This window comes from Pygocentrus nattereri, chromosome 9 (assembly GCF_015220715.1).
Source record: "Pygocentrus nattereri isolate fPygNat1 chromosome 9, fPygNat1.pri, whole genome shotgun sequence".
Lineage (NCBI taxonomy): Eukaryota > Metazoa > Chordata > Actinopteri > Characiformes > Serrasalmidae > Pygocentrus > Pygocentrus nattereri.
The window spans coordinates 32,845,137-33,095,413 of NC_051219.1; the positions used below are offsets into that span (position 1 = coordinate 32,845,137).

The following is a 250,277-nucleotide window of genomic DNA, read 5'->3' on the forward strand; positions in this document are numbered from 1 at the left end:
CACATTTTCCATTAATGTAGTTTCAACACTTTCATGATGCCAAGAACTCTTTAATCATGCAAAAGGTTCTTTAAGTGTTCATGGCTCCATATAGAAACATTTTCTTTACTAAAGAACCCTTGAAACGCCAACCTTTTAAAGAGTTAAGCCTGACTTCATGACTTCATAACAGAAGAACCCTTTTTATAGAACTATTTTCTTTACTAAAGAGCCATGATTTTTAATTGTATACAAAATATAATATCTTTCTGCAAGCACACATGCAAAAAATGTAGAATTAGCTTCATAATTAACAAATACATCCACATATCTTAGAGATGTGCTCTAACCATTTTAGATCAACAAGTTAAAAGTTGGTATTTTTTTCCTTTAATCGGCCTCATGATGTCTCCATTAGTACATTTACTGCTTTCATTTATCTGTATTTGTTTGCCTTGACTCAGCACATCCAGTTCACCTTCTTCTTGTTGCAGAAATCTGGAAAATGATTGTAGTCCTAAATAACTGAGATCAAAATTCTAAGTGATTGCAAAAATCATAAATAATTGTGTTTAGGCAATTTTGTAATAATTGTGACAGCCCTAGAACTGTGCAGATATTTTGGGTAAAAAGTCTTTTACCTTGGCAGTAAGTTTGTTTCTACACACCTTCACCTTATGACATTAACATGAAAGCAAACATTCACCTCACTTCATTCACCAATATCCTCCTAAGTTTATTTTTACATTTGTTCATGAGAAAGATCCTAAAAAATAGTCTACGTCAGATTCATGACGTTGTTCTTGAGTGTGTGTAAATTCTTTTGTTGTCTTACCTAAGAACAAATCCCAGCTAATAAATGCTGGTCAAAGTCAGAATTTTCATGAAAACTGTAAGTAGGTATTAAGCAGACATTTCTTCTTAAGAAGGGTTGGTAAATAAAGCTCATTAACTTCTTGTTTTCAGAAAAAGAGTTGATTTGAGCTAGACAGAAGAAAACAAGTTTGGTTTCAGATTTATATGCAGTGCGTATGTTAAATTCCATCACAGCTCATGTAATTTGACATAATGGAGTATTGATTAGCCTACTAATGCTAATAATACTGGGCTTCCACAAGGAGAGCTTTGGAAATGGTTAACAGGTAATAAGCAAACACACCTACATACATAAAATACTCTACTTATTTTATTAATGTTATTTATCATATTTATGGTAATATTAATGTTTTTCTGAGCAAATTAACGAAGACCAGATAACTTTACAGTACTGTATATGGGTGTATTTATGTATAATTAGTGAGATCAGCTACTTTAATTTGCAGTTGTCACTGCCTAAGGTCACGATGCTCAGTGCCAAGTATCAAGATGTTATAAAGCCCACCAGCACAGGGCTGTGGAGCAGTGGAACTGCTCATGAAAGCTTTGCTGGTGCATAGGTTGTCACAAGAAAATCATCACATATGTTGAAATGTATAAATTATACATACTTTAATCATATTAAAATGTAACACATTCATGCATTTCAGTATTAGTAGACTGATGCTTTATTAAATATAAAAGAACAGGTGCAAAATAAGGCCTTAATGAAGGAAAACAAGTAATCCATTATCTGAAATTTAACCTCAGTATCTCTGAAATTCTTATCATCTTCCACTTCTGAATCTCCGATGGAATTAATAAACAAAGACGTGGGAATTGAAAATACTGTAGTTTATAAAATGCTGAATATTTCCACATTCATCCAAACAGGACATTTAAAGACAAACTCATTACCACAACACTCCAAATCCTGCCTTTTTACCAAAGAAATAGATTAGATGCCAGAGTCTCTCAGGCTGTAATACAGCTGTGCATTCTCTGTAATTGTAGCCCTAAATAAGGCATGTATCCTGGCTCTGAAGAAAAGATGTACCATGTGGGAATTTGTTCCCCAATCTGGAATCCACAAAGAGGCCGTTAATCCGCTATTGTTAGACAATTTTTGAAGGCACATGTTAAATTGGCCCTCTGTCATTACATTGATGTGAGCGTCTTCTCTAATCTCCTCTATGTGGACAGACAGCGGTTAAATAAAGCAGTTTATTCATCGGAAATAATCCTAATCAAGGGGAGAAGTGTTGTGTCTAGGCTGATCGCAACTGCATGACGTCACTATATTCTAGTGGCGGTGGTCAGTAAGTGCGTAGTGTGACATGGCTAAAAGTAAATGTACTGGTGTGTTGGTTCCTCTCCGACATGCTGGATTGAGCCTGAATGATTTGAATGAATGATTTTTTTTGGTTATTAATCTAAAAGTGCTGTGCATGGTGGAGAAATGCTGTCCACTACACAAGTGCCCTGAGCTACAATGAGTGCATACTAACAGCACATCAAAGCTGCTGCCTGTAACCAAAGCACTCTGATTGGCTTTCCTTTGATGTGGAGCCGTGCTGCTACCTTAACATGAATTTAAAATTCATATGGAAAGTCTGGTGTATTTAGTTTTGGGGAGTGCACAGAGTAATGACTTCCCTCTCTACACAAAGAAATGTCTGGAATCTCTCTCACTGCTATAATGAGCTTATATGGAATCATTTTGTCAAAATAAATATTTCTAAACAGTAGTATTTTGAAAAATATTCTCATGATTCAGTTACCATGCATGCAGAATGCAGTACGAAAGTTGGTGACCCACATAAAGACCTAAAACCAACCAGCTTGACCGGTTTTGTTCTTAAGCTTCAGGTAAATATGTTTTTTTACACTGATGCTATGAGTGATTGTCACTTCCTACCTCTACCTAAAACTTCTCATAAAGACTTGATGAAAACTCAGTTACAGTGTACATGGACCAGCGGTTGGCAACATGTGGCACAAGACCCCCATACAGCTTTTTTACTGCCCTGTTGCAGCTCTACAGCAGAATTAGATTTTTAGGTAAAAAACTAATATTTTTTGCAGTATGCTAAAGTTTGGCTGATCGTTTTTACAGTTTTAGTAATTAGTGGTCTTAAACGCTGAAGTTAATGTATAATTGCTAATTCACCCAGACTGCTGGTCACCATAGCAACATAAACAGTAGTCTCGGCTAGCTCGTAGCTAACGAAAAGGCAAAGAGAAAGATTTCAGATGAACATCGGTGATTTGGAGACACATTAATGGTCACTGAGCTGGTTTCCTGATATGTTTAATATGCAGTGTAAAACACTAAAAAAGTCACAAAGCTGAAGTCAGCTTCTCATTTCTTATTCGAATTTTCCCGTTCCACCTTAAATGGTGTCTGAGGCGCTTGAATGTGACTGCTGCAGCATTTAAGGTGGAACAGGGAAAAGTTGAATAAGAAGCTGGCAAATGAGAAGCGGACCTCAGCTTTGTAAATTCAAATGTTGAGCGACATTTTACAAGAAACAATTTCACTTCTTTGGCTTAAGAGTCATCTCTAAGAGTGAATGAAGTACAGAGGGCAGAGATGTGCCTGGTGCCTGGTGGAACCAACTCTAGTGGTGCTAGATAAACTCAATACTACCACCATGTTGAAGACATGGTCTGAACTTACAAAATCCAAAATCTAAGTAAATATATATATTTTTAAACTATTTCTGTTGGTCCATTAATTTATGGCCATGAAAGATTTTGTACAGACAGCAACAATATATAAAGGTGTATATGTATTTACAATTTCCAGTGTGAAATGCACTTTTATATATGAATATACTTATTTAAACCAGAATGTTTCTCATTCTAACTGTCATATGTCACATGTAGGTCAGGTAGACCAGTTCCCTTCTCGATTCGTTTGAACAGTGACAGTAACAGAGTTCAGACTCCTCTTCAAACGGCCGTCAGAAACAGTGAGAACTGTTTAAACAGCTCCTCAGGTGTCGGGCTTCCCCTCCATGTCTTTTCCTATTTGGCTTACACACACAGTTTGTTCTTCTAGATGAGCAAATGCCAAGCGCGCTCTTATTTTGGCCTTGGGTAAATTCGAGGCAGCAAAAATTCACACCTCATTTTTGAACCCTTGAAGGAAAATGTGTGAAAAGGCAGGGCATGACCAGAGGCCGCTCATTTATTAAGGTGCTTGTGTTCTCCCCAGCCCCAATATCATGGCGTAAGTGAGAGGAAATTACCTCATAGGTGACAAATGGAAGGTGATGGCGAAGGACGTCAAAAGGACACACAGTTACATTTTTAAAAGATTGGGCATTTGTTTTCTTCTGATTTGTTGTCAGATGTAATGCTCTTTGAGGCAAAGGGGCTGGGGTGTAAATCGAAAGACATGGCTCAGCTCTTGATAGACTTTTTGTTTTCATCTTCTGGTGGGAGCTGACTGCTGGTATAGCCCTGAATACCTGCACTGTATGTCCAGAGGTTTGAAGACACCTGCTCATCCAGCATTTCTCCTAAAATCAGGGGTATTAATAGGGAATTTGTCCCTGCTTTGCTGCCAAATCAACTTTTATCCTTTTGGAAAAACTTTGCACTAGACGATGGAACATTGGGTTCAGGATTTCAGCTATCCATGAGATCATTGGTAAGATCAGGAATGATATTTCTGGATCACAATGTCCACTCCAGCTGTCTCAAAAGTATTGGATAGAGCTCCATCTCTCCATAGAACACAGTTACACTCCTCCTCAGCCCAGTGCTATGATATGTAAGTGATGTGTTAAGTTAATTTGCATAAACCATTAATCTGTACGTAGCTCTATAATAGTCTAGAAGTGTTGTAGCCAAAAGAAACGTTGATAGTGTTTATGGATTACAGGTATGTGTATCTGTTGAACTAGCCATGATCGTCATTTTTCCTCGGGGTAATCTTCAGGGCCGTCCTATGGGCTATTTCGTTACTTTATTAGCTCTAAATAGTGCTTTATTAGGGTGTTAGATTAACTCTCATAGGTCTGAGGGTTAGAGTAAACACCAGTGTCAACTTCAGCAGCAGAATCTGCCCAGAAATCATTTTAACAGACTCATTAATAGCAGACAAAGCTGTTGGCAAGCCTTTAAAATGCTTGCTATTTCAAAACCATAACATTCAATTTGCTGGGCTTTATGTTACAGATTACTCCATCTGTTATACCTGACTGTTGATACAACTTAATCACTTTCATATAGTAGTTGGCTTGTTTGCTGAAGGCTACATGACTAACAAGAAGAAAAAGAAAGGCACTACAGTGCAGTTTTACTCAAGGTTTATATCTGGACAAAGCAGTTTCTCTCATTTTATATCCGGACAAAGCAGTTTCCTCATCAACATTATATACACTATGCTCAAATATCTTTAAAAATGTTTTTGCATTACAAAGTTTTCATGACTAGCCATTTAGGACACTGAGACTACTGCGAATAATCCACTCCTCACCTATAGTACTCACAGTCACTTCTGAAACATAGGTGTAACACACATCCTTGTAGTGAGTCGATGTGGGTGGAGGCAAGTTGAAAACAATTTGAACTGAGCTCACATGAGTGAACTAGAAAAGAGAATGCCCACTAGTCCTTACTTGTTGATGCTACAGAACTTTGGGACATATAGTGTTGCATATAGTAGATTCATGCCACCCGGTTCATCTAAGGCTACTCTCACTGTATTAGGTGTGAGTCTGTGGGACTCTGCTGCCCAGAGCGGACATATCTATCATAGTCTGTCATGCCTGATTTATTTCAGGTGACATTTGAAGGCAGGTGGAGTTGGACGCACTGTACAAACATAAGGGTGAGGAGTTAAGGCTTTTGAAAAGAAATGGAAAGCGAAGTGACAAAGTGGGAGGAATAATGAAATGTCATCTATGGGAAAAAGCAGCTATAAGTGACAATATCCATATCTGCCGTATTTGATATATCTGAGTCATTGTGCAAAAACATTTGTTCTCCTTCACAGTCCTTACAGTATTTTAGGACGCTTTGGCTTGTGTGTAATAAGTGAGTGGGAAGCTGATGGCATGTCAGAGTGACATTAGGAGTTGAACTAACTCAAGCGTGTCATTTTTTTTTTGCTTTTGCTTTGTATGAATTATACATGAATATGATGCTGTTTTATGAACTATCAGAAGCAATAGATTGAAAACCTACTGTGAACTATGTGATACACAATGTGAGACAATAAGTATGGCTATGGACTGTTTCTGGAAAGTGTCATTTCTGTGTCATTTGTGAGCAAAGCTTTTAGTTATAACGTTTTCTCTCACGCTACATAAAATATTCATGTAAAACTAAAAATGATCAACAGCGCTTTATGAACTTACACAGACTGCCATTCACTCTGAAAAACAAGAGTTCCTAGAAGGCTTTTGGCTTGGCCCTAGGAAAATGTTTCTTTGGTGTAGAACCTTTACAACAAACTTTAAAAAGGTCCTTCTTCCTGCACATCTCATTTTCAACAGTAGTTCTTCAAAGAAGTATCAGTTGAAACATTCTTCAGGCAACAAAAAGTGGTTCTTTAATTAACCATTTATTGAAGTGTTCCTGTTGGAACACCCGTTGGTCAATTGGTCTTTACAAAAATGGTTCTTTAAAGAACATCCATTGAAAGGTTCTTTTAGAAGCAAAAATGAATGTTCTTCAGGAAAAAAAGTGGCCTTTACAGAATTTATCTTTATAGAATAATCTATAGAACTGCTCTGTAGGCAATAAAAAGTGGTTCTTTACAAAAATGATTCTTTAATGATCCATCTATTGAAAGTTCTTTAGGGTACAAATCTGGGTATTTTATAGCATCACTCCATAGAACCCTTTTTACCACCTTTATTTTCAAGCTGTTGTGCATTGTATTCCATTCAGCTGTTATGCTGAAACGTGTGATACCGTCTTTGCCATATGATCAAATGAAGGGGTCTCGTCTGTGAGAATGCCTGTGAAAAACTGTGTCTGAAGAACTAAACAGGTGACCAGTTGTGGAAGTAATAAATACTCATGCAGGCACTAATGATGCCTGGTGTGTTGGGCTGTGATTGTTTTGCTAGTCAGCGCTGGCTAAAAGCATATCATTATCCTGCTTCACTCTCCTCACTGAGCCGATCCCAGAGAAAATTAGATGTCACGGGCATGAAGAAGGGGTGCAGGACGCCTGTAACCATAGAGACCCAACCCAGTGCAGCGGGGGCCACATCAGGAGGAGGGAAGGAGGACTTATGATGAGTCTATAAGGGGACACGGGACGTAGTCTTCCTGTGCCATTACTCCGTGACTCCTACACATGACACATGCTCATGTGTCGGACCTCAGTCCAAAATCTGGCAGCTGATTTGCTTCTGTAACACAAGCCTTTTTAGCTTTAAATAGTTTTTTCATGAATAAATTCAGTTTGGACATATAAATTTGGTAATACAAGTAAAAACAAGTGACATTTTCATTGTGAAAAAGCAATCTCTGACAAACTATTAAGTCTTTTCTTAAGGCATTTTAAGGACAAGAACTATTTTTATTGTATAATTATAATTCCTAACATGTAGTAATTTAGTTTTCACAAGTAAAAGTAAATGTAACTTTTTGAAGTTTATATGCAAAAGTATAATTTAACCCCTTAAAATCACAGGCCATACTATGCCATGAATGCAATAAACCTTTGGGCCTGTCAGTGGGTCCAGGCTTTTTGAGGGGTTAAACTAGTGAAATTTTTTAACATATTACCATTAGATTTTTTTATATGTCACATTTAATTATTTACCGGTGTTAATAAAATTTTAACTCGTTCGAATAGAATTTCTGATTAAAAAGCTGTAGCTTCTTAAAGTTGATGCTTGTTTCATCCAGAAAATAGTCTCTATGCTGAAGCCTCAGTTGGGTATGATAGATTGTGCTGGATTTATTGTGTTTGTGCTTTATATTGTGTTTGTGTTTTATATTGCTAAATACAGGAGAGTTAATTATTTAATTAAAAGGTTAATTTGTTCTGCACAATACTTTTGATTTAACTAGGTGCTTTCATGTCATTTTTTTAATGAGTTTTTCTCAACAAATATTTAATTATCTGTTAAAGACTCTTAAATTTCACCTAAGTCTAACCTTAAGTTCATCACAAACACCTAAACCTAGCCTTAAGCCTGGTCTTAAACCTAGCCCTAGTAGTAATCCTAACTCCAACTCTGTTGAGGGCTCAGTAGATAGTTAAAGGTGCTGTAGAATGCACTTACTCAGTATTTTGAATTATTCTCTAATGTCTGTATAGATGATATGTGGTTTTGGTAATTGCCAAAATTGCTAGATGTGGTTTTACAAACCTAGAGCTTCTAGAGTTTAGAGTTCTGCGATATGAATGAAACAAGTTGTTTCCCCTTTTTTGGTGGGCTCATAAATAATTTGATATCTGTACTCTGATTTGTAAATAAAATAAACCTAACTTTGCTAATTACTTGGCTAGCAGCTAACATAACCTATACAACCTTACAGGCTGCTGTTGGGGTTGTGATGCTAATAAAGCTGGAACTGTCCCTTGCTTCAGTGCCAAGTGCTCGATATTGTCCCGTGTTTGAGGAACTGTCTGTATTGAAATGTGCAGAGCAAGCAAACAGCACTTTGAGATTTACTATAAATGAAAAGTTCCTTATAAATCCAATGTATTATTATTATTATTATTATTAGTATTACGACCTTGAATTAAAGTCGTCTGGAATCCTGTTAAAGATGTGGGAGCTGAGGTTGGCTTCCTGTTCATTAGCTTGTTTTGTGAATTCCACTCCACCTTAAATAGTGCCACAGATATGTTCTGGCACCTGTACAAGCTGAAGCAATTAAGGTAGAACAGACATTAGATTAAGACACTGGCAAATAAGCTTCATTTAAAGAAAAGTATCATCCATGCCTGCTGAAAGCTTGGTTCCGTCACAGTGCCAACCTCCCCTTCATAGCCTGAAACTGTACATCTGTGCACAGAGTCTGCCATTTTCATTGTGCTGTTATTGTTTCGCTGGGTTAGAACATGTTCTGCTGTATGTAAGTTTTGTCAGTGAGTCCACTATTATGTGACATTTTACTGCTTCCTTTACAAATGCAGCGTTTGCAGACAGCAGTGTTTGACAGTATGTCAATTTCATGTATTGAACTCTCCTTAGTCAACTATGTCAATGTAAATGCAGTTTTCCATTCTATGGCATCTTTAATAACAGCAGGGTATAATAACGGCAGCTAAACAAGCGCTGTAACTTACTGTAAGCATCTTTTTTTGAATGGGAAGTAGGAACTTCTGTTTGGAGCATTCTGAGTTCCTGGTTGTCATGAATGCAGCAGTGTGATCTTTCACTGTGATTAGTTGCATACAAACAAAACATTTCTAATTAGTTATATACTCTAAATTTACATATTTTAACAAAAACCAAGTTTCTCATTTAATTGAATAAAGTTTTTGTGCTGTAAAGCTTGCCCAATTGTCCAAAGGTTAATATGAACACATTTGTGCATGGAGCATGAAAAGAAGCATGCAGTGTGAGTGATCAGATTTGTTTCCCACCGCTCGCAGAACAAAATATTCATTCTTTTATTGCACTCCTGTCACGATAGACCTTTCACTTGCAAACATATTTGGTTGACTCCTCTTTCTGACAGTGTAGGGTAACTTTACGGGTATCTTTAGATTTCCATTAGCTCTTTTTCACAGCAGTTATAAAATGCAATTTGCACCTGTTTTTGAGGTTTTTCAGTTGAACTATGCATTTTCTTTTTTATGTTGATGTAACATATTTTAGTGGAAATGGGTACGATTTACCTGATGCAAACTGGATTTTCATCTTGATAAGCAAGTGAGAATGTCAGCATTAATAAAAGTGTGCTGTGACAGTTGTACACGGTTTTTTATATGGGGAAAGCTGCAGTTGTGCTGTTTTATCTCAGCACGGCTGACTTTGTGGAGAGGTGTGAACTGTTTTCACAGCAGGAGGCTCTGACCCCTCCCCTTTTTACTCCGCATTGCTCACCAGCAGCTCAACACAGAGCCATAATTAGTGTTTCCACATTACCTTACACTGACCTCTGACTGTAAATGTTTATCACCTCAGTGCCTAAGGATGGATTCCGAATCTGCAGCAGCTGTGTTTTCTTGCATTGGCACTGTTGTGGGAATTTATTATGCACGAAGAAGAGGATTAGTCAAATTTGCTTCACTTGGTGCCCTAGATAAATACAGATAATCATGAATACTGGTTTGCGAATTATTCCATTTGTCACGCTTCATGGTTCTCAGTCAGAGACTCATACTATCAAGGACTCCACTTCCCAGAATCCTTCAGTCTGTCATGAGACTCCTCCAGCCAATCACAAACCACTCATCAGATCACTGTCACCTGAATTCTAATCATCACCACCTGTTTAGCTCAATATATATATATATAATACCTGTCTGTTTGCTCCTGATCTTTGCGAAGTATTGCCATTGTTCTGTCAGTGCATACTAAACAGTTTCTATTCCTGAATGCTGTTCCGTGTTTTGACCTCGCTTTGTATTCTCCGATTTATGATTCTCGCTCCTGTTTTTGGCTTTGTTGTTTGTATGTTTCTTCTATGGTTTTGACCCTCGCCTGTTTTTGACTTCGTTTTCACCTATTCCTATGTATTCTGTTTGGCTCTTCTGGTTATTCACCTGGTCTGGTGTTAACCCTGTTCATCTCCTTTCAAATAAACCCTCCGGGTTCATTTTTATCTGCACGTGTCTGATTTACAAACCCTGTGTTACACCATTTCACTCACTGCCCTCATCCATCTTAAAGAACCTGCTTTATTTCTAACATACAAAGGATAAAAACTACATACGAGATGTACAAAATACACTCAGAAAAAAAGGAATTACATAATCAGCTAAGCTAATACATACATAATATACATTTTATTTTATGCATTCTAATCTGATTTATATGCTCCTAGTCTGCAATTTAGCCATCAACATTCACCTGGCTGTCAACATGCTTTCACTGATGTAGCACATGTAGCAATACAAGACAAACAGAGCAGGCAAAAATATTAAATTGCAATATTTAGAAGTTTTATTTCAGAACTTTTACATCAACCAGTAAGTTAAAGTATTCTCCTAAAAATGTAGAAGTAACTGTATTCTGCATATTACATAATGTAACTTAGACTGACTACAGATGTGATTTCTGTATTCTAATGCGTATTCCTAATACTTGTATTCCCTTCCATCCCAACTCTAGGTACAGAATACTCTGATAATAAACACGAAATAGCTACAACAATGACATAATTACTGTTTGACGAAGCATTTCGTGTATCTGCGGAAGTGAGTGGAAGTGCACCATCTTTGCCACTAGAGGAAAATCAAAGAAATAAAACGTCATTCTCTAAAAGCTTTTCTTTTTCTTACCGTGAGCCAGAGAGAGCTAAGCTAACAAGCTGAAAGATGTTGCAACAACAGCTCATTAGCTGTGCAATGACTCTGTCGTATACTCTCTCTCTCTGTCTCTCTCTCTCTGTGGTGCAATTACTGAAAATGGACTAGGAACGAAAGACCCTGCTTTTGAGCATCCTGTATAAACACTGAGATGACCTGTCAGACGTGTACTCCAAGTGTCTCCATCGCAGACAGGCCACTTGTAGAGCAAAGCATGAAATTAGTCTGGGTTTATAGAGCCTTTGAACCAGTAATAGATTTGTTGCGATAGTGGGGGAATGAGAATTTTGAGCTATTTACTGGAATGAAGTCATCACCCTCAAGATGCACAAAGAGTAGCCAAAACTTTGTAATATTACCCAACCTGATTGAGGTTGTTTTAGCTGTGTTTAGACCTATGGATCAAAAGGCAGAAAAGGCACAATGTATCTACATATATCTGTATATACATCTGTAATGTCATGTAGTAAAATATATATTATATATATATATATATATATATATATATATATATATAAATATAGCATTATGTTGTGTAATGTGCACTGCAGCAAATAGGCTAATGTAGGCTAATGTAGCTAACAGCTAATAGGAAATACAGTACTGTGCAAAAATCAGGGACCTCTTTTTTTATTTATTTCATGTCTAGCCATTAAATACCATTACTGCATTTTTATTGAAAAGTTAAAAAACATAATGTTACAGAAAATTACACAGAAGTTTCAACAACTAAATTGACTGCTTCCATTCTTTTTGGGAAACTTGCTTTCAGTGTTCAAAAACATTTACAGAGATATTTTTCAAAGGGGGCACCGTTTTCAAAACAGCCTGATTCTAAGGGGTAAAGACAGGTTGGAAAATGGGCATGAGTTCTGTACCAAATCAGTCATAAATCCACACTAATTCATACTTGAACCAGAAAAGAGAAAATATAAGAAATGAGTGGGAGACATGCTCATTAAAGAATATCTATAAATGGCACAAATGAGTTCTCTAACAACAGAAATTACAATGTTTGAATCCCACAAAAGAAACTGTTCCTTCATACAGGAGTTTTCTGCATTAGCATTATGTGTGATTGTGTGACATGATTGATAATCTGCTCTTTTACAGTTACATTATGGGGTGTATTAAATGACTCTAAAGAAGAGTAAAAATCCATGTTCAGAAATTATACATGCAGTAGTTAATCAAAAGTTCCATCGTATAAAGTAATTGCTGTTGAAATATTCTTCTGTGTACCGTAAGTGAAAGCTGTTTTCTTTTTTTTTTACTTAACGTCAGTCATGGCAAATGAATGGAATGCTTAAGGGAGCAGCTTAAGTGTAAAGGTTAAGAGAAACTGTCATCCTGTGTTTTGCAAAATCATATTTTCATTATCTAATGTGTGAATATCTTCTCTGATTTAATTTTATTGTTTTTTTCCCCCCAGCTTTCTCTTTTTTGCCCAGTCTTAATATCAGTCACCTGAGTGCAGGCTGGCCTCTGACTCTGTTTGCTATGTTAATTCTAACCTTAGATTGATCACACTTCTGCCTTTTATTAGATATTGACATGTTTGTGTAACCCCATTTGAGGGCTCGATCTGAAATGTCGTAATTTAATGAAACAGCTATCCCCCCAAATGACTACCTTACTAATTCCTGTTTCGCTGCTAGAAATAGACAGAAATAAATGAATTTTTTTTTTTGGTGGTCTAAAATCAAATAGAAAATCAGATGTGGTTTGACTAGGCTGATCAAACACTGTAGCTTATTATACACATGAAGCTTTTTCCTCACCTAAGAACCAGAGGTGACGATTCAAATTTCAGCCTGCAGCGCAGGCCGCACTCAGGGCTAATTCTAAAGTGTGGTTTAGCTGGATATTGCCTTTGCTCATGAAGTCAGAAATAAACCTGTTATGAATTACAGTGTCAGTTCATGAGCAACCTGGAAAAGTCATGAAATATAAAATTTTCCAGACTTGAAATACTGGAAAATAATAAGTGCTGGAGAAGTCATGGAACTTTTCCCTGTGCTGTTCATAATCTCATCACGTTTGAAACACTGAAGTGTGCAGATTGCAAAAATACAGCGAGACCCTAGAATAACATAGCTGTGTGCAGACTAGTATTAGTAACATTTACTAGCATGAATCTGAGTTACCCAAATGGCAACATGTAGTCACTGCAGTCACTGAAGTCACTGCCAGCCTAGTCAATGTAACTAAGCCCAATTCAATATTAAGACATTACACAAATATTGTATACTATAAAAGTTATCACTATATGTATATATATATATATATATATATATATATATATATATATATATATATATATTTTTTTTTTTTTTTTTTTTTTCTTTTCAATTATATATTAAATGGAGCACTGATAGCAAATAATGGTAAGTCACCTTCATGTACATGTGTTTGAGGTAAACATGCAGTAACTCAGAGTGTTCAACCATGTGAGTGTCAAAAGCTAAACAAAAGCTAATCAGCTAAGTTGCCACATACCACCAAAGAACCCCAGTGTGTGTCAATTCTGAGCAGTGCTGGCTCACTGATGCATGTCAACAAGCACAGCAGGAGCAAAGGGAGAAATGTTGGGAAGCGTGGCAGGCTACTGCTGTTTAGCGTTTTAAACTCTAAAGCTAATGCTAGGGGAATTACTCTTGATAAATCAAGGCTGAGTCCTCCAGCATTGAGCTTCAGCCCTGACGTCACATTGCCATTACTCTTTCAATTTAGCTCTTCATGCAACTTTTTCGAAAATTAAAGTCCCCATATGGCCTTTCGGCAGGCGTTTACCAATTGAGTCGACCTGACACATAGGTCCTAGCCAATGTAGCACTGTGTAGCAGACAATAGCAGGGGCAAGAAAGTGATGAGGAGAAATGGTGCACAGGTGCTGCACCGATTCCTGATTTTTATTCAGGTCGACAACGGAAAAGCAAATTATTGAATAATGCCAGCCCAGATTAGGCCCTACTGAAATCAGGGCATTGCTCACAGTCATTATTTTACATAAAGTTTTCAACGAAACACATTTCAGGTCACAGTTTATTTCTTTAGAAGCTTTGATGCATGGCTTACTTTCCAAAGATAAAGCAATGTAGCCAGAATTGTATTTTTGGAGGGGTCTAGGTTGAAGGGGCCATAAAGCATTATGCTGCACTTAAATGTTTGTGAGAATCAAATAAAGCTGTAGGTTTTTTCAGTTGTGTGAACATATGAGTAAAAACAGTAATTTTGTGGCTGCTAGCATAAATGCTAACAACGTTAGCTTCTTATAGCTTATGTTGCCTTATATCGAACTCTACAAAATAATAATTCTAAAAATAGCAAGCAACTAAAGCTTGTTTATGATGAGCCTAGCCTCTTCCTGTTTCCCCCATTATATAAAAAAATGTCTGCAAAATGCCAGAGGGTGTCTGATTCCTCAGTGGTGTTAATACTATATTGCAGCTCTATTTGCTTTTGAAAGCTGGAAAAATCCATAACATATTTGGGTATCTTTGACATAACATACTCAAACAAAACAACATTTGCCAATATTTTGTCTGTTATGTTTGTTTTTACTGTAAATTGTGCCATCATTTATGTTATGTGTCATTCCAAGCTGACTGGTCATGAGTTCTCCATTCAGAAGTGTAGCCAACCATTATGTTAACAAACACTCTGATTTGGTCTATAAGACACAGAATAACCTTTTATTCATTAAAGCTTGTTGGAAAGGTATTTACCCATGGTGAATCATTGGTCTTCCACTCAAATTTGCTGATGACCTAGGGAGAGCTTTATCATTCTCTTTTATTTATTTAAGGTGGAAAAAAACTCATGAGGATGCAATAACTCAGAGCTGTAGTCCATGAGAACCTAACATTTTGTTATATATTCATAGCCCATCCCTGGTAGCTACGCTTCTCTGTTGATGTCTGTCCGTGACTGTTCCCGAATTCATTTTTAAACTTAGATCATTTTACTACTACAGGCTGAGGTTAAAGGCCCAATCTGCCCCAATCAACACACACATACACATACACAAAATTAAATGCAGCATATAAATTCTTCGGGCTATTTCTCATTTATTTCCTGGGCCAGGTCTAAATTGTCCACCCCTGCCCCCTCTGCCTCTCCGATTCTAGCTGTGTTTTACTCTAACCATTTAGCAGCCACACTGACACTGAAACGTTAAGGGTCCTATCTGAGAGAACATAATTGCTGTGTGGTGAACACAGAGGAGCATTTTGACGCTCGAGGTCAGAGTATTGATCCCGCTCCTTCTGGCCTTAGGGGCAGTGGACAAACCAGTGTGTTTAGTGAGAAAATGGAGAAATGTTTCTTCGATTTTAGAAGAGTCAGAAGGCTATGAAGATGGAAAACTTCATATCCGTTTGCATTATTTAGCATTTTTTAGCATCTTTTATGCATTCTTTATTTTATTTTCTCCCATAACATTCACTTATGATGTTCTGATTTATGTATTATAATTCTTGTTTTTACACAACCTCTATTCAATCTTTGTCTGTTAAAATTAAACATGTGATTTTTGTTATTGTCTCTTTAAGGCACATATATACACGTATATATGTAAATGATGTCTGTTCTGATAGGCTGCCCTGTTCTGTGCCTCATTCAATAAGCAGTCCAGGCTGATACACTGCTTATACCATCAACATCAATGGGTGAAGCCAAACCAGTGGAATTTGAATATGTGGATGTGAGTAAATGCCTTAGTTTTTGTGACATCACAAATTCAGTAAGTTCAAAACAGGCTGTTTTTGTATATATGAACTGTTTCCATATATGGACTGTATAGACTGTGGAGTGAATGGTATTTATTTTAACCAACAAACTTGTCTCTTTAACAGTAATTGTCTTCCTCAAAAGAACACATGTTATGCTAGGAATGAGGTCAATTACAAAGAATGGCTTTGGACTTTGCTTTTGCTGTTGTTCTTTTTGCAGTTGATAGCAGCCTTTATTTTTAGGCTGTAGTGGGTGGCTGATCTCAAAAAGCCTGACTTTGTTGTGTTAGAGAGGTAAAGAAATTACACGGTGAGCACCATCATGTCAATTAGCAGCTCCTCTGTTATATCTCTATGACAGAGACTTCTGTTCTCCCATATACTGACATAACACTGCACAGGCATTCACATATAGTAATGCAACAGTGTATATGATTTTTGCATGTAATTTTCTGCTTAAGCACGTTTGTTAGAATTTCTGAACCCTCATGATTTTTTCTCTTTGTCCCTAGTCTGGATTGGCTGGTCTAGTCTGCTCCACATCAAAGTCTCTCTCTCTCTCTCTCTCTCTCTCTCTCTCTCTCAGACTGACCATTTGGCTTCTTATAAGGATATACTTCATTTGGTGCACTGAACCTTAAAGAGCAGATCTGAGAAATGGATCTTTTCACGGGTTAAAAATGGGTGCAAAGCTAAGCGTCTATAGATCAAAATCTTGATATAACGGTGTATTGTATTAAGATCCATTTTAGCTTTTGATTGAAAACACTTGAAAATGCACTGTACGGTTTTTAAAACTTGTGTGTTAATTTAATTTTAACATTTTATTTGAATGCCGGATAGGCTACATAAGGACATCATAACGCATGTATAAACATTGTCATGAAATGTTTAATGAAATGTGTATGACTCTCTTTATATATAATTGATAATATAGACATTGAAGAGACAACAATGGCATTATATAAAAATTACATTTGTATTGATGTAATTGGCAGTGTACGTAGACATAAATGATATTGCAGAGACATAATGGACATTGTATAAACATTATATAGACATAAATGACATTATATGGACATACATTTTGAAAGTTAGAAAATGACTCCTTAGAGTGTACGTATTAATATTTCATATTTAACTAATTTCAAACTAATGGCATTAGCAAACTAATGCCACTCTATTTTCTCATTTCATATCCTTCTTTACATTGATTTTAGCTGAATTACTTAGTTGTCTTCACATATTGCTTAGTTGTCTTCACATATTGAAGGCATACAGAGACAAAAGCGACTCACCAATCAGTGAGGTTAGCCTTGTAAAGAGGATCTAAAGGGCTCTTGACAGTTCTTCAGTTAGCTGTTTCACTTAAGCTGTTGCAAATGCACTGACAAGGACCAACCTGTGACTCAAATCTGACACATGGAATGTCACCTTAATTATCTTCGTTTAGCAACTAATTTCATTCAAAAACGTTCACTAATCAGCCCATTTGTTCAGTCAAAGTGATTGAGAGATGTTTTATTGTTGCATTTTGAATTGTACAAGACCTGTTTTAATGCATCCTTGATTTTTGAACTGTGCTATGACCTCGTGTGGACTGACTTTTACTCTGTTTTGACTCTTACTCTTGCCTTGTTCAGGGGCATGCATAACATTCGCAATAAATTAATGTAATGGTTTTTCACAGTAGCCGTAATGTAGTTTCCATCTGTTTTTGAGGAGGTCCTTCAATTGAACTTTGCATGTTTTTTCAGTAATCTTGATGGACCATAAAAGTTGCAGGGGGAAATATTTAAATGCATGTATTATGTGGTCTCTAGAAAGAGGCTATATGAATAGCTTGACACAGCATGCTAACTTGGCTATCAACAAATAGAATTAGCCACAATGCTAATGTGTCGCCATAATACTTATTAGTGGTCTTTCACTTTCTTTTTGGCTGAAATATTCTGTTAAAGTACTTTTTTTATTATGGCTTCATGTCCTGTTAAACTGGCTGATGTTTGTATCGTGTCAGTGTGACAGAGGGTCTCCTGGGAAAGAAACTGTACAAACAGAGATTACATTCTTTCTATTGCTGCTGTCAGTCACAGAGACGGGTGCTAGTTACTGGGCTAATCAGACCATCTTCAGTAAATTCTCATGATGACTGCATGCAGTCTGAAAATATTTCATTTGCATATTCAAACAAAGTGTGCATTTCTTCATCAAACTGGTCTGTAGCTTTTGAATTGGAACCTATAACTCCTTCCACATTACTATGTATTGTGCAACTCCTTCTTGCAGCTCATCATCCTGACAGAGCTTTAACAAACAAACCTCTATCAAGTCTGTTGATCTATTTAACATAAAGACTACCAGACGTGTTTATCAGTCCTTCAACAAACACAAATCTTGACTTGTTTAAAAGAAATCACAGTAAATTGTCTAAGACAGGGGTTGGCAATATGCGGCTCTTTTACTGCCCTGTTTTGGTTCCATAGCAGAATTAGATTTTCAGGGAAAAATAAAATAATCCTCTTTTGCTGTAAAATAAAGCTCTGCCTGTGTACATAATTTTGACAATTAATGGTCTTAAATGCTGGAATTAACTGCTAATTCACCACCCTTTAACTCTAAATGTTGCTGTGCAGACTGCTGGTCACATGGCAATGCAAACCACAGTCTCACTAATCTAGCAGCTAACGAAATTGTAAAGAGAAAGATGGACATCGATAATTTGGAGACAAACAGACTTTATAAGCACTCCAACTGTTTTCCTGATACTTTTCTGCAACAAGAAACTGTCAAACATTAAAAAGTCACAAAACTAAAGTCAGTTTCTCCTTCAAATTTTCCTGTTCCACCTTAAATGGTGCAGCAGTTATCTTCGTTCTGGTGCGTCAGGCACCATTTAAGATGGAATGGGAAAATTTGAACCAGAAGCTCGCGAATGAGAAGCTGACTTCAGCCTCATATTTCGTTGAACATTGAAAGACATTTTACAAGAAACTGTTCTACTTTTGAGAAAAGTTTCCTGTCAGAAGGAAAAAAGTTTCCTGTCAGCGAGAAATAGAGCTGTAGCTGAGCCAAAGCTTAAAGCAGAGCAAAGTAAGTCTGTGTTTTGTTATATTTTTAGCCTATTATTACATTAGCATATACTGAGACATATTTACAGTCAAGATGGTTAAATGGACATAAAATGCTGTGGCTCCCAAGGTGATTTGATTTTTGTAGAAAGGAAAGAATGGTTCTTTTTAACACATACTGCACCCCATACCCATCATGAATACTGACTTTTGAACTGAGCACTAATAGCAAGCTGAGAAGTCTTTAGCCCGGAGGACACAGTGTCCACAATTTCCAAAAAGAATTTCCATTGTTGATTAGTCGAACCACAGGACACTTTTCCACTTCTCCTCAGACCATTTTGAATGAGCTCAGGCCCAGAGAAAGTGGCTGCATTTCTGAATTCTGTTTATATGTGGTTTCTTCTTTGCGTTTTAGAGTTTTAACTTGCATTTGTGGATGCAGTGATGAACTGTGTTCATAGATAATGGTTTTCAGAAGTGTTCCTGAGACCATGCAGCGATTGCCGTTACAGAATAGTGTCTGGTTTTAATGCCATCTGAGGGCCCAAATATCATGGCCAGCAAATACTGTTTTTTTGCCTTGTCCCTCACATACATAGATTACTAGAATCTCTAGTAATCTTACATAGTTTACATTCTATCTTACATAGAATCTTACATAGATTCTCTGAATCTTTTAATGTCATTATATATTTTAGATGATGAAAAGCAAAAGTTATTTGCTATTTTATATTGAGAAACTTATTCTTGAATTGTTGCACTACTTTCTTCATCTTTACTTCTGATAGACTCAGCCTCTCTGGGATGCTCTTTTATACCCAATCATGTTACTGACCTGTTGCCAATTAACCACCAGGTGTTTTTTCTGGCATTACAAAAAAATAAATAAAAAAATAAATAAAAAATTCTCAGTTTCAGCATTTGATATGTTGTCTTTTTCAGTTATATATAGGAGTTAAATGATTTGCCCATCATTGCATTTTGTTTTTATTTACACTTTGCGTAATGTAAAAAAAAGTAATTCAGAAAATGTGAAAAGCTTTATTCTAGAGATTAATTTATTAAGTCAGAACTGTTCATAGTGGTGGTGATGGGACCTAGATCCAAAAACAGACATTTATTACATGAAATCATTAGGAATATGCTGCTGCATTAATATGCTGACATTGTTTTTTGATTTGATGGTAAGGTTTTGGCCAACAGCATTTTTGGTGGAGGAGTACATGTAGAGTGTTGCAAAGCAAAATCATATCTAAGTAAAACGTACTGTACCTCTATTTTACCAAGGTGACCATTACATATAAAACTCAGATGACTTGTGTAGGCTTATTGATCATTTTGGATAGTAAATAAAATGCCTACATTTAAGTTGTAGACACCATCATCACCACTGTAAAGAAACTAAAAATGAACCATTTCACATTAGTTCACCGTGAATGACTTTGCATATCTCAACCACTGAATTATGCAGACATTCCGCAGAATTCCCATTAAACTAATCTATGCGATGGCTGGCAGTATTTAAACTAGCTCCAAAATATCAACTTCTTTTCTGAAAACAAGAACTTCTTGTCACTTTTTACTATATTTATGCAAATTTGCATTTATTCTTATATGTTTATAAGAAAACACACTTATTTTCAAGATAAATGGTTTTGTGTTTATGGGCTTAGGCTTAAGACTTTTATACACTACTGCATTATCACAAGTTCTTCTCTTTAGAAAACTAATCCCACCTCTGAGAGAATGAGTTATATGGATTTACAGCTTAATTGTCTTTGTCTAAAAACATTACTGCCTGAATGTGTGTGTGTAAGGAAAAGTAACCAGCATTACTTATTTACACTGTTGTTACACTGTTGGAAAGTTGGATAAAACGTCATAGTAGTAGGTTTGGAAAGGCATTCTCTCATGTATATCTCATCTTACAACATGTATTGTTAGAGTGCAAAGGTTGTGGTTTCAAATTTGAATTATGTAGTCACTTACTTCAAATGGTTAGTCTAGCCCCCTGTTTCAACAGAGGTTTGATAGGCCCTTCTCTACCTAGCCTTGTTATTTTCCGTTAGGGGGGATGAGAGGGTGGCTGGAAACCCCAATACCATCTTTAGGGCTGTTCCATTATAACTTCAAGTTAAGGATGTTAGATGAGCTCTCAGAAGGGCAAGGGATCTAGCAAACACTAGGGTCAACTTCAGTATCAGAACAGTATCAGAACTAGCCCAAAAATCATTGCAGCCTGATGCATTTTTCCTTTTCAAGTCTTAAAAGCAAGTGGACAAAGCTGTTGATTTGCTGGGATTTAGGTTACAAAGTACTCGATCCTTTGTACATGACTGCTGGTACAACTTCATTACTTCCCTCTTCTAGCTGGCTTGTTAGCACGCTAAAGACTACATGGCTAAGAAGAACAAAAAGAAAGTGCACCACACCATGGTTCTACTCCAAGTTTGCATGGCTAGCTGATTAGCTCACTGAGGCTCTTCTTCTTCTTTCGGCTGCTCCCTTTAGGGGTCGCCACAGCAGATCATCTGCCTCCATGTCCACCTTCACTACATCCATAAACCTTCTCTGAGGTCTACCTCTTCTCCTTCTACCTGGCAGCTCCATCTCCAACATTCTTTGCCCAATATATCCACTATTCCTCTTCAACACATGTCCAAGCCATCTCAACCTGGCCTCTCTGGCTTTATCTCCAAACTGCTCCACCTTCACTGTCCCTCTGATTTGCTCATTTCTAATCTTGTCCATCCTTGTCACTCCCAACGAAAATCTCAGCATCTTCATCTCTGCCACCTCCAGCTCAGCCTCCTGTCTTTTAGACAGAGCCACAGTGTCCAAACCATACATTATAGTAGGACGCACTATAACCTTCCCTTTCACTCTTGCTGCTATCCTTCTGTCACACCTCAGCCCTGACATCCTGCCTGCACCCTCTTCCTCACCTCTTTTTTGCACTGTCCATTGCTCTGGATGGTTGACCCAAGATATTTGAAGTCATCCACCTTTATGACCTCTACTCCTTGCATCTTCACCTTTCCACCTGCCTTCCTCTCATCCACACACGTCTTCCGTCTTATCTCTACTGACCTTCATTCCTTTCCTCTCCAGTGCAAACCTCCACCTCTCCAGATTCTCTTCCACCTGCTCTCTACTCTCACCACAGATTACAATGTCATCTGCAAACATCATGGTCCGTGGAGCCTCCTGCCTGACCTCATCTGTCAACCTGTCAATCACCATTGCAAACAAAAAGGGGCTCAAAGCTGATCCCTGATGTAACCCTACCTTCACCTTGAAACCATTTGTCACTCCAACTGCACACCTCACCACTGTCTCACTATCCTCATACATGTCCTGCACCACCCTAACATACTTTTCAGCTACACCTGACTTCCTCATACAGTGAGGCTAACCTGCTTAAATAAACTGCTAACCATTTGAATAATCTGTTTCTCACTGACTCCTCCTCCCCTTCTACCATGACTGGCCGCTTGTGTAGCATAGGTGGAATGCACATAGTGAGTCAAAGTGGGTGAGTGCAAGTTAGAAAAAGAATTGAAACAGGGTCTGAGAATTCGCAACAGCCCATTGACTTCTGTTATAAGTATATTCTGGGTTCGAGTTTTCTGTTCTTTTCAAAGTACAGGGAAACATTACTGTCTGTGGTAACAGACTGTCCACTACAGATACAGTAGATAGAGACTGTGTTAAATAATGCTGATGTATCCCTGTAAAAGAGCTATGTTAAAGACTCATTCTCACCAAATCTTGCTACACTGATGACTTGGGCCTGAATATCGCTGTTACTAAACTAAAGGACTAGCATGTCAGATATAAGATTTCTGGAGTCCCCTTATTTGTTTGATTCCCAATGCAGTCAGACTTTACAGCTGGTCTGTGTAGAGTTAATGGAAGAGGCCCTGTGAGGTAATGTAGGAGGCTGTTCAGTAGTGACTTAGGACAAACCATTGGCTCTACTTTAGAAATCACTTCAGCTGTGGCCCAACAACCTGTGATCCCTCAAGCAGATGAGATGAGAGGGGTCACCACATTATAGCAGACCCTCACAATCAGCAAGGGCATTTGCAACTGGAAATTACCATTGTCATTTATGTGGATAATTATTATAATCTCTACGTACATCAGCCATTACCAGTGTAGTGTATTGGAAATGAGGGCCCTATTATAAGCTTGCTTGTGGAACATTTGTCGCATTCACTCACTCTCTCGTCCCTCTATCTCTCTTTGAAAGCTTCTACCTTTTTCAAATAACAGTTAAAATAGCCATTTCATTCCGTGCCAAAAGGTAAAACTGAATGAGGCTCCGGCTTTACAAAAGCATAGAATTAATTCCGCTCTCAGGATAATTGGCACATGCTACAGCAACAGGCTTTCAACTTTACCTTTTGTTTTTACAATGATGCAATCTGGTCCCATTCATCATGGACCCATAGCCTGATTGCCAGTCGGAGATACGCCTCTGCTCGGATCTCTCGTTTACCTGCTACCTACTAAAAAGAAAAATGAGACGTGAGCATTTTCTTGTTGCATTGAAGTTTCACTGTGCTATAATTACCATGACTTCATCAGAAGTGATCAAGAGAAAGAATAATGTGATTCAAGCTTCTTTAAGCACTATTATATGCTTCACAAGCTATAATGGCAAGAGTGGAATGCTTTCAAAGGAACATTTCAGTGCTTGTGTTTTTATTTTTTATGCCAGATCTTCCCGGTATATTGTTGGGATGCCTGTGCTTCAAGCCAGGTGAATCAGTAGGTGTTCATTGATAACAGTCATATGCATATGAGCTAGAACATTCATATGCATAGAACATTCATTAAAGGACCCACATCTTGGATATAGTTATATTGGATCATTTAACATAAAAGAGTTTTATGTGTGTAGACATGGTTAAGGTTTTCTCAGTGTACCATTCATTCTCCAGTCTATTCACCCTACAGCAGTTTAGCCCTACCCCTGAGTATTTCAATTCCGACTGTCTTTTGAATGAGGCACTATACAGAGCAGCCAATCAGAAAAAGCAGTTGTTTATATGCAAAAGTTTGTGCACCGTGGTCAAGTTAACACATTCACTACTAATATGACATTATTCTGCACTTTTAGAGCACGGTTTCTAGTTATTTGCTGAACTTAACATAGTGGGAAAAAATAAAATATATATTAAATGTGATATAACACTTATACATGCTACATTTTATGTTATAACAAAGCCATGTTTTCATTAGTGTATAATTACCTGTAACTATGAGTGATTGTGTTTTATTTAGTTTAGAATAAGCTCTTCATATCTACATAGGGAGCCGGTTCTCTTTCAACACAGACTGCCATGTTGCGCCATTATGTTTCTACAGTAGCCCAAAATGGTCAAACAAAACACTGCCTCTAGAGAGCGCCTCTCATGCATTTACTTAGAAAGAAGAAGAATCAGTGGTTGCTGCCAGTGCTGGCTAACCACTTTGTGCTGTGAAAGGTTTGAGAGTATAAACAGAGTATAAATCCTCATCCTCAAAGAAGCAAAAACCTGACAACCACTTTAATTTCTACTACATGCTCGGAAAGGAAATGGATATTTATTTGATTGCTGGCTGCATCGTCACCGCTAGATGCCATTAAATCTTACACACTGCACCTTTAAATATAGCAAATAATTTCTGTATAACTTAGAAAATTAACAAAACATGTTTACCATGATTTGACTAGGGGTGTTAAAATGTTTACATATCACTGTTTATCAGACTTCTAGGTAAATTGACAACAGCCTGTTTATTTGTAAGAGCTAAAAAGAGCTTGGAAAGTGCTCAGTACAACTGTTTATGGCACACAGTCCCACGCAAGTGTCACACAACGGGAAAATAACAAAAAATAAGTATAAATGTAGTATATGTGCTCTTTAAGTCTAAGAAAGCAAATCAAAACCTGTCAGTAATTTTTATCTTTCAGTTGGTCTAAAACAGTGAAATTAATCATTGACTAAAAAGAGGGAGCTTGGCTTAAAGAAATAAATACATGCTACACATGAGCACTTGCTGGCAATGTCTCATTTAGCATAAAAGCTGTTTATAATCAATAAACAGCTTACCAGAAAGCCAAATCTTCTTTTTGTGTAAATAATATGTCGTTGTTATATTGAACTGTGAGCCAGCAAAATGGTCACACAGCGAATTACGAATTGTAGATGCTGACACCATCTGTCCTGAAAAGTCCTGATTTAGGCTAACAACAGCTCCAATATTGTCAACAACTGGGAAAGTCCATGACTATGGGTCGTATTTACACAGTCTTAGTTACTGGACTGGTGGTTCAGTAACCTAGAGTCCACTTTAAGGTCATCAGTTAAGCTACACTGAATGTGAAGAAAAGTTTTGTTGTCTTCAAGGGATGTCCGACAGCTAAGAATGATGAAAAGGTAAGCAGCTGGTTTTAAAATGAAGTAAATAAATATATGCCTACATAGCTATACTTGTGTAAAAGTCATCAGGAATAAATGTAAAAAATGTAAAATGTAAAAAAAATGCAATCTTGCTTCTTTGTACCGTTTTGTTTTCTACATTTTTTACAGTACTAAATAAAAAGAATGCTGTAAAATGTAGAAAATAAAATGGTAAAAAGTGTGCAGGACAAAACCCCTTTATTAACAGTAAAAATATGTTTTCTCACTGAGGGTAAAAATCTGTGAAATTAAAGTCATTTCTCTGAAATAGTGCTTTTTACTGTAATTCAACCTGTTACTCTGACAGTATTTTACCAAAATAATAACAACCATTAAAATAAATTCAAATGTCTGAAATAAAGGTGATCAACTAATCAATTAATATTCTGTTTCGGTAAATTAACAACAGCAGAATAAAAATTCTGTATATGTTTGGTTTATTTACATGCATTCAACCTTTAAAAAACCATAAAATTTTGCAGTACTTTTACAGTAATAATACCATCAAATATAGCTGTACAAAGACACAGATTATACTGCTGACTTACTATTAGAACTTCAGCCACCTCAAAATATTAAGGTAACTTGGTTTCTTCATTGTTAAAGCTTAAATACTTTTTACAGTGTACACTGTACTTTTTACTAGCTTTTGTTCATTAATAGTAATTTTGTGATTTTAAATAATGAAAACATGGTTTACGTTGGCAGTAAAGATCAGGAATTTTTTTAAGATAGATAAATAGAGAACTGGTATTAAGCCAAAGTTTTCCTTCGTACCATAGAGGTTCACAGATGGTATATAACATTACCTTTTATGATAAGGTACTCCTTTAAGTGACCCCACATACAGACCTTTTGGTGTTTAAGGAGTTCATTTGATCAGTACCTAAAGATAGGTAGTGAAGCGATGTTCAGTTCTCTTAATTGTGTGTATCTTTCATGTCTGGTTACAGTGTGTCTGTGGCTGTACTCAGCCTGCTCCCACTGGCACTGAGTGTGGAATTAACAGGACTCTTCGGGAGCTTCACTTCACCCAACTTTCCAAATGTGTATCTTAATAAGCAGCACATTGTGTGGAACATCACAGGGCCAGTGGGACACAGACTTCGGCTCTACTTTACCCATTTCAGTCTGGAACCCTCTCTTCGCTGTGAATATGACTACTTAGAGGTAAGGCCTGAGCATGCCTCCAGTGCTGCTGCACATGTAATTGAAAATGGATATGATAAGTAGGATCTAGCCTACAAGCAGGGTTTCCTCCAATATCAATCTCTTTTGATCCCTATACCAGGAATTGCCAGTTTGACATTTGGTAGTAAGGCATTACCACCGTAGATGCTGCCTGTACCGTTTGCAATGTAATATGTTTTGGAATGGCGTAGGCGATTAAACTGTATTCAAGCTGGATTAGCATTATAAGGGGAAGACTGTAATTGAAATGGTTGTGCATAAGATCTGTGATTTTATTGTCTTTATGTGCCATGTTGTTATTTGTATGAGTGTGGAGCCTGTTGCTTAACACTGGTGTCAATCTACGTTATCTTTGCTACTTGACACATATACTTTATCCTGTATGAATCAGCCTGTTAAATCACTAATAGACTGCATTACACAACCTCCTCTGGTGAAACCAATCCAGATGGTGCAGTACTTTAGACGACATCTTGACAGTGCAAATGAAAGTCCTAATTATCCCTTTAATGAGGAATCTAATTGCATGGCTGCAGTGGAACCAAACTACTGCATGCAATCAAGATTTTTTATGTCATTAAAGTGAACAAATACATTTTAGTTTTAATGTGTGTTTTCTGAGTAGCTTATATCAGCCACATATAGCCGTAATCTGCCCTCTGTTTTGTTCCATGTTTTATGGGTCATCACTTGCCTGTCTTTCTCCCGTTGATGTTGATAGGTGTTCTCAGAGGGCAATGACACTGTTCGATTCTGTGGTGAGGATAAGAAAAATTATGAAGATTCCCCGAAGAACACCGTCCTCTACTCCTCCACAAACACAATGTCTGTCATCTTTAGATCAGATTACTCCAACGAGGGACGATACACCGGCTTCCAGGCTTTTTATGCCACAGAAGGTGAGGTGCATTATGAAGGCCTTACGTAGCATTGTCTAAATTAGTGTACTGTTGTTAAAATGTACCCAAATTAACCCATAACATTTCAGTATATTACTCCTGTGCCTTTTAAACTCATCACTATTGTAACATTTTGTACTTCTGAAATATTATTCTTATAGGAGATAAACATTCTAAACTTTATTGTGCAGTACTATGCAAAAGTCAGAGACCACCCTAGATGCATTTCATTAACGGTCAAAACAACTATTAAGTACAGCATATTTGTTTTTGTTTCTGAGTAGATTAGATATAAGACTATAGTGGACTATAGTCTTATACAGACTAGACTATAATCCATAAGGCACAAGGAAAGAGAAAGTCAAAGAAAGGTGGAAAAACATGAGTTTCTGAAACTGGAGTTAAAAAAAAGAAAAAGGAAAGAAAATGGGACTCCTCACCACCAAAAGTGTCACCCTCAGATAAACAGCACTTAAAGCTTTCATCTCTGAGAGACGGGACAGAATCAAGCTCCATTCTTGCTTCAGATCTAAAATCCACACGTGTTTCGGTCAATCCTTCCACAGTGAGAAGACAAATCAACACTATAGGAAAGGATGTGTAGCTGACAAGAAGCCCTAAAAGGATGTGTAGCTGACAAGAAGCCCTCACTGAGAAAAGAAAATAGACAAAAAGGAAGAAAATTTGGAAATCGGACAAAGAAGCTGCTGGAGTTCTATAATAATGAATGGACTACGCCCAGTCCATTTGTGTTAGTCCAGAGTCCAGACCTCAACATCACTGAATATGTTCAAGATTACTTGGATTGTGAGAAGCCGAAAATGCAACCAACTTTTAAGAATTTTGCAGAACCCTGCAGATTTTTTAAAAAACTGAAAGCAAGTCTTCTGAAATGAATGGATACTGTAATAAAGGCAGAGAGTGGAAACACTAAATGCAAAAAATAATACAACCCCAATTCCAATGAAGTTGGGATGTTGTGTAAAACATAAATAAAAACAGAATACGATGATTTGCAAATCCTTTTTAACCTATATTCAATTGAATACACTACAGAGACAAGATATTTAACATTCAAGCGGATAAACTTTATTGTTTTTTCAAATATTCACTCATTTTGAATTTGATGCCTGCAACACATTCCAAAGAAGTTGGGACAGGGACAACAAAAGACTGGGAAAGTTGAGGAATGCTCAAAAAATACCTGTTTGGAATATTCAACAGGTGAACAGGTTAATTGGAAACAGGTGAGTGTCATGATTGGGTATAAGGGAGCATCCCTGAAAGGGTCAGTCGGTCACAAGCAAGGTTGGGGCGAGATTCACCACTTTGTGAACAACTGCATGAGCAAATAGTCCAACAGTTTAAGAACAAAACCCCTCTGAAAAAATCTCTGCAAGTAAGCGGCAAGGCAGAAAACCAACATTGAATGCCATGACCTTCGATCCCTCAGGCGGTACTGCATTAAAAACCGACATCATTCTGTAACGGATATTATCACATGGGCTCAGGAACACTTCAGAAAACCATTGTCAGTGAACACAGTTCGTCGCTCCATATACAAGTGCAAGTTAAAACTCTGCCATGCAAAGCGAAAGTCATATATCAACAACACCCAGAAACGCCGCCGGCTTCTCTGGGCCTGAGCTCATCTGAGATGAACTGACGCAAAGTGGAAAAGTGTCCTGTGGTCTGACGAGTCCACATTTCAAATTGTTTTTGGAAATCATGGACGTCGTGTCCTCCAGGCCAAAGAGGAAAAGGACTGTCCGGATTGTTATCAGCGCAAAGTTTAAAAGCCAGCATCTCTGATGGTATGGGGGTGTGTTAGTGCCCATGGCATGGGTAACTTGCAGATCTGTGAAGGCACTATTAATGCTGAAAGGTACATACAGGTTTTGGAGCAACATATGCTGCCATCCAAGCAGCGTCTTTTTCAGGGACGTCCCTGCTTATTTCAGCAAGACAACGCCAAGCCACATTCTGCACGTGTTACAACAGCGTGGCTTCGTAGTAAAAGTGTGCGGGTACTAGACTAGCCTGCCTGCACCACCCAAAATGCTTCTTCTATAGTTAGTTATATTATACATAGTTATATAGTTAGGTCAAGCATGTAACAGTAGCAGAGGGCAAGGCTGTAACAGTAGAAGAACCCTGTCGAGACTATATAGAATCCTTTGCAAAAAAAAGAGTTCTATATTGAACCATCTACAGCATATTCTCCATCGATCTGAGAAACACTTTCACGATGAAAAGAACCTTTTAATCATGACAAAAGGGTTCTTTGAGTGTTCATGGTTGTATATAGAACCATTTTAAGTGTATGAAATACATATGGTCAGTTAATTGAGCAAAGGCCTTAAATTAAAGCTAAAAATGTGTTATCTTACATGTTGATTGCCACAAATGAAGAGCACTCTTACAATTTGAACAAACAGTAATTACTAACTATAGCAAATACAGTACAATTGATGTTTTCTTTTTTGATCTTATTTGTAACTCCAGTACCCCATTATTCTTATAAGCCTCTTTGCAGTACTCATTTGAGAGTGCATAGTGTGTAAGAGTGAAACTTTGCCAATGGGAGCTCTACTGCTAATTGCTCTCTTTCTCACTGTGCACAGACATCGACGAGTGCCTGATTACTGTGGATGGAGAGCCTGTGTGTGACCATTACTGCCACAATTACGTGGGGGGCTATTACTGCACTTGCAAACTGGGCTACCAGCTCCATGCCAACAAGAGGGACTGCACTGGTAAGGCTGCCATCACGAAAGCATGAAAGCCTGACCACAGTGTGTGTGGAGTTTCATTATCATTATTAATCCTGGAAGTTATCAGAAACGGCATATTATGTAACTAATGAATTATTGAAGATGTAATTATATTTGAATGTTATTTGTAGTAATACACAGACCACAGTACTATATTTGTAGAGCTCATAACATTCAGGTGTTATAGCAATAAACGCTTGAAAAAAAGAATGTCTTTGACTCATTATGTTTAAGTATCTGTCTTAGAAAGGCTTCGTTGTTGGTGCAGTTGTTAATTCTTCAGACTTGTGCAGTTTCCATAGCATTATTGATTATTTTGAACTTTGAGCTTTATTCCTTTCGTAAGCCACTCCACACTATTGTTGTCTTTCAAAAGCTGCCAATTAGTATTCCATAGGGGAATAGTGAAAATAACATTATCTTTAAATGCTAAACCACCCTGGTTAAAAGGAAGCTTACTTAAGTACATGAGTAGTGTGTATATATATATATATACACACACACACACACACACACACACACACACACACACACACACACACACACACACACACACACATCACTGTTGTCGGAACAAAACTTCATAAAACCTACTTTACTTTTAATGTAAGTTAAGTCAATCGAGCCAGATGTTTTTCCAATTCATTGTGGGACGTTTCTTTTTATCCATTCATCATTAAATTTGCTAAAAATAACAGGTATTTTCAAATTATTCCAAAAACTGAAAAATGTCAAATTTACACTTAAAATAAAATTTATTAAAGAAAAGTATATCAATACAAAATATGCTAAAATACTTCTGTGCCAAGTTACAGATAAAGCATTTTGTGTTACTTTAAACACAGAAAACAGACAAAAAATCTGTTAAAATGGGTAACGCAAGTAAATGTGATATGTAGCACAGCACTTTTTAGAGTGTAGGTATAGATTTTTTGTCTTAATAACTGCTTAAATTAAGTTAATTACATTGTTATTTTAGAAAAGCATTTGTAGGCATAGAAAATATATTTAAACATTTATTAAAAGACATTAAGTATATATTAGTTGTGTTTGGTTGTTTCTTACAAGCTTGACATTGTAACAATAATTATACAAGCATTTTCATAAAGCTTCTATATAGAACCATAAACAACACATTCTCCATCAATCTGAAGAACCATTTCACCATGCAATTCTTAAAAAAAGTTCTTCAAGGGTTCTTTAGTAAAGAACATGGCTCTATAAAAAAAAAACATGAACACTCAAAGAACCCTTTGCATGATTACAGGGTCCTTTGCATCATAATAATGTGCTGTAGATGGTTCTGTCTAGAACTTTTTTGAAACTGGTTCTATGCAGCACACAAAAAAGTTCAAGCTTGTAACAAAACAAGAACCCTTAAATCCTTTTCAAAAAGGTTTATAGAACCATTGCAAGTGCATTCTCGATCAATTTGAAATACCCATTCATGATGAGAAGAACACTTTAATCACACAAAGTGAGTGTTTATGGTTTTTATACAACTATTTTCCTTACTAAACAACCATTGAAGAACCATATTTGTAAAGATTGTATTTAAGCATGCAAATGCTTCCCTGAGTGTTCATGGTTCTATATAGAAGCAGTGTAAAAACCCTTAAAGAACCAACTTTTTAAGAGTGAACCATTTTGTGAATGACACATGAATTGAGAAACATCAATTCAAACCTCAGAAACACTTCAGTCTTTTTCAGTGTAATGATTAAAGGTTTTTCTTAGAACTATTAGAACTATTAGAACTTAGAACTATTATGAACTAGAAAATCAATGCTGTCGGAACAAAACCTTCTATCTCCAAAATGGTAACTTTACAGGAGAAGGAAAAAACATACTTTCCTTTTAATTTAAAACCTTTTTTCCAAGTCAGTTTGGGCCATTTGTGTTTGTCCATTCATCATGAAATTTACATGCAGTGTAAAGGCCAACAAACATTTTCAAATTATGTCTGAAGCTGAAAAAAAACTGACAAAAGTGATATGTTCTTCATGCTCACACATCTCTTGAACAGAGCTGTCCTTTGAGAAGTTCTTTAGGTTCTTCTCTGTGGTTCTACTGCATCACTACAATGGAACATTTTGTGCCTTGTGTCCGTGTTAAGACTGGAGAATAGTGTGACATGCTTGTCTATAACGTGACGCAGTGTAAAAGCACCATAAACGAGCAGTGAAGGCTGTGCAGGGCGGGACTGTGATTGTTAGTGTTTGTGGCTCTGTGGCAGCGCTGCCACTGTATGAAGCAGTTGATCTCTGTCAGTCTGAGTGAGACTGGGTTAATTACACTTGGTTCCTGGGGGAACAGCAGCACGGAGAGCCGTAGAAAATTGATACCTGTTTGCTGCTTTAATAGAGCAGTGATGGTAGGTAATTAATCACAATTACCAGCCCAGACATGCCTCTTAATTATTCTTTGCCAATAGGGAAGAAAGTGACATCATATCACGCAGAGGAACTGGGTCGATGACCTGCGTCCAAATCGCCCTAATTATATAAATTACCTAACCTCTGCTACCTTCTGTAGAGGCTCTCTATTTTTTTACATCTGTTACATCTGGTTCACTTGACAATGAATTGTAACAGTTTGTGAAAACAGAAACTGCTCATCATTCTATTGATTACAGCTTATGCTGTGGTCATTGATCAGTCTGATTAAAGACAATGAAGAAGAAATACCCACTGATGTCCACTGATTGTGTGATTGTGTATTTCGGATATGGATTGGGTATTCCAAACAAGCAGTGACTCCAAAGCCGTGACACAACTAGCCTACACATTTAAATAAGATGCTTCTTCAAGGGTTCTTTTGTAAAGAAAATGGTTCTATATTGAACCATGAACTCCCTAAGAAAATGTAGCATAATTAAATGGTTATTTGTATGGTGAAACGGTTTATTCAGCTTGATGGAGAATGTGTTGTTTATGGTTCTATATAGAAACTTTTTGAAAAGAGCACTAAAAAGGATTTTTATATTGTTATTGTTTTTGTTTTTATATTGTTATTGATTTTACTATTGTTATAAGCTTGACACTGTAAACGTTTTGATGCTAAAACATTTTTTTGGTCTGTACTTGGTTCAATATACATAGAGTTTGTATACTTCATTATGGGTACAGATTGTTATTGATAGATAAAAAGAACTTCATTAAAGCCACATTATTTCAAAAAGTTCATAAGGAAACTAGAACCAAAACTAAAATGTTTTAGTTTTACATCGCAGCAGCCCAACTACCTGCCAGGCCCCTCCCCACAAGACCCCTTTTGAGTATGTTACAGTCGAGAAGGCAACAATTACCAGGGCTTCCATAATGCCAACAACACAAACAGCTCTTATAACAGAGTTTTAATAACATTTGTTACACTCCTTATAACACAACACTTGTATTATGTTCACAGTTTTTAATGCATTACAAAAATGGCTATAAAGTCTAATGTATTTTGTAAATATTTAAAGCCATATTTATAGTGCCTTATAAATGCCTTATGACATGAACATGTTCATAGATTCTTACAGACTTGGTTTTCATAGAAAGTGTTATCAAGGTATTTCCTACAATCAAACATCTAAGCCAAGAACCATTTAAAATGTACAAGAATGTGTAAAGCACTTTGAGGCTTTGTAACTAAATTTATGAATAACAATAATAATGATAATAATAATAGTAGTAGGAGTACTAGTAGTAGTAGAAGTAATTTGAATTATTATAGTTGTAAAGTAAGTTTCTTTTCTCATTTCTGTAGTGCAGTGCAGTGGTCAGGTGCTGGTGAGGAGGTCAGGAGAGCTGACCAGCCCTGAGTATCCAGCTGCATACCCTAGAATGAGTCAGTGTGACTACACCATCAGCCTGCTGGAGGGCTTCCAAGTGAGCCTGGAATTTGAGGAGCCGTTTGACGTAGAGACTCATCCCGAGGTCTCCTGCCCTTATGACATCCTGAAGGTTGGTATTTTAACTGCCAGCAGGTATTGACAGCAATCAAACCAGGAAAGGAAAGAGGAAATTAAGCCTGAAATACCAAGCAAAGAACCTGCACTTCCATGTAAATGTACTTTTCCTGCTTTTTCATTTCTGTACAACAGAAATTACAGGGCTGATTTGGGGTCATCTTGCTTCTATAAGAAAAAAGTTGATAGTGTACTTGAATATTTTCTTTCCAGCTTTTGATCTTGATCAGACCTAAAGAGTGCAAATAATGTCATTGGCTATCCTCATACTGTTACTCAAAATCAGGTACAACACAGAAAATATGCCAGGTTTATTTAAATATAATAATATAATATATAATAAATTTGAATATATTATCATTATGTATTTTAAAAAAGGCCAAAGTCTTATCTCATAATGATTGATTGTAAAACAATGTCTCAGACAACACATTGTAACGTGGAGCGAGGTTGCGGACATATGTGCTGAATAAAGCGAGATTTATTAAGGGCAAATCCAAAATCAACTGGTCAAGACAGTCCAGGTTCATTCAGCCAACATGGATTGAATTGGGGGGCAGACATGTCAAACAAACAAGATTTCAAACAATGAACAATACCTCAAACACCAAACAATCAGCACGATCGAACATTACAAACAATACATAACAAACAAAGACCAGCCAAGACAAAGGGCAAACACGGGGCTTAAATACAACAGGGCCAACACACAGGTGGGAACAATCAGGGGCGGAGTCACTAAACAAGAGGACTGGACTATAAAACCAAAACAAAGAACTAAACCAAAAAACAACACAAACACCTGGACAGGACTGGGAGGGGCCAATCGTGACACACATTCATACGCATTTCGTTTAATAACCATCTGTGAGAGAGTTTTACAGTCATTATACGTCTTATACATTTAGACATCTGGTTCCTATCACCAGCACTGTGAACAATTCTGACTTGGTATGTTTCTCTAGAAAGGAACATTTCACATTAAATGACTCTGAGTGATTTATAGTTCACAATTTTGCAAATTAACTGAAACAAAACAAAAAAAATGAGGAAATTTCCCTTTAATGTTTATATACAATGTGAAGCTTTAACTGAAAAGCTCGTCCTGCACACAGACTGCACACAGCAAACTGCATTTAACATTGACAAAAACAGTCAGTCATCTACAGCAGTAACTGGATGTCCTGAGAGACATCATGTGGAATTAAGTAGATGTCTAAGTGTTTGGTAGGGAATATTGTTTTGAATTAAATCAAAGCATTAATTAGGTAAACTTTAGGCCCAACTGAGAGTCACAGGTTATTTGCAAAGAAGGTTTACAGAGTAATACAGAAAGCAATCAAAACATATTCATATTAAAATTAAAAAATGACAACAACAACAAAAAAGTGGCTGTACATTCCCAAAAAACCTGTCTAGCTTTACTGATGTGGGTATTGTATGAAATAAGTCTTTCATACTAATGCAGTGCTTTCCTATTACTTTGGAAAGAAACATGTTTTTTTTGCGCCTAAGTGAAGGGGGGCCATTTCTGTAAATAGACCAAGCAAATAGCAAACTATGCTGCTTTTTCAACTAAGCAAGAGCTAGTCAGTATATTGTGTTCATATACTGCTCACAAAGATGGGTGGATGGATGCCACATCCAGTAAACGTACTGAGTGATTAAAAACTGTAAACAATAGCGTGCTAATAGTTGTAGATGTATAAACAAAATGGCAGTGTATAGTAATGAGTAGAGAGAGGTATAATGTTCAGCTGATGCTCAGTGAGCCTGTCCTGTCAGTGGCTCAGTATACAATAATGTCCTGGCATACTGATGATGTGTTGTACAGAGCCATCACTGTTGGCATAAACAATCTCCTGTACCGTTCCCTACTACAGTGGAGCTGAATAAGTTGCTGCTGAAGGTGCTCCGCTGTCTGACCAGTAAGTCACGGAGGAGGTGTGATGTATCGTCCTGGATAGCAATGAGTTTATTAAATGACCTCCCTTCAACCACCACCTCAAAACCATCCAGTGAGCAGCCCATAAATTAGTAGATAAACTGTAAAATTGCAGTAAATGACATTGCTTTTGCATTAATTACTTTTGCTGAACCATTTTAACAATAAATAATAGTAAAACAACAACTTTATACTCAGTAGCCTGCAACTTACTGTAATTTACAAAAATCAGCATAAAACATTAAAAGTTTAAATAAGAACACAAAGTTTCTATTGAAATATTTGTGCCTTTTGAACTGTCACATCCCATAATGCTATTCAGTACAGCTCAATCTAAACCTCACGTTAATTTGCAATGTTATTATAGGACTTATGTTAAAATGAGTTTATTTCACAGTAAAATGATGAACACAGTTTTTTTCCTGTTAAACACAGTGAAAGCCAGGCAGTAATTAACAGTGTATGTGGTATTTATATCCTGATATTAAACATCATAATTTACATCAAGGTTCTTTAGACAACAGCTACATAAACAAGTGCATAATCATGGTTCTTTCTGGCCTCTGCAAAAGGCTGAAATTAATGCACATCATTTTAGCACACCTGATATAGCTAGTTCAAACATTCGAGCTGTAAACAGAGCTATTGAGCAAGTGTTTATTGTGATTGAGCATTGCTCTGAACGTGCTAACCAAACATCATTAAGTGACACATCTGATGAGTCACATTCTGTTGATGTATGGTATGACGAATTCCTGGCATTCTCTTTGAGAGTGATTGAACTACGTATTAAATGTGCTCTGACAAATTAATTGTCACCAGATTGATTGTATAGTTCTGACTGTAGTCTGTTGTGGCTCCTCACCCACTCCTTTGTTTTTTAGAGAATGAAACGCATATCATTGCTGTCATATCAAACCTCTATTTTTGTCTTCTTTTTATTTTTTCATCATTTGAAAACACTATGTGTCCTTTATATTGACAGTTGGTTGAACAGAAATAGTACATTTACTTGGAAGAAAATTTTGTTACATTAATGTACTTTAAAATTAACAACTTTTTTTTCCTTTCCCTGTACAGGTACTACTTCTATCTAAGGTTTAATGTGTCACTGTGCTACGTTATGTTATTAATCAGAATTAATTCAGTGAAAGACAGGCTCAGTACTAAATACACTGTACTAAGTGTATTTATCAGCATATTCCATTATAATACATAAAAATTACAATATTTAGAATATATATTGATAAGACAGATGGGACAAACTCTGCTGTTGTAATTTTTATTGATTTCACACCGTTCCTCTCTGTTATTGTTGGCTGTTTTCCTCATTTATCTGGTGTTTCATGAAAAACTTCTCAACATTTTTTTGACTCTCAGCACCTCCCATTATCCTACTGCCCTCTCAGTAAATAAGCAAGCAATTTTTCAAGCAAATTTGACTGTAAAGCATGTAGCTATGTAATTTTCAGGTAATGATGTACATAACTAGCCACAAAATGCATGAGTCCAGTACAACACTGATGCTAAGCTTTTCACTCATGAACATGTCCACTGCTGCAGAGTCTGTTCTGTTTCATTATCCAACAAAGTAATCCTTAATAACACTGAGATTAATAATTGGCTTAACACATTTTCATCAGTCTACTCAGGCTTTAGCAAGTTCTTTAATGTTTGTAAAAAAATCTTCTTCTTCTTCTCACTGTGTGCTGATTTTAAATTAGTTAATCAACAAACATATTTCTTTTAAAGATAGTATGTATTTTTTGAATTTAGTGGGTAAGTATTAAAGTGTTCTCCAAAAAATGTACACAGTAAGTGTATTCTGAACACTTCTGTTCCATTACACCCCAAACTTGTTTATAACACTGCCCTTCAGCCAGGCTTCCTTCTCCCTCTCCTCTTTAAAACAAACTCATGTTCATCAGCCATGACACTGCCCATTAGAGTACTCCCTAAAACCCACCAATCAATGAGCTGACGGCCCATGAATAAGCAATATATGCTCTCTCATGCCTCCTAAACCTGCCTGTCTATGTTACTCCCAAAGGACGTCTTGACAAGCTCACCCCTGTATTTATTGACAAGTCAAATAGTCACATTCTACACTTAAAGGTTTGTAAATGGTTATTGGATTGTGTGTCTGATTCTAATATGATTCTGATTCTAATTATAATTGGTACCCTGTACATAATGTGGAAGTTCTTTAGACTTTATAAACGTTCTTTGCAATTGTACATCTCATGTACAAAAAATATCCCTACAGACTTCTTATAAAAACTGGAAGCAAATATCCTGAAAAAAGTACATGTATTAAAGAGTGGATGTGCTAAATACAGAAAATTTTGACGTTATTTTTGTTAAGGCTTATGTATAATTTTCTGTTAAATGTATGTTTTCTGCTTTTTTTAAACAACAAAAAAAAAAGAATAACTCATACCTTTTTCTGAAAATAAAAAAACCAAAGGGTGGTCTTTGCCTTTTGTACAGTACTATAGGTCATATGTAAAATAGTTAAGGAGTGTACGTTTAAGAATGGTGCCGAAGATGTATTGATCTAAGAGAGTACCAACTAAAAAGGTCTCTTGCTTTGTCTCTGATCTCAAGGTCACTGCAGGTTCAAGGGAGTATGGCCCGTTCTGTGGAACCAAACCACCGGCCAGAATCGAAACTGGCACTCACAAAGTGCATGTGACGTTCCACTCAGATGGCTCCGGAAAAAACAGAGGCTGGAAGATAAAGTACTCCAGCAGAGGTACGGCCTTCAAGCTATTGGGGAGTTAATGAGATCTGAGAGATTAACACTTTCAATATTCTTCACAGTATCTTCATCAGCTCCAGCAGGTGTGCTCCTGAATTTTACTGACAGTAAGGGTTTAGTGTTAAAAAGAGCCTCTCAGTGATGAGTGGCCTGTACCCAGCAAAAAGAAACTCGTTTTACGTCTGTCTTGTGCATTAAGTATTCAAATTTGATGTCCACAAAGAGATTTTAGGCATGATACATTCAAGCACACATCAGTTTGATGGAGAAAGTTAATGGTCTGGCTTCCTCTGCGCATATCTGTATGTATACTACCATTACCAGCACTGTTTGACGACTTAATGTTCATTGTTTCTCTCTCTCGCAGCCAAACCTTGCCCAAATCCGGTGGCTCCTCTTAATGGCCATATTCACCCCCGGCAGGAACAGTACATCTTAACAGACACTTTCAACGTTACTTGTGACCTTGGTTATGAGTTAACTCTGGTAAATGACTTGCGTCTTACTTCTGAATGGGTAAATGAATCCTCTTGTGGGCTGTGGGGGCTTAAAGTGTCTGTTCTATCTACAGGGAGAAGAAAGCTTGCCTTCCTATCAAGCCATGTGCCTGAAGGATGGATTCTGGGATGGTCCAATGCCCATTTGTACAAGTAAGTCGCTTCAATCCAAACAGGCATGAACTGTACATAATTGTCAATGGAGGTTTATTGAAAGAATGATCATTTATAGACCGTAAAGCTTGCCCTGTAAAATAGACAGGGAATAAACCAGCAGTTTCAAACGGCCAGATATGAAATGGACTGTTGCATCTAAAAATAATAGCACTGTTATGACAAAATCTAAGAAATGGTAGGTTTATAGGAGAATGAAAAAACTTGTGAAAAACATTTAAATGGGGAATTTTAAAATGTCTGCAGAATTCATTGGTTGAGATGTAAACAAAGTCATTCAAAGTGGTTTAATGTGAAATGGTTCATTGCATTATAGAAACAGTTACTAACTCAGATTTCTTTTTAGTGGTAATGTGAATAAGGAGCTGTGTCATCTACAATGCATATCTAGCCATTTTAATTACTATCAGAAATGACCTGCGAACCCCTATGTGAGCAAAAGTTTGTATACCTTCAGTCAAATAATATTTTGTTGATTTTCTAAGTGAAGATGGCTCACACATCCTCTACAGGCAACAACCTTAAAAACATGGCACTTTTCAGCAAATTTCGAAGCATAATTTATATTTATTTGCTAAATTCGGGGAAATAAGAAACATTCTGTATGACAGACGCCATATGACTTTTTCAAAAGCCACATTTTAAGGTTTCTTTTTCCCCCAATGTGTTAAATTTAACAAATAAACAGTAATTGTGCATTAGAATGTACAGATGTGTGTCCACTGTAGAGTATAACTTCTAGCTATCATAAAACAGTGTCTCAGATATCAGGCGCTGGCTCCTATCAACGTAAATTTCTCTAGAATGGTACATATCAAAAGAAAGACCTCTCTGAATGACTTACATGTGAATCATTTAATTATTCACAAATTTTGAAAAATCTGTGAAATTTTCTTTAATGTTTTTCTTGTAAAGGGTTTATTCTGGACATCATTTCTATCGGCACAGTCACTATAGGAAGCTCACACGATGTAAAAGGCAGCTGGCATGTTCAAGTGATGCAAAAGAAAACAAAATAGAAAGGTTATGAGGTTCTGCTATGATGAGATTTAGATGCAACATTTCATTCAGAAGCATATTCATTTATTGGTGCCCTATAGAAGTTCAATAACTGTTACATTTGAATTTGCAGTCATTGACTGTGGAGACCCTGATGAGATTTACAAAGGAAGTGTTGAATTCACTAAAACCACGTATAAATCTCAGATCAAGTACAGCTGCGAAGAATACTACTACATGAAGACGAGCATGACAGGTGAGAGATTATTCTAAAAACATTCTGTTAAACATAATGCACAACATGTAACTTACAGATCGACTATATTTGTGTATATTTAGTAGCTGAATTCTTTCTGTCTTTTCAGGAGTCTATACTTGCGCTCATGACGGCTACTGGAGAGACACGTTGGGTGGACGGAAGCTTCCTGAGTGTACACCTGGTGAGTAAACTTATATCAGCCCAGATAGCAAGCATATATCGGTCTGCTGGCTTGATAAGGACAGCACCCTGCTGACTGTAGACCACTGCTAGCCTATCTTTTGACCACCCAGATTACGGCCCTGCACACAAGGTCTAACTAGTTTTTAATTGTGTCAAACTGATTTTAAATGCACTTAATCTTTTACTTTGGAAAATAAACTAAAACAAACATCACAGACAAAAAATCACAAAAGAATGAATGACTACGTCTATTTTAAAATGATTTTGTTGAAAAATTTGGTGCCATTTTTTTCTGCTTAGAGTGTTAGACAAAATGTGGGCTGCCCGGAAAAACACTGAGCAAAAAGCCAGTGGGCCCCCAGTTTGCCTTCAGCGGGGCCAACTGTGTCCCACCATCCTTTTGCTTAAGAACTACAGCATAGCAGTTGTGACTGGCAGCTGAAGGTTCCACAATTCATACCTGTCTTTTGTCTTTTATATAAAAGTCTGCTAAAGGGTCATGCAGCTTTTGAAATATTCTCACATCAAATAATATTGTTTGACCGTTTGCTAAATACTGAAAGGCATGCCTTCCAGTCACCACGTCCTCTAAGTGTTATTTCCTTTTGTTACATATCTTCAGGCAGATATAGGGTCAGAGAAACTTTATCTGAGTTACTAATCATTTGCCCAGAACTTTTCTTTCATTTTAGGAAGCAGAAGGATGTATTTCACAAAAAAGCAAAGAAAACCTACCTGTATGTTTTCTTTACAGCAAATGGTTTTTGGGCAGTACAACGCTAGCATTACTGCTGCTGAGTGCTAATCGGTTGGTGAGCAGAGCAGCTCATTGGCTATTTGTGCAAACTGATGTCATAAATGTATATTAGGTCCAGTTTCAAACAAAGAGACATTTGACTGCTCAGGGTAAATGCTTGTGGCTAAAATGTTATCAAGATACAATCCAGATACATGAAGTGACCAGGTGTAAACGGGGTCAAAGTGAAAGTTTTTGCTATAGTCAATCGTAATCCTGGTGCTCTCCGTGTCTTTTCTAAACATCAACGTTTTCAAAACAACGTTTTTCTCCTTTAATATGTGCTTAGTAGCCACTGTCTTTCATTATATCGCTCAAGCTTTCAGGTTTGTATAATTGAGTTAGCATCGCTGTAATTGTACTTTGAATATGAAGCTCTAGATATTCAAATATGCACCTGAGGGATCTGTAAAAGCGAGACCTGAAACTTTGACAGCATAGAAGATGGCTGTTTCCAAAGCTGAATAGAAAATGTTACCTACTCGAGTTAAAAGTCAGTCATTCTTGTCAACTGTGATCTGCGTCATCAAAGGTAAGTTATAAATAAAAAGAAGCCTAAAGATTTCCATGCCTGTTGTGGCAGTATACTTCAACTAGACTGCTTGACAGTTTGGGTTTTTAGTGTTGCTGATTTTTCCGTCATTGTGCACATTTCAGCTCTCTGATAGTAATTTGTGTCATCTTCATTAGGGTTATTATTTATCGTGTCAGAGGCGGACGTGCACTTGATTGGGAAATGTTGCTAGTTTTTAGGTTTATGTTAAGCTGTGTTCTCATTAATGTGTGCATAAACTTACCCCTGTTTTGTCTCAGTTAGAGAAAAAAATCTGCACTTATAGTGTTGAAGTATGCTGCTGTTGTGGTGCTGCATAGGCCTTCTTTAACTTGGTGTGATGTCATAACAAAATCACTGACCACCCTTGAAAGTTATGGGGCCCATAACTTGCTCAGGGGCTCATAACTTGATGTTTCGGCCTGTAAATAACAAACTATGTTAAGATCAGCTAAGATAACTGAATTAGCTTTTCTTAAGTTAGCTTTTGACAGTTATCTGGATAAATCGGATGAAACAGGAATGAAACACGACTGCTAACTTATGCAATTAAACAGCATTCATTCTATGTACTGAACCAAGTACTTGTACTTATGTCATTATTTATTAAATTAATTAAATGGTGCTTGTATATAAGATGAGTTCTTAGCATCTAACATTGCTCTGAGTAGCTTTATAATTAGCGTATCTGAAGGGCCAGCTTTCTTAGCTCAAACCTCCTCCTTGTTAGACTGGAAAACCTGCTGCTTTAATGTTGAAAGTTGAACAATTTCCCTGGTTTGATTAATGTAAACATGGATCCTTTTTAATTTAGCCCATAATCACATTGTCATTTCTCAAACTGCCTTACAGTGTGCTTCTAAGTGTTCCTTTGTTTACAAGAGAACTATGGATGCTACTAGGTAGGCTGAGCTAAAAGTTTAATGGACATAGTAACAGTGACTTTTTTTGTGCTTGGAATTTTGCAAACGGTCAATTGGACGAAGGAGATTTATAGATTTAAGAAAAAAGAGTGTTTTAATGGGCCAATGCTAGTACATTGATGAGCATAAAATAAAAAGATAAATTGTGCACAAATGATTTAGTTATGGGCTACAATTTCTCATTAGTTTGAATGGGATTTTTGCAAATGTCTTTTAAAGCTTGTCCAACCTGTCAATGCTAAGAAAGAACGTGCAGGTGAAGTGAATTTTATAACAAGTAGAGCTGGGCAACTATACAGTGCTGTGAATGCCTTTACAGTAACTTGTGTCTGTTTTGTCTTGAAGTCTGCGGGAAGCCTCAAGGGAGACTATCCAGGGTGATTGGAGGTGAGAATGTAGAGAAGAATGAGATCCCCTGGCAGGTGATGGTTCTGAAAGGAGGCCATTTACAGGGTGGTGGGGCCTTGCTCAATGACGACTGGGTCCTGACTGCTGCTCATGTCCTGCAAGGCTATGGAGAAGTGTCAAACCTGGGTGTGAAGATGGGCCTCGTCAAACGGCAAGATCCCCAGGCAACGCTGGGTTTTCCTAAGGAGGTCTTTGTGCACCCAGATTACCATCACGATGGAGTGAATTTCAACAATGATATTGCTCTGATCAAACTATATCATAAAGTAGCCATAAATGCAGCCGTCATGCCCGTGTGTTTGCCAGGAAAGGACAAGCGATTCCTTCTGAAGGCCGATGACCATGGTACAGTGAGTGGATGGGGTGTTTGGCAGAAGGAGGGAAGAGGTGGTTCTCCTCATCTGAAGTTTGCAGAAATACCTGTTGTTGACTTTGACATATGCAAGGCTAAGTATGACTCTATAGTGTCAGATAAAGGAAAGCTGGTGGTAACAGAGAATATGGTATGTGCAGGTGTGACCGAGGGGGGTGTGGATTCTTGTCAGGGAGACAGCGGAGGACCCTATGTGTTTCTGGACAACCAGAGTCGTAGTTGGTACATTGGTGGCATCGTCTCTTGGGGTTATAGATGTGCTGAAGCGGGCTATTATGGGATATACACCAAAGTGACCAATTACCTCCCTTGGATTGAGAAGACTATGTCACAAAACAGCTAAGGGTTCTGTGTAGTACCAAAAAAGGTTATTTGACCTACAAATAGATTGATGCTACATAGAATCAATTTAAAAAGTTTTTAAATAACCTTTACAACAGGTTTTTTTTATTAAAGAGAGGAACTGTTTAACCATACTACTAACCATCTGAAAATTTCAGCATTCTTTAAGTTGTCATGTATAACTTGAGGTTTTTTTTATGCATTTAAACGTGAATGTTAAGATTCTCACTTAATTACAAAATACTTTGTTGTATCGCAAATGAAAAACACATTTAAGTCTTTTGTATTACAGAAATTTGGCTGTCCTATCTGTCCCATTGGTTGAATGCTATCACAGCCATTATCAGACAGACAAGTGAATGAACGCCAGGATCATCATTTGGAAACGATTACTGCTGTAGAGTGATTTAGCATAAGCAAGAGCCACTTGTCGCATTTTGAGAGAGCTCAGAAACCCTGGCCTTAATGCAGAGGTGTTTTAAAAATGAAATGAGCTTCTTCAGTCTCCCAGCCTCAGCATTATGATTTACAGTCATTTACCTCTTATGCATTATGCATCTGTTACCAAAGTTGCCACCGTTGCCTCCATCAGTGCGGCCATTCAGGCCTCTTGACTCAGGCGTAATAGCCTCTTCAGTTGTGTTTCAGAGTCTCAATCAGTTTCATCTCCATTTATACAGCCTGTGGGTCTATATCATGAGTTTAACAGTGCAGGAGAAAAACATCTTCTACAGACTTTCTGCAAATGTCAGAGTAATAACTTAAAGGGAAATGATTAATAACGGGTGATTTTTCTTTGGTTATCTTCAGTTTGTACATGTCTGTAAACTGCATTCAGCACAGCATTATAAGTTTCAGTTACTCAGACATATTACATACATCCATATTACATTATTGAAAAAAACAGTTAAATTATAGAAGTTTGGAAAGAAGGCCCAGGTGTTTAAAGGGTTAATCAACAATAGAACAAGACACTATGACTCTGCTGAGGTCTGACATATGGCAGCAGTTATGCTTTGTTGGAGGTGGGGAGTAGATAACTCACAGTTGATTTGTTTGATTTGTCAGGAAATCAGTGATGTGCAGGCCAGCATGGTCTCAGTATCAGCGTCCAGTGAGCATGGCCATGCTCGAGTGTGGACACTGACCCAAAGCACTGACATTATACTGACATTCACAGAGAAAGGAGAAGAACACCTGTTTGGAATGATTCTTAAAATAAACCTTGTTTGTTCCATAGAACAGTGAAAGACTGCATGAAAACCAGAGTTTTATTTCACAGTGAGGGTTCAGGTTGGAGTGTGGCACAAAGTAGTGCTCTGTCCATTATATTTGTAATCACCTGACTGTTCTGACCATTAATTGAATAAGCTGAGTTTTTTAAGACCATACAGCACAAATAGATTTAAATGAACAATAATGTTTTAAAAAAACATGCATTTCAAAGATTGTGAAATACAATACTGGACAAAAATAAAGGGGCCTTAAAGGGGAAATGTGGCCTAAATCTAGCATTTTTGGTTATTTGTAATGTGTTATAATATTCTGTAGGCCAGATTTACATCCTTCTGCCTCATTGTTTTGACAGAATTTACAATTTTATATTGTTTTTGTGTTTTTTTTTTTTATCCTTCAGTTTCTCTCACTACAGTACATCAGCATGCATGTCATACATCCATTGGGAATCCCCCCAACGATGATGAAGAAATCAGTGTAAAAGCCAATAACTATAGATGTGATATTTGTCTTCTTTGCAGTAAGTTTAGGATACCCTCGTCTGTCTGCCACAAAGAGCTTGTAGTTTTTCGAATGTCAAATGTTACCCTCACCTTCAAGATACATCATCAGAAGGATGTCTTCCTAATGTTTAAACTGGAAAAAAACATCTTTAGAGAATATTCCGGCACCTCTGATGGAGACGAGTAACTATGTAACAGAAGTAGCAATGGCTACATTTCTACATTTTAGCTGGTGCGTAACTTTAGAGACTTCATGAAAAATTAATGTATTCAATACTGCCATCTAGCAAAAATTCATACAAATGGAAGTATATATCTCATTGTAAGAGAGACCTGTAGGAGAATTTAAAACAACGTGAGCTGCCAAATAATCATCGTGAAGATGTATTTTTGATGTATTGTTGATTTGTTTTTAAATCAAGTAATCATGTCAGCTTCAGCACAGAGTAGAACTCTTAATCAGAGGATTATAAGCCCGCAGCCAGTACCAGGGTTTTTGATTTACAGGTTATAGCACAGAGGCTCAGCCAGCTATTAAAGGCCTCATGACAGGAAGACTTATGCAACAGGAACTATGCACACTATGAGCTCCATTACAGAGACCCTTAGCTGTGACAGTGCATATAGAGCACCCATATATCGAATTCTTAATCAATGTAACCCCATGCTGCAGTTAACCAACCCTAGTGTCTCATAAAAGAAATAGAATATTATAGAGCCCATAGCATGTAAAATCATTTTCCTCACCTTTTAAATCAAAGAGTTCAATATAGTATGTAAAAACAGTAAAAGTTTTAAAGATTCACTCCCCAGTCTATACAGTTTGTATTTGGAACCTAACATGCAAAAGCAGCCTATTTTCTGTTCACTGCTTTTGTGATGCTTACCTGTATCTACCTATTCATAATAAAGCAGTTTAGCCCTGCCCATTGACATTGAAGTTATGAAGAGTTTTTCACCTCAAACTAATTTTTGAATGTGGCACAATACCAGGCAGCCAGTCAGAACAGAGGTCATTTACATACGTCAGTCTTGAAGGTACAGAAATAAAAACAGTCATTTTAATTTTAAGGCATAGACTTTTAATGAACATTGTGTTGTGACCAAAATAGTCATTGTTGATTCAAAATATGGCAAAATTGCAACAGCAAAAAAGACATTGAATCTTTATTCAAAAATAATTATAAATAAAATTCAATTGTTTTTAGTAGGTTTTTAAATACAGCCTATTTGCTTGAACTAGACACCAGGCATTTCTTTTCATGTAACCACTGGCTCAAAGATTGTTGTTGGGGTCGGAGCACACATTATGTTGCAGTGCATGCTGGGGACTGTAGTGCATCTCAAGGTGAAACAAGCTAATAATAATGGAAAATTAAAACAATTTTTTGGGCCAAAAGGATTGTGCCATGGGCCTGACTCAGTCTGGGAGCCTTGTGTTTGATACAGAAGTGTGAAATGTAAAAATGTGTGTTTCTGGTATATATTTAGAAATAATACCTATGCACAATGTAGAATATTGGCCCTTTAACATTAGCACGGCTTCTATGCATGTTCTGGCATCACAAGCAACATTGAAGCATTGAATAGGTTCAGTGAGGACTTTTCTAGTTGTGTTTTTTAAGTGGACCAGTCAGAGGTCCCATGCTCATTACTTTGTAAGGCGGGACGATGTCGTCAGGTGTGAGCTCACTGCTTTTAACAAGACTGTTCCGCTGAACAAGCGCAGGTTTCCACAAATAAATTTGTCCTTCATTACAGACACAGTGTATGGAGGCTGTTAGCAGCCTGGTAGCTGGGCAGTATATGTGTACATATAAAGCATTCTGAGTCAGGGTGCTCTAATAAGCCAAACCTGGAAAATGGACAACTTATTATAGAAATCAAAGACAAAGTAAAAAAAAAAGAATAGATACATGCTCACTAGAATTCTCAAAACATAAATGAGATCCACTGCACAATTGATGAAAAGAGCAATGAGTAATTTTTGTAGTTAAAGAGCAGAAACTACACTACAGTAAATAGTTTGGACTCACCTTACTGAATATGGCGTTTTTTTTGGATTAAAGGCCTTTTCATCTAAAGGCTTATACCTCAGTGTAAATGCAATTTGCTTATAAAGACGAATCTAAATAGTTAATGCCTATGTACAAATTATTTTCAAAACAAAATTTAAAATTTTTTTATTTAAAATTCTAAAAATATTTGCCTTTATTACACCTTCCATTCTTCTCAGGAGACCTGCTTGCAGTTTTTCAAAGAAATCTGCAGGGATCATTTTCAACAACTCCAAAGTTCAGTCTTAGAAGTTTGATACAGGTTTTGCATTTTCTCCTCCTCAAGATCCAAGCATGTTCAGTAACATTGAGGTCTGGACACTGAGGTGGTCAGATGATTGTTCTGAGAACTCTGGCAGCATTTTGGATTGATTTGCAAATTTTATTCTTTGTTGTGCGTTTCCTTTGCTTCTTTTGGACAGCTGCTTCATATACTTTTTAATGAAATGCCAGTTTTCCAGGGTAAAGGTTAAGTGAAGTCCTGGACTAAATTCCAATTTGAACCACAGCTGTATTTCTAATATTTCTAGTGTAAAGCTGCACTGAATCAATATCCAAAAAAGGGCAAATTAATCTTATTATATGACACAATGCTCAAGAACTGCTTCCTTAAAAGACAGTATTAAACAATTTTATGTTAATATATAAAGCACATTAATACGTTTTACATAATCATTTTGGCAAGTAAACATGTTCTACTTTCATGTAACCTGAAGAGAACCACTTGGTATGCCTGGTTCTGGCTGCAGTATGAAAAACTAACATTACACTCTGTGCAAAAACCTTTGTCAGCCAAGAAATTTGCTTAAAAGTAATTATCTGGGCAGTTATTGCTGTGATGCCAGTAAAAACACAAACACCAAAACAAATACACAAATGCAGTACAATGTAACAAGAGTTTGTGTTTTAGCAAAAAAGCTATTGATATGTAGGTTAGAGGATCACAGCTTTGTTTCCCAAATTCTTGCTGCACTCCTGTAACTGCTTTGATTTGTTAACATCCATCAGCAAGACCACCCTCATAAAGTGTTCACGAATGGTTCATAATTAGTCTATTAATGGTTATTAATTAGATCATTAAAGACTTTAAAATCATATAGCAGGTACAACCCATAAATGAAACGAGCAGTAGTGACTGGTCGTTTGCCTAATAGGAAAACCTCCTTCACTGATACTGTTAAACCTCAGATTTTGATGTTTCCTGATCTAATGTTGTCTTTTTCATCAGTAGCACTAAACCGGTCAGCTTCAACACGCATTCATACTCATCACATATCACAGCCCACTTTTACCCTTTTTATTAATGTGTTATATTATTTAAAATAATAAAATAAGCTTTAAAACCCAACTAAAAGCCACAAACTATTTAACCATTCATAAGTGCTTTATAAAGCACTTTATACTTTATATTCTAAATTTTGTTCTTATTTTTTTATTATTTAAAACAAATAATAGTAGACCTGTAGGCGGCACGGTGGCGTGGTGGGTAGCGCCGTCGCCTCATAGCAAGGAGGGCCTGGGTTCGATACCCCGGCTAGACGACTGGGGTCCTCTCTGTGTGGAGTTTGCATGTTCTACTCGTGTCTGTGTGGGTTTCCTCCGGGTTCTCCGGTTTCCTCCCAAAGACATGCATTCAGGCCAATTGGACATGCTAAATTGCCCCTAGGTGTGAGTGTGTGAGTGGCTGGCTGTGTCTGTCTGCCCTGCGATGGACTGGCGACCTGTCCAGGGTGTATCCTGCCTTCTGCCTGCTGGGATAGGCTCCAGCACCCCCCCTCGGTGACCCTGACGGAGAAGCGGCTTAGAAAATGGATGGATAGACCCAGTAAAATACATATAATTCTCAGATGCTTAAAAAACTTTGCACAGTTCTCTTTGTCAGCCACTATTGTCTGATATTTCCCCACTACAGGTTATTTTTATAATTTTGGAAGAAGGTTCTTGTTTCCATGGACTCCTTTAAAGCCAATTATATGTGACATACTTACAAATCTGCACTCAGTAAACATGGCATTCATAAAATCAACTCAAGCAGGTTGAGCAAAGAAAAGGTTTCATTGAGGACATGTACAAAAAGTCCTGTCCTGCCATTTGTAATAGCTATTTCTACTATTGCTACATGGATCATTTTATAAAATTCTCAACATTATAGAAAAGATTGTATTGAAAATGGCACAGTCAGTTATAAGGTTGCTATCTAAGCCATAATGCTATGCCATAATAACAAGCAACTACTACTTTCAAAAGACTAACTGCTTTTTATGCAGGAGTAAATTACAAAGCACAATGTTGTCACTGATAATCTACTTTTTCTGACACCAGACCACATCAGATAACAAGCTATGGTCTTAATGCATGTGATCTAAAAATGGACCTACATCAGTCAGGACTGGAGGCTGTACATTTTGGAGATGAAAAATAATGAAACATGATATGAAACATATACATCACAGTCAGAATCAAAGCTTCAGAGCTCAAAAATGTATTCAGAGTAATTTTAGACCACTTTTTTGGTCCATTTGTATCAAGGGTTCACATAATGTAAAGAGCAGCTGCCATTTTCACATGAAAAAAATCGTACAATGTAAGATATACTGAAACATGTAACTGAATGTGTATCTCCGGCTCTGTTCCTAAGCACTGCTTGAGCTATTTATGCCGTTTAGTTTGTGGTTCCTCTTCGTGTGACTCTGCAGACGTGGACTTGCTTTGCTGGGAGTGAGCGCTGAGAGACTGCAGAGCTTGAACCTGCTGTAGGCGTTTATTCAGCTCCCCTTCACAGGCCTGCACCAAGTCAGTGGTCCTCTCCCTGTCCCAGTCCAACACATCCATCAAAGTCTCCACACCCTGCTTCAGCACCTCCTGCACAGGCACATGATATTCAACATTTTTGTCAGTCTTGAATGAATGAAATGAATGCACTCTTGAGGATGATGGTGCCAAAAAGTGTTCATTACAGTGATGCCACAGGTGCCAAATTTCTGTATAATAAATCATTGATGTAAACAGTTCCCTGATCTTAAAGATGCAATTCTAGAGAAACTTAAGTCAAAATTGTTTGCAGTAGTGATAGAACCAGACATTTTAAGCCTCTAAACGCCACCTTAGAAAGTTATTCCCTGATATAGTTATGAATATGCTGCCTGATGCCTTTCCTTAACAATTTTGAGATAATGTTTCTGTTTAAATCTATTCAGTGTGTTTTAGGGCAAAATAGTTCCCAAGGAAAACTTTTTTTTATCGTTATCTACATTCAATATAAAAACGTGAAACACATGTAGGTTCACTGGTCATTTTGGATAATAAATTGTAGACAGGTGACCCCTGCTAGTTTCTCTGCTATGACCCATTTCACATTAAAGCACAGAAATCGATGTGGAATTCCTCTAAAAAGAACCTCCATAAAATGTGAACGTTCTATACAAACGAGGCCTTGTTAGCCCAAATTAGATTTTTTGGCATATCCAGATTGTATCTAGGTTGATGTTTGATCATCTGGACCTCAAAAACACACATGAAATCTAATTTTTGAAAATCAGATCCAAACCACATATGGAAGTAGTCTGAAATACAATTCCAATCAGATTTTCACAGATGCTTCTCAGTCTGAATGATCTGGCTGCTCAAATGGATTTCAAAGAGTCTTTTGGGTCATTCCCAATGTGACACACAACCACAGTGTCAAATCCCAGAGTGACGAAATGCTCAGATGATGGAAGAGCGCCAAAGATTCATGCCTATGCCTGAGAATTTTAAAGAGTTTGGAGGGCGAGATGATGCACCTTCATCTCTCCTGCATCCGTGTGGGACATCCTCATCACCAACGTAGCTTTGTAGTTCCTATGTCATTACCACAGCAACATATGCAGATAGGTTGGTGATGTCTGGACATACAAATCCGATCTGATCACTTTCAAATAACAGTGAGAACATTCATCTCAAAATATCTGATCTGAGAAACAAATCCAGTTTGCCACAGCCACACAAGAGTTTTTCCTGGACCAGTACATCCAAGATGAGAACCGTTTAGGAACTGCTATTTAGAAGAGTACGCTATCTAAAACAGGCAAACAAAACAGAAAAAGGTAGACAACTCCTTACTGCTACAGAATGGTCAGTTATTCAGATGTACCAACTATGTGTAACAATGCAGACAGTAACTGGGAAATCTTCTCTACTGACACCAGCCTGAGGTCTGGGTCTGCCTCCATAACCTGCTGTCAATAAATACTCCATCTTTTCTTTCCCTTTGTTTATTTGCTTTGACATGGCCCCGAGAATGAGATGAACTGCGTTAATTGAATTAAATGAGTGACAGTCCGCCTTTATTAAAATATATTACCAGATGGGGTAGACTTGCCTTCATGCTATAGAGCAAAGAAGGATAGTGCCCTCATGTGGAATGGAGATGAAAATGCATTGATAAAAACAATCTGGATAACGTCATCCTTTTTACTTTCTAAATGTCTTTTTTGTTTGTTTGTTTTTAGGTCTTAGCTTTGCTTTGATATAATACATTTACATAAAATGTACTCCTTAAATGAATGCATCGACTCAGAGCGCAAATAAAAAAATGGCCTATGTTAACGTATATGTTAAGTAAACATTTGGTCATGGCACATTGTTTCCACATGTGATATAAGTCTCTGAATGGTGTTCAGAGGATTGCAGACACAAATTAAGAGAAAAAAAAAATGGTGAGATCTATTAAGGTGAGATTCAAAGCCATAAGGTACCACATGGCAATGTATCACCTCCATTTAGTGCAAAATGTTAGTGTTCAATTTGCGACAAACCTACAAAAAAAAACAAACAAAAAAACAACCCATACACACTTGCCTGATGGTGTAGTAGTTTGTAATAGAGCCCAAAAATTCATGTAACAGTATATACTTAAAATACGTATATACTTAAAATAAGTACATTATACAGTATGTACTTAAAAAAACATTGACCAACTGCATATTTGATTGCAAAGACAGCATAATTAGTCACGATTAACTGGATTTAGTGCAGTGTGTGAAATGTTGAATTAATAAAAACCATTTGTATTTACAGTCTACAGTGATTTTTAAACATACCACTTCTGGTACTTTCTTGGCCATTCTGGATTTGCAAAAATAAAGAAATAAAGTAATGTGGTACATCATAGATCGCAAAGTAAATTGATATTATACTTTTGCCCTAATGCCCACCCCTTAGAATAGTGTATTTATATGCATTTCTTTTCAATAAAAAAAACACACCCATTAGGTTAACAGTGGCTTTTTATTTTATGTTTCTTTATTTTTAATAAGAACCATATTTACTCAACTGAAGTAAATCAGAAATATTCTTATTGTGCAAAACAGTACAAAAAAGAGCACTAAACAATGGAACCTCAGCAAGTTACAAGACCAGGCCCAGAGACCATGCCATTGTCTGAGGCAGCTCACCGAGGGAGGTGCAAAAGGAAGCAGAAGTGGGCAAGTGGGCTGATGTTCATGACAGGATAACCCCAAGAGATTGTCAGTTCCTTGATTGTCAGGCCTAGATGTACCAGTATATCGCCCACTACTGGCGTGTGGTACTGTAAGAACAAGGTGCATAGTGCGCGATTCGAGATGTGGCTGGTGGTCTGACCCCCTGGAGAATCAGCTCTAACCCTAATCTAAAATACCTGATCTGGTTAATCAAGGCCTTCATTATCAGAAAAAGCAAGGCAAGACGTGTTGGAACTCATTAGAAGAGCCAAGTACACTGTTACACTGATCATCTGTGCAAATACCTGCAGTTCTTCATTGGAGAGTCTAGTTTCAGGACTAGCTCTGCCCTTCAGAACCAGCAGAGTCCTCGAGTTGAAGCCTGATGCTCCATCCACCTCCATCCCATCTCTTTCATCCTGCACAGGTTGACCTGCAACATGCACAGAATAATAATCTCTTAAAATAACACTATTTAAAGTGCAATCAATTCCACTGCAGTGGATAAATTAAATAAGAGTTCAAAGTCACTTTCTGCTGTTTAGTCTCTAAATGGAAAAAAAAACCATTCATTTGTTATAACAGAGTAATGCATATTTTAGCACAACAGCTCCACCTACTGGATGCAGACTTTCTGTGCGCCCAATGCACTTACAGCCGTATATGAAAGAATATGGTCAAATTACTCGTATTGTTTTATAAGAGAAATAAGTTAATACATCCTCTACTGAGATCACATTATTGCACATTTTAATGCACATTTACTGTATTTGCTGAATTCAACATATAGAATAAAGAATGGCTTGTGCAAGAGTTATAGCTCATTTTATTTTACATTTTTTCCAAAACATTAACCTCAGCAAATACATAGATACTGAGCACTAAAATTAGCAGAAAATACTATATTTAAGTTTGTTAAACCAGCCATTAGGGGTGTACTTTGTGTACTTCTGGTCCCAAGCCCGGATAAATGGTGTGGGTTGCGTCAGGAAGGGCCAAAACTATCATGCGGCCTGAACTTTTTTTCTCTGCTCGGGAGGTGAGCAGGGTGGGGGTGCTATGTATGCGACACACTTAACACATAACATGTTGGCCCCTGGGCGCAGATATACGTCTGTGTATAACCCTGATCTTCATTACTGTCAAAGAATTTTTGCTTTTGAATTAGTCCCTTCAATGACAGATTGTGTTGAATTTTGTTGAAATACATGAACAACATTCAGACATGAGATAAACAAACCCAATATAAGCCTATATTTCAGAAGCTTGTGCAGATTACCAGAACTCTTGGGACTAGCAGGCCTGTTCAGGAATCCATACCTGTTTTTAACTAGTCACATACCTTATTGCTTCTATAGCATAGGAGACTACAGATACTACAGCCATACCAAGAACGGTCAGCAGGTGGCAATAACAATACTCCAATACTCCAAAGTAAACTAGGAATTGATTAGTAGCCTAACCATTGACTAAGTGACATGAACAAGGACACATTCATTTATTTTAAAAATATAATAGCAAACTATGCAGCATTTATTTTAAATATTTTGAAAAAGTTACAGTGCAACAAACTCATAAATAATACTACAGCCCTAAAATTACTATTCAGTTCCATTTTCCCCTTAATATAGGCTTAATATAGTTGTGTTCCATGGCTGAATTTATACGTTTGGCGTTAACAGTGGGAAAAAATTCACACGTGTATTTCCCGGGATTTCCTACTGAATCTATCCATTTGTTTGGTCAAAGCAAGTCCCGCCCGCCCTGTTTCTGACTGGCTTAATGGCTAGTAGGCTAGGCCTTGGTGTTGGTTACAGTGAAACTTGCGCATGTCAGATCAAGAGAAGTGTCAGATCCTATGGTCAGATCACTAGGCCAGGGGTCGGCAACCCGCGGCTCTTTGATCCCTCTGATGCGGCTCAGCTTTTGAAAATAATTTATTTAATTAACGTATATTATTTTTGAGACTTAAAAAAATGTTCGGGTGGAATATCACAAACGTCCGGTATTTAGTTTCGGTTCGCTTGACTGACATGTCGGCGTCGTCACCCCCCCCATCCCCCGTTCGCTAGAGTGAGATGTCGTCGTTGTTTTAATATATTATGTGGCTCTCACTGAAATAAATTTCCAATTATTTTGCTTTTATGGCTCTGAGCCAAAAAGGTTCCCTTTTTCTTTTCTTTCTCGCAGACACGTCGGTACGCCGGAATTCCGGCGAGGCGCCTGAAAACTATCAGGCCTGTGATGGAGAGAAGGAAGGTACATATTCTGTGTGTCCAGGAGACTGGATGGAAAGGAAGCAAGGCCAGGAACATTGGAGGTGGATTCAAACTGTTCTATCATGGTGTAGAGAGGAAGAGAAATGGAGTAGGGATAATCCTAAAGGAACAGCTTGGGAAAAGCGTTCGGGATGTAAAGAGAGTGTCAGACAGGATCATGAGCCTGAAGTTGGAGGCTGATGGTGTGATTTTGAATGTGGTCAGTTCATATGCACCACAGGTTGGTTGTCAGTTAGAGGAGAAAGGAATTTTGGAGTAAGATGGATGAATTGGTAGATGGTGTCCCTAGAGAGGAAAGATTGATGATTGGTGCAGACTTCAATGGACATGTTGGTGAGGGAAACAGAGGTGATGAAGAGGTGCTGGGTATGTATGGTGTGAAAGACAGAAATGCGGAAGGTCAGATGGTTGTAGATTTTGCAAAGAGAATGGAAATGGCTGTAGTGAACACGTATTTTCAGAAGAGGGAAGAACACAGGGTGAAATACAAGAGTGGATGGAGGTGCACACAGGTGGATTATATCCTTAGCAGGAGATGCCACTTAAAGGAGACTGGAGATTGTAAAGTGGTACCAGGGGAAAGTGTAGCAAGGCAGCATAGGGTGGTTGTCTGTAGAATGAGATTAGAAACAAAGAAGAGGAAGAGAGTGGAGACAGAGCCAAAGATTAGATGGTGGAAGCTGAAGGAGGAGGATGGTTGCAGGCAGTTCAGGGAAAAATTGCAACAGGTCCTTGGGGGCAGTGAGGAGCTACCTGAGGAATGGGAAACTACAGCTAAGGTTGTGAGAGAAACTGGCAAGAATGTGTTGGGTGTTTCGTCTGGTCAGAGGAAAGAAGACAAGGAAAGTTGGTGGTGGAATGAGGAAGTCTAGGAGAGTATTCAGAAGAAGAAGGCAGCTAAGAAAAAGTGGGATAAACAGAGAGATGAAGGAAGTAGGCAGGAGTACTGTGAGGCTAGCCGCATAGCAAAAAGAATGGTGGCAAAGGCAAAGGCTCAGGCCTATGATGAGCTGTAAAGGACTTGTATCGTTTGGCTAAACAGAGAGATAGAGCTGGAAAGGAGGTACAGCAGGTTAGGCTGATAAAGGATAGAGAGGGAAATGTACTAGTGAGTGAACAGAGCGTGTTGAGTAGATGGAAGGAGTACTTTGAAGAACTAATGAATTAGGAAAACGAGAGAGAGAGGAAGACAACGGGGGGAAGAGATAGTGGATCAGGAAGTGCAGAGAATTAGTAAGGTTGAAGTGAGGGCAGCTTTAAAAAGGATGAAGAATGGAAAGGCAGTTGGTCCAGATGACATACCTGTGGAGGTATGGAGATGTTTAGGAGAGAAGGCAATGGACTTTTTAACCAGGTTGTTTAACAAAATCCTGGAGAGTGAGAGGATGCCTGATGAGTGGAGAAGCAGTGTATTGGTCCCCATTTTTAAGAACAAGGTGATGTGCAGAGCTGCAGTAACTACAGAGGTATAAAGTTGATGAGCCACACCATGAAGGTATGGGAGAGTTGTTGAAGCAAGGCTAAGGCGAGAGGTCCAGATCAGTGAGCAGCAGTTTGGTTTCATGCCCAGAAAGAGTAGCACAAATGCAATTTCTATGTTGAGAGTGTTGGTAGAGAAGTACAGAGAAGGTCAGAAGGAGCTACATTGTGTCTTTGTGGATCTAGAGAAGGCATATGATAGGGTGTCAAGACAGGAAGTGTGGTACTGTATGAGGAAGTCAGGTGTAGCTGAGAAGTATGTTAGGGTGGTGCAGGACATGTATGAGAATAGTGAGACAGTGGTGAGGTGTGCAGTTGGAGTGACAAATGGTTTCAAGGTGAAGGTAGGGTTACATCAGGGATCAGCTTTGAGCCCCTTTTTGTTTGCAATGGTGATGGACAGGTTGACAGATGAGGTCAGGCAGGAGGCTCCATGGACCATGATGTTTGCAGATGACATTGTAATCTGTGGTGAGAGTAGAGGGCAGGTGGAAGAGAATCTGGAGAGGTGGAGGTTTGCACTGGAGAGGAGAGGAATGAAGGTCAGTAGAGATAAGACGGAATACATGTGTGTGAATGAGAGGGAGGCAGGTGGAAAGGTGAAGATGCAAGGAGTAGAGGTCGTAAAGGTGGATGACTTCAAATATCTTGGGTCAACCATCCAGAGCAATGGACAGTGCAAAAAAGAGGTGAGAAAGAGGGTGCAGGCAGGATGGAGTGGGTGGAGACGGGTGTCAGGGCTGATGTGTGACAGAAGGATAGCAGCAAGAGTGAAAGGGAAGGTTATAGTGCGTCCTGCTATGATGTATGGTTTGGAGACTGTGGCTCTGTCTAAAAGACAGGAGGCTGAGCTGGAGGTGGCGGAGATGAAGATGCTGAGATTTTCGTTGGGAGTGACAAGGCTGGACAAGATTAGAAATGAGCAGATTAGAGGAACAGTGAAGGTGGAGCAGTTTGGAGATAAAGCCAGAGAGGCCAGGTTGAAATGGTTTGGACATGTGTTGAAGAGGAATAGTGGATATATTGGTCAGAGAATGGGGAGATGGAGCTGCCAGGTAGAAGGAGAAGAGGTAGACCTCAGAGAAGGTTTATGGATGTAGTGAAGGAGGACATGGAGATGGTTGGTGTGAAAGTAGAGGAGGCAATGTATAGGGCAAGATGGAGGCAGATGATCAGCTGTGGCGACCCCTAAAGGAGCAGCCGAAAGAAGAAGAAGACTATATTTAAGTTTGTTCTCTGTAGACGATGTTAACTTATCCTCACTTTAAGTGTAAATTTTGAGCACTTTTTTTACATTTTTTAATTAATAATCTTTTTTTTTAAAGTGATTAGTCACATTTTATTTTCATAGCCCCCTATAAATAATAGATGCACAAGTTGCTTCCAGTACGTAAATCCAACAAAAACATTTAAAAATAATAATGTAGAAAAATGTAGAATGTAGGGCCTTTAAAGACAAGCAGAGCATCTACAGTGTAGTAAATTAATAGCCACCTAGATTCCTACCTTCTTGCTGCAGCGTCTGACCACGCTCCTTCTCCACAACCTTCAGATAGAGCTGCAGAAGCTCTTTGGACTGCCTCTCCTCTTCCCTGCGGTCCAGGACTCTCTGTAAGGTGTCTTGTAAATCCTGGGTCTTCTGATCAGGGAAGCCCAGTACTGAGGCTAGATCTGCACAGGGAGCATCCACCAGACTCTGTAGGAAAATTCCCTATCATGAACTCCGTGAGTAAAATGATTGTGGTTTTTGGTTTGATCTCAGTGTTTTTGAAATGTACTGAAATACAGATTGAAATAATATCACTACAAGTATTATGTCCATAACATTTTTGAACCTCTTGTATTTATTTATAAAAAAAAAAAAAAAAAAAAAAAAAAACAACTACAGTTTAATTAAACATAAGTTAACACATCCTGTACAGGGAACAAACTAAATACAGAGTTTTTCTGAAAATTTTAGTTTAACATTTTGAAGCATACAACCGTATACACCAACATTTAAATGTTTAGAATCACAATTTAAATGTTTGGGACCACTGGTTTCAATAAAAGGAAAAAATATCATTTCTATTAAGTTGCTACAACTCTATAACATCACTGCTTTAAATGAGTTGGTAAAAAGCTACGAAAATAAATGTTAAATGTGTTTAAAATGATCATTTCTTAATGACAAACAAAGCTGTATGACATTGAGAATGGAGGGGTAATAGCATTAACACCCAGAAAGCCTCCTAACTGGAATGTTTTAGGTAGATAACTTTTCAATAAATAACTGATTTTTACAGTATATGCATAGGAGGAAATGTGACACTTGGAGTTTGGATGGTGACTTGTTTATCTGACCTGCAGATCTGCCTCGGACATCAGAATGATGCTGGCCAGGTCCTGTTTGAGCTGGTGTGCTAAACTGCACCAGGGTTCCACACCACTGACATTGTCCACCATGTCTCTCTCCACATCAACAGACTCTCTGCTGAGCCACGCGGTGCCTCCATCATCTACAGACAAACAACACTCCCGATCAGATATGAGACAACATTCCTTAAACAAGGAAGCGTTTGCTGTCATACATGTTCTTACATTTTTTAGCAGGTCTCCACACCTCACCATCACACAGCAACATGAATTTGGTATTTGAGTTCAGACACAGGAAGTAGGCTTCATCCTCCACAATAGTGCCATCATCCTCGAGCACCACTGAGACGGAAGCTCCTGGACTAAACCCCAACACTTCACTCCCTACAAGAGAGACAGAAAAAATGGAGTGAAGCATATAGCAGGTTATTATGAAAATGATTATAAATGAGTTACCAGTGTTGGAACACAAATCATGTACTTGAGTTAAAGTAGAGATACCCAAGGTAAAATATTACTCCAATAAAAGTAGAAGTCCTTACTCTAGACCTCCATTTGAGTAAAAGTACAAGGGTATTTGCCTTCAAATGTACTTAAGTCTAAAGTAAAAGTACTAAAAGATTTAATTATGACTCTAATGTCCTGTTATCATTTTTATAACAAGACTCGCTTCATGAACTCATTTTAGGTGAAAATACTCCAGTGTCTCTCTGGGTAAACCAGTCTTTTAATACAACCCCAATTCCAATGAAGTTGGGACGTTGTGTAAAATCCATCCATGCATCCATCCATCCATCCATTTTCTAAGCCACTTCTCCGTCAGGGTCGCGGGGGGGGGGGGGGGGGGTTTGCTGGAGTCTATTCCGGCAGTATTCGGGCGGAAGGCAGGATACACCCTAGACAGGTCGCGGTCCATCGCAGGGCACGTTGTGTAACATATAAATAAAAACAGAATATGATGATTTGCAAATCCTTTTCAACCTATATTCAATTGAATACACTACAAAGACAAGATATTTAATGTTCAAACAGATGCTGGCTTTTGAACTTTGCGCTGATAACAATCCAGACAGTCCTTTTCCTCTTTGGCCCGGAGGACACAACATCCATGTTTTCCAAAAACAATTTGAAACGTAGACTCGTCAGACCACAGGACACTTTTCCACTTTGCGTCAGTCCATCTCAGATGAGCTCGGGCCCAGAGAAGCTGGCGGTGTTTCTGGGTGTTGTTGATATGTGGCTTTCGCTTTGCATGGCAGAGTTATAACTTGCACTTATAGATGGAGTGACGAACTGTGTTCACTGACAGTGGTTTTCTGAAGTGTTCCTGAGCCCATGTGATAATATCCGTTACAGAATGATGTCGGTTTTTAATGCAGTGCTGCCTGAGGGATCGAAGGTCACGGGCATTCAATGTTGGTTTTCTGCCTTGCCGCTTACTTGCAGAGATTTCTCCAGATTCTCTGAATCTTTTGATGATATTATGGACTGTAGATGATGAAATACCTAAATTCCTTGCAATTGCACGTTGAGAAACATTGTTCTTAAACTGTTGGACTATTTGCTCACGCAGTTATTCACAAAGTGGTGAACTTTGCCCCATTCTTGCTTGTAAACAACCGAGCCTTTCAGGGATGCTCCCTTTATACCCAATCATGACACTCACCTGTTTCCAGTCACCTGTGGGATGTTCCAAACAGGTGTTTTTTGAGCATTCCTCAACTTTCACATTATTTTGTTGCTCCTGTCCCAACTTCTTTGGAATGTGTTGCAGGCATCAAATTCAAAATGAGTGAATATTTGCAAAAAACAATAAAGTTTATCCATTTGAACATTAAATATCTTGTTTTTGTTCAATTGAATATAGGTTGAAAAGGATTTGCAAATCATTGTATTCTGTTTTTATTTGTTTTACACAATATCCCAACTTCATTGGAATTGGGGTTGTAGAATGTCATTAATTAGTCTAACACTGATCTGTTAAAATTATCATAAGCAAAACACACTGAAGGTAAACAGTTTCCATCAGGGAGAACCGAGTGGCTCTGAAATCAAACAAGCAAAGTTTCAGTGTAAGATTACTTTGTAACTTAGTTACAAATTGAATATAAACTGGCTTTAAACTCAGGTTCACAAATAGGTTTTCCTTTACTATATTGATCTGTAGGTCTCTGTTCATAAACATAAACTAACCCAAAATAATTTACTATAAAATGAAAGTGTTTGCATGAATTCAGAAAAAAAGAAACATGCCACGACTGCATATGTGTACATATTTCTATATTGTGGTCTATTTACACAAAGTTAGTTCATCATTTAGGTAAACGTATGTGTTCCCAAATTTTTATGCTGCTGTGCTGACACTGAGCCGTGTGCTGCACTGGGTTGGTATGACCAACAGGCCAAAACATGCAAAGAACAGAATGACCGCTGTGCCCTGATTGGTGTTCTTGCTTTGCTCTTCTTTTGTTTTTTTGTTTGTTTTTATACACACAAAAACCAAAAGGAACGACAGATTTCTCAAAACGTAGTGGAGTAAAAAGTCTGATATTAGACTTTGAAATGTGGTGGAGTGAAAGTAAAAAGTCGCCCAAAATGGGAAAACTTAAGTAAAGTACAGATCCATGAAAAAAACTACTTAAGTACAGAAACTAATTACATTTACTTAGTTACTGTCCACCACTGTGAGTTACAAAAGACATAGAAGAAGAACAACAACAACAAGGAACAGAAGAAAAATAGGAATGTGAAGGAGGAGAAGGAGACAACGAAAGAGAAGGAAAAGAAGAAGCGATTAAGTAGCAAGAACAAAGCTGAAGTTGGCTTCTTTCAGTTCCACCTTAAAAAGTACAGGAGCTACATTCGACCAAAGTCAAGAAGTAGTAGTAGTAGTAGTAGAAGAAGAAGGTTCAAGTTGGCCTCTTCCTCAGCTTCATATTCTAATTTTGCATTCCACCTTAAATAATACAGCAGTTACTTTCTGTCAAAGCCAACAACAAGAAGGTGGGGAAGAAGAAGCTATTAAGTAGCAAGAACGAGACTGAAGCTGATCTGCTCCCTAGCTTTTTATTCTAATTGTCCAGTCCACCTTAAATGGTTCGGCAGTCACATTCCTTCTAGACCTTTGCAGGCGGCAGAATGGAACTGCTGCACCATTTAAGGTAGACCGGATAATTCAAATAAGAAACTGCTTCGTGAACCATGAGTTCTGGAGTAGGAGCGAGTCTCCACTTAAACCTAATGTAGGAACTCTTAGAGTGGCTATAATTCCTGATACACGGGGCTGTGTGTGTGATAGCCGTTTACTTACCCTTCATTTTGAGGTGACCCAAAGAAGGCGCTGCCAACCCGTAAAGGTTTTGGCGGGTGAAGTTACACACTTTGCAAGGCTTCTCTGCCATGACAGCTTCAGTCAGACATGAGTGAAGATAAACATTAAAACCTCAGGTTAGTTACCCTCGTGTCCAGAAACAGCACTTTGAGACACAGCAGTAGCTCTGCTCTGCGTTCAAAACGGGACCATTTTTTGTTTTCGTTTTCACTTGATTCACTCGCCGTATCCCTTATAGTGGGCATGTTCCGATTCTCAGTGCTTGTTCACTACTTAGTGCATTCTAATAAGAACACTTGCTTCATACCAATCTATCTGCCGTGGTTTAACGCCTTTGAGTTTGGACATTCGTTCGCTGGGTATTGCATGTTAAAAAGAAGTCTGAATCCGCCAGTCTGCCTGTACTCAGTACACTTTGAAGATCATTTTCTTAATTACATGTTACAGACATTGTTAGGTCCGTTAGCTGGGTATTAAAAACAATCAGTAAAATAAATGTAAACACCGCAGTGAAACGAACGTCAGCCCTATATTTCCTCTATGAGACCATGACGTCAACAATATCAACGATCCAAAGGTTCATGAAGTAAAAAGGTTGATCAAGCGTGTAATGGATCTGAACGCTGCGAGGAGGAGGAGGAGGAGGAGGAGTCGCTAAGCGCCCTACTTAGAACACAAGTGCGCAGATTGGAACGCACCTCTCCTAGTAACTCTGGATCTATTCTTCGGTCTAAGACAGGGGAGAGTAATGGAGAGATGCACAACGGAGTGCGAAGAGCAGAAGGTGGAGTAATGCCGAAGTGCACTTATTTTTCTCCCCCTCTTTAGCCCATCTACTGTACACTGTTTCTGCAAACAAGCAAACAAACAAACACGAATGAGAAAATAAAATGTGTCTTTCACAGAGCAGAAGGATCTGTCTCTCATAAATATTCAGTTTATTCACAGAGTGGCTAAATTAAAACCATGCAGTTATACCAGAATGCTTTTTTTCTGCTGTCGTGTTTTTTGGGACTGCGTCTACTGCAAAGTTTCATACTATTTTTTGCATTTAGTAAAGAAGTGTGAGGAAGAACACAGTAATGTCAGTGTCACTGACCTCTCTGGTTAACTTTGCACTTTTCAGGCTTTTGTTTCCTAGTTTATCTTAAGTGTGCCTCTGTGTTTGGGATAAAGGGTGAACTAAATGAATTATATTGTAGCTACATGATATAAATACACTTTATTTATAATGTATATATTATAATAAACATTTTATGTTTTTGTCATTAGATGCCTGCAGTCTTTCAATATCTTCTGTAGAAATGCATATTCTCTGGTGTTTGTTCTCTTTTTCATTGATTTTTCAGTCTCTGTCTCTTAGTACTTGTCTGGTACACAGAGCTCTTTGGCCTCTTTGGTTTAAATCCTCTTCTTTTCTTGTTTTAATTTCCTCCACCTGTTGGCCTGCATCTCCTAATCGCCGATTAAATGCAGAAAATACGTCTCATGTTTCTTCTACCAGGTAGAAAAGGTTGCTCAGGCTGTGGTACATCTGTGCTTCTTGCAGTAGAGTGTCCAATCTGGACTTATATCTCCCTATAAACTCTCCAGAAAGTCATTATCTTGGGATTTTCCTGTTTGGAAAATTCAGCGAAATTAAACTTTACTGAAAAGCTCGTATTCAGCTGTGGCTCGACTCGTCGGCCTGTGCCAGACTCGATCAGTAGATGCCAAATCCGCATCTCCAACTCGTTAGCAAGAGCTGTGAGCGCAGCCCGGAGACGATGGCGTCCTCGGAGCAGCCCGAGCAGCAGATTCAGGTAGCTCGGACCATGCAGTGGACTTTCAGCGCTCATTTAGCAGGGCCTGTAGCGGGCTGCGGTGTGATTTAGCCGCCCTTCACGTTCTGTAAACTCTTCTTGTCCTTCTGACAAACTTTTAGCAACGAGGCTGAAGTTGGTATCTGACCCGCCAGCCTCTTGTTCGAATTTTTCCGTTCCACCTTAAACGGTGCGGTAGTTACACTTTGGTGCCTCAGGCTCGAGAATGTCACAGCTGCGCCATTTAAGGTGGAACGGAAAAATTCGACCAAGCAGCTGGCGGTTAAGAAGCAGACTTGTAGTAGCACACCTAACCTCGGCTAGCTGGATGTGTGTGACAGGTGCAGGCCACGAAAGGCTACTGCTTTTCACCAGACATGTTTGAAAGAGTAATTTAGGGATTTTAACAATTTAACGACACTGCATTTCGGTTTTTTTCACAAGGTGGAGACAAAGCCGGAAGAATGTAGTTATCGACTCTGCAACACAGCAAGCTAACGAGCTAACGCGCTGTGGCCGGTTCAGTGTCCAGCGTCCATTAGCGAGCGAGCTAATGTTTACACACAGGATGAACCCTGTTCTGTGTGTCCTGACAGCTGCACACACGCAGCACATGTTCAGAAAAGAAACGAGCGAAGAAGCAAAAATGAATGTTACACCGTCAGTTTGGGTCCAAGCGCTGTTGTTATAAGCTTGACATCATAACGGTAGTTAAACGTTTTTGGTGCTAGGTTATATGGAACCAGATAAAACACATTGTTAATCAATCTGAAGAACCATTTCAGCTTTTGTGAAAAGCTGAGACTCTCAGAAGCGACTGAGCGGTGTATTTTGGAGAGACAGCTTTATATTTCAATACTCTGAGCGGTAATTTTCCCCATTTATGGATGATGTAGTGGAATCACACTTTGTAATAACATAAATTAGAAGTGCTGTAGCTATCGTGTCTCATGCTGGCCAGTCATCAGTAGTTCAGTACTCATTGAAGGCTTTGTTACTTATCACTGTTGAGTAATGGAAAACTATTGGGAAAACTGTGAGATGGAAGATTGTGCATCATTGCGTTATGTCATTGTCAGGCACAAAGATCGAGACCATGAGTCTAAAGCTTAGTGTGATAAATGTGTTAGCTTGGTTTTCTAGTTAAAGGCAAAACTCCTGTTGTTTTGACCATTGGTGGCAGCAATACACAACATTTTTAGAAGTACAGTTTACTCTTTTTTTTTTTTGTGCAGGGTCACCATTTCTTAATACCTTTACTAGTATGTGATGCGTTTTTTGTTTTCTGTGGTAAATATATGCCTTGAAGCACTTTCTCAGGTCACATTTTCTTTTAAAGGTTTTAAGATGGTTCTCCAGCATTATTAGTGGATGACTATGAGAACTGTTAAGAGTTTTGCACGGATTTGCATTCCTATGAACGAATCAGACTGAAGTATTCATACATATCAATAGGTTGCATTACCCGACTAATGAATGATGATTTAATTATTTAACTATCCATGAGAAATTCTCTCTTTTTTGGAAAGCTATGGGGTTTTGAGATGTTGGGGCAGAATAATAGAACAAATAACAGATTAATCACTGCCTATATGTAATTAGTATAGTTTAATAATGATAATAGTAAATTAGTTGTTGCACAAAAAAAGACATTGTAAAGGTTTTATGATCAATAAGTGTTGTCTGTATTTTAGATTAGATAAACTTTTCTCTACTGGGGCAATAAGACAGTTAACTATATGTCAGGTTGTATTTGACTCGGCAACAAAATTCAGACTCATTTCTGTAGTAGCCTGCACTTTGACGTAGACATCCAGTAACTTTTGCATAAAGTTGTCCCTGAACTGTGATGCTTGTTTTTTTTTCTTTTTCTTTTTTATTTTGTCTTTTCTGAACATTGTGGGTTCTTCTGTTGCTGATTTATGTTCGAGGCTCTCTTTCATGGTGAGAAGGCTGTCTGAGTAGAATCAGCTGTCAGGCTGTACGAGTGTTTTGTTTCAGCGGTGGCTGATTTTCTGGCTCCCAACTGCAATCCAGCAAGTGAATGAAAGTGTAGAAGGGTCTTTGTCCTTTTCATCTTGTGTTATGTTAGAGGAATCGGGCAGTGTTACCGTGCCTGTGTCTCCTAAACTCTTACAGCCTACTAATGCCTTGGTTAGCTTTTGTAGTTAGTCCCATAACAAAATAGCATAAAGCTGTGAGATGCCTTTATGTTGATTTGATTGCTGTTTAATCTATGCTCTTGAACTTCAAGCTAGCTCAGGCCATATGGTTGTTAACTTGGGCGAGTCATATGTGGTCAGTCTTAATAAGTAGACTACATTACATTACTGTTATATCTGTTAAGCTTGATGTTATGGTTTTTCATTCAGTAAAGCCTAAAACCTCATTTATATTAAGCTCAGCACTGTGTTTGATGTTTTAATTGGTTTGGATCTGTGATTTTTGTCTTCTGAGAATTAATCACCCACTAATAACAGTTGTTTATTGGTCAAAAGAGTTTTGCCCTAGTGGTAAGATATTTTATTAACATTTAGAAAGTCAGTGCATCACCTTTTAGTCCATGAGCAGCAATATATACCCATATGGTATAATAGTAATACCTTATGATAGAATAAGCGGCTCCACTTTAAAATAAGACTACCCTTATGAAGTGTTCATGAATGGTTTAAAATGTTTTTTTTAAAATGGTTTTTAATGTTTAATAGTTAGGTCATAAAGACCTTAAATCATTTATTAAGCAGTTACAAACAGTTACAGACGAATAGAAAGGGCAGTAGTGACCTGTTTACCAAATAGTGAACTCACATTTATTTATATTGTTAAACCTCAGGTTTTGGAGTTTGCTCGTCTTAATATGTCTTCTTCAGTCAGCATTAAAACTGCCAGCTTCATCACATTCGTATTCATCTTGCTGTTTTATGAATGTGTTAGAACAGCTTATTAATGCCTTTTGACGTGTTTACAACGTAACGACCATTAAAAAAAACGAAACCGTTCATAAACGATTTATAAAGGTTGTCTTTTTCTAAAATGGCACCAAATAAACAGTGAATGATGTGTAGTAATCGTGCCTGTGTAAAGTTAGAGTAAACAGCACAATTTCTAAGGACAGCTTGCTGACAGTGACCATCAAGGACAGAGAGTGAGTAACATGAATGACCTATAAAGGACTCAGTGTGTCATGATATCTGAATGCAGGCTAAAGCTAGAGGCCTGTAAAGCACCGAGTGTGTTATAGGCAGAGAAGACACAGCAACATGACGAGGGGGCATTAAGAAAAGCCTAATCAGTTCACCTGAGATTTACTGTCCTGAGATGTTATTTGGATGTCTGCTGTACTGTTTTTTGGCTGTGGCTGGGATTTTATTACCTGATTAAACCCTTTGAACAGACATGAATCACTCACAACGGAAACAGTGAACAAATTATCGTTGTTCCATTTTGTTGTTAACCCAATAACAGTAGTGTGGTAGCTCACTACATCCTGTATCCAGTTTTGAACAGGCGGCTGATCTTTGGCAGTCAGCCTCTCCTTTTTTGGTCGTCTCTAATGATGTTGGAAAGATCTGAGGAAACTGAAATTCTATAAAAACTTACAATAATGGCACTGAATCAGAGACTGACTCATATACGTTACTGACCAGTAAAATTGTTGGAGATAACAACCCGCTCTGTCGGTTTGACTCATATTGATGAATGTGTCTTTCTTTCATAATAATTTGACTGATTCGAAACACTGGATTGGTATCGGCATCAATACTGGCCTTATTGAATGTACTTGCCAGATGTGACTAATCCACTAATGATAGAAGCATGTTGTTCTAAAACATCACACACATCAATTTCTCACTTTGGCTTTTTATTAGTAGAAAACACTCCAGCTTGCTGACAACAGGTATTTTTACTGAAAGTGTGTGTGTTTGTTGAGGTAAGGAAATCATGTGCATTTGGTTGCCAGGGATTCAAACTTATGATTGCTCTGTGATTGACTGAAACCTTTGATGGTTCTATGACTGAGCGTCCCAATAAGAGTCTTCTTCTGCTTAAATAAACTCCAGCTGTACAGACTGAACTGGAGTGTTTTGAGGACAAAGCAGTGTCATGGTTAGAACAACAAATGCACGTCAAATGAACTAACGAGAAACAAGGAAATACAACAAAATTACAAAGTGCCACAACATATGTTATATAACACTGTTTATAGAGTTTCTGCTGTTTATTTGAGTTTAGGAACTGTAACAATAACCAACAATCATATCTGTCAATAAAGCTCTGTTCCACTAAACTATTGGGGTATACAATTAAAATCTAAAAAAAAAAATTATATCAGTCTGATATTATTTGTTAGCAGAATGTTTAGCTGCTGAAAATCAGTATTATGGAGGTAGAGAGCTGAGTGTGTTGTGCACTGAATGCCTCTAGGTGGAGATGTAATGCAAGTCTGCTGTTTTCTTTGCAGAGTGGACCTCCTGCCAGAGATGCTCCACCGCGGGAAGCTCTGGTAAGCCATTATTCTGGAAATCTATTCCAACTAAATCCTTCAGAAAACAAACACTCCCATGAAATATGTGATTGATCACTTATAGTACTCAGTGATCACACAAACTGATTACACTTTACATACAGTGCAAGATGGACACACAGTCTGCAAGTTACAATAGTTGACCGTTTGATATGTTTTGGTCCTCTTTGTTTACAGTTCAGCTTCTTAACTAAAACCCCAGACTGTCATTAAGTAAATGGTGTGTTCATACAAAGGCAAACAGGAGACCACGATATAAAATGTTGTCACATTGCTGTGTTATTACATGTAATAAGCAGGTAGGTTTTTTATCTTGACATAGATATCTCTGTTTTAACCACATTGGTGTAATGTTTTATATACATTCAGAACTTGACAAAATGATAATGCAGTGTTATTTCATGTTTTTCATAATGAGCCTTTTCTTGTCATTTCCGCTGTTCTTGCCTGGCCTCAGATATTAGTATGCTTAAGCCTATTTACTGTTTTGTGAGCAATTGTAAAACCTAGAATCGAGCTCGTCCTCTCTGTGTTTTCATTGTCGCTGACATACTTGCCTGTGGCATGTTTGTAACCTCCGGATGATTAGTTTCTGAATTGTTCCTTTTTGTTTAATGTGATTTCACGGCATATATGATAGCAAACCGAGCTCAAAGCGCTCTCCTCAAAAGCGGAAAAAATGTGGATTATTAAGGCTCCTCGGTCTCCTAACCGGTCGACAAGTCGCTTTTTCCCCCTCCTTTTCTCTTTTTGATGAGCTGCTCTTTCCCAGTTAAGTGGATTATTACAGTGCTGGATAATTCATGTCACAAGGCATTATTTGGATGAGGTGAATAATTGAAATCTGTGTCTGAAAGGATTTGATGTGGATGAGAGGAAGGGGACTGGTGGCAGGGTTGGAGGGAGTCGGAGGCAGGCTCTGGGCGGGTGTGCCGGGGTGTCAGGCTGGGGACAGCACTCATGCTAACAGGTTCTGACTCACCTCGCCGAATGGGCGGCCCTCACTCCTCAGTGGCAGGCGGCCCCGTCCGTCTGAGCTGTAGCAGGTTTGGACCTGTGCTCCACTCTGGGCTGTCAATCAAACCCAACACCAGTCCCGTTCAAGCCTGAATGAAGCTCGCCTCCGGGGGCTACTGGCATCCCCACCCAGCTCACCAGCTCGCACACTGTAGTTCATCTCTCTCTCTCTCTCTCTCTCTCTCTCTCTCTCTCTCTCTCTCTCTCTCTCTCTCTCTCTCTCTCTCTCTCTCTCTCTCTCTCTCTCTCTCTCTCTCGTGCACGCGGTCTCTCTCTCTTCTTCCCATATATTTCTTCTTTGCAGTTTTTATGTCTGTGAACATCTTTGGCAAATCTGTATATCTGTTGTTTGAATATTTCTAAAAAATAGGGTTGGAAAAAGGTATCAGTGCATCATGAATCTTCAATCTGAAGGTGTCGTTTCAACGTTAAAATGGATTGATATTATTTGATAATGCCTACAATCATTTTGAATAAACTAAAATTCTTGAACTACTTTGAAATGTAAAAGTTGAATATAAAAAAAGATTATTGATATATTGTTTTTTTTATTGTCTGTATTTCATTACTTTGTGAATAGTTCATTTATGTGTGCTGTGTAAATATTTTTGAATCTTACCAACATAAGTCATTATGTATAAAGTTATTGGAATCATATCACTCTTAGCATATAAATATTTAGAAAAATGTACTGGTGCTGAATAAACTCAACGCATGGCAGTGGTTTTTGTTTTTGTATAAAAAATGGCATAAGAAATATGTTAGCGTTGAATCAACGAAATGTTGAAACTGTAGCAGATGATATGTCACATATTATGCAAAGTGTGCCATTGTTTGTTCATAAGAACAAATTTTCCTCACTTTTTTGTTTGTACTGTTCTGTCTTTAGTCCATGGAGTCATATATGGAAAAAAGCTCCAAAAACAGCCCATTCTGAGTTCATTGTCTTTGTGGTGTCATAAGAACTGGTACATTTATCCACCCATTCACACTAAAGTTATGTGAAGGCCAGGCTTGCGTCTTGTATAACACAAAGTAGCCAATCTGAACAGAGCTGATTTACATATATCAGTCTTGGAGGCACAGTGAGCAAAGAGCCTGTTTAATCATAATGGATAAATAAAATTAGAAAATGGTCATGTAAGAATGAAATAGATATATCAGTGATCAGTGAACCTCAAAGGACAAAAAGTAAAACTATAGGACTATGGGTGCGTTGATGCCCTTGTAACCCTACAGAAAGGTTTCTTCGTAATGGTAATACATCTAAAGATCCAGTCTCAGTCTATCTGCCTTGACCTCCACTTAAATTCAAGTGTAAAATATTGGATGACAACACCAGCTGAGAATTCTGTGTCCATGCATCCCAAAAAATAATCAGATTAAATTGTGGTGAAATTTAAGAATTCTTGTTGCCTGGAATTTTGTCCTAAAGAGTCCTAATCAAGTTGGATCCACGAGGTCAGAGATTTGCACCCCTAATAATCTAATCTATATTTTTCAATGCATTTTTTTTTTTGGGTTAAACTGATTTTTATTATTTGTGCTTTTTCACACGTACAGGGTTGGCTCATTCACAAATGTTTAAGATGCCCTGATTAATCATGTTGTTAATAATGTGCTGTAGGTAAATTGTTTCTGCCTGTGGTGTGTTCAGCTGTGTTTACTCCAGTGTGGTGATGACCATACTGCATGGCTATAGAGTGTGGTTATGCTGCAGGGTTGTGCTAAGTGGACTTCCAGGCTTTGCCCTGCCCGCTGGGGTTGCTCTGTGTGCCCCAAATATCACTGGCCTCCTGTTGAAAGAGCCAGGGATGCACAAGCCGAGGGAGGAGGTAAAAAAGGAGGAGAGAAAAAAAGGAAAAGTTGTCAGAAGAACATGCCGGTCTCGCTGCGACTTCAAAAGCTCCCCTTCCCCAGGATATTAAGCGACTGTGATGAAAAATTTAGTGAGCGTTAAATAAGGCGCTTTGAAGTGATCTGTTTTGGCTCAGCAGTCTCCGAATTTCCGGAGCCCCTCTGCTATCACCACCATGTTGGGGGGGGGGAAACCCACAAAGCCCAGGAATCGGGGGCAGCCTGACAAGATGCCAACATTAACATTACAGCCAGTGGCACTGGCCTCAGGTTAGGGTGGGTTGGTGGCTTCTCATTCTTTCTCTTGCCATCTTTTTCGCTTAGTCCATTTTGTTTCTCCTCATTTCTCCCTGTTCCTCCCACTTTGCTGTCACCCTTTGCCCTCTGGTTATGGTAGACATCTGTTGCTCATATGTTAGTTTTGAAAATGAGCTTCCAGTTCAGTGGGGACTTGTGGAACACTAGTTCCAGGCAGGAGGCAGTGCTCAGGATGAAGCCGACGGCAGCCCATTTTTGTTTCTGGACAGGCTGAACTGTGTTTGAGAAAGCATTTTGGTTTGTTTGATTTTGACTGATGTCTACAAGCTCTGCCCACAAATGTGTTTTTTTTTTTTTTTTTTTTTCTCTTTCTTCGCATTGACTGTTGCCGGGTTGGACAAGCTTCATGTAATATTGGCAGAAAACCCCATTCAGTCTAAACTGTAGTGCACAAGTTTTTGTCAAAATGTGTACTATTCGATTCTGCTTAAATTTTAGTCATATACAACCCAAGTCAGGTTTCATGTGTTGTTGATTTTCTAAGTGAAAATAAGTCCACACATCTTCTACAGATAACAAACTTCAATTTTTTTTGCAAATTTTAGTGCACACATTCTGTTTATCTGCTGAGTTTGATATTTTGTAAAAAAAAAGAAAAAAAAAGTAAAACTTAAAATATAATGTAACCTTTACACAGACCAGTAGTTTTCCCAAGTATGTTAAATTTAGCAAGTTAACAGCGATGGTGCATTAAAATGTTCAGAAGTGTGTTCTTTGTAGAGGATGTGTTGACTTATTTTCACTCAACAAAATGTCATATCTAAATTGCTGACAACTTACATAGGCACAGCAGTACAATTCAAACTTCAACCACATCACCCTGTGCTGTCTTAATAAATCTAAGGTTTATCACTGTTTTTTCTTACAACACTGATTCATCTGCTAGCATGGCAAGTCTTGTTAATGGCGGTATATTCACTTTTGGTGACCTCTGAAATGATGTCTAAAACTGCCTACCAGTGTTGCTCCAGGTCAAGACAAGACTGCAGCATATGCAACATATATGCAATATGTTCCAGTTCCCACTTTTCTTCTGAGATAATATATTGAGCAATCATTGTTCATTTGGTATGACCTTTCAGGAGTGAAGTGTATCCATCGAATGACATTAAACTGAATTAACTTATGGCGGCTATTAATGGAGAAGGTTTGTGCGTTTTCCAAAATTCTCCCTCACACATTATTTTCAGTTATGCTTTTCTCTTAAATGTAACAGTAGATGCTGCACCTTATAGGAATCCTCATAGTTTTTTATAAACATGAGAGGCGAAGCTTGTGTTTTTATCATGTCATCTAGAGGAAGAGAGGGGTGAGGTGATGGTTCGACACCTTGCTGCATATGGATGTAATGTCACACCTGCAGGTATAAAAAAAAAAATATATATATATAAATAAAATTTTTTTGCTGCAGTTGTTCAGAGGACATAATTACACGGTCTTAATACAGGTCACCAAAAGTTTTGATGCCCCTATTATACCAATGGTGTGCTGTTCCGTCTTTGAGAACTGACAGCATAGAAATGTTAACATAGAAAGATGTTCAACCTATAGATTTGCAGACAGTTAAGTTTTTTGTTTTTTTTTCCTGATATCTGTCCAGAATTCTTCTTTAATACAATTCCAATTGTCTTTTGTATGTGACTCAGGGATAAATGGTTTGGCTCTTGTGGAATTCTTGGAATTGCTGCCATGTGGATGCGAAACATCTTTTTCCCAGAGAAGGGATTACGGTGTTGGCGAGCGGTGTAACGTGGCCTGGACCTACGATTCAATTAGATTTTGTGGATTGTACTGGGCTCACCGTTTGATATTTGCATGACATTAATTTGATTGAGTAAATATGATGACTGTATCAATGTTGTTGCTAATGAACATGCTGGAGTGTGTTGTTCAGTGATGTTGCTTGTTTTGAAACTTTGGGGCAGTCAGTGCCATAGTTAATAGAATGCACATTCTCCACAGTGCATTATACCATCTTCATGATGCACATTTTAGCTTCACAATATCACAGTAGCAAATTTGTGGTTGTTTACAGCTTCACTAGTTTGCCCACAGTTTAGTTTAACAACATAGAAGCTTTGTAAATTTTAGACTGGAAACTCAATGTTATACATTGAAAAGAAACTCCGGACTTTTGCCAGTGTGGTTGCTCAGCACTAAGTCATTGCTCCTTTGGTGAAGCTTTGCAGCAGTTTGGATGTGTCTTTTTTTTTTTTTTTTTTTTTTTTTTTTTTTTTTTTTTTTTTTGCTTTTTTCTGCCCTTTTCCTCATTACTTTCTCTAATTGTGATTGTAATCCATTATTGGAGCAGTCTGCAGTAAAAGGGCAGTTATGGTTCACATGGGGGCTCAAACCTCCTAGATATTTCAGGATTATTGAGGCAGATGGACGCTATGAGGCTGTGAGAAGTTCAACCCAGCATGTTGTAGAACAAAATGAGACAGAATTAAAATGTGTGTGGTTTTAATTCCTATAAATTTTTATTTATTTATTTGTTTGTTTGTTAAAAAATGGACCTGTCCAGGGTGAATGCTGCCTTCCGCCCAATGACCACTGGGATAGGCTCCAGCCCTGAGAACTGACAGCATAGACATGTTAACATAGAAAGATGTTCTGCCTATAGATTTGCAGACAGTTAAGTTTTTTATATATAGCATATATATTAAAAGTGTATATATATAAAGTATGTATAAAGTGTTAAAAATGGCAGAGGTTGTCTGATGGTAATTAGGGATAGAAATGATTTTGTCTTTGTAATGAATTATATCACAGTATGCTTTTCTGAGAATATTATGGTTGTTGTCAGTAGGACTGGACAAAATGATGAGATTGTGATAATGTCAATGTGTTGTTCTGAACATATTGAAAAATTGCATGTTTTATTTAAGTATAATTTGTCCTGCTCGAATGGATTTAGTGCAGAGCAGAATGTGAAATGCAGAATAAAATGATTGTGTAGTTTTTGATGTGTTTTTAAAATGTGCCAGTACTAGTAATTTTGTCAACCTCAGAAACACTATTGAATTGTGATGCATATGATATGTCATGATATTGTCTTTGCCATATCATCCACCTCTAATTGTCAGCACCGAGCAACGGCATGTATCATAAAAATTACAGACAAATTATATGTAAAAACAACCAATTCATAAACTGAAGTCAATTTTATTTTATTTATTCATTGTTAGATTATTTTTCCACCTGGTGCATCTAAAACCCTTTATTTGGAGATACTGAATTTAAAAACAAATTATTGCTTAGTTTTTAAGTCTTTTAAAATGTGACTATTTTCATCTGGTGTGTTTTGCTTGCAAACCTCAGAAAACTGTAACATTGTGATATGTCATGTACCATGAAGTATGTTTAAAAATGGTCATGTATTCGTACATCGCGCTACCCCCAAGTTCTGAAGCTCCACTGTTTAAAGTTTTTCTTTCCTTATTGAAGGAAGAAGTGCAAGACAGTCATTTTTAAATGTGCTATGTCCTTAACAGGAGACGGTCTGTGGAGAGGTTCATATTTAAGACAGATGTCGGGGCGAGTGCTTGTTGACCGAAGAGAGGAGGGAGCTCAGTGTAATGATGTGTTGTGGAGAGTGGCACTTGCACGTCCTGAGCTGTTGGAGTTTGTGGTTAATGACACAGGAAGGGCCTGCTGCTTTATTGTTGCTGTGTTGTGCTCCCTCCCCCCGCGCTGTAGCATCCTTGGAGGACTCTGTATGAATTCTCACTGTCATGTCCAAGGACAAGTGGCGCAGGGTCAGCTAATTGCTTTTATGATTATGATTTCACGTCAGATTTATCGTGCGTGCTCGGAGCACTTTTTGAGCTCTGCCGTGGATGCCAGCTTCAGAAAATGAGTTTACAGCTCTGGTCTCGCTCTGGCCTCTTGTTTTAGCGCAGGTCGCTCTTTTTGACTCATTACACATTACTGATTGGAGGTGAATCACTCTGCTTTTTCCTGTAAAAGCTTTGCTCCGTCTCCAGGCTTTCCCCCTTCAGGCGCCTTTTGTGTGCATTTCTCTTTTTTTGCAGAATCCCCTCTTGAACCCTATGTTTGTTTACTGGTATGAAATGCTCGTGGCATGACTAAGGGATGACACTAACCAGAATTCTCAGTAGTTTCCCGTTTGAACTGTGAAATGGCGTGTCTATAAAACCCCACGTCTTTCTTCTGACTCTCTGATGCTGAAATATTTGGACTCTTTCATATTTTCCAGAATGGTAAACTGTTCCTTTTTTTTTTTTTTTTTTTTTTTTTTTTTTGTGCTTCCCTTTGAAAAGGATGAGTAGATAGAGATGAGTGGAGCCCAGATTTCATTATTCTGTGGTTTTGGTCTTCTGTGTGCTGCTGGACCAGATCACTGGAGCCAGTTCCCCAGGGGCCAAATTCAGCAGATTTATGGCCGGACATCTCCCCACATGAAAAGCCCATTTCTATTTTTTTTTCCTTGATACACACAATTTTCATTTATAATCGGTCTCTGTTCAAATGCTGAATGTTTTTCTGTTGACATACTTCACATCAAAAAATCCAGCCTTTTAAAAGCATTTTGTTAATTATGATAAATGAACAAAATTGTGGAAGAAATGAATGGCTTCATTTTAGCACCTTCTTTTTAGTTTTTCTTTAGTTGTCCTCATCCGGAGGCAAACATCCCATTTAAATATCTGACAATTATTGACATTTCACACAGAAATGAGCAGTTGAACAGTGGCACTGACAATTTAGTGCAGACCTTTTGTAATATTGTGATGTAGCCTCAAATATTGTTTTTCTAGGCCTTTAAATGCCACCACTTTATACTGACCTACATTCTTTGACTTCTAGGAAGGTCTTGACCTTTTGGTTGATAAGTAAACAGTCTGTTTGTGCGGTCTGTACTCCTTCATTTGAAATGTGTAAACAGTATACAATACAAATGTTTTTAGCATAAGGAGGCTTTGATTGCACATACTGAATTGGCTATAGGTGCTTTATTTAGGATTTAGCATTGCTGCCCCCCCCCCAAACATATCATGCCAAGCCGAAAAAGTCCTCGGATAAGATTCCTAACACTTTATTTGCCTTCCTCTGTAATGCAGTTGAACTGTAAATTGCTCTAGATAAAAGCGTCTGCCAAATGCCTAAACCTAAATCATCAACTCATTGAAGAAAAGCACTTAATTCACGTTTTATTTATTGCAACTTAAACAATATGTATAAAATAATTGGCATCAGCCTGAATAATTGCAGTAAACTAGTGTGTATTAATTGTGGCGGCCTACCCACAAATATCCACCCATGTCAAGTGCATGACCTTTTTTCACAAAATGTCAAACTCCTTTAGACTTTTGTAGGTTTAAAGTTGTTGTAATGAACATCAACAAAATCTTGCTGGAATGAAAGTTAGCTGCTGATGTAGTACAAGATGATAGTCATGCTACACTGCATAAGTGAACTGGGGAAAGTTGTCAGAAGTAGTCTTAAACTTGCTGAAGGAGCTGTCTCTGCTGCGTGTGCTTTTCTGCTGACTGCAGATTTCTGGCCAGTGCATGGCCTGCAACATGTGACATTTTAATAGAATGGTTGTATCCCTGTGGGAAAACACAATTAGATTTGTCATGCAAGTCAAAAACGATCAACAGGAGAAGGTCCTGGGGATGAGTCAAAGAACAGTGGCTCCTCTACTTCTGCCTGAGTCACCACTGCATAGTAACCATTAGGACCATCTCTGTCCATTGTCCTCATCTAATCAGGACATCACTCTTCCTTGTGTTAGTCTCTAATCTACACTTTTCTGAAGGATCAGAAGCAGAAGGTATACATCAGAAATCATGTGTTCCGGCTGATGACGCTGCAGTCATTGAGCAATTTTAGGCATTTGGATTTTCCCCACTTATGTGTCCAGTCATTACTACATAATGGACTATACAATGTAGATATTTATAGCTACTTGCTATAGCTACTTAAATATTAGTCAGCATGATTATAATTAGTAAGTGTGGAATGATTTTAACACAGTTATTATAGTACACAATTAATTGTTTATTTTTAAGCTACTTCATAGGTATTTTGTTATTTCACAAAATTGTTACACATACTCTTCTTGATACCTGATATATTGTTTTATGATTGTTTTTTCAAAAGCTTTTAGCCTAAAATGTCATTTTCAAAATGCATTTATGTGGAGGGGTTCATGCAAGTTGTTGTAAGGCACAGTAGTCCTTTAAATTTCTCAGATTCACCACAATTTCACCATTATCAACATTACATATAGAAACTCAAAAGGCTTGTTTAGATCCTCTGGTCAAAAAGCTATGCTTGCACTGTAGACATTGTGACTTGTTTAATATCACCACCATTGTAAAGATATCAATCAAAAAGAATCAATATGTTTCTCTGCAATGTGCTATTTTACATCAAACCACTTTGAACAACTTTGTTTACATCTCAATGAAAGAGTTATGCAGATTTTTTTAATTCAGTGGAGTTCGCCTGCAGGTCTGTTTCAGAATCAGAATGTTTGTCAGATACTACATGAACAATGGGGTCCAAGAGGCATGAGACCACTAGCTGAAATGCTTCTGTGTTGCATTCTTTTAAAATTTATTACAAAGGATATTATTAGCATATGAAATATGAATGAAAAGTCAAAAGTGAAAAATGAAATGTTTGTGAATTTGATGTGTACCACACAAATTTGCACTAAAGGCTCTGATGAGTAGATTAAATTCACATGACCAAAACTATGTGGACACCTGACCCTCACATGACATCCTATTCCAAAACCACAGAAATATTGAATGAAGTTGGCTCCCCTTTGCTGCTATGACAACCTCCACATTTCTGGGAAGGCTTTCCTCAAGATTTTGCGTTGTGTTGGAATTTGGACCCAGTCAATCAGAAGAATATTTGTGAGGTCAGACACTGGTGTTGGATGAGAAGGCCTGGCTCACTGTCAGTGTTCCAGTTCATTCCAAATGGTGTTTAGTGGGGTTGAGGTCAGGGCTATTTTCAGGCCACTGGAGTTTCTCAACACCAAGCTCATCAAACCATGTGTTTATGGACAATGCTTTGTGCACAGGGGCAGTCATGCTGAAGCAGAAAATGACCTTCCCCAGACTGTTGCAACAAAGTTAATTATCTAAAATGTCTTTGTGTGCTTTAGCATTAGCATCACCCTTCACTGGAACTCTCAAACCATGAAAAACAGCCCCAGACCTTTATCCCTCCTCCACCAAACTTTGCTCTTGGCACTCTGCATTCATGTAGGTAGTATTCTCCTCACATACGCCAACACAGACTCTCAGCTAGTTAAGCATGATTCATCACTCCAGAGTGTGTGTTTCTGCTGCCTCAGAGTTCAGTGGCAAAGTGCTTTACGCCAATCCAGCCAACGCTTGTCTTAGGCCTGTGTGCAGTTGCTCAGTCATGGAAACTCATTTCATGAAGCTTCTGACGCACAGCTCCTGTGCTGATGTTTCTTCCAGAGGCAGTCTCAGCAGTCAGTGGTGCAACAGAGGATAGGGGTTTTTTATGCAGTGCACACTTCAGCACTCTGCGGTTCTGCTCTGATTTTGCATAATCTACCACTTCATGACTGATGTTGTTGGTTCTAGATGGTTAAGTTCCACAATAATAGCACATACAGATGACCAGGACAAATCTATTGGAGCAGAAATTCCATGAACTGACTTGTGGCAAAAGTGGCATCCTGTTTTATACACGTTAATGAGGGTGGTTGAAACACCTGTTTTGGCAACATATATAATTAATGTCTATATTTTTATACATGTTAATAGAGCTACTGTTATGTTATTGTTATTCTTTCCACTGCTTTGTGTATTTGTTTGTGAATATTTCAGACCCTTTGGTTCTTCTGTTTATACTCATTCTGACTTTATTAAACCACAGACTGATTTAGCCGTTCACTGTTCTTCTATGAGTCGCTGTGGCTTATTATGAGAATTTCTTATTTATCCCTTTCCGTCCTCTGTCCACAATGTACGAGCCACTTTTAAGGACGCCTTTATTTAAAGTCTGTGATTAAGCAGAATACAATAAAATTTCAGATCTATCATTTCCGATTTGCTGTAGCTGTGTCATTATATGTTTGCATGAGAGACGACAGAAATATGACACTGTTTTAATTACAGCACTGCTAAAGCCTTTAAAGTGCCTGGGAAAGGGACTGTATGGCGTTGGCCCTTGAAGCTAACTTTGTAATTACATGCGTGTGAATGTAAGTTTTCCTCCTTGCCTTATTTGTATGTTGGAGGAAGCTCTGATACGAGCAGACATGTCAGAGAGACAGAGATGGAGAGAAAGAGAGAGGAGACTAGAAGTCTCAGGCAGCCTGTCCCCTGTCAGGCAAACACATGCGCGCACACACACACGTCCCTCTCAGCCTCCAATGTCACTTTCAAGGCATAATTACCCCAAGTTGTGTTGATTAGTGTAAGAAGCAATTATGCCAGTTTTTCCGCCGCAAATGAGGAGACGTGATGGCCCACTGATTGACAGGAAACATCCCTGCTTTAATAAGTAAATGACTATGGTAATGCAGGTACTGAGACCCTTTGATATGTCAGCATCTTTTTCGTTGCAGGCCCTGTCCCTCTGATTTTAATGAACAGGAGGCTGATTGAAGCCCTGTGTTTTTTCGACTTGCGCAGTCTGTCAGTGGGGAGGCCTGCATATAACGTGTTGAGCGTTTCGCAACGACAAAAAGCCCGTCCCTCACGGAGGCTTCTGGAACCTTTTGATCAAATGAATGAGAGGAAAATGGTCTCATTGGTACAATGTAAAAGCCTAGAATTTCCTTGTTGTATCACTTTAAAGCATGCAATTATTTTTCAGAAGTCTGGAAATCAGAGAAAAATTATTTGTAATTGACACATTGGGAATGTTCTTTATCGGCCTGCACAGTACGTTATTAGCTGTTAATTCATCTGCCAACTCCCCTGCAGCGGCAGTTATTTGTTTAAATGGGGGGATTCCCATGGTGCGTTTGTGACTATGCTGCTGAAAATGCTGCTCTCTATAATTATTTAACATTACACGCTGGCTTATGGCAGTTATCGGTTGAGGGATATTAGCGTGAGACGAGACGAGTTGTTTAAACATGAATGAGGCTCCTGGTTGATGCCTTGTAAGGGAGTTTGCTATGATTTAGTCTGTTCGAATGTGAGAATATTTCCTGCTTAGTGCTTGCACTAAGTGATGAGGACTATAGTATTGGGACAGTGAAGTAAAGTGAATCTTTTTTTGTGCATATTTTCTGATGACACTTTTGTGAGATGTTCATGGCGAATTCCAAAATAATTTTGAGTGAGAAATTTAGTAGACAGAGATGTTCAGAGTGATGAGAACCAGACATCCAAAGCCTTTAATGCCTCTATAAGCTACATCATAGTTATTACCTAAAGTGGATATGAATATGTTGCCTAATGCCTGAGGCATTGTTTAAAAATGGTGATTAAACTAATAATGGTTCAGAATGACATATAACATATGACTTAAAACATATTTCTTTTTAAATCCACTTACGACAAAGAGGTACATGCATGACATTGTAAGGCATAATAGTATCCAAAATAAATGTACTGCTGTCATACATTATCAATATATGAATCAATATTATCAATAAAAGTAAGAAGTCATCTTTAGGATGACATTTTGGATAGAAACAAAATGGCTACATTTGCATTATAGATAACACAACGCCTAGTTCCCTTCACCACCATTATGAAGAAATTAGAGTTGCTCTGTTTCTCTCTAAGTAACCATTTTACAACAAACCACATTTTGATTTAATTGACTTTGTTTATATACCAAAGGGTAGATTATTCAGAACTATAAACATCTAAATTATACTATAATTGTTACTGTGATGCTGCATATATTGGCAGCATGTGCATAATAGCCTAAACAAATTTCATTAAAGTGTACAGTTGTGTATATGTATAATGACAGTTGATATGTATAATGACTGAATTGAAGATGCACTAGTCCAAGTATTGGGACAAATGCTTAGTTATCTAATTGCTTAAGTGTTCTATATAACTTTCAATTGCCCACATAAAAGGGAACTGTAAATGTGTATGATTGGTTGTAGCTGTGGGAGTTTGACTTTTCAGTCTTATTTTGAGGTCAACAGCATAAACCAAGACAAACGTCTGTACAGTATGAATGCAGTATGAAACTACTGAAGGGGTAAACAGTTTGCAATAACCAGGTCAAGGTAGACCACAACAACTGACATAAACATAAATATAATGTAGAACTATGAAGAAAATCCTTCCTAAATGAAAATCTACAGTGCAAGAGTGGTGAAGGAAGACTTTGAGACAAGAAATATAAGCTTTCATAAACAGATTCAGTGAATATAAAGCTTAATCAGTGATTGTCCAAAGCACACACAACATTGACACGGCTTAGACCTGCATGGCTGCTGCTGAAACTAGTTAACTGACCTTTTGTAAGTGATTGAGGTAGCAGAGCGAATGAACATAAACTTATTCTGCCTTCAAGCTCATATGGCAGAAGTTCATAATGCAGCAAAATGACTCTCCAAAACAGTTGTGGTTCATGTGTAAACATGCTGCAATAAATGAAAAAATTAGAAATAATAGATGGTATTTTGTAATTTTCCCTCCTGTCCTTTTTCAATCTGAAAAACAAATTGAATGTATAGAACAAACAACCAGTTTTATTTTATTGTCCCAATACTTTGCTTCTCACTGTAGGGTGAGGTGCTTTTGAAAGACTAGTCCTGTCTTCAGATTAGACTAGATTATGTTCAGTTCAGATGGTTTCAATTAATCCTCTTTCTGCAGTCCTTTCAGCTCAAAGTTGTGGTTCCATACAATTTTGGTAATGTTCAGTTTGTTGGACGTCATTCCTGCTAGTGGTGATTGTGTTGGAGACTTGTAAAAGGTGTTTTTGAATACACAATATGTAGAAGCACTTCTTGGATTAGATCACGAACAGACTGCACCCCCCCCACCCCCCCCACCCCTTTACACTAAGCACACCAGGCCCATGTGTGTGCTGCTGCATAAATATAATAGGATCATTTGCACTAGCACTCACAATCCTAGCTGTAATTTATATGGATTGAATGAGTGCTGCATTGTGGAAAAGCATGAGTGGACCAAATGCTCATTTGTCACATCTAATAAATGTTGGAATGTAAATTATGAAGTTATGCTTCAGATGTAAATGCACTTTATTTCAGTCTCTTAATGCGGAGGCCCTTCGCCAGAACATTAAGAGAATGCGTTGGAAAAGGGAGGAGGGGGAAAAAGCATAAAAATTCAGTCCGTTTTTATAATCAATAATAAGCACAAAAGAGTTGAGGTGAGGGAGCATTATAAAATATCTGAAGCTAGTTCATAAATTATTGCTGGAAAACGGGCTTGTACACAAAAAATGTAAATACATTAATGTTATTAATAATACAGTGACTAATAGTTCTATCAAGACTGTAATAGCAGTTTAATGAAATATGACAGCTAGAATATATTGCTGTTTCGCTCCAAAATGAGAGCTCACAGGACATTCATCAGTGCCTTTTCAAACGCAATATTTTGATTTTGTTCAACTAATTGCTTCTATTTTTTCACTCCCCCACCATGTCTTCTTTTGTGAAAGACAAATGTATAATGGATATTAATTAATAATTGTCATTTTTTTCTTAGCCTGATGAAAAGTAATGAGAGGAAAACGCTAATGGGGTTCATGTTTCTGTGTGGCGCAGAGAGATTATGGCTTTATCAGGCCAATCATAAAAATGAACAGTGCTGGGTAAACTCCACATAAAGGATCAGGATGTTAAGGGAACCCAAGATAATATCTTAAATGTTCTTGGGGAAAAAATTAAGAAAAAAATCAAAGTCCTAAAATGAAGGGTTGCTAAGTTCAGTAGTACCAGTAGGCCGTCAGTAGGCCGTCCTTTTCTTGGGGGAAGCACGGTCCAAATAATTTTGTGAGTGTATTTCAGGGTTTTTCTTGTGTATTGGGCATATAGACAAAAAACTCAATGTGATTAGGGATGTGTCCGGATTGAGTGTTTGAGGTGCCAGTATTCGAATACTGAAGTCACTGTTTAGTTGTTTGTTGCTTTGTTCATAATGTTTACAGGAAGATGGAGAAAACATACAGTTTATCTATCCTGCTAAATGGCAATGTTTATTACACATTACACTTTAGCAGTATGCCACAACCCTCTACTGCATGGTGTTGCCATATGGCAACAATTACTTTATCTTAAGGTTACTAAAAAACAGTAATATCGGTTTTCTCCTATTTAATTTTGAAAAAAGGGTCTTTTACTTTGAAAGGACAAATATTGTACTTCATGACATCACGTAACCAGGAATTCTTCTTCTTATGTTATTACCATATATTTCAAATAACAATTGAAATTGTGTTAATTTCCACTATTTGTGAATATTGGGTCATACATTTCACTAAGAATGAGTTGGATTTGTTTGGTCTTGTTTTCAATACAAGGATGTTTAGAGAGAATTTTTTTCCTATGGTGCTATGATGCGATTGCGCATTGTTGCCATATGGCAGCAATTTACCAAATACCCCACTTAATTTTTTGATGTTTTAAAATATTTCCATTATTAAAGCAATCTTAAATAACAAACACATTAAAACATTTTTATCGTGTGTAAGTAATAATCATGCAATAGAGGATTAAAGTGAGCCCAACAGCTCTGGCACAGCTTTTTCGCTAACTATGCTAACTACTCCAGCTGATGTTACCTAGGTCCATTGATTATATATTTATCTGACAAACTATTATGTTGGCACATGGCCTACTCACGAGAAACGACCACATAAAGATATTTATTATTATTATTATTAATTATTTTAATTTTAATTTTTTTTTTTTTTTTGCTTTTTCTTTCCTTTCATTTAATCACTTTTCTGTTCATTAACTCTTAGTAACTGTTATGGATACAGCTGAAAGATCCATAGTTTTTATGGTGTAATCACCACTTGAAGGACTGAGGTTTCAAATCAAATGAGCTGCAATTTTAATCTGCATTATCAGTTATCAGACATTGTCTGAATTTCGAAGCATTTAAGTCTCAAGCCAGAAGTGGATATGCTGAACTTCTTGACCAAAAAGCAGGCCTGGGCCATAACATATAGAAAATAATGTCATTTAAATCGCAGTGAGAATATTGGTCAGAAAAAAATGCATTTAGATATTCTCCCCAAATCATTAAGCCCTCAGATACTCTTACTATCAAATTAATTAGAAGGCTCATCCCTAATTGCTGTTGTATTGCTTTTCCTGTATTCCTTGCGATATATTAAAAACCCAATTGATATGACACACTTAAAGACTGACCTGCATTGTCTTTAAGTAAATTATTTACATTTATTGGATCATATGAATGCCATAGTTTGTCAAAATGCCCACAGAAACTCATCACAGCATACAATAAACCCACACAGTAAGCAATTGTGTAACTCGTTAGAAAGCCTGTTTTCATATTGCAGCCCTCTGCTATATCAGTTTTGCAAAGGTCAGTATTGCAATATCAATTAACAAGCAATATATTGTGTGAAGCTCTGGTGTCTATATGCCCCCCTCCATCCCCCATTTGTTGGTGTCTTGTGTTTGAGCAGTAGAGGATGCTGGAGATTGTAGCAATGCCCTTCTTTATGAGTTTAGCATCACCCCAACCACACCACCGCTCCAGTTTAACACTTTGCCTCCTAGGCCTTGTTTTGCTGCTCTGATCCTCAGACGTAACCCAGTACCTCAAGCACTTATGCCTTGGCCTGTCTCTCCAGACCTTCGGGCCTCACCCAGTATTTCCACATCCTCAGGCTCAGTCTGGAACAGTATGCTTTATGAGCCTTGCAAGAAAACAGTCATTGCATGGACTTGCTCATGTAAAATCACTCTTGCCTCTGGGCTTCAGTAACTGTAGTGTGTGTTGATGAGTACTTTCCCCTGTTATTGACTGAGTCAGCCTCGCACTGTTTCTGATGCCATTGATGGAAGTGTTGCGCCACTAAGCCAGCTTCTGCACTGTCCTGGCACAAGCTCTTTGTAAAACACCTACATTAAGTAACCACACCCTGTTAGGAGGTATAGTTCTACCTGTTTCAAAAAGGCTGCAGTTAGTAGTGTTAGTGCTGCTTCAAAATTCAGCATTCCTAGTTATAAATAACGCAAATGTTATAGGGCATGTCATTAGCACTTTTCCAAAAGTGCTCAATTTCCAAAGTTTCCAAAAATATCAGACAAGTAGATGATGTATTTACTCTTTGGTGCAGGCAAATACGCAAGTTAAAAATAATAAACAGGCTAAAATATTTTACAAAACATAAATAAAAGTGTTGTGGCTGGAGTGAATACTTTACTTTAAGAATGATCATTTCAGCATATCCCTTAATATGTAGGTTTCCCAGTAGGGTGGACAGCCGAGGAGTGTGCACAGTGGTTACAAACAGCAAATAAGTTTATGCTTTCAACAGACATTGTGGGCTTCACTTTTGCGGCAGCAGCTAAGCTAACCCGCCAGAGTGATTTTGAAATCACCACAGTCTGGCCAAGTGCCTGGTAAAACCTCGAAATGAATCAGTTCAAGGGCTAAAGCTGACATGTATGAGTGTAAAGGAATCAAAAATGGATTCAGTTTGGAAGGATGAATTTGATGGGTTAGCTACTATGGAAAAAGTTGTTTTACATTACCTGCCATGGACTCCCTAATTTTGCTAAGAAATTACTGCCGCACAGCTTACTCACATAAGGGCGCTGAATTTAGTCATATATTTTTTGAGACCATAGACAAGTGATTTTGACCTTTGGACTAAAACTTACTTTACCTGTCCATAGGACGAGAGTGCAGAAAGGCCAAAGGTCAAATCCTGTGCCAGTAGAGTGTGATGTGAGGACATTAGGGTGGCCATACGTCCTCCTTTTCCATGACACGTCCTTTTTTTCAGACCTTCCTCGCCAGAATTTCTGTTTGGCTTTACTTTCATGTTGACATTTGCTTGTTACCGTCTGCCTTGTGCCACCCTTCTGCTCCCGGGGTCTTCTTTTTTTGAAAGCCAAAATATGGTCACCGTAGAGGACATGGATAAACCTGCGAATTTGACAGTGAGTGAACTTTACGTCACATGTCTGTGTAGATCATGCTAATGTTTGTATTGTAAACTAACAATCAGAAATAAACTGTAATACCACAATTTAATACAACAAATGAAATGTTTGACAAAGACTGGAAGTTGCACCCCAGAGATTTCATAATAGATGCTAGATCTACCTTCTCCAAATGTTATTTGCAGCAGTCATTAAGGGTATATCTGTTAACTGAACAGAAGCTACTGCCCCAACATATGATTCCTGGATTTAACACCTGTGGGAGTTAAATAATATGTAAGAAATAACACATAATTTGAGACTACAGAGGCAGAAATTTGTTGGATGGAACGATGTCAGTAGTGGTCTGAGAATATTGTATTACTGAATAGGTAGTAGGCGCTAATCCTCTATTTCCCTTACATCCCCTACTGGATAATGCACTGTTACAGGTTGATAATTACCGTTGCTAAGACTGGTCACAATACCCGATCCATTTAGTAGGTATCTGTGCCTACATTGATAAAGTATATTGAATGGTCAAGTCCCTAGTGTTCTGTAGCATTTTAGTCACACTACTAGTATTTTTTTTGTCCATGCCGTGCAGCTCTAGTCTCAGTGATTCTTTATGAAAGATGTGTGGAGCAGAGATTATTTTGCAGGGCTGGGGTCAAGCAGAGTTAAGCCCTACATCCATAAGTGTCTGTGTAATGAGAATCCTCACCTGCGATGTCCACTTCATTCAGCTATCCTCAACCTGAAATACAGGCCTACTTCTTCACACGCAGTTCCACCATAGTATTCAGCTCATTCTGTCTGACCTGGCCTTTTGCCTGCACCAGCATAGCGTGACTCTCTCTGCTAATTTAGCGCTTATATGTGACTAACCCTTCCCTCCCTATTTCTATCACTTTTTTCCCCTCCACGGCCGAGAGTGCTTTTAGGTAAGGAGGCAAAGACGGAGAAGAGCAGAGAGAAAATAGAGTAGCTCTCTCCTGTGGGAACAAGCCAAGCAGCATTGTCATGTGTTTTTCTCAGTCAAGGTCGGCAGAAACTGTCAGAGCAGGTGTGTGTCTGTCAGTGAATGGCCTTCTAGTGCAACGTCGGAGCTCCTGCACACCATGGCATCACACGGGAGCAGTACACAGACAAACACACACGACTCCTTATCACCTCTGTTCCTCATTAACCACTGGTCACCAGAAGTTCTCTCACATGGCCTGCTGTCCAGAATCTGTTTTGTGTAATGTGATTGGTCCATATTCTACTGCGCAGAGAACACACTTCATTTATATGACTTATAACTTCTACTCAGGATGTTAAGTACAACATATTGATTTTTCAGGAGATATTTCTGATTATATTATTATCTTATTATATGTGTGTATATATGCGTTTGTATCTTGCTGTTGTATACATATTTGTGTGAGTATAGTGGTTTGGACAGCCCTATTGTACTGTAGGCAGACACAGACATACTGTGTAAATAAAGAGGTAAATTCTGCCTGGGCCTACTGGATGTGATGATTCCTCCAGCAGATATGCATTTCCCGGAATCTGAAGGTATAGTTGAGTAACAGTGCATTTCGGTCTGAGTCAACAGGCATAAATCACCTCCCAGATGTTTCCGAACTCGCTCCTCTATTTTGGTGAAAAGGAAAAAAAAGTGAAGCTCTGAGCACCAAGTGATAGATTGAATGTAACCCTTTCAGATAGGTTATTGATATCCTGAACAGATGGCTTTCAGTTTGATGTGTCATTGGTTATTCTGAATCGGTGAAGATGGTTTTCATTCCCTTTGTGAAGGATCGGCCGGCAATGTCCCCCAATCATGTGGCTCTGATTGTGGTTTGAGTATCTCTTTAAATGTGAGGTCCATTGTCCCTGCTGCTGTCTAATCAGTCTTGACAGCTCTGACTAACAGAAAAGGCCTGGGAGGCCTGACAGTTCATCCTCATGTATGGGCACTTGGCTGCAGTATTGCTTCTGACCAGTAGATGGTGATATTTATCTTCACTGTCTTAACTTTTAGAGGACTCTACCGGAGTCTACTGCTCATCGTTGCGCTCTTCTTTTCTCGCTTGTCTGTTTCTTTTCAGCCTTTCTTTTCCGTTCACCCCTTTACTTTCTTTAACTTTCTCTTTCTTACTTTAAGTTTCACAAGTATAGCTTTCGCTTTAGTTTTTTGCTCTCGCTTTTTTCACACAGTCATTCTCTCTCACACACACACACACACACACACACACACACACACACACACAAAATAGTGGGTTGGGGTGGGGGTTCAGTCAGCAAGAGGGTCACGCCACCAATTCCTAGCCTTTTGAAGACTGCAAAGTTGTTGATCCGCAACGCATGATTAGCATCCTCCCCTATTGAATGCAAGCAGTGATAATGTCACCAGAATGTCACAATCTGCCTGCTACTGGTGTGGCCATCCTCTGCAAGTGTCACATTGTGCTTACGCCCAATCAATTGATCACTGGCAAGCACATTTCCTTTTAATTGTCGCTGCGCTGTACATCTATTAGCCATTTTGGTGATGGAGAAGCAGCTGTGTGTGCTTAGTCTGCGGCTGGTATTCCCATCATTGTGTTCACGTGTGTGTGGGTGTATGTAGGCCTTGCTCGGTGGCGACCTGGAGAGGTGTGTGTGTGTGTGTGTGTGTGTGTGTGTGTGTTTGGATCACTGGGTGGGAGAGGACTTTTTCTGCACCCATCCACAAATGCAGCTTGGATGCGCACGCGGCGTTGTTGCCATTAGTGCTGTTTTCATTTGGCTTCAATCAGCTAATTGGATATGAAGGGTGGTAGTCCCTTCAGTGGAAATGAAGGGCAAGGATCCGTTGCCAGTGCAAGATTGCCTTTGTGTTTATCTGTGTGCCTCATCAACGCTGTGTTACCACGTGGCTTTGTAGTATTGTGTGTCATTGTTCATTTTTATGTTTGGCACCAGCACACGCTTTCACTTTTTCCTCTCTCATTAATTCCTTTGGGATTCTTTGTTTGTTTTTTTTTCCCCCATGTTTAGTACCGTGCAAAAGTCAGAGACCATCCTTTCATTTATTTAATTTCCTGTCAAAATTGCCATTAAGCTTATATTTCTAAACAGAAAGTTACATAGAAGCTTCAACAAGTAATTCTAAAGCAAATGTTTGTATTTAGTGTGCTCGCTTTTAACCTTTTATTATAGGTTTTATTTGTTTATTTATTTTTTTACTATTTAATGAAGCTTTTTTTTTATAAAGAAATCTGCAGGAATTTTTTCACACTTCAAGTGTTCAGTCTTAGAAGTTGGTTGCATTTTCATGATCCAAGTATGAAGGAAAGGAATTGCATGGTTTCTTCTAGTATGTGTATGTATGGTGCACTCTTCTTAGTTACTGCTCTGAGAGATGTGTAGACTGTCACACTGAATGTCATCATTGACTGTAAAAGTAGTGGGGAAAAAAAGAAAAGCCTCAAATTACAGGAAAGCAGCACTGCATTAAAGAACAAAGGAGATCGATGGCAGTACATTAAACTTTATGCGATTGGAGGGGGGGGGGATCAACTAATTAAAATTGATTACTCTTGCTTTGTAAAAGTGTTTCTGAATTAAATTATTGTATGAAAACATTTTGACCAATTGAGGAGCTGAGGAAGTATCCATTACTGGATTGCTGCTGGAGTATTTGTGGTGAGCTGGCCTGAATAGTTTGTTGTGCTCACCGTGGCTTATTTTATGAAGCCTGAGTGCCACTGTTTCATCTGTGATCACCTTTCTCTCCCTCTCTGTCACCCTGGGCCTGTCCGTTCAGGCCTTTTACCTGAATTAAAAGGTATTTGTGAAAAATGCTTGGCCTTTTTGTCTCTGCAAAAGTGACAGTTGGCCTGAGTGATTTGAGATTTATTTGTCATTTCTTTAATGAATGTGCTGTGGTTTGGTCTGAATGACCCATCGTTGTGGCTGCTTGTTTTGCTAAACTGTGCTATTATTAGTTTTCTTAAAACTTAGAATGAAAACGAATGAATAGCCCAGGTGCTTGTGTTGTGGGGGCAAATGACTTATCACTCTTTGAAACTGTCACTGGCCACACTAGCTATTTTAAGTGTTTTGTAATTGCTTTTTTTCCCTGTAATCTCTGTAGGAATTTACACTGCTTCAGAAGAGCCATGTGTCTCTCTTTTTACCAGCTTACCATTAAATATTGACCCCCCCATATCAGTCCTGCACAGAGCACCTTTGCACTTCGCAGGCAAACTTTAAACTCTTTTATTAAAGCGCTCATATTTTTAATATTTTTGATATCTATTACCACTTATCATGGTTGTGGGAATGCACTGATGTGGAATTTGTTGGTCAGTGATGATATCTGGTATTTTCCAAGCACATACTGGCTGATTTTGATTATGTAAACATTTATAAAATGTAGAAACAGAGACTAAATTAATATGAAATGGTATTGTAGGAAATGAGAAATGTATTTGTACTGCAAATATGGTAAAAAAAAAGGAGGATTTTCAGCACAGTAGCCCAGTGTTGCCTTAACATTCTGCTTTCTGCAGTAGAATAAAAACATCATCTGTCTGATAAGGCAGTTATCTGCCAGTACTAATATGATTCCAATATCATTGAGCATCCAGAAATTTTAATGTGCTTATAAATGGAAAACAACAGATACGACCCTATGATGCCGTCTGTAGCCATAACAACATTATTTTAACCTCCGTTTATCCCTTAGAATTAATCAGACTGTTTTTGTTGTGGTGTCTTTAAGACTAATTATGTAAATGAGCTCTGCTCTGTTTGGCTGCTGTGTGTATTAGTGCTCGTTCAAAAAGCAGCCTGGGCTGAAACAGTCCTTATGTCAACCTGAATAGGTGGAGCTGACCTGCTGTAGGCTAGGCTGAATAGATGAGATGTAGATATGTGAATGTGTTAGTTTTTAGTGACATAACAAAAACAATGCATTCATACCAGGCTGTTTTTGCAGATATGTGTTTGTATGTATAATAACTAGAAGGTGAATTATATGTTTTTTTTTAAAGGGAGATGGCCGATTTTTGAAGATATAGACACTTAAAAAAATGCGGATTGAATGAGAGACTGGCTATGTTTGAGTGCTTTATGAAGAAAATTGAAATGAATGTTTTGGTAGTACTGATTTTCCTGGGCAGTGTAATAGGCTTTGTCCCATGTCTGAAATCAGAAGTATTAAATCCTAGTTAAGCCAGTGAAAGGGGAAGTTTGTGGATCCTGGCACAGATCAGGCCCCAGTGTGGCTTATTTTGTCCAGAGTGCAGGGCATTTGATTGAAAAAATGTGCTGGAGGTGCAAAGAGGTCCGCTCGTTTTCTCTCACTCTGGCTCTCGTACCCACACCACACACGCAAAGTTAAATTGCATAACTCGCTCTTGATGTCATGTTTGATAGCCTAGCCTGAAGGGTTGAAATTGTCACATATGCAGGACTGCATGTTATTTTTAAACCTTCGCAAAGCTCACATCAATGAATTTTTCCACTCTGCGTTTTGTTCATAGAAATGTTCATTCTGACCTTTAGTCGCAGAAGTTCAGAGCATTCAATACAAAAGGGCCACCAACATGATTTGAATAGCCACATTCGCATCTGCTGAAGCTTAAAAGCTCAATACATAGACAGCAAACGGAAAAAATGTGTGGTCTACGTAATCATCAGCAATGAATATTTTTTTCATTATATCTGTACATCCTGAATGTGACCTTCTAAAAGTTTGTGTGTGACACAGAGAGAGAGAGAGAGAGTGAGAGAGAGACAGCGAGAGAGTGGGGGAAGTTTTTAGGTGCCTCGTAAACTGAGAACCATAAAATACGGAAAAACCCAAAAGTGCTGAAAGAGAGTGGAGAAGTGAGTGAAGCTAAACAGTATCAGGTTGTGTGTAAACAGCCTTTTGGTTTAATGATTCAGATTTGAATTTGTAGAACTGATATTACTGTGTTGGCATACGTACAGTTCATTGCAGACGTCAGACCCCACCCGTCGTCTATTTAATTTCCAGTCAAAACAGTCATGAAGTACAAGTTAATAATTTTCATGAGGTATTTCTGAGCAGATGAAACATAAGGTAATCTACTTACATAAGGAAGGGGGATTTCTGAGGAAAATGAGTGAAAAAACAGGAGTTTTCAAAACTTGAAACCTGGTAGACCACCAAAACTATCCCCATCGGATCAACAGTACTTCAAGCTTTCATCTGTGAGAGAGAGAGGAGAAAATCAAGCTCCACTCTTGCTCTGAAAAATCCATAAGTGTTTCTGTCCATCTTTCTACTGTGAGATGCCAACTTGACACCATGGGTCTGAAAGGATGTGTAGCTGTCAAGAAGCCCTTCCTGAGAAAAGGAACAAAAGCTGGACATTTGAGATGAGGAGTAAAGTTTTAAGTACTGACTAAATTTGTGATTACTTGAATGGTCAGAAGCAGAAAAAGCTACCAGCTTCTTAGACTGAACTTTGGATGTGCAAAAATATCCCTGCAGATTTTTTTCAGAAAAAAATGAAAGCAAGTCTCCTGAAAAGAATAGAAGCTGTGATGAAGCCAAAGAGTGGACACACTAAATACCGTAAAAAAGCAAGTATGTTTAGTCTGTAAAAAATGAATAACTTATACTCAATGGCCATTTTGACTATGAAATTAAATAAGTGACAAGTGAGCTCTGATTTTTACCCACTACTGTAGCTGTGCTTTTTATCATACAAATTGAAAGGTTATTACCCTCTCCTTCCCTTTGTCTCGCTCTCTCTTACACCTACACTCTCAGTCAGGTGTCATTTCTCTTCACTGCTCCCAAGTGGGCCTCCATGCCTGCTAAAGGTCAGTTTAACTGGAAAAGATGTCATAATTAGAAGGACATTTAGAGATGTTCTTTTAAATGATTAAAAACACCATTTAGCACATCAACCAGTTAGAAGATAGAAGGAATGTGTAATTACATCAAAATCCCATTCAGTTTTTTTTTCCTTTTCAGGGAAAGGATTTGGAAATGGGGACGACACTGAGAGCATTGTAGATGGAATCACTGTTATATATGAGACCACTTAATTAATATTGAAAGTCAGCTAGCCTCTCTTCCTTTCTCCAGCCTTCTCTCTCTCTTTCTTTTAACCACTGTTTTGGAGGAATTCGAGACCACCCTAACACAATTGCACCTGTCTCTATTAGCCTTTTATTACATCAAGGCTGCTTCTGCACAGATGTACATGGCAAATTTGAAATGAATTGATTCACACCGAGACTGGATCCCAAGACTTGATAATGATTTCCTTTTAGCTTCTCTCACTATTTCCTTGTAGCTCCGCTGATGGCCCCCACCCACTGTCTGCTTGGCTGTCCTGTCTAAAGTAGAGGTAATTACTGTCAACAACCCAACAGCTCTAGTTTGTGTATCTGCAGTAGTTAGTCTACCAGAAAGCAAGCAGTATTTCCTACTTCAGCTACTTTGCAGTTTGACACTCTTGACAAAGAATGAATGAATGCTTTAAGGGGGAATCCACAGATTTTTTTTAAAATTTGAGAATAAATGATGTCAACAAGATGTCAACAAACTCTTTGTGTCTTGATGTGAGATGCTCTGTTCTAGAGAAACTTCACAGTGGAGGTGATAGGAACCAAGCAGCTGAAGTGTTTAATGCCCCTAGAAGCTCCTTCACAGAAAGCCGTTAGATAAAATAGTTATGAATATGCCGCCTGCTGACTGAGACATTGCTTTCCAATAGTTTTGAGAGAAAGGTTTTAGTCAGAAACTTATATCTCCAGAGATGTACATGTGGAGCATTATGAGGCAAAACCTTTTGGGTGTTACCTATTATATTATTTACATTACATATATGAACACACAAAAACTCAGAAGGCACATGTAGGTTCACTGGTTGTTTTGGATGGTAAATAAATTGGTGTGTGTATGTTGTCACCCTTGGTCCCCGTCACCATCACTGTATAGAAATCTGAGTTTCTCCACAATTAACCATTTCACATCTAACAACTCCAAATTACTTTGTTTAGCTCTCCCATGATTTAAAAAAACAGACAAATTTTTGAAAAATCAGTAGAATTTAGTTATAAATGCAGTTCAAACCAGAATGTTACCTGTATGAATTATGAGGACTATTTTAGATTCGGATGCATGATCAGAATTGACAGATTGTAAATCATGTATAGCAAGTTTTTGATTTTGGCCGATTTGTTTTTTGTAATTTTATGATGTAAACAACAAGAAACATTAAATGCACTTGGGCTTAATCTGAATGCTGTTGCTACATCTATTTCAAAGCATATAATACATTAATATAGCCATATTTGATTAATGTCATAGAAATAGGCAACTTTTTTAATTAAAGACCAAATAGTATTATTTTTGTTGTAGCATTGGCTAATAGAAAGGACTGGAAATGTGCTAGTCTCTGTCGTGTTTATTTAGCCCACTCAATGTGAGTTTACAAAGTTAGCCCACACAATGTGAGTGCACATCTCATAGGAAACTGAAATTTTCTAGCATTTTTGAAATGAAAGAGTGTGATGCCCCACGTGAACACTGGTAAAGATCTAAAACATACTGTTCACTCCCCAGGTTTGCCCATTCATGCTGAAGTTATATAGTAGTTTAAAGTAAAATACAGGGCAACCAATGAGGACAGAGCTATTGTACATATACCAGTCTGAAAGGCACAATAACAGGATGTTTCATTTTCAGGGATAAAAAAGGGTTGGAAAATGATGTAAAAATGACTGTTTTGGGTGCATAAACCCACACAAAATGTTCAAATTTATGCTATGGGCCCTTTTAATATGTTCACATATACCCTTTAATATGTTCACTGTACGTGCATTACAGCCTTTTCAGCTGCAGTGCATGTGTAGCCCTTTAAAGCTTTTTTCCTTCCCTTTAAGTCAGATGTCTTCAGCTGATATAAATGTGTTTTGTCCTGTACCGCAGAAGATTGAAATGAATACTCCACACTTGTCTTCGCTTAGCCGTGAAAACCCCAACGTGCACTTCTACAGGAAATCTTCCTTTTCATATGTGGTGGTTAGATGGCAGCATTTCTAAGCAAAACAGCTCTTTTATGGTTCAGAATAGATTTTACATTTTGTACATTCAAACAGTGAAACTTCAAATGCTGCCATCAGAGAGAGGAAGTCATTAAATGAAAACATAGAGACTCACTCACATGTATTGTCAGTTATAGTGAAGTTGCTAGTACGTAACCAAAACCAGTTTTCATTTTACACCATCTTCAAATGGTATTCATTGACCATATATGTACAAAATGAACAAGTGGAGGGTTTTTTTCTTCTTTTCTCCATGTCGCTGTGAATACAGCAATGAATCTTGTTTGTCTTACCCAGTTTCAGTCAGCGTTTTCAGTTAAAAGAAACATTAAAAAGGGCAAAAATCAGGTCTAAAGTGACTCCTGAAGACTAGGGGAATCTTATCTTCAAAGCACCGCAGTTTTTGCAGTTTTGTTCCATTTCAGTCGAAAAAGTAGCTTCACATTTTGGTAATGAATTTCATTTTTACTTGCTCTTGTTCTGGTAATGTGCTGATTTGGTCAACAGTGCTTGTAGATGAATTCTGCTAGAGGTGTTATGGTTTAAATGGGGTAGAAAGGTGACTTTCACGTAAAACGACCTTGTAGTAGAAACTCCTGGTGCCTTATTGTCAATTGTGTTTTTCAAGTGTTTTTCCAAATTAACACAACTTTTAAATTAAAGGATAATTCTACCAGTTTTTACAAAATTTGTAATCATGTAGTTAAGATGTAAACTAGAGTGTAATGTCAATCAGAGTGCTTTGATGTGAAATGCTCCATTCTAGAGAAACTTTTCACAGTGCTGGTGACAGGAGCCAGACATCTGAAGCATTTAATGCATCTAAAAGCCACATCACAGAAAATTTCTACAACAGTTGGTTATCTGATGCCTGAGATGTTGTTCTGCAGGAGCTTTGCAGCAAGTTTTTTTGTCCTAAAACATAGGTTTTCGAAATCCACAGAGAGAAATATTTTGTGAGGCAAATGGGAAGTTTTGTTTATTTATGTATTTATTTTTAGATTTATTACTACTTTACAATACTTTAGTTATAATGCATGTATAATACATTACATATACAACATATTACATAGAAATGCAGCAGACGGGTGTAGATTCACTTGTTACTTTGTATAGTAAATCCGATCACCACTGAAAAAAAAAGTCATTTTCTCTATAGTGAACCGTTTGACATCAAAATGTTCATTCCAACAATTTAATTATGTAGAAATATAAAGAAAGTGGTGCAGTTCCTTTTTAACAGCCTTAAAAAGTGTCATTAAAATGCATTAAAATTAGAAGCACGTTTCAGTAAACAAATACTTGCCGACCAACACCCCCCCCATCCCCCACTCTGGGCTACCCCAATGTTTGTCTTGGCTCTGTAGCCTCTAAAACTATACTAATCATCAGAAAACTGGATTTACTGGATTTACCAGAAAACGCTACTGTCAGTAGATACATTTATTTTACATAAAAGCACCAGAATATTCCTATAAACGAAATTGGGAGAGCACTGCAGATCTGGTGTCATTATGATAAGGGATAGCTCTTCTTCCTCCAAATTTAAGGTAAGTGTGAAGGAAAGTGCTCTATTAAACCACTGTCCAATCCAAACTCAATAAGACCGCTGTATGATTTGTGAGGGCCAGTCATCAGGTTCATCGTGGCAGCCGTGTCTCCAGGCATACTGCTTAATGCTGCTTGGCCTGTGTGATTGAGTTTTCGCCACTTTTTAAGTTGCTCCTGACACTTGATCATTTATCTCATTTGTAAAGATTATTGGTTAGAACGGGGAGCACTTTCAGTGCATTAGCAATTTTAGCCTTACAAGAAACACTAGAAAATAATGGTTATTAACAAAGAGTATTTACTGGTATTCAGCAAAGCAACATGCAGCCACCTTTTTAATTTAGGTTAATATTTGGCCTGCCAAAGCAAATGTGCCTTGTACTGACTTATAGGGATACAGCTCTCCTCCTTAAAAGCACAATTGTGTGCTACTACCTTACACTACAAGGGGGGTGATCTATAAGTCAATAACTAGACAAGACTAAAATCTGCACAATGTGGTTATAATTGATTGAGATGTCTGAGTGGAACTTGCATAAAGCAGCTATGTCATCTGCAAAGAAAAGCACTTTTCTTCTCCCTGTAGATCACATGCAACACTCTGGGAAAATAAATGGACATCTGCCTCATTTGTTATCCTACTTTAGGTTTCATCTTTTAAAGAAGTGTTTACAAGAGTGCTAGTCTATGTCCATCACCAGGGGAAGTAAAAAAAAAAAAAAAAAAAGCTGGTCCCGGTTGTAACACGAGTACTATTTCAGTTGATGAAAGAGTTATTTTAACCTGATATATTTGAAAGTAAAACATATTGCCCGATTTTTGGCCATCTATGACTGAATTGGTGCTGTAGGAATCTTCATTTAATAAGTATAAGGAACATTCTTATATAATTCAGTATATAATTCACTTTAATGCCTGAATGAGGAAAGAAAATACATGTTTATGCTCAGTATTGTTCATATGCAGTCATATGCAAAGGTTTGGGTGCCCCTGGTCACATTGCAAGTTTTCTGTGTAAAAAAAAAAAAAAAAAAAAAAGCACACATCCTATACAGACATTATTGTATTTTTTCCCCAACATGTTAAACTTAACAAATGAATAGAACTTCTACACTGAATTTTGCAGAAAAATATCCTATTTATGTTTGCCACCTGTAGAGGATGTGTTAACTTGTTTCGTTTAGAAAATCAATCAAATTTGACTAGAGGTTTTGAAAATGTTGCATACGACTGTCATTGGGTCTGTTATTTAATAATATTTATCTGTTTATTTAACTTGTATTAAAAATATGATAATACTGTATGGTAATGGAAAAAGTCACCTTTAAATTATTTGTTGCATTAAAATACTAAAGCAAGTTTTAAACTGCTCTATACTGGAACTTTAATGCTCACTGCAGTCTGAATAATTGTGCTCTCTGGACAACTAGCTTACTTCGGTGTTCTTATTTATTGCCTGAAATAAATGCTACTGAGCACATGTAGCTAGCTAGCTAGCTAGAAATCCAGAGTGGAAGGAAGCTTATTTTGACTCCGCCTAGAGTTCACCAGTTGCTATCAAATGTCATAAATAAATTTGTTTCCTCTACAGAAGTGCATGGTTTTATAAAAGTGGGGAAATGTTTTATGAGTTAAATGGCTTTTCCTTTTTTAAATGTTCTGCTTATCAAATTTATTGAATGTAATTGAATATTTTTGCATTCCAAAAATAGATTTGCATAATTTTCTCTTTACATTATAACATTATGGTATATTCCACCTATTTATACATTATGATATGTATAGTCCAATCATCATTACTTTAATTTATATTCAAATGGTTGTTGTTATTTATTATTCAGTGTCAAAAAAGCAGAAAATTGATATTTAACAGAAAATTGCAGTTGCCAATTTTTTTTCCCAGTGTTTAGTGAGTACATTCTTAGCCTTTATGACAGGTTCTGTTCTTTTCACTCTTTTCAGGCTTGCTTCCCATTTTTCAAAGAAATGTGCAGGGACATTTTTCCGCACCTTCAAAGTTCAATTTTAGAAGTTGGTTGCATTTTCTGCTTCTCACAATCCAAGTAATCCTGAACACAATGTTTTTTTTTTTTTTTGTTTGTTTATTACCTTTTCTTGATGGCTGGAAAGAAACGCGTGGATTTTTTTTCAGATCTAAATAAAGAGCAGAGCTTGATTTTCTTCTCTCTCTGAGATGAAATTGGTGGTGATCTCTGACTTTTGCAGAGAATTGTACAGAATGTAGAACATACTGTGTTGTCTGAGATACCGATAAAGTCTGAGAGATTCATGGACTTTGTGTTTGTTCAGTATTTGTATTAATACAGACAAGAAGCAACACCATGTCTTATCTAGGACACCACCCAAACTCTTAGTCTAACACTGCTAATATGACGTTTCATTATATGATAACTTTTCAAAGCAGACCTTTCATGTGCTTTTGAAACATGTCGTTTTTTGTGTTTTTACTGTAACTGTGCTCCTCATACATCCGTTGGGTTTTCACCACACGCATGCTGTAATCTGCCTGTCGCGATGGAGGTTTCGGGTGACTGAGTTCAGCACAGCTTTGGTATACAGAGATACAGGAATGACCACACGTTTATTTTTGTGTAACCCTTCTGCACTGTAAAGAGTGTGACAACAGACCGTAGGATTAGGTGGCCCAACACATGACCATGATTTGAGGGATGTGGTTGAGGGATGTTGTAAATGGATACAGTAATATTTTTTGTTCAGGAAGTATTACCGTTTCGTGGTCAACATCAGACGCTGTGTACTAAATGTATGACTTCACTTCAGTTTGTTTTACTTACAACCCCATGCCACCAATGGAAAAAATCACACTGTACTGTAAATGTAACCTGAAATCAATACAATGACTTTTGATAGGAAAATTGTGTCCCTGTTTCACTTTGTCTTGATTTGTCTCTGGCAAGCAATGCGGACTCTCAGCTTGCCTTACCGTTATACATTGTCCTCAGCCTGTTTTCAAAATGCAATTCTTTTGAATTGGACCAGGTCTTTAGTATATGCAATGCATTACCCAAAATGAATTACCACGGACAGCGTGCTCAATCACTTTTTATCTTTTGCCGCTTAAAGAAAAAGAAGAGTAATCAAAACCTTTCAACCTATTAGAGGGATGACTTTTACAATTGAATCACAGGGACCGCAGGTGCGATAACGAGACGGCTCAGCTCTAGTCTTGAGTGTGCGTTTCCACCTATCTCCAGATGTTATTTCATGTTTATCTGTTCTTTAAAAGCTCCACTTCTGAGAGCCCACTTCAAATTCATGTTGTAATGGTGTTTAAGGAAGGAGGCCTTTTTTAATTCTCATGGAAAGCATGCTAAAGTGGCAAATTAAGGAGCATCTCGAAGGAAAACATGATGGAATCGATCAACACCCCACTGCACTTACAACTACATGTGTCCTGATGATATTTAATTTTCTAGTGCATTAACACGCGGTCATTACAACATGCAGCCATATTATTTGATCATAATGCACTTTCTTAAAGATTTGCTGAAGTTTTCAGCCAGGTATTCTGCAGTTATTAGATACAGATGGGCACTTCAGCACTAAGTATAGATTTTCAGTCCCTGCACACTTAAGGCTTGGAGTTTGTCTTAAAGAGGATAATGGCAAATTAAACTCCATACCCCATTTATTCAGCAAACCTTGATGGGATAATTTTATAACTGCTGATTCGCTCATTTCCCAGATTTATCTCTAAAGTGGTTTGGTGGTCTGGCCTCTACAGTGAGGGGTAGTTTCTCTAAAGTTGCTGCTATTGGCTGATGATGTATCATGGACTATGAGACTTGCCCAGTAATTGTCTATGCAAGAATTATTCCACTTTTCTGGTGTGTTTTGAATGACTTCTATTGTAGGCTACTTGGCTATAAACCATTTCACTGATCTAGTGGACCAGTTACTGCAAATGTTCTACCTTTCCTTTTCCTAGATCTTGTATACAAGTACAAAGTGGCCAACCAGTTACATTAACCATTCAGTGAGCTACTAACAAATACAACTGGTATAATTAACTTCTGTGTGGACTCCACTGTACCAACCAGGACTGTTAAATGTTACCCAAACAACAAGCCGTAAGTAACAAAGGAAATTAAGGCTCTCCTCAACAAGAAGAAGAGGGCCTTCAGAGCTGGAGACAGAGTGGAGGTGAGAACGATCCAGAGGGAACTGAAGACAGCTATCAAGGAGGCGAAGGACAAATATAGGAGGAATCTGGAGTGGAAACTCCAGCAGAACAACATGAGGGAGGTCTGGAATGGAATGAGGACCATCACCAGCTTCAGGTCCAGCAACAATGGAGGAGTGGAGGTCAGTGTGGACGGGACCAACAAGCTAAATCTGTTCCTTAACAGATTTGACACAGCAGGCTCTGTCTCCCCCCAGCCTGACTCCTCTGCTGCCTCAGCAGACCATTCCACTCACCCCCCCTCCCCCTCCTGATAGCCTGCCCCCCTCTTGTGCCAGCCCATCTCACACCTCCATCCCTCCCCCACCCATCACCTCTACAGTGTGTCTCACTGCTGACCAGGTGAGAAGACAACTGAAGAGACTCCACACAAACAAGGCTGCAGGCCCTGATGGGGTTCCACCCAGGGTGCTTAAAGCCTGTGCCGTCCAGCTTTGTGGAGTACTTCAACGTCTTCAACATGAGCCTGAGTATCCAGAGGGTCCCCATGATGTGGAAGACATCCTGCATGTTCCTGTTCCAAAGACGCCACGACCCAGTGACGCCAAGGACTACAGGCCAGTAGCACTGACGTCTCATGTCATGAAGACCATGGAGAGGCTCGTCTTGGATCAGCTCCGACCCATAGTCCAGCCTTTTCTAGATCCCCTCCAGTTTGCAGGGAGGGGGGGGGAGTTGAAGACGCCATCATCTACCTGCTCAACCGTGTATATGCTCACCTGGATAAGCCAGCCAGCTCTATGAGGGTCATGTTTTTTGACTTCTCCAGTGCATTTAACACCATCTGGCCTGCTCTTCTGGGTGATAAGCTAACAGTGATGCAAGTAGATGCCCCCCTTGTGTCCTGTATTGTTGACTACTTGACTGGCAGACCACAGTATGTACGCCTGCAGCACTGTGTTTCGGACAGAGTGGTCAGCAACACTGGAGTTCCACAAGGAACTGTCCTCTCTCCCCTCCTCTTCAACCTCTACACCACGGACTTCAGCTACTGCACAGAGTCTTGCCACCTTCAGAAGTTTTCTGATGACTCTGCAACAGTTGGATGTATCAGCAAGGGAGTTGAGGATGAGTACAGGGCGACGGTGAAGGACTTTGTCGCATGGTGCGAGCGGAACCACCTGCAGCTCAATGTGACAAAGACAAAGGAACTGGTGGTGGACCTGAGGAGGGACAAGGCACCGGATGATTACAAATATCTGGGTGTATATATTGACAATAAACTGGAACACTGACGGCCTCTACAGGAAGGGCCAAAGTCGTCTCTATTTTCTGAGGCACCTGAGGTCCTTCAACATCTGCCGGACTATGCTCAGGATCTTCTATGAGTCTGTGGTGGCGAGTGCTATCCTCTATGCTGTTGCATGCTGGGGAAGCAGGCTGAGGTTGGCAGACGCCAACAGACTCAACAAATTGATCCGCAAGGCCGGTGATGATGTGGGTGTAGAGCTGGACTCGCTGACGGCAGTGTCGGAGAGGAGGACGCTGTCTAAGCTGCAGGCCATTATGGACAATGGCTCCCACCCACTCTACAACACGGTGATGAGGCACAGGAGCTCATTCAGTGCAAGACTCATCGTACCAGATTGCACCACAGAGCGCCACAGGAGGTCATTCTTACCTGTGGCCATCAAACTCTATAGCTCCTCCCTCAGTGTGTGATTCAGAAAACTCAATACCAAAACTGTTCATATGTGCAATAACAACAATTGTGTGTGCAATAACTCAGAGGGACACTAACCTAATTTAAATAATTTAAATAGTTGAACTGCTTATACCAGATGTTTCATATTTATTATCACAATCACCGCCACTTTACTGTATTCATAAGTACTTAAATCTTGTGTACATACTGCAAATTTCTCTATATTGTTTTCAATTATTAAAGTGTTTATTCTTTTATATAAATGGCTGCAACTGTAACAACTGCAATTTCCCCCTGGGATCAATAAAGGAATCTGAATCTGAATTATACAGTCGTATTTGGGTTTAGGATCCAAACACTTAGGGGTAAACTTGTCTCAGGACAGGTTTACCCCTTGTGTAAACATGCATTTTTGGTAAGTGAACTACGTTCGGATTTCGGATTTCGAAGATGAAGAATACACAAGGCTGAATACACAAGGCCCAAAACTAAGAGCCTTCATGCACTCCAGGTTGAGGAAAGCATCTGGGCTGAGCTTGTCCACTCATATGGTAACTGGGAAAAGAGTTAACAAAAGTAAAACGCAAACGATTTGTGGGGAAAAGTACAATCGGATCTTGTCTGGACACACTGGAGACACACTTTAGTGAAAAGTGTAAAAGGAATCCAAAGTTTTTCCAAATATGATCCTGACACAAAGCACATGTTACTGCAATGTAATTTCTGTAGACTCTCAGGGGTTTGGTTTCATCGACCCAGATTAAACTTTATCCCAGACTAAAAATGTTTTTTAATGATATCACCACTGATGTTACAGTTTAGGGCTGGATGAGGCTCAGTCCATGTTCATAAAAACAGACCTTGTAGGACCCATATCAGGAAAATTGTCCTTTTTTTATGATTATGATTTTTAAAAAAATAAGACTTAAGAGTTTGGACGTTGCAACTGTTTCACCGTGTATTATTCAATCCCCAGGCCATGCATCGCATACTGTTACTCTTAGAAAAAACCTTGTATCTTAATTTTTTATGAAAAAGCCGGCTAGTTTTTGCGCTGTCAAAATGTCATTAGAAATGGATTAAAATAAGAATTAGATCTTGTTCCATTAACTTCCATTAAAAGTAAGGATCTTAAGCATTTTTTAAGCAAGTTATCTTTTTTGAGATGGTTTTATTCTGACCTTGTCAGTAGATGGAAACTAATCTGCAAAAATAGCCTGTTTTGAATTTGTTGTTTTTGTGATTTCTTTTTTTTCTATTTACATATAGCTGCCTGTTCCATCTACAGCAGTTTAGCCCCACTTGCTTACACTGAAATTATAGGGAGAGTTTTAGTCTGAACTGTTTTTTTTTTTCTTCAGAATAGAGGTCGTTTACACACAAGAGTCACAAAAAAAACCAGGAGAAAAGCTGCCTGTTTCATTCTAAGGGATAAAGAGAGGTTGGAAAACGGTCATGCAGAAATGAATTTTGACTGTTTTAGGTACCAAAACGCATATAAATATTATAAGAGGACCTCAAAAAAATAAAATACATGAAAAAAGTAGAAAATTAAATTGTCTTATTAAGCTGTTTTCCTGTTTTACAGATCACCACAGCAGTGAAGTTCTTACAGAATGCAAAAGTTCTTCAGAGTCCCTTGGCCACCAGAAAAGCTTTCTTGAAGAAAAAAGGTGAGGGGTGTCATTTTCTGCAAATAAAGCATGTGATTACAAATGTAGTTTATGTTACTTAGTTTGTGGCCAAAATGAATGATTTGTCTGCTGGACACTGGACTGAGATGCTCATCTGCTGAGGTCATTTGCTTTTAAGGTTGAAAGGTCGATGCCATGGTTGCATGCCCTGAGGGGTCAGGTAGAGGTTGAATTTGCTGCAGAGAGCTTGATCCCAGCTGTGGGGGATAAATGACCTACTAGTTGGGACGCTTCTTTGGGATACAGAAAATTAATATTGACAAACTCTGCTGTACTTTCAATGGAATTGTCAATTATGCTACCTCCCAGCATTTTAAGGCTTTTACTTAATTTAGCTGTTATCATAAATATTAAAGCACTGGAACATTTTATCGATTGACCAACACGTTTTAGGGCCGATGTGTTGTGAGCATACATATGCATTCACTCTAAATTTAGAGCTGTTTAGGTGTTTATCGATATATGTGTTTGATGTATGCCACACCATGCATCAAGCCAATATTGACTACTCTTTGCTCTGCATTAGAACATCTGACCAAAACATAAGGTGTTTTTAGAAACGCCATGATTTTTAGGAATAATTAAAAACAGAGTTAAATTCATGCTGTGTAAAATGTATTATTAAATCTGTTATATGCATGTATTGACTGACTCCCATGTTAATCCTTGATATTCCAAATAACTGTCATTTTACTCAATTCAATTACTTCATAAAAGCCTCTCCAATTTGCAAATGCCATAAGTCTGCTAAAACTTAGAGAAAGCTGTTGTCCAAAGGGAAATATGTTATGACTAAAACAAACAAACTGAAAAAAGCTAATGATATTTGAAGATGTTGAGGGAATTTTCCATGTTTTTGGCTTTTGCTCTTAACTTGTCATGAAATGTTTTTCTTTGGAATAAAGCTAATGGTTTGACCGTACAGGAGACACCTATACCCACATCAAATGCTGTAGAAACTAATCATTTTATAGCATCAGCCTTAGACTTTCCTGTTGTAACACAGATCATAGCTTTCACATGAAATATTTTTCCTTTCATTTCCTGCCTTAAATTCTTGTGTTCTTGTGGGACTAATTAATGGTGAAAGCAGGAAGATTTGGACTCTGTTCATGCTAGAAGAAGGCAGTGCACAGTGAGCTTAAAAGCCTGTTGACCAGAAGAGGTAACATGAGAGAAAAATCTATATTTGCCAACTGGTCCTGTTCACATTTGCCAGGCTATTATAATTATCTATTATTATAATTATCTCCAGAATTTCCCCTCATCAGTGCTTCTCGTTAGCAGCAGTTCCACGTTATTTATGATTCATAACTTCAACTTGCTTCTTACATATTGCTCATACTATACAATGACTTTTTCATTTTGCATAATATTTATCCAATTTTAGGCACTTGTGGGTAATTAAATGAACAGAGTTTTTTTTGTGATGTTATGTTCAATTTAGACATATTTTAACATATACATCGGCTAAAACCAGCCTTATCCCTGCTTTCTTAGAGGTACCGTTATTGGACGTTACCACAATCTGCAGAATTAAGTCACGATTCCAGAAGTTAACAAAGTAGTTTAAAGTTTACAGTTTGGAACTATTTTAGAGTGAAAAATAAGACCTTGTAATAACTATACTCTTTACATTTTGGCTATGTTTGAACTTACTGTTGGTCTGTAAAATGTGAATGCATGGCTATTATGCTTCAAGTCTATTTTATACTGTTTACCGCAAGCAACGCTCATCAAAACTATGTAGACAAGTATGCAGAATATACAATTTAGTCATGAAAATTTGTTAAAAACAAAAAGTATCACTGAAACATTTTACCAGATGCAGTGCTGAGTGCTTGTATCATAAAACTGCGTGCTTCTGCATTCAGAATTGAGAAAAATGAGGAGGCTGATTTTTCACATAGGTATAAAATGTGTAAATCACATAAGTAGTGCTAAAATAAATAATACAATAGTGATTTACCTGCAAAGTGTAAAAGTAACTGTAGCCAAATCACAGGGAGGGCAATCAAACTAGATCATAATTAAAATAAATTGATTTTACTGTAGTATTAATTGGCAGACTAGCATATCTTACTGACACTATATGGCTGTATAATCTATGAAAATACAGATCAGATGAGATTGCTGATTGATGAGATTGCTACTCAACATTTAAGGTACTCAAATTGGATCGATCAGGAGGATTTAAAGACTTCAATGATCTCAACGGTACAGTTTTATGCCAAAATATCTGGTTACATTTGAGGTTTTGTTGATTATCTAAGTGAAAAGTTAAGTTTATGCAATTTTGAATGCATGATTTCGGTTTCTTTACTGCACCCTCAGTAGCATTGAACTTATAGTAAAACAATTTAATTTGCTTAAACTTTCAATGTTAAGGTCACAATTATCGGTTAGATTTTCATTTTATTAATTTTTTCTACTATTGTTTTAAATAGTTTCCATTTACAAAGAATAGCAAAAATACTATTTGATATTAATAAATTAGAAAAAATACCAAATATTACATTTAGAATAGCAACAAATTAAATGCAGTGGTACACTAACATTTAACAGAAAGGGCTGATTCATTTAGTCTTTGCTGACAGTGGAGCTACATTATTTCATGTGGTGAAACACGTTTAAACATGGTTTAATTGACAAAAGGAAAAAAAGGTAGTTCCTACTTCTTCTTTCAAAAGTCTAAATTCAGCCTCACTTTTCATTTTGATTGAAAAAAGTACCTCCCTGCACCCGAAGGACTGTGATAAGCCTGACATGGGTAAAGAAGGCTGTTAAAGAGCTCAAATATCTTTGTGTAGACTTCTGATTTGGTGCCAGTAAATAGATTTGGCTTTATAGTATTAAATGCACAGTGCTAGTGTTTCCCTTTGGTAGTGACCTCTCCTAAAGTCAGCGGTGGACCCTAATGGGAAACTTATGAGTGAATCCTGCACTATCATAGCAATGTGCCCCCAGGGTATGCTTGAGCTTCAATAGATCTATAAGCTCGAAGACTGGGCCACATGACATTGCTATTCTAAGCTGATGATGTTATATTTTTTTGTGTGTGTGTCTGTGTCTGTATGGACATTTGGAGATCTTTGAATGAGGGCACCGTTTCTAGGTCACTTGCCTTTTAATCACCAGTACTAGGAAGCGAGAGGTTATTTACACAACTGTGTGTTAGCACAGTACTGTTTAATTTGTTCACTGCTCTTTCAGATGTTGATGTCGTTTGATTCAGTGTATTGTTATTGGCTCAGTATCAGAAAATTCTGGATAGGAAGGTCAAAAACGATAATACATTTCATCTAATTCCCATAAATCTGCCCTGAAAAGTACATGAAATTATGTCATTGTAATTGTTCCTGTGGGCTAGTAGTGTTTGAGCAGTTTGAGTATGGTTGTCTATATTTCGATCTGAAGTGTAGCCACTAAGAGTATGCTAAAATGTACTAAACAAGCTTTCATTAAATCACTTTGCATTACAAATTGTATAGCCATTCATGGTATTTAGTTGGCAAAAGCATTGATTTCTTTACTAATATGACTATAGTCATATGACTTGGTAGAATTCACGTTTTTGTTATTAAAAAGGATTGACACTCATGCATTCGCAGCAAGTATGTGTGATGGATGTTTCAGGTGCTATAGCTGAAACTGAAAATGGAGAAATAGAGGGGCGGTTAAATAAATGTCATTTTAATAACATGACAAAAACACATCTAAAGTGACTCATTAAACTCTTATTAGGCCTTAAGTAATACATTCCAAAACTCATATGACACTGTCTAGAACCTAAAGGCATCAAAACCTGGCAATTATGCAATAATATTAGTGTGAATTTAAGAGGTAATCTATGCTCAGTAATTTGTATAAGTGTTTTAATAAAGTATGTATTGTGGATTATTGTGATAGTAATTATTAGTGATACATTTGTGAGAAATTGACAGAGAGCAATAGTTTGATAAACCCCTAATATGTAGTCCTTAAAATAAAGTAAAGTAGTAAAATAAAATAGTAGTTTAATGATTTTTAGAGAGAAAATATTGGGTCGTTGTCGGCTGATGCTCAAGATTTCAACAGCCCTGCATAAGAAAAAGTGGTACCATGCCATCTGTAACTTCCAGTCAAATGCTTTGAACAGCTGTGACTGTATGAATAAACTTATATATAGAGCAATTGTTGCTGTGTCAATTTGCACAGCTTCTTCTTGATGAGTTTTGTAAATCACTTGCAGGCTGATGTCATGGTGTCACAATAACCCCTTATACTTTGATTGTAGTTCGGCAATTAGCCTCCTTTGGTTTCGGATAAGGACTTCTCACCATGAGTTATGTCTCCGAATAATGCTGGCTTACAAGTGAGCTGTCTGTAAATTTGCATGTTATGGAAAATCGCCTTGTGTCAGCAAAAGGCCATTTCTACGACGCCTCACCTTGAACAATGTAATTATGTCACAATGTTGTATCACTTTGAAAGCGACTTGTGCAATTTGAAGGGTACGAAGGAGGGAGACTAATCTGGAGGCAAAGTGCTGAGTAATCGTAAGCCAATTTCACTTTATTGAATTTCACTCAAAATTTCCCTTTTTTCCCAGAGCCCTGCTGAGTTCACAGTAGCAGTTTAAGCAAGTGAGCTCCTCCTCACGCTATTGCTGCAGTCTTTTTTACCCAGTTATTTTTCAGTCATTTCTCCCTGAAAGCAGAAATTTTGTTTGATTGACATTTTCATATTAAAACTTACCTTAAATATAGTAGCAGAAATGACATCTTGATAGTTATGATGGTGACCTTTAATTTTCTCTGTTTATAGCTAAAGCCCATTTGTAAGGGTTAGGGTCAAACCAAGGGCATAGCAATATGCTCTAAACATAGAATTAACCATGGAGGAAGTTCTGTCTACAGTATTCTTGGTGATTATGCATGGTTCATAAGCTTTGATGTATGCTTCACTGTAACAGCAGGTTCGTGTGCAGTTTATTCCTAGGAGTCAGATTTGCATCGTTCGGTTTTGGGGATACCGTGACATTATTAGCCTGTAGCCAAATTTTGAGAGTACGCTGGAATCGAAGATTGTACTTGGAGATTATTCATTTTGCCTTTGAATTGGTCAGTGCATGATATCTGTGCTTGTTTACCACAATGTTTTGTCTCTTGTGGTTGCATCACAGACAAAATTGTGGTTCTACACTGTAAACTTCTCTCCCATTCCTGTCAAATATCCTCCACTCCATGATCCTCCCACCCCTTCTCATGACCTCCTGAGCACCCTCTCTAACCCACTTCAACTCAATCACATTCCCAAAATAACAGAGATGTCCATCTTAATTTCTAATACAGTTTAATGTCATATTTATGTAAATATTTTCCAGTTTTGCTCTGTATTAACAGCTAGAAATGTCAAAGCTCACATAAAATAAAACAATACCATCTCCTTGTGGAGTGGGATTTAAATTGGATTCCTCCAGCAGGCAGCCATAGAGGCAGGAAGCTGATGAAGGGGAAAATAGGCAGCACTTTGATTACATGTTGCAGGATCTTTACACAATAATCTCTCCTATACATGTTATTTACATGCTCTGTAATGCTCTAATCTGCACTGAAAGACTCTCTTATTTCAGTTCTGTCTCTCTCTCTGAACTATTCAGAGGAAAGGTAAGCATGTTAAAATGAAATATGTTATGAAATGTTTCATATACATTTTACTAGTGTAAATTGTGACACATATTACGGAATACAGGCTAGGTCACGGTTTATACTATTTCAATGAGATTTATGTGGATAGTATTTCAGTAATTAGTTATGAAATCTCAGTACAAGATGTATTTCTTTCAAGATGCCTCTTTTATTTCATCTTTAATTTTCTCTATACATGATAAATGTTTTATGGCTTAATGTAGCAATGTGATTGTCACAATTACTTGATTAAAATCGATTACTTGGCTAAAGAAAAAAATGTATATTGCAGTTTATACACAAGATGAAGCAACTTCATAATTACTTTGCAAGTTGAATGATAAACAGGGAATCCGTGAGTCTGTATGAAGCCGTGTGCAGCGGTCTGAACGTTATTAACAAGGGGACGCTGTTGGCGCTCAAATCACTTTTGCATGCATAGTTGAAATTTAGGACAATGCACACCAGCAGGATCTCACTAATGCATTTATTTTTCCAGTAACTAGATTCATGTAAACTGCAGTGCAAGTAAAAATGGTGAAACATTTAAGCTTTTATTGGTCTTAATTAGAAATACTAAAACAAATAGAGTAACTCACAGAAAAGAGTCAGTCATGTTCCACTCAGCATTGATGGTTTTAAACAGCTTAAACGTTGCCAAACTAGTTTGTCTTTAATGTCAGGCCAAATTATTTCCATATAAAGTTGAAATCTCAACTCTGACCAGGCCACAACCATTAGTGAAAACCATAATATTTTGGGCTTGGCCTTTTTTTTTTTTTTTTTTTTTTTTTTTGAACGGGAGTGTATGTGAAGTAAAATGTAATGTTTGCTCAGTTAATCATCAAAATAATTCCTTGAATATTGATCAGTCGATTACTATTACATTCATTAGTGAAGGCCCAATCTCTTTGTTCTTGCTGCAGATTTGCTCTTGCTGCTTGCTGCCAGACATATGCTCTGCAGATTTGTAGGGTGACTTTTTGTGAAGGTTGTCCATGTGAACTTTGCTACAGCAAGTTCAGGCTGCTTCATTTTAGCAGGCCTACTGGATCTCTGACCTCTCTAGTGTTCTTCATTGTAGTCGTTTCATTATGGTGAGGGGTCACAAGGGACACAGGAGCACCCAAGGTGTAATACTACTCATGCCATGAAGGAAAGGATATGGTTCATCATTCTGGATATTAATAGGACGGTGTTTGCAAGTGAGGTTATGCGACTCACCTCTTGGACAAAAATTGCAATGACCAAGGCCTGTGCAGAAGGCATAGGGATTGATGTGGTTATAAATTACTCCACGGCGCCACCTAGCCCCGGTCCCCTCTCACTTTGTCATCAGCGGAGGGCGATAAAGCAGGGAAATGAGAGAAGAGTCCCTTTTTTTTAATACATAAATGAATACGCTATGAGAGCGGTCATTATTTAGGGCATGTGATTGGGCTGCTGCAGCGCTGTCATAGGGCACACGGACTTGTCACGCAGAATTGTCTTGTGAACAGCTGCGTGCGGAACAGGTTAAAGTGGCTCTGTGACTCTCTGTAACCTATGGACCTCTATCTATTTATGACCCGTGGCTTTTATTTTTAATTTCATATTCAAAATGTGAGTAGTACTCAGTCAAGGGCAGTTTGAACATGCAGGCCTGGCAGGCCAATAAAACAGCTTTCACCTTTTAGCACCAAAAATATTTTAGTAAGCAATTTTATAATTGGCTGTCCGAGCGTGTTCTTAATCTATAAATTTTAGAAGTGCCAGAATTGGAGAACCGCATTTTATGATCGGCCGTGTCACCCCATCACGTTAAACTAAACTAAAAAAAAGGCAAAAGGAAAAAGTCAGAAAAAAATAAGAGCCCAGAAAATAGAGCTGTAAATAACATGACGAGCAATGGGTTTTCCTTTAAATAAATACCGATCAGGTTTATGTTGAAAGACAATAGAAAACGTAGCCCAGATATGCAGTTTACAGTATTTATAGCTGTAATATCGAGGTGCCACCACCGTAATTTCATGCCCCAATGAGAATGGCAAGGTCAAAGCAAATGCTTCGGCTGAGCATGTGCTAATACGGTGACTCATAAACAGGCGCCGCGTGTATCAGGTGCACCAAATAATACAGTATAATGAAATACAGAATAGCTTTCCATTATTGTTCTTTTTTACGGTGTCATCATTAGATGTAATTTATGTCTTAAAAAAATTCATCTCCCAGCAGGTCGATCCGAAATGGGGGGCCCAGGAGGTCGTTCTACAGGTTTTGGAAACCGTAATAAATTTCAGATTTTCTATTTGCGTCCTTTTCCTTTTATATGTAAAATTCACTCTCACCTTGTTGTCTTTCTTTTCAAATTGGATCTCAAAGGCCTTTTTATTTGTCGTCCCATTTTCTTTACAATAATGGCATCAGAGGCAACAAAATAGCTGACAGAGCTTAAAATCGACAAGAAAAAGCGAATGTGTTAATGAATTTGCATGCATCTAATTTTGATGCACTACAGAAGCCTTTGTAGTTTCACGCAGGGTGCTGTTTAAGAATTCAAATGACATTACGGATATGTACATATTTGTTTATTATGATATCTTTTAGAAAGCCGCTCACTCCAAGGTTAATATATGAACTTCCCAGGAGGGTCTCTGTCTCACTCTATCCTGTGGTAGGTGATCTGGCTCAGGGAGAAGGGATATGGGTGTGGGTGTGTGTGTGTGCGTGTGTGTTTGGGGGGGGGGGCGGGGTCTCTGTCTCATTCAATAGTCTGCCACCATGCAGTCTGCTGTGGTCAGATGAATGGTGAGTCCAGGGACACATTATTGCTTATTGAACAGTGCAGACTGACTGCACCAGCTCAGCACATGGCTGCGGCCGCTTCCTGGCACTTGCACTGCCACGCAAGACAGGATGGCCAATATTTGACTTAAATTATTCAACAATTTTCATGGCCAGTTTAGTCCCCGAGAGTTAACACCCCCATCCCCCACTCATGGGTTGGGTGGAATTGAAAAAAATCGCGCCTTTGACCTTAACCTGGAGATTTCTGGAAGAGCGATAAAAGTGAGTAAATGGTAATTTTAATGAAAATGGTGGAGTTATAAATTTCATTAATACTCCCTCTGACGGCCAATGAGTCTACAGCTATATGCAGAGCTCTTCCCTTCACAAAATTAGGCCTAGAAACTAGATTCCCCACTATATTTTATCACTTCGGTTTGATGAGTCTAGTTGTCTCACTCAGATGAATGTTGTGCTCTTCGCTCATCTACGATGTGCTGGATTCTCTTTAGATGTAAATTACATTTCAGGTTGTGTTGAAGTTATGAATTACCAAAAAGCTTTTAAGCAGAGCTCATTTTTGATTAATTCTGAAAAATATTGATTTGAAGTTTTACCAGTGGCTAAATTTGGTCTTTTTGTAGTTTGCAGTATTGTAGTTGTATGCAAAAGTTTGGGCGCCCCTGGTCAGATTACATGTTTTGTTGGTTTTCTAAGTGACACATCCACTACAGAGAACATACTTCTGCACAGTTTAACATTTAACAGTTCAATTACTATTTATTTGCTGAATTTTGCATGTTGGGAAAAGAAAACATTAAATGTAAAACAGTAACAGCACATATTAAATAACTTTTATTTTATATTCAGTATAGTTTGGTGTTTTTTCCAGCATGTTAAACTTGGCAAATACATAGCAATTGTGCACTAAATACCACCATTGAATTGCAGTTAGTGAAAAATGGCAAATTTAAGTTTATTCTCTGTATAAGATGTAATAACTTTTTTATTTAGGAAATCAGCAAAGCATATGATGGGATGTAAGGTCCTAGGGTTATCACGATATGAGAATTTTGATACCGATACCAAGGATCACAATGCTCAATACCAAACAGTACTTGGGCGAAAACTTTCATTCATCACTAACTTGACACCAAATATTTATAGGCGTGAACACAGAAAAAAGATTTTTAGAACTTATTTAACAAAAAAACCCTTTTTTCATCAAAACAAATATCTTCAAAATACTGTCAGCCTGGTGCTAACTTATTTAAGTAAGGCATTAAAACATATTGAATGTTAGTATATTGAATTATGTGCAGTGTTGTGGAGGTATTGATTAATTGATACTTTGAGCGGCTGTATAAGGTTCTATTTGTTGTACTTTTAAGAGCAGGAGGAAAAAAACAACCTGATTGAAACAAACATTACTTTAGCATAAAGTAGCAGCCCCCGATGAAGCAGAGGTTCATTAACTTTAATGAAAATAAGTCATCTGATGGCATAAGTTATTTTAATTCATCTTCTATTTGTTGGGTTTCCTTTGCTTTGTATTATTCGTCATTATTTATTTACTGTTGCTTTCATTGCAGCCCTTCATTTCAAGAGACTCTATGTACTTGCAAGTCTTGGATTTCATACCCAGTTGACACTAGACAGGGCCGAACAGGCAGAGTCTCTGTTTGCTGCCAAGCTCTCAGCTCTTTGTGTGCTGTTTAAGCACATGTGCCACTGGCATTTGCCACATTTATGATATGTGTATTACAGCACAAAAACAGCTCACTGTCTGCTTTTTAAACAGCTCAATTTGGAGCAAAGCTGAGCCTTTTGGCTCCCTGGCAGGCAGCAGAGTCGCATGAAAGCATGTGGAGTAGAGTGGTGAAATGCCCAGGGGGACGTCTCCAGTAAACAACACTCGTACCAAGGCTAGAGAGCGAGAGAGAGAGAGACTGCAGAGCACAGAGATGTGTAGCTAAACGCACAATGACAGAAATGACACTCTCCAGTCTGCGGTGGACAAACAAAGGTCACTGAGGGAGTGGATGTAGTATTATACAGAGCATGTATAAAAGTGATAGTTTAACTCGCAGTTTGATAGGGGCTGTATCCTTTTAAAAACCAGCAGCTCTAAATGGGGACGTTTTGTTTTTTATGTGCCAATTGTGGTGGCAGCCTATAATGTTTTCACCACGTTTATGTGTTCATTAAATGTTCAAAGCTCAGCTTTGGCTGTATGAATAGACGGTCTCCCAAGGATTTTCCCATTTTCACACAGTGGTGTGTGTAGTTTTGGCTCTTTGTTTGCTTTCGAATTGCTTAATAAAGAGCAGACACAGACCACTGGCTGCATGAGGTGTTGGAAATAACCCCCCCCCCCCCCCCCCCCCCCCCCCAAAAAAGGAAATGTTAAAATTAGATTTTTTTTTTTTTCCCCCTCCCCTCCCCTGTCATTTTCCATCAGGGACCTCTATGCAATTTAATCATGACTAAAATCATTAAAAAAGATCTGAAGATTAGATTATATTGGCATTTGCAAAATTATGTAATACATTTACATTACAATGAAGAAATTAAAATAATGCATTTTATCTGTCTGGGGTTTCGAAGAGCTCCACCTGGGGAAATAAGGCAGCTGGAAATGGACGGGTTCTATTCACACTGTAGAGGTCTGCCAGTAATGGAGAAGATTTCAGTAGTGCCAGGCAGACCCGACTTTAGACCTCTAAAGTTGATGCCTGTTATTATTCCTGATACCTTCAGTGCGCTTAATCTAGTTTATAAGAGCACTGTTGCTCAAAGGCAGGTTACACACAGTTGTGATGTGTAATGTTGAAGACCAGTACTTTTTCCCATATGCTCTCCTCATTAATTACACTGGGCCTTGTTTTTTTGTTTTTTTTTTAAGAGGGTGACTCATGTTTGCTGTTTGCTCTTGTGTGTTCTTCTCCTTCTCCACAGTAATTTAAGTTAGCCTACACAGTGTAACTTAAGGTTGGTTTTGATTGTTCTCTCTTCTCAGGTCTGACAGATGAGGAGGTGGAGCTGGCCATCCAGCGCTCAGGCAGCACAGAGGAGGCATTGACTCGGACTCCAATGGGACCCCCACACATTATCCAGGGCCCACCGCTGGCTCCAGTACCCTACAGTAAGCATTACATTACCAATCGATGTGTAAATAATTGCTGTTGTTTGGATAAGAGAAGACAATTGTTTTGTCATTCCAGTAATTGGCTCTCTTTCCCAAATATGCTGTTCTGTCTGGATGTTTTAATCTCACAAGCTTGTATAGCATCTCTTAGGCTGAGTATTGGCGAGGGCTGAGACCATTTATCGATTTATCAATAATTATCAGTGACCACCATGAAGTTGATACGTTGTATACATCTTTTTCCGTCTATTTTATTTGCATTAGTGTTCTGCACTGTGATCCATACTCTAAAATTCCAGTACTAATTTTGTTTCATTGACACATGCAACAGTTCATTGTTCTGTCAGTTACAGTTTTAAGTTTACTTAGTCAGTTTTCTTTAGCTAAAAAAAAGCATGTGACTTTTAACGCCCTGGATTTTCACTTGGGAAGGCACAAAAAGAGGAAGAAGAAATTAATTCATGTAGTAGTAAGTTATTACTATTTACTTTATCTATATTTATTTATTTATTTTGCCTGTGAGACTGAGGCAGATATGGAGCAACAGGATGTTTCTGCAAAATAAGACATTAGCTGAAGTTCTGCCGCAGCATTATGTGGGGGGAGACTAGGGCTCAGCTTCATCTTGGAACATTAAAAGGAGCAAATGAACCACAGGAGTATGAGGTCACCTGTGAAAGATACCATTAGTTTTAATATGTATGCTTTCAAAACTTGCTTTTTTTCTTCCATAACGCTGTATGAAATTGCCTTGTCACCTTCCCTCAGGCACAAATGGAAACTGTCCTACATATACTGTATATGTTATACTAAAAAACCTGATATTTATTAATTTTTTCACAATTTACCAATTTTTCACAGTTGTTTATGGTCCCAGTCTGAGTATCGACAGCTTCTTGATATGATGCATATTACAGTGCAAGCATCACAAAACTATATAACACAGAACCGCCTGCCAAGTTGTACACCAAGACAGTGTTGCACCAACAAGACTTACACCCGGTCACTGATCAGAACTTTATGAGTGCAATTTTAAGACAGTTGCACCACCGTGTGTCAACAGTATATAATCATGCTATATCAATCATTTGCATGCTACAAAATCCATCCATCCATCCATCCATCCATCATCTTCCGCTTCTCCGGGGTTCGGGTCGCGGGGGCAGCATCCTGAGCAATGAAGCCCAGACCTCCCTTTCCCCAGCCACTTCCACTAGCTCCCTGGGAGGGATTCCAAGGCGCTCCCAGGCCAGCTGGGCGATATAGTCACGCCAGCGTGTCCTGGGTCTTCCCCGGGGTCTCCTCCCCGGTGGACTTGCCTGTGACACCTCCCAAGGGAGGCGTCCAGGAGGCATCCTAACAAGATGCCCGAACCACCTCAACTGGCTCCTCTCGACGTGAAGAAGCAGCGGCTCTACTCCGAGTCCCTCCCGGATGACCGAACTTCTCACCCTATCTCTAAGGGAGAGTCCAGCCACCCTGTGGAGGAAACTCATTTCGGCCGATTGTATTCGCGATCTCGTTCTTTCGGTCATTACCCAAAGCTCATGACCATAGGTGAGGGTGGGAACGTAGATCGACCAGTAAATCGAGAGCCTTGCCTTATGGCTCAGCTCTTTCTTTACCACAACAGACCGGTAAAGAGCCCACATCACTGCTGACCCAGCACCAATCCGCCTGTCAATCTCCCGCTCCCTTGTACCATCACTCGTGAACAAGACCCCGAGATACTTAAACTCCTCCACTTGAGGCAAGAGCTCATCCCTGACCCAGAGAGGGCTCTCCACCCTTTACCGCGTGAGAACCATGGCCTCGGATTTGGAGGTACTGATCCTCATCCCGGCCACTTCACACTCGGCTGCAAACCGATCCAGTGAAAGCTGAAGTTCATGGCCTGATGTCCCCAATAGGACCACATCATCTGCAAACAGCAGAGATGTGACCCTGAGGTCACCAAACCGGACACCCTCCATCCCCTGACTGCGCCTAGAAATTCTATCCATAAAAATTATGAATAGAATCGGTGACAAAGGGCAGCCCTGACGGAGTCCAACTCTCACTGGGAAAAAGTCTGACTTACTGCCGGCCATGCGAACCAAACTCCTGCTTTGTTTGTACAGGGCCTGAATGGCTCGTAGCAAAGAGCCATGTACGCCGTACTCCCGAAGCACCTCCCACAGAATACCCCGGGGAACACAGTCGAATGCCTTCTCCAAATCCACAAAGCACATGTGGACTGGTTGGGCAAACTCCCATGAACCCTCCAGAATCCTGGAGAGGGTAAAGAGTTGGTCCAGTGTTCCACGACCAGGGCGGAACCCGCACTGCTCCTCCTGAATCCGAGGTTCAACTATAAGCCAGACTCTCTTCCCCAGTTACCCTTGCATAGACCTTACCAGGGAGGCTGAGGAGTGTGATTCCCCTGTAGTTGGAACACACCCTCCGGTCCCCCTTTTTAAAAAGAGGCACCACCACCCCAGTCTGCCAATCCAGTGGCACCACCCCCAATGTCCACGCAATGTTGAAAAGGCGTGTCAGCCAAGACAGCCCCACAACATCCAGAGCCTTGAGGAACTCGGGACGGATCTCATCCACCCCTGCAGCCCTGCTGCCAAGGAGCTTTTTAACTACCTTAGCGACTTCGGCCTCAGTAATGGACAAGCCTATTCCCGTGTCCCCAGACTCTGCCTCCTCACTGGAGAACGTGTTGGTGGGATTGAGAAGGTCCTCAAAGTATTCCTTCCACCGCCCAATGATGTCTTCAGTCGAAGTCAGCAGCATACCATCTCCACTATATACAGTGCTAGTGGCATACTGCTTACCCCTTCTGAGTCGCCTGACGGTTTGCCAGAATCTTTTCGGAGCCGACTTAGTCACTTTCCAAGGCCTCAACGAACTCTTCCCACACCCGGGTTTTTGCCTTGGCAACGACTGAAGCTGCAGATCGCTTGGCCTGTCGATACCTGCCAGCTGCCTCTGGTGTCCCACAGGCCAACCAAAATGCTACAAAATGCAAAAACAAAATAGATGCATCACATCATTTAGAATCACTGAATTTGTATGTCTGCAAATATTTCAGTGCATTTTAAAACTGTAGTTAAAAATCAAAGTGGGTAGTTGTTGTTTTGTTTATTAAGGCTAAGAAATACTTTTTTCTCATTTTCTTCCATGTGTTTGGTAGCCATCTTATGCAGCAGTAATGCTCAGTAACCCAGGCTGTTTAGCATCCACTGTTAAGGTGTATGTTTTCACATGAACATGTACCACTAAGGCTGGCTTTAGGTGGAGAAACGTTTATACAATTTTAGGTGGTTGAAATCTACATGAAACTAAATTGTACCTGCATTGTATAATGTAAAGCATTCTGCAAATCATTTGAAACTCAGTTTCAAACATCTTCATGGAACAAGTTTCCAATCAAAACAACAATAATGCATTGCGTGATCATGTTGAACGACACTATTTCAAAGCATTGATTACAAACGATGTTGGCTCAATGAACAAGAAAGTGAAGTCTTATACAAACTCGAAACAGAGATACTTATAAGTTCATACAAGGTTATTCATTTTTTTTATTTTTTCTATTAACCAAGGGATAACAAGAAATAAGAGTTTCTTGAAGCTAGCAATTCTGTGCTTAGCTGGGTTAAGTATGCAACTAACAGTAACTGTTTACAATCTCTGGGAATTAGGTTGCAGACAGCTCACAGCATGCAAGTAGTTGGATGAAAGTGTTAAACCAGCCTAAGACCAGTTATTGTTGCGGCAAGAACTATGAAAAAAATAAGAGCCAAGGTTTTCCACCTACTTACACATCATAAACATTGCACTCTCAGATTGATTGCAGTTGCACAGTTGCAGCAGTACTTGTGTTCTCTGTATACAAATAGTTTCAGATATAGCCACACACCCATAGCCATCTTGGTTCATGTTTTTCCAAGAGTTGGCTTACGGCATATTGCTGTATTGATATTTTGAACACAGCCTTATTCAGGCTTAATTCTGCTGTTTAGTGTTCCTCGTTTACATTTCTGTATGATGTCAGTTCAAAGAGCACTGAAGCCGTAAGTGGGTGTAGAAACCTCTTCAAATGTATGCTCTTCGTGCTGAAATCGCAACAATGTACATTCAATGTGTGCCATTATATGGATCCCATCATTCTTTTCTAGGTTAGCTTATGGCTGTGGGTGACCTCCAATTTGCGTAGATCTGTAATTAATTCCTCTAAACCGGGTGATGGTGTGGGCCATGTGATACGGTGCCCACTCCATCATGGCAATCTCCTCCATGTGGCAGCAGGGCTGGTCAGGGAAAGGGCCTGCTCCAACCTGTATCTTTATTACCTCGGAGGGTTATGAGTGCCGGGCCGGCCGCTGATTTACCAATGCAGAATGAAGTCCGCGTAATGCTTAACCCGTATGACAATGATTCCAGATGTATTCCACCCTCATTTATTGCCACACTGTCCTTGACTCCCCAGCATCTCATGTTTTGTAATGAAAGCACTGTTGATGGGATGGCCGTGTAGTTAGGCTCCAGGCCGACTCTTGCGGGGGGTTTTATATCAAAACGGCTATAAGAGAAGTGCATAATGAGGTGAGAGCGGGGAGTCTTGTACGGGGGTCAGGCTGAAAAGAGGGGGCTACCTCTCTTTGATGTCCTTGTTATGGGGACGATGCATAGAGACCTGCATCCATCTCTGTCGGAGTAATGGATACTCTGATCTCTATTTTCAGCCAGCAGAAGGACAGTAGGGCCTTCTCTGAACCCAATAAATTTGAGAGGAGATTGGAAAAAGGGGGAATGGGGCTCAGGCTCACTCCTTAAGTGACCAAATGAAAAGTACTAGTGGGGAGTGGAGGAGGAGACAGTGTTCAGGCGCTGGAGGAACTCCGTTTGGACCTTGTTCAAAGTGGACAGCCTAGTTGGGGACTCAAGGACCCAGCGTCCCCCGAGCTCATTCATCCCCTACAAGTTATCACCAACTCCTCTAGAAAAGCAGCAAAGAGTGGTTACCTGTAAAACATACCAAATGGTTCAGTTAAGGTTGTGTTTTTAGTTTTCTGAGGAATGAGGAAAGAAGGCTTTGATGGGAATTTTGTTGACGTGCCCATGAGCACCTGAAATCAACTTTAAACAAACCCACTTTTGTCAATGACTGTCAGCTTTTTTTTCCCATGTCAAATCACGCAAAATATCATCAAAAATTACTGTCATCTGTGCATTCAAGCATGGCCACTTATTTTTTTTCTCAAAGAATGGAATGTAGCCTTAAAAAAAACGAACCACATTCCCTTGTAAGTCTATTAGAGGGCTTGTTTATTTGTATTCAGTAGAGCAGATTCAAACAAATTACTGCAACACACCTGTTCCCCTGGCTCAGTATGTTACAAAATGGAGCATTTTGTATCTGACATGTTGACCTGCCATAGCCAGACTTGCCTTAATTACTTCTCTGCTTAGTCTACGGTTATTTGCATGATAATTTTTACCTATTGCCAGGGCTTTCCCACAACATAAATAGCTGCCTTGGCATGAGCAGAAATGGCTGCTTCTGGATAAAATGTGATTTATGTGAAAACACAGACTACTTTTGATTTATTTCAAATTATTCTATTATATATAAATATAAAAGGTACTATATATAAAATTTAAGATGCTAACGATATGTGTGTGTATGTATGTATGTATGTATGTATATATGTATATATGTGTGTATATATATATATATATATATATATATATATATATATATATATATATATATATATATATATATTCTGGTGATGCTGATTTGTAAACATTCACACTAATTCTGAGACTAAATCTACTTGAATTCCTTTTACAGCAAACAGTTTATGTATGGTGTAGTAAAATAAATGAAATGCAGATGTTTTAATGTAGTAACCCAGCGTCAAACATTCTGCTCTTCAGTTGGAGAATTAATTTTCTTTGGGGTTCAAAATCAAGAATATTAGTCTGTCTTTAAAAATGAATGCAAATAATTACAAAAAATTATTGATGTTAAAGAGTATACTAGAATATGTGGTGAGGAATTTTGGGTACATCGGCTGGCTCTACTCAGAAGAGGTTTTTTGAGTTTTTGTTTTTTGTCGTACAGTGAGCAGATTTTTTTTTTCTTTCTGGGTCAGATGCATCTCTTTCTGCGAATGAGTAGAAGGTGATGTGGGAGTCATTGATGTGGTGTGTGTTTCCTGATAGATAGTGCTCAGTTCAAGTTCACGCTTCACCATGCTGCTAGTGTACACTGGTTGTAAAAATATGCTATTCCTGTGTCGTTTTGTGTGGTTCTCATCATCATACAGTTTGTTACCAGTTTTAAGTGGTCTGTAGACATTTTTAAGAGGGACTTTCCACCTTGCTTACTCACTGCAGTAGAGAATGTCTCTTTTTTACACCCATAGTTTAGTGAAACTGGTTTTTTATCTCGGTTGTATTGTTACTCATGTAATGTTTCATTCAGTGGTGCAGCTATGTCTGGTCATTTCCTTGCAGACAGTGTAAGATAATAGAGATAGGCTCCTTAGTGCAACCTACTGCTGCTGGTACTCAAAGCAGGTATATCATGATAACTTTTTGAATATATCATTGTTTCACAGTATAGGATGATATTTATTGTTTGTAATAATAAGGTAATACACCTGCTGTAGCCTGTTCTGATTATAATAATAAGGTAATACACCTGCTGTAGCCTGTTCTGATTATAATAATAAGGTACTACACCTGCTGTAGCCTGTTCTGATTATAATAATAAGGCACTACACCTGCTGTAGCTTGTTCTGATTGTAAAAATAAGGTACTACACCTGCTGTAGCTTGTTCTGATTGTAATAATTAGGATACTACACCTGCTGTAGCCTGTTCTGATTATAATAATAAGGTACTACACCTGCTGTGGCTTGTTCTGATTGTAATAATAAGGTACTACACCTGCTGTAGCTTGTTCTGATTGTAATAATTAGGATACTACACCTGCTGTAGCTTATTCTGATAGAATAAGGTAATACACCTGCTGTAGCTTGTTCTGATTGTAATAATAAGGTAATACACCTGCTGTAGCTTATTCTGATTGTAATAAGGTAATACACCTGCTGTAGCTTATTCTGATTGTAATAAGGTAATACACCTGCTGTAGCTTATTCTGATTGTAATAAGGTAATACACCTGCTGTAGCTTATTCTGATTGTAATAAGGTAATACACCTGCTGTAGCGTGTTGTGATTGTAATAATAAGGTAATACACCTGCTGTAGCTTATTCTGATTGTAATAATAAGGTAATACACCTGCTGTAGCTTGTTGTGATTGTAATAATAAGGTAATACACCTGCTGTAGCTTGTGATTGTAATAAGGTAATACACCTGCTGTAGCTTGTTCTGATTGTAATAATAAGGTAATACACATGATGTAGCTTGTTCTGATTAATAATAAGGTAATACACCTGCTGTAGCTTGTTGTGATTATAATAAGGTAATACACCTGCTGTAGCTTGTTGTGATTAGAATAAGGTAATACACCTGCTGTAGCTTGTTCTGATTATAATAAGGTAATACACCTGCTGTAGCTTGTTGTGATTGTAATAAGGTAATACACCTGCTGTAGCGTGTTGTGATTGTAATAAGGTAATACACCTGCTGTAGCTTTTTGTGATTGTAATAAGGTAATACATCTACTGTAGCGTGTTGTGATTGTAATAAGGTAATACACCTGCTGTAGCTTATTCTGATTGTAATAAGGTAATACACCTGCTGTAGCTTGTTCTGATTGTAATAATAAGGTAATACACCTGATGTAGCTTGTTCTGATTGTAATAATAAGGTAATACACCTGATGTAGCTTGTTCTGATTAATAATAAGGTAATACACCTGATGTAGTATGTTCTGATTGATTGGTGTAATTTTGAATGAGGAAAACAATAAGAGTTCAAAGAAATCTTTACACATTGTAGATGTTAACTGCACAATAACCACTTTTTCAGAAATAACCACAAATTAATTACAGTACTGTGCAAAAGACAGTGACCACTGTTTTTTTTTCTTTTTTTCAAATTTCCATTCAAAACATTTTATTTTTCAGATGTTTTGAGGACATTAACTACAAGATAGTCAACTTGTATAAAGAAGGATGAAGTCAGAAAAATAAGTGAAAAAAACAGTAGATTCTAAAACTGAAGTAAAAAAAAAATGTTAAAGTATACAGAGAAAATGGGAGTCCTAACAACTGTGCAATACCGGGTAGACCACCAAAACACTATGGATCTTGTCAAAACGCTATGGGAAGCTGTCACTAAGCAAAGAAAATAGTAAGAAATAGAAAGAAACCCAAATTTTAGCAAAGAAGCTGGTTTTCTCAGAGCAATGTACTGACCAGCCAAGAGTCCAGACCTCAACATCAATCAGTCTGTCTTTGATTACTTTGATATTGAGAAAAGAAAATGCAACAAACCTCTAAGACTTATAAGACTAAGAGAATATATACCTGCACATATATATAACTGCAGATAAGCTGTAATAAAAGCAAAAGGGTGGACTGGACATACTAAATACTAAAAAAAACATATATAAAAAATATGAGAGAGAGAGAGAGAGAGAGAGCTGTTTTAGTTTTGTGTAACCTGTTTAATATGTGCTTTTTGGCTGTAAAATAAATAAATCAGACTTTGATTTTTCACAATACTGTAGTTTTTAGGTATTTGGAATTGTCCTTTAAAACAAACAAGTGTCCAGCAAATGAAAGTGACCTCGTGGTTTATTAAAATTGTATTATGTATCAGCAGAAAATCTGTGCTATGTTGTTTATCAGTGTTAGTGTACTTCTACAGAGTATATATTACACAGAACTTAAAGTCCTGTGCTGCGCTTTGTATGCTGACGGCAGCTCTTGTCAGTGTCTGCTGTGTTTGTGTGTTTCTCTGCAGGTCCCCCTGGTTACAGATGGAGAGACTATGGTGCCCTGGCCATCATCATGGCAGGAATGGCCTTTGGCTTCCATCACCTGTACCGGGTGAGTTCCCGCATGCCCTAAAATGTTTCCCAGTTTCTCTTCTTTTATATTTAATCCACCCTATCGGCAGATTCTGGTTTTCTTTTTTTTTCATATTTCATTTCGGAAAACAGCGCCAAGGGTCTCTGGCGCAGCTCCTGTTTTAGTGGAGTTTGTGGTTATTTTATGGCGAGGCTGGGCTGTGTGTTTAGATCACCCTGTCTTTTTACAGCCAGTCTACTTTGCATCGTGAGCATGAGCTCATCTCCAGCCCTTTTCTCTTCATTTCACTTTTCTTGTTCGGGAAAAACCCAATGCCAGGCTCTTTGATTTCAGCCCTTCAAAACACCGGCCCAGGCCTGTACGCTGAGGGGAGACCCCGTTACCGAGGAACTGTAATCCCACACTGGCCGCAGGGGCATGTGGACTCCATTACTGGCTTTTATAGGTGGAGGAGCACAGGGCCCAGGCCCTTCCACTGTGAGCAGTGCTAGGTCGTACTACTCCCATGATGTCATGCTTCGGAGTGCATGACTGTATGCATGTTGGGGTGTGTGTGTGTTTTTGTACATTTTCAGGACAAAATGTAGTGATTGAGAACAGGGAAACATGCCTTGTTAGGATAAACTATATGGTTCTGAATGTTTTTAATTTAATCTCAGTTTTTTTTTAATGTATAATACAAATGGGATATATTACATAGAGTTAGTGTGAAAAAAGTCAGACACCACAGTTTATTTAATTTTCAGTGTAAATGGCCATGAAGGACACATTACAAATTTTAGAAGAAATATTTAATAAAATTAGAATGTAAGATAATTCACTTACATAAGGAAGAAGGAGGAGAAGCTCAAAGGAAACTAAGATTCTCTGATTTTATTATTTAAATTCTTTAAATGTGGAGAGAACACATGTCTGCTGAAACTGCACAAGACCTGATAAACAGTACTGAAAGCCTTCATCTTTGAGAAACAAAATCCAGCTCTACTCTTGTTTTAGATCTGAAAAAACCCACAGGTGTTTCTGTCCATCCTTCACGCGAGAAAAAAAGGAAATAAACAAAGAAAGTGCTAGTGTTGAATAATGACTTGTCCACACCTCAGCATCACTGAAATGTACTTGGGATTACTTAAACTGTGAGAAGCAGTAAATGCAACCAACGTCTAAAACTGAACTTGGAAGTGTACAAAAACATCTTTGCAGATTTTTTTAAAGCCTGAAAACAAATCTTTTACTGATGTAATTTGTTTTCAAAGGTGGTCTCTGACTTCTGCACAGTAGTGTACTTATGCAGTACATAATACAAATGGGAGACACATTACGACCCCATGTCCTGACACAGTATAGAAACAGACTTGTGTGTATGTGTGTGGAAGCAGAGTGCAGGTCGACTGTGTTCTGGCCAGTGGGTGGGTTTGGCGTCAGTCTGTGCAGCAACTGCTCTGAGCTGCCTCCAGCACAGCCACTTCAGTCAGCCACCGCTCTGCTGCTGTCAGCATACACACAGCCCTATAAAGTTCTGTGCTCATGGTCCTGCAGCTACGGCACCCACATTATTAATGTGAGGGTTAAACTCTCTTTGGGGACGACTCCACAGTGAAAGCCACTTTTTCCACACGACAAAGGAAATCTTGAGTTTTTCCGTCCAGAAGTCATGTCTATTTCCACAGCCATCTGTAAAAGCTTAAAGTACACTACCCCTCAAAAGTTTAGAATCTCATGTCTTTAAGGTGAAGATGGTCTGGTATTAAAGTGAATATAATATATAGATTTGATATAGATTTTCCCATATCATGGATAGTGTAATGAACGGCAAGCCACAAACAGCCAAGGATGTGCAGTTGAACAGTTTAAGTAGGTCTTAAAAACTTAAAAAGCACATTGTAGATCTGAAGCAGTAACTGCCTCACTGCTGCACTAGTGCTCTCCTACCAAGTTTGTGTAGCCTTTTAAGGTTGCCTCAAACTCTTTTGACGCTGCCACAAAAAGCAACCACCCCCCCCAAACTCAGGTGTAAACATAAAAGCATTGCTGAAACATACTTTCCTGGCCAGGGTATGTCATAGTTTTATTTGTTATAACTTCCTTTTCCTCTTGTGTTGCTCTTTATTGAACTAAACAAATGTAACATTGTCTATTGTCAAAAGAGCAAATGTGAAATATTTAGCTGACTTTGTTAGCTACATCAAATTGAATTATTTTAGAGACCAAGTAAACAAAGTTTTACAAAGTAAAACTGAGAATGCGTGAGGAGGTAAAAACAAGAGGAGAGTTTGTAGGCGAAAACAGCAAAAAACTGGTTTGTGCAACAATTTGTACTCGCAATAGTACAAATGCAATAGTATGTACTAATAGTATTTAGCCCTGTGATGAACTGGCGACCTGTCCAAGGTGTATCCTACCTTCCACCCAATGATCACTGGGGTAGGCTCCACCACCCCTGTGACCATGAGGGAGAAGCGGCTTAGAAAATATGTGTGTGTGTGTGTGTGTGTGTGTGTGTGTGTGTGTGTGTGTGTGTGTGTGTGTGTGTGTGTTGTAGTTGTAGTAGTAGTATTTACGCAGTGTTCTAGTGGTCTGTACTGTGATGTTATGTTGGTATTGTTTGTGATTTAAAATTGTCGTTCATATGACCTACCCTGCTTGTCACATTAAAGAGAAATTCCACTAATTTTTCAAAATTTCTTCATAATTACATCATGAAATGATTTCTTTATAGTGAACCATTTTACATAAAACCACTTGGAATGGCTTTGTTTATCCTTAATTTTCTGAAGGATTGAATTATGCAGAAAGTTTGAAAAGTCAGAGTTTCCCATTTAATGTGTTATTTTATTCAATAAAAACGTAAACTGTTTTGATTGAAGTGTTATAAATTTCAAATCGGAAGGTAGTTTTTAGATGTTTTTATAGATGTTTCAAGTTTTTTAGGGAGCAATTAAAAATTTTATCTGTTTAAAAATTGTATTTGTTTAAAGTAAATCCATGTTAACTTTTCTGCCTGTAATCAGTGCGTTTGAGCTGCCTGAATGTTAATTTTATAATTATTTAATTTAAATCTTCTACAGCTTCTTCATTCTAAAACATCTTATGATTACTACATATTTGAAATGTATGAAGTTGAAGAGTGCCAACACTGTATTAGTCATTATATACATGTATCTGCAACACAGATTTTATGCTGGTAAAAACACGTCACTCCAGCCTTGTAAAGAGTGCTGTGTTTTTTAGTTATCTGAATCTCTCCCGTCTCCTCTCCCAGTCTGTGGATGTGCTGTCTGCTGTCAGTCTCTCGGCTGTGCAGGGTGGGTGTGTGTGGCTGCAGGCGTGTTATTCCCTGGTGCGAGTGCTCTCACTGCTGTCATGTCACAGGAGCTGCCTCCATATGCCCCGCGTTCGGCCCATCCTTTATTTATGCTATAGAGCACGGAGTAAACACCGCTCACAGCAGCCCTCTTATTAATTACCCTGCCACTGACACTCATTTAATCTTTTTCAACTTAAAAGTGTTTATTACTTCTGCCGGTGTCAACAACGCTTGCGCTGCTGTGAAAATCTGGCCAGGCCAACTGTTCCTCTCCTCCAGACAGGCCTGAAAGGAATATAGTACCTTTCAAAAGTTTAAAATCACTAAATCTTATTACAGTGTTGTTGTTTTATTCCATATATGCTTCTACAGTGTAGACTGAAATGTTTAAAGCTATACAGTTGATGTTTTTAAACATTTTACTTGATTTTTAAAAAAATCAGAATCAGTTTTGTTTCAGTGAGTACAGTACAATTGCAAAAGTCTTAGGCACTGCAGCTCATTATTTGAAATGATTCATTTTGTCAGTACATGTGTTTGTGCTTGTAAAAACACAAGACAACATTAGAATAAATGCAAATAAACTTAAATACAGTGTCTTGTTTATAATAAATTGGATTTGATCTCAGCTAGTTTTAAGAGCAAAGTTTGGCTCCCAAATTCACCCCACCTCCTCCTCCATCACTCATAATGAAGTATGATTAGACAAACCAAGTATTGAGTTTTTGGGATTTTTTTTCTTGCTGTGCTTTAGCCTGTTTTTATATGCACTTTAATTCAACCTTAAATTGAAAATGACCTTTTTTGTCTTGTTAGTTCATGTCCCTAGTCACATTAAGCACAAGTCGTCATACTGAACCATTTCAGTGACAGAATTCTTGTCCTGTGATCTTTAATAAACATGTAGTAACTTTGTAGTGAAGTGTAGTGACACGCCCCTGTGGTGACAGCACACAAGGAAGAAAAAAATTATCTGAAAATACCATGTTGCAGCTGGCCCCCACCACACCAAAAATGCTAAGCTAACTCAGAGCCCCACCGTGATAGTGTTTCACTCCGAAATATGACCCAGTACCAAAGTAAAATGTGTTATGCTTTCAGATTCATATTTTCTTTAAATGAAAAGATTCAATTACAAATAGCAATTTTAAAATTTTTAAAGAAAAATGTGTTTGATGAGTTACAATATTGGCCCATACACAAGGTTTCAGTAAAATGAAAAAAGAAAATTTGACAATAAAACAAAAACAAAATAAAGGATATATGAAGAGCTTTGGTATAAAAAGATATGTGAACATGTACATCTGTGATAGGTCTAGTGAGGTCATACAGTACTGTGCAAAAGTTAGAGATCATACTTTGTTTATTCAATTTCTTATATAAGTAGCTGTCAAAAAATCAGAAAATGAAATAAAAAAGGAAAACTGCAAATCAGATAAAGAAGCTGCTGCTGTTCTCAAACAGTGGACTGACCACCTCAAAGTCCATACCTCAATATCACTTAATGTATTTTAGTGATAGCAGAAGCAGAAAATGCAACTTTTAAGACTGAACTTTGGAGGTGTGCAAAAAATATATCTGCAGATTTCTCTGAAAAACTGAAAGCAACAATAAAGGAACGTGTAATACAGCCAAAGTGAGGACACACTAAATACTGAAAAAAACTATAGGTATATTTAGTTGCTGAGGCTTCTGTGTAATTTTCTACATATTTCCTGCCTTTTTCATTTGATGCTGACAAATTAATAATTTACTTAATGGGAATTTTGATTGGAGGTAACTGAAGAATGCCTTTTGACATTTGTACTGGTCTGTATCTGTACTAGTATTATATTATTGGAAAGAGTGATTGCAAACTTTTGAGTGGTGATTCCTTTTGAATGGTAGCATGTCCAACTCTGACGAGGCTATTGTTAATCAGCAGTCTATGTTTACTTGGGGAAAGAGCCTTATGTATACAGTACATTTAAAAAGTGTGAGAAGCATGGAATCAGCAGCCGGCGCCTCTGGTTCAGGCTGTGTTAGCCCTCCGACCTAGCCGCTCAGTCTGTGTGTACGAGTGTGTTGTTGAACAAGGCTTAAGTCTGACAAGCAATTGTCCTCAGAAGGTGACACGTTGGAATTGAGAAGCCAGGCTGTGGGCAAAAAGGCTTAATGAAGTTGAACCCAAAGTCACGCCCCATTGCTTAATTCTTGGCCTGTGCGTCAGCTATTGAGTTAAATTGCACTGGATGAAGTGAGTAAACCACAAGACTTTCCAGAGGGAGAGAGAGAGAGTAAAGGAGGGGAAAAAAATTTTCACTTTTATAAATGTGGTTGTAAGAATGTTAATTATGCTTCTGAATGCATAGCTTGTGCTAAACATGCTCCTGTATACCACTGAGATGATTTTAAATGAAAAAAATATATTTATTTCACATTTCACATTTGCTGCTATTACTAATGCATCCGTTGTAAATCAACCGTGGGTTCCATCCGGTTTGTTGAACCCAGTGAGAGCCCGTGTTGGTTTTCTGTTCGTTTCCATTTAGAGAAAAGCAGCAGATCTGTGTCCCTTTGTGGGCGTGTGGCTGCTAAACATGCCCTCGCCTGTGGCCCTGTTTTCCCCGTTCCTGAGAGGAATTCTAATAGCGTGTCATGTTTTTAATTGCAGAAATACATCCTTCCCCTCATTATGGGCAGCAAAGAGGACAAGAAGCATCTGCAGAGGATCGAGAGCAGCATCATCGAGATGAGTGGCACGCTGACACAGACAGGTGAAGATTAATATCTTCATCACTTTTTCCTCCTTAACATTTTCCTTCATTTATCTGTCGCCAAAATCTGCTCACATTTTACAAATGACGGTCCTGTCATTTCGCTTTAATTTGAAATTGCTTGTTTACTGTCAGCTCAGCCTCAATTAATTACGTTTCGCTGAAAAGCTCTTAACCTCGGAATATTAATGAGGGGAAGGGGAATGACAGCGCTTCTTTCTTTCTTTTTTTATTTTTAAAATTTTTTTTTTCTTTGTAACTGCGTGGTTAGAAAGTTCATTTTAATTTTCGCCATGGTGGTGTGGCTCCCTGGCTGGAACCCGTGCAGGCCGGTGATTAAGTGTGCAGTGACAGGTGCGTCTTGTGCCTTAGACAGGTGAGGAATCTGAGCTGGGCTGTCAGAGGAAACCCCCCCCCAACACACACACACGCGCTTCTCACTGGCGTAATTAAACAAGCCAGCAACCATGAAAGCGGGACACTTCCCTGAGAAACTTTAGTCTTGTTAGTGTGGTGTTCACTCTGCAACTCTGCTATGGTTCTGAGTGTGAATGGAGGCTTCAAAGGATTCTAATCACTTGCGATATTTGCATTTTTTGTTACTTTATATACAGTTTTAACTTGAGAAGCCCCTCAGGGTTAGCCATCCACCTCCCCATGCCTCTTATTTTCTTTCTCATATAAGGAGCAAAATAACTCCTTCAGTGTTTTGACCATAGAATGTTATTTCTGTAGATTTTTATTATAAAGACACCAACTTGTTTGCTGTTCACTAACTAGCTAGCAGTAGTGTAGCAACTAGCTAGCAAAAGCAGGGCAAATTAAGTCTGTGCTTTTGTTTATATTTAATTTTTTCTATCCTATACTAGCACTTTAGCACATACTGCGATATATTTACATATGTCTTTTGTTATGGCTTTTTATTAAAATGAAGTTAGGACCAATTTGACAGAGGCCTCAAATTCATTCAAAATCTAATATTTTTAGTATTGTACTTGACAAATGCAAAGACCACATTCTGTAAAAATACATTCTGTAAAGTCTACATGGCCAGGTGATACAAAATTCACCGGGGACATTTGTACCCCAGAGACAAAATGCCCCTTTTAAAGATTTGTGCTATACAAGCAAAAATCAGATGTGACTGCTGTTCCAGTTTAGTGTGAGTAGGTTTACATGTCATCATCCTGCACAGATATGGCTTAGCTTTACAGTAAATGGGCATCATTCTTAAGTGGGATGTTTTTCTGCATCTTTCCTTCTATTGTAATAATCTGTTTACATTCATGTTCTTCTCAATTTATCTGCCTTGAGATTTATCGTTTTGGACATTTATGTATATATATACAACTTTCTAGTGTCCTACTAAATATTTGAAGCCTTTGCTGTTGTACAGGTCTAACATATTAGAATCATTTCTACACTTATCTGCAAATTGACTTTATTTAAAACATTAATTCCAAACGTTTGAACAGTGTTGAATAAGTGTGCGAGATGGACAGAATATGCCTGTTCTTGTATTCAGGGATGTTGCAGGTATACATGTTTACATATTGATTTGATGTGCATTTGTTAGCAAAATGAAAATTTGACAAAACCTGTGTTAGCAGCTTTGCATAAGACCTCACGTCTATTGTCATCGTCCAGGTTGAATTTGTTAAAGTAAACCTAGTTTCTGAACAGTATTTATTTTTGGCTTTTTGAACTGTGAGAACAAATATTCTATTTGTGCTTGGACGAACAGGCCCTGCATTCAGTTGGACAGTGCCTGGTGCCGCTCTTATCCCTGCTATTGTTTTATGATGCAGCAGATCAAAATAAGCAAATGGGGTTCTCCAAAAGAGGATCTTACCAGTTACAAACGTTATGTCAGGCATGCTGTGCTGCAATTCAATGTGTCTGATGAACTGATTATTTTTGTATATAGATTTTGTTTATAGTCAAGTTTTAATATCTGTGGATTTTAATCTTCCCGTACATCTCTGTTTTCGTAGTCTAGGTTGGGGAGTGCCTGAGGAAGCCTTCTGAATTGTGAGCCATTGCGTGCAGGCTTAGTGTGGCTTTCATTATCTGATTAACAAATGAGCTCTTTCATTGTCATTTTGGTTCATATATGCAAAAAAAAAAAAATCCTTCCTTTGTGTTATGGTACCTGACTCGTCATTGTTCTATTTGGGTTTACCATCATTCCTGCTTTGTTTAGGGTCACGTTGGAGATTTTAGCGATAAGAAAAGCCATTGATGTTACATTGAATTTCCTTCTAATTTTAAAAAGCACGCAAACCTCTCTCGCTCTCTCTCTGCCTTCCCCTCCCCTCTCCATCTTTGTCTCTTACTCTCTGTGCCTTTTTTTCCATCATTCTGTTTCCTTCTGTCTTTCTTGTTCTCTTTCAGTCTTCTTGTCATCTCTTTTATTTTCTCTTTGTCTTTTTTTTTATCTTTTCTCACTCTTTTCTGTTTTCTTTCTGTACCTCACTCTTCTTTTTGTCACATTCCATGCCTGTCACAATCTCTCTCTCTTTTTGTCTGTTGCTTTCTCTTTTTTCCTTCACCCTGTCTTTCTCTTGCTGTCGCTGTCTTGCTCCTTTCTTTCTGTCTCTATTTCTATACTTCACTTTTCTTTTTTGTTTTTTTCTTTCTATCACCCTTTTCTTTCTCCTTGTCTTTCTTTTTGTTCTTTCTCTTTTTCTCACTGTTCTCTCTGACTTTCTCTCTCTTTTTGTCCCATTCTCTCTCATTTGTCTTTTTTGTTTATCTCTCTTTCCTTTTTCTCGTGTTCTGTCTCTTGTTCACTCTTTTTTATTTCTCTCTCTCTTTCTCTCTCTCTCTTTCAAAACAGCCCACCTTTCCTCAGTTAGTCAGTCAGTCACACTGCTGATCTAATTTGCTGTGGCTGCAGTAGCCAAGCTGCTATTGTAGTTAATGACTGTTTCAGTTAACAGTTGGGAGAGGGTTGCAATTACAGAGCGAGTTTCCCTCTCTGCTCACAACATGAGTAATAGCAACTGACTGCCTCTCTTGCCAATTGCCTGCACCCTTTGTTAAAGTTCATGTACTGCTCCTATACCGAGTGCGATGAAGGGATGTCCCTTTGAATGTGGCTGCATTTTTCTCTCTCTCTCTCTCTCTCTCTCTCTCTCTCTCTCTCGCTCTCTCTCTCTCTCGCTCTCTCTCTCTCTCTCTCTCACATTCTCTTTCTCTCACTCTTTTTTTTTTTCTTTTCTTTTCCTCTGAGCAGGCCTCATCTCCCATTGTGATTTCCCTGCAACTTTTGCCCATACAATTAAAGAATGGCTCTTGGATGCAGCACAGAGAGGCTGTAATGGAATTGTGCTGCCTCTTTAGCCCCTTTGTCAGTCGAGAGCATATTGGTGACCAGCTGGCCATTAAGGAAACAGAGAGGCCTGAACATGTGTAGTTTACAGTATATAGAGGCATTTACTGAATAATTTACACAACACTCGCTGTGTGGTTCCTCACACCAGCTGGGAGACCACTTGCAGCTTCTCAGATTCACCCACTCACTTTTTACAAAGATAGGGCTTGTCTCACCCAACCTAGTATAAATGGCAGCATTATCACTCACATTCTACTTCTGAGCTCATAGTGTGGGCAGGTTCTAAGAAGATGCTGCTCATCATCAAAGTAAATGTATTTCTAAAACACTGAACAGCTAGATTTAATATAAGAGGTTTAGACCAATTATATAGTCTGTGATCAATAATCAGAATATAGTAACTGCATAATAACAAGCAATTTTTTTGTGTTTAGCCAGTTATGTTATCATTTAAATAAAAAAAAAAAAAAAAAAAGATATTAGGGATGAAATGGTACAGTGGGCCCATGGTTCGGCCTGTATCCAGTTCTTGGACCACGGTAATGGTATGGTTTTGATATCTTTATGTTTATGAAAAAATAAAAAATACATCACTGTTTAGTCAATAAACTCTTTATTTTACCTATAGACAAATATGGCAACATGCCTGACTGTAAAATCAAGCAGAAAACAACATGGAAATCAAGTCCTTCTTAGCTTTGACAAACTGTAGGTATCTTGACAGTCTTTCAAATAATTAGAGAGAGCAAGATAGGTTGCTTTTTCAGTTTCTCTCCATGATATTTCATAGTTCAAGAATAACTGCGAGAGGGGACACTGTAAAGACCGCTGCCCAGAGCAGTAACACATAGCGGAGCATTACTATAGTGCTGTCAGGGAGAGCCAAAGAAAACCAGGTTCAATTTCATTTTTACAATCTACTAATATAAATTGAATGAAACAAAGCCTTTAGCACCACTCATCATGCTTGCCATCTGTTTACTGCGTCATCACTCACTGTTTAGGGATAGGTTAGTAACATTAGTACCAGTGGACTCAAAGTCCCACCCTTCAGGAAAAGGAGCCACTCATCTTTGTTTTTTGTGTGTTACTAAGCTAAACACTACAAATGATTTATGAAGATTGTCAGGTTTTTTCAGTGTTTTCAAATATGTTTTACAAACAGTAAGGATCTAATCTTACTAATCTTGCAGCATATTGTCTTCAGTCAGGAAATCTTTACTTGCTTGATCAAAGTCCACAATCAATTGTCTGTTACCTAGCAACCAACCATACATGCACAGCTGAAATGTAGACGCAAAATCAAAAAACCAAGCTAGTTAGCCAGACAGCTACTCACCGTTACTGACGTCAAAGAGAGCTAAAGCATGATAAACTTTAAGTTAAGAATATTGTGTCAGCACATCATGCTGTTTATCAGAGCATCCACAGTTTGTTCGTTTACCAATGCTTTAGCCGACCACACTAATGTTATTTCTCTTAATAAACAGATACACCTCAGCTCTGTCTCCTGTAATGTTATGTTTTATGTGACGAGTTTTCATCAACATTAACACACAAAGGTAATGAGAGGGGTGGTGGAGATTGTGTCTGCAGGGTCTGGGATTTTTAAACACTTAAGAAAAACAAGTCAAACCCTTGTTTTCTGTGTAAATAAACGTAGTTATGTAGCTGATTATAGTTAATTATGCTGATTGTCACTGCATAATATGATAAGAAGTATTTAGGACATTTGTCAAGTTGGAATGCTGTTGGAAAGCCTGCTGAATTCTGAGGAATAAAGTGAAGTTGGAAAATTATGATGTGACCTTTAGTTTCTAATATTCTAATTTTAAATTAGTTGAGAATTTGTTTTAAAAAATTTATGATTAGAAAATTTGAAAATCAAATAGTAAATTAGAATTTTGATAAGCAGTTTAACAGCTATGAAGAGTTTGAGCTCTGTCCTCCACCACAATTGTTTTGTTTTGGGTTTTTTTTACATTTTGTTCAGAGTTTTTGTGCCAGTTTAATTCATAGAAGAAAGCATGCAAAGACTACTGCAGTTGTCTAAAAGTACATAAGTAAATAGTACAGCTGTAGTGCATAGGACGTGCTGTAGGAAAAGTGCCAGTGAACAACATTTTTCAGTCAGTTTACACTTATAAAGATTAAGTGGAATAAAACTTTCAAGATCATTTAGTGACGATCACATCACTAGCATGCTGTTTTGGGGTTTAGAGCCAGGGAGTGACGAATTCAGCTAACAAGTTAGCTGAAATCAGGTGACTGGCTTTTGTCTGTCTTAGAGTGGCTGCCTTTCTCGGTTTACATTTTAAGTCACATCGTCTACTGTGGATTTGTGGACTGGGTTTAATACAGTACAATAATTGGCTGCTGCACATCATAGTCTGTAATTTTTTTAAATTAATTGATTACTTGATTGTCATATCCATATGTTAACTGTGGCCATTCTGTTGTTCAGGTTCATTTTGTTCATTCCAACTTCAGAAAACATTAATATAATAATGCATATCACAGTGATATATGTCTTTGCATATTGCAGTTTTGTATTTTTACCAAATTGCCCACTCATATTACAAAGTCCTAAACTGTTGGCAGCCACAAGGTACTAAACTCACATTGATATACAGAGAAAGTCCATTATCCTCTACACAATAAATTCCCACAGTCCAAGAATTCATCAACAATAATGCTCACTCTGTGATAAGTAGGTCCAGTTGAACCGTCAGGTGGTTTGCAATCAGGAGATTGCTATCCAGCATAGTCAAGTGATATGCACGCTAATTCATTCTCATCAGCATCTAGAAGGACTCTTTATAGAGTTGTCTATGAGACTTGCAGACTCTTTTGCATTAATGCCCTTTCATTTTTTATCTCCATTCTTGTCGCACGTCAGTGGCTGAGCCATGTCGAGGAGCAAATAGCGGAGAAAGAACACATGTAATGTGCCCCAACTTGTGTGTTGAAAAGCTGTTTCTGTGAAAGGAAAGCCCCATAACCATGCAGCGGAGAGCCAACAGTCGGCAGCTAATAATATCTGTTGATGTTAATCCAATTAGAGTTGATTTAACACTTTACAGAGCATGATTTATAGAGGCGTTTATTGGTTTTCTGTAACATAATCAGTTTGGAAACTTAATGCATTGTTTGGGAATGCATGTGTGACTGGAAGCAGGGGGAGAGCAACTTGTGCTCTGGGTTATTTGAAATGATACCCCCATTAATAATACCAACTCTTGGCCTGTTAGCACTGTTTTTCCTGGGCTTTCTCTGATCCTCGGGACTGTCTCAACCTGGCAATAATACAATCTTCGGAGTCGATGGAAAATGAGCTATATTTACTCAGATTAGTGAGGACACTTTGTCTAGCCTCCTCCGCAGGCTCCCAAATGAGGGGATTTTTTTCTCCGTCTTGTTGATTGTTTGGAGAGTTTGAGAGAGACTAACCCATGCTAATGGAGGTTTAGAGACGGTGGGCTGATACAAGATCAGACACTGGTGATTAATCATGAATAAATGTAGTCGTCTTCTATTACTGACTGAGAGGAAAGCAGAGCCAAACAGAAATCTATGAGCAATGTGAGCAAAAAATTCTGGGATGGTGAATATTTGAACATATTTTTATGTGAGTTCTCTGTTTTATTTTCTGTCCCTAAATTCAGATTGGACATTGCTGGGGGGCAGGCATTTGTGGTATTCAAAGTACCCCACAGACTTCACTTCTGTTGTTCTGTTCTTGTTTATTTTTTTACTACTGCCTCTGTTTTTGGGTGATTAATTAGTCGTAATTGTTGATGTTTCTGTTTTTGCTCTGGTTTCATTTGTTTAAAATGCTACTGTGCCATGACCTTGGTATTGAGAGAGCCAGTATATAAGGAAAGTAAACATTATTTATTGTTATTATTCATTTGCATTAAACATTTATGGAATGGCTGATGCAGAGGGCTCTGTATCTATTTGTCTGACTGTCTGTCTGTCTGTCTGTCTGCAGTGACCCAGTTGCAGACAACTTTAGCCTCAGTGCAGGAGCTGTTGGTCCAGCAGCAGAAGAGAATACAGGAGCTTTCTCAGGAGCTGGCGAACTCTCAGGTGACCCCCTCATACTCATACACACACACATATTTCCTATGCTACTCTTCATGATCTGGACGTGAGGTAAGGGATGTGTATGGGCACTCGAAAACTCGAAATCACTGTTGAGAAAATTTTTTTTTTTGTGGGAAGATGAAGAAATATACAGGCCAGCAGTTCAGCAGTAACTGCAGGAAAAAGACTGTAACATATAACTATTCTGCTCATATTTGTGAGTATATAAATTATAATCCATTTCGCTATTACAAAACATGAGCCCCTTAACATGAGCAATTAGCCAAGTACTCGTTGTTAAGGATGTTTCTGGGAAGGCAGAGATGGTGCAGCCGGCTGACCATGGCACTTATTTGGTAACACTTTATATAGCCATGAACATTAATATGAATGTATCATGTTAACAGTAAAAGCCTAAGCATTTGTTGTAATGCTGTTGTAATGCTTGTCATGGCTGCTAACTAGAGTGCAGTTTAGCATGTGCCATAAGCTGTCAAGACGTCAAACGTTATGATGTGTGTAATGAAAATCACCAGTAATGGTAACATGACGCTGTTGTATTACTGAACAAAATCTGTCGTAATAGCATATGACACCTCCTGTGACATGTTTATGGCATGATTATATCAATGTTATGTAGCAGGGTTTAAATTTTAGCACAGATTTTTTTGGTAACTAGGTTAACTACTCTAGATTATGCTAACTAGGAGCAGAAAGAGTTAACATATATTTCTTTGACAAACTAACTTTGTGGCATGTTGTCCACAGAGTAGAAAAGACCTTAATATCCAATTGTCTGTATGTCTGTCTGTCTATCACTCTATCATTAGTATACAATGTTTCTCACTAACTTAAAAACATTAATTCTTACAGATACTCAAATATCAATATTGCCTTTCATGTGGCCCAGACGTTTTGTCTTTGGGAAAACAGTACCAAAACACATTGTTTACTCTGTAACTGGATTATCATGATCTATACATCACTCATTCATTATGTCAGTGCTCTTTTGGCAAAGGCATTTTCAAATGGCAGTTCTCAGAATGGAGGAATGCGAGGAATTCCTTTCAATGAATGCTATCACCATCATTTTCTGTGTTAGAGGATTAGAGGAATGGGTAACAGAAGGGTGCACATGAGAGGAAAAGACAGAGAATCCAGCTGTCCTCTGGGTAGAAAAAGAGGTCACATTCCTTCCCCAAGTGGTAATTTCTCACCAAGATATCATGAATAGCAGGGACTTGTAGTGTTGGTCCTTGTGGTGTAAATAAAGTTTCTCATTGGTGTTTTGGTCAGGCCCTCTGCACGCCCTCTCTCTCTTTCTCTTGCTCTCTTTCTCAAGGGTGCAGCCTCTATAAAACAAGGCCATTTTTAGCTGAAAAACAACACCGGACATTTATCATTCACCTTGATATGGGTGCCTTGCCCTGATGAAAATATTAGTGTCAACATGGCTCATAAGCTGCTGAAGTCAGTAATGTGCATAAACAGGACAGAGTGTATAATGAAGGAGCCCAATAAAGTGCTTGTAAGGGCATCAGCAGAAGGCTAAGGCAAGCCTGCCAGGGACGACTACAAGAGCCGCCATGATCACCTATTTTCAGTTGACAAGAGACTTCATTTAAGCACCTCCCAGATACTGTCTGAAAGGCAGAAACATTTAAATTTGGGTGCGACCTTAAAAATAAAGGTGCTAAAAAAGGTTTTGTGGAGTAAAGCCATATAAGAACCACTTCTGGTTTAGCAGTGGTTCTCAAACCAGTCCTTGGGGATCTCTCCCCACATTGTTGCTGTTTTTGTGATGCAAGTTCTGATCTAGCAAATATGTGGACTGTCTTGGGGCCCATTGGGGTCCATGAGAACCATTGGTAGTTAAACATTTCCTAGAGCTGTGCATCCAAGCCAGGAACCATATAGACACTTTTATTTTTAAGTTTGTAGGTCATGTGCCAAGACCAGGTTTACACTTCTTTGATCTAAGGGGTTGAGGGGCCCGTTTCCCTGGCTGGACAAGCTGCCAAGTCAGTCGTAGCAAAGACTGTTTTTGAAGGAGAATTTATGCTTGTGGCAAAACCCAACTTACTCCTAGAAATTACTAAGACTAGTAGTAGCCATGCATGTTCATATGAAAACATGAGCAATAATACCAGTTGCTAAATAGGCGGCATTGCTAAGCAAAATTGCTACACGTGTGCCTACTACTAGCTGTACAACTAGTAACATACCATGTACCCTCATAAACTCCATCGATAGTTCCAAAATGCGCTTTGTCATATTCTTCATAACTTTGGTATTTCATAATCAAAAAGTGTGTCATATGAGAGCTGTAACTGTCTTCTTTCCAGTCAAATAGATGGGTAATGTAATTTTAACCCTTATAATAGAAGGAGCTGAAGTCACAATTTTTTTGTCTACTGAAAGTGGACCCAATTTTCCACAAATCTGGGCTGTAAACTATAAATAGATGGTGTCTCTTCAGTGATTTACTGTGTAAAAATACTTTTTATAAAATAATACAAAGAGCATCTAAGATTTTTGGCTTTCAGCAGTAAATTGTAAGCATATAGCAATATGTGTAAGATCATAAAACACTTTTTCTGTTCATTTGAGGGGAGCGTTTTCTAAATAAATAAATAAAATAAAGATTTACATTTATTTCATGCAGTTCCTGAATAATTTGCTTACCATTTGGTCATGTAAATTCAGGTGGAAAAACCAAAATATACCCTGGAGAATAAGAGGTTAATGTCATTCTGAGCAAAATGATACACTATACTTCCAAAAGTATTCACTTGTCTGCCTTCATACGCATATGAACTTGAGTGACCCCTCATTCTTAATCCATAGGGTTTAATATGATGTCGGCCCACCCTTTGCAGCAATAACAACTGCAGCTCTTCTGGGAAGGTTTAGGAGTGTGTATATAGGAACTTTTGACCATTCATCCAGAAGCACATTTGTGAAGCCAGACACTGATGTTGACTCGAGAAGGTCTGGCTCACAGTCTCCGCTCTAATTAATCCCAAAGGTGTTCTGTCGAGTTGAGGTCAGGACAGGCCAGCCACTCATCCATGTTTTTATGGACCTTGTCATGTTGAAATAGGAAGTGGCCATACCCAAACTGTTCCCACAAAGTTGGGAGCATGAAATTGTCCAAAATCTCTTGGTCCACTGAAGCAATAAGAGTTCCTTTCACTGGAACTAAGGGGCCGAGCCCAACTCCTGAAAAACAAGCCCACACCATAATTCCCCCTCCACCAAACTCTACATTTGGCACAATGCAGTCAGACAAGGTACGTTCTCCTGGCAACCGCCTAACCCAGACTCGTCTATCGGATTGCTAGATGGAGAAGTGTGATTCATCACTCCAAAGAACACCTCTCCACTGCTCTAGAGTTCAATGTGGCACTTTACCCCACTGCATTCACTGCTTTACATCGCGCTTGGTGACCTAAGGCTTGGATGCTCAGCCATGGAAACCTGTTCTATGAAGCTCTCTATGCACTGTTCTTGAGCTAATCTGAAGGCCCCATGATGTTTGGAGGTCTGTAGTCATTGACTCTGCAGAAAGTTGGCAACCTCAGCATCTGCTGACCCCGCTCTGTCATTTTATGTGGCCTACTGCTTTGTGGCTGAGTTGCTGTCATTCCCAATCGCTTCCACTTATAATACCATTGACAGTTCACTGTGGAATATTTAGTAGTGAGGAAATTTCACCACTGAATGCACAGGTGGCATCCTATCACAGTACCACGCTGGAATTCACTGAGCTCCTGAGAGTGACCCATTCTTTCAATAATGTTTGTAGAAGCAGTCTGCATGCCTAGGTGCTTGGTTTTGTACACCTGTGGCCATGGAAGTGATTGGAACACTTGAATTCAACAATTTGTATAGGTGTATGAATAACTTTGGAAATATACGGTTTATTTATTTATTTATTTTGCTCTCTTTTTTAGCATAATTGCTAATTACGTACTGTGGATACACATGGCAAAGTACTGCTTGCCAACATGCCAGTTAAGAGAGTCTTCTTCTGATGGAACTTGGATCTACTTTTATGTGTAGCAACACTTAGCCAAGTAGTTTACTATGTAGTCTCACAGAACCAGATGTGATTTCATTCTAGGAACATCTGAGGACAGCCATGAGAATTTTTGGGCTAAAGTTGGTGGGAAGACTTAATTAAGGTGGGAACTGGAAGTGAAATTTATAAACCAATCCAATGCCAAGTGAAGGCAGAGCTCAAAGGAGAGGGTGACAGTGTGCTCATCAACATTGTACAACAAATAAAATGTATGTCATTAGCCCCATATCTGTATTATAAGTTATCATGGCTGAGTCAAAAAAATCCCCCAAAAAACTCAATTTAAGCATGTAGATGTCTGTCATTTCGGTGATGAATACATTGCCAGTGATAACACTAAATATGCAGCGGATAAAAAAAGCTGAACAGACTATCACTGAGCGCATAGTAGAAGTGTAGTAATAGTGGTGTGGTGAGAATTGGCAGCTTGTTTGAGAGAAGACCTTTGAGATTTGAGCAAAATGAAATGCCATCATGTTCACTAAAAATATGCAAGAAGAACACTTATTCTCTGCAAACAAAAGCAATGTTGAAAATACATTAATACATACACTCACCATTGAGCAGTGTTAGAAATTTCGTCCACAGCTGTTCCAACAAGCTGCTCAATTAATAAGTCTGTCTGAAATTGCCTGAAGCTTCTTTCTTGTCCATTTCTGTTCTGTGACCTCTGTTTGCAGCTGGTATCCCCTTTGTTTTAAAAAATGTTGCTCTGTTATGGTCAATATTGGGCGTATAACCAAGACTAACTTCTTGCGTCAAGTTGTAATAAGCTGGCCAGGATTTTGTAAGATAAACTTTTACCACGTCCTGTTCGCAAACATGCCAAATCTCTTTTCTCTTGAGCTTATGTCTTTTAAGCAAATCATTTAAATTAGCGGACCACTGACGAAACTAAACTGAAAGGCATTTTTTTAAACATTCTGAAGAATGAATAAGCTAACTATAGCATTAGGCTAGCTAGCCTGTTTGACTTGTGTTATTATTTGTACTCTGCATATAAAAAGAGCAAAAATCTGAGGGGTACAGAGTGTACCCTTGTTTGAGGCACATTTTGCAGTCTTAAAAAAAAATTTGTATCATGACTTTTTTTTTTGGGGGGGGGGGGGCGTTGGGGGTTTTGGGGAACAATTAATGATATTTTTGAGGTTTATTTTGTCTGATATTTTCATTTTTCTTCATCCTTGAAGAAAATATATGAACTGTACATGAACATTATACGTTAAGGTCATTAAGTGCTGTACAAATACATTTTCCAGTCTGCTATTTGTTGTGCCTGCTGCAGAACACAGCCGCAAAGTGCATCCGCTCCACAGCTGAAAATCTCTGTGTGTGCATCCAGGAGAAAAGTGAGAGGCCTTAAACAGGAATAGAACGACACCTTATCTCCTTCAATTAATGTAGTTCATTTAGAGTGAGACTCGATCAGACATTAAGTGGGCTCACTGGGCACTAGAGCTCAGAACTGAACTGTATACTCCAAAACTGGACAGCGTTATGCCAGCTAGGCATAATATCTGCAACCAGGCTTGGTGAAAATTTTGAACAACCAATTGCTGCAACATATGCTGATCTTAATTCTGTGAGCAGAAAGTTACAAACTACTGAGTTCACAACTATTCGTATGCCCTTTTGTGCAGCTGGCTTCTGTAGTCATAATTGAAGTCAAATTGTAGTATTGTTTTCTTGAGAAACATGGGAAATGTGGGTGAGAGACATGAGGAATGTGGACAGAATGACTTACAGGCTTGGAAAAGTAGCACTGGAAGAAAGCTAGAATAAACACTGGTGGAACCCAAACATCATTTTTGCTATCTGCTCTGTGGCAGCTATGTTTTGTGTGTGTGTTTTTTTTTGTTTTTTTTTTTTGTTTGGTGGGTTTTTTTTTTTTTTTTTTTGGTTTTTTTTATTTTATTTTTTTTGCTTTTTTTTATATATAAATCACACACTGATTTAGTGTGCCACACTGTCATTATCTTTCAGTAGAGTACTCATCATGACTGTGTTGTTCCTCTTCGCTTTTGAAGACATATGCCTACAATCCATAAAGCCTCCTGCTCATCTGAGGGAAATAGCGTTTAGAATGAGCTCCCTGTTAAAAACGCATCTCCGTGCCTCAAATATGAAACTCTACTCACTTTGTATCTCATGATGCTATGATAAATCATCTCGTAGAAGGCGCCAAAAAGTGCTTTGGAATTGCGACTGAGCCGATGTTTTATGTCCACAGCTTGTTAAGCACATGGGTGTTTGAATGTAGCATCTGGATCCCCCAGGAAAACATATGCGAACGCATCTGGCCCTGTACAAATCCGACTGAAAAATATGAACCTCTCACCCCTCTGAAGTTCATCACAACTGCAGAGTCACCACTTTTTTTCTCTTTTTGGAGACCCCTCATCTCCTCCTAAGGTTTGTCACTGGACACCCTGAACTGGCTTGGCCAGTGTTTATAAGCTGAGCTGCCATTGAGCAAAGCACTCTCCATCCATAAGCGCTCTGCACTTTCAGACAGCACGTGCCAGCCAGCTGAAGCCAAATAGAGGCAGAAATAGATTCCTGTTAAAAATCTAAATTGAATTAAAAAGCGTTGCCGTCATTTACCGTGAGTGCCTTGTTGGAAGACAGCAGTGTATAAAAAGTGTATTTCACATCAAAACATCCATTAAACAAATCATAAACTCTGCTTTATAGCTGAAGTGTTGATCTTAAATTTTCTTTCGCGAGAAGCGGGCCCTGTTGTCTCCAGCCATATGGGAAATTGTGAAAATTGTTTTCAGGTCCGGAGTGTGTGATTGAGAACACATGTTGAGCCGCTGAGCTAGTTATCATTTTACTTTGCGGTTTTCTGGCCTGCCTTTCTGGGCTTCTCTACGCCGAGCAGAATGTGGCAGCCTTGGCAATTAAAACTCTTTAACACGGAAATGTGCTTTTAACCTAAAACACATGGCAATTCATGTTTCTTCAGCTGCTAAGCGAACATTTCATAAGCTTTCAAACATTGGATTACAGTGTGCACTCTTTAACAAGCTGAGGTTTTTGTCAACTATATTATGGTATTATACTGTAATGATGTGTCAGAAATCATTTTGAATTTGGCACATTCTCTGCTCTACAGTGTGGGCGTGTTGCTAAATTGGCATTAAAGGCTCCTGTCGTCAAAAGGAACTTTTCTTACTCTAAAAGAGCTGAACATTTACATGTTATACTGAACATATTATTAAGGCTCAAAATGCACAGTTCATTCCAGTCCATAGAGTCATATAGACAAATATATAGACATCAAGCTACAGAAATAGAATTTTCTGAATTCCAGATATTTACATATATTCATTCTACAACAGTTTTGCTGTGTCATTTTTGAATGAGGCTCAATACAGAGCAATCAGTTGTCAGAGAACAGATGTCAGAGACCACCCCTTTGTTTGTTTAATTTCCAGTCAAAATGACCAAGTTATTCATTTTTCAGTGTGTAATAAAGCAGGACACATATATAGGACACAGAAAGTTACACAACAGCCCCCAACACTAAGTATATAAACAAATCAGTATTAAATTCGTCCACTCATTTACTTTTGTGCACCTACAGTCACTTTAACTCTTCCATCATGTCACTCTTAAAACCAGACAGTTACAGATGAATCCTCCTAACAAATGCTGTTTCTAAAGGCACCACTGACATTAACTCACTTTAGATGCCTTACAGATTTCTTTCTAATGGGCCTTTACATGGCTAAAGGAGATATTTCTGAGGAGATTAGATAATGCACTTGCTGCGTTCAGACGGCAGAGTGTGTACCTCTTAAAACGGTATTATGTCTCTCGGCATGATACAGATTTTTTTTTTCTGTCACAGGTTGAGTTGGAAAATGCTCAGATTAAACAAATAAGTACTGCTTGTCACATGTCACTTTTAATGGGATAACCAATCTAAAAATAAAGTGGGGAAAAATGGAGAGCCCGCATAGGATTTTCAGCATGCCAGTTTTCAGCGCTAAGATAATTATTAATTCACTGGCATAAGTATAAATTCACTGTTCCCTACATTGAATATATTTACAATTATTTGGGTTGTGAGAAACAAAAAATGCACACGTTTAAGACCTTTTGAAGATTACTTTTAATAACTTTGGAGGTCTGGAAAACCCTTCAGATTTTTTTTAAATGACAAAGTACGCCTACTGAAAAGAGTGGCAGCTGTAATAAAGGCAGATAGTGGTAATATATGGTTTTTGAGGCTTCTATGTAAGTGTCTGTTCAATGTGTATTCTGTGTATAAATTCACAGATTAAAAGTGTGGTTTCTGACTGTTGCACAGTACTTTTTTTTTTTTTTAACAAAAGTACAGTGCAACAATAATGTAAGAAATGTGCTCTTTAAATAAGTAAATATGCACACTTGTATTGGTATCAGCAGATAATTGCTCAGTTTTTTTAATTTTCTCATTTATCATCATTGTCATCAGCAGATACAAAAATTATCAGCATAAGCAGAGAATTTTCATATCAAGGCTCCCTGTTATAAAATCAGAGATATTTCCCTTATTAGTGGCTGCACATGGAAGATTAGCAGCTGTTCGGTTTGTAGCCAAAGTGCGCGCCACTTGGATAGTGCATAAACAGGCTGAAATGAATTGTACCAGTGGAAACACTCCTGAGGGATTTATTTCAAGCTGATTCCACCATAAATATACATGCATTACATGAGGAAAATATTATCAGGGAGAGAAGCTGTGAGTTAATTTGCATTCAGACGTTTTTAAACTGTCCTTGTTAAGATATTATCCACTGCTAATGGTCTGCAGGCATTTACTAATGTATTCAGTGTTTTCACTGCTGTTCTGTGTGCGTGTTAGCATCTCTGAGGGGCACGATATTCTCCATGAGGATTACCTTTACCATAGAGGAAGTGATCCAGAAAGGGAACAGAAGCGGGATTACCTGTGGAGTTGTGTCTGACTCTGAGGACATGCATTTTGCAGCAGTTAGGTTGTCATCGGCAAACACTTCTGTTTTTTGTTGGCGCGAACCCTGTTGTAGATCAAAACCAAAAAGCCTGTCGCAGGTCTTCAAGTACAGTCTGCGTTGAGGTGCATTGTGGCCCCTTTTTGAAAAACGTTATTTAGGTTTTATGTCTGGGAAGTGTAAGCTCAGTCACTGAAGCAATTAATTTTTTTTCCACAGGTAAAATGAGCGAGAGGCACATTCCAGCCTTATTATGTGGGTGCCATGGGGAGTTGGGGATTATGATGGTCATAATGAGGTGAGGCCTGTAATAAGAGTGTCTTCGCCAGGCCTAATGCGCTCAGCCAGGATCAGATGTGCCCTCTGAAAACACTACACTTTATCAGAGGGGGCTTTAGGAGCAGATAGGAGAAAAAACCCCTGAACCTCAACCGCTCCTCCCTCCCTACCCCATACTGTAAATGAGTCTGATCCTTTTCAGATGTGATTCAATTAATTTCCTTTAGATGTAATTACATGTGAAAGATTCCAAGTTATCCCTCTTCACTCGACAGGGGGTCTCTGCTTCCTAACTAACAGCCCCCAGTGAGTCGGGCATTCTTAATTACTTTTAGTTTTCTTTTCCCTAGCCCTTTTTGCTTCATTTCCACACCTCTCACTCTTCTCCTTGGAGGGCAGGAGGACAGGGGGATTAGACAGTGGATGGGGGCTGTTTGTTTGTGGACGGTTCAAAGCTTCAGGTACCCCTGTGACTCTGTGTAAGTTTACAAGACTTTTATTTCCTACTCTGAACAGGGCTCAGGAGTCCCACTTAATCCGCTTGAATTTGAGTCGGGGTATGTTAACTGCCTCACTTTGGGCATTGAAGAAGAGCTTGTTCTCCAAAATTGTGATTGTGGTGAGAGCTCAGAGAAAGCACAGTGGAACGGAAAGCGATGTATGAAAATTCTGTAGTGCCGGCCCTTTCTTGGCAGTAGACAGTGGGTTTATGCACTTTAGAGTTCATCATCGGCCTCCTGTCAATTTAAAAAGAAAAAAAAAAGATGGATGATTTTTTTTCAGAAGTCATTTGCTATTCAAATGTTTGCTGGCCATTTCAATTGGCCATCATTCCGTGCTGCAATTCATCCCTTGCCAAGCAGTAGGTGATAACGCTCCTTTTAATAAAAACCCTTCTGACTTGTGGCTGCCTGATGAATGCTGCCATTGTTGTGCTTGAGACCTCTTATCAGGCACCTCTGTCCTGCTCAAATCATCAGTCGGAAATATGGAAAAATATGTAAAAATGGTGCGATTAAGTCTCTCTGCCTTTTTTTTCCAAAAGATCCTGAGCTCATGAACCCTTTCCTCTTTTTTTCAGGCTGTCCGTGTAGATGAAGTGGATGGAGTTTGGAGAGATATTTTCCTACCATTTACTGAACATGTAGATCTATTATCAAAATGGTTGTATTGTCTGTGTACTGATCTAGTTGGTGATAAAATGCACCTTTTGAACCAGGACAGTGAGCAAAAGGTTTTGCATATGCTGCATGCTCAAGAGTTTTTTTCCTGCATATGGCCTAATAATGTGAACTGCATGACTCAGTTCTGGGTCTGAAATCCAAACAAGCTTGAATCATTATATTGTATGGGAATAGGTTTCTTTACCAGCATCCCAGTAATATTAAATGAAAAATGCTAAAAGGATTTGTTTGTAATGCGTCATTTCTTCTTTTCTACAGGCCTCCTCCACCACCAACCGCATGCTGGAGTCTCAAAGCATCAGTGAACTGAAAGCTGAGATCGCTTCTCTGAAGGGGCTTTTACTCAGCAGGTAAACACTCCCTCCACTCACCTGCACTGGGCCTAACAGATAAAGGGCAGCTACTTCCCATGATGCGTTCACAAAATATACGCTACTGCTACAGCTACAGCCAACTTTTTATGTGTTAAAGTTTCAGCAGTATTGCTCTCTTTGGTATGTGTTTTTTAGTTGCAGATGATTGTAATCAGCTATTATTTGTGTAATTTTTGTGTACTGATTCTATCACACAACATAATGTGAGCCAGCTGAATACATGTGCTTGACTTACCCACCAAGCCCTGTTTCATATCACTGCATTCATTTATGTAAACAGCAAATAAACAATTGCCTATTGACTGGCAAAAAGTAAACCACAATCACAATTTAATTCAGATTTTGCCATGGAAGTTCTTGATTGCTACCAGGGATGTCCCGATCCAATCCAGTGGATCAGAAACAGCTGGTTCTGATCCTTAATTTCTTGTTTTTGGTAACACTTTACCAAAGGCTAGTGTTAAAAAGTCTCTAAGCGATCTATGTAAGGTTGTCATGACACCTGACATAAACCTGCATGAATATGTGAACATGTCATTTGTCATAAAGGCTGCTTTGGTCAACTTGTCAAGTCTCTGGTAGCAGCATTTTTTTTTTAATGACACTGTGTTGTTTCATGGCACTTCTTAGGGTGACATGACTACATGTTATAACAACCGGCCTTTTAGCTTAGTGTTTATCACGGTGACATGCTTCTTATGATGTGACCTAGCTTATACCCAATAAATGGTTAAATAAGTGCCATAGAAAATGCCCACTTGGCAATGTCATATTATTAACATGGTCACCGTGACATACATGTGAGTCATTTCATCTCAGAGTGTAATGACAATCTCAGGAAAAAATATAATAAATTCAGTGTCACCTGACAATGTTATGTAAATTTGACATCATTTGACATATGCAATCTTGACATATGATGCCTATTGGAATAAATGTTTAAACATCTTCGTGTAGGCTTTTGGGAATTGTCATGAAGGGCTTATGTAGGTGTCATGAGCTTTATTCTGACTGGATTTTTTTAAGAACTGAGGTACTTTAGCATTTAGTTGTGCTCTCTATAGGTACCAAGTCATTATGTACCATTACTGTCTTACATCACTTGAACTAAAAAATTAAGAAAAAAAAAAGCTTTGGCTGTGAATTCCCAAGCTTAATGGTGATACTAATGACCGTGCTTAAAGTTGGGCCGATAGACGAGACATCTCGATGTATAGCCAGCATTGTGATGCCACATCCTTCCACACCCATTCCTCACTGACAGCAGGAACTTCAATACTGCTCCTTGTATTTTCACAATGGCAGCTATATTAGCATCAAGCTAGTGGGGTTAGCTCAGCGCTGTTTTGAAATTTTAATGCAGCTCTAGTTTTAATACAGATTCTTTTAGCTCATAAGAGGAATGTACGAAACATTATTTACTGTGTGTTTCAGTTTTTGCATAATGCTTTATTTAAAGGCTTAAACTTAGTCTTTTACGGTTGTAGCATTAGCTTGATTGCCAGCTAGCTGTCTACTACCCGTCCTGCTAGTGAGTGCAAAATATAGCCTGCTATAAAGAGAATATAATGTGTAAAAAGGTTCATGCAAGTCTATTTGAAGCAAACAGTGCTGTTCAACTGGCAGTTTATTGTTTCGTTGCTTTTAATAGAATAAAAATAGATTTCAACACTAACAACTGGACTTTCTCAAGCAGTGATTATGAAGTCACAATCTCACGTCTGCTGAAGCTCTACACTAAGTATTCTTGTAGCATTGCTCTTCATGCCAATTTTCTCCTTCAATCTGCTATACTTACAGCCGCAAACAGCTTGTTTTGGATGGAAGAAAGGTTAGGAAAAATAGTAAGTAGAGGTGGATGGGCTGTGAATGACATTTCCCCACCTCCCCATGTAAAACTATCCAAATAGGGCTACAGCGTTATGAAAATACAGTCATGTTTCCTTAGTTTTTGCATTCTCAAAGTGCATTATCAACAAAAAAATCTATAAGTCTGCTCCGTGTTGCTATTTTAATGTGTAATTTGAATACATATTATTTGAAAACATTGTTTTGACTGTCTTTGATCTAGCACTGTTTCTTCTGAACTCCGTCATGTAAAATGTGAGCTGGCTTTGAGTCTACTTTCGGTTTTAACTGGTAGAAAATAGACTTATCACAGAAATGTAGGAGAACTAGAACCATGTGAAACAGAGGAATATGATATCATAGCCTTTTATCAATGTCATGGGCAAAAAAATGCACTGCAGAAAGGAACTGGTAGAATCATCATCAGGGAGGTTAGAGTTTAATCATAAACCAAAATTAAGCACACTTCAAAATGGTAATTTAAAACAGGATGCAAAAAGTAGAATATCACTAAAAATGAAGTGATTTTACTGGAGTGTCATTGGTACAGACTAGCATAACGTAGCTATGTTATATGGCTGTATAACGGATATTACAAAGGTCAGATCAGAATCGGTCAGTACCAGAGGCACTGTAGAGGGGCAGACTGGTCACTGGATGGAAAATTGGATGAAATGACTTTACCAACATACACATAGCAATATAGTACATGGATTGGATTGGGGAGCTGATGGGTGAGGGGTGCAGAAAAACTGGGACCAGACATTTTGTGTTTTAAGCAGGGTCAGGGTCCCAACCTTGGTCCTGGAGTAACGCTACTCTGCATATTTTCCCTTATTGATTTGAAGAGAAGTGTTGAAATAAGGGAAAACACCACATTGTGCAGGACAGAGGTTCCCTAACCACTGCCACCACCATACAGAACACATTGTATGCACTACAGTCATTTATCAGCTGGTAATGTCAAAGAATTTGACCTGTCCCATCCTTCTCTGCAGAGGGGTACGTCAGCGGAAGTGGCTTTTACTGCTTAATGAGGCCTGATGTTTCCAGCATGTTTCTCCAGTACTTAAAGATGAAGCTTACTCACTTTCATTTATGATTACTTGATCATGTGTCATGCAAATAAAGACCAAAGTAATCTCATATACCTGAAATTCTCACACATTAAAGCTTTCAGTTTGACTAATCTTTTTCTTTTCTTTTTTTTCATTTTAATCTTTGTGCCTTTTTCTTTGTTTATTTTCTTGTTTCTTAAATGAACAAATGTCTGTCTGGCTTTGACAAGATGTCTTTTTGAAAGAGGTGAGCACTTCATACAAACATGGTGTCACCATCTGCTGTTAAGGTTGTCTCTCTGGCTATTGAGATATCTGGAAGGAACTATTTGATGTCTTTGTAGAAGAAGCTGTATTTTTGGTTTGAAGATGGCTCGAAGACTTTTTTGTTGTTGTAATTGCATCTCTGCCAGATGTGGGAGACATGTCTAAAGCTGTAATCTCTCATAATTGCATACATCCTACAGGTCTGCAAAGCATTCAGTGAAATTTCTTTGCAGCAGTAACTGAACCTTCTGTTGATATAAAATATCTGAATAATGTGCTCTGTTAGAGGAGGAGACTCATCAGTGCTCTCCAGATTGATACATGTGGATTCATTGAAATTAGTGACTATATTTTTCCTTCGGTATGAACTTGTTTTGGTTTAGCCAGCGTTCTATGGATAAGCTAAACATTAGTTAGTGTTCACTTTGTGGGCTTTTTCATGAAGTGCTTGCTGTTCTTACATTATGAACAGTGAGAAGCCCATAAATGAACTCTGACAAAAGTCTAGCCCATATAACAAATGACTTGACTATTACGTCATTGTTTCCTAAGCCACTTAAATGTGGTAGCAAACGTAACTCCGGGAAATTCCACGCTCTTTAATTTTACCACTTTTACTCAATTTGAAAGTTTCAGGTGATTCCCAAGGTTCTTACGATCAGCCATCATGATTATCTTTGGGAATATTCGGATATACTATAAATGTGAATGTTCTTTTGACTTATCAAAGCATATGAAAGGTCCTGGGATTTCCCGAAATAATTGTTACATCTCTGCAGTCTCCATCATAGTGGCTGATCTGGTTTGTGATATATTTTCATATTGAAGCAAAAACATCTATTTCTTTATTTAGCAAGGCTTCCATATCAGGTGGAACTAACAGATTTGCAATATATACTATTTTTTTCTACTTATTAACAAAAAAATAAGAATTAAAAGTTTCTAAAAAGGAAACATGTTTAACCAGTAATTTCATAACCTACAGCTTATTTAAAATACATCTTTACGGTCTACAGCTTTTATCTGGCCTGAAAGTTTGGGCAAATATGTGGAATGTTGTTTTTGAAAAATATATGCCCATTTTGAATTTGAAGCCAGCAATAAGTAGAGGAAGGCCTGTTTACCACTGTGTTGTATCACCTCTTCTTTTAACAACATTCTGTAAGTGTTTGGGAACTGAGGAGGCCAACAACACTAGTTTTGAAAGTGAAATTTTCCCATTCTTGTTTGATGTAGGATTTCAGCTGCTCAACAGTTCAGGGTCTCCTTTGTCATATTTGTGGTTTCACAATGCTGCAAATTTTTTCAGTGAGTGACAGGTCTGGACTGGAGGCAGGCCAGTTTAGCACCCAGACCCTTTTACTACAGAGCCATGCTGTTTTAATACATGCAGAATGTGGTTTTGTCGTGCTGAAATAGACGGTTTTGAAATAAATGGTTTTGTCTTGCTTTTTCTTCCCTGAAAAAGACGTTGTCTGGATAGCACCATATGTTGCTGCAAAACCTGTATATAATTTAGCATTAAAAGTGTCATTGCAGATGTGCAAGTTACCCATGCCATGTGTACTAATGCACCTCTGCCTTTGCCTCAGTTCATCTTAATTGAGCATTGAGCCCTGAGAAGGCCGCAACATTTCTGAATCCTGTGTATATATTATATGTATATTAATTTTTTTTTTCTTTCCATGGTAGTTTTAATTGCATGGATGCAGCGAACTGTTTTGTCACACAGTGGTTTTCAGAAGTGTTCTTTTCCCTCACATACAGATTCTTTTGGATTGTCTTTTTTTAGCATTACACAGCTTTACCAGTCTTTTCTGGAAATGCTGTGTTCTAGTGCATTTTTTTCATGTCTCTGTGGACCTTGCTGCCACCAGTGACTTAGAGCACCAACTTGTTTAAACAAACTGTTTTTAGGTGGTAAAAGAAAGGAGTGAAGTGCAGGTCAAAATGGGTTATCAAAAGCTCCAATATGACATTCAACCTCACCCACCGTCAGATATATTTGAGAAAGGACATCCAAACTGCGTTATAACAAATCTCTATCTCTTTCTTACAGGAGACAGTTCCCTGCCTCTCCTTCACTCCCTAAAATCCCAGCCTGGCAGATTCCTCTAAAGCCAGGCACGCTGTCCAACCCCCCCTCAGTCAACCACACTAACAGCAGCAGCGACATCTCGCCAGTCAGCAACGAGTCAGCCAGCTCCTCACCCATCAAAGAGGGCCACAGCTCACAGGTGACCCCGTCTAGTGCGCACAGCCTAAACGGGGAGGCAGGACTAGGGGCCATGCTGCCTCTAGACCTGAAGGACCAGGTACGTATGGAAGTGCAGGGGGAAGAGGAGAGGAAGGAAGAAGAGGAGGATGAGGAGGATGATGATGATGTGACTCACGTGGATGAAGAGGAGCACCTGAGCGTCCAAACGGAGGACAGAAGAGGAGGGGATGGACAGTTTAACGAGCAGGTGGAAAAGTTGCGGCGTCCTGAAGGGGCCAGCAACGAGAGCGAGGTGGATTAGGCCAAGTTCGTCTCTGTCTGCTTTAGTTTAATCCTTCCATCAACCAACCCTTTGAGTTCCGGCATCGCTCCCTTTATGCGGTCTGTGTAGCACTGTGAAACAAGCAACAGGTGATGCTCATCGCTTGCATAATCGTATTCTCATGATGTGAGTTTTTATTTCTTATGGACTCAAGTAACAGCGCAAACATTCTTGCATGTCCAGGCAAGCACAGTAATGAGCAGTGTGAGTTACACAATGGCGGAATTGCAGTCTTTTTTCAGTCTTTTTTCAGTTTTTTAACCTTTATCAACCATTCTGTGCCCAGACATCATAAATACTAGTCAATTCACATGAAATTAGTGACTGTAATTTCTGACTATATACAGCAGTCAACCTACTATAAACATACTGTATATCTACCAGTAAAAAGTTACTGTATTTAATTTCAGACAAGGGCCTACAGCATCAAATCTTGGACACCAAAGAATTGCATTGTTCCACTTTTGTTTTGAGTGTAGATTGTAGGTCACATGACCTGATCTTGTGTGCTTGTGCTGTGTCATATGCAACCACAGAGAGAAACCCATCCTCCGTATCTTCTGCGGTCCTGTTGAATGTGCTCTCGTCTGGACTGTTCTTGTTCACTCTGCACTCTCAGCAGAACATGGAGCAGCAGCTCATACGTTTGTGGAAGAACAAGTCCTTGTAATTTCCGATTAAAGTGATGATGGGTTTTGCTGCCTGGTGGTGCTGAGAATTGGAGAGCGCTGAAGAGGCAAATAAACACTGTTTTTAATGCTCTCTGTGTGAGTGAGGGAGCAAAAGAGGGAGGGAGGGACTGAAAGAGAGTGAGAGATGGCAAAAACATAGTGCTCTGCCTGCTCAGTTGCATCTCTCGCATCTCCAGCAGGGCAGGTGATTTAGTTTATGAAGTATGTTAATAATCAAATGATCAACAAATAACAGATGTATTAGTTCATGCAGCTTGAAATGTCAAGGAGGCTAAAATCGGAAATCTAATACTCAAAGCCCATTCTATTGTATTATATTACATGACAAAGCCTCCAGTCCAAATTATACCGGCCTCCTACAGTGAATAATCTTAACATGAAACGGTGCCGGGGTTTTTGTAATTAAACCATGTAAAACAATGGATGCTTCAGCAGAGGTGCTGACAGTTGTGCTTCTATCTTTGTGGGGCTTTTCTCTCTCAAGTCCTGAGGGAGAGAAAAGAAAAAAAAACGGAAAAAACACCCCTGATGCAAATGGAGAGTAACGTATGAATACTTAACTAATGGAATTACTCACTCGCCAGCTGACGAGAAAAAAGGCGAGAAAGATCCCGGAGAGAGAATTAGAGTGTCAGCTCCACTCTGACATTTTCACTTTTAACAAATGGCCTTCAGAGTAACGTGATTATGGCTCAAGCAGGTGAAGCGTTTGTGGCAGCGATCGCTGTGCCTCTACACTATAGAGGATCCTTACTGTCTGGATTAGAGCTGACATACACTACGAAAAGCTATTCACGGTATTATAGTAGAGAATAAGAACATGTACACATCGTTTACTGTAATACAGGTCTAGGAGTTTTAGAATAATTATCAAAAATAGGGGAAAATATAAGATATTAAAGGAATACTCCGCTGATTTTCAACCTAGTCTCTATCCACCATGTTCTCATAATACATTGGTTTCCATTGTAAGTGTGTTTTGAGTCATCAAGTTTTCTGGTCTTTTAGTAAATGGAAACTTTTGAAGTAATTATGTCCTACAGGTGTAGCAGATAGATTAGCAGTGACAGACCTTGACTATTAGAGCCAGGCCTTCTGTTTCAGCTATAGATGTCACAACCTGATCAAAAGATGAGGAAGGAAAACCACCTCTATATTAATGCTAATTACTGTTAGCTTCCCTATGGGATTCTTGTAGTACCAACCTCAAAATGTGATGTAAGTGCCGGCATCTCCTGATAATAGCATTCCGAGCAGGTTTCAATCTGCCTTATTCACATGTCATAGCAGTCAGCTGTTAAAGTGACAGTCTAAAATTTATTACAAGAATCAAGGCTTCTGAAAAAAAAATGTAAAGACCGCAAACGACCCAAGCAACCGACAAAAACAAAAATAAAACCCTCCCATTGTAAACAACTTAGCTCATTTGGTCATTTAGAATTGCATAAAATTTACATTTTTGGGCCTTTCAAGACAATTGATGATTATTTTAAATAAAAATGAAATTGCAATTATAGACTTGTCTTTAATTTAGCAGAAATCATTCAGCTTTCTCTGAAGGCCTTGTAGTGTCATCTCTGTAAATCAGGTTGAAAAACATTGGAGTATTCCTTTAACTTGAGGTTAAATTATATGAGCAGTTGAAACTGCCTGATGGGGGACGACGACACATGTATGTGTTTGTATTTGAGCAAACATTTATATATGGGTATTGATGTGTGTTGGTCTGACATCTGAGAAAATGTAAATATTTGTAATAAATTTAACACCAGATTCACAATTGTTTTTCTTGTTTGACTTAATGCTACAGATAATGCAAAACTTTACTTGATCTTCCTATTATAAGAACATCAGTACCTGTACACATCACCATTAGAACTACTGCAGTATCTCTGCTTATAGCATACTGCACATATAAAAAACTTTGCTTTGGACTGCGCATTAGTATTCATGAATATTTAATGTCTGAATATGTGCTCTAGATGGGTTTAACTGAAAGTTAAAATAATGTGTGTCACTTTGTAAAGCAGCACTAAGAACAAGATGTTCACCGATCCCAGAATTAAATTTCATGTGAAGGTCCATTTGCCATGGGTTTCAATGGGGACTTTCGTGCTTCACTCTAAATTTTACACAAGATCAGCACTCTACTTGCCGTTTTCAATGGGGTCTCTATTAAGTGGGTTCAATCGATAAACTGTGATCCTAAAACAGCATTCTTAAAAAAATGCACATTCCACTATCGTAAGCAATACGAATATTCCAGTGCATTATCAAGTTTATGAATTTAATTTGTCTGTCAAGGTCTAAATGATCAATAGCATTGCACATATTGATGTGGTGTATAAACTTCTTGAAGGTTCGATACCGCATCCCTTTGTAATCCATTAACCTCTCCCTGGAGTTCAGGCCAGGCTCAGATTTATAGAGGCTGCTGTAATAAATGCACTTGTACATCATTTAGTGTCTTATGGGAGCAGCAGTGCATTCCTGTCCAGAAAGCCTCCTGTGTTCCTAATCTCCAATTCTTATCTTTGTTTGAGAGAGGGGGGCCGTGTAGTCTGTTCTGGGCTGGTCCACATCTCGCTGAACACTTAAACAGAGAAAGATGTTAAAAAGCTATAGCAGATAAACGGGCCTGAAGCTGCTATATCTGGCTACGGTGCAGGAGGGAAGCTTTATTTAGATATTTGAGGTGTCTGGCTGGCTTTTGCCAGAGGTAGGAGCTTTAACCTCATCAGTGGAGCTGTGCTAAACGGGGACCACTCAATAGGGGAGTGTATTGATGTGGCCTGAACTCCATTGTTCTCCTGAACTGAGCACTCAGCAGGTTAGAAGGCTGAGTGTCTTCTTGGATCAATGGGAGGGTTGTTAGCCCTTCCTGCCCCAGGAGGGCCAGCGCTGAAGGACTATGCTCACAGGGCCAGTTCCTTATGGAGGGATTACCACAGAGACACTTCCGCTGGAGTCCTTTACTGGACACTTTTACCTATGACCTACATATCAGAGGATTCTGCTATACAGTGCTAATCTGTGTGGCTTTTAGTAATGACTGGGGGCGCAAGCACTGAAATGCCAGTTTGAGCTTAAGGTGAAATCCATTCCAAGGTTTTTTAAGGCAGTGGATCTAAAACTGGTCCTCAAGGCCCCCACATTTTCCACATTTTTGCTGTATTCCTGTGTTGATAGTCAAAAAATATTGGATCTGGTTTGAGAACCACTGCTTTAGGGAACCCAATGTGATTCCTTTATGGCATATGACTGTGGCAAGTTTATCAAGGCTAGCTTATACTTGGTATGTTTTTCCACTCAGAAAACAGACCCTGTAATACAGCAAGGAAATCCTCTCCATGTTCACCCAGCTTTGCATAAAAAAGGTCAAGACTAATACTGCAGAGATGGAATAGACCAGCACGCTTCCTCCTTCCCCCTCCAGTAGCATGAGCAGCAGCACATGGAGGCCTGGCAATGTGGGAGGGAACCTGTTTGATCTTGTGCTCATATGTTTCCAGCCCTGTGGAACACCACTGGCTATCCTTCACTCAAAGGGAATCCACCGGTGGACAGATGGTATCGGACACCACAGGACGCACTTGCGCTTCAGCTCTGAGCGTGCCGTCCTCGTCCTGTGTTTTGCTTGGCCTCAATCTGATGGAAACTGGCATTCCTACTTCTTCACATGACATGGCAGTTTATCAGTTTACAGCTAGTAATGATATTTATACCCCCTCCCCGACCACCTCCACCACCACCACTTGCATTTGGTAGCTATTGGCATAGTAGCAAAAGAATGTGTTTATGTTCAGTAAAAGCTGTTGTTGCTTATCAAGGAGATGTGGGCTTAGTTTCACATTAAAAGCTTATCTGTTAGACACGTGGACAGTCTTTAAGAGCTGCACTGTCTTTCATTGAAGCAGCACAGAACCTATGAAGGTGTGAATGATTGCGCTTGCCCATACAGAGTCGCGGCAGACCACACCTTAATGGCAGTCACCCTCAAGGCCTGTAATGCCATGAAGCACTTTGTCAACGCTTGTTACATAAATTCTCAACAAACATAGGAATGCATTTCCCCTCCCTTTTCAGCCTATGGTCACTTGATGTTCCCCTGGCCCTGTTTCAACTTTAAATGGAACAAATTTGAGCCTGCTGTGCTCATGAAGGGATTTTTCTGGGCCTCCGGTGGCCAGAGCTGTGAGTGGCGTTCGTTATTGGCAGCTCGGTGAAAAAGCTACTGGGAGGGCTGAGAAGAGGTAAATGAAGAGGACGAAGAGGCAGAAGGGGAGGGGGACTGAAAAACACAAAAGTGTGGGGGGAAAAAACAATAGCAGGCTGTAAAAGGGGGAATAAATCTCAGAGGAGCCGAGATGGCCTGGAAGTGGTAATACTGGAGACAATATTTATGAATTGGCCTGTAATGAGCCATCAGTGGCATGGCGGATATGAGCGCCTGGGCGAGAGAAAAATGCCCTTGTCCCTACACTGCTGGGGAGAGTGGCCGTGCTATTGTGAGTAGAATGGATTATCCAAGCCTGCTTGTCAAGCCCTTTGAGAACCCACGACTGCAGGCAGTGGCAACAGGTGCGGCCCTTGCCAAGGCTTGCAAATTAGACAAATCATATAGAACTGTGCGTGCAGCACCTGAAGCATGCTAGAGACCCAGAGAGTAACGAAAGGAGGGAGGGAGGTGAAGGGGGAAATGGTGGCCTGAGACTGACACAGCCCGAGCAGCCGGTGCAAACAGGTCTCTTTGCCTCTTTCCACATTTCTCTGTGGCTTCCTTTTTCCACACACACACATGCAAATGCAGTGTTCTCCCATGTGTCTGCGCTGGATGGAAGCGACAAGCGCAGAACAGCCCACACTGATAAGACACCATACTCCTAAGTCAACAGAGCTGCTTTTAGCTCTGAGCGTTTACAGTTTATGCCTTAATTAAGACGATGAATACCACTAGCAACTGCCTCCGTTTTGCGCTACCTGTGTAATTACACCAAGCTCACTGTATCCTCCAGCCCTGCTCTTAATGACTGTGGAATAAGTAAAATGTTTGATGCCGGGAGAACTAACCATGTCTTCTCGCCTTGCTGGAGCAGTGCTCGGTCATTAAAGCGTTTATTGAAGCAAGGATTCGGGTGTGTTGTAATGTGCTTGCTTGCACAAAACGCTGAGTGATCTGAGCCTAAGATGGAATTAAAAGGCGGAGATCTTTTAAGTATGAAGCAAACTAGAAATTTAATCTTACACAGTTTTCCATGATCTTTTCTCCACTCTCAATTTTCTTTCTTAAAATACCTTTTATACATGTTAGATATAATAATAGGTTATATATGTATATATAGGTTATACATGTATATAGGTTACATTATATATATTAGAGTGGTAGTCTCCTTGGCCCAGATGTGGTCTTGCAACAGAAAGTCTGGTGACACCCATAAGAAATTTTGGGCTAAATGTGGGTGGGAACATACACTTATTAGGGTGAAATGTGCACTAAAATTTCTAAACCAGCCTTGTGAAGGTAGTGCTGAAAGTAGAGGGCGATAGCACGCTTGTCAGCACTGTTTGATAACAATCTTGTCATTAGTCCATGAATATAATGTAAGTTAGCATGGCCTTAAAGACTCCCCAGAGCATTCCAAATGTTTTATCAGACATGTCTTCCAAATGTCTCATGTTATCTGTTGTACTCAAGATTTTAAAAGAGCAGCATTTTGGAAGAGTTTTAGAGGTGGTGTACTCTTGTTTGCAGCAGATTCCACCCCAGTCCAGCATCAAAAGTTTAACAAATTGTTCCCAAACGTGTTTTAATTGTGAGATTATATGTTTGGTGGCTACATAACGATGATTGACGTTTGCCGAATTATAACGTTTACTGAACCAATATTTGGCGTCTCAAGAAAAGCAGAACGTTTGGGCGACACTGGGTTCTTAGCTGAAAGTTTGATCTCCTGCAATGCTACAGCCACCTGTGGCTGGGAGACCAAGAACGCGAAATCTCTCACTCTCTGCTAGCCACACAGGTGTGTGTTAGCTGAAATAGCAGACTTGGCAGTTAGCATTCTCCTGTGATAGGGGGAATCCTATCTAGCAGGTGGTAGAGGCCATAATTGAAATACTGGCTAAACCCCAATATTAACTCCAAATGTTACATTTCTCCATTTATCCTTAGTTTGCAGATTTTCTTTGTAATGACCTCAGCATTGCCAGAAGAAACATTGTACACTGCCAGCATTGTACATTATAAAATATCAGATATTGGCATCAGCCCAGAATTCCCATATTGGTGCATCTTTATTGCTGACCTTTGCTCTAAATTTGGCCTGGATTGTCACTCGAAATACAATCCAAATTTTTTTAGCCTTCAGAGAGGACAAAATAAAAAGCAATCCCAAAATCCCACGTCGGACATCCCACTGCTTCTTTTGGAAGGATCATGGCACTAACAGAATGCCTCTGGTAACAAAAACCCCAGTCATTGGTGTACAATTGCTATTATTAGCCTCAGCAGAATCTTCCCAACCTCCATTTCTTCCATGCTGCAAATGTCACATTGCTGATGTATTCCATATTAAATTACAGCGTTTTAAGTGAGCGGAGAGAGGAAGGCTGTGTGTTATCAACAACTATAATGTGAAAGATTACCAGCAGAGCCCGTCCCACCTGTTTTCACTCTCCTTTTCACGAAGGACACAGCTGTGGCACCAAACAGGGCATTTTAAATGTCTCTCTCTCTCCTTATTTAGCTTGGCCCTGCTCACAAGGATGCATTTGGAGATTGTCATTCGCTTTGGCTCATATAGTTGGTATTAGTGGTGTCAGAAAAGGAGAGAGGTGGGGGGAAGGGGGGGGGTGGTTTGTGGAGCACTTCATGGGCAGGAGTCATAAACATCTCAGTGAGTGGCAGGAGGCGTACTCCATGCCCTCCGTCCTCCCTGTTACAGCAGTGGTTTTAGGCTTAGATAAATGGACAGAATTGTTGAAGCTGGCTGGTAATTACCTTAGTATTGTGTTATGCTTATTTTCATCATTTCCACAATGACTTCTGTTTTGATTCTATCAGCGTCTGTTTGGATCTGCTCTGGTTTCCATCAGGTTGCAGGTGCATTTCCTGGCCAAGGAGATTATGCGTGTTGTAATTATGCCAATGTGGAAATTTTGGGCTGCTGAGGCTGGTCGTGGTTTCTGGTTTTACTTTGCCTCAGAACTACTGTTGAATAATATGCCTGCATGGTGCAGTTACATTCTTCATGTCACTTTTCAGTCAACGGTTTCTAGCCGATCCCGTAGCGCAGAGCGTTTTCATTTCTTTATGGTGTTTTCTCCATTTGTGCTGATTGGATTCAAATCTGAGTAGTGTTTGTGTTGTGGCTTTCTGTTCACTGCTGCCAAAACAGCTCTGCTTTATGGCTCCGTCGCATGCTGTCATCTGTGTTTCTGCCATGATCATAGCATTAAAGATCACATCACACCATTTCAGCTCATTCTCAGCCAGTCTACTGGGCTTTCCCTACTGAAAAACCATCCAATTCTCTATGGAATCGTGTCAAATTAACCCAATTTATGGCTTAACACTTAAGAATCTCTTCAGTTGCCAAGAAAATGGGCCCAGCCCATGTGTGAGAGTGTGCCCACAGCAGCCGAATTGCTCTGGCTCCTCTTGAGCTCAGCGTATTGCCTTGTTACTCCCAGCCCTCTCTTTTTGGATGGAGTTATAAAGTGCTGAAGCTTTTTTTCCCCCTTTCTCCAGAGACGGCTGCTTGGTTTTAAGCAAACTACTTCAAATGTAATGGCTTCCTGGCTGAGTGCCAGAGCAGATTAACAGTTTTATGTACTTCTTTCTTGTTGCCACTTGCAACTTGTTGTTTGTTCACTTCTGGCAGGCCACAGGGCCACTCTGCATGAGTAATCTGTGAGGGTCCCTTGAATACATGAAAGGCAGAATGGGTGTTTCTCCATTAACTTTAACAGAAGAAAGTGCTTCTGAGGTGCAACAAGTCAGCACTGAGCCTGTTTGTTTTATATTAGTAATATGTTGCTAATATTAATTATTAATACATTCAAACAATACGTGAACAATCACTGAAACAATCACTTGACCTTTGCATAAATACTGCAGTATACAGCACAGCAGAGTGCATTTTGGTTTTTGACCAATAATTTTAACATCACATGAGCAAGAACAATAGTAGTTTAATACATGCAGCCCACACATTTGGGCTACAAATGAAATTGTGAACACCCACAGGCATGAGTGCAAATGTTACTTTGCCCCATAGTTGCAGTTAATTGTAACAGACCGAGGCTTTAGTTGCAACAGTCCATAGATGCAAACACGATTTATTTCATCACAGTTTGTATAGTTTAAATCAAATTAGCTTTAAATACATAAAACTATAGGCAGCAAAATAAATATGATTAGTGACATCTATAGTACATTTTTGATAAATCTGTGCAGAAAAATGTTTCTGAAGAGGTTAGATACAAGATAATCCACTTGCATAAGTAGGGATAAGGTGAAAGGAAAATAAGTGAAATAGCATAAAGGGAGACCACAAAAACGTCCAGAAATCACCATCAGATAAACAACACTTATAGCTTTCATCTTTGAGAGAGAGGAGAAAATAAAGCTCCACTGGTACTTCAGATCTGAAAAAATCTGCAGGTGTTTCTGTCCATCCTTCTGAGACACAAAAAGAAGAACATTAAACGAAGATGCTCCAGACCGCAGCCTAATTTTGATGCGTGTTTGAGGTCATTATCTTGCTGAAAAGTCCAGCCGCAGCCAAGTTTCTGCATGCTGGCAGAGGCAGACAGAGCTTGGGCTAAAATATCCTGGTATTTAGTGGAATTCATTATGCCATCAAAGACTTCCGGACCCCTAGCAGCAAAACTATGGCAAAGCATCAATGATCCCATCATATTTGACAGTGGCTATCAGGTACTTTTCATTAAATGCAGTCCCCTTTTTTGTTTTCCCAACAAACATTACAACGAAATGCACGACCAAAAACATCACCTGATTTGTAGTTTCAGTGACATTTTCCAGAGTTCAGGTGCTGCGTTTTGTGACTTGCCCTTAGTAAAGACGTTCTCTTCCAGAGAGCTTCTGGTCATGGAGGTGGAGTCTGACAGTGGATTCTGCAATTTGAAAACCCCAAGATTCAGCTGAACTGTGCAGTTTTGCTACTGATCTTTGGGTTCCTCTTTGCCTTCTCACTGTCTGTGGGGGGCAGCACACACATACATTGTCTTCTGCCAATTATTTACCATTCCATGCTAGTTTGTGCAGATCTTCTGTCTCATTTGACTCAACAGGTCTTTGGTTTTGCCCAAAAGGATTTTACATGTGTGTAACCTCATATTTATACTACAGGGGAACAGGAAACGGTCATAGACAACAATGGAGTTCTTGGGAACTAGGAGCAATGCCACCTTCTCACATTAAAAAGTTTTATCAAATTTTTATCAAATTAATCAGGGGTGCAAATCATACTCATATTTTTGAAAGAATACATTATTAAACATTAAAACACAACACTATTCATATAGGAGCATTTCTGTTAGATAAATGGTAATTTCTTTATTTGTGAGGAACATTTATTTGTTGACTGTAGCTGTGAATTCTATGACTTATCCATTCTTGAATTTCTATCTGATTGCAGATGAAGTTGCTCTGGGACCATGAGACTGGCCCTACTGTCTGTTTGACCATGTAAAATCGTCTAATTTTTTGCTCTCTCCTACATTAAATAATACAGAGGATACTTTTCACTATCAGTAACCACAGCAAATCCTACATCCCATAAAAATATGTGCAAAAAATTGAACTGCTCCTCCTTTCTTATGAGAACACGTCACAGGGAGTTTTTGTGTGTCCATATGTCAGTGACTGCTTCCCAAAATGAATTCCTTCACTTGCTAGCACACAGCTGCGCTGATTCAAGCAAAAACCTCCATGGTTTTGACAGGTGTGCGTTTGTTGTGAAGTGGTTAAATAATCTGCCTCTGTTTGGTGACTTTTGTTAAAAATTTGCCAGAAATGTAGACACGTTTGTCATTTGTCCAATGAGCCTTTATATGGAATTACTTTTAAAATGCTGAACATGTTTGATGTAAAGTCTCTGAGCCTATAGACCTATTAAACAATATCCCGGTGATTCATACAGTGTCAGAGTGTGAAGGAGATGAGTAACATTTGTGCAAAGCTGGCATGTGACACTGATTCCAATAAGGTCTTATAAATGTTCAGTTGTCTGAATATGTGTCCAATTCTCTTTCCCCTTTAGGGTTTCGAGACTTAATTTTTTACACACGCGTAACAGCTGCTACCAAAGGCACAGCGGCCTCCTGATGGATCCTTTTTTTAATCTATGACCAAAGCTGCCCTGAAATAAAACCCCCTCACAGTGGAAATAAAGTGGACACAGACTATTGAAAGTCATCCCAAAACACCTACTGATGCCACACATTACTATCAACTGAACAATTCTTCCTTTACAAATTAAGGTGCACATGTTCAGACTGTAGAAAACAAAGAGATAAAAAGTAAACAATCTGACTTGATTGTTCAGTGTTTCATTCTAGCTTGAGCGAGTAAAAGTGTAGCTATATCAGCCTAAGGCCCAGCAGAGGTCTTGTTACTTTATGCCTGATTAAAAGTGGACTAGGAAAAACGGCAACAAACTCCTCAAGTGCTAAACTCCCTGTTGAACTGTACTGGGACTTCTCATTACATCCATCACAGGAACTGAAGTCTGTCAGATGCTTTTCTTCCCTTTTTTGGATCCTTTTGGTCATAAATAAAATGATGAACCTCAAAAGTGAGAGATGAGTCAGTCCAGGTGCTGCACCAACAAAACAATGAAATAAACCCAAAAAGGAATTTGGAACTAAATGTGAAGGACTGAAGTGAAACCTAGGGAAAAGCTGATTTTTCCCTTCACAAATGTACTTAGCGGTAAAAGTACTATGAGAAGTACAGATGTGTCAAAATTATATCTACAGCTAAGTAGCCACCTCTGACAATAAGACCATGAATGCTTTCTCTTCTAGATTTAACCAAAATAAGTGCTAAGTGCATGTAGACAGACACATACTATAGAAGATTTATACATGAGGCCAACGTTCTCCAAGGAACAGCCTTATAAAAAGCATCTTAAGACCATGATGGAAGGAAATTAGAGATGCAGTCTGGGTCTAAAAAGCTTTTGGCTCAGATGCATTGGTTTAGGACAATCCTCAGTCTATATGGGACCTTTACACTGTGTGGAGGTTGTTCAAAGAGCCCATATCGTGCAGGTTCTACCCTGTGGTTTGTGAAAATGTATGTACTAAAAACAGTCATATTCATTTTTATATACATTTTTCCAACCTCTCTCTATTGCTTAGAATCAAACAGGACCACCTTTCACACTAATATCTGTAAATGAGCTCTGTACTGATCGGCTGTCCTGTACTGCATCTTATTGAAAAAGCAGCCCAAGCTGAAACAGTCTGTATAACTTCAGTCTGAAGGGGTGGAGCTAAAATGCTGTAGACTAAATAAGTGGATATGTGTAAATGTGTTTTTGAAAATTCAAAATAGGATGTTTTTGCAGCTTAATTTTTATACCATCACTGTTGGAACAATACCTTGTATCTCCTTGTTTCTTGCACTAAAATTTAAGAAAGTTCTCTAGAACTCTTGTTCTGACAAAGTCATATTGTCTGGGGAGTGAACGGTACATTTTTAACCTTGACATTGTTTACATGCTGTATCAATCCAAAGAAAGGTTTCCATGTCATGGGTGTTTTGGACTTTAAAAAAGGGTTCTTCACTTCTCAATTACAAAAATGTGTCTATCAAGGGAAAGGTTCTTTAGGGAACCAAAAGTAGTTCTCTTTTTTGGCATTGCTCCAAAGAAGGCTTTTTTCCAGTGCCTTTTTTGAGACCGGTAGACAGGTCTAGAAATGAGCAAGGTCTGGATGAGACCTTGAATGGCCTGTTTTAAGAAGGGCCGTACTGTGGTAATGTTGTGAACTCTAAGTCTGGGTAAACTGGCAGTTGGTGTCTTTTAATCAAAAATAAACAACGTTTCAGTATGTTCTTCTCTAAGATGATTGAAAGCAGCATCTTCTCTGTTCTTTGTTTTTGTGTGTGGTTGTCAGGTGCATTAGTCAGCCAGTCACAGTGTAACTGCTGCCTATGCTAAAACTGGTTCATTTAAAGTATTTCTGTTCAGTGAGGTGGATAATAGAGGCCATTGAATTGAGCTTCATCTGTTCGTGTGCTGGTGTCGTGTGGAGCCGCTGTAGCTCCAGACATATGTACTGCACACCTGTCACCACATCTACACACACAACTGTTCCTTACGCAGACTGTTCCAGAAACACCAACAACCAACACACACACACACACACCCTCGCCTTTTGTTACCATGTTTCTGAAAGGTTGTGTCCACACACAGCGCTCTGCAAAAGCCAGATGACCCTTCATTTATTACTGTCAGTCAAAATGGCTGGTTAGTGAACATCATCCATTTTAAGGAGATATTTCTGAAGAGATAAGATGCAAGTTAAACCACTTGCATAACGAAGGGAAAGTCTAAGGAAAATAAGTGAAAAGGTTATGAAACAAAACTATAAAAAGGATTATAAGATACAAGAAAATGGTGCTCTAGATCATGATGTCACCATCATATAAACAGTACTTTCATCTTGAGAAACTCAAGCTCCACTCTTGCTTCAGATCTGAAAAAAAACAGACGTTTCTGTCCGTCCTTCTACTGTGAGGTCTGAAAGGATGTGAAGCTGTCAAGAAACTCTTACTGAGAAAAGGAAATGGACAAAAAAGAAAATTTGAAAATAAATAAAGGAGAAGCTGGTGTTCTCAGAACAATGGATCTGAACTGAAACTGAAAACAGAAATAATTAGAAGCCGTAATAAAGGCAAAGGGCAGACATACTAAATACTAAACTGTATTATATTAAGTTTACTTATATTTAAGGTTACTGTGTCATTTTCTAACACTGATAAATGAAAAACAATGAATGGATGACTTGAAAATTCAACAAAAGAAGTGTGATCTCTGACTTTTGCACAGTTCTGTGTAAGGAGCTGAGCGTATGCACTTCATTTTCAACCTTCACCCACCAACTCTGAGTTATGTATGGCTTTAGGCTTTAAGAGCAAAAGTATAGACCTGCTCTCTTACTGTTTTTCTTTTTTTTCAGGTATTTTCCTTCGTATATTATGGAAAGCAGACGTGTAATCCACTTACTCCCTGCTCTTCTCTTTATTTCTTAATTAAAACAGTGAAATGATCTGTCATTTCGGCAGCAGCCTATGTGGGATTTGTAGGCTGCTTCCGTCTGGTTTTTGTGTAATATAATTTTCATGTTTATTATTATTATATTTTTTTCGAGATTATATACAGGATGCCAGCTGGCAGACAGATGGTGGTGGCTTCAACTCGTTTTTATTTAAAGAAACATCAGAAGGAAGAGGGGAGAGGAGAGAACAGCTGGAGGAGGAGCAGCCAGCAGTCTGGCCATTGTGAGGCCTCAGATCAGACCGGTTAGAAAAAAATGACCCACAGAGCTGATGGACTGCACCATCCACCTGAGAGCATCTATACACCACATCATGATGACTTGACCCCAATTATGGCCACCACTCCCACTGTTGTGCTGTGCTTCAGGGTTCTACAGAGAGATCAGTGCATCATGTTTCTTTTCAACAAGGCTCTGCACTTCAGATCTATGTTCACTGTTTACTTATTTACAGAAAACAAAATCCACATAATTTTTCCTGCTTGTGCTTAGATTAAGCTATGATGGAGCTCTTGTCTTTTAAGTCGTAGATCGTTGTAGATTCTCAGGGTGCTTTGCACCGGTTTGGTTTGCACTGTCTGCACATTCAATAGGTCTCTCGGGATACGAGCTAAATATCTGCTAAATGGATAAATGTAAATGTAAATGTTGGTTTTGTCTTAACAATATTAAAAACCTCTGAGGCAGGTTAATTAATTAATGAAAGGAAATGAAAGCTGTGTGAATGGAAATGGTACATTTAGGCAGGGTTAATTGTATCACACTAATTGGCTAGTTGTACCAGTCAATAAGATGTCTGATGAATCGATGAAATCAATTAATTCAATACAATTCTATGCTGAGTTTGTACCAGATGAGCTTTCCAACCTAAACACATAAATATATGTGTATTGAAATTAATATGTATTGTGAAAAGAGGCAAACTTGGCTAGTCTGTGACCAAAAAGTAGAAAAGCAAATATTCAAATGATAAAATGTTCATGTATTTTTTCCATATTTGTTTTTGGTGAAACTGTGAATGACAAGCTGATAAATTTTGAATTCATATTAAGGGGATATGTACTCTGTTTACTCTGAAAGGCTGAGTAAAACTAACCCCACTGTGTGGAGGATGTGCTTGGCCAGCTGTCATTGTAGGTTGTTTACATGCTTCAAAATGATGCAACATTACAGCCACAAAGAGGGATGAGTTCTTTGACCTATACACACAATCTAAAAAGATGGTGGAAAAAGTGTTCAGTTTAAAATGTCTGAAATATCTGTCTGATTAAATTCACAGATGTTGTTATGGGAGACGTAGATGACTAAAAGCATGTTCTGCTTCAAGTTTTTGTAACTACATAAAAACATGCAATTTTTTACCGACTCTTGTCTTTACACCAGGCCAAAGGCCCCACAAGAATCCAATTGAAACAAATAGCCGCTAATGCTAATCATGCTGTCCAGGTCCAGTAATACCTTGTTCGGATGGGAAAGCTGTGTGACCCAGCAGCTCTACATAAAATACAGCAAGCACAACGTTACAAGCTGAAACACCGCTTAGCACATCTGCATTGTTATAATAATTATATTTTCTTTATTTTTTTTTTTACTTTTTACAAATCCGGCTATTTTACACACATAAAATGTATTCAAGTGCACAGTACTATCTTCCCAGCCAAAGAGCCATTTTGACATTTTGTTTTCTTTTTCTTATTTCGTCAGGAAACAAAGAGAGTGGACATGAGTGAGTCCGGCTTGCACTTGAGAGCAGAGAGCCTGTCAGAGAGGCTGGAAGCAGAATACAAGTCAACAAATGAACTCAATTAAATTAACAAAACAATAAATTCACACAAAAAAAGAATGACAAACAAAACTGAATAAAAAGATCATATTAAATGACCCAGATATCGGATGATGAACATTGTCACTGTATTTTTCTGTATGTTGCACAACTTGAAAAAATATGAATCAGCTAATGCAAAAGTCGATGGTAGAAATGGAGCTTCACTGTTTCTCAGTGCTACAATGAGAACATCTGAATATCTTTACCACTAACTGGCTACCTCTAAGGGGAAACCATGAGAATTACAATAATAATAATAATGATAAAAAAAATTAACACACATGAGCAAACTATTCTTATTTCAATAATTAACCTTTTTATTCTTTATTTCTCCTTTTTATTGTTTTCTTTTTAAAGGAACCTTTTAATCAAAGAGCATTTTGTTCATATATATAGTTTTTACAGAAGAAAATACTATACAACCTTTTACCTCCTGGAACAATATTTTGAAGATAATCATCTACACATTTAATTACCTATATTATGATAGTTCTTTCAAAGCCGTGTTTAAGAAATAATTAATTGTAATTTCCTTGCTTCAGTTTTTTTCACTACACAGTCGCTCATTTTCAGCTGAAGCCAGGCAAACAAAATTCATTGTTTCTTTTTTTTTCTTTGTAATTTGGAGCGGAGCACTGCAGTAATTTCCTCTGTATAGAATTCATTTAAATTACAGTCATCATTAGTGTTACTCGTTAGGCAGGCCAGGCTCTGGCATGCCTGTTTCATATTGAAATCATCCAATCTCAGAAGCAAAGAAAATCAGTCCTTTTTTTTTTTCTTTCTTTTAAATAAAACACAGAACAACAGGTCTTCGTCACACCGACAATTATTTGTGCATCAAAGCAAAGTGAACAAAACAACATTGTTAAGCAATTTCCCTGTTAAAAGATATATGCCATTATATTTCCATAAGGTAAAAATGAATCTAAAAAGTGCAAAAACACCCTAATTTTTTTTCTCTTTGCAAGGTCACATAAATATTAAATAAACTGTCAGAACTGGAGCTCAACCACAGCTTTTAGAAAGAGAAAACAAAGCCTTAAACATTGTTTTCTGTCTGTATCGTTCAAACGAGCACACACTTCTGGAGCATAGCTTCAGCATCTCTTACGGCGATCCCTCCGAGATGCTCTCCTGCATTTTTTTCCGTCCATCCTCAGCCGAGAAAGTCTCTCCTTTTATAGCAGATATATGAGGCTTCTAAAAAATGAAGCTTCAACCGTGAAAGACTCCAACTGTGAAATTTTCTCACAACTTTTTTTCATGCTATGCAATTTGTAATCAAAAGAAAGAAGAGAACAAAGTTACCTACAAGCTACTAGATCTTCCCTACGTTCAGAGAACACGTTCTGTCTTGTCTGATGGATACTTGAGTGCGTTTGTTAGTCCATAAAGAGCAGAGGAGCCTTCACGGAGTCCCTTTCCCAATCCCCCACCCCCCCACCCCCCACAACCCTCCTGGACAGCAGCACCAGCAAGTACTCACAATCCTCCCCAGTCCATTTCTTCTGCAGCGACAAACACCAGTATCCACTGGTCACACCTCTGCAATCGGACAGTAATGCAATGACAACAGTGACAGCAATAACAACAACAACGAAAAAAGCAATAATAATGCAACGATGCAAACGGTAACAAAACGTCTTAAATAGAGGCTTGAGTTTCTAAACTCTATACAAAAGTGCACTATCAATATGCAATGCCAAAAGGGTCCACATTTCAAAAGAGAGAAGGAAAAAAAAAATCGAGTGAGAGCTAGCTTTTGGTGTGGTGTGTTCACTGAGACAGACGTTTTATGGCCTACAGCTTGCAGTCACTGGTCACTGTTTTGTCCCGAAGAGACGGAGCTGAACTGTCCATATGGAATGGAGCCTATGACACAACTGACCATGAGAGAACATTTATGTGAGAACTGTGATTATCGAAAAATAAGCATTAAAAAAGAATCAAGTGTTAAACGGAAAAACATAAAAGCCAAAGCACTGATGCAGGCCCCTGCCCTAATAAAATAATAATAATAATAATAATAATAATAATACAGGATGTCATGAATCTGTTGTTTTAGCACATTCGTTTAAAAAAAAAACTCCCCTTTGTATTCAAAGCGTGCCATTTCTTTCAATTGGTACAAGGGTTCTGCAGTTCAGTGACTGCACTTTAAAATGTATATTAACATCCACACACAACTACCGTATATAGATATTCATATATATAGATTTTTTTCATTATTTTTTCCACACACAAAAAGTAACAAACAAAATAGAATAAATTAAAGTCAAACATGCACGCACACACAAAAAAGACTGATGTGTAGGAAAATGTTTACATTGCCACCCATGTGTAAAAGACGGCCTCGTCTGTCTAGTTATCGGTTCATTTTTTTAATGCATAATTAAATTAATAATGTTGGTCATCGTGTAAACATCTTAATAAATCATTTTGGGCCTTCACTTTTCTTGCGTAATTGTTGTTTTCTTGTCATCCATCGTGTCTCTAAGCATGATAAACGAGGCCACTCAAAACTCGGGATTTGTTCATAGCGTACAGGGACTGTTTCTTCCTACTGGAGTTCCTATACAGCGTCAATCACAGGTCAGCCTCGGGTTCCTCTTTGTCCAGTTGGGAAGTGTCAGCATGGTTCATGGAAGCATCAAAACTCTCACTGTTGTCTTTTTCACCGTCCGGCTCAGGCATGGAGTCGTCGTACGAGTCTGTGTTCAAATCTTCTTCTGGCTCCTCTTCTTCATCCTCTTCATCCTCCTCTTCCTCATGCGCGGTGGGCTCTTCTTCGGGCGACAGCTCATCCTCGGGCTCCCCAGACGTTCTGGTGGTGTCATCTCGGCTGTGTCCCAGGCTCATGATGGGAGCATTGGGTGTAGCCCCAGGTGCAGTGGTGAGGGAGTCCCGCTGGAGCTTCTTGCTAAGATCCAGGGAATCGGCCAGACCCAGGCCAGCTGCATTCTTCAGGAAGAAGAGCGAGCTGCTGGTATCTGTGCCCAGGTTCAAGGAGCTGTCCAGGTTGACCATTGGGCGATGATGCTCAGGGTATTCACCCATGCCTGGAGGAAGGTAAATGGCTGCCCCACTGTTGTGGGGTAGCCCCTGGGCCACCCCGGGAGAGGTCGGGGGCAGATTCAAGGACGAAGGAGGTGGGACAAGTCCCATCTGGTGGTGGCCTTCTTGGTTGGGCGAGACGGAGGGAGGCTCACCTCTTTCTTGCTTTTCATGCTTGCGTTTGTGCGAGTCCATCTGGGACATTCCAACCACCGTATGCTTGCACTCAGGGTAGGTGCAGTGGAAGTGGGAGCACTTCAGTTTGTACTTGCAATCAGCCACCTCGCAGTCAGCACTGGAGCTGAACTGGCAGAAGCCGGCGGCACTGATCACGTCCTGTTTCCCATGGTGTTTACGGTGTGCCGTCACCTTGGTGCTGTCCGTGCAGCGGAAGCCGCAACGTAGGCAGTGGAAGTGTGTGCTGTTGCCAGAAAACTGGCAGTCGGCAAAGCCACAGCTAAGCGATGACTTGAAGCGCTTGAAGTCATCCAGCACCAGGTTGTCCACGCGGTCGTGGTGCTGTGCGTGCTTGTACATGTGCGTGCGGCCACAGAACTTGTAGCCGCAGTTCTCACGCGTGCAGTGGTAGTGGGTGACCTTCAGTGAGAACTGGCATGCTGTGTCCTTGCAATCCTCATACAGGTCATAGCGGCGGAAGCCCTCCAGCATCATGCCCTCATCCAGCATCTTGCGAGACGAGGCCGTCTTGCGACGCTTGCCAAAAGGTGACATGTCCTCGATGATCCAGAAGCGCTTCTTGGCGCCAGTCGCCGTGGGGATGGAGATGGTGTTCCCTAAAGAAGTGAAGAAGAGATAGAAGTGACTCATGAGGCCTGCTGTACTGAGGGAGCTATGAAGCTACTATTTCTGGCTATGAATAAAACCACTGCTGAGGTGGAACGAAGACAAAGAGGCGTTGGCTCTGGTCACGACTAAAAGCACATATTCATATTTTTTTAGCTAATGTGGTTCCAAACTATGCTGTAACATTATTTTATTGGTGTCATAAGAAAACCTTGCAAGCCAATCAACTACAGCATTTAAAATTGCTGACCACTATTTAAATTGTGTTAAAAAAATCTGACAAGTTACTTCTTACAGATTTTCACAGGTTAAGAATGTTTTTCCTTCTTCTGTTCAGTTACTGTTTCAGAGATATGAGGTTTACTCGCAGCAGTGATTTTATTACGATAATAGGGTATGACATTCTCTACGTAGTGGAGGTGTGAAGACAAGGAGTCTACACATTCCTCTCTTTGTTTTTTTTGTGCAGGTGGCATGCTTTAGTGAGCAGCCTGAGGTCACACTTAATGGGATGATCCCTGTCCAGAGGAGTAGGGCTTCCATAAAACCCTGGGACAATTAAGATGTGAGTTTCACCATTGCCCACTAATAAAATACACAACTTGAAAATATACCATTACTATTCAATTTGTGTGAACATTTAATGATGAACTAAGCAATATAAATAGTCAAAAATGGTCCAAAATGAAACTTCATAAAACTTTTTTTCAGGGACATGAGGTTTTCTTATGACAGTGATGGTAAATTAATAGAAAGCATAACAAACAGATCGACCTAAATCATTTATTGTCTGTTAAAAAAAGATAAGGTTAAAAAGTTTTAAAAAGCACTTTTTGCCAATTCTTTTCCAGCAAATTACTGCTTTTTAGACTAATGATGCTAATCTATGTACGCCTAAGCCAGTCTACTCTAAAGCTGCAGAGTTCTGTCGGAGGTGGGATAGGTACCTGCAGCATCCTGCACTATAGGGACGTCATTTTTAACCGGAGACGGAGTAGCAATGATGGGGCTGAAAGCTGGTGTGTTGGTTGGCATGACAACACTCCGAGTGGCTCCGAGAGAGGCGCTGAGCAGAGAGTATGAGACACAGGATGGAGAGAGGAGGTATGGGAGCGAGGGGAGAGGAGGCCGCAGGAGAGTCGGAGGGAAAGATGGAGGCTGGGACTGGAGCGGAGCCTGAGGCTGGGGTGGAGGAGGTGGAGGAGGTGCAGATTGAGAAGTGGGAGGAGTTTCAGCAGAGGAAGTGGAAGCAGGAGGAGGGAGCTGACAGCCTGGTCCTATAGAGACAAGGTGCCAAGGGGAAGTGGAGGGGAAATAGGAGGTACAGACAGACAGACAGACAGACAGGTGCATACAAAAACAAACACAGACACATCCACACACACACAGGGAATGGGAAGTAGAAAGGGAAGAGATCAAATAATGAAATACCAAAAGCCAAATGACAACAAAAAAGGAAAAAAATCAAACAGCCAAAAGCAACAGTGATGAGAATGAAAGATAATATTTTGAAACCAAATGGTGAGAAACATTTAAATCATTCCAATGCAGGAAAGGCCAGATTCAAATAGCAAAAAGCCCAGATTTAAGCCCAGAGAAACTGTGTGCTTGTCACAGAATGACATCAAGTGAATGGTTTAGGTGGATATTATGAGAGTGCGATGCCTCTGTTATGGAGTTGCCACAGGGATGGCATTAATGTGAGGAGGGTGTGTGGAGGACTATATAATAAATTTACTGCTCCATAATTTGATAAGTGTCATTACTGTGGAAAACATTTGCCGGCTCTGATGCTTCATGGACAAGTTGTTGTGTTTATGAGACACAACTACAAGCAAGACGAGAGACAGTGGAAAAATACAGTGCAGACAATTTTTTTCTTTTTCTTTTTTTATCACCACTTCTCATCAGGGGCATAAGGCCCAAAAGACTTGTACAATCAGTGATACTCATAGGTCTGCACAACTGATTAACTGACATTCACACATTTGAAAGTTTGTTCCAGTGGATAGTGGTCTGTAATAGAGATGAACTGATATGGAATTCCTGGCCCAGTAATGGGAAATTTCCATTTTCTTTGCACATTCTACAATCCATGTATGATCTGCATATGTAAAAAAAGCTAACACATACTCTACAGGGTACTAACTGAAATATGACATTTCTCTTGAAAGTGTTAGTGCAGATAAACAGTGCATTTCTGTTCATCTGTTGAGGCCACATTTTATGTTTTTTTCCCCCAAATATTTTAAATTCAACAGAAGGAGTGCAGCTGTGCATTGCATGTGCTGAAGTGTGTTCTCTGTAGATGACGTGAACTTCAATGACGTAATCATTCACTTGATTAATTTTACCAATCAACAAAAAGTCATCTGAATAGGAGCACCTAAACTTTTGCATACGACTGTATATATTTAGTACAGCAACTTCGAAGAGTGACTAAATGTAACATTAGGACTAAGTACAACAGTGGATGCCTGCATGAATGGGGTATCACATTTCTAAATATATATATGCCAGTACATGAAGAAATTCCAACAGGGCAAGTTATCAGTTCTAATGATCAACTGTATTTCCAACATTGCCTGTATAATATTGATAATTTATCACTTTTCCCAATTATTTGCAAAAAATACATCAGCCACTGTTATATCATGCACCCCTACAATGTAATGTTACACCACTGATCAGTAAAAGCCAGCCTTAAGCTAATGATAAACTTTAATATTCTTTAATGTTAAACTAAATCTAAAGATTGATGATGATGACGATGGAGATGGAGGAACCTCCTCACCTGCAGGGGAGCTGTCGTTGCCCACTGGAGTACTGGTGCAGCTGCGGTCCTGGTTAGAGGACTCTGAGGAAAGGCCTAGTGGGCTTCCTCCACCCGTGTAATCCATGTAGTCATCATTCTCCTCCATCATGTTGGAGAAGCTGGTGGTCAGGCTTGGGTGGCTGGCTATAGTGCCAGACGAAGCCAGGCTGGCCATATGCTGCATCTCTTCTGACTGGTGGCCATGAGGGACCACCTACAACAAAGCAAACCCAGCATTCACTCACAGAGAACAGTGCAACAAACAGTGAAAAACAAATACTTTGACCAGTAGCTGTGGCAGCTTTTTGGGTCAGACTCAACAAAGGCTTTGTTGCAAAGCAGTTTTCTGTGCATGATAAGCAACTGCAACTTATCAAATGCCTCAATCAGCCTAGTGTTTACTTCCTCTTTGTACTTCAGCAAAGCTATTATTATGAGTATGTTACAAGGCCTTCATAGCACTTTTCCAAACACAATGAAAAAGGGTAAGAACGTCTCCAAAAATGTCAGTGAAGACTGTTTTCAAGCTGGACGTTTATCAGTAAATTTGCACACCTGAGATGGAACCCGGTCAAAGTTCTTCCCCAGCATCCTTCTCATGTGTTTGCGGGCGTGGGAGGTCATCTGGTGCTTGAGCAGGAAGGAGAACATGCAGCCCTCGCGGATGCAGTGGAAGTGGCTGTTCACCTGGTTGTACTTGCAGCCTGCACAGCAGGGAGGAAAGCATTACTTTCTATTAGCGAAACCCATCAACGGCCAAACTCCTGCTTCAGACACCACATCTAGCACTGATTCACAATAAGGTGATGATGAGCATTTGGAAAGCCACAGCAGATGAGTCCAGTCTTTATTACTTTCTCCAGAGTGTCACACTGAGAAAGTGGAGCTTTTGAAGATTAGACCTGTGGTGCTCTTTATTACAATGACATCTTTTATTCAATTTGGAATTTACATAAATACATTCTGCATTTGGAGAGGCAATAATGCACAACCCTGCAAACCAAAGTAAACACACAATTATTTCCATATTAAATTCATTTTTCACAACCTATCTGTTGTTATTGTATCTATTCAGTTCTCACTTTTTTCTGCCCTTCTTTATATGGAGGCCCTACAGATTTTAATTGCTATATGTTTTCAAATTAAATGACTGTTTTTGTGGGCTAATCAAATAATGTAGGAAGCTAGTATTAATTTATAGTGAATAACGCACACAAAAAATAATTGAATGAGTAACATGCAGGGCAGGTGCCGACTTGTCCGTTACCATGGCATCCACGGTGCAGCACAACAAGCCGCTTGTCATCAGATTGCTTTTGTACACATAGGCGATATACTTTAAACAGAGGGAGTTGAGCAAATAAGAATGACATGCTAAAATATCAAGGTTCTTTGTGCCACTGCGTCCTAGTAACATCATCACCAGCGCTGTGTTTAATGCTGCTGCCATGGATACAACTCTCCCAGTCCAGCTGAACCATCAATTTTTTATGTCTCTGCCACTTGCTTTTGTAATGCGCTCCTTTTTTTTAACCTGCAAAACAATGATGCAGTGGGGAATTGAGATGCTAAAAACCAGGGGAGTTTGGTGTCACTTTTGGCTTAGTTTCCTCTCTACCGCAAAGTTTCTCTTTTTCTTCTCTGCAGAGGAGGGGTGGAGAGGGGGAGAAAAAAACTTTCAATTTGCCTGTGTGATGATGATCGAGGCTTGAAAAAGAGCAACACAAACAGACCGAGCTAGACAGGCACAGTAATTAACAAACATGTGTAATTGCTCATTCCTGACAGGTTAAATATACCCAAGAAAACAGCCTCTGTTTGATTGCTTACTATAAATACTGAAGTATTAATGTATGACAATAAGGCAGACAACATTTTTCTTGGGCTGATCTTAATTTAGATGAAATATTCCCAGCTTTACAATTTTCAGCACCCAAATTATTAACACAGGCCGAAAGTTGTGAAATACATATAGGGTTTAGCCAGGGGACTTCTTCTGTGGTACTGTGACCGTATAGTGTTAGTTACTACAAGACGTCCACAGAAGACTACATCAGTGAGCTGATACTAATGGGGTAACAGTTACTGGGAAAGCTCTGCAGAATTCAGTGAATAGGTGTGAGGCACGCTGCTTTCGTGCCATGTGCATTGCGCTGTGATGGTGTGACAATTAGCGTGTCAGTGGAGGGAACAGCACTTTTCCTCTGCCTGCTGGAGTGTGTGGAAACAGTGTGTTCACAGCAGGCGACTGTATTGATGCGGAATTACTATTACATCATCACTGATCTGATTTCACACCTTCTCTCCTCCATCCTGCTCCGCTGCTATCTGTGACTGCACCGCTGCAATGGAGTGGGGGCTCAGATAAAGAGAGGGTGTCTGGAAATATTGATCTTTAATGAGAAGACAATGACTGAAATAATGAGGTGTGTAGGAGGCCTCAGTTGTGATCTTATGCTTCATTTTTACTCCCGAATACGTAAGGGAATATAATGACCAATGGTAAAAGCAGCAAATGACGATGTCTCCGTATTATCCAATATATCCGATTTCCAGGTTTTACACTTACCGAGACGGCCACACTCTTCTCTCTTGGTGAAGTATTTGAAGCCATTGGCTGCACGTCTCTCTGCTTTCTCATGCTTTTTAATGTGCCAGGGCAGCTTGGTGGTGATGTTGGTGACGAAGAAGCAGCCGGGTCTCAGACAGTGGTAATGGCCCCTCATTCTAAACTCACAGTGCTGAAAGGAGAAGTGACAAGAAGGAGACATAACATATTGTCACATTTTGTTTAATTAACCAAACACATATTGACAAACATGAAAATTTTTAGATTTTCATACAATTTTGAGTAAGCATATAAATAAACAGGAATACACTTTATACTTCTGTGGGCCTTAATTTTTAGTCTGATAAAATAAATCATTGATAAGCGTTTAAGTTTCCATAATGATCTGCATCTACATTTGTGTGCATGCCTACTCAGGAACTATCATAGTACATACAACAATAAAGGCAGCATGGTGCTTCTTTAACATAGTGATACAACACGCTATAGCTGCAATACCACATGCTGATCCATTTTACTGTGACCAACATGGACAATAATGTGCTACTACTCTGGGGTGTATTTTAATAGCTCTCTAAATACACTACTTGTAAGACATCAGAAAGGAGATCTTCTTTAGCGTAGCCAATTATTTGACGCTGCATTCATTTGCAAGCATTACTTTACTGACCATCTTTTGAGCCAAAAATTAATGACAATTGTTCTGATAAGCCATCACTGCACCCTTCTAAAAGAGAACAGTAAGTAGGTTATACCCCCTCATTAAGTCCTTCTCTTTCCTCTATTTCAGGCCACATTACAAGGGCCGTCTAACTGACCAGCACTGTTAGAAATTTTAGGCTCCAGGGCCAGTCACTGACCCCACCACAAGCTCCTCATTTAGATCATTTGGAGAATCCTACGCTTTATACAGCCTGTCATTGACTTATTTAGGTAAGAACATTCCCCTCCTGCATTGTAACCTGCTTCCAAACCACCATCTGTTTGCCGAGAGGCATCTCCCTCAGGAGCCGACAAACAGGATCTACTCTGCTCAGGAGAGAAGGAGGGGGTTTAGGAGAGAGGGGACGGGGCGCATAAATGAATGCATTTAAACAGGTTTGGCTCCAAATAAGGGCATGGGAAAGAAGAGGAGCGCTTTGTTCTATTAATGATGACATTTTTGATGAAAAGCCTAGACTTTCTTCTCCTCCCCTCTTTGGAGTATTTAAGTATTTTTCATCTTAATTCTTAAACCATGAGTTAACCAGATCCCATAAATATCTTGTTTTAATCATACAATTGCAGCTGTTTTCTATTTTCCTGCCTTCATGTATGTATTTTCTTTGATATCTGAGTGCAAACACATCTGCAGTTTTAAAGCTTTGGTGCTGCTGCAGCACTACTAGGCCTGAGCCGAGAGCTCACCTGGTTGGGACAGAGACACTGCAGGGAGTAGTAAGAAAACTGGTCTCGCACATTCACCAGGCTATTGTTGGGGTTGATGTGGTCCAAGCAATGTGACTCAGCCTTCCCAGAGGTCTTGCACACATACTTGCAGTTGCCAAACAGACAGTGGAAGTGGAATTTATTGGAGTATTTGCAGTCAGTGGCCAGACAAGGGTCACTGGGTGAGAAAAAATGAGACAAAACAAATGAGATATCAAATTTAAATCAATAGTCTGAATAAAATGCAGCTGATCTTTAATATTTTCACACCTCCCCTCCGGGCTGTACCCTGTCAAAATGTATATAGTTGTTGGAATTTTATCATTGTAAAAAGTGAAATGAAAAGAGACAAAGGTCTGTCCAGATAATGAGATACTATTCTCATTATTAATTCTACTTTCAATGCTTCTATTATTGCATTTATATATATATATATATATATATGTATATATATATATAAAAGCAACAATAGAATATATATATATATACATATATATATAAAAGCAATAATAGAATATATATATATGTATATATATATATATATATATATGTGTGTGTGTGTGTGTGTGTGTGTGTGTGTGTGTAGATACAGTGGGGCAAAAAAGTATTTAGTCACTGATTGTGCAAGTTCTCCTACTTAGAAAGATGAGAGAGGTCTGTAATTTTCATCATAGGTACACTTCAACTAAGAGAGACAATATGAGAAAAAAAATCCAGGAAATCACATTGTAGAATTTATTTGTAAATTATGGTGGAAAATAATTATTTGGTCACCCACAAACAAGCAAGATTTCTGGCTCTCACAGACCTGTCTGACAGAATTGGCAGAATATCATGTGGTCAGATGAAATCAAAAAAGAACTTTTTGGTAAAAACTTAACTCGTCGTTTTTGGAGGAAGAAGAATGCTGAGTTGCATCCCAAGAACACCATACCTACTGTAAAGCATGGAGGTGGAAAGATCATGCTTTGGGGCTGTTTTTCTGCAAAGGGGACAGGACGACTGATCCGTGTTAAGGGAAGAATGAATGGGGCCATGTATTGTGAGATTTTAAGCCAAAATCTTCTTCCATCAGTGAGAGCATTGAAGATGGAATGTGGCTGGGTCTTCCAGCATGATAATGATCCCAAACACACCGTTCGGGCAACGAAGGAGTGGCTCCGTAAAAAGCATTTCAAGGTTCTGGAGTGGCCTAGCCAGTCTCCAGACCTCAACCCCATAGAAATTTTTGGAGGGAATTGAAAGTCCGTGTTGCCCAGCGACAGCCCCAAAACATCGCTGTTCTAGAGGAGATCTGCAGGAGGAATGGGCCAAAATACCAGCTACAGTGTGTGCAAACCTGGTGAAGACTTGCAGGAAATGTTTGACCTCTGTCATTGCCAACAAAGGTTATGTTACAGAATACTGAGTTGAACTTTTGTTATTGACCAAATACGTATTTTCCACCATAATTTACAAATAAATTCTTTAAAAATCCTACAATGTTGATTTCCTGTTTTTTTTTTTTTTTTCTCATATTGTCTCTCATAGTTGAAGTGTACCTATGATGAAAATTACAGACCTCTCTCATCTTTCTAAGTAGGAGAACTTGCACAATCAGTGGCTGACTAAATACTTTTTTGCCCCAACGTACATAGACAGATAGCTAGGTAGAACTTAATTGATCCCGGAGGGAAATGTGTTTCACTAGTCAGACATATAATTACACATAAACTTAAATAAACTATGCAAAAAATACAAAATAGAAATATATCTAGACATAAGTTAAAGTACAAGAGAAATAAAAGTATAAAAATATATCTATTTACATATTCACATGGCATATGAGACAGTCGCTGACAGACAGCAGGCAATGAGTGGTATGAGGTAGTCTAACAGCACATATTAAAGACATGACTAACTTTGAGTTGCATCAATATTGTAGTGTAAAGTAAACGGCATAGTGAAAAGTGTCATTACAGTAATAGTTGTGATATATTGCACAGTGTGTATTAATCAAAGAGGAGATACAGTGATGTGGTTCAGCACAGTTCAGATAGCAGGAGGTCCTTCTCTGCAGTGAGAATTGTAGAGCCTTATAGCAGTAGGTAAGAAAGATCTCACACGGCGCTCTTTAACACAGCGCAGCTGTGGCATGTATGTATGTGTGTATGTATGTATGGAATCTTTCAGATTGTGTCACTAAACAGGGTTTTGTGTCTTTTTTATCTAAAGTTTTGCACTGGAGCTACATGACAAGTAATGGAAACTTATGTTCCAGCAATTTTTATAGATAACAGTAAGTCTGTTTGAGACAAGTCTATTTGAGTCAAGTGAGTAATATATAGTGGGGTATAAGCTTCCATTACTTGTTAGAAATATTAGCAATATTAATATCTCATAGTTCCAGTGCAAACTTCAGAAAATAAACATGTTTTGGCTGACTGACTACATTTCCGATAAGAAGACAAAAGTAAAAAGAAAAGTATGCTGTATATTCAATGTAATGCTCATCACACTTTATTTTCATAAAAGAAGTGTTTTCATCTCAGCTGTACTCACTTGTCCTGAAACTGCAGGAAGCCAGGTTTGACCTGAGGTTTGGCATTCTCCAGTGAGGTGGTGGCTAGTGGGGAAGTGGCAGGCATGTTGGGCATGGTGGCAGGAAGCTGTGGGATGGAACCAGTCAGCTGCTTCCAGGCCAGCAGGGAGGGGGATGAGCCGTAGCCCCCGGACGCAGCCACACTGGGCACCTCCATGGGGGGAGAGCTGGCCATTGAGATGGGGGCAGTGAGCTGATTGGGGGCGCCCTCATTGGAGTCCTTGCCCTCATTGAAAGAGGGCTCTGGTTTAACCTTTAAGTTGGCTCTGAAGTGGAAGCTAATGGGAGACAGAGAGACATCATTACACCCAATTAGATCCACACACAAGGCCACGATATAACTGCTAAACATAGCACGTCATTAAAATTACCTTACAATAATGGTGTAAATGAGAGAGTGTGAACGCAAATATGCAAACTCGTTCAGCACAGTGAGAACTACGGAGTCTATTGCACGTTTTAGTGTTCATGAGAATAAATGTGATCTCACTTGGCATGTTTGATTGCTCCATCCACAGTGCTGAAGAGAGCACCACAGTCCTCCACAAGGCAATGAAAATGCACCTTGTGCAGGAAGTCACACTGGCCGTCGCACACTTCATCAGTATCATATCTACACAAGGTGTGAAAGGGAACACATGACATATGAGTGAGATAGAAAGATAAAAGTGAGCTACAATACACAGCACTAGTAAATTAATTATTGTAAAAATGTTTATTGTAAAAAAAAATATATTGTAAAATTTTCATTCAGCTTGCTTTGCAAGTACAAAATCTTGCTTATGACACTGAAAGCTCTTAATGGCCTAGCTCCAACATATTTTACTGATCTGTTGAAGCATTAAAGCCTGTCCAGATCACTTCACTCAAAAGAAGCAGGCAACTGTAAACTCTTAATATCACTTACAGCTCAGTTGGTGGATGAAACTTGATGAAAAAAGTGACTGTCTACTGTTTTAATTACAAATAAACATTTTAAATTAGCATTATTATTGAGTCTCATTTAAGAAAATGTGTGTAATGTAGGGCTTTCACTATTAAATGTATAGGTAATTAAGAAATTGATTGATTAACTGACAGGTTGAATTTAATCAAGCAATTAGAAACCAATGCAATAATAATGCTATGTTTGGACTAGAAGCTGCTGTGATATTTCATCTGGGCTTTGGAACAAAATGTAAAATATCATTTGTCTTGGCCAAGTGTTTTATTTCCACATACCTAACCAGGTACAAACACTGTACATGGTAGTGACGAGCTAAAGATGACATTAAAAAGGTGACAATGACAAAGTGCAGGAGCTGCCCTAACTAGAAACAGAAATCATGAAGGCAGAGAAGAATAATGGGCTGTAACACAACAGGCCTTCAACAGTACACTGTGGGAAAAAGGGAGAAATCCTTCTGGCAAAAGATGAACTCTACTCAGTTCTGGTTCTAGAAGGTCAACTGAAAGATGAAACTGGGTTGATGTAATAGATTTTTTGTATATTATTATTATTATTTTATATTAATTTGAAAAGGGGTATGTTCTTAGGGTGTAACAATAGCAGGACTCTTTTTGATGCTATAATACATTTATTTAACTATGCAAAGAACTATTTCAGCACCCAAATGTTTCTTTGAGATACCATGCTTCAATATTTATATGTTTTATATATATTTAATCCAGAACCCTTGAAGAACCCCTTAAGGGTTTATGCCCTTGAAACGAGTAAATTTAGTGCATCACTGTTCTTAACATACCTGCGCAGGTACGTCTTCCACAGCTCGGCTGGCTTTTCTGGAGCGGGCCTCTTCATCAGCCTGCTGAGATACTGGACTGTCTCGGAATTCTCCGGTGCTTGGCCCCCTTCCAGCTCTGACTTCATGGTCAGAGCACTGAAGAAGCCCGGGTTCACCTGCGTCATCTGTGCACACAGTGAACAAGCCGTCATACACAGGCGCACATATGCACACGCATGCAGGCGAGCGCAGCTACAGAGTTTACAAATACAATCAGCCCCCACTTGAACACAGGCCAACATACGCATGCCAAGTGTCCTTTGTGTGAGCCTGGGTGTGCTTTATGTGACGCGCTGGGTTGGAACAGGAGCCCTAAAGACACCCGTGAGTGGCTAGGGTGGAGAGCTTTAGGACATTTAAACAAAATCAGTCCCCCACCAGAGCTCACAGGCTGCTCTGTGCCAAACCCCATGAATGTGCTATAGCTATAAGCCCAGGGCACAGTTACATTCAGCCAGAGAGAGAGAGAGCGAGAGAGAGCGAGAGAGAGCGTGAGAGAGCGTGAGAGAGAGAGAGAGAGAGAGAGAGAGAGAGAGAGAGCTGAGCAGTGCTGAGCCCCAAGGAAAAACACAGTCTGATCCCTCTTTAAATCATCAAGGTAATGGAACTCACACTCTACAGCATTTGTATTAGTCAGAAAAAGATGTATGATTAAAACAATGTCCATTTTAATCTCCACAAAAACACACAACATTTAAATATTCGCCCTGTAACGTTTGCTCTTTTTAAAAAATGAGGGTGACAGTCGCTCTTTTTTTCTCCCCGCTGACTTTTTAATCAAATAATTTACAAACTCCATAAATAAAGATAGAGCGGATGGAAGAGAAAAAGCAGAAAGGAGGAGGAGGAAAAAAAATGTGCGCAGAGTTCAAAACAGCTCATCAAAAAACAAACATCTCTATATATCTGGCATGGCACCCAGCTCTTGCTTCATTATATTAATTTGTGAGCGGTAGGCTGGAATTACACTGTATGAAAAATGGCTGGAAAATTTAAATGATACAAACTCATCTTATTAGCGGTGAAACATTAAAAAACAAACAGCCCCCTCTGCGTGTTGCTAATTTGTCTTGAGATGAAAAGCGCTTGATGGATGGATCTTACCTTATTCATAAGTGAGGATAAAAGAGATGTATTTGCTGGTGCAGGGTGTCCGTTTGATTCATTACTGGAACGAGCAAAATGAACAATGTTTAGCCAAGATTTGCATGGGAAGAGTAAATATTATTATTTATTTCAGACTCTGTGAATATGCAATGAAGAGACTGAAAAAAACGCTATATAAATAAGATATAACTTCACAAAGCAAACCGAGTGTGAGGTGGTAAATATCTGGGGTTACATAAACCTCTGCTGACTTTTTAATCAAATGATTAAATTTAAAGAACAACCTGTCATGTTTCAAATCTGATGTGTGCATAATAAAATGCAAAAAAAATTATGAGGAAATCTTTACAGTTTTGATAGATTTCCTCAAAGGGGCATTTGTGACAGAGAGAGGGACAGTGTGTAAATCTCCTCCTTGACCACTTTGCAGACCCACCTTGTGAGGCGATTTTAACAAGAGCACTCACACTAATTAACACAATACGGTATTATTCCTGAGATAAATCACAGCACACCGGCCTAGGCGGGTGCCTGGTGACAAGTGGTGGTGGGAGGAGGGTATGTGGATTGGGGAGATTGCGGGGACGCTATCTTACAGCTATACCTAGGATCTTTCTTGCTCAGGTCGAGGCTGTGCTCTTGCATGGACTCCTGGGAGGCCCCTGAGGTGCCGTCCATTGGCTCCTGCTTCACTTGGACCGGATTAAACCGGCCAGCCTGAGCCTGCTGCCCATTTCCTGTGGAGAGAGAGGTAGAGAGAGAGAGAGAGAGAGAGACAGACAACAGAGTTATTGTTGGTCAGCATTATTACCCTGTGATGAGATCCAATCTGACTTATGTCCGGACTGAGGAGAGGACTGGGAGTGATAATTATTGCAGAATTATGTCAAGCCGTCAAGGCATTTAAATGGTGATTGAGAGGTGGGAGGAATGAGGGAAAAAGACTCCTTTTTCAGTGGCCCTTGTCACAATCCATTTGAGGGCCTGCCTCTTAACAGGTCATTACGGCACACGCTAATACTGAGGGAAAGTGGCAGGTTCAGACGGACACTCCCCCTCCTCCCTCTCATTGCCACTTGTCCTTGTTGGCCTGACAACGGACAGCACTCGGAGCCACCGAGCATGCCCGAAAGGAACATCTGCTCTGACCGTCAGATTGGAGGTGACAGCCAATCAGATCAGTTCAAATAGCACGACCTCTCAATCGGATTTTCATCGTAGGTATGCGGCAAATGTGCTGAGCCAAGACAGGGGGCATAAGGAGGAGTTTTTTAAAAAAAGCAGAAATGATACAGAAGGGGGTAAAAAACGCTGACAAGAATGAACGCCCTGGCTTTTTCCCCAATCCCCAAGTGGTTGAAATATTAATTTGTCCTCAGGCTATACAGAGAAAGCAGGGCCTTTGGTAGCCAGTAAGTGGTATTTTATTAAAAAAAGAAGGAAGAATAACAGCATAGGCCGTGCTGTAACCTCAGTAGCACTGCTGAGTGCATCAGCAGTGATTGGTTTCACCAGGGGTTCGCTGTTCACTAAGCCTGGCCTGCTGAGGAATAGTGACAGGCAAGGACGCATCACCACTGTCTGCCCTTGGCCCTCAGCACTGTGAAGGTTGAGACAATCACATACGAAGAAGAAACCCCTGCAACAAACTGCCATGGGTGATGAACATGCATACACATACATATTGTCACTGTTGCAACCAGACCTCATAAACCTTGTTCACAGGAGAAGGAAAAAAGTATGTAAATTTGTACATGTAATGTATGGTAACAAAGCAAAATTCACAGCACAATTTAAACATTTTGGAAAATTCCACCACTATTTAAACATTTTGGCATTTCGATGTTTGAGATGCAAAGAAAGTCATTCAAAGTGGTTTGATATGAAATAGTTAATTGTAAAGAAACTGACTGATGTCTTTATAAAGGTGATGACAGGAACCAGGTGTCTATAAAATACAAACACTGTTACTATCAAAAATAATCAATGAAGCTGCATGTGTGTTCTAACTTTTTATATATAATGTTGATAATGGTGAAATGGTGGCAAAGTTGTGTTTGAGGGGACTTTTCTTTTTCTATTTTTCCTTACAACATCCTGCATGTACACAGAACTATCTTAAAATAATGTCTCAGGAGTCAGGCACATATTCATATCCATTACATACAGTAACTGACATTAAGACGTTTGTTTCCTATCACTACTGCGGTAAACAATTCTGACTTGACAAGTTCCTGAATGGAGCACAATGGAGTATTTCACATCAAACCACTCTGAATGACCTTACATGTTAACTATTTAATTATACACAAATCAATCAGGGGAATTTCTCTTTAATTTAAAGTAATTTTGGACCATATTTATTGGTCCATTCATGATGAGGTTTTGATATGACAGATGCAATACACCGCTACTGCAAACCCCAGATGTCAGCACTCATGTTTGTATGTAAGTGTATTATCACTTTCAAATTTTCCTTTTCTATTCATGATGAATTGTTCACTTGATACAAAGGGCATGTTTTTAAATGGCAGAAAAAATAAACCGTAATTACGAGTGTGTAATTTTTTATGACGTTAATGATATGATCACGTCACAGGCACAAAACGGGGAAAAGACAAAACATGACTCATTCAGTGCAACTGCTAGAGGTGTGCCACATCCTAACACCACCAGAGGTTCATTGGTAGAGTCCACTGTCTGGCTACTGCAGCAAAATCCCCATCTGGCTAATGATTAACAGAGCTCAGTCCTCCCCGCCCAGCCATCCCTAAAACAAACTAGCTAGCTATCCTTTCAAGAAACCCAACTCCCAGCATGCTCTCTGATCAGTTTCTACTACAGGAAGCCAGCACACATCAAACCATAGCCAGCACACTCCCTCTCCTTTGGGCTGCCTCTGAGAATGAATTGCCTGAAGTTAAAAAAGGACAGTTAAATAATGACCATGCGAGAGGGAAGTCATTAAATCCTTTATCAGCCTTGCAGTCTCCATGACAAACTCACTGATAATCTTAGAGAGAGAGCGGGTGAAGGGTATGGGAGGGGGGATTCTGAGGGGGAGGCGTCTGATCTCAAAGCAGTATTTTTCTGGAAATTATCCAAGAATAATGTTCTAGCGTGTAATTACTCCTGCTAAGTTACCAAGCTTGTGAAAGATCATTTGTACTGTATGTCTAATTAGCGAACCCTTTAGATTCCAGGATCTGGAGAAACACTCAAGGGTAAGCTGGTGTGAAACCTTGATAAAGCAGCAAACATTCAACAAGAAAACTATGACACCTGGATGAATTAGCAAGTTACTTGTCACCGCAGAGTCCTGCAGAGATAGGCTCAAACTAAACCATGTTTGCTTGTGCAATGACTGTCAACTCAGAAAAAAAGAGAGAGAAAAAAAAGAAACTGCCAGAAAATAGCCGCAGTAAACATTGTTCACTCCTTTCTAACGCTGAGCCCTGACCACATCCTCTTCATATTTTACACAAATGTCCTGTTCACACGCTGTTTCTGAGCAAACGCGTAAAATTAGCAATGACACGTTATGATCTGCACTCACAACTCTGCCTGGTGTGGGATTTTTTTCTCTACCTTTTTTTTTTCATTTCTCAAAGGTATCTAAATTAAACACAAGACGTTCTCGCTATGAGCTGGTGAGCTGCTTCATGTTGAAGTGTGAAGTTTTGAGTTACACACACACACACACACATGCACACACTCTCTCCGGTGAAGGGAAGTCGCACCATCTGTGGCTCCCCGCCCCCTGTCCCATCACACGGACCCCATCCCACCCCTCAGAAGTTGTGCGCCCCTTCTCTCTTTTGCAGGGCTCAGCTCTCTCTCTCTGTGGGCCGCAGGTCTACCTGCAGCTCCGTACCTGTAAAGGCCCCAGAGGCGGAGTTTGTGACAGGCTACACGCCCTCCAGCAGCTGCCCCAGCTCTCTCCGGACCCCCTGCCTCACCCTGCTTCCATCCCATTCCCCCCAAACATAGACCCTACACCATGCTGTCTTTACTCACACCTGTTCAAGACCCTACTACAAATACCCACTGTTCAGAAGCCTACACTCCAGTCTACATATGCAGTTACACCTACCATTCAAAAGTTTCAAATCACTTCTATGAATGTCACATCAATTCATTTTTGTTATTATATATGGAATAAAATATATCGCTGTTGTTGGAAGAAAACCTTGTACCTCTAAAATGGTAACTTTGTAGGAGAAGGAGAAAAAATCTCTGTTACTTTTAATGTAAGTTTTGGGCCATTTCTTTGGTCCATTTATCTTTACATTTACACACAATGTAAAGAGCAACAGGCATTTTTAAATTGATAAATGACAAAAATGGAGATAAAAGGTCGCTGACAGCAGCGATATAATAGAAATATGTTAAACCAGGGCAGATCTTTAGGCCTTCAGAGATGGCCTAATACTCTCTGTGAAATAAAAAATACATGTTTCTATTTTTTAGGTTATTTTTATTCAATATACTCACCATGTCTGCTGTATTTAAACCCTGAAAGTACTGTAGTGATGTTCCTGGTTAGAAACAATAGGGTTGAATTCCTGCAATGCCTAACAGATTTTTTTATCTGTTTTATCTGCGTAGATACAGTCAGGTGAGCTTTCACATTGGTTAGGGCTTCAGGAGCTGAATTTAAGGCTGAACTGGTGGGACCAATTTTGTGAAACAATGTTAGTCTAGGATGGCAACCCAAATGTTAAGAATAGCTGTTTTGTAATTTCAACAAAAATCTACCTCTTAACCCCAACATGTTATGTCCATTTTACCATCTGGCTGTAAATATGTCTCAGGATGTGTGGATGTACTAGTATAACGTTAGGCTAAAAACATAATATAAACAAAAACTCAGACTTACTTTGCTCTGCTTTAAGCTTTAGCTCAGCTATATCTGCTTTTCTCACATCTCCAGCAGGAAATGTTTCTGTAAAAGTAGTATAGTTTCTTGTAAAACATCTCTCTGATGTGAGCTTCTCAATCAAGCCTGACGCTGTAACTGTTGTAACATTTAAGGTGGAATGGGGAAAATTCAAACTTCGTCACTTTTTAGTGTGTGACAGCTTCTAATTGCAGAAACAGCTGGAGCGCTAATAAATGCAAATAAGTCAATTCATCTCAAAATCACCAATGTTCAACTTGTTGTTCAAGATTGATTTTTAACATAAAATCTAATTCTGCCTTGGAGACACAATAGGGCTGTACAAGAGCCACATATTGCTGACCCAAGGTTTAGGCCCTCTGGAAGTACAAGTGAAAATATGCCAGACCCCCTTGCTGAAGCGATCACCGTAAAACTGCTTTATACATGGTAAATAAATGTTTAACTTTATTCTCAATACTACACAGCTTTCTTAAGTCCTTTTAAAATCAAATGCAAGTTCACTAAAAGCATATCAGCTCTATAATACACCTAAAACACACATACAAGTAGAGCAGCCCAACACTCACACACATACCTCTCTGGAGTGCTGAGTCATTTCTGCTTCAACAATTTCAGTTATTTCCCCCCCCTCTATATCAGTCTGCATAAAAAACTGCTTTATACCTTCAATTTCTCAACTTAATTTTATTCAGGCTCCATTTGGTCGGAACGAGTGCATGCTCAGATAAGAGGCTGATGATGAGGAAGCATGTAGAACACAGACTCTGGGAACCTCCTGAGAATACTATTAGAGGCGGCTTTACAGGGGCCGCTCACTACCACTACAGCACTTATCTGCTAATGGATTGTGGGTATCAAGGCAATGATCACTGCAATAAAGGGTCTAGGGCAGCAAACCAGCCCCTCAATATTTGCCCTAATCCTGAAATCAGAGATTTGTGTACTGTCTGTGGACCAAATGAGCCAATGGCCCATGAGTGCCCTTTTAATGTCAGACAGAGAGAGAGAGAGAGAGAGAGAGAGAGAGAGAGAGAGAGACAGACAGACAGATAGACAGAGACAGAGAGAGGAAATGATGGTGGTAACAAAAAGATAGGACAAGCTAGCTTGTTCTTCCTTTTCACAGATTCTTCCACAAGTCTTTCTTATTCTTTCTAACAAAAATGGTTAGAAAGGCTATTCCAAATACTTCCTATGTGGAACACGAGACACAATCCCTTTTTTTTAGTTTCTGCTGTACCATTGCATTTATGCAGACTATGTGTATAATTAGTCTTGTTTAATAAGGTTTAATACAGAGCAATACGTAAAATGCTGAATAAAAATTGCTGAACTCAAAGTTTTTGAAAGCATTTTATAATATAGCACTACTGGTGTTTTGCTGTTCCAAACCTTACAAAAATGAAATACCATGATGCAAATATCCTGTAGTGTGAAAAAGTATTGTTATGTTAGATTTTTCTCATATTGTGCTCCCCTAATAAGATCCTCATATTGTTCTAAATGCAACAACCATAGAATGGTGTAAAATCGGAATTTATATGAGGGCAGCACGGTGGCATGGTGGGTAGCGCTGTCGCCTCACAGCAAGGAGGGCCTGGGTTCGATTCCCCGGCCGGGCGGTCCTCTCTGTGTGGAGTTTTCATGTTCTCCCTGTGTCTGCGTGGGTTTCCTCCCACAGTCCAAAGACATGCAGTCAGGCCAATTGGACGTGCTAAATTGCCCCTAGGTGTGAGTGTGTGAGTGACTGTCTGTGTCTGTCTGTCTGCCCTGCAATGGACTGGCGACCTGTCCAGGGTGTATCCTGCCTTCCGCCTGAAAACCGCTGGGATAGGCTCCAGCATCCCCCCGCGACCCTGACGGAGAAGCGGCTTAGATCATGGATAGACGGTATTTATACGATTATACAGTTGATTGGTATTCATATGATTATATTATTATATAGTTGATTATATAGAAGAGGATATTATATATCCTCTTTATGACTCTCAGATATTACTGTCTTAGTCTGATCAATACTGGACAATGTATACTGCTGCATCAGTCTGTCAATGTCTTGCACTGTAGCATATGTCTATGTTGTTCTGATTTGTACTTGTTTTTATAGGTGAGCTGCACCATTGAGAACTGTGAGAAAGCTCTTCCTCATGCTGTTTTGGTATAATCGCAATGAAGTTAAGTTTAATCGAGTTGAGCTGTAGAGAAGAATGATATGTTAGCTCATTCAGTAACCTCTGGGATGCACAAGTGTGCTGCAGTGTACCAACCTGTCTCTGGATTGCTGGCAGGGTTGAGGGCGGCAGCAGCAAGCCTGGCCATCATGGGGGATATCAGGCCCTTACTGGCAGAGATCTTCTCCATGATGGAGGAAGCAGCATAGGAGCTGGGTGTGGAAGCAGGAGGCAGCTCCCCTGCTGAGCTGGAGCTTGGGGCCTGGGAGTCCCGGGGTGTGGAGTGCACTCCGGAGCTAGCTGCAGAGATCATGCTGGCAGCATTGGGCGGGAGCTGTAAGGGCAGCCTGGGCAGGAGTGGGAAGAAAGGGTTGGAAGCCCCACCCAGGGCGCTGCTGGCCATGGCCAGGGCCACTGGCATGTTGCTGGGCAAGGCCTGGGACAGCAGGGTGGACATATGGCTGGCCGGGGGCAGGGCTGTGGTGGGTTTGACGTTATGGCTGCTGGAGGCCACTGCGGTGGTGGGCGTAGACATCAGGTGTGGCAAGGTGGAAGAGGGCTGCTGCTGGGTGGTGGGCGAGGCGCTCAGACTAGAGTTCTTGCTGCTGATTGCTGAGAAGTCCACCAGGTCGTCATTGCTGGACTCCTCCTGCTCCTCCTTGGGCAGCAAGAAGGAGGACGTGAGACCCAACACTCCAGACGAGCGGATGTGGCGTCGCTCATGTTTGCGCTTGTGTGAGGTCATCTGGCTGGTGGAAGTAAAGGTGAATCCGCAACCCTGGCGGATGCAATGGAAGTGGTTGGTGGCCTTGCTGTAAACGCAGCCCTCATACTTGCACTCTTCATATTTGTAGAACTTCTTGAATCCATCCTTGGCATATGCGTCATCCTTAATGTGATAGCTCTTGTGCTTCTCAATGTCGCACTTGTTCTTGAAGGTGAAGGTGCAGCCGGGGCGTCTAAGAACAGTATATAAGAAACAAACGTTGCTTTCTTTACTGTTGCTTTATATAGATAGATAAGGCTGCACAAAATATGGTTTGTTATTGTTACTGCAAAGTTGTCCATTGCCACACTGATATCTCTTAAAAGATCTCTTATGAAAATAAACCCTAGAACTATTAAAAACGTGTTTCCTGCATGCTGTGAGCATCTTGACCAATCAGTTATTTTGGTAATGCAAGCCAGTCTAACTATGTCACATTATTTATTCTCCAGTGCATTATTATTTCAAAGCATATCACAATCCTAATATTAGTCTAATTGTACTATATGTACAATATGTAAACATAATGTGCAGCCCTAATGGATACTTTCCAGATACCTACTGACTAGCACTGACTAGGGGACTGAGGACACAGCAATGTAGTTGTCCTCACCTGCAGTGGAAGTGGGTGGTCTTCTGCCCGTAGAACTGACAGCTCACAGTGCCGCAGTCTTCGGTGGCGCGGAACCTCTGGAAGCCATCGTTCATCAGCTGTGCATTCTTCTTGTGGAAGTTTTCATGAGTCATGACATCAGACGTGCTGGTGTACACCTTGTTGCAGCCCACCTGATGGAAATGGAAGAGAAAAAAGGTACTTTCACTAGAAGTGGAGCAGAGGCGGACGACAAAGTGCAGTAAACATTGTGGGTTTCAGAAGGTTGCAGAAGAGGAAAATGAGTACTATGCGAAGTATATGTTGGTGGTTGGATTTCTCTACTCTGCAGGGGCACTGGAAACAACACCTCTGATACAAGAGCAAAAAAAGGTACTTGGCGAGGAACTTGATGTGGGGAGCTCAGAAACTTCTGACCTAAAAAATGTACTTGAAACATTTCTCAAGATCTGAGGTTTGTTGAAAAGGGGAACAACTCATGAAATATGAAAACCAAGCTTTCACACCTAAGTGAGAAGGCAAACAAGGTGACAGTGCGATTTTCAATGAACAGGTAGTGCTGTTCCAGGTTGCATGGGCATCATTCTGATGCAACTTCAATCACACAGTGTCATTAATATACAAATATTATCAAGACTGTTGACACAACATATTGAGATTCATCCCAATAAGATTAGGCTGGAGTCATGTATATATATATTTTTTTGAAGTTATAAATGACATCTATAAATGATTCAGCTAAATGATGTCAGAAGTAGGACAGTTACAGGGCAGTGGTACAAGGTTCAACAAGATCATCTCATCTTAGCCATGTGACTGCACCTATGCTTTTGATTGGTGACTGCACATAGCTAGACGAAAAATCCATGTCTGCTTGGTGCAAGCAGATGCAACTGGGTCTTTTAGGGGCAACTGTAGTGCAAACAACAAAAACAGCACTAAACCTGCATTGTGTAAGACCGACCTTAATAACTAAGGCAAAGCAACTGCAACATAGTGGGTTGGCGTGTGGTTAGAACCTTCTTCCATTTAAGGCTTTCCCCACATACAGCTCTGTAGTAGAAGACCACTGTCTCTGCCTTGCTTTAACTTGCAGAACAAATGTAAGAGTTGGGGTGAGGGGGGGCTAGGCACAGAGTCTGTCACTTTCTTTAGTCTGAACTGTTCTGTTACTCAACAGCAGCACTCAGGAGCCCTCTGGGCAGCAGGGAAACACAGACTAATGTTTGAATTAAAACCAGCAATTGTATATCATCCCTGGCACTTTTCAGCCGTGCAAACAGGGCAACTTCACCATATTGAGTCAAACAATGAAAAAAATGCCACTCTGTTTTTTTTCCCTGTAAATCAGGAGAACGGGTGCCAACATCTGCTGGTTCTCAGAGCTGTTAAAACAAGAGCTGAAATGTCTAATAACAATTACGCCGTTAGGGGGGTTTAAAAAGAATATATCTTAAGCCATCTGCCCCTGGACGCTGCTCCCCACGGTGAGAAAGCACTCAGGCCAATGACACCTTGAAAATAAGCAGATGTAAAAAAATTAAACAAATCCGGTGGGATATAATCTTCAACTCTCCGCTTGGTACTAAAAGATGAAAAATGTTGAGTTTATATAAACAACTAACTGAATTTTATCCATGCCAATTAAGGAGTGAGAGAGTGTGAGGAGAGCTTAGCGCTGTGTCTTGTTCCTACGTTTAATTGGTCTTTTATTTACTTTATGACACCTTTTGTCAAGCGAATGAAAACTGCTCTTAAATGGTAATTCGGAAAAATGGAAAAAGTCAAAGTCCTGTAACTTCCTTTTATAGACCTAGGTAGGCCACAGGATCTTGAAGAGCATCTCGATTTGCCTCTCTCTCCCTCTGCCTATAGTTGGCATGGGAGAGCAAGGCTTTATTCTTGAGGCTTGTTGTGTGTGACTATATTCCATGACTGGCACTCCATGCCATCTGATATAGTGACTATAGTGTGTCATTGAGTAGACATGAAATCCTGCCATTCTGTGGTGGGATCTTTTACCCTTGAAAATGGACACTACACATTCTTTCCTTGCTTTTTTTCAAGAATTGTGGACCAAATCAGCATTAAATGCTTTATTCATACATGCCTTGCATCATTAGCAACTTAGACCCACAAATTCATGTACAAATAGTCACTGTAGAGTAAAAATATGTTACTGACAACAACAAAAGTCTATTGTATTTTGATATTTATTTTGTCACTTTTCTGAAGTAAGTGAATAAAATGAGGTAAACTGATCTCTATTTGCTACACGTGTAGCATACACTTGATTTCCACGGACACTGCCTTCATGTTTGAAAGCACTTGCAATGTTCAACTTACCCACTACAAGTAAATCTGTGTTAATGTGCTTGTGTACAGTAATGCTGGTGTTTACCTGCATGCAGTGGTAGTGGGTGCTCTTGCCGTTGAGGTGGCAGCCGTGGTAGTAGACGCTGCAGTCATCCAGTGGACTGAAGCGCATGAAGCCGTGCTGCAGGGAGTTGTCCCTCTTCTTGTGCATGTTGTAGTGCCTTATAACATCCTGTTTACTCGTAAATCTCTGTCAACAGCAACGTAGAGCAACAGGTTACTGAGGAGCGGTGATGGTGGTGGTGTATGTGTATGGAGAAGGTGTGGGGGTGTGCTGTACTGTAGAAAACTAGCAACATGTTATTTTATCAATCAGGCAACAGCTGCACAGCATGAGAGCCAACTCGCAGCCAACTGAGGGGATGATGTATGTGCCCAGTGCAGGAGATCCCAGGCTGGGATAGCTAGCATGTGAACTCATGTTAATAAGGATAATAATAATAGGTTTCAATTGTATAGCACCTTTCTCAAAAGAGTCACTTTACAACAGTCATGTGATACAATAAAAGTAACAATGCACAGGCCAACAAGAATAATTTGCCAGTAAACAAACTATAATAATAGAAACTAAATAACAGAAGCAGATGCTAAATTACAAACAAAAAAAACTCTTTTTCTCTTTATTCCCCCACACTCTTAGCACAACTAAAGACCTGACAAGCACTCTCCCCAGCACTTCCTAACACATTGAGCACAAGAACACTCACAGCCTGCCTGCATATTTCCATCCGAGTTCCTAGACCCGCATCTTTATTACTTTTTCTGGTTTTTAATTAAGACGGATCACTTGACATGCAAGATCACAGTTCTGATGTTCTCAGCTTCTGAAAAATTATGTTCCATGCAGATGGTTTCTCAAACGTGCACAGGGAAAAAGAGACAACAAACAAACAAACAAGCCAACCAAAAATGTTTCCCTTTTTAATTCCCCAGCTGAGATATGATTCCATTTTTAATTAAAGTATTAAAGCGTGATTTTCGTGCAGGGTTTAGGCTGTAATAAAAAGGAAATATGCTAAAATTCCCTCCTCAAAATGAAAAACCTCCTACACAGTGCAGCAGTGAGAGGGAAAAAACAAAAGGATGTGGGGGGAAAAAGCTGACTCCAGAGAGAAGCGCGCAACCAAATCTGCAGTAATTGGGCTTAAGCTGATGTTACAGGAACTGTAACAAGAGAAGCTGAAATCAATGAGCCCGTTCAGACATAAATCCATATTTTTCTACACAAATGTGCAACAGGAGACAAAAAAAGACAGAAACATATAAAACGCAAAAGCTAATTGAGTATATGTCAAGCTAATCTTACATACAGGGAAGAAAAAAATCTGTTAACAGAAATATGCACATCTCAGTTCAGCAGACATCGTGTCATATCCTCTTTCATATTTCAGTGGTTCAAAAAAAAGCTTCTATTGCCTGGTATATGGCAAAAAGACAACAGTGAACGTTTGAGGATGGCAGGTACTTGAGACGTCAAGTATTGCGATAAGCTGGTATTCAGGCATGACCCTGATGAGGAGGGTGGTAAACAAGAGTGAGGCAGAGATTGCAAATTCAGTTGGACTGGTCATAAGGGATTGTGAGGACCTGCTACATTTATTTTAGGATTCCCACTACTGTGCGGGATGAGCACAAGGCCATGAAAGGAGAGGCAGGGCCGGTGTCCTGGCGGAGGTTGGCAGCAGCAGGATAATATTCCACCACTGTGTCATGTAACATTTCATGAGTTATCACTTGCAAAAGCCTGCTCATCTGAGCCTCACCTTTCTACAAGACTAGGAACATCTACACAAGCATCTGGGATTTTAGCTTGTGTGTCATTGCCACAGTCACTGAGTCAATAAGAGGTTTGGAGGATAGCCTGATCAAATCATCCTAATAATGAGTGCTTTACAAATGCAATTCTCTGCAAAAAAAAGAAAGGTAGTCTGAGGAATTGTCTCCGCAAAGCCTGAAGCGAGCTACTAAGCTGAATAAGCATGTGTTTCATGCAACAGCTGTCTTGTCTACTTACAAGATTTCATCGTGTTTGCACTGAAAAATGTAATCAGTTGATTAAAAGTGAAGAGGGAGATTAAAACCAGAGAGATCTTCATAGAGTGGAGGAGCGCCGAGCAGCTTTTGGTTGCATAAGGATTTTTGACGTCTTCAACAAATCTGCCTGTATTTGCCTGCTCTTTTCCACCATATGCACGGGAGGCTCCAAGCACAGGAGCGTTCTGATCTGCTTAATGCTGATTTTGCTGCGCGGTACATGACAACTCTCGGGACATGGATCAGATTAATAATGTGAAAGGGGATTAGCAGTGGCCCTAGAGTAATAGGAGATGCCCTGAAGAAAAAAAGTCCTACAGGAGCCATCATTCTGAAGTAGTTACCATAAAAAAACAGAAATATGCGCTTAAATGAACTGCTATTCAGTGCATATAGCATGCTAGGCTTTAACCCATTAGGATTACGCTTGGGTCTACTCTGGCATAAGGCAAAAGTACATTCAAATCACCTCCACACACAATTTTATCGTCCACTCTTCAGCAGGTAGGAGGTAAGCAAGGAAAAAAGTGCTCTGACATTTCATACTCCAGCAAAGAGTTCCTGAGTTATGGACTCGTCCTCCCATCAGCCGAGTGTCCAGAAACCACTTTGCTTGTTTTCTCCGTCGGCGTTTTAAGCCATGAGGGACGGCTGTTTAGAGGCGCTCAACCATGGCTGTTAGACTACGACATTATTCGGGCCGCATTATCTCATTTATCAAGCTGTCGGGGCAGCAAGGAGGGTAAGGAGCTTTGTGTATTTCACAAAGGCAAATTTATTCAAGCCACAAATTTCTATAAAAATTAAATAAAATTGAAAAAATTGGTAAAAAGCATTAATGTTATTAACAATGAATAAAGGTAAATGGCCACTAATTAGCACTATGATTATTTTACTTTTATTAACTGTTAGCCATGTTACGATGTTTTGTTAAGGTGATGGAGTAGGGTAAGTTTAATGGTCATAGTTTTTCTTACAACTTTATTTGTATGAAATCTCACACAATCACTTCCTCTCCAAACTGTTGTTAAAAGCACATTTTTGGCTCAAAGGTGGTTTAACGCTTAACAATTCCAAGCGTTTTACATCCTAATGCTTATTAATCAGTTACTGCAGGGATACAAAGTGGCAGAGTTATTAATAGATGTATTAAAGGTTTGGTGCTTTCAGTGGGTCCTAGCCATTTAAAGAATCAAAAGGTCTGAGTGCTGATGAGTGCTGACATCACAACGAGGAGATAAAACGTGGGGTTTTGTAAAGTAAAAAGACTAGTTTCTAGCTTTTCTACTTTATATGGTATATGTTTATTTGTTATTATTAACTAGCAAGAAAAGCATGAAATTAAGATTGACAGGGTGTGTAAATACAGCATCAAAATGGTCTGACCATTTCAATTGGTTCTACCATTGATTTTAACTGTTTGTCTGCTGGAACAGGTAGGCTCACCTGGTAGTTGCACTCAGGGTCCATGCAGTGATAATGCTCCCTGTACTGATAGGCACAATGAACATGTCCACAGTGTTGGCTGCCGGAAAACCTGCAAGTAAACACAATTACCACAAAATCATTATACTTTCATAGTAAAGCAGACAAAGATATCAAAACCTGTAAACCTACTAAATGTTTACTGTAGCTTTAGGAAAAATAACATATACAACACAAATAGCTTTTATGTGCAATTAAAAACATAACCTTTACCAAATCTTCTGAACGAGTGATTTTCAGCCACTTTCTTGCGAGGAAGTGAAATGTGACCTCTATGCGCACAGGGCCGAGCTTTAAAGGGCAATTTAGCCTTTTATCCTCGACTGATAAACACCCTCACAGTGACAGAATCATCTTCACGGAGCACAGAGCCATTATGGGCGACTACAAACACGTAGAGAAAAACGCGATCTCATACCTGCCCACGCTTCCACAACCATGTGATTACAATTCACACTTCAGTCACAGCAATCTCCACCAAATTAGTTCCATTGGCTTCAGAAGCAGTAGGTAGACTCTTATTAAACTGTAACCCCAGACGTAATTCACTCATTTGCCCATGCTTTAAACCCTGCCAAATCAGCGCTCGGCACTCCAGGTTAACAGGCTGTGCTTTAATCAGGGAAAGGTTAGGCCTAATAGAAAGGTTTGAGTGTGCCTGTGTGTTATTTCCCCCCTCTTCACTCTCGGTGTCTGACTGGCCCAGCCTGCCGCAGATTGGCACTGCTTTAAAGAGGCCCATTTCCTGAGTGTTTACAGGCTGATTATAACCCTGACGATGATGACTGTTAAAAACCTCCAATTACAGCTCAAAACACACAAATAAACATTTGCACTGCCGCTGCCAAGAGCACCATCTGCTGAAGTAGAGAGAAAAAGGCTAAGTAATAGAATTTTTTCCTCGCGCACCCCTCGGAGCCCTGGATTATCCCAAGGCTGCTTTTACAGATCACACTGCTGAGTTCATTAAGCTAACTGAATGGCAAATCCACTACCTTTTAGCAGTCGGCGGTAGTGCGAAGGACTCGTGGGGTGGTGAGGGCTTCAGGTGCTTTTGGCTGCTTCTTAAAGGGCCCCTATCATGGAAAAACAAAGTTCTTTGCTTCATTGAAATAAACGAGTATACACTATACCAGTATCCAAATTTACCATTCAATCCCCACTTTACACAGTCCACATACGGTAACAAAACTTGGTTTGAATTGATAGTATTCCGATGACGTCACAACTGCGCTGCCACCATTTTGGTAGGCGACATCAAGTTGGCTCCACAGTGCAGTGGCGGTTTGTAATGATATAACAAAGCCATAACCGGTCGAGCAAAGACAGTAAAGATATTTTCTATCATTTTTTAAATATCATTTTTAGAACTTATTAACTGATACATTTGAGTGTATTATGTTGATGTTATTTGATTCATTGCTGTAGTGATAAACAAAAGGTGAAATTTAAATGGCTTAGATTTCCTGGTGCCTTACTAGTGTCCCATCCCAAATTGCATACTAGCACACTAAAAGTGTATGTAGAAATAGTGCATATACCTTTAGAAGTGCAGTCATTAGCGTAGTAGGTCAACTACAGAAGTATGTCATTTGGGACGCAGCAATAGAGAACTCAGTGAGATGCACTCAACAGCCGCTTTGCTTTTACTTGTTAAACATTACCAAGAAAAAGTTAAAGGTATTTGTTGATGCATTTCTAGAGCAAAGCTGATGTATTCGCCATCTTTTGTCATTTGTTCTACATTTAAGGCACCTCAGTGTAACTGCAGCACCATTTAAGGTGGAACAGAAAATTCAAATAAGAAGCTGGTGAACAGAGGCTAACTTAACATTTAAGGAGCTTACTATTTAAGAGCTTTGGCACCTTTGGTAGCCACTTTTAGTTGTTTCTGTAAAATCTCATTGATTGGAATGTTCTGAACCCTGGAGATGTGTAGCTTATATAAATCCAGCCCACCAATCTAGCTAATCTCCTTGTGGCGTTTTATAAAAACTGCATCTGAAGCAGCCACATATCTTTTCATGCTCTTTACGGTCATTCTGATCTATTTTGCTATTTTGCTTTTGGTCTTCAGCCACCTGCAGGGTTGTAGTAGTAATGGTGATGAGACAAGCTCTATCAGAGCTCAGTCAGTTAAAGCTTGCCTACCAACATGGCAACTTGGTCTTCTTAGTGATGCAATTGAATACTATGAATTCACTGCTTTTGTGACAACACAAAAAACAACACATTTACATATATCTGCCTATTCAGCCTACATCAGCCTACACAATACACACTGAAGTTACAAGAAGTGTTTCAGCGCAGATCGCTTTTTAATTATGCAAAATACAAGGTTGGCAATCAGAACCACATACAGGCACAATAACAAATACAGCATGTATAATTCAAAGGGATAAAAATGGTCATGTAATCATTAATTACATTTTTGATATGTAAACCCACATAAACATTAGAAGTGGACATGAAAGAGAAAATAACAAAATGCAACAAAAATGTAGGGTATGGGCTCATTGAAAAGACATTGTGTCCTGTATTTTGCCACTTTGATTTTACACATAAATTGAAAATATTAACTTTTATGACAATTGAGATAAAAAGAAATGGTTCAAAGTTACTTAATAATATATATTTTTAATTACATTAAAAAGTTAAGAAGGTTTCATCCCTCTCCTGAACAGTTTTTGTCAGATGGCAACTTAATATAACTTTACTATTGTTTTTTTTTTTTTTTTTTTTAATATTGTTGTTTTTTTTTTAAAGCAGTCAAAAGCACCTGAAGCTGTGACCGCATTACCACAGGTAGTAGTTTGCCATTTTATATTTTACAGACATGCTTCCAAAAAACCAAACCATTTCTAACCACTCTCAAGCACGACATGGTTACACACTCTCTGCTCCGCTCGGCCCTGTGTACATTGGGCCCCCCCTTGGGAGAGCAGCCCACCCCCTCTGCTCATCACCCAGCTGTATCACTTTGCCTCTGGACAATTCCCACTTGCCGCGTCAGGGGGCTAATGGGCCGCTGCTATTCAGCAGCAGATTAAATATTAATATCGCCACAATACAGAGATTGCCGCACGTCTCCCGTTACAATAGAGACACACTGATCAAAGTGCAGAGCAATGGTGGGTGCATGAAAGCATTTAAGAGGCAAAACTGCGACTAAACACTACTAGGGAAGCTCTTTAAACATCAAACTGTGGCAGAGCTCGGAGATAAAGAACTTTTTCCCCTTTTGCAAGGGGGGAAGGTGGGTGTAGACAAGTTTACAAAGCTGCTTTTTAGCATGAGTGTGCTCTCATTAGCGTGGAAGGCAGTGATGATCCTCCTCCCAGCCCCCCCAGCACCACAAACAGCACACCCCCCCACCAAGATGTACTAGGCCGCATTTGCCCTTTTTATGAGTCCTCATTTTCCTTTTTTCACCTCCTCTCTTCCCTTTCTTATTTTCCCCAGCACGGAAATTGAAACTGTATCTGGGCTTATCTGCTGCCTCCCCGCGCATCAACTGCCGAGATGTTTAGACAAATTTTATGCATTATGCAGTGCAAATATCAAAACAGTTCTTGGCAGTGCCAGCAGAAGCCTCATTAAAAATTCCTTAATTAAATCTTCTTGCAAAATGTAATCAGTCCAAGGAGGGTTTTTTTGTGCGCGCACGAGTAAGTGTGTGTGTGTCTGTTAGCGCCGGGGCTTTGATTTGTGGCCTTCATGTTACGGCTTGGGAGACTAATCATTTACGCCACAGCCTCTTTGCCTTTTTGAAACGGCTTTTTTCCCCCTCCCTCTAAAACCAGAATAAATAAACAAATAATAATAATCACCTTTCCAGTGTCGGGACAAAATGAACACAGAGGCCGATATGGCACTACACTGAATCTATCTCAATGCTTTGTCTGGATTTGTGAGTGGCTGTCATTTAGTTGATTCAGTGTCTTCATTTGTGGAGAAGGTATTGAAAATGAAAAAAAATGTTATCTGAGCAGCTAGTTTTCATAGAAGCACTGCTGAAGAGGGTACAGCTATGTGTGTCTGTGAACACGGCAGAGTCAGGTTCATGAAGAGCAGCTAATGTGCGAAATGTGTTTACAAACATTTCTCGATGTTTGCTTAAGATTTCACGGACTTAGCCATCAGTATACATAGAGCGCGGCGCTGGCAGGGAATACAGCACTGCCAAAGAAATTACTCACTTGCTTCTCTTTAATTCAATTAATCTTCCTTAGTTCATAAACCCTGCTTGCTTACAAGTAATTTATAGTCTGGGCACAAAACTTATTTTTGCCAATATACATACAACTTTATTAAAGCATAAAAAATAGCTTTGATTAGAAAAGAAAAAAAAGTGACACAAAATTTTTGGGGAGGGGGGAATATTTGCGTACCTGGCGATATATTTCTGGTAGACGTTGATGTCCTCTGTCACAGGTTTCTCCGGAGGAAGGCCATTCCTGTCATGGCACACAGAAAAGCAACAGGATTAATGACAACACGGTGGCGTTAATAATAACAAACTGACACAATATTCACTTACAAGCCATTTCAAAGTTTGTGCTATCAATATACATTTTCTAGGGGGGAACAGCAGTTTGATTTGGTGAATGCATCAGGGAGAGTATAGGCCCACATTGATACATGGCCTTCCAAAAATGAAAGCAGAGGGAAAAATGTTTCTGAATACATAAATGATTCATGTGCGTTTTTGGAGAGTGTACAAATGAAAAGATGAAGTGATGAGGAGAGTCAGACAACGGCCATATTCGTTTGTGTGCGAGTGTGTGCTTGTGGTTTTTTTCCTCTCGATTGGTTACGATTTGAAGGATGACTAAAGCTCTTATGGCATTTTGTTTCAGTGGATGAACAGTGGCTGCTGATTTTCCTGTTCTGCGTGTTTCACACAAAATTGCCACTAAAGCCAACAAGAGTAGCTCCAGGCAGCAGTTGACTTTGGGTTAAAAGTGGAGTTAAAAAGGGGAATTCCAGTGTTTTTTAAACTATTTCTGTTTAATTAAGTGGTTAAGATACGAACAAAGTCACCAGCGTGGCTTGGTGTGAAAAGCTTCATTCTAGGGAAATCTGCAGTGAGAATTGTTCACAGTGGTGCTGTTAGAAACTAGACATCTGAAGCATTTTGTGCCTCATTTACAGAAAGTTATTACATAAAGTGGTAATAAATGTGCTGCCTTATCAATGCGACATGTGAAACATGTTTTACAGTAGTTTTGAGACTTTTGAGGCTTTGGTCTAAAACAATTTGAGGTGGAGGGGAACATACAAGGTGTTGTAAGACAAAACAGCCCCTCTTGCAAAAACAAACAAAAAAATAACAATAATAACAATTTTTTTTCTCAGATTTACCACTATGTTATCATTATCAACACTGAATATAAAACTGAGTGAGAATGCAAAAACAGAAGTAGTCCTACATGTATAGAAGGGTATAAGCTAACAAATCATGCAGATTCTCTAGTTGTTTTGAACAATAAAGAAAACAACAACATGTATATTAGACATTAGATATTGTAACCCAGGTTCCTATCAGCACCACTGTGAAAAAATCCAAGAGGGTAAGTGCACCATTTCACATCAAACCACGCTGAATGACTTTGTTTATATCTAAATGATTAATGATATAGACAACTGAAAAATAACTGTGGATCAGTCTGTTGTGTGTTTGTTTTCATACATGTCAGCACAAAATGTTCACTCTGTAAGAAAATCTGAGAAAAACAGGGGAAATCTACAATGTCAGAAACTACAAAGAGGTTTGACTTTATAAATAGCTTATTAACAAAAATGCCAGGTTTCAGTTATTAAAATCGAAAGTTCAAATTCATTTCTTTTTGGTTACTGTGGCTAACATTAGGTAAGATTTAGAAAAGTCAAGATTATCACTGCCATGAGCCTTAAGGACAGACCAGGCAGAGACTGAGCAGAGACAGCTACAACACAGCCCCCATAAACTTATACAACACTGAACAGGCAAAACCATCAGTTCTCAGGAGTTCTGTCACTCTCGCACACTAATTGAACCACAAATTGTTACACTAAAAGAGGAAGTGAGCGGTGCACAGGCTGACAGCAAACACTTCATGTACTTTCACAAATATATGTATTGGTTTGTCACTCTCAGAGGACAAGACAGAATCAATAATGAAATGTTCTACATAGAAACCGACCAGTGAAAAAACAGACTACAAGTTAATATGTATCAATTTACGTCCCACAGTGACACAGTTTTTAGTAATAATATGTCTAACTACAAGGTATCCTTCTCAGGATCTAAACATAGACTTCTAGGCCTTAATGGGTAATTCATTCAGTGAGGGAAAGAGCCGGCCATATATCAGTGCCAGGCCTGTGGTGGGGGCCGCTGTGCCTGCAGTGATCGAGTATAGCCGGTTTAAGAGTAAAACGTTTAGTGGGTATCTGAAAATTAAGTTCTTGATTAATTCCCACAATCACGTTAACATACAGTACCAGCCTGCTTCCTACAGTATAACCCATAGTGGACTGATTCAATTTTAGAAAAGGAGCATAATTTTAAAACATGTTTCATGTATAAATGTGGGATCTTACTTGACTGAGGAGACAGTTCCAGTAGTGATGGAGTCAGTCTTGGAGAAGCTGGACTTCATGTACTCAGGGCTGAACGTCAGGTGGCCTACCTGGTCCACTGGTAAGCAAGGGGGCCCTACAGCCCCGGCTGAAGCAGCGGTAGGAATCATGGGAGTGCCTGGGGTGGCCGGTGTGGATGAGAGAACCCCTGGCATTATAGAAGGGTCACTCTTGCTAGGGATGAGCTTCTGGATGTTATGGATGTCGTATTTAGATGGTCGGCCCACTTTACCCGTCTTGAAAGCTATCGCCCCTCCCATGTCGGGGTTGCCCTCTCCTGGTTTGAAGAGGTGCAGGTACTTGACGTTCTCCAGGTCGTATTTGGAAGGCCTCTTGTAGGCATTACCGTTTTGCTGCCGCAGGCTTTCACCCATCTTCAGCTTCTGGATGAAGAAGTCATATTTAGAGGCCCTGGAAGCCAGATTATGGGAGGAATTTCCAGCAGAGGCACTGAGCTGGGCCTGTTTGTGCTCCATTCCGGCAGAAAAAATCTGACCCTCAGCCGCCGGGAGACAAGAGGAGGGCTGTATGAGTGTGGAGGTTTTTTCCTGGGTCATCTTTGAGTTAAGCTCTTCAGGCTTGGAGTGGATGGGCCAGGGCAGGGTCTCTCCAGCCTTCAGCTTGCGGATGTACTCCTCGTACTTGGAGAAACGGGCCCGGCGTGTGGCCTCCTCGCTGCTCAAGGACGAAGGGTCTGAGGTAGCAGCTTTCAGCTTCTCAAAGCTGATCTTCTTGGCCAGCTCATCACGCACCTGCTGGTCATCATAACCAAACATGTGGAGGAACTCATTCATGGTGCTGGCTGCATAGTCACGCAGAGCAGAGGCCTCACCTACAGAGTGCAATCAACACAGTGCCAATGGTTAATTTGGATGATGTCTCTTAATTCTACTTTATTTCTGTATAGCAAAAATACCACATTCTGTACGTGAGAGAAGCAAACCATGACCAGTGCTAGTGCTAGGCCTTCAGCTCATTTCTAACATGTAAAAGACATTTCATATACCAAGTACCAATTTTACTATTACTCCTTCAGTAAGTTCTGAATGGACAACTTCTGATTGTTTCCAGACAAAGAAAAAAAAAGAAATGAAATAAGAGTATAGTGATTATTTTAAACAAACATAAATTAAATCTAGACACAAGCAATTTTTTAAAGAAATCCTTTGACCTGAGTTGCTCTCTGCTATATGACACATGCTGTCAACAGCCTAATGCCATTCTATTACATTAAATTATATGATGATCTGCTATAATAATGTTGTTTCATCCACCATATGTTTATCATATAGAGTGGAAACGCTTAATTTGTAGACACTTAAAAGTTGTGCACTTATTTAACCACTGAAAGTTCACTTTTTCTTTTAAAAGTCCATTAAAACATACTGTCCTCTCCAAGGACGGAGCAAAACGCAGTAAATGTATAGTTTAATTGCATTATGTAGAGATTAATTCTGGCCCATTAACTTTCATCCAGGTTGAGCAGAGGGGTCAGGGAGATGAGGTGGAAGAAAATGCATCGGTCTGAAAGCAGGAAAATGCAGTGCTGCATAACCAGTTCCTACTAAGAACATGTTGGTGATGGTTTAGAAAGTATGTGCATGTGTGCATGAGATTCACAAACACTGTAAGGAGATACATAAACTTGCCTTTATAAACCTTGCCTCTAATACAGTGTTTGTGCATGCAAATGACTGGAAAAAGTGACAACTTGTGCCAGTCTGTCTGTCAGGAGAGCTAACTTGATGTATGCACTCCGCTCTAGATGACAACTTCAACCCGGTGTCAGATACACTCCTGGGAGTCCTGGCCTCTCCCACTCTCTCCTGGCCCTCAGCCAGCCCTGCTCCAGACCTTTTCTTCATTTATTTGATTGCTTTTTTCATCGCCGGGCAAACGTAAGACAGTCAGAGGTAACGTGAGCCATGGCCTTGGTAATTAATACCAAAATATTTCAGCTTTGGTCTCGTATGTCTGTGTTATTGCTAAATCGGTCGCTCCCCCTGCATTTCACATCTCCTTCTCAGCATGTAAAATAATCCCCAAATTTCCATCACAGCATCAGGGTTGCTCCTCTCCGTGGCACATTACAATGAAAGGTGATCGGGCAGATTGAAAGATCATGAAAAATGTAAGAGAAATGTACCAGGCATTTTAGAGGAAATACCTGCTTCTGTGTTTTGGGTACAGCATTTGAAGGATACAACTGACCCTAACTCATCTGCACATGTGATCTGAATTGTTTGAACATACTGTTTATTTGGGTGATTAAGAGTTGTACTCACATTTGTTTATTTCTAAAACCTCAAGATACACATAAATTTAGCTGTTTTATGGCTGCTATTCTGGGCTGCCACAAGACAAAATGTAAACACAATTCTTATTATTTAATTCTAAAGTAATGACAACACTATAACTATCATTCATGACTGACAAGGGTGTTTGCTGCATAGCTCTGAGAACTTGATTCTGAGAGAGCAGGGTTTCACTCATAAATCTGGAATCCAGAGACTGTAGTGTTTCATATAGGTCATGACTGCTTAGAGGGTGCCATGTTAGGTCATGCGATTTTACACAGCTTTAAAGTAAGGACAGGGCCTTTAATCTCTATCCCTGAACACTTTCCAAGGACACCAATCAAAGCCACTCATGTCTCTGAGCTTATTCCACCCATACGCTTTCAAATAGTGGGGAAAGTCCCATCATTTTCCTATAGAAATTCCCTTCTGCTACTCAAAATCTATTATTAGCTACATCTTCAGTAAAATCTGCATTAGCAGGCCTACATGCTATGCTTTTTGCATTCAGTTACTCAAACATTATCTACTATTAGCTTTGTTTGCTGTATCTTTAGTCAAATCTGGATTAGCATCCCCAACAGCTATGCTTTTAAGCTTTCTGCTTCTCAGATGTTATGTATTATTAGCTTATTAGCTAGCTAGCTATTAGCGGCATCTGTAGTAAAGTTTGTATAAGTGTTCCTAGCTGCTATGCTTTTTTGTCTTATGCTACTTAACCACTACCTATAATAAGTATTATTATACTTTTAACTTTATTATACTTTATACTTTAATAAGTATTATACTTTAGTAAAATCTGTATTATCAGGCCTAACAGCTATGCTTTTTGCATTCTCCTACTCAAACATTATTGTAAGCAATTTTTGCTGCATCTTTAGTAAAATCTATATTAGCAGGCCTAACAACTATGTTGTTTTTATACATTGAGCTAATAGTAGCGGTAGTAGTGATATCAGTAGAGAAGTGGTATTACTAGAATATGTATCTGTATTAGTAATAGTAGTAGCTGATGTAACAGTAGAAGACATAAAAGCACCAGAGTGCTGGTGCATGGCTTTTTAGGGGCTGGGCGTGTTATCAATGTCAGTAGCATGATTGCGCATAAACTTCATACATTATGCCAGGACTTGAGAGCAGATAACCTTTTAAAACAGCATGTAAATGAGCTTTTCTTCTCTAGCCTTATCACATAGCCTCCTAATGATGCCATGTGCATGTGGTCTGGAAGCCATGGCTTTGGGCAAAGGTGCGATTTGCCTGGCTATGCTCCACACCCTCCCCCTCTCTCTTTCTCTCTCTGTCTCCTTCTCTCATCACTAGAGGGTATAAAAAGAAGTACCCTTAGTCTCGCCACTTTGCGCTGCCACATTCCAGCCTGTGACACAGTCCTTGTCTATGTTTGAGGCAATTAGGCTACATTTTTCCTGCGCAGTGTGATAACACATAGGCACTATATCTCCCTTTAGCTGGCCAAACATGGCCACTCAAAGTCACGAGGGGAGCCTGTGTGAAAGAAATGATTGGGACACACATGTAGAGCACTATATATGGATTAAAAGGATATACAGACAAAGGATTCAAATAGCTCAATTTAAATAGGAAATGTTTTTTGGTACTATTAATCAAATAGAGTACTATGCAAAAGTTAGAGACCACTTGTTTATCCATATATTTTACTTTCCAGTTAAAACAACCATTAAGTACATGTCATTCTTTTTTCAGGAGATACTTCTAAAAAGATTAGATACAAGATAATTCACTTGCATAAAATAGGGGAAAAACATGTAAAAACAGGAGTTTCCAAAACTGGAGTTCATAAATGATTCAGATTTTAAAATGGAGCTGCTATCAACTGCGCAACCTAGCAGATCACCAAATTTGTCATCATCAGATAAACACTGCATATAGGTTTCATTTTTTAGAGATAGGAGAAAATCAGTTTCCACTTCCACCTGCTGCAGATTTGAAAAATCCACCGTTGTTTTTCTGTCTATCCTTCCACTGTTAGAAGAAAACCATATACCTCTATGCTATGGTTCTGAAAGGATGTGTAACTATCAGGGAGCCTTTACTGAGAAAAAAAAGAAAAGAAAAATCAAACAAAAACAGATGCTGGTGTTTTCAGAACAATGGACTGACCAACATCACTGAACGCACTTGGGATTACTTGGATTGTGAGAAAATGAAGCAAACGTCAAAGACTTAACTTTGTAGGTCTGGAAAAATATCCCTGCAGATTTCTTAGAAAAACGGAGGCAAAGTCCTGAAAGAACGGAAGCTGTTCTAAACACAAAAGGTGGACACAATCAATACTGAACAGAATGATAGTATTCTTAGATTTTGAGGCTTCTTTCTGGGCATTATTTTGAGTAATATTCTGTTGCATATGCTTTTAAAATATGTTGTTGTACAGATGCTGAAAAATGAATAACTTGTGCTTTATGTTTTAACTGAGCATTAAACAAATAAAGGGTGATCGCTTACTTTTGCCCAATGTTGTAGATGAATAAAAGAGCTAATTTAATACATTACGAATCTGTTTCAGTTTAATAACATGGTTGCTGATGTATCAAAGATGCAATATAAATAAATGAAAATAATATACTGTTTCAACATATCTGCACATTTAAACAAGGTGGCTATAAAAACAATACAGAATTTTAAAAAATGCCCCTCAGAAGATCGAAATGAATGCATAACCTTTAAAGAGTCTAATTGCAAACTGCAGTCATGGTCGAGCTCATCTGATCCGAAGCCCGTCTCTCTCATTGCTTTCATACTTTCTTTTTACCGAACAGACTCCGCTGTGTGGCCTGCGTGCGAATAATGTGAGGCATTGAAGTGCTCTGAGAGAAGTATTCTGGGCTTTTGCGCTGATAGGGAATCCACACGGTGCCTCCGTGTGAGGAGTTAAATGTTTTGAAGGTCGCAGTTTCTCTCATTGATCTTGCAATGTTTGTTAATTACATTGTCACTGATGTTGTGAGAGATAATTAAGCCACTATGTTTATATGCATAATTATGTGCGCTCTGCATCAGCCTTTGAAAGACAGCAGCAAGGAAGGGGGAAAAAAATATTTTAATTGTGATCTGCGCAGTAACATGGCAATATAGATGCCCTAGTTACAATCAACAAAGAGGGAGGAGGGGAAAAAAACAACACAGAAGAAAAGAGTGGAGTCTGCTTGTTGCTAGCCTTCAAACAGTTTGTCTTTGTTGCGAGATGCAAAAGTGGTGAAGCCCACCAAAGGCAAAGGTGTAGAATGTTTCGCAAAACAAACTCATATTTACACTTTTTTCTTTTTTCCACCAGCATTAAATAAATACAACGTGACTAATTAAAACCACAAAATGCTGGCTTTTGCTGAGAAGCCCTTCAGTAAGAGAGGCCACAGCTGCTGCTGCTACAGTGAGGGGAAAAAGAAATGTTAAAAAAAAAAACGCAACAGACAAACAAGCCTGATGGAAAAAGATGAAAGGAAAAGATGTTCTTATTTTTGCAACGTGAGGTGAGCAAGCAAAAATGTACCAGACTAACCAGATTTCAACTGCTGTCTAAAAAAAAAAAAAAAAGCCAAAACAACAACAACAAAAAAAACAAAAACGGGCGGTTACTTTTACTGTGTGCAAAATGGCCTTATCTCATGTTGTTATCTACTTTAGTTTGAGTGGTACTGCGCTTTGAGTACTACTGTACCAGTCTCAAAGTTCAACCAGTCGTTAAGGCAGTAAATGTTTGGTTTTGCTGTTTTCTACTGTTATTGCCACTTCAGGGAAGCTGCCAAGTGTGCCATCTAATCTGGCTGATAGTGTCTGAGATATAAAGAGGAGAAAGAAAGTGAGAAATATAATACACCTAATTTTCCAAGAGGTCAAAATGGAAAAAAAGCGCAATTGCACTTAGCCTTTGAAGACAAGTACTGTATTTTTGTAAATACAGTGTTAATGAACATATGCATTGAGACCTTTTCTCTGATTTAACCAGTAGATCTGGCAAGTGACCTATGTGATAAGGATTCTGTGCATTAATCTCCAAACTGCTAGAGATCTGGAGCTGTACAGGCCTTGCTAGAATGGCTCTGGGTTCAGTAGCACCTATGTTTAGATAGGTTAGAGAAAAATCAAAGCCTCAAAATGTAATCCAGGATGTAATATGAAACATAGCCTGGCATGCCAACACTCTTGGTCTCTTTGCTGCTTTTCACATAATATTCTGTGTAAGGCCATTCCAAAAATTCATTTCTTCTTTCAGCAAACCACACAAGTTCCTGTTTTCCCAGTTCCATCTGACTGTAGGGCCAATGGTGTCACTGACTACTCGTGTAGTAACTCTAGATTTCTCTTTCCAGCAGACAGGATCACTTAAGCCTATATGAATACGGCTACAGCTCCCTTTCCCCTGGCCCCTGACACTGTCAAATTGTCCTTGAGATTATACTTCTCGAAAGGGTAAAGGTAAGGTAAAACTAAACCAACAGCACTGGCTTGGCTGGCTGGCATCTGAAGAGAGACATTTGAGTGCTAATGTGCTCTTTGTGCTAGACCAGTGCCCCTGTGCTACACATTTTAGAGCTTTCCCCGCTCTAAAACATCCACTTCAACACAGTAAGAGCTTGTTAATTAGCTGATTTGTTGGATCAGGTGTGTTAAAGTGAGGAAAACACAAAACTAGCTCTGCATAAAATATCGTTTGCTAGCCATTACTGTGATATTGACCTTTGCAGGACTGATAACACAAAAGGCAGTAGTACGCAAAACTTACTAGTTTATTATTTTATTAGTTTACTAGTTTATTATTACAGGTGCTCCAGATGTGATTCTGTGGGTGTTTGTACATTTGTCTTTTAACGGCAGTGTTATCACACCTAAATGTACCTTATATAACCTAATATCAGACAATTTTACTGTGCTAATAAGAAAGACAGAGAGAGAGGGAGGAATGATACCTGGAGAGGAAAAAGAGGCTTGGCAGTTGGGGGTCTCACTGGAGGACGTCTCCTTGTGTGGACTGTCTGCAGAGTCCCTGTCGTCATGGTAACTGTCCTCGTGGGAGACAGGTATCGTCTCGGCTTCATCCCCGTTGTCCTCTTCATCGCTGCAGCCTTTGGGTTGGACCATATACACGCCTTCTGGGGGGCCCTCATCACCGCTGCTGGCTTTGGGCCCCCTTGGCTCGTCCTCATCAATGGACGCTGGGTCATCAGCGTATTCACCATTCACCCACTTCTCGATGGCCTCGCGCCGTTTCTGGTCATCCTCCAAGCTCTGGCCCAGGCTCAGGCCCTCTGAGTAGTCGCTGTCGGGCCGGTCGCCCTCTTCGTAGTGGGAGCTGCCCCGCTCACTGTTGTCCGCCAGGCTCGGGTCCCCCTCGGCATTCTGGGAGCTGCCGTCATACACCACCTGCCGGCTCAGCTTGGCACAGATAGCGTTAAGTTTTAGGCCACCTTTCCTTTTGGCAGCCATCGTGGATTTTCCTGAGGTCTTTTCAGTGCATAAACCACTTTCAGCTGGTAACAAGAAAAAAGGAGAGAGGGAGAAAAAGAAGACAGTGATTTAGACAAGAACTGTTAATAACTGAAGCAATATTGTCACTGCACGAATATGAACCTCATGACACAAGATACAATTAAAGTGTTTTACCAGCTACAGATAAGGTTCAACAAAGCATTCCAGAAGAGTGATGCTGTTCTTACATGGTGCTTACATACCATATAACAATGTATTTCAGTGACAAATGACAAAGCTGCCTGAGTAAAGGCTCAGTGTTGATTTTACCACATTACTTTGTTAATAATACCCAAAGCCACACCTACAGAACAATAAGCAGAGAAAAAAGAGAAGAAAGTCACATGTCTATACTATAAGTTACACCTGAGAGTGTGAGCAAGAGAGAGAGAGAGAGAGAGAGGACAAACCTCATCTACTCTATCAGTGAGAACCTAGCAGCAACAACACAACTAGATCACAATCAGACCCCCAACAGTGCGCCAAACAGCCACTACATGGAGATTTAATCCTCAACATGACAGCAGAATAAAAACAGCCTGACATTGTAGGCTCTCTTTACCTAAAGAGGCCTGCCAATGAGAGCTCTGCTCAGCCTTAACTCTGACAGCAGGGGGACATGAGTGGCGTCTTTGGAAGGATCTAGAATCTAGCATGGAAAAGAGTTTTTCAGGCAGCCGCTGCAGCTCTTCCATTGCGCCCTCACACTATGCCTTCATTACACCATCATCTTCATGCTCTACTCAACTCAACTCCTCACTTATCTTTTCTCCTATTTTCAATTGTTTCCTCCTCTACTTTAATCTCTTTTCTTCTTTCTCCTCTCCTCTCTTTTTCTACGTATGTCCTCTCCTCTTTTCCTCACCTCTCCTCTTTACAGTCTTTAATTATTGTCTCTTAAAGACACTGTAGACCACATACAGTGGAACTCCAGTCCCTATGTGGACGTTACCAGCAATGCACATGCTGGGGTCTAAAAATGTCACACTGGTGGTCTCTTAAAGATTTTATCTCAGGTAGAGAGAAAAATATGCAGACGCACACTTCCTGTGTGTGTTCCATTGACTACTGCAGTCCAAGAGTGCTCTGGTGGTAAGAATCATCGCTCATTCAGAGCTTCTGTCATGGTGGATCCAAACACCAGACTCAAAGCCATGATGGTTACAAACTGTCCGACAGGCACTGCTAACCAGTCAAGCAGTCCAATCACAAGCACATGCATGATTTCATCCTACTGTGCTATCTTTAAAATCTAAACCCCCCTCGTGTGGCTGTCCTTGGGCCAGCGCAGATCTGAAGCTGCCTTTTTAGGGCAGAACCCTCTCCCTGCTACCTTTCCCTCTCATAACCCAACACAACCCAACTGATTCACGATTTACAAAAGTTCATTTTTAATAGTTTTTCCAGCCTCAAAATCAGATGTGCTCTTTACAGTCTTTACTGTGCCACAAATGAAAAATAGTGAGAAGGGGGGGGGGGCTCGGGGGACATTTATTTATCACAGCAATCTGTGGAATGCTTTTGATGGTATTTAGACACTGTATGGCCAGAAGTGCTGTTTCTGGCCAGCTCCCATAAACTCGTCAATACAAAGCTGGTTGCCTGTTCGGCGCAATAATGAACATTGCGAGGAGGGAAAAAGGAAAGGACATACTGTTCTTGCACAAATACGTGCACCAGATGCACTAATATTGTTACGAAGCGGAAATCAGATTTATGAACCCAAAGACGTGTGTGACAAATAAGCTGAGCTAATCAGGATTTCCCATCATGTCATTACATTACCTCACAATTATGTGGCATTGTCTCCATTTTTCGCTCTTTCCTTTTATGTTATTTGTTAAAATGACGTATGTGGCTGAAGGTTAAGCTGTTCTGTCAGGGCAGAGCGCTGTGGGGGGCCCCGTGGTCTCCGCACATGCTTTCTCAGTTACCGGGTGTTGCACTCGGCCCTTCCTCTCTGAAACAATGAGCTGAGGAATTATGCGCGCATAGTGCCGTGCTACCACACACTGCTCGAATCCAAACACCAGCGAACGGCACACTTTCGCCCTTCAGACAATCACGGGAGCCGGGGTGAAGGGGTCACGCTGTAGAGGACAGCAATTTAGAACAAAAATCAGCTGGAAAAACTATTAGGAAGTGGAAGACATAAATTCTGAAGTATTTTTTCAGAACACCTCCAAAGGAAGATTGAGGTCATTTGGGCGTAACAGTAAAGGTCATTTTTCTGTTTACTGTGCCACTATTTCATGCTTTAACTACTGATTTCCTGAACACTGCAATCTAGCTTTTCCTTGTAGGAAATGACCCCTTAAGAAGTGATTTCTTTCCATTATCCACAATTCATGTGCATTTTTTTTGCTAACAACCTCACACTCATGGTCACTGTCTATTGATTCTTGAGATAATATTCAAATCTACAGAATCACCATGGATACAGTATGTTCTGGCTTTCTAAAGCCAGGATTTCGAGGCGAACACAAAAGACTTGCGTGTTCAAAGGCGTTCTTTGTCTGAAGTCAGGATCTGAGGTATTAAATAAAAGTGGTTAAGACATTAATGAGAGCTCAAAAAGAGCAGGCTAGGCCTTGCTCATAGTTGCTGATTTAAATACGCGCCTGCCACAACAGAATTGCCTCTGCTTTCTGCCACAATGGGGATCGCTATGGTAACACTGCTGTTTACCTCCAGTCGTTTTGTGTGCATGATAGCGTATAGCGTGATAAAATCAGTGGGGACATAGATGAAAGCACAGTCTCTCCTGTGGGAGGCCTTCCACCTCTCAGGGGAGCGGCATTCACGTTAGCAAAAATAGGTGTAGCAAGCAGCAAAGCCCTATTAATTCTACGCCTCGACCTGCTCTTCTGAGCACAAGAGAAAATGCTGCAATTCAGCCAGTCTCGGAGGTACTCGAAGATGCTTGTCCACCTTGAATCGTAAACGAAGCGGCAAGGATCATCATAACTAAGACCAAACTTGTTTTTCTTAAGCAGAGATGTTTATTGTAAGGCTGACAAGATTTTCGTGGAAAGAGTGCAGGGCCTGGACTCTCCCCCGGTAATTCCGTTACTGTATAAGGAGAAAAGCTTTTGCGAAAATGCTCAAACTATTTTAAACAATTTCAACAATAAGAGTGAGAGAGGTCCTCCTTTTTATCTGTGAGGCCCAAGATGCACATCAAAGGCTTCAGAAGCCCTGCTTCTTGTCAGAACTTTGACACGGCGGACATGCAAAATGACCAGAAAAAAAAACCCAAAAAGCTCTGAAAGGAAAAAAATAAAAGCAAAGCTCTCCTGAAGTCGGCCTGTCACGCCTCTCCAGGCTCTCCACGTCTTCTTGTTTAATGCGGAGCTTCTGTTTATGTGCCAGAATGATATCATGCCCAATCAAGTGGTGTTTCAAATCCTAATAATGCTGTTGGAAGTGCATTATTTGTGTGAACGTGTGCTGACTGTAATCAGCCTGCCAGAGTGGGGAAGTGGCTGTTAATGACTGCTTAGATTGGCGTGTCCTGTCCTTTCCCTCTCTCTTCCTTTCTCTCTCTCTCTCTCTGACAGACAGAAATGCTAGGAGATGACATACACGTTCATCACCTGCAGTCAGAATACTCTGGAAACTAACTGGAGCGTATTTCACAACACGAGTGTGCATATGAAATGTGTTCTTGTTTTCTGCTGAGCTACACGTAGTACGTATCCATAAAGCTAGAACTTGATCCTGAAGCCACTTGCTTAAGAAGCATGCAGGGCTCACTGGGGTAACGAAGGGAATTCATTCCAGGTTTCAACATATCTTGACTGACAAGGACAAAACCTCCATAATATGGCAAGTCAATTAATATGAAATAGGCATGGGAAATGCCTACATAAGTGGAAGATTATTTTTCATTATTTAACATGTCTTGTGTCAGAGTTTCTCCCTTTTTTCTCTGTCCTTTAAAAGTGAGACTATAGGATCATAACCTGTTTGGCAGAATAATTGACAAGGCCAGGTTCCAGGAGTGTGCCTATGTGAGCTCTTTAGTCCGCTTTTTCCCAGAGAGGTGTGGATTCAAAGCCCTAAGCGTTTGCCCTCTATGCATAATCCACCCTACCACCAAAACACACCAAAATAGTGCTTTCCTTAATGTTTTTATCTTATAAATGTACAGCTTGAGTGCATTTCCCCCACTCCTCAGAGGGTGTGAATGTGGGCCCAGGGAAGCCGAGTGGAAAGCCACTGATGGACCCAATCCTCAGACCCCTGCATCTGGCCCCTCTTTCATTTTTATTACACAAGAATAACAATAAGCAGGTCCGCGACCTCGTCTCCAGATTCCACCGTATTTTTTCCAACACTCTGTGCTGATGCTCCAAATTTCCATTTTCTGCATGCATATTTAATTGAGTTTTGTCCCAGTGGTGCGGAAATGATTTGTTTTTTGCTCTCTGTTCACTTGACTCCTCTTCGGAGTCGGTAACCCTGATTAAGACGTTCGCGTTAATTTCCCAGTGCACACCTTTTTTTTTGTGCATTAATGGTTCTGATCGTCTAATTAAAACTTCTCAGCTTCGCTGCTGATCACCGCTCGTTGTGCTTCTGACCTGAAGTTTTAATTGCCGCGTCAGAGGCGATAATAATAATTTCTGGGTTCTGATGATTAAAAACAATGCATTGCCAACTGCGTTTTAAAGGAAGAGGAGTCAGAGGGCGAAACTAGAGTTTTGAGGGAATGGGACAGGGGGGTGGGGGGTGTTCTTTGGGGAGAAAATTTCCCCAGAGGAAGACACAGATGGAATTTCCCCCTTTCATTGCTTCACTGTTTTTGGTGTAAAAACAGGTTTGTTGGGATTTACTTTTGCTTTCACATGAAAGCAGCCTAAGAGATGACACATACATACACACACAGCTGGTTTAGCTGGTTGTTCTGAAACTCAGGGTAAGCAAGAATCAAAATGATGACTAAAAAAAATCAACAAAGTACACTACAGTCTCGAAGATAAGGATTAAATGTGATGCTTGATGCATGAGTGTCATTTCCACCTGAATTGGATTAGGTATTAGGCAAAATGCGTAATGATAATAAAAAGGCGCTGTGCAAAATGCAGTCAGGCCATCAGTATGGCGAGGTTATGACCCAAATACAATGTGAACTGACACTGTAGAAGAATGCTGAAACTGTTTGTGCTGTTTCAAATCCTGCACACATGCACACCCACTCCATCACACTGTCCTGTTTTATCGGATGGATTCTAATAGATTTTTTAGATTCTGCTGCAGGAATCAATTTTAGTATAAGGATACACATACAGACAAAACAATTACGCTCAAAATAGAAAGAGACAAAACAAACTCTTTTTCTCCTGGACAACAAACATTTAAAGTCACAAACTGCAGACACATGAACACACACACACACACACACACACACACACATACACACACACACAAACATAAATCTGTTTTATTATTAATAAGTTGGTTGCACATCTGCAGTGTGTGTGTGTGTGTGTGTGTGTGTTTATATCAATAAAGCTCTTACTGCTTTTAGTCTAGAATATGACCTTGCACGTTGCATGCTGTCTTTGGGCCGACCTTGAGGGACCCACTCTGACTTTTCACAAATGCTCTCTCTCTTTTTCTCTGTCTCTCTCTCCCTTTCTCTCTCTCTCAGACAGCAGCCTTCAGCCAAGTGCAATACTCCAGTTGGGGACCACCATGACCAGCACAAACAAACAAGTCCCCAAGAAACAAAGGCACACTCAGACACACAGCATGCAGGACAATGGACACAAAATGCCAGTGTATATTTTTAAGTGCAAAACGGAAAAGGAAATATGCTGTTATGGGTGCAATTAGGCAGCAAAAGCACAATTTGAAGAACAAACACATGGCTAAAAGCTAATCACAAGACAAAGTATTTATAATCTTTGTTAAAAAAAAACAGAAGCTCAGTGACTGTAACAGCAGGCGGGGTGAATGCTGTCAGTGACCCTGAGCTAATACAATGAGCACAAACTTTACATCACAAAACTTTTATCTTGGATGAAGTTTTAGAAGCATGTGATACAATTGGGAGACAAAGTTGCTCAAATTGAACAGGCAGCTGACACAATGCTTTAAATTAAGGCTTTAACCTAACTTGTCCGGGCGCTGCCCAGGAGAGCAACGGGACTTCGGCTATGCAGAATGCAGTGAAAATTTTGCGCTTTAAATACTTCCCCCCCAAAAAAACGCTATATTTGTAGGCTTCTTTGGTTTTATGTCGTAATTAATTTTTATATAGCCATTTTCCAATCTTTGTTCATCACTTAGAATTACACAGGATGCTTTTGTTACTGTACCTTTGCATTGTTCAAGTTCCACTCCAATAACTACAGACTGTCTGCAGCAACAACACTTCAGTGTGAATGGCTGGGACTAAACTGAATGTGGTCATACACAAATGTGCAAAAGGTTGCAACATCTCAAAACAGGCTGTTTCTGCAGCTTAGTTTAAAAAACTCAATATGGGCCATTTAAAATACAATCACCTTAGCGGTGATTCAGATGGAGCTGGATTGAGCGTGACCCTGGTGGTGGAGGTTAATTAGCCCAGTTGGCAGCTCCGGGGGCACAGGGATGGGTGGCTGGCAGCAGGGTTTGGCACCGGGGCACGGCCAGGACGCTTGAGGAAAGCCTCCCCAACGCCTCTTGAGGGCCCTTGAGCTGATATCTGCACAGATTAACTGCTTGAGTTGTATTTTTGTCACGAGGAGCTGTGCTCAGTGCGAAGGCGGGAGGTGTGGGGGTGATTGAGAGGGGGAGTCTAGGGAAGACTGCAGAGGGAGGGAGGAGGGAATGGAAAGCGGGGTGAAGTTCCTCTACAGTGAGGTGTGGCGGTAGAGGGGTCGGTAAGTCGCCGGTGCCGCCCGGCCCAGAGTCTGTCACTCAGAGTCATTATCTGTGGGGATATATTTAATTTAGCAGTTCCGGAGCCACACTGCTGAGTAAGCCAAGCCACCATTAGGGCCCGTCCTCCAGGGGGAAACACAGCACAAGCCGCTCGATTAGTTATCAATTAAGAGTGCAGAAACCTCCACCTGCCGTGTGAGGGAGAGAGGGAGAGAGAGAGAAAGAGAGAGAGAGAGAAGAGAGAGAGAGAGAGAGAGAGAGAGACAGAGAGACTAGGTCCTCCCTCAGTAAAAAAACCCAAGGTTGTAGATGCACCTTAAAAAGAGAAAGCATTCTCTTTTTTCTGAGGCTCAACCTCTCTCTCTCTATTCCTCTCTCTATGCCCCTTTGCTTTCTTAGCATCAGGTTAACCTTGATATGAAGCACTGTCACCCCAAATAACATCAATCATGCCAAGCCCTCTCAGATAACCCCAGTGCCCAACCTAAAAAGCAGCGTGTTTAGATGTTTAGACATATCCCCCCTCCCCTCTCCCCAGCATATGAATTCCATTACAGCGAAATGAGTTGTGGCATTTCTTTAACAAGACTCTTAAGACATTTTGACAGCCTATAAGGCACTTTGCTGTTAAAAAAATTAAATAAGGCAGAACAAGAAAGCGCCCTGCGTAAGTCGCGAGTTGACGGGCAGCGTGTCTCCGGAGAAACTGGGGGGAGAAATTAAAAAGGGTGGCCCCCTTTTCCCTCGCAAACGTTTCCGGCCCGCGCGGAATGCTTAATTGATTTCCAAGGTTACTCCTCAAATTTGTTTTTCAGATCCCCTGTGCGCCTTGCGTTTTTTTAAAGTGATTCCCCTCAAATTCAGGCCGTGGTTTTACCGCTCGCCTCGGATCCCCGTGCCCTCTCCTACAGACGAAGGGGAGGAGGTGACATTAAGTAAAAAAATGCATTTCCAGACAGGAAGCCTTCGCTGACAACATCGATCCCAGGCCACCATTAAAACATTTGCTCTGCTTCACAGACTTTGCCATTTTTTCCTCCAACCCCCACCTCCCTGCATTCTGCTCATTTTATGCACAGAGGAATGAGTCGCAGGTGTCCCCTAAACGTCTGCTGCATCAGGTACACGGCTAAAGACTAAAGATTCTATAAAGCTTCAGTGAGTACTCCTTCTCAGAGAACTGAGGATGGAGCAGCATACAGTAAATATAACCTCTTAAACTGCAATAAATATTTTCTTATTAATCTTAAAATTAATAATCACAGTCTGAACAAAATTGTACAAAATTTAAATAAAATGCCATTTTATAGTAAGTCAAAATTTCATGATGAATGGAAAACATCTGATTGGGCCCACAAGAAAGTTACACTAATCCTTCTCCCTCTATTGGTTTACTCAGTAGATAACTTCTTATCTATTGATTAAATTCTTATTTTTGAAGTATTTAGTAACTAAATGGTATAAGGTTTTACAATAAATTTATAAAAATTCAATTTGGAACATACCTGCTTTATTTGTGCAGGCTATCACAAGCAGTGCATTTTGTCTTCCCAAAAAGGGCACCCGTACAACAGGCTTCTTATTAAATTACTGTTCCTAATACTTATTATTCAACACATTCTGTAGAACAGTTGGGACTACTATGAAACTAAGATGAAAGTTATACAGTTGTGACAGTAAATAATTGAAGTATGGACCAATGTGGACCATCACAGTTTAACCTCTTAAACTCTGTGCTTATTACTCAGTTACGAATCCTAAGGTTTACTGTTGTATAGCTACTATGAAATATTAAGTAACTACTATGAAACTAACATGTAAGTTATTTAGTTAGGAGAGTGAGGAGTTGAAGTGTGCTGCAGTTGAAAGGTGTTAGTTAAAAACTTTCTCCAACTCTGCTTTGCATGGAGCAATGCATTTGCCAATTGTGTAAATCTTTATTCATTTGTTGCCAAGTTCAATAGCTGTGTTTTGCTTTAGGCCTGTGAGTCCAAGGCACTGAGGCAGTGAACATTAGGAGAACATGTACATCCCATCTTGAAGGCCGTCAAGATAGCATGTTGCATGACAGGTTAACGGTGGAGAGCATGGTGTGCACATGTTTATATATGTGGGTACTTTCCACTACTGTGGCCTTTGGCCATGTCTAATGCACAGTGGTTTATTGGCTTCTTTGTCCATAATGAGTTTATTTACTATACATTCTCTTGAATGTCATGACATCAAACTACAGGGAAGTACTTGGATGACTACTTTATCACTTGTAGAAGAGAAAAATCAAACTCACTTTAAATTCAACATTTGTTGTCACTTACACATGTAAAAAAATCAAAACTGTCTCAAAAAGGTATTTGCATGTGTTTTGTTGAACATAAACTGCATGGCGTGTATTTCACAGAGAGATATAAGTGTTCTTTTTAAAAATGAACACGAGCTTGAGGAGGTAGAGAGCTGCTTTACTGAAAGTGTGTGCTATTTTGGTCAGAGAACACAAAAGGAAGTGTTGCTGGCTGACTCAAACAAAGAATCTGCTTTTGATAAAACCACAACAGCTTCTTGTATATTCTACACTAAAACATTCTGGTTTCCTGATTTTATCGATGCAATAGACCCTAAACGGAAACAACACAACAAGTAAACATCACAACAGCTTTTTTGTCTGTGCAGACAATATCGGTGCCACAAAAAAGAAAGAAATGTTCAGTGACAGTGGGGCTGGTGTCAAAAAATTGCAAGAAGAACAATATCATTAACGCTGCCTTTACCATTGACCTAAATGACATGAATGCACTGAGGCTTATGATGAGCTCCAGACATGGGCAGGTTGCAATTTTGCATTTGGTTGGCATTAGAATTCTCCTTATTATTATTTTAAAGTGAAAACGGATACTCCGTTGAAGTGCAAATTTGATGAATTACTGTAGCAGATTGCTGTTATTAATTATTAAAGCCTATTTTATAAATATTCAGGTCTGTCATGCATCTAATAATGAAGGCTTTGGAGAAGGTTACTTCCCGTGCGCATCCTAATGTGTCAGAAATATCACTTTTAATCAAGGCTGTGTCAGGGTTAGCATCTGAACTCTAAAAATACAATCAGCCGTGCTGTTACGCTTTCTCTCCTGCTCTCTCTCTCTCTCTCTCTCTCTCTCTCTCTCTCTCTCTCTCTCTCTCTCTGTGCCCACTAAGCCAGACTGATACTGAAGACCCTTCCTGCATCATCAGAACGATGATTTGAGAGGGAGAATAATGCATCAATGCTGATCTACCTTCTGGACACACCTAGTCCCAGCGCTAGTGCAGCCATATGGCACAATGCATATTCATACAGCTCAGTCTGCTTAAGCAGTACTTCATAAACTTCAAATAAGAAGAAGTAGAGAGGAAGAAGGAGATTAAAAAAAAGGCATGGGAAGAAAAGCAAAGGAAAAAGTTTCCCCCTGTGCGATCCCTCCTTCTCCTTTCTTCTTTCTCTTTCCGGTTTCTTTTGTCTCAGAGATGAGGATGGAAGCTGAAGGTTGATCCCAGTGTGTGCGAGTGTGGGTATAGCTGGTCTCAGGCTGTGGGTAAACTGTGCTGTCAGGTGGGCTTGCCGCTCTCTCTCGCCCAGCAGGGTAAATTTCAGGCGAGAGAGCGATGGGGAGATTAACACTGTCAGAACTGCAACACTAACCCTTCATTATCAGAGCACCAGGGCCTGCAAACACATACACTCACTGGCCTCCACTGCCTGGGCACAGAGCTAGTAATTACCAAAGCAACCTCTCAGTGGGTTTCTCTGTTTCTACCTCGCCGGCTTCTTTACGTCTGTCATCTGCCCTCGTCTTCCCTCGCTTTCTTGCTTAAACTCTCTGCACATCCTTGTTTTCCTGCTCGCTCTCTTTCTGTCTCTCCTCCAAGGCTGAAACGCGGTGCCAGTCTTTTGCCAGTCCGGCGTGACACACTTGTCGCTGCGCCAGGCCACGGTAGCAGCATGTACGTGTGCTGTATTAAGTGCCGCTTTATCAAATTAGTTTGGTACCCAGCCGATGCGTAATAAAGGTACAGTGGGGCCCCCGCTGCTTCCCAGACATCAATCCTCCGAGCTGCAGCCAAACCCAGAACCTGGCACCAGTCAAGGCTTGCACCACTCCACTCCTGCTGATCAGCTTATGGCCTCCTCAAGCCCAATAACACAAGCGTGGAGGCTTTCAGTCAGCCTGTGTTCATCCACACCATCAGAGTGCACCCAGGGAGCCATCCTCAACAAACAATGCAGCCAGAAGCTGAGACCGTATTAAACCTCAGGAGTTACAGTATCACCAGTGTTAACAAAAGCATGGTGTAATTCAAAATTATCTCTTGCTCATAGCTCACTGGCTCCTGGACTAACTCTGTCTTGGGGTTTTATCATGCTCGTTTCATTATGAAAATTAAGAAATGCTGATTTTCAGGGAACACTGATATACTTTGTAATGAAACAACCTAAAATTAACTGTTGCTAAAAGTTGCTTAAATGTAACTTTCTGCTTATGACATCTGCTTTTGTGTTTTCGTACGGTCAAGACGTAAATTTAGGCTAAAGTAAAAAAAAAAAGTTATAATAAAATAAACATAGGCTAAAGTTGACTAAAAGCTTGTGAATGTCTGACTATGTGCAAGTCATAATATGCAGGGTAAAAGGATAACACTATCGGGCGGGAGTATTTTAAACATTTAACTATTCAACTATTACTCCACCTGCCATGCTCACAAGGCCCCCTGGTGGCTGAGGCCCATATCTGCAGACCCTAAATTTCATTAAATTAATATGACCCTTTACTGTAACAGGTAACAGAGGATGAAAAGCTCTGCACACCAATGGTGGTTTATCAGAAGTATCAATAAACACTTTTGTTTTGGGCCTCATTTGCATGGGGTCTTTATGCAAGGTGAAGGCCTGCTGCTGCACATTTTCTGGCATGTCGTCTTTTTCAAAGGTACCTCTTTTCCCACCGTTCTCATGTGGCGAACACTAAGTAGTGGGGAGGAGGGCAAGATCAAACAGACAAGAATGGAGGACGGATGGAACAGAAGAGGAGAGGATGAACAACCTGACTAAAATTTCTCCCAGCGCCTTGCCTTTTTAAGCAAATGTAGCAACATGCAAGGCTCCAGGAATGGGATAACAGGGGAATTAGACTTCAGAGGGCTTCAAGCCTGGCTAGGAGAACAGAAAGGTAGCAGCAGGCAGATCACGGCCAATCAGAGGATTTCTGTAAGGTAGTATCATCACAAATTAAAGATGAATGTTTTGCAATAAACAGAAGTAACAAATTTCAGTGTTTCGTGTATTGAAATGTGCCTTGATAGACATAGTGTAAGAACCTGCCAGCTGCAATCAAACATATTAGCCCTCCTAATATGCATCGGTGATATACTATGGTGAATTAACTAGTTTGAAAATTTCAAACTGCAACACTCAATACGGGCCACTTCTGCGACAAACTGCAGAATACGTCTGCTGAGTGTAAACACTCCACATGCCATTTTTCTGTGGTTCTACTACATCATCCAGGTAACATACTCTACATCCTGTTGCATTTCTAGTGTGAATACATGCACTAAAGGTGGTTGCTACACAACAAAAGTGCTTAATTTGTGGCATGGGCTATGCTAATAATCTATCTTCTTGCCACTCTGATCGATAAGTGTAATGCTTTCAGCTATGAATGAATTTGCATTGCCACAAGGCTGCACTGTAGAAAGTGAGTAGGCGATGAACATGCTCATACCTCTTGCCACAAGACGGGTGTTACTGCACTGTGGTAAGAAGGGCCTAGGTCTCAACAGGTGCCACTAGCCACTTGTTCATTCAACGACAGGGGCCCAGCTGTCAAAGGCCTAGTTTCCAACTTATAACAAGTGGCTGAGAAAGAAGACATACAGCTCATGTTCTTCAGAACAGGCAAGTTGTTGAGCAAGTGGTTTCAGAGTAGCTGAGAGAGTAATCTTAAGGGTTTGACTGAATAGAAACAAAGACAAACAAAGCTTCTCTCTGCAATATGAGTTTAGTTAGCCAGAGAGTTAGAGGATGAGTTATGGCTCCTGGGCTGCTGGGGAAGCTTGTATTTATGGGGGGACTGAGTGAGTGTTAAATCCCTGCTAAGAAATAAAGTCGTCCCTGGGCGAACCAGGGAAACATTTCACTCAGTCTAAAAGGTGGTTAAAAAAAAGATCATTCCTCTTCTGAAGGGAAGCACTATTCCTTATTCCATGCGCAGAAGAAAACACATATAGAGATGGAGAGATATCAAATTCAAGGCACATGAATCTTTAAACTGTATTTGAATGTTGCTGAATAACTCTAAAGGCAAACATTCTCAGGGGATGTGGGAGCTAAAGAAGGAAAGAGGCTGATTCCTCTAAAATTACACACCATTTCAGAGGGATCTTCCTCAAATGCCTGCGAAAAGCTACACTTGTTGAAGTGTTATTTCAACTCAAGAGATTTGTACTAACCCAGTGCCTCGAAATTGTGCCAGAAACTTGCAATTAAATTCAAAGTAGATTCCAGTAAAATGCATAGACTCCTGACCCCCACACTCTTCTCTCCTGTAACTCTTTCCTCCTTTCCACTCCTCCCCACCCCAGGCCAGTAATCACAATTATTCCTTAAAAAGGCTCTATTTCTGCATTAAGTTAAAAGGCCTATATCTTTTTCTTCCCTTCTGAGTCAGGGCAAGCCTCACTTACCCTAAGTGTCTCAATAAATCAGCAGTTACTGTTAACATGTACTCCACAATTCAGTCATCAATCTCCCAGTGCTCAGAGTGAAAACAGGGGAAATATCTGCTTAGTAAAGTCTAGGGTGACCACACGTTCTCTTTTTCTACAACGTCCCCTTTTTGGGATCTAAAAAAAAATGTAACACTTTATTTGAATAGTCCACTTTAGATCCTTTTTAGCTACTTAATTTACTTTCAAGTTACATTCATCTAAATATCTACAACACTGACTATAATTTTCTTTAACTCTAAACCTGGCTCTAATCCTAACCCTTACCTTAACCTCAACACAAAACCTAAACCCACCCCTGGTCCTAGCCCTAGCCCTGGTCCAAATCCTAACCCTAACCAAAGCACTGTTTAGAATGAACATAGTTTCAACATATAGTTTGTTACCAATTTGAACATCTGAGGATAATCTATAGGGGAATACAGTTTACTATGTAAATAAAGGGAGATGAAAAATGTGTCCCACAGGGCGCAGTTTTTAAACTGCCTAAACTGTCGAGGATTTGGCTTTGCTTTCATGTTGACATTTGCTTTCTACAGTCTGCCTTGTGCCACCTTCCTGCCAGCAAGTGTCATCTGTTTTAAAAAAACATCATTTGGTGACTCTTTTTAAAGTCTCTCACAAATGTGTGCACAGACTGAAACACAAACACACTTATATACATGCACCTGCACAAAAAACTATCCCCGGGATGATCTATGGAACGTTTGCCAGATCACTACAGAAACATGAACCAAATTCAACTCTGACCTCAGCTTTCACTGAGGGCTCAATTCCGTTGGTAACAGAAACAAATCAACAAGAGGTGGAAAAAAGAAGCAAACTCCCCTCCACTCTCTTCTTCGTCACCTGCAAGTTCTCTCTCACTCTTTGGCCTCTCCATTCAGGCCCACTCTAGGCCCATTATGGCCTGCTCTTCTATCCTCCATGCTGAAACTTTAGAAGGCCTGATGCAAATGTGTGTTTAGTTTCAGTGACACTGTATTTATTTAACAAAAGGGAAAGCCTAATTGAGAGCTGGTCTGGATTAAGCCAGAAACAGGAGACATCCGAGCCAAAAGCTGCAGTGGTGTGTTTCTCTATACCCTGCAAAGTCTTCAAATTGACAAATCATCTTCACAACATCTGTATCTAAACAAGCTGGGTGAAAGCTCACCCAGTGCTAGCAGGAGGGTTGCTTAGATGGGCAAATAACACCACTGTCAGCTAGCTAGATTCTCTGTGCCATCCTTTCTCATGGGCCTGGGTAGTAATTAAGCACAACAATTTGAGACAAAAAGTACACAATGGCTAATCCAAAACCAACACAGAGAGAAACTGCGTGAGATTAGACATCAAGAAATTATTAACTCTCAAGAACTATTCATTTATTGAAGAATTATTGCTTATATACTACACCTGTGGAATATATGCAAGGTAAAGTGTACTACAAAAAATCATTTAAAAAGTTTTCTTTTACTCGCAATTAACACTGACATACTTTACCACCTATTGTACTGCATAAAATATGAGGCTGTATAGTTAGATATTGGCCATACAGTGGGACGGCCTGCAGCAGAACTGGTCCCACTGCCTTTGACATCACACTCTCATCCAGCACCCCAGCGTGTGTGTGTGTTTGTGTGTATGTATGTGTGTGTATGTGTTGCCTGGCGCGAGTCTTACCTGGCAGGAGCTGGCCCTCCTCTCTCTCTCTCACCTCTCCCTGGCGCTCTGAAGGAATTCTCTCCACAAAGCAAGGCATTTTTCCCCTGTCTCCCCACACGCCTCCACCACAGCTAGGCAGGCTGCACTCGCCCTCTCTCTCCCTCTCCCTCTCTCGCTCTCCCCCTCTCCCTCTCCCTCTCTCTCACTCCCTCTCTCTCTCTGTCTTTCGTGTATGCAGCACAGATGTCAGGGCTGCGCGTGTTTACCCACTTTACCAGTAGGGGTCCTTCACCACCCTCCGCTCTCCACAAGCCGCTATGGAAAAAAGCAGGCCCAGGAGAGAGAGAAAAAGAGCCAGAGAGAGAGAGAGAGAGAGAGAGAGAGAGAGAGAGAGAGAGAGAGAGAGAGAGGCCACTTAAGCTGCTCTCGTGTGGCCGGAGCGCGTGGCTGCCGGAGCTGGATGAGAACAGGGCAGGCTGGTCCGCTCCACTGGGCTCCAGCCTCTCAGATTGAGTTACACAGAGTCAATGAATGAGTGGCAGTCAAGGGCCAGGGCGAGCGGCTTGGACAAATAGAGAGAGAGAGAGGGAGAGAGAGAGAGAGAGAGAGAGAGAGAGAGAGAGAGAGAGAGAGAGAGAGAGAGAGAGAGAGAGAGAGAGAGAGAGAGAGAAAGAAGGGAAAACCCTCATGCTAAAATTCAAAGTAGTATTTTAAAGTATCATCTGCCAAATTTTCTCAAAGTAAAATATGACCATTTTAAAATATTATTTAGAAGTGAAATCTACCAAATTTTGGTCTACTATATAAAAGTAAAACCCACAAAATTTTGCCCTACTAAATTAAACCTAATAAATTTAGGATTGCTAAATAAAAGCAAATCATACCAAAATTACTGGTTGTCACTGCCAGAGAGACAATAAGTTCTTCCTCCAACCTCTGTGACCTCCAACCTATGTAAGAAAGTAAAAATATCTTGTTTGCTGATTATTATTAGTGTTGTTATCATTGCTATTATTAATATTGTTATTACTTTTTAATTAAAGTGTTGTTTCTTATACTAAATACATTCAGCTAAACAGTTAACCTTACTGTGCTTTGGCAACACAGCTTTCAAAGCAGACATGTCAATAAAGCTATTTTGAATTGAACTAGAGTGAGAGAGAGAGAGCGAGAGAGAGAGAGAGAGAGAGAGAGAGAGAGAGAGAGAGACATGGCTGCTGTTGACACTGATAACACATGCTGCAAACTCCTCACTCACTACACTGAAAACAGACAAACGCCTGCTCTCACATTTCAGCCTCTCACTCCACAATGTTCCTTTGTCCTCCAGTCACTGATTTGGGGGGTAAAAACAAAAAATTAGGGGAAAAGAAAAGAAAGAGAAAAAGAACTCCATCAGAGTCATTGACACAAGGCTGCCAGATTCAAAGGCTCTGGGCTATTCTTCAGCTGGGAATTTCAAGTTTCTCTCCTACTTGTGGGCCACTTTTCACATTGCAATATTAACGCCTGGGCAAGTGGCCGGCCCTTGCTGAAGCCTGGCCGCACCCCCACACCCGCTGATGACAGCTTTCTCTCTCTCTATCCTAGACGGCTTACTCAGACAGAAGAATTTGAGACTAAGCCTCAAATTAATATCATGAGCTGGACCGCCCCAAACTGCACATTACTGTAAGTGGAAGGTTTCAAGGGTGAGCTGAAAAACTATTATTCATCAAATACTAGGTGTGCCTGTCCGGTGGAAATAATGTAGAATGAGAGCAGAGACCGGCTGTCCTGCTCAAATGAGAGGATGAGCTGTGTGTGTGTTTTATAATTTTATAACTATTCAGGAAAAAATGGTTGTAAAAAGTTGTAAAATGGACTGTTGTAAACTTTGTAGGATAGGGTTGTTTAGGGTTAGACTTAGAAACTTCTTACATATAAGAAGTTATATGGAGTTATTATATATATACACACGCACACAAACACACACACACACACACAAATAATTTTAGCTTATTATATAGGCAGTTTCATGTATATAATACACATGGGACATATGTATTATCCCAAGTTCTGACAAAGTTTAAGAACATGTGTATGTGTAACAGAGGAATTCTTGTGCTCTCAGTACACTTTTAACATATTCATATAATGCACAATCTGTGAATCTAACACAACTGGTTTAAAGGACTCCTCTGACACAAGGACATGGCCTATGTATTTGTATTATTTGTTTAATATTTATTTCCTGTATTGTCCATTAATATATGCAGCAGTTCCATCAAGATGAAATTCTTGTACATGCAAGTGCACCAATAAAGTAATTCTGCTGCACGCACACACACACACACACACACACACACACACACACACACACACACACACACACACACACACATCCCAAACCATTGAGACTGACCTATAGTACCTAGTCTCTTAAGCTTTACTGAGTATGGCTCAGGTTTATGGCTTAATGGCAGCAAAGTTTAGATCTAACATAACTGTCATCAGGATATAAGAGTCTTAGGCTGATGAGGCTCTGCCCCATGCCCTGAGCTTAATTTGCTTACTCGCTCTGAACAGGATAAAGGGAGCTGCTAACAGGACATGTTATCCTGGATCACTGATAGTGTAGAATTGTTGGGGTTAAATAAAACTAACTGAAATTAAAACCGGAGGCGGAAACAAGTCAGACTAGTTTTTTCACTTTTTTTCATAGAAACACAAGGTTTTACAATACAGGGTGGGACTGGGTTTTACTATTTGAAATTAAAGGTGGAGACAAAGAAGCTTTCTAGGTTTTCCCTAAAAGATGCAGATCACTGCAAAGTGCGGTTAAGCATCACTTTCCTTTTTTCCCCTCCTACTCCAGTGTGAATGCACTGGGAAGGAAGAAAAATAGTAGTTACTTAACAGCCCTTGATTTGGGAGCCGTCATGCTGCGCGCTTGACGTCCTCTTTCTTTGACACGGCGTCTTTCTCTCTTAAACAGACACCTCTGCTGTCATTGTGCTGGGATTTGCGCATTCTCTCTAAATGGCTTTTCTGACAACTGATCTGTAAATACAGCCACATCTGCAACTTCCCCCTTCTGGCCCTCTCTCTCTCGCTCTCTCTCTCTCTCTCTGCTCTTGCTCACCCCCTCACCCCTCCATGTAGCAGTGGCAAACAGGACCTTACCGCCACACATGCACACCCCAGTCCCGCAGCAGCAACATCCCCCCTTTACGCGCACCCACCCCCCTTCCCCCTCCCCATTCTCCATTCCCTCTGCCACTATAAAAACACAAATATGCCATAACTCAGCGCGCCCTGCCATGCAGCCTCCATCTTGCCCTGTACCAGGGGGCCTCTCAGGAAGGTCACCAACAAATGGTTTTCCGATTGACTGCCCCTGAAATAATTTTTGCGTATTAAAACCTGAATCTGCACTTTCTGGCCTGAAAGCTTTTCTAATTATTCCTGCGTCCTTGGGACAGACACGGATCCTTCACACAAGAGAAACAAGCACTAGACCTGCCAATGCAGCCACCACAAACACATCCCCTCTCTGTCTGTCTCTCCCCCCCCCACCTTTCTCTCTCTCTCCTGCCCCCCCTGCCTGCCCTCCTCTCATCTGCTTCCCGCTTTACAGCTACCCCCCCAATCTGTTTTCAAAGCGTGTCTGTCCTTTATTAAATTGTTTTCTTTTCCACATTATCAGTTGCCATGGAGACCTCATCTCTCGGATTATTTGAATTTCATTATATCTATTGATTTGGGAGCATTTCATCTTTTTTATTGTTTTTCTGTCAATTTTCGAAACGAATAACCATCTAATTTGCGTCAGCGCTGATTACGTTCGTCCCTCAATAGAGGTCGGCAGCTGCGCCGGGGAAACAAATCAATGAAAAAACATCATAAAACTCGAAAGTACAATCAACCAGGATATGGGTGACATTCCGTGGTTGCTGAAACGAAGTCATCAAAAAATATATACTTTTTTCTGGTGCCTGCATAAGGTTGTGTGTGTGTGTGGGCGCCAATGTCGAGATGTGATCTATGCATCTGAGAGTCTCTATCTAAGGATAATGTAATATAGTAAACCCAATCTCCTTTTCAATACACCCCACCCACCCCTCCTGACCAAAACAAAAAAATGCTTACTTTGTGCTTAAATAATTTATGCAATTTTAGCATTTATATATAAATTTTTTAATAAGCTGCTTGGAGCAAAGTGGCCATTAACAAAACACACAGCTGTCCAATGGCCCGAGCTCTGCAGATCAATTGCGCTTTTTTATGACATGATAAAATGCTTTTAAAGCAATTTACACAAATATGGAAAAAAATTGCTTCATAGGCTTCATTTATTCATAAGGCAGAGTATTAGATGGAGGGGAAAAAATAAAAAAATAAAAAAACATCTTGCAAAAGCCAGCTATGGAAGATAGTCCCGGCCCTAACTGAAACGGACTAGCTGTCCTTTCTGCAAGGACATAAAGTTCCATTACCAATGCATGCAGTCAAAGGCAATTTAGGAAACACAGTGTGCAAAAGAAAACATCAGCATATTGGAGGTGTTCACATATTAAGAGGAGCTTGCACTTTGTTTCTCAATTTCATGGTCGCCGTTTATTTCTCCATAGGACAGGCTGGTGAAGCTTGGCACACCTTTATGGTATTCTTCAGGCAAATTCTTTATCCCTCTTGTTTGTTTTCAATGAAGTGTAGCAAAAAAAATTGTGTGAAGGATTGTGCTTGGTGTCAACTTTTTGCTAAATACAAGGGGCAGCTGTGCAACACTGACCAATCAACCAAAAGCAACTTTGCAAGTTAGATCTACACAGTTCTATCTGTACAAAAGCCTTTAAATGAAGCTGTGGAACTGCTCATGCTTCTTGCAATACTGTTGTATACTGGCTGCATGGTGTAGCTTATTTGAAGCGTTTAATCGCCCATTTGCACGATTGGGTGTGTCATTAGATGTCACTGAAAACAGATGATGGAATATTTTATATACAGCCTGTCATGCCTGAGAAAAAAATTTCAAGAGTTTATTTTTTCCCCAAGTTTTCAAGAGGTCCATTTTAGAGACAGATTTATTTATAGAGTTGCTTATCTGAATAAGAAGGGAATTGATTAAAGATCCATGATTTTGTGAGTGACAGGTTTGTTCACATCCCACATTGTACACAGTCACAGCCCTTAAGCAAAGGGAGTGGAGGGAGATATTCTCGCCACGTGTGGTGGACTCATATCGTTAGTTCATGGGACAGAGGGGGGTACGGAAGAAGATGGCAGGATAGATGGGGCATGCACAAGGTGAGAAGAATTGGTGAGAAATAATAAAAGGTCTTGATAGGAGTCTACACCTCAGCTGTGTGGAAATACACAAATACACACGACAGACGGGCTTCACCAGGGAGCCACCATGTGTGTGTGTGTGTGTGTGTGAGGTACAGGTGTGCAGGTCTGGACCAGAGCCACAAGTGAGCCCAGCTCTAAACCTGACACTGATAGTGATTAAAAAACTGGCTGCTACCACAACTGCATTACATAAAACGAGAGGAAAGAGCTTGTGGTGATATTACTAAGGCTTCTTTTGAAACTCTTATTTCTGCTCTCAGTGTACCACTCGGGCCTTTAGAAGACTGTGAGTGCTTCAAGCTGTTGCTGTATTCATGCTCAGGTTTAGCAGCGTTGATATGCATGTTTAGGAGTGATTCCATCTCCCACTGCGCTTGCAAGCATACCTGCTCTTCTCCTATTCTTTCTTCATATCCCCCCATCTTTTCTCCTCTCCTTGCTTTTTCGCTTTTATTTCCTTTCTTCTCTCTGCTTCTCACCTATCCTTTTGTCTCATCTCCTCACTCCTCTTTTCTCCTCTCTTCTCCTTTTTCTCTTTTTCACTCCATCACATCTCCATTCTTCTTTTCTCTTACCTGCTCCTCGATTTCTCTTTTCTTCTCAGCTCCCTGCTCGTCTGCTGTGCTTTGTCTGTGCTTTCGTTTTTCTTCTTGTTTCCTTTTTTCTTCCCCTGTCCTTTTCTCACCTCTCCTCTTTCCTCTTTTCTCCTGTCTTCTCCTTTCATCACTACCCTTCATTTCTCATCTCCTCTTTTCCATACTGTGCTCCTCTCTTGTTTTTTTCTCCTATTCTTTCCTCTCTTGTCTTCTTTTCCTCTTGCTCCTCTCCTGCCTTTTTCTCCTCTCATTTATTTCCTCTTTTCTCCTTTTTTCTCCTCCTTCTCACTTCTTTTTTTCTCCTCTCTGCTGTACTCCTCTCCTCTGCTCTCCTGCACTCTTTATAAATGCGCTGCTGTGGGCAGCGTGTTTGCGACACATGTCAACATTTGACAAAGCATTACTTTGCATCTACAATATTCCGTGCCTTGGCCTCTAAAATGAGGGAGCTAACAAATTAGCTTTTTATGTTTATTTGTGCGTGGGTGTGTCTGTGAGGTGGGGGGAGGATGGAAGGGGAAGTGGGAGACAGAGAGGATGCTGGAGTCACGATTCCTCCTGATTGCTCCTACTGTCTATTGTGCAAAAACATGCCCCTCCCTGCCTTCAGCCCGCGACAGAAGCACAGGAGACTGGATAAATACTATTTTATGTATCGCTATATGAATTCCGAGACAGTAATTACAATGTTCCTCTTTAGCTCCCACACAGCAGCACTAGATCTGGGCCCTGACAGCACAAAAGTGCAGTTCCATGTACTGTAAAATTGTAGGTGTATGAGACGCTTGACAGCACTGGTTTCCTTAAGCGGTGAACCTAACACTGCCGCACACACATACTCTCTATTGATTCGTTTTAAGCGCTACATTAATACGTTGTAAAATATGGTTTTAAAATCACCTGCTGTTAAGGAATGGTTAGATATTGATGGGATATTTTCCCTCGGTGTGCTTTTGAGGTAAGCATAGCAGTTTTGATTTTTGCCATCCCAGCAGACATCCCCCCCAACTAACCCCCCCCACCCCGCACATCACCTCACCCCTCCCCATTATCTACGTGGCAACAATAACATGCTTGTGACCCAAAGCAAACATTCCCACAGTGAATAATAGTCTGTCTCGGACTCTATCCACCAGCAGCAATAAGCTCACACCGGACTGATCATAAACCAGCACTTCCTGCTCCAAAGCCATTCTGCTTGAGCTGATGTTCACAAACTAGGCCTTTACTCTCTTAGAACCAGGCCTTTTCAACCCCAACTATTCATCCATGTGACCTCACCCACTTACAAAACACTGCAGTTATGGTATTTGGAACTTATTATAGTTTTAACTCTTATAAGTCACTGTTATCGTCGGCTATAGAAGAACTGTGGTGTAATTCTACACTCTAGTTATTACACATTTGTAGCATATTACTTTATACTAAGTGCAGATTCTAAACTTTCAAACTTTAAACTTTTCAGAAAAGGAGAACACAGAAAAGGAGATATTTTATTATGGTTTAAATTTGATAAGAAAAGTTACTGTTTTAGACTTTTCCCACGTTCTTGACATTGTATCACTGTCCAATGTTAACTGAATGAAAAAGTAATTTGTCTCATAAGTCAATATGTACTAATACACAGTGTTTTCAGTCAGAGACCGCCCTTCACTTATTTAACATCCAGTCAAAAGAACAAGCCATTCATATTTCAGGACGTACGTCTGAGGAGATCAGATATAAGATAAAGAGTTTCCAGTCTCCAGTAGTTGCCCTTACTGAGAAAAGGAAAAAGACACAAAAGAAAAACATTTGCAAATGAGACAAAGACAAAGTTGAGACAAATGAGACAAAGTTCTGGTGTTCTCAGAACAACTAAATGACCACCCCAGTAAGAGTCAGACCTCCACATCATCGAAAGTGTTTACTACTAATTACTTGGATTGTGAGAAACAGAAAATGCAACTTCTAAGACTTTAGTGAAAAACAAAGAAAGTCTACTGAATAAAAAAAATGGAAGCTGTTCTGAAGGCAAAGCGTGGACACACTGAATACAGACATATTTGCTATTTAGTTGTTGAGGGTTCTGTGTAATTCTGTTCAAGTTTTCTGTTGTTTTCCTGGATGTAAAAAAAATACTTTTACTTGATGGCCATTTTTAATGGAAATTAAATAAATGAATGATGTTCTGTGATATTTGTACTGCACTGCATGTAATTATGTGATTACATTTGAAAATTATAGCAATATAGATTTCTAAGGGTTAACAGTATGAGTATGAATCCAACATTTTGGTGCTGAAGATGTTACATTTGATGACCAATTATTCAGATATTTAATGACAGTGGACCTCAAGCTCATGTGTATTGAGGTCAACCATGACTGCAGTAGATTTTCTGTATATCATTCTTTTTGCACCCAGAGCCACCCTGTCAATCGATCATGTTCTAATTAAAGTGATTTACTGCATGTGACTCTCTCTCTCTCCCTGTCTTGTTCTCTCACACACATATGCTGAATGACTCAAAAATGTACAGTATGAGAAGTGCACTACCCCGCCGTAAAAGCCACACCATTACGGTGCACTAACATAAAGGTGGGTTATGGCCGATAGAAGAGCGATCCAGCCCAAAGCTTGCCCAGACCAACAGAGCAATAAAGTATCATGTCCGTGCGCAGAGGCTTTAAAAAGCACAATTAAGAAGGACCCAGGTTAATAATTAAAATGCATAATTATTGACCCCTATTTCCAATTCCTATGAAAGTACATTAGATCAGGAAAAAGCAAGAGGACAGGAGAAGAGGGTGGGCGGGGGGGGCTCTAATGCACTCTCACCGACTGCAGCTTCCTGCAGACCCTAATGCGCCTGGCCACTGATGAGGACAGCACTTAATGAGACTCTCCTCACAAATGAAGGATCTCTGAAACCATCAACAAGCATTACTATCAACCCTCGGCCCCGGCTGACTAGCGACCCCCAGCCCAACCTTGCCCCTAAACCCCCTACCCCATACACACACATACATATGCACGTACACAACTCTGAATACCACTCTGGGTCCAGGCAGCTAGGCCAGGCAGGAGAATTTGGAGGGTTAACTGTCCCTTGGGGGGCTATCAGTGCACTGGGCATCCCGTCACTGCTGGTGCCCCCAGACTGCTGCTTGACAAGTAGGCCGTAACAGCTCAACATGCAGTCAAGAGTGATGCGTTTCCTGCCAACTAGAACAAATTACTAATTTCTAATGATTTTCAAAGAGGGACATAACAAAACCCTTTAAACTGCAGACTTACTCAGTTAAGAGTCATCTAATTCTGAAGGGGATTCAGAGTCTAAATTCTGAAGTCATTCAGTTTGAGTAGTGAATAAAATGGCTATATCTGTGTTGCAGACATTATGGCCCCCGGTTCCTATCATCAACACTATAAAGAATCTGAGTGAGTCAGTTTCTCCACAATTACTGATTGCACACCACTCTGAACGATTCTTTGTATTGCTACAGTTGAATTACATAGATTTTTTGTAATACCATTTTAAAGCTTTATTTAGTAACTACTACAAACAATTTAATAACTTTTATGAAATGCATACAAAAGTTATACAGTTTTAAGAGTGAGGACTACAGATATATAGAGACTCTTGCAGTTATATGGTTATGGTTATAAATGAAAGAAAATATTTGTTGATTGCACACAGATTGCTTCATTCGTGTTATTTTTAGGATGCACAAAAAATAGGATTCTGAACCACCCTGCCCTGGGAGGGTGAATCCAGGCATAAGGACATGTCAGAGAGGTTAGAGTGGAGTGGAGCCCACTGAAATTACCTGCAGAGTTCTTCAAAATCCTGAATGCCAAGGGCAGGTGGATTAAGGTATTAAAACAATCGCATTTCAGTCTTGAAATAGTCCTGCACACAACTCAGCATCGAGCCTATCCGTTCAAGATCAGGTGCAAGCGTAATAACACCGCAGGCAGGATCTGCTCCCCCCATTAGCTACAAGCATCAGGGAGAGCTAATGCGAACAGATTATGCCATGATTATGGTAAACGCTCCTGTTACAATCCCATCATAGAAAAGAACATATTCTAAAATCAAACAGATGGCTGCTACGCACTCTGATTACTGGGATGCTTAGTGTAGAATCTTTTCTATTTTTTACAAATGGGAAAATAAAGATACTCAAGCACAATCGCTTGCCACAACTATGTGGCATGTCTGGATTTTTTTCTTCTTCTTTTTTTTCACAGTTTCCCTCTAATTAGGATCAGGCAGCTAGTTGGGAGGAAAGAGGCAAATTGGAAGACACGGGTTGCGCTAAAGTTCAGCCCAGAATCTATTTACAGTGCAGAATTAATAAGAACCGGAGGTGATAATGGTGCCAGCACACTCAAACATTTGGGTGAGTGATTTTTAATTTAATCACAGCCATTTACTACAAGTCTGTTCTTAAATGCTACAACTGGGAAGCCACAACGCTAAGCAGACGTACATTCTTTTGTGCTTTTCCTTTTCCCAAAGGACCTCTGCTACAGTGCTCTAGAAGACACCGAAAAAAAAGGAAAAAGAACACCAGTAATTTCTTCACATCCTTATCTGAACTTACTATTGCCACGGAAATGTACATATTCAGTTATGAGCTTCTCCTTCAATAAGAACTAGTTGAGAGCAAGGAGAAAAGCATCTTAATTCTTTAAAAATTCCATTAGTGAGCTCATTGCCACCATGGGAATCTCTGGGAAGGAGGCACTTTCTCCAGGAGAGCAGGATTTATGCCCCACACATCGTGCTCAAATGGACAGCTCTCCAAACCTGAAAGCCCTCATTCTGATGTGCTGATAATAAAAGTGGCGATAAAAGCAAATATCATCCAAAGCAGCTGAAAGGGCATATTTCTTTCTCTCTTGCCCCCTTTTCATTTTTGGAGGTTATGTAGGATATAAAGTGTGATATTTAATGTGCGTGCGAGTTCGAATACTCAACTTTGAATTTTGAGGCACTTCAAAAAACAACACAATACAGAGAGCAAGTTGGTGCTTGTTGCTGTAGGATTGCAGATAGAGATCTGTAGTCTCAAAGTGAAAAAGACATTTTTTTCTTCTCAAAGTCTAGTCTTTTGTTGTCATGTGAAATACCCGTTCCCCTCACCGCACAGTTTTGTAATCACATATGCTGAAATAACCCTGATTAGCAGGCACAGAGCTCCTCTTCTTCTCTCTAACCATCCAGTCAGGCTCTTGTTCGAGAAACTTACAAAACCTAGGGGCTAAACATGAAGCATGGCAAACGCCTGAGTGTTATTTATAATTGACAATAATTAAGGTGAGCTTGAAAATAATTAAGGTGATGAAAGCTAAGCCTCTTAGACGAACACAAGCCATCTGTGGTCACAATATTGCAGCCGGAGAAAATTCGGCTCAACTTGGGGAAGAGTGAACAACTGTGAACAAAGATGTTTTAAAAAAAAAGAAGTGGTTTCTTCTCTCAGTGTTCTAAAAGTATAAGTCCCCCTGGCCTTACTTTGACTGGAGAATGCACAGAAAATGACAGACAGCAAACAGGAAGCCAGAGAGAGAGAGAGAGAGAGAGAAGAACCTGTGCCCTTCAGTCTCACAGTTAAGACACAGTTAACGAAGTGTGACAGCTGCCAGCTCCTTGACAATTGGGGTCAGTTAGAGGAAAAGTAGCTCAAGTTTTCAAGGCTTTGCAGGAGATGTTCAGGAGCAACTGCCCACCGCAGCATCAAAGGGGATTAGAGGCCACAGCCATCTGCTGTCAGGACAGGCTCAGGGCCTTTCATGTCCGGCTTGAAGAGAAAGCCAATCCCTCCAATAGTGCAACTCCGAGCCTCGCTGCAGGGTGGACCACTGGAGCTCTGGAGAACACGACCACGGAGCCTGGGGATACGGCCAATTAAGCCTGAAGTAGTCAGACACAAGAGGCTATGTTTGCTAATGACAGATGCTAGCGTAGTGCCTCTGTCGACATACGTGTTCTGTATATGCTGTTGCTTGTCATATTACCCAGCTCTCCTCACTCTAGCACTTACTCTGTCTTTCTCTTGCTCTCCCCCTCTCTCTCACTTTCTGTATTATTGACAGACCACGGCAGCCTTTTTCGCTCAGCCGCTAATTTGTTTTGGGCCCTATCCCTGGCCTCCCCCATGACTGTTTCCTCAATAGCCTGCTACCTTTTAGCTCAGGCGCGCAGCACTTGACCTGCCGTCGCCGCGTGTTTCCACTGCTCTAATTGTCGTTTAATCACATATCAACCTGTCACTTAAAGACCTGCTTTTTTCAATTGCAGACATTTGCATATCGTGTGAAACTAATTTCTAGCTGAAGCTCTGCTAGGTGAACACTGACTGTCTCCCTCTATCTGTCTCTTTGCGCTCTCTTTCTCTCTTGCCACCCTTGCAGACACAGAAACATACTGTATGTAAAGTGTCTGATGTTGTATCATGAACACAGGTGTGTTAACAGGCTCACACATAGAGTGTAAGTGGAGTTGTGAAGGTGAGACCGTCACCGAAGGAAAATTGTCGTAGTGGGGGAGATTCAGCGAGCACTGCTGGGGTTCATCTCACTTTCCACTCATCTGTAACGGCAGATGGAGAGAACACTCTTTCCATTACTGCTGGTGTATGTAGGCCACACGTTTATTCACTATCTCTCCCCTATATCTGCAACTCATGCTGGGGACGAGGCGCCGGGGGCTTGGCGGCGCTTTGCTGGAGAGAAGCTCAGCCAGTGGCAGTCCTCTAGAGATGGACAAGTTTAATTATGAAGAGGAGGGAAGCTCTTTGTTCAACCTTTTATTATATTAATTGATAAAGCAGGCCGGATGTGTGTGTGGGGGGCAGGCGGGGTGCTGAGGAGGGTTTTCATGGGGGCTTAATCCCGTTAGAGGCCTCGGCTGCACCCCTGCCTCACTGGGACCTGTTTTTTTTTCAGGTCCTTGCCTCCCTCACTCTGTCTACTCTCCCCAGGGCAGGGCCATAGTACACCAGCCCAAGATAAAGAGCTCTTGGAGGGGCACAGTGACATACACCTGCCTGAGGGGACAGGGCTTCTAACCTAACAGTTATGGGCATAAATCTCAGACCTCACGATTCGATTTCATCAGGAAACGACTCAATGTATCATGAAACCTCAAATTATTCCGTTTGACTGGATTACAATATGACAACTCAGAATTACTTTTAAAAATACACTGAATACACAAATATTCCTTTAAGAACTGTTTACACAGTGGTGGAACATAGACACCAAACGTCTTTTGTATTTAAATCTGAAAACAGTTGAAATATTTAATTTAGGCCAAACCCTTTTTAAAAGTGGAAATTATTACTATCACTTATAATTAACTGTAACATTTCAAATTTATGCAGTTGATCTGGTACCTTTAAATTCCAGCAAAATAAATGAAAGCTGTAGTTGTCAGGTAAGTAAAGTGCCCCACCCAGCTCAACCCAGCGCTCAAGCAAGGCCCTCATGGCCACATGTCTTCTTCTAGAAGTCTGCCTGTAACAGTATTTTCAACTCGTTTTGCTGCCTTTAAATATCAAAATGTGAATAGTAAATCTCACAATGCCATCATGGCCCTTCCACCAACATTGATGTCTATGTGTAGTTTTAAATAGAACTGCATTTTTCAGACTTACAAACAAGAATAACTTATCACACCATTTGTATTTCTGCAGAGCAACGCTCACTAGATCAGTCACTATTGGCCCACTAAGAGATAATTTATCTAAGTTCTAGTTTACAAGAGGGGGTTTTGAATTTCACCATTTAGACAATTTTTAGATTCACTATTTCCAACATCAAATAACACAATTTTTCCAAAGGTAATCATGCAAGACATGTTGTAGTATATTTTATTTTTGTGAAAGTTATGAACACAATTGAATCAAATTCAATGAATTACCTTTTTTTTCAATGTAGCTACACAATATGTTTAGGTACACAATAGGCAAGTATAGGACAACAGTCTTCCTAAATCTGCTTAAAACTTTTGTGACTTCTTAAAACTTTTTGTGACAACTGTGACTTAAACACTGGATTCTTTCAAACTGTGATTTTAATCTAAAAACGATTATCTGTTCAGCCCTTAGAGACCGAACTATAACTTCCTGAGTGCATCAACTTGAATGATCACAGAGGAAGTTGACATGGGCCAGAGTAAAACTTGTAGCTCACCAGCTCCTGATGACTTCGTCCTGTCACTGTTCTAAGAGCAATAACTGTTAGTATGTGTGTGGGTATATATATATGTGTGTGTGTGTGTGTGTGTGTGGCTATGACAGTGAGTCTCTTAACTGATGCAGCGACTCATTGAAGGGTTCATCTCGGCCTGACCAGGTTCCTTGTCGTTCATTCCTACAAGGAGTCAAGACGTCTCCAAACTGTCAAAAGCATTTTCCGCCGAGCTGAGGAGAGGAATGGGAGAGAGAGAAGGAAGGAAGGAAAAAAAAAAAAAACCTGCCACGCGCATTCACGCACACACTTTTTGCGAGGCTGTCAGGTAAATTAGATCTGAAAGCTGACAATTTCTGACCATATTTCCTTGATTATTTCGAACAAATGCACACCAGCCGCTCTAAGGAGATTAAAGTGACATAAAAGTCCCGAGTGGGAGGAGGGAGGGCAGAGAATCCAGGTCACCCCCATTTGTCCCCCTGCCTGACAGCAGCTATATCGCTATCCAATCCAATAAAAATCCCCCCTCCTTTTGCTTTAATTAATTTTACAGCTAGCTTGCTTAATTACTTTCAATCAAAATCCTCTTGCCATCACAAAATTAGAAATGGTTCAACTCCATTAGTCTAAATTCTTCATTTACATACACAAAGACTGTCAGCTCTTGCTAAGCAAACGGCCTCTCGCTTGATGAGATTGTTTTTTTTCTCCCCTCACTCTCACCCTCTCTCTCTCACCCTTTCCCTCTCTTATCCTCTCTTTCTCCCTCTCTCCCTCTCCCCCACTCCTGTTATGTTTCTTTTTTCCAAGGAGGAAAGTAGCATAAAATTATTTGATCCCTGATTTAAGATGGTATCCTCTCTTTAATATGCGTTCAGGTAAGCTAATAGATGTTATTTGCACCGCAGTGAGGAGTGGGCTTGAAATCTGTACAGTGAGGATGGCTTTACTAAGTCAGTTCTCTCTTACATGAATGCAAACATCGACATTAACACATACATGTACTTATTCTTTTATTTTGTCTGAACTGTATAAGATCTAATGTGTGACCTGATGTCTGGCCAGGGCCGCATAGTGCCTAATAGTGCCAACAAGAGCCATACAAGTCTATACAGTGCCACAGTGCCAGCCAGAGCTGCACAGTGACACAGAACACTACATGAACACACACTGCCATACAGTGCCAGAGTTCTGGGCAGAGTTACATACTGAAAGTATAGTGCTACATAGTGGCAGATGTCTCTACAGAGTTTAATGTAGTGCCAGCCAAACCTGCACAGTGCCAAAAAGTGCCAGCCAGAGCTGCACAGGGTCACATACTGCCAGCCGAAGCTGCACAGTGCCAACTAAAGCCGCCAAGTGCCACACACTGTTAAAGCCATTACAAGACACAGAGAGCCACACAGTGCCTTACAGTGCTAGCTACACAATGCCACATAGTGCCAGACAGAGCCACACCATGTCTCACAGTGCCAGACAGAGCCATACACACTGCCAGCCAAAATTATGCAGCGCCATACAGTGCAGCATAGTGCTAGCTAGAGCCACACAGTGTAATGCAGTGCCGCATAGTGACAGGCAGAGCCACACAGTGCGGTATAGTGCCAGGCAGAGCCACAGAGTGCTGCATAGTGCCAGGCAGAGCCACAAAGTGCCACATAGTGCCACACGAGCAGCCGTCAGCTGCTGCAGCTTCAATGTGATTCTCTCAGGCCACAGGATAATTTCCACTGGCGAGGCATCCTCTCCATCACAGTCAGTGCCCAAGGCCTGCACATCAGCAGGAATTAAGGACATGCAGATACAGTTCCCGGTGTGAGAGCGGAGCCCACCCCCAGCCTGGCTCAAATAACTAGGCCCGTAATAATGAGCAAATCAAACTTGCCCATCACTGGTGCCCTGCTCATCCCAGAGCAACACCACTCAACCCAGATACCAGCACACATAAAGGCACACACACACACACATACACACCCTCTCCCAAACTGCTGACGCCCACTTTGCGTGTTTGTTTTCGTTTTCCGCCACTTCCCTTGACCACACGCACACGCGAAGCCACAGACGCTCACAAACTGAGATGAGCTTTGATCTGTTGTCTGTTCGCTAAACATATTACCTTACAGCTGCCTGCCTTGCACTTCCACTAGCCTTTTCTCTGGAAAGAGAAAACAAATTAGCCATATTTGTGCTTCTAAACTAAAATGTTGCAACTAGGGGTGAACACTACACGTTACACAATAAATTTTATCACAATACGTTTTTCTGCTCAATTGTGGGTATTTTCAGAATAGTGAGCAATGGCATGTTTTATTAAAACAAAGTTTAAAAGAGAATTATAAGTGGCATACCTGTCATCAAATAATCCACCATGTGGTCAGGAAATTTGAATCCTAATGACAGCAGATCCTGCTTAACTGGATGCAACACAGCACAGTATGTAAAATGTTGTATTAAAAGAGTAATTGTATTCAGGTTTCAACTGCATTTTTAAAATTTTATCAATACTGATACACTTCATGTTTCAACTTCACAAAGCTCAGACAAACTAGATATGATATGTATCATGCAGAGTGAAAAAATCATAAAGTATTGTGATATTTCTGCCATATTGCCCCACCTCTGGTTAGATACAGCAATTCAGTGCAAGCCATAAAGCAGTGCCCTGAGCGATCGGCACATAAAAGTCTCATTCTGTTGGGCTTGCAAGAGCTGGACTCAAGTCGGACCCCCACCCCCACCCCCTCTCCCCCATGTGTCTCCATGTCTACTACCCCTTTCCGAGCTCTTCCTAACCACTCCCCATTAACACCCTTAATTATCCAAATCCATCATTCTTGGGGTAAATTAAGACTGCCTCTTTAATTCAATTTAATAGGATAATTTTCCAAACTCCCATTCACTTTAACTCACACTCTCTCCTCTCCCTCTCTCTCTCTCTCTCTCTCTCTCTCTCTCTCTCTCTCTCATCTTTACCACTCCACAGCCCCCTCCCAACCCCCAGCCCCTCCCATCCATGACTTCCATACTACTCTGTCCCAGGCAAGGCAGGAGGGTCGGGGCTGATGGAGCTCTTCTGCTGGCCTGACTGAGCTACAGCAGTACCAGCCCTGCTCACTTGGGCTTGGCTAATCCTGTCGCATCTCTCCTCACTCCCGCGCTTCTCTCAAAGACCAGCGGCCCACCCGTAGCAGTGGCAGGGAGAAGTGGGCCACCACTCCACTTCAGCTGGGCCAAATTAGCTGCCTGTCAGTCAGATGCCTGGCCACCAGACACTACCAGTGAACATACTGTCATCTTCACCTTCAGTGTTCACATTTAGATTTCTCTAAACCTGAAGTCTGTTGTCTCTTAAAATTCTAT

At 39.5% G+C, this 250,277-nt stretch overlaps 4 protein-coding genes across 10 annotated transcripts in view; 2 read left to right on the plus strand and 2 right to left on the minus strand.

Moving 5' to 3' along the window:
• The first annotated feature begins 25,435 nt into the window (after positions 1-25,435).
• Positions 25,436-46,180, plus strand: masp2 (mannan-binding lectin serine peptidase 2). The gene is made up of 11 exons (XM_017708174.2): positions 25,436-25,534; positions 26,512-26,728; positions 27,471-27,648; positions 30,273-30,404; positions 34,176-34,372; positions 38,930-39,077; positions 39,451-39,569; positions 39,655-39,733; positions 40,887-41,009; positions 41,119-41,193; positions 43,813-46,180. Exons 1-11 carry the CDS (start codon positions 25,524-25,526, stop codon positions 44,589-44,591), a joined length of 2,058 nt encoding a protein of 685 aa, XP_017563663.1. The 5' UTR covers positions 25,436-25,523; the 3' UTR covers positions 44,592-46,180.
• Positions 46,181-50,422: 4,242 nt separating this feature from the next.
• dffa (DNA fragmentation factor, alpha polypeptide) lies at positions 50,423-63,521 on the minus strand. Its single transcript, XM_017706341.2, has 6 exons — positions 63,272-63,521; positions 60,187-60,345; positions 59,950-60,104; positions 59,113-59,302; positions 54,154-54,281; positions 50,423-51,248 (listed from the first exon to the last, which is right to left on the minus strand). Exons 1-6 carry the CDS (start codon positions 63,360-63,362, stop codon positions 51,036-51,038), a joined length of 936 nt encoding a protein of 311 aa, XP_017561830.1. The 5' UTR covers positions 63,363-63,521; the 3' UTR covers positions 50,423-51,035.
• A 1,454-nt stretch (positions 63,522-64,975) lies between these two features.
• On the plus strand, positions 64,976-159,242 carry pex14 (peroxisomal biogenesis factor 14). The gene is made up of 9 exons (XM_017708188.2): positions 64,976-65,094; positions 69,557-69,598; positions 105,993-106,077; positions 117,553-117,678; positions 126,619-126,704; positions 132,644-132,746; positions 140,078-140,175; positions 150,942-151,033; positions 156,290-159,242. Exons 1-9 carry the CDS (start codon positions 65,002-65,004, stop codon positions 156,747-156,749), a joined length of 1,185 nt encoding a protein of 394 aa, XP_017563677.1. The 5' UTR covers positions 64,976-65,001; the 3' UTR covers positions 156,750-159,242.
• A 14,819-nt stretch (positions 159,243-174,061) lies between these two features.
• The window catches only part of casz1 (castor zinc finger 1), a 234,454-nt gene continuing 158,238 nt past the window's right edge, over positions 174,062-250,277 (minus strand). For 3 of the 7 annotated variants that reach the window (XM_017708217.2, XM_037541359.1, XM_017708201.2), the window contains 19 exons: positions 216,965-217,525; positions 209,680-210,550; positions 207,486-207,551; positions 204,090-204,170; positions 203,056-203,146; positions 199,601-199,765; positions 197,200-197,372; positions 195,917-196,779; positions 189,351-189,483; positions 188,744-188,807; positions 187,601-187,764; positions 186,346-186,468; positions 185,816-186,133; positions 183,254-183,452; positions 181,847-182,018; positions 179,833-179,981; positions 179,257-179,491; positions 177,410-177,739; positions 174,062-176,452 (listed from right to left, as the gene is read on the minus strand). In XM_017708217.2, coding sequence (XP_017563706.1) covers positions 175,191-176,452; positions 177,410-177,739; positions 179,257-179,491; positions 179,833-179,981; positions 181,847-182,018; positions 183,254-183,452; positions 185,816-186,133; positions 186,346-186,468; positions 187,601-187,764; positions 188,744-188,807; positions 189,351-189,483; positions 195,917-196,779; positions 197,200-197,372; positions 199,601-199,765; positions 203,056-203,146; positions 204,090-204,170; positions 207,486-207,551; positions 209,680-210,550; positions 216,965-217,481 — 5,976 coding nt within the window. In that variant the 5' untranslated portion in view covers positions 217,482-217,525 and the 3' untranslated portion in view covers positions 174,062-175,190. Of the gene's footprint in view, positions 176,453-177,409; positions 177,740-179,256; positions 179,492-179,832; positions 179,982-181,846; positions 182,019-183,253; positions 183,453-185,811; positions 186,134-186,345; positions 186,469-187,600; positions 187,765-188,743; positions 188,808-189,350; positions 189,484-195,916; positions 196,780-197,199; positions 197,373-199,600; positions 199,766-203,055; positions 203,147-204,089; positions 204,171-207,485; positions 207,552-209,679; positions 210,551-216,964; positions 217,526-232,820; positions 232,900-250,277 lie in introns of those variants that run through there. The other 4 variants (XM_017708210.2, XM_017708226.2, XM_017708234.2 and 1 more) reach the window with 4 other exon arrangements.

Excerpts from the sequence above, each read along its gene's own strand:
- pex14 (XM_017708188.2), top strand. The coding sequence starts at position 65,002 with ATGCCAAATCCGCATCTCCAACTCGTTAGCAAGAGCTGTGAGCGCAGC. Across the intron at positions 126,705-132,643 it reads GCTTCCATCACCTGTACCGG|AAATACATCCTTCCCCTCAT; the intron begins GTGAGTTCCCGC and ends TTTTAATTGCAG. Across the intron at positions 132,747-140,077 it reads TGGCACGCTGACACAGACAG|TGACCCAGTTGCAGACAACT; the intron begins GTGAAGATTAAT and ends GTCTGTCTGCAG.
- dffa (XM_017706341.2), bottom strand. The coding sequence starts at position 63,362 with ATGGCAGAGAAGCCTTGCAAAGTGTGTAACTTCACCCGCCAAAACCTT. Across the intron at positions 60,346-63,271 it reads GGGTCACCTCAAAATGAAGG|GGAGTGAAGTGTTGGGGTTT; the intron begins GTAAGTAAACGG and ends TCTCTCTTGTAG. Across the intron at positions 54,282-59,112 it reads TCAGACGCTGCAGCAAGAAG|GTCAACCTGTGCAGGATGAA; the intron begins GTAGGAATCTAG and ends TGCATGTTGCAG.
- masp2 (XM_017708174.2), top strand. Across the intron at positions 30,405-34,175 it reads CAACAAGAGGGACTGCACTG|TGCAGTGCAGTGGTCAGGTG; the intron begins GTAAGGCTGCCA and ends TCATTTCTGTAG. Across the intron at positions 39,078-39,450 it reads GATAAAGTACTCCAGCAGAG|CCAAACCTTGCCCAAATCCG; the intron begins GTACGGCCTTCA and ends TCTCTCTCGCAG.